Source organism: Acinonyx jubatus, chromosome A3 (assembly GCF_027475565.1).
Source record: "Acinonyx jubatus isolate Ajub_Pintada_27869175 chromosome A3, VMU_Ajub_asm_v1.0, whole genome shotgun sequence".
NCBI classification, from domain to species: domain Eukaryota; kingdom Metazoa; phylum Chordata; class Mammalia; order Carnivora; family Felidae; genus Acinonyx; species Acinonyx jubatus.
Genome location: NC_069388.1, coordinates 358,896 through 629,995, shown reverse-complemented (window position 1 = coordinate 629,995; position 271,100 = coordinate 358,896). Strand labels below are relative to the sequence as shown.

General features: G+C 57.1%; 15 protein-coding genes and 2 long non-coding RNA genes across 64 annotated transcripts; 9 read left to right on the top strand and 8 right to left on the bottom strand.

The window, feature by feature from the left end:
• The first annotated feature begins 23,216 nt into the window (after positions 1–23,216).
• On the top strand, positions 23,217–26,367 carry ABHD16B (abhydrolase domain containing 16B). Its single transcript, XM_015070824.3, has one exon. It carries the CDS (start codon positions 24,739–24,741, stop codon positions 26,152–26,154), a length of 1,416 nt encoding a protein of 471 aa, XP_014926310.2. The 5' UTR covers positions 23,217–24,738; the 3' UTR covers positions 26,155–26,367.
• A 1,760-nt stretch (positions 26,368–28,127) lies between these two features.
• TPD52L2 (TPD52 like 2) lies at positions 28,128–47,432 on the top strand. 18 transcript variants are annotated; one of them, XR_008288992.1, is made up of 11 exons: positions 28,130–28,300; positions 32,061–32,206; positions 34,195–34,343; positions 35,321–35,380; positions 36,128–36,233; positions 40,097–40,198; positions 41,671–41,731; positions 43,235–43,261; positions 44,151–44,195; positions 45,276–45,324; positions 45,823–45,912. XR_008288992.1 is itself a non-coding variant. In XM_053199672.1 (10 exons), the coding sequence occupies exons 1-9, from the start codon at positions 28,282–28,284 to the stop codon at positions 45,320–45,322; spliced, it is 717 nt and encodes a 238-aa protein (XP_053055647.1). In that variant the 5' UTR covers positions 28,131–28,281; the 3' UTR covers positions 45,323–45,324; positions 45,823–45,961. The 18 variants fall into 18 exon arrangements, 14 of the variants coding, with proteins under 14 accessions (XP_053055646.1, XP_053055647.1, XP_053055648.1 ...); XR_008288993.1 differs by having other exon boundaries at positions 28,131–28,300; positions 44,154–44,195; XM_053199672.1 differs by lacking the exon at positions 44,151–44,195 and having other exon boundaries at positions 28,131–28,300; positions 45,823–45,961.
• Positions 47,433–50,500: 3,068 nt separating this feature from the next.
• On the top strand, positions 50,501–84,963 carry DNAJC5 (DnaJ heat shock protein family (Hsp40) member C5). Of its 2 annotated transcripts, XR_008288995.1 has the most exons (6): positions 50,501–50,747; positions 82,239–82,356; positions 83,114–83,327; positions 83,968–84,139; positions 84,223–84,296; positions 84,594–84,963. XR_008288995.1 is itself a non-coding variant. In XM_027046819.2 (5 exons), the coding sequence occupies exons 2-5, from the start codon at positions 82,250–82,252 to the stop codon at positions 84,695–84,697; spliced, it is 597 nt and encodes a 198-aa protein (XP_026902620.1). In that variant the 5' UTR covers positions 50,508–50,747; positions 82,239–82,249; the 3' UTR covers positions 84,698–84,963. The 2 variants fall into 2 exon arrangements, 1 of the variants encoding a protein (XP_026902620.1); XM_027046819.2 differs by lacking the exon at positions 84,223–84,296 and having other exon boundaries at positions 50,508–50,747.
• Positions 84,964–91,282: 6,319 nt separating this feature from the next.
• On the top strand, positions 91,283–93,925 carry LOC113595789 (uncharacterized). The gene is made up of 2 exons (XM_027046810.2): positions 91,283–91,482; positions 91,964–93,925. The coding sequence occupies exon 2, from the start codon at positions 92,730–92,732 to the stop codon at positions 93,687–93,689; it is 960 nt and encodes a 319-aa protein (XP_026902611.1). The 5' UTR covers positions 91,283–91,482; positions 91,964–92,729; the 3' UTR covers positions 93,690–93,925.
• On the bottom strand, positions 93,881–107,075 carry UCKL1 (uridine-cytidine kinase 1 like 1). Of its 8 annotated transcripts, none has more exons than XM_053199650.1 (16): positions 106,855–107,075; positions 105,805–105,906; positions 100,448–100,635; positions 100,170–100,276; positions 99,884–100,054; positions 99,727–99,798; positions 98,405–98,594; positions 98,251–98,312; positions 96,251–96,270; positions 95,288–95,386; positions 95,123–95,216; positions 94,969–95,031; positions 94,740–94,862; positions 94,447–94,554; positions 94,222–94,378; positions 93,881–94,131 (listed from the first exon to the last, which is right to left on the bottom strand). In XM_053199650.1, exons 1-16 carry the CDS (start codon positions 106,965–106,967, stop codon positions 94,028–94,030), a joined length of 1,773 nt encoding a protein of 590 aa, XP_053055625.1. In that variant the 5' UTR covers positions 106,968–107,075; the 3' UTR covers positions 93,881–94,027. The 8 variants fall into 8 exon arrangements, with proteins under 8 accessions (XP_053055625.1, XP_053055626.1, XP_053055632.1 ...); XM_053199651.1 differs by lacking the exon at positions 96,251–96,270 and adding an exon at positions 97,497–97,513 and having other exon boundaries at positions 106,855–107,073; XM_053199657.1 differs by lacking the exon at positions 106,855–107,075 and adding an exon at positions 106,014–106,408.
• On the bottom strand, positions 96,906–97,269 carry LOC128311070 (uncharacterized). The gene is made up of 2 exons (XR_008288996.1): positions 97,131–97,269; positions 96,906–97,034 (listed from the first exon to the last, which is right to left on the bottom strand). It is a non-coding gene; the product is annotated as an uncharacterized LOC128311070 (long non-coding RNA).
• Positions 100,615–107,245, top strand: LOC113595790 (uncharacterized). The gene is made up of 2 exons (XR_003416393.2): positions 100,615–103,697; positions 104,516–107,245. It is a non-coding gene; the product is annotated as an uncharacterized LOC113595790 (long non-coding RNA).
• On the bottom strand, positions 107,211–118,576 carry ZNF512B (zinc finger protein 512B). The gene is made up of 17 exons (XM_027046809.2): positions 118,437–118,576; positions 116,417–116,542; positions 115,985–116,127; positions 115,489–115,617; positions 114,675–115,369; positions 114,366–114,592; positions 114,178–114,249; positions 113,934–114,080; positions 113,646–113,770; positions 113,482–113,574; positions 113,177–113,275; positions 112,907–113,077; positions 112,483–112,677; positions 112,155–112,256; positions 111,790–111,852; positions 111,131–111,229; positions 107,211–110,786 (listed from the first exon to the last, which is right to left on the bottom strand). Exons 2-17 carry the CDS (start codon positions 116,538–116,540, stop codon positions 110,535–110,537), a joined length of 2,736 nt encoding a protein of 911 aa, XP_026902610.1. The 5' UTR covers positions 116,541–116,542; positions 118,437–118,576; the 3' UTR covers positions 107,211–110,534.
• Positions 118,577–120,777: 2,201 nt separating this feature from the next.
• SAMD10 (sterile alpha motif domain containing 10) lies at positions 120,778–125,550 on the bottom strand. Of its 3 annotated transcripts, none has more exons than XM_027046750.2 (5): positions 125,314–125,550; positions 123,149–123,330; positions 122,900–123,071; positions 122,378–122,518; positions 120,778–122,180 (listed from the first exon to the last, which is right to left on the bottom strand). In XM_027046750.2, the coding sequence occupies exons 1-5, from the start codon at positions 125,402–125,404 to the stop codon at positions 122,158–122,160; spliced, it is 609 nt and encodes a 202-aa protein (XP_026902551.1). In that variant the 5' UTR covers positions 125,405–125,550; the 3' UTR covers positions 120,778–122,157. The 3 variants fall into 3 exon arrangements, with proteins under 3 accessions (XP_026902551.1, XP_026902554.1, XP_026902552.1); XM_027046753.2 differs by lacking the exon at positions 125,314–125,550 and adding an exon at positions 123,842–125,279; XM_027046751.2 differs by lacking the exon at positions 125,314–125,550 and having other exon boundaries at positions 123,149–125,284.
• Positions 125,551–127,147: 1,597 nt separating this feature from the next.
• Positions 127,148–174,138, top strand: PRPF6 (pre-mRNA processing factor 6). Its single transcript, XM_027046748.2, has 21 exons — positions 127,148–127,341; positions 129,505–129,673; positions 130,758–130,876; positions 134,856–134,934; positions 135,621–135,797; positions 136,029–136,184; positions 144,730–144,824; positions 145,282–145,438; positions 146,280–146,442; positions 150,958–151,076; positions 152,031–152,249; positions 158,881–159,003; positions 163,747–163,868; positions 165,536–165,674; positions 167,441–167,560; positions 168,118–168,294; positions 168,767–168,900; positions 169,630–169,721; positions 170,970–171,084; positions 173,111–173,237; positions 173,860–174,138. The coding sequence occupies exons 1-21, from the start codon at positions 127,271–127,273 to the stop codon at positions 174,010–174,012; spliced, it is 2,826 nt and encodes a 941-aa protein (XP_026902549.1). The 5' UTR covers positions 127,148–127,270; the 3' UTR covers positions 174,013–174,138.
• A 1,526-nt stretch (positions 174,139–175,664) lies between these two features.
• On the top strand, positions 175,665–178,801 carry CA3H20orf204 (chromosome A3 C20orf204 homolog). Of its 2 annotated transcripts, XM_053199679.1 has the most exons (5): positions 175,665–176,077; positions 176,213–176,363; positions 177,807–178,067; positions 178,157–178,312; positions 178,451–178,801. In XM_053199679.1, the coding sequence occupies exons 2-5, from the start codon at positions 176,361–176,363 to the stop codon at positions 178,616–178,618; spliced, it is 588 nt and encodes a 195-aa protein (XP_053055654.1). In that variant the 5' UTR covers positions 175,665–176,077; positions 176,213–176,360; the 3' UTR covers positions 178,619–178,801. The 2 variants fall into 2 exon arrangements, with proteins under 2 accessions (XP_053055654.1, XP_014926278.2); XM_015070792.3 differs by having other exon boundaries at positions 175,665–176,363.
• An 8,180-nt stretch (positions 178,802–186,981) lies between these two features.
• SOX18 (SRY-box transcription factor 18) lies at positions 186,982–188,892 on the bottom strand. The gene is made up of 2 exons (XM_027046749.2): positions 188,230–188,892; positions 186,982–188,100 (listed from the first exon to the last, which is right to left on the bottom strand). The coding sequence occupies exons 1-2, from the start codon at positions 188,585–188,587 to the stop codon at positions 187,277–187,279; spliced, it is 1,182 nt and encodes a 393-aa protein (XP_026902550.1). The 5' UTR covers positions 188,588–188,892; the 3' UTR covers positions 186,982–187,276.
• A 10,103-nt stretch (positions 188,893–198,995) lies between these two features.
• TCEA2 (transcription elongation factor A2) lies at positions 198,996–207,494 on the top strand. Of its 2 annotated transcripts, none has more exons than XM_027046849.2 (10): positions 198,996–199,244; positions 202,285–202,347; positions 202,671–202,776; positions 203,855–203,945; positions 205,143–205,273; positions 205,557–205,613; positions 206,073–206,227; positions 206,301–206,444; positions 207,014–207,085; positions 207,279–207,494. In XM_027046849.2, exons 1-10 carry the CDS (start codon positions 199,173–199,175, stop codon positions 207,285–207,287), a joined length of 900 nt encoding a protein of 299 aa, XP_026902650.1. In that variant the 5' UTR covers positions 198,996–199,172; the 3' UTR covers positions 207,288–207,494. The 2 variants fall into 2 exon arrangements, with proteins under 2 accessions (XP_026902650.1, XP_026902649.1); XM_027046848.2 differs by having other exon boundaries at positions 206,298–206,444.
• Positions 207,495–208,246: 752 nt separating this feature from the next.
• RGS19 (regulator of G protein signaling 19) lies at positions 208,247–214,380 on the bottom strand. Of its 5 annotated transcripts, XM_027046853.2 has the most exons (7): positions 214,232–214,368; positions 213,643–213,772; positions 211,111–211,210; positions 210,821–210,942; positions 209,405–209,479; positions 209,087–209,321; positions 208,247–208,996 (listed from the first exon to the last, which is right to left on the bottom strand). In XM_027046853.2, exons 3-7 carry the CDS (start codon positions 211,138–211,140, stop codon positions 208,805–208,807), a joined length of 654 nt encoding a protein of 217 aa, XP_026902654.1. In that variant the 5' UTR covers positions 211,141–211,210; positions 213,643–213,772; positions 214,232–214,368; the 3' UTR covers positions 208,247–208,804. The 5 variants fall into 5 exon arrangements, with proteins under 5 accessions (XP_026902654.1, XP_026902656.1, XP_026902657.1 ...); XM_027046855.2 differs by lacking the exon at positions 213,643–213,772 and having other exon boundaries at positions 214,232–214,380; XM_027046856.2 differs by lacking the exons at positions 209,405–209,479; positions 214,232–214,368.
• On the top strand, positions 213,725–232,512 carry OPRL1 (opioid related nociceptin receptor 1). Of its 14 annotated transcripts, none has more exons than XM_053199661.1 (7): positions 213,732–213,847; positions 215,196–215,383; positions 224,535–224,601; positions 225,110–225,371; positions 225,877–226,141; positions 230,883–231,238; positions 231,335–232,512. In XM_053199661.1, exons 5-7 carry the CDS (start codon positions 225,909–225,911, stop codon positions 231,856–231,858), a joined length of 1,113 nt encoding a protein of 370 aa, XP_053055636.1. In that variant the 5' UTR covers positions 213,732–213,847; positions 215,196–215,383; positions 224,535–224,601; positions 225,110–225,371; positions 225,877–225,908; the 3' UTR covers positions 231,859–232,512. The 14 variants fall into 14 exon arrangements, with proteins under 14 accessions (XP_053055637.1, XP_053055644.1, XP_053055636.1 ...); XM_053199659.1 differs by lacking the exons at positions 213,732–213,847; positions 215,196–215,383 and adding exons at positions 222,421–223,152; positions 224,185–224,268; XM_053199662.1 differs by lacking the exon at positions 215,196–215,383 and having other exon boundaries at positions 213,725–213,847.
• Positions 216,559–219,887, bottom strand: LKAAEAR1 (LKAAEAR motif containing 1). 2 transcript variants are annotated; one of them, XM_053199680.1, is made up of 5 exons: positions 219,833–219,887; positions 219,084–219,188; positions 218,531–218,932; positions 218,221–218,343; positions 216,559–218,101 (listed from the first exon to the last, which is right to left on the bottom strand). In XM_053199680.1, the coding sequence occupies exons 3-5, from the start codon at positions 218,918–218,920 to the stop codon at positions 218,042–218,044; spliced, it is 573 nt and encodes a 190-aa protein (XP_053055655.1). In that variant the 5' UTR covers positions 218,921–218,932; positions 219,084–219,188; positions 219,833–219,887; the 3' UTR covers positions 216,559–218,041. The 2 variants fall into 2 exon arrangements, with proteins under 2 accessions (XP_053055655.1, XP_053055656.1); XM_053199681.1 differs by having other exon boundaries at positions 219,824–219,865.
• Positions 232,513–237,400: 4,888 nt separating the features above from the next.
• Positions 237,401–238,438, bottom strand: NPBWR2 (neuropeptides B and W receptor 2). The gene has a single exon (XM_015070790.2). The coding sequence runs from the start codon at positions 238,436–238,438 to the stop codon at positions 237,401–237,403; it is 1,038 nt and encodes a 345-aa protein (XP_014926276.2).
• Between the last annotated feature and the right edge of the window lie 32,662 nt (positions 238,439–271,100).

Sequence of the window (271,100 nt, the reverse complement as noted above, 5' to 3'; positions counted from 1 at the left end):
GGAGGCGGCGGGCCATTATGGATGCTTTCTCAGGATGTGTAAGGAGGCATTCACTGGGCTGCAGCGGGAGGGCAGGCGGCGGGGGAAATTCTCCTTGAGTGCACAAGGGCGAGCCGCGGTCTGGCAGCCAGCGATGAAAGGCCCGGACACTCCCTCACTTCTAGCCGGCGCCTGGAAATGGCTGTGCAGACACCCTCACCGCACTCCCTTCCCGCTGCCTGGTCTGGCGCTGCCGGCCCGCGAGCCCCCTCCCAAGCCTTTCTGTGGAGGACCCTCGCAGTCACATCCTCCTGGTCTGGAACAGCAGGCCCCAGTTTCCTCAGCCAGGAAGTGAAGGTTGGACACAGTGGCCCTGAGAAGAAGCGGGTGCCTCTAGGCCTCCGGGAGAGTCCAGCGGGTCACCTGCCTCCTCCCTTCGAGAGGACAGGGGGCGCTCTCGGCAGGAGTCTCCCCACCTGCCCGCCTAGAGCACCCGTGCAGCCCACGGTGGAAAGGGGGCCAAACGGATTAGGACCAGACCCCTGGTGCCTGCCCTCCTCTCCGAGAGCCCAGTCTCTCCCGAGATGTCTCAGTCCCCTAAGACGCTCCGCAAAGAGAACAGCCTTGCGGAGTTGTCACATCCGCTGTGGGTGCGGGAATGAGAGCTGCAAAGCCTACCTCAGTCAGAGCACACAGTGGTGCTCAGTCATTGCTCAGCAGGCCTGCCCCCAAGAACTGAGCCCTTGTCTCACCAGGACCAGAGCCCATCACAGCCCAGGGCTTCTGCTCCCGACAGAAAGGCTTGCTGAGTTCTGGAATAAGCCCCTCTCTCTCCACCACTCCCCTACCCTGCCTGTCTCCTGCATTCCAGCGATGGGACTGAAAGTCCCATCTTTTCTGCTCCAAGAACTAACAGAAGGGCAAGCAGCCTGAAGAGGAAGCCGATAACACCAAAAAGGCAGAAGTGAGAACAGTCCCAGCGATGCTTGATCAAGCCATACCTGAAGCCTACCTCCAGATGGTTATTGTTCTGTGAACTAATAACCCCTTTATATTTACACACACACACAAAGAAACAAACGGCCAACAGCAACAGCCGTGGCCTCTCAGCAGAGCCAGGAGAAAAAGGGGATCATGTAGCTGGACTCCTTGGAGCCACATCGGTGCATCTGCTTCGATGGGGAGATACTAGCTGCATGGCCCCAGGAACCCCACATTCATCGGTGCCCAGTGTTGGCGAAGCTGCTGCCAGGATTGGATTCACAGTGGGCAGATGCCAGGCTGGGTTGCAAAGCCTCCTCTCTTCCTCGGATCCCCCGGACATCCGTGCAGAGGACGTGCCCTGCCCCTCACTGCTGAGGCGTGGCACTGACTCTAGGCAGTTCCTGCTACCTGACAATCAACTGGCCTCTCACCGTCTGCGAATAGATGGCCTTTCTGAGGGCAGCTTCACCGTGGAAGCAGCTCTGAGAACAGGTGAGGACCGAGGGTATGGCCTCAGCAGCACTTCGGGGTCAGTGTCTCGCAGACGGGTGTCTGAGAGGGTGCAGGGGATACAGTGCCTGAGACCACTGGTGAGCTGAATGTGGTCCCTGCCCTGGCTAAGCTGGTAGACGAGACAGGTTAAGAAATGGCCGGTCGAGGGGCACCTGGGTGGCTCAGTCAGTTAATCATCCAACTCAGTTTCTGCTCAGATCACGATCTCACGGTTTGTGGGTTCCAGCCCCGCATCGGGCTCTGTGGTGACAGCTCAGAGCCTGCTTGGGATTCTGTCTCCCTCTCTCTCTCTGCCCCCACCTTCAATAAACAAACAAACAAACAAACTTGAAAGAAAGAAAGAAAGAAAGAAAGAAAGAAAGAAAGAAAGAAAGAAAGAAAGAAAGAAAGAAAGCGGATGGTTGAGGCTCTGCACTCCCTGGTCATTGCAAGCTGGTCATTCTGGAAATTCACCCCTAGCCACATGTGTGAGCTTGTCAGCAGCCTGCCCAAGAGACGTGTCAAGGCTTGTGACGGTCTGGGGTCCTGGAAAGAATGAGCAGCGGCAGGCCAGGGTAGGGGGCTTGAGGGCCAAAGCGCTAGAAGGCAGTCGGGCCCACAGATGTGCTTGCTGACGGCAGTCCCCCCAAAACATGCTGCCCCCGCCCTCGCACCTTTGAAGGACAGACTCGGCTCGGCGGGGTCCCCATGAGGTCCTGGCGCTGCCCCCTGCACCAGGTGTTCGGCCAGCCCCCGCCCTGTCCTCCACCCCCACGGTGAGGCTTCAGGAGGGCAGAGCAGCTGGCAGGGGTGCAGCCTCATGCCAGGTGCTCTGATGCCACCACGGGAGCAGGGCCCTGCCGCCCACGGGCTTGCTCCCGTGCGGCACAGCCCAGGGGGAACCGTGGGGAAGACAGGAGGAGCAGCAGACATCCCCCGCACCTTCCTTCCGGAGCCCCCGTGTTCCCCCCCTTGCCAGGCCCTCACCGCCACACCGCCTTCCCCCAGGCAGCGTCCCCACCCCCGTGCTCCCCCAGCTGGGTTTTCTGAGCTGACTTCAGTCGGAGAACTTGTCTGTTTATTCTCCGACCGGTGGTGTTGCTCTGCCATCCCCATGGCAACAGCCCTGGGAGTCCTGCCCCCTCCCGGGGAGCTGCCCGGAACCTGCCCCTGCCCTCTCCCAGCCCCTGCTGGAAGCAGGACCCGACCGGGAGGCAGAGGGGCCGAGGGCAGGGCGGGCCCGAGGATGCTGGGGCTGCCCCGCGGGACCCGCCCCTGCACGTCACCCCGGGTGGACCGGCCGAGGCGAGGCGGCTCCAGGCTGCAGCACGGCACCGCCCCGCCCACGTCTGTGGCCAGCTGGCCCTGCTCTCCTGCTGGGCCTCCCCGAGACCACCCTCCGGAGTCGCTCGGGGCCAGGGGCTACCTGCCAACCCCACGGCTGCCCCACCCCAGCTGTCCTCCGGGCCGGCGCCCCTGCCAAGCCCCAACCGCCCGTCCAGCTGCCACCGCCAACTGCCGCCCCGTCTCCGTTCCAAGCGCTCACCCCCCGGCCGTCCCTCCGAAGTGTCGCTGACAACCGCCAGCACCCTTCCTTCCTGAGCCGCTGCTCCCACCAGCACAGGGGCTGTGCCCCCAGACCTGCCCTCCGGGACCGAGGTTGGGCCACACCTGCTGTGTTCCCCGGAAGGAGCTGGTGTCAGAGAACAGAGGCAGAAAGCTGGAGACGCGTCTGGGGGCCAAGGGCCTGGCAGGCAGAGGGGAAAGGGCGTGAAGAGAATGGAACAGAAGTGGGGGGGGGGGGGGAGACAGAGCACAGCTACCATCTAGTGCCAGCTGCACGGCCGGGCCGGCACAGGGGTGGGATGGCAGCTGGGGCGTGGCCTGGTCAGCCCCAGGGGACTGTGGGGAGTGCTGGGGCCTGTCCTCAGGGGGTCGGGGACCGCTCAGCCTGACCACCGACTTTGCCCTGGCCTGGCAACGGTCAGAGGGCATTTTGCCTCCCTCTCCCCCCAGGTCTGTCTCTGGGGGCCACCAGCCTTCCACAGACCCAGGTGGGCCCAGTTCTGGGGTCTCAGCTGTCCAAAGCCCGCCTGAGCTCAGAGGGGTAGCACTGGGCTCCCTCCCGTGTTACCACCCCAGCGCCCTCCACCAGCCCAGGTCCCTTTATCATCTGACCCCCGGCCACCTCTGCGGGTCCAGTCCTTCGTCTTTCTGTCCGTCCTCTTCCTTTTACCTCCTGTCCCCTATTCATCCTGGGGTCCCCGTGGTGGCATCCTGTCCTCCGGGGATGCTTCCCTGATCCCCACCCCACATGGGGTTTCCACAGCCCTTGCTCCCCGGGGGCCACGGCAAGCTGCGTCCGTGAACTGGTCCCTGCCCGGCGGAGCCAGGAGGCAGCGCTCCCCGCTGCGGGTGCGGGCTTGGGGCTGAAATTCCATCTCAGGCGGGCTCTGGAAACCCAGCCTCGGGGAACCAGCCAGTCAGCTCTGGAGCAGGGCAAGGGGGCCAGGCGCCTCAGTCTCCATCGGAGGAACGCAGCTGCTCCCTAGGGCCACAGCCACCGAGGCTCACGTTGCAAAGGCTGGCGATGGCTGCAGATAGTCACGGCAGGTGAAAGGGACACCTGGCCCTCCCCAGTGTCCCATCCAGGAGCGGCGAGGCCAGGACACGGTGGGGGGAGGCACTGGGGAGCCATGTCAGCCGCAGCCTGGCCGGTTCTGTCCTGGCCGGAAAGGAGGAGACGAGGGCCCCCTTCCCGAGCGCCTACTCTGTGCCCCGTGGCGGCGACGAGGGAGTCTTCGCCCAGGGTCACCTGGCCCTCCTGGGCTAGCAGCCGGGAGGAGGAGGAAACAGAGGCGGCCGAGGGTCCCCCCCCGCCTCGCCGAGGCCTGCCGGACGAAGGGCTCTACCCTCTGGGGCCAAGTACGTGCCTCTCCACTCCCGCTGGAGGAGTGTGTTCTGGAGTGTGCGTGCTGGCCGTGGAGAGGCCCCAACCCTGAGCAGTGGCAGCCCCCGGCCTCAACGCCCCCCTCCCTCATTCACTTGTCGGGCAACGTTCGTGGAGCGCACGGAGCCTCCCGCACGCCAGCGGTGTTCTGTCTGGAGAGCGAGACAGAACTCCTTGGTTGTGGGAGGAAGCCAGGTGATAACGCTCAGTCAAGAGGTCGGCAAGAGCGGGGCGCCTGGGCGGCTCGGTTGGTTAACGCTTGACCTCGGTGCAGGTCGCCACCTCGTCGTTGGTGAGTTTGAGCCCCACGTCGGGCTCGGTGCCGACAGCGTGCAGCCTGCTTCGGATTCTCTCTCTCCACCCCCCCCCCCCAAACAAATAAAAGAAAACTTCTGAGAGAGAGAGAGAGAGAGATCAGTGAGAGCGTGTCTGGTGACAGTGGAGACCTGGGAGAAATGGCTGATGCCCGGGCTGGGGTGGGAACGGCAGGCTGAGCGTGCGTGGAGCAGGTCTTGCCAGACACAAGTGCTCAGGAACCAACAGAGGGACGTGGGGGTGGCAAGGAAGACAGCCAGAGCCAGGTCCGGCCAAGCGGCAAGTCAGCCCAGTGCGGGGCTAGCACACGAAGCGAGAAGCCGGGACCCTGGCGCGCAAACACCCGGCGATGAAGAGCTACGTGCGGGAGACGGATCTTCCTGGACCCCGAGTGGTCGCGTGGGTTTCCCCTCCGGGAGGTGGGCGAGCCCGTACACACAGGCCGTGAGTGTAGACTGGGCCCGGAGAACCCCTTCTGAACGAGAGGATGCAGGAAGGGACGCTTTACTGTGGAGAGCCCTGGCAGGCGACGGGCGAACACCGTCAGGGGTGTCGTGGGACGTCGGGCGCCCCGGGCACGGCGTGACGAGAAGGGCGCTCGCCTCTGTCGTTTTCCTCCCCAGAACTCATAACGTGGTGTAATCATGAGGAAATGCCTCGGGCGAGCCCAGATTCAGGGGCGTTCCACAAAACACCCGGCCGGTGCTCCTCAGGCCTGGCCGGGCCACGCAGGCCAGGGGCGGCGTGAGGCAGCGTCACCGCCCAGAGTGGGGAGACGTGACAACTCTTCGTGTGCGGTATCCTGGGTGGGGTCTTGGGACAGAGGACACACACGGGGAAAACGGTAAACCCTGGGGAGAGTTTGGACTGCAGTTGAGAGAAAGGCACCAATGTGGCTCCTGGTGTTGACCAGCATGCCACGAGGTGTGGGGGCGGGAGGTTGAGGCGCCGCGACGTGTGAGGGGCGGGAGATGTGAGGTGCCACGAGGTGTGAGTCGCCACGAGGTGTGAGGGGTGGGAGGTGTGAAGCACCACGAGGTGTGAGGGGCGGGAGGTTGAGACGCCGTGAGGTGTGAGGGGCGGGAGGTTGAGGCGCCGCGACGTGTGAGGGGCGGGAGGTTGAGGCGCCGCGACGTGTGAGGGGCGGGAGGTTGAGGCGCCGCGACGCGTGAGGGGCGGGAGGTTGAGGCGCCCGCGACGCGTGAGGGGTGGGAGGTTGAGGCGCCGCGAGGTGTGAGGGGCGGGAGGTTGAGGCGCCGCGACGTGTGAGGGGCGGGAGGTGTGAGGGGCGGGAGGTTGAGGCGCCGCGACGTGTGAGGGGTGGGAGGTTGAGGCGCCGCGAGGTGTGAGGGGCGGGAGGTTGAGGCGCCGCGACGTGTGAGGGGCACGAGGTGTGAGGGGCGGGAGGTTGAGGCGCCGCGACGCCTGAGGGGCGGGAGGTTGAGGCGCCCGCGACGCGTGAGGGGTGGGAGGTTGAGGCGCCGCGAGGTGTGAGGGGCGGGAGGTTGAGGCGCCGCGACGTGTGAGGGGCGGGAGGTGTGAGGGGCGGGAGGTTGAGGCGCCGCGACGTGTGAGGGGTGGGAGGTTGAGGCGCCGCGAGGTGTGAGGGGCGGGAGGTTGAGGCGCCGCGACGTGTGAGGGGCACGAGGTGTGAGGGGCGGGAGGTTGAGGCGCCGCGACGTGTGAGGGGTGGGAGGTTGAGGCGCCGCGAGGTGTGAGGGGCGGGAGGTTGAGGCGCCGCGACGTGTGAGGGGCGGGAGGTGTGAGGGGCGGGAGGTTGAGGCCCACGAGGTGTGGGGGGCGGGAGGTGTGAGGCGCCACGAGGTGTGAGGGGCGGGAGGTGTGAGGGGCGGGAGGTGTGAGGGGCGGGAGGTTAAGGCCCACGAGGTGTGGGGGCGGGAGGTTGAGGCGCCGCGAGGTGTGGGGGCGGGAGGTTGAGGCGCCGCGAGGTGTGGGGGCGGGAGGTTGAGGCGCCGCGACGCGTGAGGGGCGGGAGGTTGAGGCGCCGCGACGCGTGAGGGGCGGGAGGTTGAGGAGCCGCGACGTGTGAGGGGCACGAGGTGTGAGGGGCGGGAGGTTGAGGCGCCGCGACGTGTGAGGGGCGGGAGGTTGAGGCGCCGCGACGCGTGAGGGGCGGGAGGTTGAGGCGCCGCGACGCGTGAGGGGCGGGAGGTTGAGGCGCCGCGACGTGTGAGGGGCACGAGGTGTGAGGGGCGGGAGGTTGAGGCGCCGCGACGTGTGAGGGGCGGGAGGTTGAGGCGCCGCGAGGTGTGAGGGGCGGGAGGTTGAGGCGCCGCGAGGTGTGAGGGGCGGGAGGTTGAGGCGCCGCGACGTGTGAGGGGCGGGAGGTTGAGGCGCCCCGAGGTGTGAGGGGCGGGAGGTGTGAGGGGCGGGAGGTTGAGGCCCACGAGGTGTGGGGGGCGGGAGGTGTGAGGCGCCACGAGGTGTGAGGGGCGGGAGGTGTGAGGGGCGGGAGGTGTGAGGGGCGGGAGGTTAAGGCCCACGAGGTGTGGGGGCGGGAGGTTGAGGCGCCGCGAGGTGTGGGGGCGGGAGGTTGAGGCGCCGCGAGGTGTGGGGGCGGGAGGTTGAGGCGCCGCGACGCGTGAGGGGCGGGAGGTTGAGGCGCCACGAAGCGTGAGGGGCGGGAGGTTGAGGCGCCGCGAGGTGTGAGGGGTGGGAGGTTGAGGCGCCGCGACGTGTGAGGGGCACGAGGTGTGAGGGGCGGGAGGTTGAGGCGCCGCGACGTGTGAGGGGCGGGAGGTTGAGGCGCCGCGACGTGTGAGGGGCGGGAGGTTGAGGCGCCGCGAGGTGTGAGGGGCGGGAGGTTGAGGCGCCGCGAGGTGTGAGGGGCGGGAGGTTGAGGCGCCGCGACGTGTGAGGGGCGGGAGGTTGAGGCGCCCCGAGGTGTGAGGGGCGGGAGGTGTGAGGGGCGGGAGGTTGAGGCCCACGAGGTGTGGGGGGCGGGAGGTGTGAGGGGCGGGAGGTTAAGGCCCACGAGGTGTGGGGGCGGGAGGTGTGAGGGGCGGGAGGTTAAGGCCCACGAGGTGTGGGGGCGGGAGGTTGAGGCGCCGCGAGGTGTGGGGGCGGGAGGTTGAGGCGCCGCGAGGTGTGGGGGCGGGAGGTTAAGGCCCACGAGGTGTGAGGGGCGGGAGGTTGAGGCGCCGCGAGGTGTGAGGGGCGGGAGGTTGAGGCGCCACGAAGCGTGAGGCACCCTGAGGTGTGAGGGGTCGGAGGTGTGAGGCGCCACGAGGTGTGAGGTGCCGCGAGGTGTGAGGGGCGGGAGGTGTGAGGCGCCGCGAGGTGTGAGGGGCGGGAGGTGTGAGGCGCCGCGAGGTGTGAGGGGCGGGAGGTGTGAAGCACCACGAAGTGTGAGGGGCGGGAGGTTGAGACGCCGTGAGGTGTGAGGGGCAGGAGGTGTGAGGCGCCGCGAGGTGTGAGGTGTCGCGAGTTGCGAGGGGTGGGAGGTGTGAGGCGCCATTAAGTGTGAGGCACCCTGAGGTGTGAGGGGCGGGAGGTGTGAGGCACCGTGAGGTATGAGGCACACAAGGTGTGAGGGGGGGGGGGGGAGGCTGCCCAGGAGCTCTCTGCCCTTCACTATTTTGCAAGTTTTCTGTACACGTAAAACTATTCCAAAATAAAAAAGTTGTTTTTATTTTTCAAAATGTTTGTTTTTGAGAGAGAGAGAGAGCGCGCGCGCATGAGCGGGGGAGGGGCAGAGAGAGAGGAAGACACAGAATCCGAGGCAGGCTCCAGGCTCCAAGCCGTCAGCACAGAGCCAGACACGGGGCTCAAACCCACGAACCGTGAGATCACGACCTACGAGAAAGTGGGACGGTCAACCCACTGAGCCCCCGAGGCGCCCCTAGAAAGCTTGTTTTTAAAAAGCAAAACCTTCAAAAGCCGCCAATCAATCAAACAAAATCTCCTCCTTCAGGCCCCGGGACCAGACGCCGCACAGTGGGTCCGGGGCTGTCGCGGCCCAGACGCTCGGCCTCAGCGCGGGGACTCGGGGACACTCCTGGCTCTGCTCTCCCTCCCCCACAGACCGAGAAGCGTGCGCCTGCGCCTCGGAAACCGCGGACTCTCACAAAGCACTTGCCCCGACACTGTGCCGAGGACCTTGACTCGCCAGGCCGCGTCCCTGCGGTGCCCCCCGCCCCGGTGCTGAGTCTTTGCTCAAGAGAACGCAACGCAGCATACGCCGCGTGCAACCCGACGCTTGGGTCACCTCCATCACCCCCTTCGGTTCTTGTCCACACCATGGCCCTCTTCTCCGCTGTCCTGCCTGTAAAAGTCTTGGCCGTCTTGGTGCCACGGGCGCCAAGCCAGTCTGTACGTGTGTCGCCCCCAGGTGCGGTGGTCCCAGCGACATTGGCTGGGTCACCCCTGGCCATCCAGTGCTATTTCTTGTGGACAATTGCCAGAGCCTTCGTCTTTGCACACGTGTGTGTCTTCCCGCGTGTGTCCACGTGCGTCTAGGCGCGCGTCCGTGAACAGTGCCTGTGTGTGCCGGTGGTGGGGGGATCTGTGTGTGCTCGTTCAGAAGCAGCCATTTGTGTGGAGAGTGTGCGAGAGAGTGAGTGTGGGCTCTGTGTGCTTTTGCGCTTTCCTCTCTCCCAGCGGAACAAACCCACGCGTGTGCGCCGGGCCCAGTTCTGGACACGGAGCAGGAGATGGTCCCGCCCAAGCCTCAGGAATGAGGGCAAGACGTGTCTGTGGGTGCGGGGTGGGCGGACACGGCTGTGGGGGTGGACAGAGGCGGGCAGCAGGGGAGCTTCAGTGAGCCGAGTCCAGAGGGTGCCCCTGAGGGGGAGAAGCCATCAAAGGCCTGCCTGGGGCCGGGCAGGACGAGCTGGGCTCCAACAACCCCAGGCTGGGGCTTCTAGGTTTTTCCACAAGCTACAGGGTGCCATTGGAGACTTTTGAACAGGAGACAGACTTGATCTAATAATGACTCAGAGAGATTTTTAGGATGTAGAGCTGACGTCGCCTGGATGGAGCAGGTGTAGAAGATCCCCCTCCACTTGGCAGCAAGCGGGGGGGGGGGGGGGGCAGGAAGCCAGAGGGGGCATGGATGTGGGAGCCACCCAGTTGCCGCTGGCCCAGGGGCTGCAGGTTCCACGTGGGGGAGGGGAGCCCTCGAAGGGAGCGGAGCTGGCTTGGTTCCTGTGATAAAGGGGAAGTCCCTTCCTGGCCGCCACCGGGGCACACAGCCCCCACCCCTGCACGGCTGGGGTCAGGAGAGGTCATGTGGCGGTGGGGTGACCTCAGCACACTCCTCCCTCTTGCTCGCGGGGGGTCTCGGGGGTCACCCGGGCAGGCACCAGGGCAGAGCCCCTTCCTCAGGATGCCCGGGCCCTGGGTGACTCCCGCGAGCCTTGCCCGGAGGACAGAGAGCCGAGGGGGAGCGTGGGGACACCGGGATCTGTTCCCTGGGCCCCAGGGTTCCCACTGAGATGTGGCAGGGTGACCTCCAGTCCTGCTCGGGTGGGACCAGCCCCCAGCGGACACTCCAGGATGACGCCAACCCCCACTGGTGAGGCCCCCTCCCGCAGAAGCGCCACACGGGTCAGCCTCCCGTGTCCCCTCCAGGTCAGCCCGGCCTGAAGGGAGAAGGGAACACCTGAAACGGAATACTCCCTCCTCACCCCATCTCTGTGGCTCTGGCATCCTTCACCCCTGCCGGCCGGCCTGCTCGCACAGACTAGGCCCCCCTCCCTTGCCACTTGCCATCCAGCTGTACCTGCTGCTGGTCTCACGACCCCGGGGGTCCCGTGCCCACACGCCCTGCTTTGGACGAGAGGTTGCTGCTTGAGCTGCCCCCCACCGGCTCCACAGGCCAACTGCCCAGCCTGCACTGCACCAACCACTTACTTGTGGCCTGTCCCGGGGCTACTGCACCCACTCTGCCCCCAACCGGACCTGCTCCTTCCCACCTCGAGGTTCCCAGCCATCCCTGAGGACCCGCTCCCCACTCTGCTCAGGTCAGACAGCCCTTCCCTCTCCCTCAGGCGGAAGACCCCACCCACACGAGGCCCTGCCTCTGGCCTACTGGCTGCACTTTCTGTCTGTGCTCCACGAGCTCAGGGCCGTGTGGGTTTCCCTTTGTGTCCTAGAGCCTGAGGGCTCTGGGGCCAGCCGGGCCAGGTTTGGGGTCACCACAGCTGTGCGATTTGGGGTAAGTGACTTACTCCTCTGAGCATCAGTCTACACCTCAAGAACCGACCGGGTAGGGCTGAGTGGGCTGAGCAAGACAGGACAGGGGCCCCAGGAGATGCTGTCTTGCTTGACAGCTCGTTACACAGGAGCTTAGCAAACACCAGAGCCAGGTGGGTGCAAGGAAGGGCACAGGTAGGGGCAGCTGAGCCTGGGCTCTGAGGCCGACTGCCGCGGTTGTGAGCCTAGGATGCTGTGTGGGCACCCCTTTCCCGCTGGGGTTTGGCCTGGAGTGGTCCTGCGATGCCAGCGGAAGCCCCGGGGCTCACAGACCCTGGGAAGAGGCCACGTTGGAGGAAAGGGGGTTGCTTGGGCCATTGCCGGGCAGTGAGGGAGAACTGGGTGCAAGCATTCCTTCTCTGGGCCCCCTGCCCACCCTCGGGTAGGGTCGGGTAGGGTGGGAGGAAAAGCCCAGGCTGAGGGGCTGCAGTGGGGGGTGAGAGCTTGGCCAAAGCCTTGAATGAAGGACCACCCTGCCCCGGGAGGGGGGGGGGGCAGGGCTGCTGAGAGGAGCTGCCCTGCCCTACCTGGCCAGCCACCTCTGCCACACAGCCCGCCGACCTGGCCGCCGCGAGGGGAGGACCTGTCGTGCAGGAGTGGTTGTGGAGTGCCCAGAACCAGGTCCCCACCCCAGCTGCCACAGGTTGCCTGGGGCTCTGGTCCCTCCTCCCCTGGGGGGTCCGAGTGCCGGGGTGGTTTTGAGAACCAGAGCCTGGAGGCCTTATCAGACCACAGGTTTTCCTGAGGAAGGAAGGGTGGGCCTCCAGGATGGAGCGCCTCCTCTGGGCGTGCCTGGCTGCTGGAGGGCGCACGGGGGCTGCCCATCCCTCCTGGGGGGCCCTAGCCCAAGACCTAGGCTGGCTAAGGACAAACTGACGCTGAGGCTGGAGAAGCCGGGGTTCGAGTTTCCGGAACCCAGGGGTGGGGCGGGGAACAGGACTCCCGGAAATCCTAAGCAAACGCTAGCGTTTCTGGGAGAGTGTCCATAGCACACCCATCAGATCCTCAGAGGGATTTGTGCCGGGTTTAAACTACAATCCCACTCCTGGGGGGTCCGGTGGGACCTGTTCATCAGGTTCACCAAAAACCACGTACCAGAATGTTCAAAGCCACCCTATTTGTAATACCCCCAAGTGGAAAAACCCAGATGTCCCTCAGCAGTAGAGGAGGCAAATAAAATAGGGCCCGTCTCACAGTGGAGCCACCGTCGACTCCAGGCCCCTCTGCGGACACCACACCAGTGTCATCGAGAGTGGAGCGGAGGGGTTCCCGTGACACTGGTGGGGACCAGTGCTGCCAACAGGGTCATGTAGGATGACCTTTGGGGTGTGGGCCCAGGAGGCCCCCCTGGGGCTGCAATGTCCTGTTTTCTTGACTTGGGTGCTGGCAACAAGATGCATTCCGTTTATGAAAATTTATTCAGCCACACACTTAAAGTATGTGCACTTTTCTGTATGCATGTGGTATTTCAATAAAAAGTTATACAAAACAACCCCCAAATCTCTCCACTGACCCCTCCCTGAGAAAGAAGCGTTCCCTGGGACCCTCCGCCCTGTCCCGCATCCCACCAGGGCCTGGAAGGCTCCAGGGACCCTCCAAGGAGGGAGCTGAGAAGGCAGGTGAGGGCGGCCCCTGGGGCATCACTGGGGGGGGGGGGCGCTTCCTCCCCCCTGGGGACTGAGGCTCAGAGCTGGGCTCAGGCCAGGCTCTTTCACAAGAACAGGGCCCAGAGTAACCACACAGGGTGGGGGTCCTGCAGCCTTACAGGTGGGGGCCAGGCGGATGTGGGGCCCACCCTGCTGGAGCCTGACCAGCTGGCCTTGGAATGCTGGTACGGCCTCCACCCGCCCGCGGCCTGCTGGGCCAGGGGTGCCTCCAGGCCTCCTCCCTCCTGCTGCCGCGGGTGCCTCTACCCCTTCCGCTTCCAGAGGCCCTGGGGCTATTTTTAACTCAGCTGAGCTGCTTGTGCTGAAGGTGGACGGAGCCCCCGGTCAGGGCAGTGGCGGGGCGGGGGGGGGGGGGGGGGGGCAGCAGAGAGAGCCTAACAGCTGCCTTCCTGCCCCCCGCTCCTCCCCGGGGCCAGGCTTTCTGCGGAGGACGGGTCCTTCTCAACCTTAGAGGGAAACAGCATTCCACCCCACAAACAAGATGTCCACGGAGGCCACACAGACACGCATACAGTCGGACACATGCCCAGGATGCAGACTCAAACACATGAGTGCATACGTGTGCACACATGCAAGGCCCGGGGACCTGCTCGGAAACATATCAGATGCACAGAGATTCAGGGCACACACGCAGATCCACGTAGACATACATCCACTCGACTCCACACGAACCTAACCAACCTGGAAACACAGGCACGTACGTGTACGCCCTCGAACACCCACCACCAGCACGTGCGCGCGCACCCACCCACGAGTGCACGCACATGCACACGCAGACGTATGCACATGCGCATTCACGTACAGGCGCATGCGCGCGCACGTGAGCACACGCACCCACGCACCAGCGCACGCACCGACGCGCGCATACACGCACCTATAGATGTACGCACGCGCGTATTCGCACCCGCGCACTAGGTTGGACACACGTGAGTGGGTAGAAGCGCAGGTGGCCAGAGGCCACCAGCTGGGGTTGCAGGGAGGACCCTGGGGTCACATCCGTAAGATCCAGGCCCAGGACGTGCCTGCAGGTGGGGGTGCTCAGCCTGCTCTTTCCCCTGCTCCCCAAGTACCGGCCCCCATCGTCCTGCAGCCCACTGGGGCTGAGCTCCCGGAGCCTCTTACACCTTTCCACCCGAGACTCCCCACTCAAAGCCTCACTCTCCCTCATGGTGAGGCAGGCTGTGGCGGTGGTTGGAACTGAGCTGGTTCGTGCCCTTCTTCCCTCACTTCCTCCCCAGCGCAAGCACAGGCTCAGGGCAGGAAACCGGAGCGAGGGATGGGGGAGGCAGCGCCTGGAGAGGTGGCCTCGAGTGTGCTCAGCCCCTTCCCCTTCCTTTTCCCTGTTCTCTACTTCCTCTCTCCTCTCCCAGCCTTTGTTTCGTAGAGCAGCTACCCCCACCCCTGTCCTGCTGGGGGAACCGGAGTCAGGTCCTGGGAAAACCCCAGGTGCCGGGCTGAGGGCCTCTGTCCCTGTGACCCAGTCCAGGGGGAGGAGGGAGCTGGGAGAGACGGGGCTCAGGACCCCAGGGCGGGGGCGGCCGGCTGACTTCCAACTCCCTTCCACCCACACCCCCACCTCCACCGATATAGGCCCCAGAGGGATGGGGGAGGGCGGGGAGTTGGCCTGAGGACAGGACATCCTCTTGGCAGGACACAGGACGCCAGGCCGGAGGTTCCCAGCCCCAGTCAAGGCCACAGGGGGAAAAGGTCACTGGGTCCCGGGGCTCACCAGTTCTAAGATTGGCCAGTGTCCTGATAGCCAGTCCAAGTTACTTCAAACAGCGACGCCAAGACCAGCGGGGCCTGTACCGATGAAACCCCCCCGGCCCCCTGCCCAGGCCCCACCATGGCCAGCCACGAGGCAGAACGGCCCACATGCCCACCCAGGGTGGCATCGGCCCTCGGGGCCATCCTCAGGGAGCTGCGGGGAGCATGCAAGAGACCAGCAGAGCTAGGTGGTTCCTGTCCCCTGCAATGTGGGGACCTCCACGTTTATAGGTTTGCCTCCATTTCCTACTCAGGAGCCGGCTCCTCCAGGTGAACCCTGGGGCCCACGGCCCTAGAGCAGAGGCCTCAGCCTGGCCCTGACCCTTCCTTGCCGGGACGGGAACCCCAGGGACAGTCTAGCCAGGGTGAAGGCTGGGGAGACCCCTTGCTCTCGCACACCCCGTCCCCTGGGGGCAGCAGCAGAGCCTGGTCTTTGAGTGGACACCCTGGGCTGAGATTGGCTGACGGTTTGCTCGCCGGTCTGGGAGATCTGGGAGATGAGCGTCCCTGGAGGGGCTTGAGGGCAGTAGATCAGAGGACTTCCTGCCATTACCACACCCAGGCTGCCAGGACCATGAGGCAGGCCATTCTCCTGGGAGACGCCCTGGGCTTTGCCTATGGTCCAGTGGTGAACCCAGACCAGAACACCCCCACCTGTTGGGGGAGGCCTGGCGAGTCTCACCACCCCCCCTCCCCGCCCCCCACACACATACCAGCCTCCTGCTTCAGCCTAACCCCCAATACAAGTGCCTGCTGGCCATTCCACACAGCTTCGGCCAGGCTATTCTAGTTACCTGAGCAGGAAGTGATGTCTCATCTAAAAACAGCCTATAAAAGTGAATTATCTCAACACACAGCTTGCATCTAGATTTGCCTCTGTTTACCTAAGAGTTAAAATTATCCAGTGGGATGTTAAGCATAGAGATACCACATGACCCACCTCTTCCACTCCCAAGTGCCCCGCCCAGAGAAATGACACCTCCAAAACCAGTCCCCACCACCTCCCAGCCTCAGCTCCTCTGTCACCGCCTTCCTTGACACTCACAGTCTTCACGTCTTTTCAAAAATTAAGCTTTATTAGGGCGCCTGGGTGGCTCAGCTGGTTGGGCGACTGACTTCAGCTCAGGTCATGATCTCTCGGTTTGTGAGTTCAAGCCCCGCGTTGGGCTCTGTGCTGACAGCTCAGAACCTGAAGCCTGCTTCGGATTCTGTGTCTCCCCCTCTCTCTACTCCTCCTCTGCTCATGCTCTGTGTCTCTCTGTCTCTCAATAATGAATAAACGTTAAAAAAATTTTTTAATTAAGCTTTATTAAAGTATAATTTACATACACTGATATTCACTAAGTTCAAGAGTGCAATTTGACGAGCTTTGACAAATGAATAGTCATGTACCCACCCCCACTGTCATGATGTAGAACATTCCCATCACCCGAAAAAGTCCCCTCTACCTCCCAGCATCCATTCTCAACCCTCTGGCCCAGCCGGCCAGCGATCTGCTTCCTGTCACTATAGTTCTGTCTTTTCTAGGATTTCACGTAAAGCCAAATCATACAGTACATGGGCCTCTGCGTATGGCTTCTTTCACTCAAAAAGCATGTTGCTTTTGAGATTCATTCTGTGTGAATCAGCAGTTCACTCCGGTTCCTTCCATTGTAGAGACAGAGCATAGTTTGCTTACCCACTCTCCAGCTGACGGACATTTGAGTTGTTCTGGTTTGGGGACATCATGAACAGTGCCTCTAGGAACACGTGAGCACAACCCTTTGTGTGAGCACGTTTCATTTCTTTCGGGTAAATACCGAAGAGTGGGGTTGCTGGGTCATTCCACTTCTCGTTTCCTAAATCTGTTCATGTGTTTGTTTTCAGGGTGCCCCACAGACTGTGAGCTCCCCAAGGGATGGAGACCTCACCTGCGTTGGTCGTTGACACGGCCAGGGCCCAGCACAACTCCTTGCGAAGAACACATTCTTAACAGATGTCTGTGTGCTGGTGAGTGAGTGATGGTGGCACCTACCATGGGGGTTTTGGTGACCGTGTCAAGGAAGCAATGATGGAGCCAAAGGCAACAGAGGGGATGATGGGAGGAGTGGCCCCTGTGCCAGCGACGACTAGAAACACCTCCTTTGTCCCTCTTCAGAGATGTCAGGGACCAACATGCTAAACTCACCTGGGGAGATGTCGTGGGGGTCTCTCTTCAAATGCCTCCTCTGCCTCCTCACCTCCAAAGATCTCGAGTCAGCCACTCCCAGAGTCACACCTTGGAGCAAGGGGTCAAAGAAGCCCACACCCACTCTGAAACGACTGGTTCTAGCCTCCTCCCTCTGCGGCCACATCCCCAGCTTGCCACACAGCTGTGACATCTCACAAAGCCCCCTCACTCCAAGAACAGCCCTCCTTTCTCCTGAGGACTCAGGCTTCCCTCCCTCTGGCTTCCTTCTTATCAAGTTTGGATTTTGTATTTTCTCTTGAAAACACCAGAAGTGTTAGCATTTTCTATACTCTTCTGGCATCATCTGGAAGAACCCCACCCACCCACTTTTTCTCCTCGTCAACACCTCAGGTGATGCTCACTGCTGGGACAATCCCTATTCCCCCCACCCCCGCCCCGGGAGACAGGTGCCACCGGAAAGCCGGACCTGGGTGGACACTCGACACTTCTGGTCCCACTGTGTCCCTCCAGGGGCCATTCGATACTGCCTGGTCCCACTCCTCAGAAACTACAGACACCTGCACTGGCCCTCATAGCCCCTCTGCCTTCCCTCCAACGTTGTCACCACCCCTTCCCCAGCTCTTCCTCCGCAAAGCAGTGACCTCTCTGAAATGCAAAGTGAGGTCATTTCTGGAGATTTCTTGCTGAGAATCCTTCGGTGGCTTCTGAGAAGTGGCTTCCTTTCAAAACCCTTGCCCTATACCTACGTGCTCCCATCCCTAGCCTCATTCCTATTCCACCCTCACCACCGTGGGCCAGGTCCCAGCCAGAGTGGTCTTGTCTTACTCCTCCAAGATGCCAAATTCCCTCAGCCCCGGGGTCTCTCCCAGGGTCAGGCCCTTACGGAACACTCTATTTCAAGAGCTAATGCCTACCCATCTTCCTGGTCTCACCTCCTGGCCTGTCCTGCTCTCCCCCTTCTGGGTTGACAGCCACTGGATGTTTGCTCCTTGAGAAGCCCTCCTTTCAGTTAAACCTTTATCTGTGTCCAGCAAGCACCCTGGGGGCAGGGATGCACCGTGCGTAGCTCTGTTCGGCAGGACCAGCACAGCACGTCCTCAGGGAATATCTACGGAATGAGTGGTCCTTGTGGGGAGTGGTGACAGGGAGGGATTAGAAGGTGGGGTGGTTCGGGTCATCACCAGGTATGGAGACTGACCCAGAGAAAGAACAGCCTTCATCCGGCCCCCTGGTGCCCATGGCAGGAGGTCAGCCCAGGCCCCAAGGGGACATCTCAGCCACGTAAGGGGAGCCCACCCTAGCATGTGAGGCCTCGCTTGAGGGACCCAGAAGATTCCTGCCCCACGTAGGTGTGAAAGCACCACTTGGGACTTTCCAGGGGTCTGTGCCTGCTGACAGGAGCCTTTGCGTGGGGGTGAGGGGTAGTGCACCAGGGCATTTCCTGCCTAGCCTGGCTCCCCAGGGCCCAGCCCAGCAGCCCTGCTCCTTCCTCCCCCGCCCCAGGGGCTTTCCACAAAGCCTGAGGCCCGCTATTTTTAGCTGAGGGAGAGGGACCAATTCCTGGCCCCACTGGCTCCCCACCCCCCCATGGGAGCCTGGGTGAAACTGGGCCTGGGGTTGGGCCCCAGAGGCCAGGAAGGCAGCCTCTTCCTTCCTTGCCCCCCAGTAAGTCCCTGAGGCGGGCTTGCACCTGGGCAAGCAAGGTGCCTAGCTCCTGGAGACGGCTGGGGCCCGAGTTCCCAGCCTGGGCTCCCGGCCAGGGCTCTCAGCCCAGTGGGCAGGGGCTCGAGCCCTCGGGCGGGGTTGGCCCAGGGCCTGGGTGGGCTACTGCCCACTTCCTGGGGCCGGGCCTCATCACTTCAAAGGCCACTGGCGGCCCTGTGGTCACTCCCTGGCTCCCACGCAGCCGGAGGGGCGGGCCGGCACACGAACCCTGGCGGCTGGGTCCTGCCCTCGGCAGCTTCAAAGCAGCTGGGGTGGGCAGCCCTGTGGTTAGGGCTGCTCCCCAGGGGAGGGTGGGGGACAGGAAAGGGGGATAACGGGGCTTTCTCTGCTTCTTCATCCTTCCCACCCGCTGCCTTCCTGGGTGGGCCCTGTCCTGGGACCGGGGCCGCCTGGGGCAGTGATGCCTTCAAGTCTGTATAGAGTGTGAGGGTCCAGGTGGGGTCACTCGAGTGCAGACCCCATCAGAGAAACCAAGGTGGGGGCACCTGGCTGGGTGAGGCAGGGGCCAGCAGGCTTCCCTGTCTCCCCTTCATGTGGTCCCTTCTCTCCCCACTTTTCTGCCTGAAGCAGGGACAGCCTGGAGGGGAGGGGACAGAGGCAAAACAGGACTGCCTGTCTGGGCCGGCCCACCACAGAGGTGGGCTTGACTTCATGCCAGCTCCCCAGGGAACAGCGGGGTAAGAGGGGTGGGCGAGTGACAGCCTCAGAGCAACCGCCCAGAGTTCAGCAGACGCTGAGAACAGAGAGTGCCTTGAGCAAGGGGGGTGGGAGGGGAGAGGAAACTTTCAGGGTCCCCTGGGGTCAGCTCCGGGACAGTTGCCGTTTTTAATCTGCGCAAGAGACTTAGAAGGAGCCGAGAGGGCTGTAACCTAGATCCGCTCAGGCAAGCTCCGGGGGTGCTGGCGGTGTGGCCCAAGAACAGCCCCTCCCCCAGCCGTGCACCACAAGGCAGAGGGGGACTCGTGGTGGTCTTGCGGGGTCCTGCACCCCTCTGGGCCGGCCTCCCCTCACACACCCCTCCTCCAGACAGCTCCACTCCTCTTCCACTGGGGTGCCAAGGTCTCCGGGGACCAGAGCGTGGCCGCAGGGTGGGGGAGGGGAGTCGGGAGAGGGGGAGGGGGTGCGGGAAGGGGGGATGGTAGGGGCGTGGCGGGGGGCGGGAACGGTGACTTCTCTGATCTAGGGTCATGAAAATGTCCCACTCGTGGCCTGGGGCCTCAGCAGAAGCTCGCTTTCAGCCCGCCCACGGGGGCAAATGGGAGAGCTGTGCCCCTGGAAAGCAGCCCACCGGGCCTCCCGGCAGTGCCCTCCGGCTCCCCGGGCTTCTCACCCAGAACCATGACTCTCGGCTGCCAGTGGCCTCGCGGACCCTTTCTGCTTGTGTCTCACCCAGGGCGCGAGGAAGCCCCAGCCTCCAGCCCCCCCGCGCCCACTTTTCCCTGCGTGGGGGTGACCGCCGGCGACCCGGGACGGGACTCGGGGAACAGCTGTGCGTTGACGCAAGGACGCACCGCGGCCCCTCGGAGGGGAGCCTCGGGCGCCGCGGGAGGAGGGTAACAGAGCGCTGGGCCAGGACTCCTCCGCTCTCCAAGGGCCGCTGTGCGCACTGCGCCTTCAGAGACACCTTCCACCTTACGCCGCCGCCTCGCTGCCTTGGGAGAAACGTCACGCTGCCACGACCTGGAGGAGACAGGAAGGGCAACCTCGGTGCCCTCGAGGGACCTGGGTCCCCGGTGGAGTCACAGTCGCCACAGAGGCTGGTGCCAGGAGACGCCGATTCGGCAGCCTTTCGGACCCTCTGGGCTCTGCCCTTTCCCTGACCCGTTGCGGGTTTTCGGGGCCCCACACTGGCGAGGCAAAAGGCGCCCAAAAGCCTGAGACTCAACTCTCAGGTGGAGGGTCCCCCGTCTTTTCCATTCACCCCCATCCCGCTTAATCTCCAGGGTTGGCTGTGTGAGATCCAGGCTGTAGTTTCTATCGGGCCACTTTGGGAGCTGTGGGCACCTGGGTCCCACAGGTGAGGGGTCCCCAAAGGGCGAGAAGCAAACCAAACCGCCGGACTGGAACCCCAGAGGTACAGACTGGCTTCTGGCGCCGGCCTGGTCAGCAGGTCCCGATCGGCCAACATTCATTAAGTTTACACACGCGGGCCGAGAAACACGGAGAGCACAGAGCTGACCCGAATTGCTGTGGAGACAAGCTCCCTCACAAGACTCACAGGCTAGCACAAGCTTTCAGAAGAGCAGCCTGACCACCTGTCCCTTCCATTCAGGCGGGTGCCTCAGGAATCACGGTGTAGGGAAAGCGCCTGGAAGCAAGGATCCTTTGACAAAGGTGCTATGGCGGCCACGGCTGCAGCACCAAAAGGCCTGGAAACCCACATATCCGCCAGCAGAGGGGACGTCCACTGGGGCGTCGGCGCCTGCCCGCCCGGAGGAGCGCACCTCTGACCAGCTACTGGCGCGTGGTGATGCTGGTGGCAGAGGCAAGCTGCTGGGTAACGCGTGCATCACATCCATTTCTGTAAAAGCTAACGACACGCTTACCACCCTAGTCCTGACCGTACGTTGTGCGTGTTTGTGCGCAAATGGAGAAAGGGGTACAAGACACACCAGGGCCAGGATCTCTGGGCAGCAGGGAGGTGCAGGGAAAGGACAGTTAACTCTCTTCCATCCTGTCTTACAGGTTGCAGTGAGCCTGTTTTACATTTTGGACGTACATAACGGCTGGTGCCATCAACCCCAGGCCGGCTGTCACACTGGTGGAAAGGATGAGGCCCTGCTCTGAGGGACTCCCAGCCACAAGTGACACTAGGCCCCAAGCATACGGTGACCCCTTCAAGTTCAGGTATGGGGCCCCAGGGACCATCCCAGGAGCGGGGCCATGGCCTGCACGATGCCAGGAGGCACTGTCCACACGCCGGAACCTGCAGGAAGGGTACAGGCTGTGCAACACCCAGGGGGGCTGAGCTCCAGGGAACTTGGCCCCATCAGAACAGCCTGCTGGGCTCTTGACCCCAACCCAGACTTTACCCTGATGGTGGGGGGTACAGTGGGGGAGGGGGGAGACTGAGAGACTGGCCCTGCAGGGAGGCAGGAAGGGGAGGGCGTGGGCGTGCACTGCTCCCCATCAACCCCACCATCCTTGAGGGCTCTGGGCAAGTCTCTGTGATTCCAGATGTTCAGCAGCTGTCTTGGCCATTTCCGCCCCTTCTTTGACCCCGCATCCGCCAGGAAGCGTCCCCTCCTGTCCTCAGGCTCTGAGCCCCCCCCACCTTCCCTGCACCCCATTTCCTGAGCAGAGGCCTTTGTGCAGACTCAGCTCCCTATCCTGCCAGGGTGGCTTCAGTTTTCCCAAGGCCCGGGCTCTGCTCCCGGAGCCCTGGGCTGCTGTGGTCAGCTCACAACTGGCTGGACACCCTCTGCCAGGGTGTCCCAGCCCCCACCCCGGCAGCCTCTGGGACTGGTTTTTTCTCTCTTCCTCCATTCTTTCTCCAAGGTTGGCTCTGTCTGCTCCCGCGGCATAAATCAGGGCCTCCAGGGAGGCAGAGCAGAACTGTCCGGGAGGGAGCACTGCCTCGGTGGGGGAGGGTGGAAAGCTCTGTAGGGTGAAGGCCAGAGGTCATAGAGCCCAGCAGGCTCCGTGGGGGTGGGGTGTGTGCTCAGATGTCTGCCTGGAAGACCCTGGGGGTGAGGAGGGGGGTGCCTCCTAGAACTGAGAACTGATCCTTAGGGGTCACAGTCCCACCTTCCCTGAGCAGATGGGAGGGGAGGGGGAGGTTCTTCTGGAGAGGGGACAGCAGGAGGAGGTCTCCCTTCCTGTCACATGCTTTCCTGTCTCAACAGAGCTGGTGGTTCTGGGGCACTTGGGCTCCCAGGGGCTGGGGGGCAGGGCTGGTGGGGTCAGGGGCCAGGCCAGGCACAGTGTAAGAGCCCTAAGGGGCCAAGAGCTCCAGCCTACTGACCTTTGCCCCTCAGAGGCCAGCCTCTGCTCCCCTCCACCACAGCCACCTCCCCCTCCGGCCTTCCTGCTCTTCTGGAGTCGCGGGGGGGGGGGGGGGGGGGGGGGGGAGCCAAGGGCAGGTGGGGCCTGGCTGAGGCAAAGTCTGTGCTTCCAAGTACAAGTCTCAGAGCTCACCAAGCTGAGACACTGTCCCCAGGACAACAGGCTCCTTCCCGCAAGCCCGATTTTTCCCTGGGCAATCAAATCAAATGTGGGTATATCTCACATACTCTGAGGACAGTCCTCCAGGACACTCTCGATGCACCCCTGTGTTTGCCTGGATTCAGGCTGAGGACACAATGAGGCCATCTACTCTGCTGTTGAGGGTCACTCCTGCGGTCTCACAAAATGAGCCTGGAGCCTCTGGGTCTGCGCGCCCCCCACCCCCAGGATAAACAGCATCTGAGGTTACAAATGAGGTTCCTGGAAAAGTAAATGCCCCCACTCTCCCCCAAAATTTCCACCACCACTTCTAACCAAAGGGCCAGGGTGGACATTTCAGGACCAGGCCCACCAACCCCCATGGGCAACAGCTATGCCCATTCCTTGACCCCAGGTGCGGTACCCTGTGGGCTCCTTCCTGGGGCAGTCTCCCAGCTGCCCCTGCGGCTGCCACCCGGGACCGAAGGAAGAGGTGGGGTTGCAGAGTAGAGAGAGCAAGAGGGGCCCCTTGTCCAGGCGCACCAGGGGGCCCTGAGACACCCTCTTGGTCCTCAGGACCTGATCAATGAGCAGAGCAGCCCAACCTGGGATATGAGCTGGATAGTCAGGAAACTCTGGATCTCACCGGGTTGGGGGGAGGGGCACCAGGGGTAGAATAGCCAGGTTTAACAAAAAATAACAAACAAACCTAAAAGCAGGATATCCAATTAGAGCTGAATTTCTGCGAAACAATTTTTTAATAGAAATAAGCCACATGCAGTATCAGCATGCACTTATACTCAAAAAGTATTTATCGTTTACCTGAAATTCAAATTTAACTAGATGTTTTGTATTTTACCCGGAAACCCCCAATTCAGCCCTCCCAATTCCCTCACTCAGTTTTCTTCCCAACCCTAAGGACCCCAACAGTCTTTATCGCTGCTTCCCTAACCTGGTGGGAGCTGACTGGGCTAGCAGTGGGCCCAGATACACAGGGCAGGAGAGCAGAGAAGGCTTGTCAGAGCCTGGAACCCCCTTCCCAGAATGCTGGGATCCCTGAGGCAGGTCTGGCTCCCGGGCTCCAAGTGTCTGCCTGGGTTTGCCAGATTCCCTGTTGAGTGGGCCCTCAGAGCCTGGTTTTAATCCTGCCCCCTCTGCGCTTAGGTGGGCTGGCCCTCTCCCGCGCAGGAGGAAAAGGGGAACCCGCCAGAGCCCTCCCGAAAAGAGGAAGGTACAGCTTGCGGGGTGGTTTGAGTGGGGAGTGGGGAGGTGGCTTGGCCAGGGGCTGAAAATGAGGAACGCTGGCCAGGGAGGACCTACCTGGAGGTCACTGCCTCTGCTGGCACCAGTGGAAACAGGATCCAGAACAGGTGGGGGGTTTCCAGCCTGGGCTCACCCCGTTTCCTGAGAAGGAAGGTGTGAAGGGGAGGACAGGGCCCGGGCTGCTCCAGAAGCCCCACGGGGCAGACTCTGCGCTCCCCTAGGGTGACAACCCAAGCTGGATTTCCCGGGCTGCCCCGCCTCGCACAGGGAGGTCTGGGGGCGCGGTTACCTGGCACAAGCCTGGGCAGGGAACTGCCACCCCCAGACTTCTTCAGGAGGCTCTCTTGTCTTTGCAAACTGTCACACAGCCTGGTCACCAGAGCTGCTTCTTCGGGTTGCTGCCCCCCCTCCCCACCAATGTGGGTACCTCACGACGTGGGAAAGGGAGCCACAGCCACCTTAGTTCAGGGCCACGGGAAGCCCCGCGTCATTTGTCTCACTGAGACCCCTCTACCCGCCCCCCCCCCCCCCCCCCCCCCGGTCCTCCGCTCCTGACTAGGACGAGGTTAAGGCTGTCCATCTCCAGTCTGTCTGTCCGCTTTCGGTTAAGGAGGGCGGTGGATGCTGCTCCAGGTGTGAGGGAAGGCCCGTGAACTCGGCCTGGAGAGGGTGCAGGCCGAGGAAGGTCTGGGGAGGATGTGGTCGCTGCAGGGTTGCAGGGTCCGAAGCCTGAGGTCCTGGGGGCGGGGCAGAACTCGAGACCCACCCCTCACCCCCTGCGCGCCCCTGCCCTGGAACCCTTTGTGCACCCATCACAGGGTGTCGCCTCTTTCCCCAGCGACAATGACTCATAAAGCTGGTCCGCGCCGCCGCCTCCTCTCTCCCTGAAAGGCCCAGGTCATAAAGGCCATTGGGGCCAAGCCCTGAGGAGGCACGTCCCAACACAGCCCCGCGCTGCGCTGGCCCCTGCAGCTGCCCGCCGGGCCGGGCCTGGGCCTCCCGCCGCGACCCGGACCTGGCGACCGGGCGTTACGGCTCACGCCGAGCGCCCGGTAGCCTCGACGCCCATGTGTGTCGTCTGCTTCGTGAAGGCCCTGGTGCACGTGTTCAAGATCTACCTGACCGCCAACTACACCTACAACTTCCGCAGCTGGCCGGTGGACTTCCGCTGGGATGACGTGCGCGCCGCCGGCGGGGGTGGCGGCGGTCCCCGCGCGCTGACGTGCGCCGCGGCCGTGGCGGGCGTGTGGCTGCTGCGGGGCGCGGCGCTGGGCGGGGACGCGCCCGGCCGGCCGCCGCGCGGGGCGCGCAGTCAGGCGCAGTGCCTCCTGCGGCAGATCCGCGAGCTGCCGGGCCAGCTGGCCAGCTACACGCTGGCCCACTCGCTGGGCCGCTGGCTCGTGTACCCCGGCTCCATGTTCCTGATGACTCGCGCGCTCCTGCCGCTGCTGCAACAGGGCCAAGAGCGCCTCGTGGAGCGCTACCGCGGTCGGCGCGCCAAGCTGGTGGCCCGCGACGGCAACGAGATCGACACCATGTTCATGGATCGCCGCCAGCACCCGGGCAGCCACGGCCGCGGCCTGCGCCTCGTCATCTGCTGCGAAGGCAACGCCGGCTTCTATGAGATGGGCTGCCTGTCGGCGCCACTGGAGGCCGGCTACTCGGTGCTGGGCTGGAACCACCCGGGCTTCGGGGGCAGCACCGGCGCGCCGTTCCCTCAGCATGACGCCAACGCCGTGGACGTGGTGGTGAAGTACGCGCTGCACCGCCTGCACTTCCCGCCCGCGCACGTGGTGGTCTACGGCTGGTCCATTGGTGGCTTCACGGCCACCTGGGCCACCATGGCCTACCCGGAGCTGGGCGCGCTGGTGCTCGACGCCACCTTCGACGACCTCGTGCCGCTGGCCCTGAAGGTCATGCCCCGCAGCTGGAAGGGGCTGGTGGTGCGCACCGTGCGCGAGCACTTCAACCTCAACGTGGCGGAGCAGCTGTGCTGCTACCCCGGTCCGGTCCTGCTGCTGCGGCGCACGCTGGACGACGTGGTGAGCACCTCGGGCCACGTGCGCCCCCTGCCGTCCGGCGACGTGGAGGGCAACCGCGGCAACGAGTTGCTGCTGCGTCTTCTGCAGCACCGCTACCCAGTCGTGATGGCGCGCGAAGGCCTCGCGGTCGTGACGCGCTGGCTGCGCGCCGGCAGCCTGGCACAGGAGGCCACCTTCTACGCGCGCTACCGCGTGGATGATGAGTGGTGCCGAGCACTGCTGCGCTCCTACCGCGCGCGCCGTGAGGACGAGCCGGAGGACGAGCAGAAGGACTGGGGGCCTCACGGGCTCGCCTTCCCCTGGCTCGTGGGCCAGGACCTGAGCCCGCGGCGGCGCCGGCAGCTCGCGCTGTTCCTGGCACGTAGACACCTCAAGAACGTGGAGGCCACTCACTTCAGTCCGCTGGAACCGGAGGACTTCCAGTTGCCCTGGAGGCTGTAGTCTTCACCCCTCCCACACGGGAAACCAGTAAAGCTGGCCCTGCCTTGGGGATCCCGACCTGGTGTCTGGGGGAGGGTGAGATGGAACACAGGGAACTGGTGCTCTCCTTCACCGGGGTGATTCCCCCCTTCCCTCCTTTAGCTTCTCCCTCAAACACTTGTGGACGTCCCATTCTGCTCCCAGCTTCTAAAGGGAATGTAGAGATTAACCTGACCCAGTTTATGGCAACACTGTGTGATGGGTGCCTTGATCACCTCAAAAGGATGATGGGAGCATAGGCTGTGGGACCCCGGGAGGTACCCTTATCCTGGATCAGGATACACAATGGCTCTGGGAAATTTGAGTGAGGAAGGGTTTGTACAAGTCACCCCCAGCTGTGAGAGGACATTGGCATTGGAAGACTATAAAGCAGGTCTTAGCCGCCAGACCTCACCAGGAGTTAGTAATGTTGGGCCTCTAGGGTCCCCTCCCCACCTCCACACTCCTGGCTTCGACAGGAAAGGACAACAGACTCAGAGTAACAGGTACTCACAGTGGCATGTCCATGTGGGCTATAGACGCACCTGCACTGACCATTCATTTGCTAGGCAAGGCAAATTTGAGCCAGGCCTGGGCTGGGCATCGTTCCTGGGTTCAAGGATGTAACACAGAATGAGAGACAAGCCTTTTGCTCGCCACCATCTGCAATGCAGTTGCTTCCTTACCATCTGCCATGAACTGCATGAAGGGGGCGGGGGGGGGGGGGGGGGGGGGGGGCGGGGACTACTGGCCTTCCCCGGCACCTGGGGACTGGGCAGAGCGGGCAGTGCAGGAGACTCTGGAAAAACCGAAAGAAAGCAAGTGGGGCAGACCTATAATTGACAGCACCAGAGCAGGACATGGCCATGAAGCACCTAGGCCAGTGCAAGCCAGAGGTGACCTTAGGTACCAGGAAGACACCTGTGGTGAGGTGTGCTTTGAGCTGACACAGGAAGAGGAGTTAGCCAGATTGAGGAAGGGGCTTCCACAGAGGGATCCGTACATGCAGAGTGGGTTGGCTGGAAAGGGAGAGTGCAGTCCGGAAGTCAGATCCTGAAGGGTTTCACTACCATTTAAGAATTCGCTTCCAGTGGCTATTTAGGTGCCAACGAAGGGAAATTTCGGGACTTGTTTTAGCGAACCCGCTAGTGGTTTCACACCTCTCCTTTGAGAAAGTCCGGCAAACTCTTGTTCCAGCATTTGCTGGAAGCTTTACAACTAGCTGAGCGATCTTGAACAAATTACTTTAACCTCAGTTTCCACACCTGTGAAGTGGGGAAGGCTCCACCTGGCTCATCAGGTTGCTGTGAAAATGAAGTGAAAGAACACCGGAGGGGAAGGGAGCACCCAGCACAGAAGCGCGAAGGCTTCCCCGCAGGTCAGTTCACGCCTTTCAGCTGTGCGTGCACGGGACCCGGGGCAGGTGCGTGCGGAGCGAGATGCCTCCAGCCAAGTGAGGGCAGCGGCGCCTGCAGGGCTAGAGGACGAATCGCAGACACGCCTTTTTCTGCGTAACTCCCATACAATTAAAAAAAAAAAAAATCCCCATAAAGAGGAAGGACTTAAAAACTGGAGGGAGAAGCTAACTCCAAAATTAGGAAGTCAGGCCTCAAACGGTCTGTGCGGTGCGTGAGCCATGGCACTCCTGAGCAGCGGTAAACACTCTCGAGACCTCCAAAAATGCCAAACCCCACTTTTTCATAACGCCATGTTGGACGGTCCTCCCACTTCCCACCTTCCCCGAGTTCCTTCGGACCGTTCTACCTGTGTGTCTCGCTGGTGGAGCCGACGCGGGAGGCAGTCCCTAAGAACCCGCCCTCCCTTTCCGGCTTCGTCCTCAGCTTCCGCCAATCAGGTTGGAGCAGGTAATAGGGACGGGGCCGAACAAAGTCCTCATTGGACACCGTTAGTGGGGGTGGGATGAAGGCGGAGCACGCGTCAAAACGGAAGTGGGTTGTCGCGCCGCTGATTACGTAATGCCGCGGTGGCTGAGGCGGTTCCGCTGGCTGCTGTGTGCGCGGCGGGCGAGTCCTGGTGCGGCCGGCTCGGCTCCTACAGCGCCCGAGACCCCGGTCCCGACCCCAGCCGCGGCCCGGCCGCCGCCTGAACATGGACTCCGCAGGCCAAGGTACCCGCGGGCCCGGCGCCTTCGCTCCTCGGGCCCAGCCCGCGCTCCTCCCCTCTCTGGCGGCGCTTCTCAGACTCTCAATCCCCTCCGCCTCTATCCGCCCCGTGGCTCCTTTTCAGCTCCCATGCGCCGGGCCTCGAAGCTCCCGATGGCCGGGGCGTGCGTCTGCCGCCCCCGGCTTGGACCACTCACCAACTTACCCTGCGGCCGCTCCGAGGACCGGTTCCCCGGCACCCCTCCCCTCGTCCCCAGAGTTTTGGGTTTTCTCTCTCCGGGCAGCTGTCGTCATGCCCCCTCCCGGCGCTTGCCTAGTCGATCGCCCTCCTTCCCTACGCAGGGCCCTCGAGGACACTCCATCCGGCCCTGCACCAGGGCCGATGTGTTGTGCGCTTCTCCCGGGGAGGGGAGGGGAGATGGAACCACCTTCGAGCTCAGTGCAGCGCCCCTTGGGTGGCAACGCTGCTCGGAGCCCAGGCTTCTTAGGGGTTGTCTCAAGGGGGAAGGGTGCAGTGAGTCAGGGCACACCGAGACTGGGCCAGTTTCCAGAACAGACACCCCTGACCGGTTTGAGATGGCCGCTGGGGGTGTGGAGTGGGCCCAGATTAAAATCTTGAGAAGGTGATTGGAGTCCATCTTTCATTCTGGTACAGAAGAGATGCTAACTTCCTGTGTTGACATGACTACCCTGGGTGATTTAAGGATTTTTTTTTTCCTGTCATTTGACCTGTATCAGCGTATTAATTAAACAGAACTCCTAGATTCTGATACACTGTGTAGATTTTTCTATCTCTGCAGTCTACTTACGAAATAGTTGAACATCAAAAGCCGCCAGTTTTAAATTCAGGTTTTTCGCTGTTTGACGTGTATGTCTAATATAGGTAAGCATCACAAGCATTGGATTCTGACCATAGAGTGACAGAAAACACTGAGCACTGACTGTATGCCGAATACCATACCAAACCTGTTTCTCAAACGTCCTTTTTCCATTTTCAGAATAACCCCTTGAGATTATTCCTTGTATTATCACCATGCAGTTTATACAGTTCTAGAGATCTGGGACTCACCCAGGAGGGACTCTAGCCCCCTAGTTTCTCCTACAGCACCAGCCCCACACTCTGTAGGTCTTTTGGTGACACTTTCTTGCCTCGGTCTTCTCTGAACCAGAGTGTGAATGGCATCTACCTACAGGGCTATGGTGAGGTTGGTATCACACAATGATTGTGCGGCTCTTTGGCATGTTTGGTGAATGCCCAGTTTCTATCTGGGAGTGATTGCAGGATCCACCTTTAGCTTTATAGGCAGAAACAGTCCAAAGACCTACCTACCTTCCTTTATTATAAAACGTTTATTTTTGAGAGAGAGAGAGAGAGAGCAGGGGAGGGGCAGAGAGAGAGGGACAGAGGATTGGAACAGGCTCAGTGCTGACAGAGAGCCCGATGTGGGGCTTGAACTGACAAACTGTGAGATCATGACCTGAGCTGAAGTCAGTCGGTTGAGCGTCCCAACTCTTGTTTTCAGCTCTGGTCATGATCCCAAGGGTCGTGGGACTGAGCCCTGCACTGTGTGGAGCCTGCTCAAGATTTTCTCCCTCTCTTTCTCTCCCTCCCTCCCTCTTTCTGCTCCTCTCCCTTACTTACACTCGCCCTCTTTCTAAAATAAAAATTAAAAAAATAGAAGAGCAAGGTTGTGGAAATTTTAAGGCATTTAGCGAATTTGAGTAGATTCAACACAGCACATGAAGTAAAGTTATGTGGGTTGATTTCAGTTAAAAATCAGAATTAGTTGATGGGGCACCTGGGTGACTCGGTTAAGCCTCCGGCTCTTGATTTCAGTTTAGGTCATGATCTCACGGTTTGTGGGATTGAGCCCTGGGTCGGGCTCTATGCAGATATCTCAGAGCCTGCTTGGGATTCTCTCTCCCTCTCTGTGCCTCCCGCCCCGATCACAATTAGATAAATAAACATTTTAAAAAACCCAAATCAGTTGATGAAAACAATGGTTGTGCTTCATCTGGTAAACGTGTATCAAGTGCCAAGGAAGTGCTAACCTCCAGCTGTGTGGGACATGTGAAGGGAATGAGCTGAATAGAGCATCTTTGTAGGGGTTTTTTGTTATTTTAGAGAGAAGGGGTCGAGGGGCAGAGGGAGAGAGAGAATCCTAAGTAGGCTTCACCCTTAGCACAGTGTGGAGCCTGACACGGGGCTCGATTCCACAACCCTTGGATCATGACCTGAGCGGAAATCAAGAGTAGGACACTTAACCAACTGAGCCACCCAGGTGCCCCTAGAGCACCTTTAGTTTTAAGCACAGTCTGTTTTTAGCAGATTGTAGGATTTCAACAGTAGAGAAACATATCTGTAACTACAGGCAGTTTTTTTCCCAACCTTTGTGCATTTGCTTTTATTTATTTTTTTAATTTATTATTTTTTATTAATTTTCTAGAATGTTTTCTTTATTTTTGAGAGATCTTGAGCAGGGGAGGGGCAGAGAGAGGGACACGCAGAATCTGAAGCGGGTTCCAGGCTCTGAGCTGTCAGCACAGAGCCCAATGCAGGGCTCGAACTCACAAACTGTGAGATCATGACCCTAGATGAAGTCGGATGCTTAACTGACTAAGCCACCCAGGTGCCCCTTAAACATTTTTTTTAATGTTTTTATTTATTTTTGAGAGAGAGAGAGAGAGAGTGTGAGCAGAGGAGGAGCAGAGAGAAACACACACACAGAATCTGAAGCAGGCTCCAGGCTCCGAGCTGTCAGCACAGAGCCCGACACAGGGCTCGAACCCATGAACCGTGAGATCCTGACCTGGGCCAAAGTCAGACGCTTCACCAACTGAGCCACCCAGGTGCCCCTCTTTTTTTTTTTTTTTTTTTTTTTTTTTTAACGTTTACTTCAGTAATCTCTACATCCAACATGGAGCTTGACCTCACGACCTGGAGCTCAAGACTCACATGCTGCTCCGGCTGAGCCAGTGAGGTGTCCCTATGCCTTTACTTCTAAAGTGCTGGACACCACACAAAGCCTGTTTTCATGGCGTGTGCGGATTGTATGCTACTGAAGGGCGGTCGTGTGTTCGGAGTTGGAAGGAACTAAAGCAGACCCATGTTTCTTTATTTGTGTGGGATCTTGCCCGCTGTTAGTGCAGGCAAGAAGATGCATTTAACTCGAAGAGGAAATAGTGCCTGCAGGAATTGGAACCTGATCTGGGTATAGCGGAGGTGTGGAAGCAGTGTCTCTGCGCCTCCCTGCATGTTGTTGTGGGACGAGGGTCGAGAACAGACTCCAGGGGAATTGTGTTTTGCCGACTCCCTGCTGGGGCTGTGTGACCAGCCCGTGCATCTTGTGTGTGTGATGGGAGCACGTGCTCTGCAGATCGGTTGATTGAAAGTGGTGCTTGTGCTTACAGCCGTATCGTTTCTTTGCCTTACAAATTAGAAGATCTGTTAGGTTCAGCTGCTTTGTTTGTAGCAAAGGTTTCCTGTCTCCGCAGAGTGTATTATCCTGAGGGAAGCAGAGTTCAGGTCTGGCTGCCTTGTGCCAGCCTTTCCAGTGCCCTGAAGCAGCACCTTGGGTGGCTTGAGATGTCCTTGGCCTAATGGCCCAAACCATCCCGACAACCTGTCAGAGTACTCTCCACGGCCCCCTCGACTCCCCTGTAACCTGGCCTCACCCTTAGTTTCTCCCTTGGTGGAGACCTCTACCCTATTTACTTCCCTGTAACTTCTTATTGACAATTTCTGACTTTGTTTGTCTCTGGCAGATATCAACCTGAATTCTCCTAACAAAGGTCTGCTGTCCGACTCCATGACAGATGTCCCTGTCGACACCGCGGTGGCCGCCCAGACTCCTGCTGTTGAGGGTCTGACGGAGGCTGAGGAGGAGGAGCTTAGGGCTGAGCTCGCAAAGGTGCTAAGTCTCCGCCATCTGTCCGGGGGTGACTGTGAGTTCAGGCTGATGAGGGGCCATAACGCTGTCTGTGCTCTGCAGAAATTGCCCTGGGAGGTCATTCCCAGAGTCCCACAGAAATTGCTCTTTGCGGCCACTTTTTGTGTGCCTGGTGCTTTGTGTACCGTGAGGAGGGTGTCCACACGGGAACAGCTGCTCTGAGCACACCATCTACTGGGGATTCTTTGTTGGGATTAACATTTGACAATTTCCAGACCCCACAAACTATCTGCCCCTGGATCTTCATTTTTCCTTTAAAGATTCTTCTTTTTGTAAAAAAGCGCTTCATGTGATCTTTAAAGTGAGAGTCCTTTAAGAGGAAATGGTAATTAACCCAAACCTGCAGGTATAATTTTTATTCAGACTGACTGCTGGGAGTGTTTCTTTTTTCTGTGTGATACAGAGTCTAACAGCAACTCACTTAGATTCAAAATCTGGGGAATGAGCTTGCTGATATCTGAGCATAGCATCCGATCAGGCAGAGGCTGGCATCCTGTGTTGATGCATCCTGAGTCTAAAAAGAGCTAGTTGTGTAGATGATCCTCAGCCCCACAGCCAGGCCTCAGACCCTGGGGGAAAGCATGTAGCAGTGTCTGAGTTGAGTGAAGGTTACAGCAGCAGCGGGCAGTGCGGTGAAGCTTCTGGGCTACACTCAGTCATTTCAGAGTTGAGCGGCAGAAGCTCATGTCACTTAAAGTTTTCAACGTGCGTATCCCCAAGACAGCTGGACTGCACAGCCTCAAGCCATGTTGATTATCACACCATGGGTGGAATGTTCTAGTCATTGGTCCTTATTGCTGGAGTAACTAGTAACAATTTGATTGGGTGATCCTATGTTTCTAAGTTATTTCTTTTTCAACTATTTTGTGCTGGAAAAACTAGTGATGTAAGGGCTCTGAGCTACTTTTTATTCAAATAATCACTTATTTAAAAGAAAGTAAAATTTTTTTCATTTGTTTTTTTGTTTAAAGTTTATTTTGAGAGAGAGAGAGAGAGAGACAGCATGAGTGGAGGAGGGGCAGAGAGAGAGGGAGAGAGAATCTCAAGCAGGCTCCACACTCAGTGCAGAGCCCCACATGGGGCTCAAACTCCCAAAACTGGGAGATCATGACCTGAGTCGAAACCAAGAGTCAGACGCTTAACCGACTAAGCCACCAGGTGCCCCAAGGGAAAGGCTTTTTTTTAGAGTAGCTATTGACGCAGGAGCTAAAAACCAAAACCTTTAGGGTAGTCAGGCTCCAGAGGATGCTTCCTTCTCAAGTTGCATCTTTTTTTTTTTTTAAATTTTAGGGCTTGAGCAGTTTCAGGTGTTTATTTTCAGGATTCTTTCTAACTTAAATTGAATTCAAACTTAAGTTGAATTCAAACTTAATTCAAACTTAAATTCAACTTAAATTCAAACTTAAATTGAATTCAAATTCAGATTTACTTTTGGCTTGAGTAACTGCCTTTGCCGAGGCCTAGAGCTAACCTTGGAAACGTACTTGTTGTCATAAAGGCCGTTGCTCTGTCACTTGAGTCTTGGCCATCCATCTGTCTGTCAGCTCTGCTTCCTTCCCAGTGCATGTGGAATTGCTCCGTGCAGAGAGGGCCTGGCTGCCAGCAATTCCAGCTTCTGAGCCCAGACTCAGAGCCTGGAGGGAGAGGGGATCATCTCTTCTGACACCTGTGCCCCGTCCCAGAGCAGAGCTCCGACAGGCCTTGCTTGGTCATCCATGGGGGGGCACAGTGATTGGTAGCCCCGCCAGAACCACTTGGCTTGAGGGAAAGAGACAGTTCTCAAGAAGCCGGGTGCTGGTTCCAGATAAAAAGAGATATTTGTTGTTGACTCTGTTCCTAAGACAAGTTATGTGCTGTAAGCGGAAAGTCCTTACGTAATTCCGAGAAACCTCTTGTGTGTGTAAGGATGTTAGTCACTTCCTGCAATCAAGTCAACTGTGCTTTTGCAGGTGGAAGAGGAAATTGTCACTCTGCGCCAGGTCCTGGCAGCCAAGGAGAGGCACTGTGGAGAGCTGAAAAGGAAGCTGGGCCTCTCCGCCTTGGAGGGCCTGAAACAGAACCTGTCCAGGAGCTGGCGTGATGTGCAGGTCTCTACCGCGTAGGTACCTGCCCGCGGCAGAGGTGCCCTGGAGGCTGGAGGGCGTTCGCCAGGCTGGTGCCCCCGGCTCGCCAGTAGGATGTTATGTGCTTGGGGACAAGGTGCCTCACAGAACGGGGGGGATCAAGTTTCCCTGTCTGCAGGCAGCCAGCCAGAGGCCCTGAGTCCTTGGCCTAGCCCCTGGCATGTCTTCCAAGAGCTTAGAGTCTACACATACTTTTAAAAGGTGGATGGATGCACTAGCTAGTTGTCCAAGCAGAAATTGATGAGAGTGTATCTCAGGGTACAAATCTGAGAGAACGCTAATTAGGTCCTTAATGAGACTGATTTTCCTGTGGTCCTCCGAGCTCAGTGTCTGCTGAGGTGGATGTGAGTCCTTCTCATGAGCGTGATGTGGTCACAGCCCTAGGACTTCTGACTCACGTGTGACTTTGCCCTCTGAATTTGGGGAGTACAGCTACATGGCTCCTCTGAAATGTATCCTCCAGGGCTGGGGGCGGGGGGGGAGGGGGTAAATGTCTCCCACTGAGAAGCCACATCCCTGCAGACAGATCGATCGCATTTTATAAAAAAAAAAAAAAAAAAATCACCTACGAAAGCCCATTTCTCTGTCCTAGGGAATCGCGGGGTTTGAATCCCAAAGGGTGACTGCCAGAGAAGTATCCTGGGGATGCGGCTGTGCCTTCCTCATTCCTCACAGCAGTACTGTTCCCGAAGGGCTGTCTCACATGGGATGACCAGGCGCTCCCTGGGCGTGACAGGGAAAGGACTGGTTGGTTCTGTCAGCGCCCGGGCCCCCCTGGGCCTCCCTGGGCCTGCACAGCAGGTGCTGAGCACCAGTAGACCTGGTCTCAGGCAGGCTGGAGAGTCATATTCCCGCTCTCCAGTCCTTGTCTTCCCTGGAATTTCAGCTGTGCTTTGAAACCTGAGTTGAAATAATTGTTCTAAATAATTCACCGCAGACTTTCTGTTTTTAGCTATATGAAAACCTCTGAGAAACTTGGCGAGTGGAATGAGAAAGTGACCCAGTCAGACCTGTGAGTGCCTTTGCCATCAGCACCTCCCTCCTCCTCCTCCTCCTCCTCCTCCTCCTCCTGCTCTTGACACTCTCTTAGGGACCGGGAGGCTGCGTGCACCTGGCACAAACCTAGTTTGGGTGTGTTTTGCTTATTTTGCCGTTACGTGATTTTTCTTAAACGCAAATGACACTCTGCTTTCCGTGAAACGAGTAGTCACTGAAGGAGATTCACTTGGCCACCAGGCCACGCCGAAACCCTCCCTCTGGCTGACGCGGATGCGTCCCTTAGGTGAGAGGCCTGGCTGGCCTTGGGCAGCACGTCTGTCTGGTAGGCGCCCCTCAGCCTTCTGAGCGGGCAAAGTGGCCAAGCACCGACCGCTGCGGACGGTGATTTGGGGCCTTTGTTTCGGTCTTCCTTCCCTGCAGACGTGGCTGCAGCCGAGGGGCTCACAGAGCTTCCCTCGTCCTTGGGGTGGTTCTTGGGCTGTGGGGGCCGCCTGGACCCTGCTGGTGGGGTCTCGACGGAGTCTCTTTGGTCTGAGGGGCATCGAGCTGTCAGCCATGTGGAACATGAGCACAGTAGGAAACATGCATGGATAGTTTTCTGTGTCTGTCAAAGCCACGGTTCAGAAAGACTCTTGACGTTTGATCTGAGGTCATAGCACTTCTTTTATCTGCGCTCTAATCCAATTAGAATTCCTTTGAACAGGGTGGGGTAATGTTTTAAAATAGTCACTTTCTGGGATTTTTTCCATTTCTTACTTAGGAGGAAGTGCTGTCATGGATACCAGAGAACTTGGGTAGTCCTTCTGTGTCTGCCTGAAAGGAACTGGTTGTTACTGAGCTTGTCTTCAAGGTCCCCGGGACCCCAGGTCTGCTGGCTCCACGTGTGGTCTCTGCAGCCTGACATCACAAGGGGCGGCGGGCTGTGGCGGTTCACGCTGTCTGTGTCGTTGCCGCACGTGCTCTGGGAGTCCCGGTGTGTTGTGTCCCCGGGGCCGCATCGGACGGTCCGTCACCAAGTTGCAGATGTTGTGTGGTTCGGGACACCTGGCAGGCTCACAGTGTGGACTTACCTGAAAAGAGCTTTAGGAGACCTGAGTGCCGTCTCAAATAATTGCAATTCTGATCCCTCTGGAAGAGACGTGTGGCTCTGGGCGTGGAAGTGGCCGGGGGGATGCCCTTTCAAGCGCTTTGCCAGGCGGTGGCCACTCCTGGGCATCACTTGCAGCCAGCAGCGCGCCGGAGGATGACAGAGACCTCGGGACGGCTGGGAAGCGCCCACGTCTGTGCCCGTCGTGCTGCTGCTCGTGGGCTGTGCTGGGCGCGTGCAGCTTTGACGCCACTCATCCTTTCTTGTCTCAGCCGCTGCTTCTGATTCAGACGGCTGGCCGTGGCGGCAGCTGTGTTCTGCGTCATGGAACGACCGCCTGGTTGGGCTCTTCCCCTTGGTAGAGCGTAGCTGCAGGCGTGCCGAGGTGGCACCGGGCATAGTTGCCAGTTGGTATACGGAGTCCTTTCCTTGTACGGGACAGAAAGCACGGCAGAGTGAGTGTGAGCCTGAAAGGAGGGGAGGCCTGCTCCGGGCTCACCTGACCAGGGCTCTCCTTACGCTGGCTGTGTCGCCAGGCTGGCTTCTCCTGGACGGTGCAGAGGGTGCCCAGTGGGGCAGGTTTGAATCTTTGTGGCATTGCAGCCCAACGGCAGGACGGCCCGCCGCGGGTCTCCCCGGGCTCCCCCCGTGGTCAGGGAGCTGTAAACGCACCTGGCTGGCCGGACTGGGATCACGTGCCCACCCAGGGTTGGGGTGGGAGCAGCCACCGAGGGAGGGTGCGGGAGAAAGCCCCACGCTGACTGCAGAGTTTGCTGATGGCGGGGGAGGCTGGCATTGGCGGCTGGCATTGGCGACGTTCCTGCACCTTTGTCTTCCCAAGAGCTGGGGGTGATTCCCGAAGGGGTGCTAGGCAGGGTGGCACAGCCTAGCACCCTTCCTCACGTCTGGGCCTGAGGTTACCTGCGTGCAGACTCTGGCTCGGCCCCCAGTCCCCTCACGGCCTGAGCGTGGCCTCTCCACTGGGGCTGATGACAGCCCTCGGCCCCTGCACTGCATGTGCCCTGGTTTGGAGGCTCCCGTTTCAGAAGGGGTCCCTGTGGCACCTCACTTCCACACACTTGAAGTGCTGAGGGTGGTGGAGTGGGGGAGATTGCGTCCGGTGCTCCCCTTCGGAATGGCCCACGAGCCAGTGTCTCTCCTGCCAGTCATTCAGCGGCCAGCTCCGTACTAAGTGACCCCAAGGGCACTCCTCCTCATCACCAAGGATCCCCGGCACAGGCTTGTGGTCTCTCCAAGTGCAGTTCCCCACACCTGGCCCTGTGGGTGCAGGCAGAAATTCTGTAAGGACTTTGCCTTAAATCCTCTGCTTCAGACCGTTTCACTTCAGCAAACAGAACATTAACATGACCTTAAACGTTTGCTATTTCGTGAGCAGCAGCTTGAAGACATTTTCTACCCTGTGTCTGAAACCAAATATCCTGCATGTTCCCAGTTAACCTTGTAGTTAGTGTTTTGTAAATAACATGCACACTCCAAGTCTGTTGCTCGCCGGTAATCTGTTTTAACTCCCTTTGAAATGAAAGCAGTTCACCAGGTGGGGGTGAGGGTGGGGTCCCTAACAGGTACTGCAAGTTAGGGGCCCCAGAGAAGGTCCCAGAGCCTTTCCTTCAGCAGGCCGCGCAGTGGGGGACACGCAGCAGGTTTCTCTGTCCCTTTCCTGCCGGCTTTGCCGACCCCGAGGCGACTGTGTGTATGTGCCAGGTCCTGGCAAAGGCTCTGTCGGGATGGAAGGTCCCTCAGAGGATGACAGCTGAGTCTGTGGAAACCCTCCCAAAAGGAGCATGTGGACTTTGGTTTTTAGTGAGACCCAGCTGTGGTCTGCCCCTCTAGAGCCGGCCTTGCCCCTGTGCCAGGGGGTCCCGTCTAGATCCCAGACACGCAGCTCTCTGGGCTGCAGCTGCACAGGCGGTTGGGTTTCATTTCCATTCCTGTTCCATTCTGTGACAGTTTCTGGCTATCACAGGGGAAGGGGTTTCTGGTGGTCGGGTTTGTCTAAAGGTTGGATTTAGAATTAGAGTTTTTTCGTTATGGACCTGAGGAAATCCCGAGGCAAGTCTTACAGTAAAGATTTTAGATTATTTTCTCTCTGTTAACATGTTCCAGGATTTACTGACCTTCCCAGCAGCTAAGATAAACTCACTGTCCTAGTGACTACGATGTGTTTTGTTTTTTTTGTTTTTTTTTTCAACGTTCATTTATTTTTGGGACAGAGAGAGACAGAGCATGAACGGGGGAGGGGCAGGGAGAGAGAGGGAGACACAGAATCGGAAACAGGCTCCAGGCTCTGAGCCATCAGCCCAGAGCCTGACGCGGGGCTCGAACTCACGGACCGCGAGATCGTGACCTGGCTGAAGTCGGACGCTTAACCGACTGCGCCACCCAGGCGCCCCTACGATGTGTTTTTAAACTCACTTTCTGGAAAGCACGTATTTTAAGTTCTGGACCCTGCCGGGCACCAAAGAAGCCTGAGGCCCCGCGGCACTATGGGAACGGCTGGGCCTCCCTGCTGATGGAGTGGCACAGGGACTTGATGGGGTGGCACAGGGACTCACGGGCAGCCTGGAGTGCTCAGGAGGGAAGGTGAGGGAGGGCAGCACGTGATCACAGTGGAGCCTCCGGATGGCACTGGGAGAGTGGACGGGAGGGAAGGACTCCGAAGACCCAATGCTGGTGCTGTCTGTGACCTGGTGACACGAACAAGGCGTCAGAAAGTAATTTCAGAGAGAAGGCTGGCATCTCGAGAGCCTTGCCGTCTCAAGCTGTTTCCTTAGGACAACATGTCAGCTTGGCCAGAAATGAGCCCTTGGGTTCAGGCTGCGGTATCTTTTGTTTATGGTGGCATCTGGACAAGGTCTGGCAGCTCCAAGTATTAACTCTCAAGGCGAGCCCAAGGATGTCCTCGCTGTCCCTGTAGCCAAGGCATCCTGCCTGTGCCCATCTCACAGATGTTGAGGTCATGGACCCATGTCTTGTGTGATGCACCCCCCTTTGTGGATGGTTGGGGCAGGAAGGCCTAGAAAGGGTGGTCTTTGCTGTGATCCAGGGCCACCCCTCGCACTAGGGACGATGGCATTGATGGCATGAGATGAAGGTTCCTCAGTTCTGAAAGGATTGGTGAGACCGCACCGGGGGGTTGAGGGCCGGAGGGCTCCCGAGAGTCTGAGCGGCCAGCCCGCCACAGGCCACACATCCACACTGTCCAGGCCCCCCAATGGGCGTGGTGGAGCTCTCACATGAGAAGCTCCCTGAATACAGTAACAGAACAAGGGGACCTTTCTGGCTTCTGTCTCAGACCCAGGGCCTCTGTGGGTCTGTCTGCTTTGCAGCAGGCGGACGCCCCACTTGCCGGGCAGTTAGCGCTGTGGCAAGAAGTCAGGGGAGGTGGGTTACCTGAGCGTTAGACGAGATGGAATAAGGTCAGAAAACAGTTACTGCAGAGCTCAGAGGTTGCGATCTGGCCGTGCTGCTTTTGTCCCTGCTGTCAGTCCCCTTCCTGGCGGCCAGACATGTGCTCACTAACCCTCTGTCCCCTGGGGTTCTCTCTGGGCACGTGGTGTCCTTGACTCATGGGTGGTGGCTGCTTCTCCTATTGCGCTGGTTCAGCTGGTGTTTTCTTTACAGCTACAAGAAGACTCAGGAAACTTTCTCTCAGGCGGGACAGAAGACGTCCGCTGCCCTGTCCACTGTGGGCTCTGCCATCAGCAGAAAGCTCGGAGATATGAGGTGAGACACCCTAGTTGGGTAGGCCAGTCGGGTGAGGGTTTGGGGATTTTAGATCCACTAGAGGCTCTGAGGGGGCCTGGGGCTCAGGTACGTGACCCTCCGGGGCCCTGTGGCAGCTGTAGGTGTGGGCACACCAGCCCTGGGGCAGTCGATTCATGGTCCCTTGTTTGTGGACTGCCTCTTCGCCACTGCTGTGCTTCTTCGGCAGGGATTGTTGTTTTTTGGGTAACTTAGCGCTTGGGATCTGTAAAGGTGGGTGCTTGCCGTTGAAGTTCCACGGATGAAAGATGACTCTGCCTGCAGGTCGGTGTCAGGGTGGGGTGTCGCTCTGGGCAAGCCAGCCGGGACAAGGGTGTTGTTTCTTGCAGTGTTTGCCCAGCCCAGATCTCAGAGTGTGTGTGGCTGCACGCCAGGGGCCCCAACTGAATGTTCTCCCAGAGTTGATGAGACCTTCATGGCCATCAGAAGTGCTTCAAGCAGGGCCTGGGGCCAGGGAGTGTGGGGGCAGCTTGGACATCTGGTAGAGCACACGTGGCTGCATCCGCCGGGCCCCCTCTGCTACACGGCACTGAGCCAAGGAGACTGGTCCTTGGAGCCAGAGGCTGTGGTGTGAATCCTGGCTTGGCTACCTCCTAGCCCTGCCCTTGGCGAGGCGTCCCTCTCAGGGCTGCTAAGATCAAGCGTGCGCCTTTGAGCGGCAGTGTGGTGTCCTTCCTGGACGCCCCTCCTCCCCAGGTGTTACTGCCCAGCCCTGCCCTGGCCCCTGACCTACGCTCAGGACCGGTCCCTTCACTTGGCGATTTCAGGGAATGCCTCCCTGTAGCCCCCACCCCATGCTGAGGCTCCTCTCTTCTCAGACTTGAGAATCACGCGGTGGTAGTGCCCGTGGGCTTGGCGTTTGGAGTACAGCATTGGGAGCCCATCCCGCTCTGGCCCCTTTCCTCTTATCCTCAGGTGGCCTCCCTCCCTGCCTGCGTAGGTGAGGCATTTCCTTGCCTCACAGACCTGCCTGGCAGTTGCCTTGTGCCCACCTCAAGGTGGGGGCTCTGGCCTGACCATGTGAAACCAGAGGTGAAAACACAGACACTCATACCGCGTGGCTCGTGCCCAGGGCCGTGCTCACCTTTTGTTTGCTGGATGTAGTTAGTCCCCTCCGCTTTTTATTTAGAAAAATTGCAAATTTTCAGAGAGGCTGAACAATCAGTACACAGTCTGTGTATTTCCTCTGTCCTAAGGAGTGCACGGCCTCACAACTGGAGATCTGGTCATGCTCCTGAGCAGCTATGGCTGGGGGTTCCTTTTGGGTCACCCTGTAAACGTAGGCCTTGTCCACAGTGGCTGTGATTGGAGCCTGCAGATGTGGCTCTGAGCGACAAAAGGGGGGTCTGCAGCAGTCCCTCCCGGCCACACAGTCATCTGCTAATGCTTGACTTTGTGGGTGTGTTCCTGTAACGAATCTCATTTGAAATGAGATGGGACGCCATCGCCGCTGCACTGTGGGACACCTGCTTTGGCCACCTGAGCCGTGCTGTGGTAAGCCTGGTGACAGACTGATCACACGCCACTGGTGGCCTGGCCTTGCTCCCAGGGGTTGCCATGGAGGGCGTGGGGGGGTTCATCCCAGCGCTGCTGGGGTGAGCTGTGTGTGGGGTTGTGGTCCTTTCCTCGAAAGGCTGGTCTGATAACAGAGCATTTGAAGGAAGCAATAAATGTGTGCTGTGCCTAAATGACATTCTCACTAGGAACGTCCCTTCACTTCTGGCATGATTCACTCACATCAAGCCTTCTCCCTCCCTCTTGGGCGTGTGCAGGGCGTTGGCACTGTCCGGAGCTCCCGCGGGCCCTTTGGACGGTGCACCTCGCTTCTCCGTCTCTGCTTCACTCCCGCTCTCTGCTCCGGGAACTGGGGTGTGCTGCTGACCGTGGCGAGGAGCCTCAGGTCACGTGCCCGGCCTCACTGCCGTGTGTCACGTTTGCACCCATGCTTCCAGGGACAAGAACCAGGTCCCACATAGTCAAGGTGCTCAGACAGACTGGCCTATTTGCTGGTGCGCCTCACCATGGGGCTCTTCAGTTTTGCTCTGCTGTGTTTCCAGGGGTGTGGGGAACTCTGACGTCTTGGGGTCAGTGATGTGTCCACCGTTGCCTCACCCCGTAGTCTCAGGTTGAGCTGAAGTTGAGAATTCACCACTTCTTGAGAATGCAGATGAGGTCCAGGGAGGTTTCTGTGTGCTGAGATGTTTGCCCTACATCACGGTGCTGCAGAGGCCTATCCGAGAGCAACCCGGCCTGGGAGGCTGTTTGCATGCCCTGGGGTAGGAGATGGCAGACTGGGAGAGGAAATCGGATTTGGGTCAAAGCCTGGGTTAAAGCAGGGGTCTCTGTCCAGCTTGGTGAGCCTTGATGAGGCACCTGCCTTCTCCCACCAAGAGATGGCAGGGCCTGCTGCCCACCCAAGAGACCACATAATCGAGCCTCATATGATCTTCTGAATGCTTCTAAAATGACTTACTTTCATGTTGGGGGTCGCCTCCAGAGCGTGAGCAGGCCTGGCTGGGTAGTGGAGGACATGGCCGTATTGCCCCCAGACACGCGTGTTTCTAGGTTGGAATCTGCCAGCTGGAGTGTGGAGCTGGAGTGCAGGGCGCTCAGCCCCGTGGGTGTCCCGGCCAGTCCTGTCGTAGCATGCGTGTGCGCACCCTCATTCGGCTGAAGCCCTGAAGGTCGTACAGCCCGCCTCCGCACACCCCACCCCTTTGCGCTGCTCCTGTCCTTGGGGCTTCATCCCTCTAATTCCAGACAGGGTCGTGGACACGCAGGTGCCTCGTATGTGACCCAGGTGGGATCGCAGAGGGGCCAGTCGCGTGCGTGAGGGAGCGGCGGCCTCTCACGGAATTGGGGCTTGAGGAGAACAGGGACCGGGGTGGCCACGGGGCTCGCTGTGTGGCCTTCTGGAGCTTGAGTGAGGGGCTGGGGTGGGCACTAGCCTCCCTTTCCTAACACTGCGTTTCTTCTCCTGCTGCTGCTGCCTTTCAGGGCCCGTCCGTTCTCCCACTCGTTTAGGTAAGGCCGATGCGGGGCGTGCCTGTGGAAGGCTCTTCCCTTGATTCCGGGCAGGGTGGTCTCTGGCTGGCCCGTGGGAGGCTGTGCACCTCGGCCCCAGCTGGCACAGCCAGGCCTGCCAGGCATTGCAGCCTGCTGGGGAGCTCACGGCTCCTGGGGCTGTGACCGCGTGGCTTATCGCCAGCCCCCAGCCCAGCCCGACAGCGTCCTTCCTGAGAAGAGACGTGTTCACGTTGGGGGGGGTGGGGGGGGCGGGGAGGGGGGCGTGCTGACTCTCCGTTCTCGGGTTCTGTGCCTCTTCATCCTCGACACCGGCTCCTGTTCTCTCCTGCCCTGCAAGTGGATTCGTTTACCACTCGAGGGCCGGGAACGGCAGGGCACCTGTGGGGCATCCTCCTGGGTGGTCCTCACCCCACGCTGACCCAGGCACATATGTCCGGCCCGATACTAGTGCTGCCCCATCACACACGCTTCCAGCTCGGAGGCCTGGAACCAAATCTAGAACAACGTGTGACTTTAAATATTTCTACTTACTTGACCTGGTTGTTTCTCTTTTGCCGAAAAGTCATTTGCTGTGAAGTCGAGTAAGGACATCTGACAGCTATTTGTACCAAAGGTATTTTAAAGCCCCAGGCCGAGGTCTTCTTAGTTTCCTATTTTAAAGCTCTCTCTCAGCACTGTCCCATTTCTGGGGCGACTTTGGAGGCCAGCGAGAGGAGCCCGGGGTCCTTTCCTCCCGGGGCCAGGGGCCCTTCTGTGTGTGGTGACCGGAGCTCACGCACCCTGCCAAGCCGGGTCTCTGTGTGGGTGAGCTGATGGGTGTGCTGAATGCCAGGCTCATCCCCTTGGTAACTCCTGCTTCCTTCTCTGCTTCTAACACGCTCCCAAGCAGCAACTCTTCAATCCGCCACTCGATAAGTATGCCAGCCATGAGGTAATGTGCACTCGTGCTCCCAAGCTCCGGGGGGGGGGGGGGTGGGGGGAGGTTGGAGGATGGGGGAGCCGGGGGGAGGGGGTGGCTCCAGCCAGTCGGCTTCACATTCCCCATATCCCTGAGCCAAGGGCCATCTTCTCCCTGGCAGGCTCCTGTTGGCCAGGGGTTGGAAAGATCCCTTCTAGGCTGAAGAGCTAGTGGGGGGGAGGCTAAGAGGAGACCAGTGTATCAAATAGGGCTCCATCTGGAACCTTCCAGGGCTGCCCAGGGTATTGGGCCAGGGAGGGGCAGAGAGGTTCATACACATACCTGGCACCCACAAGACTTCAGGCGCCTCCAAGCCTGTTATGGGAAACTTTTATCTGCACCTGGAGGGGAGTCCTGGTCTCCTTAGAACACCCAGAGCTGTGGCCTGTTCCTGGAAGCCTCCCACTCATGTTTCCTGCCCTGTGGTGCTGCAGCAGAGGCCCTGTCCCTGTTCTGTGGCTGCCACACCCCATCGCACGTCTGGGGGTCCTTGATGGGCTGCTTCTAGAAGCCTGAGGGTAGGGAGGGAACTGGTTGTATAAGAGGGTGCTGGGTGGGGCTGGGGCTGGCCTGCTCTCTCCTCCTCTGCCTCCTCCTCACTCACTTGTTCCGAATTGTCCTTCGTTTCCCTTTACTTCCGTGAGAGATTGGTGTCAGGAGTACCTGGGACCTTCCATAACTTCAGCATGTGTGGATGTAGGGTGCAGCAGAAATGTGCTCCACATCTCGTCCACTGCTCAGTCGAGAGGTCTGCACTTCACCCGGGGTTGCACCTGCTGGCGGCATGCAGGTCTAATGTTCTTGGAGTTGGCAGGTGTGGCTGACCTGTTCTGACCTGGAAGCCTCCAGAATGACCTTGCCTGGACTGTCTTCTGGGCACGCCCCCTCTCCTTTTCAGCTTGTCACATGTTTACAGTGAGGTCTCAGGGTGCCGGCAGGGATCTTTTCTGCAGGTTGATCCTAACCCTGAGGCCCTTCAGATTTAGGAAGGCAGCGCAATTGTTTGCTCCCTCCACCGACATCTCCTCTCTCTCTCTCTCTCTTTCTTTAAAGGAATTCTGCGACCTTTAAGTCCTTTGAAGACCGAGTTGGGACCATAAAGGTAACTGTATTCAGACTGTTCGTTTGATTCTCTTGCTGGGGTGGTGGATTCACGTGCAGTTACGAGAGCTAATGCAGAGGGCCATTGTACCTTTTACATGGTTTCCCCCAGTGATCACATCTTGAAGTGACATAACCAGGATATGACACTGATAACAGCTAAGGCGGAGAACAGTTTGATCCCCACGGTAATCCTTCCCCGTGTTCTCCTTCCTCCTGCCCTACCCCCAGAACTAGTGATCTCTCCATTTCCATGATTGGAACCATACAGCATGGAGCCTTTGAAGATTGGCTCTTTTTACGCTGCATAAATCCCTGGAGGTACCTCTGGCCTGTTGGCTTGTGTCAGCGATTTGTTCCTTTTTATTGCTAATCAGGATTCATGCTAATCAGAATTCAAGTTCTGTAGACTCCGTAGAGACCTGAGCTGGCCTGGGATCTGCCCGGCTCTGCGTGCTCGTTCTCAGGTCTTTCTCTCTTGGTCTTTTCCCACCCGTAGTCTAAGGTTGTAGGTGGCAGAGAGAATGGCAGTGACCACCTTCCCTCCCCGACGGGGAGTGATGACAAGCCCCTGCCCGACCACACGCCCTTCTAAGCCCGTCGCAGCTTTGCCCAGCCTCGGAGCACGTGCAGGCCCACCCGTCATCACCACAACCGCACCTCTGCAGCGGGACAGCCGGCCAGGCCGTGGGCGAGCGTGCAGAGCTGGTTTTGAGGACAGTCGTGCCGTTCACACGTGGACCTGGCTGCTGCGCTCGCATGAGTTAGAGAACACAGTTTTGTACGCAGATGCTTTACACTGAAGTTGGTAGACGCAGGACCACTGTGCTGTCCGTCCTGGGCTGCAGGGGTGGACAGGGCAGTGGGCCCTTTGGGAATCTGGTGGGTTCATGAGAACGTGGAAGGGATGGGAGAGTGATATGCGTAAAATAAGTGGTATTTCCTAAAACCTCTCCTTCCCTAAGTTCTAGAAGGAATGTACAGAAGGAAGATTCATCCAGAGAGTCCTACCTGATCCTCAGTTTTTATTTCAAACGCTAAACGAGAAAACTGTGCATTTTCTGAAACCCTCCAGAAAAGAAACTGGTTATCAGCAACTGCCTAATTGTTACACTAATGATCTAGCTTTAACGAAAGCAAATTCTTTATTTTTTAAATGCAGCGAATTTTTCAAAAATTAAAGCTAAGCGAAGCTTTAGTCTCATAGTTAGGAAACATTATTTCTTTGGACTCAAGCTGAAATACAAGCCTTACATCGCCTTATGCTTTGTTTGTTTATAATGTTTTTATATATAAAAATAAGGGTTCTTTAGTGGGTTTTGACACTGTGTAGACTTTGGCATCTAGCTTGAGGGTGGCCTGGACCATTGGTGTGTTTTATTTCACTGATGGGCTTCATCCAGCGTAGGAAGCTTGCTTCTCTCTCCTCTCAAGGACTGGGACAGCTGCTGGCCAGAGGGCTCCTGGGCCTCCCTGGGGCAGGATGCGGGGCAGGAGAAAGAAAAGCAAGCCCGCCCGCCCCCTCCCCTCCCCCACCCCCAATGGCTGATGCATTCATTACTGGCCATCTGTATGCATTGGAATGCGTTACTGCATTCATCGGCTCCAACTCGCCCGTCTGCCCCACACGGGGGGCTGCACAGAGGTCACCTGGAGCTCTGCTGTTGCCTTTTCTCAGGAGCTACACAGATCTCATTCCTGTTTTGAAGCTGCCACACCCCAGCAGTCTCTCGGGGCCCCACTTGGGGGTTGTGTCTGCAGGGGCAGCTCCGTGCCTTACTGGCTGGCTCTCAGCAGGCAGAGACGTCCCCTGTGCGTGCATCTGTGTGCTCGCTGCAGGGAGCAGCCGTGCCCTCGGGCTCTGTGCTGGCAGACCGTGCTGTGCTCCCTGGTACCCTGAGTGCTGCTCACTTCAGACACCCTGGGGCTGGGGGGCTGTCATCCGTGCCTGTGCCATGGGAAGAACACCGTTGGGGTTTTTTTCTCCAGGGTTAGAATCTCAGATGGGGTGTGGTGAGAAGGCAGGATTCAAGCGTAGGAACGTTTATCTTTTCCTCGAGGAAATAATGGGTAATTTGTCAATAAAGCATTCCTTTGGGGAAGAACCTATGCCAACTTGTGTGGTTGTCTTTCTTCCTCCGTGAAGGTGAGGAAAGAGTGGCAGATAAACCCACGGAGGAGGTCCCTGTTGTCCTGGGCCCACACCCTGGGGAGGGGCAGCAGGAAGCAGGTTCAGCTCAAACGCAGACCCCCAAATCCTCAGTCCTGTGAATTAAAACAGGACGCACTGTGAGAGGGTGCTGTGGTGACAAGCCTGTGGGGCGTCTGAGGAGGGACGTGTGGAGGGTGAGGAGGACCCAGCCAGGTTACAGGTTGGGTCAGGCTGAGCAAGCAAGAGTCCTGCAAACCAGGCACTGAAGACAGTTTGCTCCACCGAAGGGCCTGGGTCTGGTGTGCGAGCCGCCCGAGTCCTGCGCGCATCTACTTGTAGTGACCCCTGAGCTGTTGGGGCGCAGGGAAGCCACGTGTGTCCTTTGCTCAGGTGCAGGGCTCTTTCTGAGTCTCCTCAGGTGGAGGAAGTTCACTGAGGTGGCTGTGGCTGCTGTAAGAGAACCCGTGGCATCCTTCCAACCCCCTCTATGCGTGGGACCATGTGGACAGACAGAGGTAAACGATGGCCTGGAGCAAATCAACTGCGAAGGGAGCTCCCGTGAACTGTGAACTGAGACGGTGGCACGGGGGAGGCGGGGCCGGAGGTCTCCGGGTGTGTGCAGGGACACTGGTGAGGCGACCCAGGACAGTTTGAGGGCTCCTTTGTTGCGAGTTCATCGTTTTAAGGCAAGCTGCAAGATTCCGAAGTCCAAACAGGCTCCGGTTCCCCACCCGTGCCCTCCCCACCACTTTCCTCCTGCATTTCTTCACAAAAAGGCAAGCAGATATGAAAGTGTGCTCTCAGACGGTACCCGATGTCCTGTGCCCTGACTTTTCCTTCCTTGTGCTCTGCCCTGGTGCATCAGATGTGTCGACCCCGCTGCCCTGGGCGCTCCCAGTGGCAAGTGCCTTTACTGGGAGTATCGGACTTTCCTTTGGGATCAGGGAGCAGGCTTGCTCCAGATGTAGCAGTGGGGAAAGCGAGTTACTCCAAGTTGTAGGAAGTCTACGCTCCACGTGGGACCTCAATACAACAGTGGGCCGGGAGAATGGTGGAAAAGCACCGCCGCTGCCTGAAGTCAACATTTACCTTAATTTACTTTGGAAAGGGGTTCCATGTAGTCTTCACGGATTAAATATTTAAATGTTTTGTGGGGAAGTCTGTCAGGCTTTGTGGGATAGAGTGAATCTGTTGTGGACCCAGCTCTCAAGGGCTTTGCGATCCCATCTGTTGGGGAAGACAAGGTATTCCTCTAACAGATTTGTGTGAGATGAGCTTTGAGAGCTTGGAGGACCAGAGCACATGGTGGGGCAGGTAGAGACACGGACATGCCTGGGAGGGGCTGGGGAGCAGCAGAGCACCTGCTTCCCTGAAGCCTCAGTTCCCTGTCTCAGGGTAAGGATAACGCGGCTCGCCTCCCGTGATTCAAGGGCATGGAAAGCACAGGGCCTGACCACAGCCACTGTCGGCATTTGACCGGCATCTTCTCTTCCTCTGAACAGGTTGGGTTGCTTATTTGTAGACATACTCATAATGTTGTACTTTTTATATCATGCATCTTGCTCGTTTACTTTCAGGAACTATCGCAAGAATTTTCTACGCTGTTTCGTAGCCGTTGTGTACATTTTTAATAGCTATTTTGTTCCACTGAGTGTGCTTGCTTGTACAGTTGGGCAGGTTTCCATTTTCACTATTTTACAACAACAGTATACACCTTTTTCTATATCTGGGAACATTCTTTTTTAGGAGGAATGACCCTAAAGTGGAACTGTTGTATCAAAGATAGACTCACTAAGGCCTGGTTCATTCGTTCGTGCAGCTTCCGGCACAGGCTGAACACAGCTTGTCCATCTTACTGCCTCCTTCCTCCTATGATTCTGTCCGGGAATCTTTCACCCTCTTGAATCAATAGACGGTATTAATCTGGCCTTTCTGCTTCTTGGTTTTCATAAGCCTTTTCTTACTGCCTCCTCGTGTTGCACAATTGAACGACTACCAGGAGGCTTCCTGAGCTCTCTGCCACAGCCAGCATGATGGCAGAGAGGTGTAAGAAGAGGGCAGAGGCAGACAGGGGTCAGAGCTTGTTGGCAAAGCCTGGATTTTACTCAGTGTTCTAGGGAGCCTTAGATGTCATCAGGTTTCTCTTTTACAAAAGACAACTCCGCTGAATGGAAAATGGCCAATGCGCAAGAGTGGCAGTGAGGCGGACACACGCCAGAAAAGGTCTGCGTGGCTTCTAGAATGAAAACTGCCACATGTCAGTGTACCAGACACAGAGCAAGCACTGAAAAAGCGGTAGGACTGCTTACGGTTCCGGGGAGTGACAGGGAAAGGTGACAGGCAGGCCTCCCCTCCCAGGTGGCCAATAGGATGAGCAGGAGTCCTACCTGTATGGGGAGGGAAGCGTGTGGACGCTGGTTCTCCTGCTTTTCCACGCCACTGTCTGAAGGCGATTCTGGGGGCGTGGCTGGACGGTGGTGGTGGCACTTCATTGGTTGGGCGGGAAGAAAGGAAGTCCCATCTCTGCGCTCCAGGGGTGAACAAATGTCAGTCCCTCACCAGTGCCCGGAGGAAGGGGGGCGTCGGCCTCTGGGTCATCTCCTAGCAGCTCCCTCTCCCGTTCTTGGACGAGCAAAGTCAGCGGCGAGACAAGTCCGCACACCTCCCCTTTCGCAGGTTTCACCGCCTCACCTACCCGCGGACCTGAGCACCACGGGCACTGGCGGGAGGCTCGGCCCGCGCGCCTAGGTCCCGCCCCTGCCGGGTTGTAGGCGCTTCCGGCTCTGCAGTGCGGGCTCCGCCCACAGCTCCCGGGGCTTCCGTTCCCGGGCTGTCACTTGGGGCCCCGCCCCTGGGCTGTCGCTCGAGGCGCGGCCCGCACCCGGCGTTTCGGAGCAGCCGCTGTCACCTTGCGGCTCCGCCCCGCATGGGCGGAGCCTCCGCCTAGAGCTCTGGGCGCGTGCGCGGCCTGCCCCGCCCGCCTCTCCGACCCGCGGAGCCCACGTTCTTCCGGGGGCGCGCGCGCCGGTGCGGGTGCGTGCGTGAGCGTGCGTGGACGTGCGCGCCCCCGCCGCCTGTGCCGGTGCTGCTCCCGCGCCCTCTGCCGCCGCTGCCCCTGCCGCCGCCGCCGCCGCCTCCTCCCCCACCCTCGACCCCCGGGGTTCCCGAGACGCAGCCCCGGCTGAGGAGGAGCGCGTCGGCCGGCTGCCCAGCAGCGCCGCGGAGCTGAGGAGCGGAGCCGCGGAACGGCGGGCGGGCGGGCGGGCGGACAGGTGAGCTCGCGGCGGGCCCCACGGGCCTCCCGTCAGGCCGGGGCAGGCGGCGCGGGGCGCGGGGGTCTGCAGGGGGCGAGGGGCGGCGCGCCCGCAGCGGGAAGCGGCGGCGACCCTCCCTCCGGGCCGAGGACGCGGGGCGGGGGCCGGCGGGGGAGGGAGCTTCCCGGGAGTGCTGCTCGCCGTAGCGGCGGGGCGGGTGGGCGCTGCGGCCTGCGAAGAGGAGCCGGCGGAAAGATGCGCCCACCGCGCGGCCCCGGGCCCGCGCGTGCCCTGGTCGGGGGCCACGCGAGGGGTCTGTGCGCGCCGAGCGGTGCCCGGGTGCCGCCGCAGGGCCGCGGTGGCGTCGGGGACGACCACATCTGGGCGCAGCGTCTCTCGGGGCAGCCCGCACTCAGATGGGGGTGGGTAGGTGGGGCCGCAGTCCCGTGGGGGCTCTCGGGTGTGTGCGACGCTTCAGCAGCCGGTTCCCCTCCTGCCCGATGGCGGGCAGCGCGCGGCCTTCCTCCGCCCCCACTGTCCCCGTGACTGACCTGAGGGTCTTTTCCTTCCCGGAGGAGGGGGGGCGGTGGCTAAGATGGTTGAGAACCGCTGGTCTAAGGGAGCCACACGTAATCTGGTCCCTGGGGCATTATGTCTATGGCTGGGGGAATTGAAATGTGTTCCTGAGCGAGCTCTCAGTTAATCTCTTAGGTTGAAATCGTTTGGTTTGTAAAAGTAATAATAATAAAACGTTTTTATCAGTTTTATAAAGACGTTATTTTGCGAAGTGCTTTGTATTGTACTCTGAAGGAGACAGTATTCGGAACTCATCCGGTCAGGGTCTGACTTGTTTGTGTCGAGTGCTGGACTGCGAGCTCTCTTTCGTGCGCCTAGGAGATGGTTTCTCAAAATTCATTCAGTTGTGTCATACAGGAAAAGGAAGCAAAAGTTTCAATTTTATTTTGTTGTTTTTTTTTTTTTTTTTCCAGGTTAGATCTGATAGGGGACATTTTAACTTGCTGGTCTTGGCCTAATAGTGCTACGTTTGAATGTCCTTACTTAGTTGTCTAAAAAAACAACCTTAATGACAGAAACAGCTACATTGCTCCAGCTATTGACATGGTTGCCTAAAGGCAGTGCCCTGGCTGGCGCTTCCAAGACTTTATGTTCATTTATTTGCTTCTTTCTTGTTAGATGTCAAGCGAAGTTTCGGGTTGGAGTAATCCGTTAAACGGGAGATGAAATCAGAAGCCAGGATTCGAGGGTTTGGGGGAACCTTATAATCGAGTGTTCACAACTCTCCTTTCCCCTGTGTCAGTGTTCTCGGACTCAGGGCAGCTCCGGGTGGCACATGGCCAAACCGAGAGCTACAGGAGCTGCTTCTGGCTGGCCGACTGTGTGGCCAACCTGTGTGTTTGATACAGATGGCCTTGTGCCCCCACTGGTCATCGTGGTTCCTCTTTGTCCACCCGCGCAGGACGCTAAGGGAGATGTGTGTTCAGGACCCCCACGGCCTGGCCCCTTGGCCCGGTCTAAGCCCAGCACCCAGGGGTTGTGTGATGAGCAGACACTCGGGCTCGCCGAGGCACCGGCTTCTCAGCTGGAAGGCGACCCTTATTGGGGAGCATGCCTGTCGGGCCTCTCCCGCGCCTCTGTGACCAGTCTCCTACCTCTGGCCTTCAGACTCACTCTTCCCCTGCCACAGCGGCCTTCTTGCTAGTCTCTTAGGAAAGTCATCTGCTGTGTCCTCCGGTCTGCCCAGAACACTCGCTTCCTCCCCCTCGTGCTCCGAGAGGCTCGGCCCTCCCTGACTGCCCTGCCTAGAATTTCAACTCGCCACCTCCTGTTTCCTGTCTCCCTTCTTTCCTCAATTTTTCTTCAGCGCTTAGGTATTTTAATGTCCCGTGTAACGGATTTATTGTGTCGGTGTTTTAGTGCAAGAGAAGGTCCACAGGGAGGCTGTCCCGTGCAAAGAACTGTTGCTGGCACACAGTGTGTGCCCAGGAGATACTTGCTGAATGAATGATAGTGACGAGCTTAGCAGTTCTGTGCAGCACACCGTCTATTGCTTGGAAGTCATTGTGGGTTAGCACTGAGCACATAGAGGTTCTGGGTTCTGAGGGAATGCTGGCGAGCCACCTGCCCTTTGGGACAGGACAGCCAGTACTGGAGAACCTTTTCTGCAACTTCTAGCTTAAGTTATTTCAAAATGGGAAGTATTTAAAGTCAGAAGTTCTGTAACTGATAATAATGCTTCCAGAAATTCTGTCTTTGGTTACTCCCCCTCCCCACCCCCCCAAGCCCCACACATGCTGGTCTTAATACTTGGTGACATCTGTTGGTTAATTGGGCTGAGAGGTAGTAATTGTTCCGAGAGCTACTTGAAGTGAGCTGTTCCTGAAGGCCTAAGCCCGGGTCTCGTTGTGTGACTGTGACAGGAGCAGGTGGAGTCCTGCTTTGTGCTTAAATGGCTCTGGAGCCCTTCACCTCAGGCCCCTATTAACTCAGAGTAAGTGCATTTTTGTGTGTTTCTGAGGATGGTACTCTTAATTAAGGTGGTCGTGTCTTGGCCACTTTGTCCTCGAGTCCTCCTGCAGAGGTGGCCCTGTGCTCAGTTGTGAGCTACCCTGCAGTCCTTACTTGTTCCCAGAACTCGATTTAGGCCCTTTGTCCCAGTTGCTGCAGCGACCACCTACCTGACGCCACCACGCAGAATCCCCTAATAGGCTACTGGACGGTGCCTGTTTAGAGCCTGAGTATGAGGTGCACACGCTGGTCCTGGGGGGTAGTGGGTGCTCACTAGGTGTTGAGTAAATGACTGAATTGCAGGGGAGCTAGGCAGTTGTGATAAGGTGGAGTATTATCTAAGATGGGAGTTTGCTTCCAACATCAGAGAACAAAATGAGTGTGGGACACCCAGCAGAATCACCCTTGAACATTCCTTCGCTCTCCTATGAAGTACTCTGGGCGGGGTTTGGAGTATACAGTGCTGTCAGCAAACAGCGTCCCGTTTTCCAGTAAAGAGACAGATGCCTGTGTCTTCTGGGGACTGGTATCCAGCTTGGTGACCAGTCCTTTGCACAAGTGGAGAGGAGGCTCTTAGCTCTAGTGGTGCCCTCGTGAGGGTCTAGATGCTCTGAATAGCGGTTGAAACTACGGTACTCCTAAAACGAAGCTTACTCTTACGCTCTGATTGGTTGGTTAGATCTGAGCATTCTTGGGCTGCAGACACCCCGCCTGCGGGTCAGCAGAACCCGTGCTAGACTTTTCCTTCCTGAAAAGGACAAGACCGGGCTGGAGTGATTAGGGGCCTCCCTAAAATGGGGGTAATGGTACCTGCCCTGCCTGCCTGTTTGGGGAGTATGCGGGATAAGTGAAAGGTGTCTCATCAACTGCTTCCTAAATAGAAGTGACCAAGGTGCTGAAAGATGGTCACAGTCCTGTTTTATGAAAACGCTAACCCTAATTTCAGAGAGGGCAGTGCTGTGCTTTTACCATCCTGACACCAGGGCCAGCCCTCAAATAATGACATCCCCTGAAGAAGATTAGCAGCTAGTCCGTCATCGGTGGCTTGGGAAGATTTAAGGATTAGATCAGCAAACGGCCCGTAGTTTGCATTCTGTCGTTCCTTGGTGTTTGCGCTAGTTTTGTTGAATGCCTTGTATGCTCGCCAGCGGGCGTCCTTAGAGCTGAGACTGCAGAGATGGGGTCCAGCACCTCTCTAAAGAGAGAAGTGTCTGATGGCACCTGGGGTGGGATGTCCCTGAAAATGCCATCTTAATCAGTGTTCTTTTTAAGGACTGATCCGTATATACTAAAAGTTCACTTCATTCGAAAACTATTCTGCGTTGTTCATGTATCTTACATAAATGGTTTTATTATTTTTTATTTCAAACGTTTATTTATTTTTGAGAGAGTGAGAGTGTGCTCGAGCACGGGGGTGCAGAGAGAGAGGGAGACACAGTCCCAAGCAGGCTCCGTGAGGCGGGGCTGAAACTCTTGAAGCGGGGCTCGAACCCATGAGCTGTGAGACCGTGACCTGAGCCAAAACCGAGAGTCAGAAGCTCAACGGACTGAGCCATCCAGGTGAAATAAAAATTGTTTCTTTCTTTATTTTGAGAGAGAGGAAGCATGCATAAGCAGGGGAGGGGTGGAGAGGAGAGACAGAATCCCAAGCAGGCTCAGCACCATCTGCACAGAGCCTGATTGCAGGGCTTGAACTCACAAACTGCAAGACCTGAGCTGAGATCAAGGGTTGGTCACTTAACCCGTTGTGCCACCCAGACGCCCCTAAAAATGGTTTTTAAAGCTTAGTTCTGGGGGCACCTAGATGGCTCAGTTGGTTAAATGTCCAACTCTTGAGCTCAGCTCAGGTAGTGATCTCATGGTTCGTGGGCTCGAGCCCCACTTCAGGTTCTGTGCTGACAGTGCAGAGCCTGCTTGAGATTGTGTCTCTCCCTCATTCTCTGCCCCTCCCCCACACTCTTGTTCTCAAAATAAACAAATAACTTCAAAAAAAACCAAACTTAGTCCTGTGGCAGAAACCCAACTAATGTTTTTAAATTGTGTGATATATTGTGAGTGATCAGTGAATGTCCCTTGAATGTGTAAGTGTGAATGAACCTTATTTGTCATCCTTGGCTGTGTGTAATTTTATTAGCCTTTTAACTTTTCTGCATTGAACTTGTATCAGCAGCAAATACGGTGGTTGACGAGATGGAGTGTGCAGTCCTTTGGAGTCTCCACTGCTGCGTCCTGAGGAATTCTGTGCCAGTTGGTTACAAAACTGCAGCCCTAGGAGTCAGACGATTGGAACGCTGACCGGCCGCCCTGTCAGCTGTGCCCCACCCTGGCTATCTCTGGGGTGGCCGTCCCCTTTCTTAGAGAGCACTGTCAGTCCTGTCCTCGCTGGCTGGAGTAGACATGTGGTGCAGTGAAACCAACAGCACCTGAATCTCTGGCGTCTTGTAACCTTGCATTGGTTCGGGGGTTGGGGGCCCAAGATCATGGGTCCTGCCTCAGACAGTCCCAGTAGAATGTAGAGGAAGGTGCTGGGCAGGAGTGTCTGGGCTCTGCAGAACAAGCATGTATCACTGTCTCACTGTTTTCCCCCCCATCTATTATGGGAAGGGATTAGCAGCATAGCAAATGTTTGATTCTTACCTAGGCAGTCCCATTGAATTTTTCTTATTAAATAGGAGAGTCTTTTGTGAGAGGGTTTCTCTAGATAAATAATGAAAATTTTCTAGGTCAAACAGTACAGACTCTGTAATTTTTGCCACAGATTATGAAGTTTATATTCTCTGTGGCAATGTGTGTCTTTCCCTCTTCACTCACATGGGATTTTAACATTTTATATTTTGGTGCTCATTTAGCTACTGCTGTAGGGTTTGATAATAACAATCAGTGTTTTGGTGTTTTTGTTATTGTTTTTTGGCCAGTTGCAATAAATTTTGGTGTGATAAGAATTTAGTTATAGGGGTTTCAGGGTGATTCTGTCAGTTAAGCACCCAACTCTTGATTTCGGCTCAGGTCGTGATCATGGTTTGTGAGATCAAGCCCCCCGTTGGGCTCTGTGCTGACAGCGCAGGGCCTGCTTGGGTTTCTCTCTCTCCCTCTCTCTGCCCCTCCTCTACTCATGTTCTCTCTCTCTCAAAATAAATAATATATTTTTAAAAAAGAATTTAGTTATAAATAAAATGACTTCAGTTATGAAAGAATTTTTAGGGGCACCTGGGTGGCTCAGTCGGTCAAGCGTCTGACTTGGGCTCAGGTCATGATGTCAAGGTTTGTGGGTTCGAGCCCCATGTCAGGCTTTGTGCTGACAGCTCAGAGCCTGGAGCCTGCTTCGGATTCTGTGTCTGTCTGTCTCTGTCTCTGCCCCTCCACTGCTCACATTCTCTCTCTCTCTTAAAGTTTAATAAAACATTAAAAGAAAAAACTTTTAAAAGTACATGAAACCAACCAACATCTGTTTTTTAACTTAAAAAGAAGTTGTGTTGTGGGTAGAGATTTTTGCTGGATGAATTTATTTTATACTTTGAATGATGAGACTCCTCACATCTAAATCTAAAGTTCAGAATTTTTTTTTTTAAAGTTCAGAATTTGTAAATGTGATCTCATGGTCCAGTTTTGTTTTGAGACGAAACCACAAGGTCTACAGTTTAAAAATGACAGTTGTCTAGGAAGTATTTCTTAACTTGTCCGAGCAGTCACCCACTGTTTGAAACAGTATGGTTTCTCATGGGATGCACTTAGAGGACCCCCTCCCCCTGCCCCCCAGTAGCAAACCCTCTGAAACGGTCCTAACCGCAGTTGGGAACAGGCCAGTTTACATAATGTGCATCAGCTTGATTCCCAGGACGGCTTTGCATCGTAGCTGTTACCCAGTTTTACAGATGAGGAAATTGACAGTTACATACTTTCTCTAGTGTAAAGGTGTGGTATTGAAAAGAATAAGCACCAGTAATGCCACCAGGTGTTAGAATGACAGCAGACAGAATTTACCCCTCTTAAAGTGCTGTTCCCTGTTGCGTCATCGTGCCCGTTGGGGTGACCCTGAGTGCTGCCAGCAGCACCCTTCTTCCTGGTGTGTGTGCCCCACCCTGGAGTCCTCTGCCTCCCAGCTTCTTTCATAAAAATGTATCCGTGGAAAGGGTAACTGTAACATCCTCTGAGCGCCCTGTCTTGACAGCCAGCTAGGTCAGTCTGTCCAGCTAGCTACTAACATCATCTCGTCCTCACCAAGGCCAGCAGATTGCAGTGCAAACAAGTATGGGTGGCGTGGGCGTGCTCTTGACTGTGCTGTAGCGTCTGATTCACACCGTTTACTTGTGGCACATTTTAGGTGTTTATTATTTTTTAAAGGGAATTTTGTCTTATTTTTAAATTTCATTCATTTGTTTATTTTAATGTTTATTTTTGAGAGAGAGAGAGAGACTGAGCATGAGCGGGGGAGGGGCAGAGAGAGAGGGAGACAGAATCGGAAGCAGGCTCCAGGCTCCGAGCTGTCAGCACAGAGCTCTGTGTAAGGCTCGAACCCACGAACCATGAGATCACGACCTGAGCCAGAATGGGACACTCAACCGACTGAGCCACCGAGGTGCCCCTCTCTTCTTTGTAAGTTTATTTATCTATTTTTGAGAGAGAGGGAGCGCATGTGTGCATGGGGGAGGGGCAGAGAGGGAGGGAGAGAAAGAATCACAAGCAGGCTCTGTGGTCCCAGGGTAGGGGCTCAGTCTCACGAACTGTGACATCATGACCTGAGCCTAAATCAAGAGTCGGACGCCCAACAGACTGAGCCACCCAGGAGCCCCTGTGGCGTGTCTTAACCGGTCACAGAGTCACAGCATGTTGTGAGGCAGATATGGGTAAGCCTGTCCATTCATCAGACCTACATGCTGCACCCTGGAATGGGCCTGTGGTCTTTGTCCTGGCCTCTCGTAGAGTGACCATCCAGCTGAGGGACAGCTCACCCCGTCGACGGTGGTCGGGTGCAGAATTTGTTTCTGTGAACAGCAAATAGCTGTGTACAGCCTTACCTAATTAGATGCTATGTTTTTAAAAGACAAATGACAAGGCAAATTAATAACGTGTGAATTTTTTTTTAAGTTTAAGATGGAAAAAGAAACCCCTCTTACCTCTCAAATGCATGTAACAATAGTTCGTGTTAGTGTGCAAGCTGTGAGTCTGGAACGCTGTGAGCAGCGTGGCTCTCATCCCGCGTTGTGAACTTCGTCTGTGTGTGTTTGGGTTTATTTTTAACTACTGTAAAGGGTTTTAATGTAGTATCTTATTCAGATGAGGCTTAATGTATAAGAAAACAAGCTACTTGTGCTTAGGGTAGGAACAGATTGCTCCTGTTTGTGAAACAGTTACTGAGAGTTGGAAGCCTGGGGCTCAGTCAGTTAAGCATCTGCCTTCCGTTCAGGTCAGGATCTTGCGATTTGTGGGTTCCAGCCCCACATCAGGCTCTGTGCTGACAGCGCAGAGCCTGCTTGGGATTCTCTTCTCTCTCTCTCTCTCTCTCTCTGCTCCTGCCCTGCTTGTGCTCACTCTCTGAAAATAAATAAATATGCTTTTTAAAAAATTAAAAACAGGGGCGCCTGGGTGGCTCAGTCAGTTGAGCGTCCGACTTCGGCTCAGGTCACGATTTCGCGGTCTGTGAGTTCGAGCTCCGCGTCGGGCTCTGTGCTGACAGCTCAGAGCCTGGAGCCTGTTTCAGATTCTGTGTCTCCCTCTCTCTGACCCTCCCCCGTTCATGCTTTGTCTCTCTCTGTCTCAAAAATAAATAAATGTTAAAAAAAAACTAAAAAAAAAAAATTAAAAACAGAAAACAGTTACTGAGACTTGGGAGTCAGACTTGCATTTGGATGACAACCCCACTGGCCCCTGCCAGAGTGACTGAGTGGATGATGCGGTACTTCTGAGCCTCGGTCTCCTCATCTGTAGATTGGAGATCGTAATAGTGATAACTGATATTTATTGATATTTATTGTGTACCAGGCACTGCTGTAAGCACGTGAGCTGGCTCACAGACATACGATGCTAGGCTGTTTCCATTCCCGTTGGACAGAGGGGACGTGGGGATTTTAGGAAGTTGCCTGGGTTACTGAGCTCATGAGTAGCTGAGCCAGGTTCCAGCCCAGGCAGGTGACTTCACAGCTGCCCTCACGCCACCCAGTGGCCCTGGTGCCCGTCCAGCAGACTTCTTAGGAGCATCTGGTGGGGTCCAGGCACGTGTGCCCCTCGATGCCTGCACGTGGTAGACTGGAGCTGGCTACTGGCACGTTGGTCAGGCTACAGCCGTGACCGCGAGTTCTCCCCCGCTGTACCCAGCTTCTGTTTGGAGGTGACACTGCCTCTGACATCAGGCATCTCTTACCGTTGGCTTGGCAGCAGTGTGTGCTTGTTTTCATTCTAGAGTCAGTGGGATCGTTTCTTCTGGTTGTCGCTGCAGGAAGGGGTCGCTGTGAAGCCACGTCCATCTGACTTCATCAGAGGCTGGCCATATCCACAGGGGACTTTCACGTTGGGCAGTAGGAATCCGTGCAGGGAAGTCTTGCCGTTTCCAGCAGGTGCATTTGGGGATGTGTTCCTCGTGGAGACACAGAAGATACTGGGCCTTGTCTGTCGCGTTTTATGAACTCTCACCCACTGGGCTTCAGAAAACTCTTCCTGGTAGGCGTTCATGAGAGTCCCTCTCTGCCGTGGTACAGAGTAGCTCCGGGTTCTCCTGCTCTGCCTGTGGACCCTTAGGCCTGGTCTGCAGAGAGCCTGGTGCCTGCGTAGGTTGACTGTGACGTCAGTACCCTGAGATTTTAGGTGTTGTGAGGCTAAAACACCTACTGCCAAAATCCCTGATGCTCATTACTTCATGAGGAATACTTTATCTTCCAGTGTCTAGTTTTATGCTCAGATTTGGGGATATATTAAGGTTTTCTGGAAATTTTTGGTCATAGTAATGGTTCTGGCCTAGAACCTTCTCTGGCATGGTGCACAGAGGAGCGCTTATCAGCTCCAGTGCTGAGAATGGAAATGTCACTTGTACTTGCCGGTCACGTCCTGGGGGCAGGGGCTCTAGCTTGTTTTAAGCTCCCTGTGCACAGAGGGGTTAGAAGCTGTTGGTGCCGCACTGGTGTCCTATTCCAGGGCCTCATTTTGCGTTGCCCAGATCCATTTCCCTGTGCTGTTTGCACATCAGAGGATGAGCGGGCAGGAGGGAGGGCGAGGTCAGAAGTGGCAGGCGCCTGCAGGATGTGGTAGGCATTTGTTAGAGGACAGGTTCTCTCCAGGTTGGTTCACAGGGAACCTCCTTCTCATGAGTAAAGTTTTGAGAACGTTCAGTTCCTATTCATTCTTTCATATTTTAGTCTCCTCACAGTTGAACATATTTATTGTGATTCTGCTCAACTTCTGATCTGCTTTCCCTTTTAACTTCTGTTCTAAGCATCACCTAACTAAGAAAATCCTTATTTGGTTTCTGGACATAGTTACTACTGATAAAATTAATTCAGCATTTATTGAATGTTGTGCCAGAACCCGGGGCAGCTGCTCAGTTCGTAACTCAGAAGGGCTTCAGCACTAGGCTTGCTCTCGGCCACCACACCCTCTTCTTGCAGGAATAGTTGCCCAGTTTGGGAAACCCAGCATTCTGCTCAAGGGTGTGGCCCTGGGGCCAGTCGTCTCTGCTCTCCCTCAGGTGTCTGTCTGTTGCAACCTGCTGCCATCAGTCTTGTTTCCCGTGTTGGAGCTCAGGAGAGCAGAATGCCCGCTCTGTGGTGCAGGAGGACGCGGACACTCTCTCTGTGACCGAGGGCAGTGCTTGCTGTATGGAAAACAGTGCTCTTTCCGTGCCTCGGATTGGGCTTGGCCCCTCCCTTCTCTTACGCTCTGAGGCTTGGTGGGGAAGTTGGCTTTAAAGAAGGGACTCATTTTGCTTTTTATTTTCTTTGTTTTAAGGCTTGGCATCATTGTTGGTTTTTATTCTTCACATCTTTTGTGGCGTTCCTATATTTCCAGTGACTTCAAGAATTCTTTACATTTGAAAATTATTTTATTTTGGGGACACCTGGGTGGCTCAGTTGGTTAAGCGTCCAACTTCGGCTCAGGTCATGATCTCATGGTTTGTGGGTTCGAGCCCCACGCCGGATTCTGTGCTGATATCTTGCTCAGAGCCTGGAGCCTGCTTCGGATTCTGTGTCTCCTTCGCTCTCTGCCCCTTCCCTGCTCGTGCTCCGTCTCTCAAAAACGAATAAATGTTAAATTAAAAAAAAAAAAAAAGGAAAGGAAAAAAATTATTTTATTTTTTTAGTAGGCTCTATGCCTAACATGGGGCTCAAACTCACGACCCTGAGTTCAAGAGTGGCTCGCCCTACCTTGAAATTCATTTTAAGTTAGGAATAAATATAACAGAAGACTGTAACATTTGGCATCATTTCTTTTGTGTTTTCCACATTTGTTGACTCTTGCTTAGAATTTCTTCCAGTATATAAGTGGAGTTAATTGGTGCTAATTTCTTTTGTAGTGTACGGATTTTTTTCTTTCAGAATAGATAACAGATTCAGAGTTAAACCTTCAGATCAGTTTTCTGAGCCTCTCCCTGTGTTCTGAGTCTGTCCCAGCGCTGGGAGTACTGGCCCTCCCTGGCTCGAGGCTGGAGCTTTAGATCCACCTGCTTCTTGAATGTTCTTTGGTACTAGATTATTACCAGGTTCACCGCAGACCATAGATGAAAATTCCTGGTCTTTGGAACACCAGTTGTATCTCATGTTTTAGTATTTTTTTAAAAATTTTTTTTCAACGTTTTTTATTTATTTTTGGGACAGAGAGAGACAGAGCATGAACGGGGGAGGGGCAGAGAGAGAGGGAAACACAGAATCGGAAACAGGCTCCAGGCTCCGAGCCATCAGCCCAGAGCCTGACGCGGGGCTCGAACTCACGGACCGCGAGATCGTGACCTGGCTGAAGTCGGACGCTTAACTGACTGCGCCACCCAGGCGCCCCTAGTATTTTTGTTTTTAGCAGGGTCTCTTGCGTGGGATTGGGTGCAGAGTGCCTGAGGCAGAACAGCAGAACCTCTGTCCGCCTGTCCCAGTGGAACCGCCATTCTCCGTAGCCCTTGTGCACTTACTCCTGTGTCTTTGTCCTGCTCCTTCAGCGACCTCTCTTTCACTTGAGGCTGTGGCGTCTGTTCCTTCCCTTCTCCTTTTCCTCCAACTTCTGTCTTCAGTTTACCTTCACTGCTAGCAAGGCAGAGAAATTTACATTGTGTCTTGTAACCAAAGTTGCTGTGGGTAAGTTTATTGTTGAAATCCATGGAATGGTTACATTGTATCCGCCTGTGAAAACCCTGTTTATTGTAGAGCCAGGGTCCTGTTCTCTGATTACATTTTCTTTCTAGAGTAGGGCCCCTCTCCCCTCAAGGTTGCAAACAGGCTCCCCCACCCCCAACTTTTTCTTGGATTCTAAATTTTCAGTTCCCATCATTTGGTGTATTATCTTTGTGGCCTGGAACTTTCCTTTGGGTACTTTGTCCTCCTACCCCTGGCCAGACAGTGGCTCTTGAGACTGCCTGTCCAGCCACATTCCTTATTTGACCCACAGTGTGTAGGAAGGCTGGACAGTGAGATGCATGGCAGCCATAGAGGCCTCTGTATCTTGGAGCAGTGTCCCCAGAGACAGTGAGAACAGAGCCCTTGGTTGGCCTTCATGCTGCTTCATGTCTGTGCTGAGTGACACTGCTGAGACAGGCTGTAGAGCCTGGGCTTGGTGGGTGCAGGAAACAAACTGAGGAGGTGTGGCTGGGGGGGGGGGCGGGGTGCTCCTGGGACTTGGGACTCTGGGTGTGACTGAGACCTTTGAAGTTGGCCTTTGTCTCATGCCCATGTTAACTCCAGATGAAGCAGATCACCTGTGGGTAAAGTCTTTAGAAGAAAATACAGGAGACTTTACTTTTGGCCTTGGGGTTGAGATGGACTTTGAACAGAAGCAAAAAAGAAAAGGGAAACAAAGAGATCATCATTTTGCAAAGATTTGATACATTCAGTTTCATAATTAAGAAGTTGTGAGATCGGTTGCACAACAGTGTGCATAGCGTTGGGTAAGTTGGTAAATAAATTTCATGGTTTTTAGCACAGTAGAAAAATGTAAGAGGGGCTCCTGGGGGCTCAGTTGGTTAAGTGGCCGACTCTTGGTGTCAGCTCAGGTCATGATCTCTCGGTTCTTGAGTTCGAGCCCCACATCAGGCTCTGGGCCAGGAGCGTGGAGCCTGCTTGGGAGTCTCTGTTTGCCTCTCTCTCTGCTCCTCCCCTGCTTGTTCTCTCTCTCCCTCGCTGTCTCTTTCCCCCAAAAGAAATAAGTAAACTTAAAAATTTTTTTTTAAAAATGTAAGCACTAGTGTTCATCAATAGACATGGTAATAAATGAAAAGGAACTAGGAACTAGGAACCTTTGTAGCATTTACAACCAGTAGAGGGTTGGTGTGCTGGAGGCCACAACTGGTGCAGCCCCTGGGGCACTGTGCAGCCAGCCACCCTGCCAGGGGGCAGACCCCGAACCCCACACACTGCCCTGTGAGCGGTCCACACCGAGAAAGGTGCCCTTCTGCCCCCTGGTGCAAACTGGGAAGCCTGGCAGTGCCCATGACTGTGCCGGGGGCAGGGGGCGGTGCTGATTGCTGCTGACCCCTGGTCGCAGGTAGCGCCCCCACAAAGACGCTGCCAGTTCTCCGGAGCCAGAAGCTCCCCTTCCAGGCGTCTGCCCAGGCTCTTCCTAAACGGTTTGTGGTGAAGGACCAGATTTTCTTTAATTGCCAGTCTGTCAAAGACTGATGATACTTTTGTAAACTGCAATGAAAATGACTAAGTGGAAACGTAAATTACAAACAAAACGTAAAATACAAACCCAGATTTTTTTCTTCTCTTTTATTTTTTAAATGAGCATAGTAAAACTGACCTTTTTTTAATGTTCTCTGAGGTTTTTTTTAATTTTTTTTGTTTTTATTTTTGTTACAGAGAGCATGAGCAGGGGAGGGGCAGAGAGAGAGGGAGACAGAATCCGAAGCAGACTCCACACTGTCAGGGTAGAGCCCAGCTTGATCTCAGGGACCATGAGATCATGAGCTGAAACCAAGAGAATGTTCGACTATTTTTTTAGGTTCAAAAAACTAAAACTAAATAATGTTTAGGGAGAAATGCAAGGTAATATTTTAAAGCAAGGGAATAATAAACACTAATTCAGGGTAATGTATATGGGGAGAGCACAAGGTTATTGACAATCTTCACATTCTTATTTATTTTTCATATTTATTTATTTTTGAGAGAGAGAGAGAGAGAGGCAGAGCATGAATGGGGGAGGGGCAGAGAGGGAGACATGGAATCTGAAGCAGGCTCCAGGCTCCAAGCTGTCAGCACAGAGCCCAACGCAGGGCTCGAACCCACGAACCGTGAGATCATGACCTGAGCTAGTCAGACACTCAACTGACTGAGCCCGCAGGCGCCCTTGAAATCTTCAGATTTTTAATTTGAAGGATGGGATCGTGGTGTTTATCACAATGCATTATAACACACACACACACACACAAACACACACACACCCCATTCTGTTTGTCAAATGTTACATAAAAATAATTAGAACAGAAATAGCTTTCCTTTTAAGATGTTTTCACATCTGTTCTTTCACATCCAGAGCCGGCCTGTGCTGAGTTTCCCCCCAGCAGTAGGTTGGACTCAGCAGTGGCTCTTTACAAACCATGTGCTCTGTGCTGCAACTGTGTCCGGAAATGCAGGGGTCCCAATCCTCAGCTCTTTTCCCTGAAGGCCGCTGAGTCTTCTGAGAAGCAGAGACATGGCCCACGAGGACAGGGATTTTTGTCTGTCTCATTTATTTTGTTCACTGATAAATCCCCAGCTTTGAGAGCAGAGCACGGCGTGTCACTCGTGCTCCGTCAGCCTTAGCTGAACGAGTGAACACAGACACGTGCCCACGGCTCAGGACGGCTCTGCTGTGTGTGTGTGGAGCAGTGGCCAGGAAGAGGTGTGTCCACAGGGCTCAGGGGTCCCAGCAGGATCTCTCCACAGAGAAGGGGGCAGGGTGGTTAGAGAGCCCTGGTGGTCAGTGGGTCTGCCTTGGAGCAGGTAGGTCTGCCGGTCAGGCCCTGAGGCCCAGTGGACGCGGTGGTGGGAAGATGCTGGTGGTGGGTGGGGCTGTGGCCAAAAGGGCCTTGAAAGGCAGGCCAGGGGGCTGGGATTTGATGTTGCCGCTCTTGGGGAGTCGGGGAACAGAGCTGTGCATCGCAGACACCCTTGCAGCAGTGGGGGAGGGCAGAGCACGTGGTGTCTTCCAGCAAAGCCTCCCTCTTTACCGGATTTCTGCCTCTGTGCCTGGTGATCTCTGACCATCTTAGAGCTCGTCGTTCCTGCTCACAGGAGTGTGCCTTCTTGTCTGCCCGGTCCTTGTGTCCCATCTAGCAGCACAAACCGGGGTGTGCCACAGATTTGCAAAACACGTCCCTTTGTTTTCAGAGGCATGATGTTACCGAAAAAGATCCAGCCTGAAGACGGTAGTTTAACCCTCCTGGAGTGAAGACGGGGAGCAGGCCTCTGGTGGCAGCTAACGAATCACAGCGGTGTAGTTGCAGTAGGCGGGGCTGCTCTCCCGCCCTTGAGGGTGGGTCTCAGGAATGCCTTGACATTACTTAGAACCGAGGGTTAGGGGAAACCAGCCGGGGCGCAGCTGCTCCAGACGGCAGGCGGTGAATTCCCACGTCGTCGCCTGCAGGAAGTAGAAAGACATCTGAAAGGCTTGGACACGGTTGAAGACTGTTCGCCCAGTCAACAGGGCTGCGCCGTCCCTGGATCTCAAGGTTGGGTCCCCATGGCTCTTCCATGGGGTCTGCTCGTGGTCTTGAGCGGAGGGCTGCCTGCCTGCGCCAGGCGCTTGTTTCTTCTAATCGTTGAAGTATACCTTCTCTTTATAAAAAATAAGGAAAGTGAAGTATTAAGATAATACCTTTTTTCAAAAGTTGAATTTAATTTAAAAAACCACAAGGGGCTCCTGGGTGGTTAAGTGTCCGACTCTTGGTTTTGGCTCAGGTCGTGATCTCATGACTTGTGGCTTGTGGGATCGAAACCCAAGTCAGGCTCTGGGCTGACAGTGTGGAACCTGCTTGGAACGCTCTCTCCCTCCCTCTCCCTGCCCCTCCTCCCCACAGGTTCTCTCTCTCAGAATAAATAAATACACTTTTAAAAAAGGAAACCACTGGGGCACCTGGGTAGCTCAGTCAGTTAAGCGTCCGACTTTGGCTCAGGTCATGATCCCACGCTTCGTGAGTTTGAGCCCCACGTCGGGCTCTGTGCTGACAGCTCAGAGCCTGGAGCCTGCTTCAGATTCTGTCTCCCTCTCCCTCTGCCCCTCCCCTGCTTGCACTCTGTCTCTCTCTCTGTCTCTGAAAAATAAATAAATATTTAAAAACAAAAAAAAAGGAACCCACAAAACTTCATTATTTCCTTCTCCCCTTAACTGTTCTCTCGTATTTGGCCTTCCACAACTTTTCTGTTTGCCAATACCTTCCTGATGCATTTCCCAGTATCATGGACACTAAGTGAAATAAGGTCCTTTCATTTACAGTTTGTGTTTTAGTTATAAGACTGTTCCGGTTGAACATGGAACTTTCAAGAGTGTGCGTTGCCTGGGAGTGCCAGGGTGGCTCAGTCAGTAAGCATCCGACTTCGGCTCAGGTCACGATCTCGCGGTTTGTGAGTTTGAGCCCCTGTGTCGGGCTCTGTGCTGACAGCTCAGGGCCTGGAGCCTGCTTCGGATTCTGTGTCTCTCTCTCTGCCCCTCCCCTGCTCGTGTTCGTTCTCTCTCTCTCTCTCTCTCTCTCTCTCAAAAAAAATAAACATTAAAAAAAAAAGTGTCTGTTGCCTGGCAATGTTTACTTTCTAACCAGAACATGAACTTTTGAAATGTGTGTGAAGTGGTGTACAAATTTAAATTTAATCGTTTTTATGCTTGGAAAGCATCTATTTCATCTTCTGACTCAAAATATATACCAATTTGAGTAATATTCGTGGCAGCTCCTTTTTTTTCTTAAAGGGACAGAGTATTTTTAGGGTTTGTGGTTACAATCTGTGTTAAGAGTAGCCAATAGACATGGTGGAAAGGGTGGGGGTGTGATGGTGCCCAAATGAGAGTCTGTAAGATAGGCAGCCTGTTCTAGATGATTGGAGAGTTTTATGTTCCGTTTTGATTTTCTTATGTAATTTGCTTTGGGAACAAATAGCCTTAATTGCAACAGCCGCTTTTCTAAACACAGGTGAAATTGACATACAGCGAAATGCATAGATGTTAGTAAATTTCAGGGAGTTTTGGTGTATATATACAATTGTGAAATCACTACCCCAATTAAGTTATAGAGTATCTCTGTCATCCTAGAAGGTTCCTTTTACTGTCGATAATCACTTTCCTGGTTTATATCACAACAGATTGTTTTTCATATTCTTAATCTTTTTGTAAATGGAATCATTTTGTATCTAGCTCGTCTTACATAATATGTGTGAATTATTGTTTGTTTTTTTTTTAATGTTTATTTTTGAGAGAGTGCGTGAGCTGGGGAGGGGCAGAGAGAGAGGGAGACAGGGTCTGAGGTGGGCCCTGTGCTGACAGCAGAGGGCCGACAGGGGGCTCGAACTCACCAACTGTGAGATCGTGACCTGCACCGGTTGGATGCTTAACCAACTGAGCCACCCAAGCGCCCTGAGGTTTATCTATTTTATTGCTTGTGTCAGTATATTACCCTTTTTTATTGATGAGTCACGTCCCTATAGAATAGTCCTTTGTTGCTGGCCGTTTGTGTTCACTCTTCTTAAAGCTAACGTAACAGTTCACGTGCGTTGGAGGAACTCGGACGTCAGGCAGGTGCAACCCTCTGTCCTCCTCCTTTCCCAGATGGACCCTTTGTGTGAGGATGTCACAGACTTTATAAACTGTGAAAGTCAGGAGTGATGTTTTTTAGCTTTCACCTTTCATATAGATATACTTTTTAATTTTTTTTTATTCTTTATTTATTTTTGAGAGACAGCGAGACAGAGTGCGAGCGGGGGAGGGGCAGAGAGAGAGAGGGAGACACAGAATCCGAAGCAGGCTCCAGGCTCCGAGCCGACAGCACAGAGCCCGATGCGGGGCCCGAACCCATGAACCTCAAGATCCCAACCTGAGGCCGAAGTCGGACGCTTAACCGACACAGCCACCCAGGCGCCCCTCATATATATTTGTAAAAAACAGAAAGGAGGGGTGCCTGGGTGACTCAGTCGGTTAAGCGTCGGACTTCGGCTCCGGTCATGATAGCCCCACATTCAGCTGTGCACTAACAGCACACAGCCTGCTTGGGATTCTCACTCTCCCTCTCTGCCCCTCCTCCACTTGCTGTGCACACTTTCACTCTCTGTCTCAAAGTAAATAATCTTTTACCTAGATACTTACCAAAGGCTCCATTCCTTCCTGAAAGTGCTAGTTTCTGATACCATTTCCCTTTGGCCTAAGTAACTCTTTGGCATTTATTGTAAGTTAAGTCTTTCTCTTGGTTTCTTTCCTTCTTTGTGTTTCTGAAAATGTCTTTATTTCACCTTTGTTTTGGAGGGATGTTTTTTGCTGCAGATGGAATTCTGGTTGGATGGGTTTTCTATTTTAGCCCTTTAAAGGTGTGCTCACTGCCTTCTGGTTCCCATTACTTCTGATGAGAAGCACGTAATTCAGATGACTGTTCCTCCTATGTAATATGTCCATTTTCTCAGTTTACGAGATTTTCTCCCGATCCTTTAGCTTGCAGCACTGTGAGTATAATGTGCCTCGGCAGGATCTTCTTCATGTTAATTTTATACCCTGCAGCCAGAATAATCTTAAAACATAAGCTCTTTTGTTGCCTGTTCCCATGAACTGTATTACCGGGGACCTGTGTTCACTGATTTCGAGTGTCCTGCTTCACTGAACTCACTCCCCACTCTCAGATTGTATTTCCTGTTTATCATAGTATTCCCAGTGCCTGGCATGTGGAAGGACTCAGTAAATATTTTTCAGATAAGTGATCATGGAGAATGATGAAAGCTGTGTTTTGTGAGTGAAGTTACAGGCATTGGAGCCCAGCGGGGCTCGTGGCAGGGTCTTTATCCATCTGGTCTGGTGCTGCCCTGCCCTCATGCCGCCACACCTTACCATCGTAGTCAGAGAGAGGCTGGTGGGGCGCCTTGTTCAAGAACACTTGTGTGTCTGATGCACTCAGCAGACCTTCCTCTTAGCGTTGGAGAAACATGTGCAAAGTGGGGGATCTTGTTTCTGTGTTCTTTGGTATGAAGTATTGTAAGGGTAGTTGTTCCATGTTATTACATGATAACTTAAATTTAATTAAAATTCCAGTTGGAAAAAACCCATAAAATATGTTGCGGATACACGGTTGGAGGGTCATGCATGGGCTGCCGAGGTCTCCAGTCGAAGGTTGTTTGAAGAACCTCTGGCCACCCACGTGTCGAGTGCCCTGGATGTGCCAGGTGGTGTTAGGGAGCCTGGGAGACCCGACTGCGAAGTGTCAGGGCACAGCCCTCCCACAGGTCCTCCTCAGATACAGGAGCCGCTGCATTTCTTTGCAGTAAGTGGCATTTGTTTTCTGATTTTTGGATTTGTCTTCTGGTTTAAGTTTTCCCATTTGTTGTGTAGTACCTTTACAGTTTCATTGCCAGAGAAAAACCGTAAATAAATCATTAATGAAGTAAGAAGAATGAACGGACAAGGGACAGCTTTGATCTTTCTTGGATGGTTTCTGTTAAAAATGCCTTCGCCTCTCACATGGCTTTTCCAGCCATTTTTACGTGGACAGCAGGGTGCCCTTGCTGCTGTCTGGCCCTCCAGTTGCTTTATGTTGCAGCCAACTTCTTTGAATTCTTCCATATTGATTGAAAATGCATATTCGAAACATATCTTCTTTTTTTTTTAATGTTTATTTATTTCTGAGACAGAGACAGAGCATGAGCGGAGGAGGGGCAGAGAGAGAGGGAGACACAGGCTCCAAAGCAGGCTCCAGGCTGAGCTGTCAGCACAGAGCCCGACGTGGGGCTCAAACTCACAGACCGTGAGATCATGACCTGAGCCAAAGTCGGACGCTCAACCAACTGAGCCACCCAGGTGGCCGTCACCTTCTTTTAAAAATTTTTTTTAAATATTTATTTTTGGGAGAGACAGAGAAAGACAGAGCACGAGCAGTGGAGGGGCACAGAGAGAGGAAGACAGAATCTGAAGCAAGCTCCAGGCTCTGAGCTGTCAGCACAGAGCCTGATGTGGGGCTTGAACTCACAGACCGTGAGATCATGACCTGAGCCGAAGTCGGGCACTCAACTGACTGAGCCACCCAGGCGCCCCTCAAAACATTTCTTCTTTAAATCACCTAAGTTTGTACCTCTATCTTTGTTTTGTATTTGTGCACGGTTACTCTTGAGGACTGGAAAAAGTGTGACAGTAACTAAACCTACACTTGTCCACAGTATATAAACATAAGGGGCCATCTGCAGGACCTAATTTCCCTTAAATAAGTCACAAGAGACCCATTATGTGACTTCGAAGGCAGGGCTTGCACCTGCTTCTGTAATTAAATCAGGTTTTATTGGAGCACCCCTGTGCCCATTCTTTCACACAGTGTGCTTTCCGGCTTCAAAGGCAGAGCTAAAAACTGGGGACCCAGTGATGGAGACTGGCCCACAAGACCGAAATGTTTACTATCTTGCCTTAAAAAAAGCTGGCCGATGCCTGCTCCAAGGCGAGTAACCCTTGGAAGACCAACACCAAAGTAAAGCTAGGGTAGGGTCTGTGCGGACTGTCCCGCAGCCAGCCCACCCCTTGCCGATGCGGGCACTTGGCTTCGACACAGTTACGTTAGGTCAGAGCTGCTGGCCATACCATTATGACATAAAGGAGTTTAGTTTCCAACTCTCGTTTGTGATGCCAGAAAACTGCCAGGGGCTTGAAATTGGATCGGGAGGGGGTCCACGTGAGGATGTTTGCTGGTTCCTGGGGTCAGCTAGACCCTGGGTGACTGGACCCCTTGTCTGGGTGCCTTCCATCAGCTGTGGCCAAAACAGACAGACTTGCCCACAAAAGAACAGCTTTGTCTTTCTGCAGTACTGCTTGTTGGAGACTTCCTGGTTGCAAGAGGGAAGTTTAGCCCATGGGGATGAGCTCCAGATCCCTGGTTACAGGGGCATCACTGGCCGGGTAGACTGGGCTTCTCAGTACCCCTGACAGCCCAGCACACCGAGCATGCTAAGTAAAGCTGTCCTGGAGGCGACTCACTAAAAAAGCACCTTCTGGGAAGGGCAGTCATGTATCCGGAAGCACTTTAAAAAAAATTTTGTAATGTGTGTTTATTTGTGTGAGAGAGAGAGACAGAATGTGAGCAGGGAAGGGGCAGAGAGAGAGGCAGACACAGAATCTGAAGCAGGCTCCAGACCCTGAACTGTCAACACAGAGCCCAACACGGGACTCGAACTCATGAGCTGTGAGATCATGACCTGAGCCGAAGTCGGATGCTCAACCGACTGAGCCACCCAGGCACCCCATGTTTATTCATTTTGAAAGACAGAGAGAGACAGAGCACAAGCAGGGGTGGGGCAGAGAGAGAGGGGGACACAGAATCCGAAGCAGGCTCCAGGCCCTGAGCTGTCAGCACAGAGCCCGACACGGGGCTTGAACTCACAAGCTATGAGATCGTGACCTGAGCCGAAGTCAGACGCTCAACCGATTGAGCCCCCAGGTGCCCCCGGATGCACTTTTAGAAGAGGTCTTGCGGCAGCTGATGTTCTGAGAAGGACAACGTAGTAGATTTTATAAAAGTGATAACTTTATAACGGTATTAAAAGTTCAAACAATACAGAAGAGCATAATGATTTAAAAAAATCAAGCCATGGTATAGAAGTGGATGAATGTTGGGCACCTGGGCAGCTCAGTTGGTTGAGTGTCCACCCAACTCGATTTTGGCTCAGGTCATGATCCCACAGTTTGTGGGATTGAGCCCCGCATTGGGCTCTGCGTTGACAGTGTGGAGCCTGCTTGGGATTCTCTCTCTGCCCCTCCCCTACTTGTGCTTGCTCTCCTAAAACACGTAAAGAAGGGGCGCCTGGGTAGCTCAGTTGGTTGAGCATCTGACTTCGGCTCAGGTCATGATCTCACAGTTTGTGAGTTCGGGCCCCGCGTCAGGCTCTGTGCTGACAGCTCAGAGCCTGGAGCCTGCTTCGGATTCTGTGTCTCCTTTTCTCTCTGCCCGTCCCCCGCTTGTGCTCTCTCTCTCTCTCTATCAAAAATAAATAAAGTAAAAATGTAAAAAAAAAAAAAATACATAAATAAATGTTAAAAAAAAAAAAGATACGGGTGAATGTTACACATTCAAGAAAATGTCCGTTAACCTCTGGTTCCTAGTTTTCCCCAAAACAATCAGATACTTAACCTTCTAAAGATGTTTGCATGTCTTTTACATAAAAGCATTGTTGCACTTTTCCTTGAATTTGACATAGAAAAATCAAGGTGGTGCTGATGAAATTAGCATCCCTCGGTGCAGGCAAACCCCACCCTTGTCTGCACGCCCCTCCCCCCACGTGTCGCCTGTGTCCTTGTAGGTTTGCGATGTTTGCATCCATCAGATTTGTTCGCACAGCTCCCAGTGCTCTTTAGTCTTGTTCTAGGATTTCCGTGGGTTCAACACCTGCCCACAGACCCGTTACCCCTGGTTTCCATTTTTGACTGCTGCCTTTTGGTTTGTGTTTTCACTGGCTGGGTTTTCAACAGATCATTTTTTCTAGAAGCTTCTTGTTCCAGAAGTTCTCATGTCCATGTGAACATTAGTCTGTGCCTCTGTCTGTGGAGAGCTTGCCTGATCATAACATTATCGGGTCAGGAGTGTTCAGATAGTTGTCCCGCTAACATTCTGATGCCGTATATTACAGATTTGTGCTACTCCAATTATGAGGGAGAAAGCTGCCAGTCACAAATGACTCAGGATGCTTAATAACTTAGTTTTTAGGGGCACGTGGGTGGCTCAGTCAGTTGAGTGTCTGACTCTTGATTTCAGCTCAGGTCGTGATGTCACAAGCGGTGGGATTGAGTCCAGTGTTGACAGAGCAGAGCCTGCTTGGGATTCTCTCTGCCCTTCCCCCGCTTGCTCATGTATGCACGTGCCTTCATGGGGGGGGGGGAGTTTGGATGTAGTTACTGGCAACCCACTGAAATTAGGAAAATTAACTTTAGATTATTTTATTGATCTTTCTTAAGACGGTTCTGTCTGAGACTAGGAAATTTTGACATTCAGTGCAGTAATATTAGTGATATCTGGCATACATACTGAGTTTTAAATAATACTGAGTTTTAAATCATAATTTAAAATGTGAAAGTTTCACAGGGTACTCTCTTCCATCAGATTAAGTAGCTGACTGCTTCTAGATGTTGTAGGTATACGAGCCTATCTCCTGTGGAGGGCTTGGTTCCAGATAAACCGCAGTAAAGCAAGTATCACAATAGAGCCCGGTCAAATGAATGTTTTGGTTTCCCAGTGCGTATAAACGTTCCATTTACGTTAAACCATCGGCTGGGGAGTGTGCAGTAGCGTTATGTGTAAAAAAAAAAAAAAAAAAAATTACAAGCCTCAATTTTAAAATACCTTATTGCTAAAAAATGCTAACCATCATCTGAGCATTTGAGTCAGAATCACTGATCAGAGGTCACTGCAACAAATACAGTAACAATAAAAGGTTTGAAATATTGCATGAGTTATCAAAATGTGACACAGAAACAAAATGAGCTAATGCTGTTGGAAAGGAGACTTGCTTGATACAAGGTTGCCAAAAACCTTCAATGTGTTTAAAAGAAAAGTACAGTGTGAAAGAGGTATGCCCAGAGCTATTTTTAGAGAGTAGACCGAAACTGTTACTTAATGGGGTTTAGAGGCCAACTACTTAATAGGCGTTGGGTACCTGAGAATAAAAACCAAAGAAGTTACTTACGGGGCAGTAGTTGGATTTGACAGTGCTGTGGTACTTCTGCCGTGGCCTAACGAGGCAAGACAGTACTGGCTTGGACTTGGATGCTGAGAGTATGCTGCTGCATCAGCATCAATAAAGACCCCTGCTCCTGGCGGATCTCTCGGCTCCTTGCTAGCCTAGTCTGGTGAGGTCCACAGGTGACAGAACTGCAGTGATTTGCCTGAGGTCACACAGCTAGAAACCTTCAGAGCTGGGCTTAGAACCCTCACATCCTGATTCCAGAACCCATGATCTCTCTCTTGGCAGTGAGACTTGTTTTATTTTCCGCCCTTAGCAGCACACATCATCCCTTGGGCCTAGGGGCGAGGTGGTTTAACTGGTGTCCATAGGCCAGGGCGTGGTGCCCTTGGTTTGGGTTCAGATCCTGACTTCACCTGTCTGTACTTCTGTCTCCACATCTGTGATACCACTGCCACAGAGCCTGCCTGGGGAGGGGAGGGGAAGCCTGACCCCTGGGGGCTGCCACGCTCCAGGAACCCAGCCCCGTGGGTGCTCAAGGCGGCCACTGGAGGGAGTCGAGGAACCTGGCACATTGGGGCCGTCCACCCCTGCACCCCTCTCCTGTCTGTTGTGAGCGTTACCCTTTGCATCAGGTGTGGTAATTCGGTGCCCACAGGAGGGTGGGGGTGTGGGAGCTGCTCTTGTGTCTCCTGCTGTCACTTCTCCTGCCACAGGCCCAGATGACACCACTCTCCTGTCCCAGGTTCCTCATTCTGTTCAAGTGTGTCCTCCCCAGACAGTTCCATGTAGAAGGCAGGAGCAGTACTTTTCCCAGACTCTTACATTGATGTACTCTTTATTATTTTTTTAAATGTGTGTTTATTTTTGAGAGAGAACATTTATTTATTTATTTTAAGTTTACTTATTTTTAGAGACATCACAAGTGGGGAGGGGCAGAGAGAGGGAGAGAGAGAATCCCAAGCAGGCTCCACACTGTCAGTGCAGAGCCCGATGTGGGGCTCGAACTCACGAAACCATGAGATCGTGACCTGAGCTGAAACCAAGAGTCGGAGTTTTGACTGAGCCACCCAGGTGCCCCACACATACAGATTATTAAATCAGTATTGAGTTTAAAAATTATGTCCATCCTTTATTTTTCAGATGGTTGATCTCAGGCCAGGGTTGCAGGTGTTTAATGGCACTGGGAGCTGCCTAGACCTGTCTTACTCCTATCACGGAGGCAGAGTAGGGAGATTGGAAAGCTCCCCCCCTTTTTTTTTTAAATGTTAGATATTTTCTTTAATTTTTTTAAACGTTTATTTTTGAGAGACAGAGACAGAGGGCAAGTGGGGGAGGGGCAGAGAGAGAGGAAGACACAGAACCCGAAGCAGCCTCCAGGCTCTGAGCTGTCAGCACACAGCCCGACTCAGGACTCGAACCCACGAACCGCGAGATCATGACCTGAGCCGGTCGGACACTTGACCGACGGAGCCGCTCAGGCGCCCCAACACTTTGCCTGGTGTTTACCAGTGGTGATACTTTGCCAAAATATGAGTGTTTTGTTTTGTTTTAATTTTTAAATGTTTTATTTGCTTTTGTGAGAGAAAGTGGGGGAGGGACAGAGAGAGGAGGAGACACAGAATCCGAAACAGGCTCCAGGCTCTGAGTTGTCAGCACAGATTCCGACATGGGGCTCAGACCCACAGACTGTAAGATCATGACCCGAGTCGAAGGACACTCAACCAACTGAGCCACCCAGGTGCCCCTCCAAGCTGTAGGATACTGATGTTGATACGATCTACCGACCCTACTCAGATTTCCCCATCTTTACTTTTACTCATTTGTGTGCATGGTGACCTCTGTTCAGTGGTTTCACCTGCATAGGTTTGTGTTTGCGCCACTAGACTCAAAATACGGGAGGTCTCAGTGCCACTGGCCATCCCCGCGTTGGCCTTCGTACTCACACTCACCTCCCATCCTTGACCCCTTGGCACCCACCCATCTGCCTTCCATTTCTGACGTCGTATCATTTCAAAAATGTTCTGTAAGTACAGTCATACACTGTGTAGCCTTTTGGGATCGGCAACCTCGCGTACTTTGCATTTACCAGGGTTTCATATGAGGGACTCCTACGTCGTCTGTTAGGTCTCACCCCTTTCACTCAGCAACATGCTTTAAGGGTGGTTGTGGCTCATTCCCTTCGTGCTGAGCAGTAGTCCACTCTACGGACAGACCCCTTTCTGTTGATCCATTCACCTGTCGATGGACATTGGGTTGTTTCCAAATGTTGGCTGTCAGGAATAAAGCTGCTGTGACCATTGGTGTGTAAGTCTTTGTGTAGACCTGCGTTTTCATTTTGCATGTGTAAGACCGTACCCAGCAGTGGAGTGGCTGGGTCGTATGATAAGTGTGTGTTTGGCTTCTTAAGGCACTACCAAGCTGTTTTCTGAGGGGGTTGTGGCGTTTTATGTCTTCAGCAGAGTTCATGTTACTTCACACCCTTGCCAACTTACTTGATACGGCTCATCTTTTTTTTTTTTTTTAATGCTTATTTATTTATTTAAAAAATTTGTTTTTATTTTTGAAGGAGAGAGAGAGACAGAGCATGAGTGGGGGAGGAGCAGAAAGAGAGGGAGACACAGAATCCGAAGCAGGCTCCAGGCTCTGAGCTGTCAGCACAGAGCCTGACCCGGGGTTCAAACTCACGAACCATGAAATCATGACCTGAGCCGAAGTCAGACGCTTAACTGACTGAGCCACCCAGGAGCCCCTTAAATGTTTGTTTATTTTTGAGAGAGAGAGAGAGAGAGAGAGAGAGAGAGAGAGAGTACAGGTGGAGGAGAGGCAGAGAGGGGGTGGGGACAGAAGATCCCAAGCGGGGTCTGCACTGACAGCAGAGGGACTGGGGCTCGAACTCACGAACTAACTGTAAGATCATGGACCTGAGATGAAGTAAGACGCTAACCGACTGAGCCACCCAGGTGCCCCGATACGGCTCATCTTTTTAATACAAGCTGTTCTAGTAGAAATGTAGTAGTATCCCATTTTATTGTGCATTTCTGAATGACAGCGACGAACATCTTTTCATGTGCTGTTGACCATCTGTATGTCAGTGTTATGCCCTTTGCTTTTCCATACAAATTTTTAAATAGGTTTCTCAATTTCTATCAAATGAGCCTGCTAGGATTAGAGTTAAGATTGTATTGTATCTGTAGATCAATTTGGAGAGGATTGGCATCTTAACAGTATTGACTCTTCTGATGCATGAACATTATAAATCTGTATTTTTTAAAATCTTTGGTTTCTCTAGGCAATGTGTGATTTTCAACATAAGGGTCCTGTATATCTTCTGTTAAATCTGACTCCTAAAAAAATTTAGCCTTTTGGATGCTGTTGTAAATGAAACTTGAACGTAATAATATTTTCCAGTTGCTTACTGCTCTCAAAAGTATGGTTGTTTTATTTAAAAAAAATTTTTTTTAACGTTTTATTTATTTTTGAGACAGAGACAGAGCATGAACGGGGGAGGGGCAGAGAGAGAGGGAGATACAGAATCGGAAGCAGGCTCCAGGCTCTGAGCCATCAGCCCAGAGCCGGACGCAGGGCTCGAACTCACGGACCACGAGATCGTGACCTGAGCTGAAGTCGGCCGCTTAACCGACTGAGCCACCCAGGCGCCCCAAAAGTATGGTTGTTTTAAATATCATATTAGTATCCTGTGATCTTGCTAACTTCACTTTTCAGTTGTTGGTTGGTTGGTTGGTTTTCTGTTTGTTTTTGTTTGTTTTTTGTGGATTCCTTAGGATTTTCTATATAAACAACCAAGTCATCTGTGAATAGGGACAGTTTTAGGTCTTTTTCTTTTTTCTTTTTTTCCTGTTGCAGTGTTCAGGGTCCTATGACAGTGTTGAATAGAATTGGTGAGAGCAGGCGTCCTTGTCACATTCTGGTCTTAAGGGGAAACCATTCAGTATTTCACTCCTAAGCATATCAGCTGTAGGCTTTTGGTCAGATGTCCTTTATCAGACTGAAGAAGTTTCCTTCTATTCCCAATATCTCCTGAGAATTTTTAAAATCATAGATTGGTATTGAACTTTGCCATATGCTTTGATTGAATCTCTTGAGATGATCATGTGGTTTGTCTCATTTATTCTATAATGTAGTGGATTATATTGGTTTCTTTGGAAAGTTAAATCAGGCTTGCATTCTTGGGATAATTTCTACTTGATTAGATTTTATTTGCTAATACTCTGTTAAGGATTTTTGCATCTGTGTTTATGAGGGATTTTTTGGTAATGTCTTTGTGAGGTCATGCTGGTTAAGACACGTAAAGAGCAGATCCTTCTTCCTCTGTTTTTGAAAAAGTTTATCTAAGATTAATGTCATTTCTTCCTTGAATATTTGTTAGAAAACTCATCAGGGCCTGGAATTTTGTTTGTGGGAAGGTTTTCTATTACCGATTCAATTTTGTTAATGTTTTTAGGACTACTCAGATTTTTCTGTTTCATCCTGTGTTAATTTTAGTAAATTGTATTTTTCAAGGTACTTGTCCATTTCATCTAATTATTGGCATAAAGTTGTCTATAATCTTATCATCTTTTTTGTGCCTGTAGGGTCCGTAGTGATGACCCCTCTTTTTTTCCTTCCTCATGTTACTGATTTCTGTTCTTTTTTTTGTCTGGCCAGTTGTTTATTAATTTTATTGCTTTCAAAGAGCCAACTTTCGTCTTTGCTAAATTTTTCTATCACTTATCTGTTTTTTATTTTGTTGGTTTCTGCTCTTTAATATTTCCTTCCTTCCATTTCCCTTGGGTCTGCTCTGCTTGCTTCCAGCGTTATAAGCCTGAATCTTAGGTTTTGGCTCACATGTTACATTTTATTATTTAGTTCAAAATACGTTCTATTATTATGATTTCTTTGAGCTGCATGTTAGTTTAGAAGTGTGTTGGGTGATGTTAAATACTTGAGGTTTTCTCAGAGGTCTTAGTGTTGAGTTTCTAACTTAATTCTGCTAAGCTCGGGGAGCACACTTTGCATGATTTAAATTTATTGAAATTTGTTTTAGAGCCCAGCATGTGGTATATTGGTGATTTTTTTTTCTTTTCTGTGTGTTTATAGATGTTGAGGGTCACATAAGTGTCATTTAGGTGATGGGGGTCGGTAGTGTTCTTCAGGTCATCTATTTATACTTTGTTGTTGTTGTTTGTTCTGTCTGTGTCTGAGAGAGGGGTGCTAAGAGTTTTATATGGGTTATCTCTTTCTCCTTTTAATTCTGTCAGTACTTGTTTGATGTATTTTTGACACTCTGTTGTTTTTAACATTTATTTATTTTGAGAGAGAAGACGTGTGCATGCAAGCTGGGGAGAGGGAGAGAGAATCCCAAGCAGACTCCACACTGTTAGCACAGAGCCTGACATGGGGCTCAGTCTCATGAACTATGAGATCATGACCTGAGCTGAAGTCAGATGCTTAACTGACTGAGCCACCCAAGAGTCCCATTGTGTTTTATCCATTCTGACAATCTCTCCCTTTTTTTTTTTTTTTTTTTTTTTTAATTTTTAAATTTACTTCCAAGTTAGTAGCATATGGTGTAATAATGATTTCAGGAGTAGAATTTAGTGATTCATCACTTACATATAACACCCAGTGCTCATCCCAGCAAGTGTCCTCCCTAATGCCCCTTGCCCATTTAGCCCATCCCCCCCCCCCACAACCCCCTCCAGCAACCCTCAGTTTATTCTCCATAGTTAAGAGTCTCTTACGGTTTTTCTCCCTCCCTGTTTTTATATTATTTTTCCTTCCCTTGTGTTCATCTGTTGTGTTTCTTAAATTCGAAATTCTACTTGAGTGAAGTCATATGATATTTGTCTTCTCTAATTTTGCTTATTAGCATAATATACTCTAGTTCCATCCACGTTGTTGCAAACGGCAAGATTTCATTCTTTTTGATCTCTGAGTAATATCCCACTGTATGTATATACCACATTTTCTTTATCCATTCATCAGTCAATGGACATTTAGGCTATTTCCATACTTTGGCTATTGTCGATAGTGCTGCTATAAACATTGGGGTGCTTGTGCCCCTTCAAAACAGCATAGCTGTATCCCTTAGATAAATATCTAGTAGTGCAGTTGCTGGGTCGTAGGGTAGTTCTGTTTTTAATTTTTTGAGGAACCTACACACTGTTTTCCAGAATGGCTGCATCAGTTTGCATTCCCACCAGCAGTGCAAGAGGGTTCCTCTTTATCTACATCCTCACCAACATCTGTTGTTGTCTGAGTTGTTAATGTTAACCATTCTGACCAGTGTGAGGGGGTATCTCAGTGTGGTTTTGATTTGTATTTCCTGGATGATGAGTGATGTTGAGCATTTTTTCATGTGTCGGCCATCTGGATGTCTTCTTTGGAGAAGTGTCTATTCATGTCTTTTGCCCATTTCTTCACTGGATTATTTGTGTTTTGGGTGTTGAGTTTGATACATTCTTTATAGACTTTGGATACTAACCCTTTATCTGATATGTCGTTTGCAAAAATCTTCTCCCATTCTGTCGGTTGCCATTTAGTTTTGCTGATTGTTTCCTTTGCTGTGCAGAAGCTTTTTATCTTGATGAGGTCCCAGTAGTTCATTTTTGCTTTTGTTTCCCTTGCCTCCGGAGACGTGTTGAGTAAGAAGTTGCTGCGGCCAAGGTCAAAGAGGTTTTTGCCTCTTTTCTCCTCTAGGGTTTTGATGGCTTCCTGTCTTACATTTAGGTCCTTCATCCACTTTGAGTTTATTTTTGTGTCTCGTGTAAGAAAGTGGTCCAAGTTCATTCTTCTGCTGCGTGTCGCTGTCCAGTTTTCCCAGCACCAGTTGCTGAAGAGACTGTCTTTATTCCATGGGATATTCTTTCCTGCTTTGTCAAAGATCAGTTGACCATACGTTTGTGGGTCCATTTCTGGGTTCTCTATTCTGTTCCATTGATCTGAATGTCTGTTTTTATGCCACTACCGTACCGTGTTGTTGATTACAGCTTTGTAACACATCTTCAAGTCGGGGATTGTGATGCCTCCAGCTTTGGTTTTCTTTTCCAGGATTGCTTTGGCTGTTCGGAGACTTTTCTGGTTCCATACAAATTTTAGGATTGTTTGTTCTAGGTTTGTGAAGAATGCTGGTGTTGTTTTGATAGGGATTGAGACAATCTTTTTTTTTTTTTTTAATTTTTTTAAATGTGTATTCATTTCTGAGAGAGACAGACAGAGTGTGAGTAGGGGAGGGGCAGAAAGGGAGACAGAATCCGAAGCAGACTCCAGGCTCTGTGGGGACAGCTCATGGGGCTTGAACCCGTGAACCATGAGATCATGACCTGAGCCAAAGTTGGACATTTAAGCGACTGAGCCATCCAGGCGCCTCGAGACAGTCTCTTCTTTTTATTGGAGTTCTTAGTCTAAAGAGTTCATTTCCCTTTTTTTTTTTTTTCATGTTTATTTATTATTGAGAGAGAGAGAGACCGAGCATGAGCAGGGGAGGGGCAGAGAGAGGAGGAGACACAGAATCCGCAGCAGGCTCCAGAGCGGCTCCGAGCTGTCAGCACAGAGCCCATCGCAGGGCTCGAACCACAAAATGCGAGATCATGACCTGAGCCGAAGTCGGACGCTTAACTGAGCCACCCAGCTGCCCCATTTCCCTTCTTCTTTTAGCCTTTATACCTATACTTTGCATTTCTTTATTTAGAGGTTGCTCTGGAGATTACAATAAACACATGTAATTCTGCACAGTCTCTGTGGTGTGGCCGTGTTCTCGCCTTCACAGGCACAATCACCAACTTGAACTTTGCCTCTGGCCCCACTCCCCACACCCCTTTATGTCATAGTTGGATGTGTTGTGTCTGTGGACCTCCTGGCCCCCATTAGCAGTGTTATGATGTTTTGCTTAGAACAGTCATCTGGAATAAAGTGTGTCAGCGCTGTGCTTGGAATCTCTATACTTCTTGATGTTTTCTTCGCATTTTTCTTATAGATTAGCCTACCATGGCAGACCAGAGACAGCGCTCACTCTCTACCTCTGGGGAATCACTCTACCATGTTCTGGGGCTGGACAAGAATGCAACCTCAGATGACATTAAAAAGTCCTATCGGTGAGAGGCCACACGCGGGGAGGACCTCGTACCTCGTGGGGTTTGACTTGCATTTACCGAAACCAGTGTTTGTCCCTGGCTGAGCTGACCCCGTTTCAAGCTGGCGATGGTTCCACCACACCTTGTAGCCTACAGCTCTCAACTGATATTTTCTCGGCAACGACAAAATAACACTTTGTGGGTGATACGGACGGTCTGAGCCTGCTCCGTAGCCGGGGCTTTAGAATGCTCAATGATTTGCTCTTCTCCACGCAGTGACAGTAGTCCCCTCCCAGTGGAACTTACGCACAGCTGCACGGAGTAGGCCATAGGAGGCAAACCCCCCACGAGTCCGCACCCTCAGCTAGTTGTCTCTTGTGTTCCTCACGTGTGTGATTCGTGAGCACGGAAAGCAGGCCCATGTTGTGCTCGCCTCGCTTGCAGTCACTGCGTGGGGCAGCTGAGCAGCTAGCCTGCTGGGACACTAGAGGTCGGCAGTGGGTTTGCCTTGGAGCTGTTGGAAGAGCCCTCCCTCCCCCACCCCCCTCGCAGGCTGTGCCTGCGGCCACTCCCCCAGGGTTAGCCTCACCCCAGGACCCTCTTCTCTGGGGCCGGGTCAAGGTCAGGGCCGGGCAGTTTGCAGAGATTTCTCTGGATCTGACAGTCTGGAACTCTGGAGAGGTGGAAAGTGCCGCGGTGATGCATGAGTGTGTCCTCCACGGGGCCCTGTGATGGGTGTGTGTGAAATGAGGGACAAAGAAATGGTTTTGATTTGCAGAAAACTTGCCTTGAAATACCACCCTGACAAGAACCCCGATAACCCGGAGGCAGCAGACAAGTTCAAGGAGATCAACAACGCCCACGCCATCCTGACGGACGCCACAAAAAGAAACATCTACGACAAGTACGGGTCGCTGGGGCTCTACGTGGCCGAGCAGTTTGGAGAGGAGAACGTGAACACCTACTTTGTGCTCTCCAGCTGGTGGGCCAAGGTGAGCGGAATGGGCGGGGGGCGGGGGGTCCGGGCGCACACAGTCAGGCCGTTTGGTCCAGGGGCTCTGCTCAGGGGCCCTGGTTCCCGGGTATGGGGCAGCCTTTCTCCCCGTCCTGTGCGGATGCGGCCGGCTCGCTTGCCTGTGTGCAACGGGCCGAGAGCGCACAGAGCGAGCCCGACACCGAGCGGACGTCCTCTGACGAGTAAGTTCCTACAGAGACAGGCCTCGCAAGGGAGCTTTTCCAGCGCGTTTTGGATGGATGTTTTTGTCGTCGTGGGGGAGGACGTGTTTGAAATCTGACTTGAGAAACTTTTGACATTTTGTCCGGTGGTTCTGTTTTGAACACTTGTCCTTTTCCTCACTTGACTCACAAGCCGTGTCCCGTGAAGGCCCGAGGGTGTGACGGCCCCGGCCACCAGGCGCCGTGGCGCTGGCCAGTCAGCCCCGGAGCCCCTCCCTGTAGGCTCCCTTTCCAGAAGCTTACAGAGCTCCGTCTCTCGGTGTCCCTGCTCCTCGGGCCGCGAAGGGCCGCGAAGGGCGTCTGGGCCCGACACGCCCCCGGAGCGGCCTCGGGCTGGCCGCGGGGCGGGGGTCCCGGAGGCCGCGTGGCCAGCGCCCCTGTCGTCCACCCGCGCAGGCGCTGTTTGTCGTGTGCGGCCTCCTCACCTGCTGCTACTGCTGCTGCTGCCTCTGCTGCTGCTTCAACTGCTGCTGCGGGAGGTGCAAGCCCAGGGCGCCCGCGGGCGAGGACGCCGGCTTCTACGTGTCCCCCGAGGACCTGGAGGCACAGCTGCAGTCGGACGAGCGGGGTGAGTGCCCGCCGAGGGCCGCTGAGCGGGGCGGGCCGGGCCGGGCCGGGCCCTGAGCCGTGTCGACCTGTCTTGTCAAACAGGAGGGCACTGACACGGTGCCGCAGTGTTTGTGGTGGTCGCTGGGACTGTTGAGGTGTGAACGTGGACACTTGAGGTAAAAGCAGACGCAGAGGGCTGTCCCCACCCGCGATCTGAAGCGGCCGAAGTTCCACGGGACCCAGCAGGTGGGGAGGGACCGAGGGCTGGCGGTGACCTGAGGCGACGGAGGAAGTTTGCGCTGGGTGGAGGTGCGCAGGTAGCCTCTCCCCTCCGACCTGTGACCCTGGTGGAGCGGCCAGGCGACGGAGCTTTGTCACGAGGACGGTGTCGTTGGGGGTCACACGTGCGCTTGGGAGGCCCGGTGGCGAGGCTCCGCCCTCACACGATGAACACGCACGTGCTTGCTTTTCAGAGGCCGCAGACACGCCGATTGTCATACAGCCAGCGTCCGCCACAGAGACCACCCAGCTCACGGCTGACTCCCACCCCAGCTACCACACCGACGGGTTCAACTAAGTTCCGGAGCCGCTGTGATAGAGGATAGCCCAGCACCCGGCCACTTCACCCTTAGAATCATGAACTGTAGCCGCAGAGATGGGGAGGGGGCTGCCCTGGCCACGGAGGAGGAGCAGCCGCCAGCCCGCCGGGGCCCTTCCCACCTCTGTGCCCGCCCACCCGCCCGTCACCCCCCAACACGTGAAGTGCGTCGCATGCAGTATTTAAAGCAGTGTAGCTACGGTCCTCTTCTGTTCTCTCCTTTTTTAATAGCATGTCTGGGGCCACGTTCCGTGTGTGTCTGTGTTGTGGGCGTGCCGCGGTGTGGCCGCGTGAACCAGACGCCGAAGCAGTCTCGGGGCTCACGAGTGGCCGCACCGGCCGTGGCTGCTGCGTAGGGTCTCCCAGCCGGGCAGGCTGGGGCCAGAAGGGTGGCTCCTTCCCCTGTGTTGGTGGCGGCCAGAGGCGGGTTCTGGCCGGCGGCAGCTGTGAGGTCCAGTCCCTGTCCTGTGCTCGCCAGCCGTGTGGTCACAGCCAGAGCCTCTGGACGCGTTCGTTGCCTGGGAGGAGCTGGGCACGTCCTCCCTCCGCCCGGCGCTGGTGGCCTTTTCGTGCTGTGGGTTTGTGCGGGGCCGTTTGCCTTGGTGGCTTGGCCTCGTGGCTGGGTTTTCCTTTGGGTGAGTTTGTCATGGAACGTGTCGCAGGCTCTGCCGACCCCAAGATCGCGTTTTCTGCCCGGATGCGGCCCGGGTCTCCGTGGCACGCGGTCCCTGGCCGGGCTGCGGGACGTGGTTCTTCCGCACTCCCACTCTTGTGCCCCGGCCACATTCCAGCCACCTGCCCTCCCCTCGGGTCACCCTCCACATTCCTTCAGGCCCGCCCGGGCCTCCTGGTGGGCCTTCCTGGACCTGGAAGAACCACAAGTGGTGGTGGCGAGCCAGTTTGTTGTCAGAGGGGCTGACCGTCCAGGCCCAGGTTGCTGGCGGAGCAGGGCCGAGCGGCTCTGGGAAGCACAGTGGCGAGCACAGCCCTCTTCTCTGCGCTTCCCAGAGCTCCTACCCTCCTTCCTTCGCCCGTTCCCTTCGGCCGCCGTTGATGGTTCAGGCGGCGCTAGAGACATCAGGTTCCCAGAGGAGGCAGCACCTGGACCGAAGGTGCACCTGGTGCCCTTGGCTGGTGAGCCAGCAGCCGGACTGTGGGATCCTCCTCTCACCGCTGTGTTGAGCAGCACCTTTCGTGGAGCTGGAAGTCAGTCTTGTCTGTGCCCCAGAACTCGTGGGTGACGCCCCTGCCGCGGGGACTGAGGAGACGTGGGTTATGATGTGCCCGTGCCGGCCCAGAGTTGAGAGTTGCCCCACACCCCCAGCGGCACCAGATGTGCTGTGGCTCCCTGCTGGGCCTGCACTGGCCGGTGGAGACCCACGGGGCCACGTGGGCTTGGCTGCTGCAGAATGCGTCCTGGATTGCAGATGAAGGACGAGGACGACGCCGGCTCAGACGTACCAGGTCGTGCTCCTGACGCCTGCGGCCTCCACCCCCTCCCGCCCGCCCGCGGAGCCCTCGCTTGTCTGCCACCCAGGGCCTCGAGGGGAGCAGGTTCTTGTTGTTGGCCAGGAAGTGGCTGGAGGGATAGCCGTGTGAGGACAGAATGCGGACGCGCTCGGAGAGCAGCCATGTGAGGGCGGAGCCAGTACCAGGCCCCTGGGCAGGTGTTTGATCCCATGTTGTTGTTTTTTGTCCATTAAAATGATTGTGAAGACGTCCAACGAGAGAGAAAGTATGCACTGTGATTTTAAATTAGAAATAATTCACTAAAATCTGACCTCGTGAAAGGCTAAGAAATTCATTGCCGGCTCTGGGACCAGGGAGGAGGTAAGACCACAGAGCTGTTCTCTGCCAGTCCCAACACGGCAGCAAGATGGAGCCCGAGAGGCAGGCTGTGGTCAGCCTTTGTGACGTTCTGGAAATACCTTTGGGAGCTGTTTTTCCCCCAGAATGGCCAAGAACTAACTTCAAATCCTGGACTTAAGGTAGAAAGCCTCCCCCTCTGCTGCTGGGACCTGCAGGGGACCATGCACCTCTGTGCTCAAAAAACCCCGGGGCCACTGCATGCGTCTGGGGAGCCCCTCGCCAAGTGTCCTCCAGCCACAGGACGGGACACTGTCCTGGGGGCCGGGGTGGGCGGGTGTTGCAAGAGGGGCCGGGCAGGAAGTTTGTCCGACCAGTCCTTTGAAGAATGTGTGTAGTCGAAGTGAATCGTGGCAGTGAGGACGGTGACGATTGCCCAGGGGCCTCGGGTTCTCCCCGCCTGGCCCTGACTTGGCGATTCTGAATGAGAGCCCCCCCCCCGGCTGTGCTCACTGTCAGCCCTGGGCGTGTTCCCTTTTTCTGGAGTGTTCTGTGTGTTTCCCTGCTGTGCACTTGCTGAGTCTGGAGGGGCACCCTGTTCACTGGCCACATGGGGGCGACTGTCTGCCTGCTGCGCAGCTGTGAGAGCTCCTGGCTCTAGGACACCCCCACCCCACCCCCGCTTCCTTTCCCGTGGCCCCCCCCCGCCCCCCTCTCCCCTCCCCCTCCCTCTCTTCCCTCCCTACAACCCCGTGCCTTCCCACCCACCGCCTGCTTCCCTCCCCCACACACCCACCCCCCTCGAGCCAAGGCCATGTGTGGCCAGAGAGCGCCGGGCCAGTGTGGGCTGGAGCCCGTCCTGTTCCGCAAAGCACAGGGCTTGCCCAGATGCCCTCAGGGGCCTGGCAGCAGCGACCGCTTCAGGATGGCAGGAAACACGCAGGAGACTCGCAGGGCGTCTGATGGTGGTTGCTGGTGTTTGCGTTCTGTTCCTGCCCCGTGATGTGGTCTTCTTTCCTTTCTCTTGTCTTCCTTTGGCTTTGTTCTGTTTTCAAACTGCTTTAGATATGACCGCTCGGCGTGTGAGCTTTCCTAGTTCCCTGGTCAGTCAGCGCGGTTTGGCACCCATGGGGACCCACTGGAGAAGAAGCCAGAGTGTGCTGAGGTTAGAGCAGGTGGCGTTTCCACACCCTTGACCACCAGGTGTGGCCACGAGGCTCCTGCTCCAGGAAAGGCCTGTTCCCACGAGTTCTGACGGCAGGGGGGCCGTCGGGTGAGCTCCTGCTGGAGGAGTGCCCGCTGGCCGTCTGGGAGACGCTGGGGTGACACCACCAGCAGGTGGGGTGGGCGCCTGCCCACGGGCTCCCACCGGGGGGGGGGGGGCCTGCTCGGCCTCCCCCGGCTCTCAGCAGATCCCACCAGAGGGACGGACGTGAGGGTGTGGGAGGAGCGACCTCATTCCTTTCTCAACACGCTGATCTGTGAGCCCGTGTGACACAGGACCGCCCTGTTTGTTTTTGTTACTTTGGTTGTGAACCCTCCTGTGGAATTGGCGAAAGCTACGTTTTTACTGTCCTTACAAGCACGGTTGGCGTTGTCTGTGCTGTAGGTGTGGGCAGTGGGTGTGCGTGTGTGTGTGTGTGTGTGTGTACATATGTGAATATGTATATATCCCACGGCAGGCGTGACTGCTGCTGTCCAGCGGCAACAAGTACAATAAAAGCTGGCCCCAAAACGGCCTTGGGTTTCCTGGTGAGTTGGGTCAAGAGCAGGGTCTTGGAGGCAGGTAGGCTCCTTCGCCGGGTGCGCAGAAGTGAACACCGACCCACTTGTGTCCCTAGGGTTTGTGTGAACGGCCAGGTAGGGTGCCAGGGCTACCGTGGTGGATCGTCCCCCAGTGCCACCCCCATCTCTGGGGGCCCACCCTTCGTGCTCACCTGACGCTCCAGTGAGTGACCCTTTGGGACCTCCAGGTGGCTGGAAATCTTCCCTCCCTCGAAACATTAAAACCAGTTTTCTAAGCATAGGATACAGCCCCTGACAAATGCATTCTAGAGGGGATGCTGTCTCCTGCCCACAGGTCTGCTTTGGGAGGGGTCCACTGGGAAGGAGCAGGGGCCACACGGGGGGCCACCCTCCAGGAAGGGGCTGGGCTCAGGGTCCACAGGCAGTACCTTTTGCAGATTTTGTTTCCCTAGGAAATGGGACAATGTTTCAAGCTAAGAGAGGGAAGGCAGTTCACTCTGGAATAGACACGTGTATATATACATTGTTTTTAAATACTAAATACAAATGCATGGAAAGAGCCGTCCATGCGCCGGTTTTGTCCTGTTGCTGGAACCCACAGAGGTGGGCAGGTGCCCCTGACCCCGGCTCCCACGTGCACCCTTGAGGGCCAGGCTGGAGGGTTAGGATGGGTCCCGTGATGATCTCCATTTCGTATGTCTGAATGTTGACCTTAAAATAAAGATAACTGTTGTAAAATAAATGTTTTCACCGCAAACCAGGCGTGTGTTTTATTTAAGGATTCCTGCGGCATCCTCTTTTGGGGGTGTCTTGCACCGGGGGGGGGGGGGGCCAGGGACCTCACTCCCACCTGCCTGGCCCACGTGTGGACAGAAGCCCCTCCTTGGTTCTGTTTTTCACCTCCATTTTCTAAATACCACAAATAGGGTGAAGAGAGGGTCCTGTAAGCCCAGGGCGGCTTGGACTGTGGCTTCTGCGGCCCTCCTGGGACATGTCCCAGCAAGCCGCTGGCTGAGAGCCCGTGCTTCCTCTGTCCCCTCATTCCCACCTGGCTGACTTGGTAACTCCTACCGCCTCAGCCTGGAACCGCCCCTGTCCCCCACGCAGACGGCAGATCACAGAACTGCCTGGCAGGACGGGGCGGGCTGCAGGAGTCCGGAACAGCACGCCGGGCCTGGGCCCGAACCCTCAGCGGGTAGCACAAGGTAGGCAAAGGGTGACTGTGGGGGCACCTGGGGCAGGCTGGCCACCCCCCGCTGTCCCCTGGGCCTGTGCTGTGTCCCCCCGTCCCCCGGTTCCGACCAGGTCACCCCAGTGCCCGCCCACCCAGGGCATCAACGTGGAGTGCACTCGGGTCCTCGTGCCTGGACGCTGCTGTGCCTCCCTCCTGGGTCATGTCTGAGCCAGTGGTGACCTGGCACTGCATCCTGGTGTCTCCTCAGCAAGGCCACCCTCCACCCCAGCCCCCATCTGGTCCTCCAGCCGTCATGGCTCCACGGGGTTCAGCGTTTCACCCCCACACACACCACACCGCCTTGGTGGCAGACAGACAAGAACAGCGCGTGGCCTGGGCCCCGTCAGGCACCCCTGGACTGTGTGCAGGTCACAGCATGGGGTTTCCGGCCCCACTCCAACTACTGCTGTGCCTCTCTTTCCTCATCTCGGAGATTGAGGTCTCTGCCTCAGGGCACGTGTGTCCCTGGGGGGTTCGTGTCTGGCCCACACAGTGGGGCAGGTGGCCCAGGGGCCTTGGCTTTAGGTGGGAGAGGCCACCCTGAGCCAGGAGGCCCGTGGGTGTGACCAGCCGGTCCCGGCCACAAGTGTCACCTTCCACACCCTTGCAGTGACTGTCCTTCACACCTGGAACACCCCCCCCCCCCCACCACCTTGGGTCAGGGTACTGGGTCGTCTGTTCCCTTGGTCTTAGAGCAAGGCAGAAATACTTGGAAAAAAATTAAGCAGCATAGAAATGCTAAAAGTAATTTAACAAACACCTTGAAACAGACCCTCCTTCTGGACATAAATATGAAGCCGTTTGATTTAGATTTTCCATAAAAGGAAAGCGGACGGTGAAGCCCTGTACCTCCCTCCCCAGCCCCGCATCCCCCTTCCAGCCGTGGCCACCAGAATTTCAGTCTCTTTCTGCCTGTGGTTCTAACCCTGCCCACCGGTGTCAGCAGCCATAAAGCCCATTTCATTCATGATTTTATCGACCTCTAAAATTTTGCCTCAACTGTAGCATGCTGTACTCAGCATGCACTTTCCTTCGGTGTAGGTTTTTTGAGAACTCCATCGTGGCTCCACATAGGTTTGGTTTGTTTGCTTCAGCTGCTGCATGGCATGCAACCGAAAACCGACCACAAGTGGTCGACGGCCTTGCTAGCTGAGGACGTGGCTTTTCGGTTTTTCGCTGTTGACCAAAGCCGGGCTGCCGGGAGCAGGTGCACGCACGGCCAGCGGGCCATGGCTGGGCACCCATCCGGAAGCCCGTGGACTGCGCCGGTCACCGTCACCACTGGAAGCGAGGAGGAAGCGGGAGGGGGCGACCGGGAAGTGGCGGGACGTGCCCCCCCCCCCCCGCGGCGGGGGCAGGGGTCTGGGGACCCGGGGCGCCGAGGGCCAGGCGGGGGGACTCCCTCCCGCTCAGGAAGACCGCGGCAGCGACTCCGCGAGAGCAGCTCGAGCGGCCACGGGCCGCGGGCAGGACACGGGGGAACCGGGGCGTCCGGGTCTGGAGGGGTCCCCGGCGCGGCCCCACCCGGCGAGCGCACGGCCGCTCGCAGCCCCGGACGCCGGGCTCTCTCCTGCCGCAGAGGGACCCGCGCTCCTACCGTTTCTCCGCGGACTCCGCTCACCGGCCCCCCACCCCAGCCCCTCTCCGTCCGGGTGCGCGGTGCCGCGCGGGCCGGCTCCCCACGCTCGCTCGGCGGCTCCGCTGGCGCTGGGGCCCGGGGGCGCAGCGGGGGGCGCAGCGGGGGGCGCGGGAGGCTCGGAGGGGGCGGGGCCAGCGCTAGCCCCACCCCCGCCACGTGACGGCGGGCCAATCCTCGGCCCCCTGGAGGCCGGTCGGTGACCGGAGAGACGAGCCTGAGGACCCGCGCCGGGAGCCAGGCCCACCCACCGGCGCGCCGGCCCCGGGCGTGTCGCTGCTGAGGCCGATACCGCTCCCAGCTCAGCCCCTCCTCCGGCCCCGTCCTGTGGCGGTCAAAGAGGTGTGTCCTCGTGAACCCCATGTGCGAATTACCCCCTTCTTGCCCTTCTACCCGAGGCCAGCTAAAAACCCACCCGCTAACCCCCGCCGGGCCCCTTCGCGCCTCTGAATCTGCCGCTCCCTCCCGTCCTGCTCAGAGCAAACCCACGGCTCCAGGCTGCTGAGCCCGAGCGAGCCCGGCCAGGAATCCGGGCACCTTGCGGTTCGGTGGGGGGCGGGGCGCAGCTGAGGCCCCGTGAGGGGTGGAGTCTTGCCCCAGGCCCGTAGCAGCCCCCAGAGTCCACTGCTGACAACCTGGCTGACTTGCCCGACTGAGCGTGACCACCAGATGTGCCTAATGCCAGTCTGGGGCTCCCCAAGCTTCCCTTCCGGCCAGGCCCCGGGGGGCATCGCTCCTCGCCTTGTGGCAGCCGCTGCTGGCAAAGGGGTGGCACCTCACGGGCTGACGAACCTGAGACTGACCCCGGAGACACCATTCTCAGGTTGGACAGTCCTGGAGGCACCGCCCGGGGGCAGCTGGTGAAGGACACCCACCATGTCACCGGAGCTTCTGGACCAGCGTGGGATGGGCTCCCGGCTGTAGTCCCGTCTTCCCAGCTCTCAACTTCTCCCCCGGGCACCTGCCCCCCCACCCCCACCCCTCAGCTTCTGCTGGGCCCGGAGGAGTCCAGATGCCTGGAAAGGCAGCATGAGGGCCACCGGAGAGTGTCCTGGGGACGGGCTCATCCATCCCTGGAGGGCCTCACCCACGCCTTCTGCCCCAACTGGAACCCCCCGATGTGCCCAGAAGCTGTGTTGATTGTGGTTCCCAGGAAAGTCTTGGACCTTGGATTCTGGTCCTATCTCTGGGACTAAGAGGCCCCAAGGCCCAGAGGAACTGTCCCCTCCTTTCTCTGGCAGCCTGAAGACCCTCCCCCAGCGCCTTTTGCAAGGTGACCTACTTCTACTCCCTGCCCCCAACAGGACCCAGCAGGAGATGGGCTCAAGAACCCCCACCCACCCTCCCCCAAGCCCATGGCCTAGCTTCCCCAAGTTGCCTTGGACGAAGGGACCACAGCCTGAGGGGGCAGGTCCTCTGGTTCAGGCCTCCCGTCTCCCGATTCTGCCCTAGGCCCCCACTGACCCTCAAGAAACGGGAGGAACTCGTCCTCCCCCAGAGGCTGGCTGAGTTGGGCAGGGGCAACTGGGCCCTTTCCTTCCAGCTGTGTTGTGCACACGCACACGTGCCTGTGGATTTGCTGTGTGCTGATGTGTGTGCGTGGTGTTGATACGTGGGTGTACTTGTGTGGGTTTGAGTTATTCTCTGGGAGCTGGTCAGCCCCTAGCTGGGCTCTGGGGGGCCCTCCGAGGAATAACCTAGCCTCTGCCTGGACCCTCATTAATGGTTTGCCCTATTTCTGTTCTGGAAAGACCCAGTGTGACCAAATGGCACGTTCCCAGCCTCACTGCCCCAGGTTATCTCCTAAGCAGGGCCAGGCCAGGTTCCCAGCACACAGCACAAGGATGTTAGAATGGGTGAGCGGGGGCCCCAGAACATGGGGAGGGGGGTCTACTCACCAGCTTGGGCAGAAGCCCCTCCTGCTGACCTCTGGGGCCCATGTCCGTGCTCTGTCCCTGGTGCCTGGCCACCCCTCGGACAGCCTCCTGCCTTTATCTGCCTGCCCTTGGCCTGGCCCCCACCCAGTGACTTCCTGTCCACACCCCCGCAAGCTTTTCCATGACATGGTCTTTTGGGGGGGGAGTGGGACACCAAGGAGATCAGGAAGGCAGGAAAGCAGCAAGAGCCAGCCCTGGAAGAAAGAGGGGGAGGAAGGCTGGGGGTGCCCGGCAGCCCACCCCCAGCAGCCCAAGCATCTGCGTCCCACACACCCACACCCAGGCCGGCCTGCCACAGACCCACCGTCTGGAGGGGAGCGAGAGAAGCCCACACACCCTCGAGCCCGGTGGCAACGAAGGCAGGGCCGGAGGTGGGTTTCTGGTTCCACACAGCACGGCCGGCCGCTGAGGCCCCGCCATCTCTGCTGCAACTTGGGGCTCTTGTCAGTGGCTGGGATCCACTCGTCACTCCCTCCTACCGCCGCCCACACGCTGATTTCCGCCCCGCTCCCCGATACTACAAACACATGGTGGGGGTGGGAGGCGGCTGCGGAGGCTGTCTCTGGAGACCCAGAGCCCCAAGTCCCCGTGGCCACCCAGGGCCCCGTCTAGCAGAGCCAGGAGCTGTGCCCTCCTAAATCCGGCACTGAGCCCGGATCGCTGGGAAAGCCCAGCGCGAGACCGGGGGTGCCTGTTGTGCTGTGGAGAAGGCCAGGCCCCTGGACTCTTCCTCTCCGTGGTGGCTCCGCACCTCGGTCCCAGGCAGGGCAGCACTCAGGTGCCCCTCACCCATCAGTCACGGCTTCATTTCCCTGAACTTTATTTTATAAAACGTACACAGTGAGTTACAGCTGTAACGTCTTTTTTTAAACTGAAATAAGTTACGACATCTCTGTAAGCAAGGCCACGCGAGGCGGGAAGAGGCTGGGTGGGGGCGAGGGCAGGAGGGCTCAGGCTCGCTCAGGCTCGCTCAAGGTCGCTCGTGGAGGCCACTCTTCCTCATCACTGCCGTCAGGAACAGCGTCGGTCCCGAAGTAGCGGTCACCGAAGTTCCCTGGGGAAGGAAGCAGGCCTTCGTGGCGGTGATTCGGGCCGCCAGACCCACCCCCCCCCAGCACCGCTGACCGGCCCTGCGCGGCCTCACCGATGCCAGGGATGATGCGAAAGAGGTCATTGACGCGCTTGTCCACAGCTGTGGTGAGGATCCTCACTTGCGGGAAAGCATACGCCACCGAGTGAACACCCATCTCCGCCATGAGCAGTGACAGCAAGAAGATCTTGTCCTCCGGCACGTCGTGGTCCTGCACGGTAAGGGGCCAGTGAATTCCAAGCCAGCCCTGCGGCCGGCGGCCCCCTCCAACCCACTCACCAAGAGCACCCGCACGGCCATCATGGCTGCAGCGCCCGTGGACACGGTGCAGTCCATCAGGATGACATGGTCGTCACTGATGTCCTTGGGCAGCCGCAGGTAGTGGAGCTGCGAGGAGCCGGAGTCGGAGCCGGAGTCAGAGCCGTCACAAAGCCAGGGCTGCCCTCCGGGCCCTCCGGACTCTCCCCGCCCCGGATTACCACCGCCTCCCCCCCCCCCCCCCCCCCCCCCGTGCCCTCCAGGCTCCCTGCGCCCCTTGGCCCCTGCCCTCCAGGCTCCTTCCGGCCCCGCACCTCGGGCTCCCCAGTGAGCTGGTTGGTCTGGATGAGGATAGTGCCTATGCGCACGTCTTTGCACACGGCCCGCAGCGCGGGCTCCATCGTCTCACCGGCCCGCAGGATGGACACGCCAGTGATCTGGGGGCCCGGGGGTGGGGGGCGTTGAGCTGGCCGGACCTACTGCCTCGCCTCCCCAGCTGCCCCAGTCTCGCCCCCCCCCGGCTGCGGCCGGCCCCGCCGGTACCTGCTTCCCGGCATAGCACTTGCCCGCGTAGTCCTGCCCCTGCGGGGTCTGCACGACGCAGTCCTGCGCACAGAGCGGGTGGGGGCGCTCGTGAGCACGAGGGGCCGCCCACATCCCGCTCCCCCGCCGCGCCCCCCCCCCCCCCGCCCCGCACCTGGAAGGGCAGGAAGGAGAGCGCATGCTCAATGAGCAGCCGCATCAACCGCTTGGAGTAGAAGATGAATTCGTCACGGCTGGTCTCCTTGTCCCTGTGGGCCGGTGGCGTTAAGCAAAGGGGTGGGCCGCCAGGGGCCACCTCGTCCTACAGAAGGGCTCTCACCTGATGATGGTGTGCATGCCTCGCACCTGCGGCGTGCTCTCGAGGACACTCAGCGTCTGAGGCAGGGGGTGGCACTGGTGCGCCGAGGCCAGTGCGGCCCTGGAAACACAAGCCAATTAATTGGGGGACTCAAGAAGGGGTGTCTCCTCCTGGCGCCCCATCCTCCCGCTCCGACACTGTGTGTGGGGCAGATGTGAGGGGGACGGTGGGGCGTGCAGAGTGGGGGCCGCCGCCTCCCTGTGGCCGACCTGGAGGGAGGGCCCCACCCCCGAGATACGCCCGCCAGGCGAAGGCAGAGCAGCTGACCTTCAGGTGGGAAAGCGAGGGGCTACGGTGTCAGCCTCCCCTCCCAGCCCCAATCCCCTCCGGGCCTTGCTCGGGAGAAAGCGAAAGGGGACCAGGCAGTGGGAGGGAGAAGGAGTCTCAGCCCCCAGGAAGGGCGACTGGTCCCCAACCCCAGAACATGTCTCTCTGGGCAACTGAGCTTCAGGGCCAAACTTCACCCTGACCCTTCCCTCCAGGTGATGCACCACCCTCTCAGAAGACAGGAGCAAATCTAGCTCAGGTCCACCCCTGCTGCACCAGGCCTGGAGTGGGGAGGGGGGGGGGGAAGTGGGGAACTGAGGGGGCGGGGCAGGACGGAGCAGAGGGGGCGGGGCAGAGGGCAGAGCTGGGGGAGGGCGGAGCAGAGCAGAGGGCAGGGGGCGGGGCAGAGCTGGGGGGGCGGAGCAGAGGGCAGGGGGCAGGGCAGAGCTGGGGGAAGGCGGAGCAGAGCAGAGGGGGCGGGGCAGAGGGCAGAGCTCGGGGAGAGCGGAGCAGAGAGCAGAGCTGGGGGAGGGCGGAGCAGAGCACGGGGGCGGGGCAGAACTGGGGGAGGGCGGAGCAGGGGCGGGGACAGCAGCCCCCCTCCCCCAGCAGCGCACAGCACAGCAGCAGCACAACCAGAGCGCACTCTGTCCTCACATATCCCAGCGCAGCTTCCTCTGCTCGCCAGGTGAAGAGTACGTTCGGGGAGGGAACAGGGCAGGAAACCCAAGGGTTTACAAAGAGGAAAAGAACAAAGAGAAAAAGAGCATTTAGCAAGGGAGCGCGGGCAGCCCCTGCAGCCTCCGGCTAGCTGGCCTGAGAGAGAGAGGCAGGTGGCGGGCGACTGGGGGACCCCTGGAGGCTTTGCTCTCCGAGGCACGGCCCCCCGCCCCGAGGCCTGCCTGCCTGCCTGCCTGTCCCCGCCGCCGACCGCCCACCAGCAACACTTCCTGGGGCTGACAGAGGCGAGCGGCCACCAGCCACCACTTCCGTGGCTGGCCAGAGAAGGGGAACTAGCCGGCAGCAGCATTTGGGTGTTTTCTCAAGTCTGAAACCCCAGGAACTGTATTCTCACAACAGAGGCTTCCAGAGGGCCTGACAGGACAATCCCTGCAGGTGCCCTGGTCTGGAGGAGAGCCAAGCAGTGATTCAAGCGAGGGCAGGACGCTGGAGGGGCCAGTGACTGGCCCTGGAGGCATTCCCAACGCAGCAGCTGGGGCTCCCAGTTGTGAACCGGGGGCTCTCCTGGTGCTTTTCAGATCCCACAGAAAGCCTGGGCTAAAGGCAGGTCATTCATTCATTCATTCATTCATGCTGAGCACTGTGTGGGGTAGGTGCTTCCTCTGCTCCCTTGGGGCCCTGGTGCATTCAGAGCTCCTGGCTCTCGCTCTCTCCAGGGCCAGATGGGCAGGGGGCCAGGGGGCTGAGGCCTCACCACCATCTGTGGGAATCCAGACCGGACCCTCAGATCAGGCAAAGGAGGTATAAACCCAGGCCCTCCCTCTAGCTTCTGAGGGGCAGGCCTGTAGCCACTGACCTGGGGGGCACCCAACAGGGCTGGCTCAGCACAGCTGTGCCCTCTGGCGTCAGACCCCATGCAACCAGCCCCATGCTAGGGAGAGGCCTCCAGAGAGGTCTGACCAGGGCAGAGTCAGGGCTCTGTGTGACCTTGGGCAAGTTCCTTAACATCTCTGTGCCTTAGTTTCCTCACCTGCCAACAAGGACAGGCAAAAGCAGTGTGGGGGCCACCACACTGTCCCTTCCGTGCCTGGGGCAGGGCTGCCCAAGGGTGGGTATGACAGGAGAGGACCCTCCCGCCTGCCCAGGTGACAACCCAAATTCTGAGCTGCCTGTGGATGTTGGAAATGCCTCCGTCTGTGCAGACAGGTGTAGGAAGTCTTACCTGACACTGAGCTCACGCTGCGGCAGCAACACAGGGAGACACAAGGGAATGGGGTGGCACGTCAGTGATGGTAGCGCTGCTCACCTCGCAGTCACCGGACAGCACAGCCCCTCGCCACCGTGCACCCTGGCCAGCTGGGCCACCCCCACCCAGGAACGGACCTGCCACAGCCCCACCAAGGGATCGTCCGAGGCAGCTGCCAACCATGGGAGGGAACCAGCTGTTACAGCCTGTGACCTGGGCACCCTCTGGACTGGGCAGTAAGAGCCAGGACTCCTGGGGCTCTGTTCCTCATTCCTCAGGCTTCCAGCACCCCATTACGGAGCCTGCCCAGAGCGGTGGGCAGTGCCCTTAGCCAGCCCAGCGCATGTAACTTCAGGTTGGGGCACCCCTCCTGGAGTGTTCGGGACACAGCACCCAGCACTGACACCCAACGGTCCCTGGAAGCTTTGGGAAGAACAGGAGTGCACCCTTCCACTCAAGGCCCAGCTCAGGCCGGAAACACCAGAAGGCACCTGTACACTCCACGCTTCCTCAGGGAACCCAGCTGCCTCCGGCCAGCACAAAGAGCCGGGGGCTGGTGGGCAGCAAGGCTGACCGAGCAGGCCTGGGACACTGGAAGGCCAGAACGTGGCAGGGGACAGTAAATACACGGGGGCTGCAGAGCAGGTGGCTGTGGATGGTGGCTGCAGGGAGGCAGGGAGTGGGGCTGGGCGGGCTGCAGGTAGCTGGGAACCTGGCCCAGCTGACTCACCTCCTCCAGCTGGCTGTGCATGTGCTGCACGATCAAGTCGATGGCCACTGTGTTCCCGCTCCCTGGGACGGGACAGGACAGGTCAGGAGGGTGACACGGGCAACCAAGGCCTCCTCTGCCCACATCCCCAGGGCAGGTGGGTCTGCAGGCTCACCCCAGGGCACCACGATGTCTGCCACACGCATGGTGGGCTGAATGTACTGGTCGAAGGCAGGTTTGACGAACTTGTTGTACTGCTTGATGACGCCCTCGATGTCTCGGCCTCGCTCGCTGATGTCCCGACGCAGCCGTCGCACGAGGCGGATGTCAGAGTCTGTGTCTACAAAGATCTTCATGTCCAGGAGCTGGATGGGGAGAGCCGGCTGCTGAGCGGGGCGTGCCACCGGCAGGGCCGGTGTGGGCGACATCGGGACCAGTTCCTGCAAAGATCTCTGGGCTGTGTGCCGACCTTGGGGCACCTTGAGGGTCTGGCTGGTACCTCTGGCTGGCAGTGTGCGTGGCTGTGGGGGCATGTACACGTTGCGTGGGGGCGCTGTCCACCAAGGGCTTCAGCCAAAGGCCACCGGATGGGTACTGGTTCCCGAGGCAGGTGGACCCGGCACCACTACCGTGGGTCGTCCGCTATCTACGTGCCCTCACACACACCAGGGGACTGGGGACTTGTTCCCTCCCCACCACATCCCCCGTCATGGTTCTTGGGCTTGGTGAGTTCAGGTCTGGCCTAGAACGGGCGGATGTGGGGCTGGGCACTGCTGTACGGTGGGCAGCGGAGTTCCCTGAGCCTCAGCCCAAACTCGCTGGCCTCAGAACTACAAGGAACCAGGAGCGGATCTGGCACAGCTGGCTGTGAGCACAGGCCTCCCCCGATGGGCCTCAGCAGGGGCAGGAGAGGGAGCCCCGCACAGCATGGCCTGGCGGGATGGATGTGGCTGTGCATGCCTCCCAGGGGTCAGGGGTGCACCACGCAGACGGCACAGACACAAGGGCCCGCCTCCATCCCAGGCAAGAGCACGCACGTGCACACACGCAAACCCACACCCACCACCCCAAGGTCACTCTGACCTCAGTGCCTGCATGAGCCCCAAAGAACAGCAAAGGAAACACAGACACGAAGAGGGTGAGTAAGAGTCAGAAGAGAAAGAAAACACAGTAGAGGCCCTGGCCCAGGGCTTGCACCCCCACCTGGAAGGGAGCCCCTCCTCAGGCTGCCTCCCCCACCAAGGGCATTTCCAGTCTCTCTGGGGGAGTGGCGGGTCTGCTTGACCCAACGCCCTGACTGGCTCCCCGCAGAGTAGCCATTCCTCACCCAACACCCAGTGACTGCACCACAGGGATGGGACAGGTGGCCATGCACCTGTCAGAGCCAGTGGCTTGGCCTGCTTGGAGGAGGCAGGTTTGAGGTCAGAACCACAGCGGGGGCAGGGAGCTGCGCCGGGGTGGGCGTCCCCGGCCGTCAGCCTCGAGCCCTGCTCTCACCTCCAGCAGTGTCTTGTCAGCAAAGGCCATGATGCCCTCGAAGATGATGACGTTTGCACCATAGAGCGTTTTCTGCAAAGGAATCGTGCAGTGGTTCACCCTCTGTGCCCACCGTGCTCCCAGGAGGATAGGCACAGGCCGAGCCCAGCGGGCCTACCCAGTCTTTCTTCCGGCTGTGGGTGGTGAAGTCGTACACGGGAACCTTGACACTCTTGCCCTGCTTCAGCTTCTTGAGGGTGGACACGATGAGGTCAAAGTCAAAGGCGTCTGGATGGTCAAAGTTGAAGTTGTTGCGGGCAGCCTGCTCCTGCTGCTGCGTGGTGAGCACCTGTAGGGGGAGGAGGCAGGGGCTCTGTGTACCCCTCCCCGCCATGCCCGGGGCTGGGGCGGGGGCTCCAGGCCCCTCTGAGGACATGGCCTGCATGTGCGGGAGTGCTCCTCACCTTGTAGAAGGAGTCCATGGACAGCAAGACCACCCAGGGCACGTCCAGGGCCTCGATGATCATCCTGGCCACAGTTGTCTTCCCGGAGGCGCTGCCACCTCCCAGGCCTGCGGGAAGGGGCAGAGTGACCCTGAGCAAGGGCCGCCCAGCCATCCTCCCAGATGGGTTCCCTGACACAACTGAGGGCCACGAGGCTGCTGACATCAGTGGAGCTGCTGCTCAGGTGCTCGATGACAGGTCCTGCCTGACCTCCCCCTCCCGCCGCGGGCCTTGCTCACCGATGGCGAAGGCCTCCTTGGACTGCGTGCCATGCTCGTTGTACCAGGGCGGCCGCCCGGCTGTGTAGATGGTGCGCTTGCTGGTGCGCAGCAGGGGCGGCTCAGACTTGCACTGGCTGGTGGTGCGCTTCCGGGGCGAGCGCCTGGTGCCCACAGCTGGGAGGAGCCTGTCCAAGGACTCCGCATTGCTGCTGCAGAGAAGGAGTACACGCTCGCCTCTGCCGTCCTGTGTCGGGCCTGGTGTGGCCACCGTGGGGCGCAGCCCCCGTGCAGGCACACGGGCACGGCGCGGGGGGGCAGACTCAATTGGGGCATACACAAAAAACCACCCGCAGCCCACCCACAGGGCTCCGGGCCTCGGACCACCACTGCCCACACAAGTTCAGAGGGACAGCAAACACAGGGCAACGAGGACTGCCATCTTGGGCCTGGCTCCTCTTTCCTCGTAGGCTGGGCTCCAGCGGGCTCCATAGGGCCCCTGTCCTTTCAGGAGATGAGAGGGGCACACCAATGGCAGTCAAGACCCCGTGAAGGACTATGTTTCCTCCCAGGACACTCTCTGGGCAGTCCTCTTGTTTTATATGATCTGATCCCTGCCACCCCGTCGGGTACACAGGGAGAGGGGCTCCGGAGACAGAAGCTGCTGACGGGAAAGCTGGGCAGGGCGGCAGAGTGGATGGGTGCAGGAGGAAGGCCCTGCACTGGGAGGCCTACAGGGAGGCCCTTGCTTCTTGCCCTCCAGCACGCTGCAAACTCCGGGCAGAAGGCAGCGGCCCCCAGGGGCTACGAGCTGGAAAACTCAATCCAGGGAAGGCACGGACGGCATCTGTGTTCTGTCCTGCCCATGCTGTCCCCCTAGTGCCGAAGGGACATGCTGATGTCTCTGTCATTTCAGAAGGGCACGGTGTGGCTGCTGGCCCCAGGCCTCAAATCCCAAGAGCGGCAGCTCCGGGGACATTCAATTTGGCTGAGTGGCCCAGCTGGGAGGCAGTGTCTGCCTGATGCCTGCTCAGAGTCTGTGCTGAGAGGCTTGGACACAAAAGCCTGGTGTAAAGATGGCTGCAAGGCCAGGACAAGCCCAGGGAGAAGGCGTTTCTGGCCACCGCATGAGAGAGAGACTGGGCTGGCCAAAGCATCACCTTGCTGACCTGCTCCCGAGGCTTCAAGGCAGGCTTCAAGGCAGGCCCAGCACAACTACTGACTATCCGGGCAGAGCCCCCGGCGGGTGGGAAGACAGGGCAAGGAACCATGTGGACGCGCTGGGCAAGTCAGTCCCTGCGGAACGCTTTCTGCAGCACTGCTGTCCACCCCTGGTCCAGGACCCTGGTGATGAGTGCTGCTCACAGTACTAGCAGGAGAGCCGGGGATGAACAGAGACAGGGAAGGCGTCCTGGAAGTATGGCTGGGTGAGAAAGTCCAGTGCCATGAGACACGAACTCATTTATATATTTACATAAAACCGCCCGCCTGCACACACCTTCATTTGAGGGTGCATGAACAAAACGGGGCGCACAGAGAGGACTACAGTCTGTGAAGTCTGCAGCCACCCCTACAACCAGCAGTGCCGGGCTGCGGGGTGCCTGGAACCGGGCCACAGACCCATGCCCCGGCAAGGGTGCTGCCAGCTCACCCAGGCCCGTGACAGTGCCTTCCTGCCTCTGGAACAGCCTGCAAGAGCCGGGAAGGTGGGGTGCACATGTGTTGGGCGTGGGAGGAATTAGCTGAAGCCAAAGGCGTGACAGGTAGCGCTCGGGAGCCTACTGGTGTGTTGAGAGGACAACTTCAGCAGCAAGAAACCACCCACCACATGACAGGAAACACGTGGCCGCATCCTGGGGGACAGACAGCACAGGACTGCCGCTGCTCCTTGCCAGGACAGCACAAGGAGCCAGCACTGGAGGTGATTAGCCTGTGTGCTCAGTGTCACCTCTGTGGCTCTGGAGACAGCAATCTGGAGCGAGGACAGCCCTAGGCACTGTCACCCGACAGCAAGCATGTGGGGGCTTCTGCCCAGCATGGAGCCACCCCAGCAGTGCCGCCCACACGCCCATTCAGTCAAACCAGAGAGGGACACGGTGCGGGGGTGGGGAAAGCATGCACCAAGCAGCAGTATCTCCAGGACCTGGGCAGAGGGCAGTGCTGTGTGATCTAACACCGGACGTATTCGTCTAACCACACTGAGCACACAGCCCCCACGGCTCACCAATGTGTTGCCCTCCCAAGCAGGCGGCCCGCCGCTCGCTCTGGAGATGACAGATGGCCCATTCGGGAGAGTGGAGCCAGCCCTGCGGTGGCCCTGGGGGTGACGGTGGGCAGAGAACAAAGTCCAGCCCCGTGCCTTCTGCGAGCACACTCCAATGTGGAAAACCTGACTTGCAATGGAGGAAGTCCTCCCCATCTCAAAGAACGCGCTCTTGTGCGCTCGTGCTGAGCATGCCCACGCAGGACCGCCTCGGGGCAGCGTCGGCCTGGGGCTGGCATCGCTCCCGTCCCCTGCTTCTCACCCCGGCGCAGTGGCCTGGCCTCTCCAGCAGGAAACTCAGAGTCCCTATTTGTGAGTGTTCATTGTACTACTGAGGTAATGACGGCCACCACCACTGACAACTTCTGAGGCTCATGCTGCCAACAGTCTGGGACCATTCCAGGGAAGAGTACCCGTGCGCCAGGAAGAGCTGAAAGTAGGGCAGAGAGAGCTTTGCCAGAAACCCGCCCCGTCTAGGGCGCCGCCCCATCTAGGGCGTGTGATGGGCCGGAAAGGCATCAGGCTGGGTCTGCAGCCAACTCCAGCTGCACTGCCTTCTCCAAAGCCCCGTCTCTCTCTGGGAATCAGGGACAAAGCCGCGCTGTGACCTCAGAGCAAGCCGCACCCCATTTTCTCGGCGACACGACCTTGGAAATGGGAACATCGCACAAAAGATCTCATTTCTCAGTCAACAGATGGTCGGGGTGCTTCTGGCTACAGTGACAAAAGCTAATCCAAACCAAAGGATTATGAGCCACAACAGAGACTCACCTGTAACAGACAGCCCCAAGCAAAACCAGACCCTGCTGGCGGCCAGCCCTGCCTGGCCCCTCACGAGCACCTACCCGGCCTGTTTCCCTACGTCGATCGGACACACGCTACATGGGGCTGCCAGCGGCCAAGACACTGCAAAGGCAGTTGCCTCACTATAGCCGCGGGGGACAACAGGCCTGCCACTCACCTGCCTTCCGCTCCGAGGGCCCAGCATCCCGAGATCCTGATGCCAGGGTAAGCTGGGGGGCTGCTCATGGCTGGGACACAGGGGACAGTGGACAGCAGGGTGATCCCAGGTGTGTGCAGGAGCATCTCCACAGGGCCACTTAGACCCACAGTGGCCCCCTTGGACAGCTCAGGAGACACCTGAACTGTCCCTCCATGTGTGGGCAGGAAGTGCTGCAGGTGAGGAGCTGGGGTTGGGTCCGAAGAGCCTCCCGTGTGGAAGGAACAGCACTCACTGCCGGCCTCAGAGGCTGAGGCCACGGGCATTAAGAGGATCACCCGGCTGGGGCTGTGCACTTTCCTGATATTAATAGCACTGACCCTGCTGAAAAGAACAGTGTCCTGTGGCCCTGGCAGACCTCAGGCCTGCCCTGGCCTGTGCACCGGCTGGTGCACTGCTGGCCCAGTGCTTGCCGAGGACCACAGTGCACCCCTCCTAGAACACCATGGAAAAAACTCCAGACCCCAGGCCTGCTTGGGACTGTAAAACCAATCCTCTCCTACACCCCTACAGAACAGGGAAATCTGAGGTCTCTCCTGGCCAAGTCTTGCTGAATGTCAATGCTGCGCTGAGCGTCACACTCTTGGCCCCAAGGTGCCTTCTAGAGGCATAAACAAACCTGAAACTCTATCCACCTGCCCCACCCCCTCCAGGGGTAGGCTCCAGTTCATCCCCCAAGGCCACCCAGTGCTGCGTGTTCAGCCAGGGGAAACAGTCATTTTCTAGCCTGGCAGCAGCAGAAAGAATGGGTTCAGCCCCAGCCTCAGCAAGGGTGGATCAGCCAAAAGATCTTTACTGCAGTGTGTGAAGCGGTCTGCATCCCTAGGTCCTCAGCCTCCTTTCCAGCTTTTCTCCTGGCTTCTAACAACACGGAGGCTCAGGGAAGAGAAGATTCCAGATGGGGCTCACACACCTGAAGAGGGGCCGCTCCTGGCCGCCCAGGTAACAAGGGTGTGTCTGCCTCCCTGTCCAGAGGCACTTGGAGGCAGAACTGAACTGTCCAACTTTGCCCACAAGCGCTTCCCCCTCCTGCTCCCTGGCCTGGACAAGCGGGCAGGGGCTGGCCCACACTTGGGAGGCTGGAGCTGTCCTGGACAGGGCTGCAGAGTTGGGGCATGCAGCATCAGGGCCTTCACTGGTGCCTGACACTCTGTCCAGGTTTAGGAAGCTTGCTGGATGAGTCAAATGAGGCTGGATGGAGGAGGGAGGAGCCAGGCCCCGTGGACCCCAGACTGCTCAGAGACAGAGGTGTCGGGAGTATTCTCAGGGCAGGTGGAACACTGGGGGGCTGCAGCCTTAAAGGAGCCAAAAACAGGCTCCAGAGACTTGCACAGCCCCTACCCCATTACCCTGGAAACCTCCCTGCAGAAGTCCCTTGTTCCTGCTGCTCTGGGCGGGTCCAGCCAGCCTCCCTCCATTCCCATAGCTGCAAACCCACCTCCACCAGGACCGCACCAGGAGACAGCCCCAGGGGTTCACTGTTATCACCACCATTCTCATTTACCCATCAGCATGTCCAGTGCTAAGGGAGTTGGAGTCTCTGTCCTCACGGAGCTAACCCTCTAGAGGGGCAAGCAGACAAAACACAAGGGCAAAGTGGACAAACCATACCAATGCGTCCGCAATGATGTGGAAGAAGCTGGAAGGGTGGTCAGGGAGAGCCTTAGCTCAGGGGCACTGGCACATACACCTAAAATGCCAACCAGACCCAGCTCCGGGGCCCTTGGGGGGTGTGCAGGGACTGTGGGGGCAGCACAGAGGAACAGCCCTCAGGACACCAGCCAGCATCAAGGGACAACCGTGAAGTCCAGAGGCAGTTCCAGGGTAGACCCCATGGGCCTCTGGAGAAAGCGTGCTGGAGTCTCCACTTACGGCTCCCAGGTCCTGGCTCTCTTCCGACGACCTATGCTTCCCTGGACATCATGGGAGGGCACCCAAGCCCACTACATGATTCTGCATGCAGGATGGGGCCCTGACTGCAGCTGCCACCTATCTGTGTCCTCAGGGAGTGCTTTTCTCAAGGGCCTACCTAGCTTTATCCTCTCTGATCTTGGGCTACCTCAAAGATTCTTTGGAACAAGCAGGTGTCACAGACTCAAGTCCTACAAGACTCACCCTGTGCCAGGCATATAGTCACTTTTTGCTGGGAAGGTGTGAGATGGGAAGGACACACAATGCTCCTCAGGGCCTGGACAGCCTCCTGCGATCTGGCGGCTCCTGAAGGAGAGCTGTCATCGCAGGGCAGCCTTGCCTCATCCCTTACCCCTCCCCCCCCTCCCGCCCCTCTCCTCCCTCCAAGAAAGAGGTTGCCCTGGCACCCAGACCATTCTGGAGGAATCCAGGCACACAGCATTTCTGCCTTGGAGAGATCACCCAAGTCCCGAGATGAGATGCCCGGGCTGGAACCGTGGTTTCCTTGGACCCCCACAACCTGCGGCCCTCGCAGAGCCTTCCTGAAGCGACAGTTTAGACCCGGAAATGCAGGGGGCCGCTCCGGATCGCGGCTCAGCCACCGCCCCCTGGTGGGCCTGGCCCCAGGAGCTCAGTAGGAGCCCATTTCCTCTTGGCCTCTTCCATCTCTCCAGTCAGGGTGACAAAATGGCCCTGCCCCCGCTCTACCCTTCCAACTTCAACTCTTGCAAAGCCTCCCCAGAGCCTGGTGGCACGGCACAACAGGTGGGGCAGGCGGAAGGCAGCAGGCACGATCTACCCCAGACTCACGAACCCTGGCCTCTTAGGTGGAGCAGAGCCTGAGTCCCGGCGGATTCCAGAACACACTGACCACCTCAGATGCTCCAGCCCAGGGGCCCTCCCCGTCCCCTCGGGACAGACAACAAAGTCCACGCCAGCTACGTGCAGAATCCGCTTTATCCGCAGAACCTCGGACTGGGCGCCCGGCAGGCCCTGCCCATGAACCCGATGCCGCCGGCCATCGAGGAGCGGCGGGGCGGACACGGTCTCACCTCCGGGCTCAGCGCCGCCGGCCCCGCCAGGCCCGGAGGAACCTCCCACCGCAGCCGGGGCCCCCCCGCGTGTCCAGACCCAGCCCGTCGAGGTCGCCCTGCCCGCAAGCGGACGCCCCACCGCACCGCGGACTCCGGCTCACACGGCGGACGCGAGAGGGCGTGCGCGGCCCCCAGCCCGTGCTCGGCGGGGCGCGCCTACCGGTCCTCGCACGAGGCCTCGCTCCTCTCCGCCGGCCGGTCGGGCCCGTCTCCCGCCGCAGCGGGCGGCGGAGGCAAGCGGGGCGCGTCAACAGAGGCTGGGGGCGCCGCCATGGAACTCTGAGGCCTCTCCGCGGGCCGCGTCTCCGGGGCTGGCCGCCGGGAGTCGTAGTTCGGGGCTTTGCGCCGCACACTCGCTGGCGCGCCGTGCGGACTACAAGTCCCACAAGGCCGTGCGGCTGTGCGTGCCGGGACTCGTAGTCCGGCCTCACCCGCTGCGAGCGGGCGGACGGGCGTCGTCTGCAGGGAAAGATTCCCACCCCGAGCTTTACCACAAACTCTGAAGCACAAAGCCCCTGGAAAAAAATCAATAAACATTTATTTGATACAGTCATATTTAATACATACAGTTGATGGCCCACCCCCACGCCACATGGGGCCGGGAGGCGGGGACGAGGACCGGGGACAGATGGTCACAAGGCGGGCAGGGCCCGAGCTCACCGTCAAAACATCTTGCAAATAAACACTTTGTAGATAGAATATATATGTATATATACGGTTACAAGTGATAGCTGGAACCTCTCTTCCGAAATGCACTTATGTACGGAGAACCGGCATTAAAAAACCCAAACCAAGAAACCCAAAGCACAGGATGTGTGGCTGCCAGGCCAGAGGTACTGGCCGGCGCCGCCCCCCCCCCCCCCCGCCCCCGCCCGCGACCCCCAGGCCTCCAGGGTAAGCCACCTGGGGCCCATCGAACTGGACACACCGGGACAGCCCTGCCCCCCGTGGGTCAGGGTGCACCCATTCTCTCCCTTCTGAACCAGAGGGACAGGAGGGGGCTACCGCTGGGAGGGCCACTGATCACCTCACACCAGGATACACCCTCAACTGCCTTTGCACAAGCAAATAAAGTGCATCCTATTTTTGTGTGAAGTGTCAGCCCCTTCAGTCGGGCCGTTCCTGTTCTCACGGCAAGGGTGGATGGGCTGGGCCAGAGGTAGATCTTCAGAAAGGGACCTGACATTGTGCCCTGGGCTTGGGTCTTGGGCAGGGTTCACGCCCACCATGCCCTGGGGGTCTGCCACTCCAGTCCCTCTCACTGAAGGTGTCAATCAAGGCCAGGCGGTTACCTGGCTGGATTCCCACCAGAGTGGGAGGTGGGCAGATCCCGCTGAGCCGCCCAGGGCTCTGCCCACTTTGGAGGAGGGCTCTGCCCACCAGCTCGCCACTGCCACTCACCAGAACATGGGAAACAGGAAGGGAAGAAGGGAGAGAGGGGTCCGACCCAATAGTCACTTTTGGTAGCAGCCCCCCACACCCACTTTAAAGACAAAGAAGGGGGTTAAAGTGCTAAACATCAAGTTATCCAGGACCCCACCTCTTCCCACACATCTAGGCAGGGTTCCCAAACCAGGGACCAACTGTGGACTTCAGGGGGTGACCTGGAAACTCACCCCCCAGCAAAAAACCAGCCCCCCGTTCCCCAAGGGCCAAGTACCTGAGAGGCTGGGGCGGGCGGCCGTCCCCAGCAGAGGTGTTGAGGTCCAACCTCCTCCAGCCATTGGTGACAAAGACAAATGCACCTGGGGCTCCTGCCAGCACCTGCATCCCCTCCCTGCCCAAGGCTGCCCCCCTCCCCCCCGTGGCTGCCTGATCCCACCTCTGCCTCCACCAGCTGTATTACCATAGTGACACCCAGGAACACAGAAAAGTCTTTCTGCCCACGCTGCCCTCCCTTCGTGTTTGACACTGGATCACATCCATCCGTCCATGCCTCCAGTCTTCGATCAAATCAAGGTGTGTGTGAGTGGGGGTAGTCCAGGTCTCCACACCCCCTCCCTAGCACACAGGCCGGGGTTGCCCAAGAGCCTTTTGGCCAAAGGAAGGAAACTGGAGACGGGCAGCATGACCAGCCCCCAAACCCCCCTGGAATCTGTCTCCCTACTGCAGGGCCAGGAGAGCCAAGCCTGGCTTAGGGCCCCTCCTCTCCTGTGACTAGATGAGGACGGGAGCTGAGGGGCAGAGAGGTGCCCGGTCAGCACCGCCTCCCTGAGCAGGGGAGAGACACCCCCTCAGCCCCTAGATCCACCGTCGGCACCAGGAAACCCTTAGCACCAAAATGTCGGATTGTTGTTTTTGTATAAAAAACAGAATAAAAAAAAGGTTGTTACTTGTCACAGCAACAAGACTGGCATCCACTACACCCAGGAGATACACGCACACGGGCAAATATCAAAATTCACATCGTCCAGGATCGGCAAGGCCGAGCCCTCAGCCCACCCTCTACCCCCCAGTGGGAAATAACCTCTGTCCAAACCCAGTGGCTCTGAGTACCTTCCTCCTCCCTACACTGCCGAAGCTGGAAAGTGGGGCCCAGGGAGGAGGCCAGAGGCGGTTTGGCCACCTCCTGTGGGTGCCCTGGACTCCAGCCTGAACCCTGGTCAACCTGCAGACCTAGCCACGCTCTGAGCCCCAAAAGGGCCAGCACAGAGCTGCCACCAACACGTGACCTTGGCCAAGCCCCCTCCTGGCCTTCAGCTCTCATATCGAAAGACCACACAACCAGAAACAAAAGGGCAGGTAAAAAAAAAAGGGGGGGGGGGGGGGAAGGAGACTCCCATGGGAGCTTAGCCACAGGCCAACCCAGACCAGCAGACAGAAGGCTGATTCCCACAGGGATTACTCCTCAGAGCTGGGCCCCAGTTCCATGCCCCACATGCCTGTGGGCCCCAGACCAGACTGGCCCATCCCTGACCCACTGGGCTGCCCCAACCTAGAGCAGTGGTCTTAGCAAAGCTGGAGATTGGAGGCAAAGCTATGCTCCATGTGACCCCTTCACCGCCCCCACCGCCCACCCCCCCCCCCCCCCAGCTCCGGCAGCCCTGCAGGTGAGAGCAGAACCCTCCCCCTGCCCCAGGCAGGGAGCACCCATGAAGACAGGATGGCAGGAGAGCCCATGAACAGGGCCACCTCCACCCACTGTGACGGACAGGGGCCAGTGGGGCAGGGGCCCGAGCACAGCAGGGGTCACACAGGCAGGGGAGGGTGGGCCTGGAGAGGTAGAGAACAGAAGCAGAGGAGCCAAATGTGGAAAGACGAGGGAGGCCACGGTAGGGCGGCTGTCTGGTCAGCATGGTAGCAGTCAGACTCAGGGTCTGTCCTGGGAGGTAGCTGGGGGTGCTGGGGTCCAGTGTTGGGTAGAAAGGTGAGGCTGCTCAGTTGCCCTCATCAGCCCAGAACCATGGGTCACCGAGGACCCCCAAGCCTTGGGCCTGAGAAAGCAGACGGGGCCGGGAGCTTGCATGGTGAAGGCCATCTGCCTGCCTTGCTCTACCCCGTGGCGCTGAGGCCTAAGCCACAGACCCTCTTCCTGCCCATCCAGGGCCCCAGACTCCACCAGGCCCATAAATGTCCCTCCAAGCTATTGCACTTCCGTTGCTGCCACGGGCCTCCCCCCAGAGAACCAGCCCAGGTGTGCCCTGTGCAGCCTGCACACGGGAAGGGCCGTCAGGAAGGAGAGAGGGACTGGCTGCCTCCGCTGGACAGATGAATAGGCAGGGGTGGGGGGTGGAGAACTGGAGGGCAGGAGGTCCTGGAGCTAGCTACCCCCACCCTGAACAGAGTGGGCTTGGTGTCCAGTGTGGGGACGAGGCCCCACCCACCTGCCAGCCACTCTGCTCACTTCTCAGGAGCTTTGCTGGCTCCCACCTTCCGGCCAGTGGAGCCCCGGGCCCCTTTGTCTCTGCCTCCTGGGGGCCAGTCGTCTCGACGTGGGGGCATCTTGGGTGCGGGCTCCTCAGGGGTCCGCTCCTTGGGCTTTCGGCCTCGCTTCTTCCCACCTGCCAGACTCTTCTTCTCTTCCTTCTTGGGTGCCAGTGAGTCCTGGCTCCTGTGTTTGGGAAGTGGGTCAGCCGAAGTACGGAACCAGTTCTGGAAAGAAAAACACCGCAATGTAGACCCCGAGGCAGGAGGATGCTAGGCACTGGGGCCAGGCAGGCCGCTGCACTACGGTGCCTCCTGCTTGGGGTGTGGGGGAGTGGTGCCCAAGCTCCTCCCGTCCTCCAGGGAAGCCAGAAGCCACTTTGAAACAACCCCACCAGATTTCTTCTTTCCTTTTCTTGTTTTTTTTTTTTGAAACCACCAGATTTCTCAACCTTGGCTGCTTGCTCAAAGGCCACACAAGCTATTACCCTACCATTCCCGCCCTGGCCCAATCCCCTGCCTGGGGCCAGCCCATCTGCTGCAGGCTCAGCAGGTGTCTCAGCCCATCCCACCTCTGCATGGGTCTTGAGGATGTGATACTTGACGCCACTCTCAGAGCTGAACTCCTTTGGACACAGCAGACAGCAGTACTTTCCCACCAGGTGGTCTCCCTGCAAGGCAACAGGCAGGCCAGCCCCCAGATATTGACCCCACCCCACCCCTCGGAATACCAGAAGCACCAGATCTAAGCAGGGAACCCCGGCCCTCTTCCCGCACCTGTGTGGCTATAGGGTCGGGGCAGCAACTACAGCTCATCTTGTTGGGTGCTCAATGGGTGAGCTTAGGGACCCATCAGGGCTTCTGTGTGGCAGGACCTCTGAGCTGCCCCCGCTGCAGGGGAGGTAAGGGATAAGGAGAGGATGGGAAGAGGAACGTGCCTTGGGGAAGGGCTGCAGCCTTGGCCTAAGGCCCCTCACCCCAAGCCCAGGTCCACTGTGCCCGCTTACACCCACACAGACAAGAAGCCCCTGTGGGCAGAACAACTTGGGCCAATGGACTCATGGATAGGGTCGGAGAATGCTGAAGTGTCCTGGGCTGGGCTGGCCATCGGGCACTGGCTGGTCCCTGCCCCACCGGGGTGGGGTCACACACCCAACATGCCGGAGCCCCTAAGGGTTGGCTGGGAGTGCAGAGCACCTACCCCACCACGGGAAAGGGCCAGGGGACTGACCTTGCTGCAGCTGGCGAGATGGGCCTTAAGGCCGGACACACTGGAGTAGATGGCTTCACAGCACTGGGGACAGGAGACAACGGTGGGGGAGGGCCTCCCAGCAGATGTCCCCACACAGACACACGCGTACCCCTGGCTGAGGGATTATGGGGCCTCTGGGGTAAGTGGGGGGCTTGACCCCAGGAGTCCTGGGATATGGGCAGGCTAGACCTCTAAAGCTGAGATTATGGGGCTCCATCTAAGGACCCTGCAGGGATCACAGGTTGGCTGATCACTTGGAGACCTCCTACCCAGGGCCACACCTGGGCTCTTTACTCCTCAGCCCCAGGGTCCCCACACCCACCCACCAGCCTGCCTCAACTCACGTCATTGGGGCAGTTGACGTGGCCTTTCTCCTTGACTTCATTCTTCCACGCCTCCAACAACTGGGGGTTAAGTGTGGGGAGGCCTGGCCGAGTATAGTTGAGCTGTAAAAGCAGGTGAGCACCAGGGTGAGCCCAGGGGGCCTGTGTTAATGGGAGGCTACTGAATGCCAGGCCAGAGCCGACCCCACCTGCTCCAAGGACCTGACTGTGCCCCACACAAATGGCAGATGTGAACCTGGAAGGCCAGCAAACGGGCCAAGTCGCAGGGGCGGGGCCGCTGCAGGGGACCCCAAGCTAGGTCACACCCTGTTCGGGGACGGGAGCTCACCCGGGCAGTCTCAGGTACTAAGTCATCCTTCACCCGCCGCTTGGTCCAGTCTCGAGCCAGTTCGTCCTCTGCAATCTCTTGCAGGTGGAACACGGCAACCTGGGCTGACGTGCGGCGGATGCGGCCGCTGGGGGTCCGCTCCACACCCAAGAGGTCCTCAGTTTCGGGGGGCTTGTCCTCAGGCTCCTCAGGCGGCTGCAGAGCAGGAAGACAGGGTGAGCAACAGGGACCAAGTGGCACGGGGTGCAGAGAGACAGAGGTACGTGCCCCAGGCAGCGAACACGGGCACTCGGGGGTCCCAGGCTCGCTAGGCCCCATGCACGTAGCCCCCAGAAAGGGAAGGGGGAGCACACACAGCAGATGGCACGCGACACACATGCTTGGTACCCCAGGGGCAAGAGGACCCAGGCCACAGGCTGCTCACTGGGGCTGTGTGCTCCGAGCGCATGTGGTAATCGTGTCCGGCCTTGGAGCGGTAGGTCTTTCCACAGTGGGTGCAGGGAAAGGAGGGGCTGTCCACTTCACAGGGAGGCTTTCCGCAGCGTCGCTGGTGGTACTGGTAGCCCATGAGGCTGGAGAAGGCGGCCCCGCAGCCCTGGGGTCAGAGTCGGGTAAGTGGCCAGCAAGGGGCTGTGTCCCATCCCACGCCCAGCGCCCCGCGCAGTGTGCCCCGCCACCCCCCCATCCCACTGACCTCCTGGGGACAGCGCAGCCTCCCCATCTGCTTCAGCACCTTGCGCAGCCGCTCCCGCTCCTCCTGCTCACTCCCCTCCGAGGCCTCGGCGTCAGAGGGCTGGGGGGCAGGCCCAGCCTTAATATCCCCACCACCACAAGGCCCCTGCCCCAGCCCAGGGGTCAGGGCCACAGGTGTCCAAGATCAGGCATGGGAACCACTAAGTTCTGCTGCCACGTGGGGACGAGAGCTCAGTGGGCAGATCAGGCAGGGTGGGGTGGGGTGAGATGGACTAGGAGGCTAGCGGCTGGTGGGTCAGGGCATACCTTGGCGCTGTGCTCCGCCATGGTGTGGTAGTTGAGGCCGGCCTTGGACTTGAACTGTTTCCGGCAGTGCTGGCACTTGAGAGCATCCTGCAGCTGCAGACATGCCCCTGTCGTGAGAAGCTGAGTCTGGGCACTTCCCCGCCTGGGACCCCGGGCAGCCTTACCTTCTGACACACCTCCATGTGCTTCTTAAGCCCCACGAGGGTCTTTCGGGTGACCACGTTGCAGGTGGGGCAGACAGCCTCCCCCCGTTCATGGATGGCCCGCTGCCACTGCTCCTCAGGGCCACCTGTAGGGCAGGGCCAGGGCCTCAGGGGCTGGTGGGGGCTCCCGGACACCCTGGATGCCAAGCACAGGACCCACGGTCCACACTCAGCCCCCAGTCCCTGTGGTCCAGGATCTGCCCCAGAGTTGAGATCTGTCCTGGGCCCTGCACATGGCAGCCCCCCCACCTGGAGCTGGGTGGGCCGTGGGGGCCGGCACGTCCTTGCTGACCGTGCTAGCAGGAGCCAGCACCTTCTTGCGCACATCCTCGGGGCCCGGCCCCTCCTGCTTCTTGGCACGGTGCAGGCGGGATTTGTCCTCTGCCTTGGCCAGGCCTGTGTGCACATACAGGATGGGGCAGGTGTGAGCCAAGGGTGCAGGCATACTTGTGCATGTGTCGAGCCCCAGATGCTGTACTGGCTAGGGCCTCACCTTTGAGTCCGAAGGTCCCTGAGATGGACGGCTGCTCCCCTGTAAACTTCTTGGGTGTCTTCTGTTTCCTTCCTGACTCGGGGGAGAGAAAACAGGGCCCAAGGTTTCTGGTCAAATAACCGTCGGGAGGCCTGGGCCAACAGACCGCTACCCCCACCCCAGCCACTGCCTCCCCCCTCTCGTCTTACTGTGCTTTGTGCGCTCCGCTCCCTCCTCAGGTGGGGACACAGGGCCTGTGGCCCTCGGTGCCTCCTTGCTCCCCAAGGGCCTGCTGCCCAGAGAAAGGGGGCTGCTGCCGGGGTCTGTGCTCAGCTGGAAGGCCGAGGTGTGGCCCGTGGTGGATGGGCCATACTCCCCATTCTCCGGCCTCGCCTGCTTTGGCAGGATGGGGCATGCATCCAGGCTGTCCGCAGCCCTGCAGGGAGCAGGCAGGTGAGGGGCAGGAGGGCCCACTTCTGACCCTGTTACCACCTCCAACCTGGAAGGAGCCCCCGTACCTTTTCTTACCACTGCTCCTCCCTGTGGCTCGAGGAGTTTTGTTCTCGGACTTGGTCAGCAGCACCATTTTGCAAGGTGGTGTGTGTCTACTGATGGCAATGGGCCTGCTGACCGTCACTGGCTTACTGACCACAATGGGCCTGCTGACCGTCACCGGCTTTGTGACTGGCATGGGTTTCGTAACTGTCACAAGTTTTGTCATCGGCACCGGTTTGTTGATGGTCACTGGTTTGGTCACCGGCACGGACTTGGTGACTGGCACTGGCTTGTTGAGACTCACTGCCTTGGTGACCGGCACGGGTTTGGTGACCGGCACGGACTTGGTGACCGGTATGGGTTTGGTGACCGGCACAGGCCTGCTGACCGTGATAGCCTTGGTGACCGGCACAGGTCTGCTGACTGTCACTGGCTTGGTGACTGGCACAGGCCTGCTGACCGTCACTGGCTTGCTGATGCCGATGGGTTTGCTGACACCCACGGGTTTGCCAACAGTGACAGGTTTGCTCACTCCAATGGGCTTGCTGACCCCAACAGGCCGGCTGATAGTGACCGGCCGGCTGACCGGCCCAGGCTTAGGGGCAGGCAGGGGTCGGTCCATGTGGTTCCAAATCCGGTGCTTCTCCAGCTGGGTCTTGGAAGTGAACGCAGCCTCACAGAAGGGGCAGGGAAAGGTCAGCCTTTCTGAGATGGCACCCTGGGTGGAGAGGGCAGGCATGGGATGGCAGCCCAGGCCTCTGCCCAGACACGCCCTGAGCAGACAGGTGGGGCAGGGCGGGCCCCAGGCCTCTATTTCCCTGCCCCACAGCCCCTTACCCCTTGGCACCGCTGGTAATGGTACTTGAGCCCGTAGATGCTGGGGAACTCCAGCCAGCACCCTGAGTTTGGACACTTCACCCTTGAGTGCGTCTTGAATTCATCTTTCCACTGGTTCATCAGGGAGAGCTGGACATGGAAAAGGTGAGGCTGCTGACCCCTCAGCCAGCCAAGTCTCTGCCAACACAAGCCATGCCCAGCCTCCGTCTCCTCCCCAGGCCTGCAGGGCAGACAGGCTCCAGGAGCCCTTCAACCTCAGAAGTGCAGCAAGATTCAGGCCACCCCAAGCAGCGATGGTGTACTTGACCTGTCCTAGGAACCCCACAAATGTGACCCACTGGGTCCCAGGCCGCACCATGAAGCCAGAAAGCACAGAGCGACCTCTGGCGCAAGCTGAGGGCTTGGGGCTGGTGTGTGAAAAGCAAGCAAAGGCAGGGTGGTGGCCTTGACAAGCAGACCCCAGCATGAGTCCCACCCCCGCCTTCAGGGAGCTCACAGGAATGTCTCGGAGGGCCTGGTTCTCAGCTTTTGGACGCCCCTTTTTCTTCCCTTCCGTCCTGTCACTGGCTGGACTCCCCGGGTCAAAGCAGAGTGGGCCCTGGCTGGGCACCGTCTGCCCGCCCCGGACCACCGGCATCCCTGCAACACATGATATGCCAAGGCTTGGAAGCTGCATTCCCCACAGCCTCACCTGCCACCCAGAGGGCTGCTCAGGCCTGGAGGAAGCCCCACTCCCCCCACAGCGAAGCATGGGGAGTGGGAGACTGTGACTGTAGTCAGCCCAGGACAAGAATCCAGGGGCCCAGGCGGCCCAGCTGAGCACCCAGGAACTAGACTACTGGGGGAGCTGGGAGCTGAAAAGGAGTCCCACAACCAGTAGCAGCTGCCTGTGGTCACCTGGAGTTGACCTTGGCCTGATCCCTCTTACCCAGTTTTGGAGGGTCATGCAGCACAGGAAGTCGGACTTCGTTCCGGCCTCCATCCTTCCCAGGTCCACTCTTGGTGGATCCTGGGAGCCGGCGGCCTCCTCCAACACAGAAGGGATCGGTCATTTCTGCAGAGCAAGTAGACAAACCTGTGAGGCTCACCAGGCCCGACTCAGGACTTGAATGGACTACTCTTAAACCCTGCCCCCAGATAGGCCCCTCTCCGGCTCAGGGGAGGAGAGCCTGCCCACCTGTGTATGTATGGTAGGTGATGGGGCTTCTGGTTTAGGGGAGGGGCTGCCCAGCTGAGGTCTCCCCAGATTATCCAGGAGACACAATCATCTTGGAAGCACCTAACTGTCCTGAAACCCTCATCGGCTCTCATAGACTTCCTTTGTCCCCAGACACACAGTCCTAAAACGTGCCATGAATCACACCTGGTACTGAGCTGCGGGCAGCCCCTGAAGAGGTGGAGCGTTCAGGAAGAAAGAGACCGACAGCATCCCTCCCAGGGGCCAATTATGACACTAATATGGCTGCTAGCTCACAAGCCGCTCTGGCCCAGCACCTTGGGACACCTTACTCCACGGCCCCACTCAGACCGAAGGCAATGCCACCCTACCTGGACATGCACCCCTGGACCCTTCTCTCCAGGACACAGATGGAAGATGGCCAAGATGAGCACTGCAGGCCCCTAGCCTACTCAACTGAATAAATTCCCCTGGGGGGGGGGGGCAGATCAAGGACTGAGGATCCCAGGAGCACCTGTTTCTAGTCCCCATGCCAGCTGAACCATTCTACCTGACTTTCTTCTCAGCCTTGTCTCCAGCAGGAATCCCTCAGCCACCCTCTACCTGGCTGACCTCCTCTCCACCTCCACCCTCAAAAGCCTATCTGTCCCCCACCTACAGGTCCACCAGTGCCACTCCAGAAACTGCCAGGCCATCGGCCACAGGGATTACCCCGCTGCCTGAGGCTGGACATCCTGGGCCTGTTCTGCTGGGGGACTCCAGACCCTGAGAGCTCTGGGGAGGGACTCTTGAGCTCAGCCCTACAGGATCCTCCTACAGGGACACCTAAGGCCACAGGAAGGGGGGGGGGGGTGTCATGTGGGCAGGCAGCCCCTCCTCTGGCAGTTCCTAACAAACTTACATCAGAGGAAGCGGGGAGGGACTGCAGGGCCTAGAGGGGATCCAGAGACTGAGGTCTCTGGTAAGGACAATCACTGCTCATTACCAAGGGGGTGCCCATATCCTGGGCCCAGGGGGAGGTTCGGGTCTACACGGGCCTAAACAAACTTCTCTGAAGTCTTCACACCAAAACTTCCAAAGGAGACATGCCAGCATCAGTCATCCCAACGCCATGATGATTCCACCAGCCTGGGATGTTGGTGCCTACCAAGAACCCACTTTGCAATCTCTCCGGCTTGGGCGGAGAACTCAGAGTTGGGGGGCCTGGGGCCAGGGCTGGCCTAGGGGGCAGACACCCTCCTTCCATCCACGACCTGTGACTAGAACAACAGGAGGAAAAGAGATTCCACCCTGTCAGAGGACCCAGCAGGGTGGCAAAGGTGGGACCCTCGCAGGGGGGAGGGGGCGCCACAAGCCACAACGCTGGCGGGGGGACCTCGGCACAGGCCGGGCGCGCGGATGAACCCGGCCAGGAAACGTACACCTGGCGACTGGCCTCGCCACACACCTGTCACCTGCAGCCGGGGTGCGGGGCCCCGGCCTGGCCCCGAAAGGGCCGATCGCGGGTGCATGGGGGGAGGGGGGGCGAAGGCAGTGAACCAAAATGGCGACTTTTTCTGGAGAAGGAGGAGACAGGAGCGCGGCGCCGGCGCGGGGCGCGGGGCGCGGCGCGGGGCGGGGTGGGGGGGGGGTCGGGGCGCGGCGGGGGGCGGCGGGCGGGGGCTCCGGGCCCGGTTCCCCCCCCGACGACCTGCGTGCGGGGTCAGGGTCGGGGACGCGGCCGAGCGAGGGCTGCCCCGGGGTCCGGCCCAGGGCGCGGCCGGGTGCTTACCTGCGGCGCCCTGCGGGACGGCGGCCGAGGCGGGGGGCCGGGGCCGGGGCGCGGGGCGCGGGGCGCGGGGTCCGGGCGGCGCAGGCTGCGCGCCGCGCTGCGCACATGCGCGCTCCCGCCCCTCCCACCTTTGACAGTTTTACTGTAGGGGGGGAGGGGGCGAACTCTCGCGGTATTCCTGCAGCCGCGCCGCGACGGGGAGGAACGGGTTGGGGGGGAGGGGGCCCATCGGCCCGGCCCCCTCTCCCGGCTCCTGGGTCCGTCGCCTCCATCCGCTGGGGCTCCGGTGCAAAGTGGCCCGTTATGCCGCCCGTAGGGCAAGAGGCGTTTTTTCAGGCAGTGGGGTAAACTGAGGCACTATCGGGACGCTGGGAACTGCCCCGATCCCAATGTACGCGGATCGAAGCGACCAGATGCCTCTAGGTGTTGGCCCCAGGAAGGTGCAGCAATGGAGACCACCGTCCTCTGGTAGCCTGAACTCCTGGCCCCTGGGAGATTGGGGCCTGCAAAGCAGGATCTGGATCTCTTCCAACCGGCCCTGTGACCACCTCTGCCTGTGGCCACAGTCAGGGGACCGCCTGGCTACTAACAGTGCTGGGGGAGCAGTTTGAGGCCATGGGCTCTATGGGGTTACTGACCACTGGACCAGCCTCTGTCTGCTTCGGGTGGGGGTGGCCAGGGCCAGTGCCTTGCTCTGCCGTGCCCCAGAACCCAGGGGACACTGGTATCAGGGCTGAGGGTAATGGGGTACCATTGCTACCAGGATTTGGGAGTGAATGAAGCAGAGGAAGAGGTGCTAGTTGGGAAACAGAGTTACAAGACACACCTCCTTCCCTGAAGCCTTTCCCACCCCCGGCACCTACCCCCACTCCACCCTTCTGTCTACCCTGCAATAGATTCAGGGCAGAGCACAAGAGACATGGTCAGATTAGGGTCTGCCTCTCCTCATGGGGACTCTTGAGACCTGCTTCTCTAATGGCTGGCACAAAGTGCTGCCAGAGAGAGGGGGTAGGGGCCCTCTTTGGAGCGTTCATTGGGTTAGAACTTCCCTTGGAAATCAGAGCCAGAGAAAGGTCCATGTGGCCCCAGGAGGAAGAGGAAATGTCCTTCCCTCATTGACCGTGTCCACCCTGGGGACAGGACATCCAGGGTTGGGGGAGGGGTCAGTGCGTGAGACCCAGCCAGGTTTGTCATCTTTCCCCGTGTAAGTCTGCATGTCCACGCATGGAGCACGTCCACGTCTGTTGATAGGTGTGTGCCTTAGTGACCACGTGTGCCGGGCAGTCTCCTGTGTAGACGTCTGATGTCAGGGTTATGTCTATGTGTCCCATACTAGGGGAAAACATGCCTATCTGTATGTTAGTATCCAGGTGACTAGTTGGAAGGTGTGTGTGTGTGTGTGTGTGTGTGTGTAGGGAAATCTGTACCTTAGCAGATGTGTCTCCAGGCTATAGAATGTCTGGATGTCGGGACATTGTGTGTCCTGTGCCCCCTGTGTTTATGTTAGCGGGTCACTGGGTATCATGGTGTATTGTGGATCTGGAAACCAGCATCATTGTGTCTCTGTGTCTCCAGACTCCCGTGGTCAGTTTCTGCCTCTGCATTACCATGTGTCTGGTTGCTGTGTGGGCACATGTGTCAGGGTGTTGTTGTGACCCATGTGTTTCCTATGTTAGGGCATTACCCTGTGTCAGGGGCTTAATGGGGGCCCTCCAAAGATTGCCATGTCAAATCCCTGGAACCCACGAATGGGGCCTTATTTGGAGAAAAGGTCTTTGCAGATCTTAAGGGTCTTGAGGTGAGAAGATCATCTGGGATTATCCAGGTGGCCCTTAAATCCAGCGACAAGTTTCCTTGTAAGAGGAAGATATGACACAGAAGGTGATTTGACCACGATGGGCTGAGATGGGAGTGATGTGCCCAGGGATCCCCGCAGCAGCCGCGAGAAGCTGGGAGAGGTGAGGAAGGGTTCTATCCTGTGCTCCGGGAGGGACTGTGGTCCTGCTGGTTTTCAGACTGGTAGCCTGCATTACTGTGATGAAATCAGTTTCTGTTGTGTTAAGCTTCCCAGGTGTCATTCGTTGTGGAGGCCCCAGGAAAGTAACTCACCTGTGTCCGTGCATCTGGCTGCAGTCCACAGGGCTGAGCCCAGGATTCCCCACCAGGCCCTGGGGTAAACAGGTGTGCTGTCAAGATGCGACACCACTGCCCCCTAGTGGCCCTGTGGAGGCACCTGAACTGGGCACCGGGCACCGCCTCCTCCCACAGCCAGGGGCCCTTCATCCAGGACTCTTCCCACTCTCAAACACCCAGTTGGCCTGAGCCAAACACCACACTGGGGCAGTTGAGAACCAGGTTTATTTCTGGTCTTTGTCAGAATATAAAAAAGCGCAAAACAAAGAAGACAAGACAAGCATGGCAGGGTGGGGGGCAAGACAAAGGAGGGAGAAGACTGCGGCAGTGATAGGAAGGGCCCCCTGGAGAAGACAACGTTGTGATGGCACAAGGCAGGCTGTGGCAATCAGGGTGGCCAGAAAGGACGAGGGGGCTTCCTACTGGGGCCCGCGGGATAGGGGGCACCAGGCCAGTTATCCAAATCCCACTCGGGACCTGCAACAAGCCACTTCCCATCTGGAGGCCGGCTTGGGGCACAGAGAGGAGGCTGGAGGCTCAGCCTCAATCCCTGAGATTTTCAGGGCTCCCTAGGGGAGTGGGCAGGCAGAGGAACAAGAAGGTGGGGGCTACCAGGACTGCCCTCACTGTCCCTCTGCTGGGCAGCACCAGTCCCAAACCTTGGGCCCTCTGGCTCACAGAGTGGTTGCTCAGGTGCTGGCTGGGTCTCTGGTGGGCAGGGGTCGGGGGCACAGCCCTCAGGACAGTCTCTTGTGTGAATTCAGATTTTCTTGGGAGAGGAGCAGTGAGAATACATGCCCACAACTGTCCCTCAGAGGCAGCCTCCGCAACCGTGGGAGGAGGGGGGACACCCAAACCCAAGGCCAGGAGACAGCTAGGTCTGATCCCCGTCATAGGGTGCTCATAGTGCTGGGTTAGGTCTTGGGTGCCTGAGCAACCCCCAGACCTCTCTTGCCACAGTTCCCGGGAACAGATGGGGGCGTGGCGAGGGTTTCAGAAATCACGAGGGCACGCACTTGGCATGGTGTGCCTGGGGATGCGGCTGCTGCTGATTATCTGGGTGGGGCAGGGGAGGGCACTCGCCAGAGGGAGCTTCCACAGCTTATTCCGCCTGTCCTCTAGATGCTGGGTGAGGGTGCAGAACTGGACAAATGGGCAGACAGACAGACCTCTTGCCCTGGGGGAGGGCAGGATGCCCAAAGGAAGCGTGATTCAGCAGGCAACAGGGGCACAGACATCAGTGCGGGTGAAGGGAATATAAATAAATGGACTCCCCGGGAGTCTAGGGGGATAACCAGACCCTGCTCTGGCTCCAAGTAGCTGCCCCACACGCTGCCAGCAGCACCAGAGGGTGCATTTGGGCTCAGGTCCTGCAAGGAAGGGCCACACCCAAGCAGCCCGCACCTGCTCAACGGCCCAGAATGCACAGCCAGAGGTGGCAATCCTGGTCCCACCTGTCCATCGGGCTGGGCTCAGCCCCTGGGGCCTCCTGCAGGGTCCGAGAGGGGCTGTGTGCCAGCTATGCATCATCCTTGCCACAGGCTCCGGTCACAGTGCTGGGGTCTGGGGTTCAAGCCTCAGGCAGCAGCTAGGACATGTTTCCAAAGGAGGCTACGGGGTGGGTAGGGGTGAGGAGGGGTGGAGATCTCTGGCATCTTCCACTCTGCCAGGCACAGGATGGCCCTTACCAGCGTCCTACAGCCGCCCCCCTGAGGTCAACTCACCCACCCTCCTCTTGGCCCCATGGCCCAGCCTCTCCCCCTGCCCCCCCCCAAGACTCTCAGGCCCCCCTGGCTCCTCCCACTGACCTTGGCTCAGCAGCTGCAGGCTCCGCCCCTCCTCGCGCACCTGCAGGCGCAGCACCTGCTGCAGCACCTCCTGCCGCTGCGCCTCCTGTGCCAGCCCCATCCGCTGCAGTTTCTCCCCGTTCAGCCTCAGCAGCGCCCGGCCTGGGAGAGAGGGGAGGAGGGGTCAAGCCAAGGTCAACACGCAAGGAGCATTAAGAGCCAAGGCAGAAGTGGGGGGGAGAAGAGGGGGACATAGACTTAAAGAGAAAGAGAGGCAGAGACAGAGAAATAAGGAGAGGAAAGAGGGGGATAGGCAGAGGAAAGGCAAGGACGGACAGAGCTGGGGCAGAGAAAAGCCAGAAAAAGATAGAAATGCACTGGGAAGGCAATGGCAGATTCTGTAAAGAGACAAACCTAGAAGGAGAGGTTGACTAGAAGGAAACAGAAGACAGGAAGAAATGATAGCAAAAGAAACTGAGGCAGGCTGAGGGGGGCTCTCCAGGGGATCCTTACGCCCTTCACACCCCCAGCAACCGAGGGTACCTGTGATGGCGTGCTGGGAGAAGGCCTCCACGTAGACGAGGTAGTTGTGGGGACAGTGCTTCTTGAGCCACTTGCAGACGTCCTGCTGACTCCACAGAACCACAGGCCTCGTCAGGCCACCCAGTGAGGGACTTGTGTGGTACAGACCATAGTGGTCGGAGTATAGCCGGCCCTGCAGGGGAGATGGGTGGCAGGTGGAGTGAGGTGATGGGGAGGGCAGGGGCTGAGGTGGGTATGCTGGGTGGGTACCTGGGGGGCCTCTGTGCCAGGCTGCTGCAGGAGCTTGACTGGCCGGCCGCCAGCGGCCCTCTGGCTACGGGAGTCGTGCCACGTGAGGCTGGTGCCTGGCGTCCGAGGCAGGTGACAAGGGATGCTCTCAGTGGACACTGTGTGATCCAGGAGGGTTCGGCAGAAGCTGAAGTGTGCCGTGGCTGTAGAGCACGGGTGCCTGGTCAGAGTGGTCAGGGACAGGGCCAGAGGACCCTCTCTCTGCAAACCAGCTCCCTGCCCAACCCATCTTCCCTCCCAACACAGAGAGCCACCTTCCCAGTTAGAGGTTCCCAACCCCCCAAAGGCAGAAAGGAAGTACACAAGAGCTGTCTTGAGCACCCACCCAGCCCAAGGATGACGACCTAGAAACACCTTTCCTTTTCTGAGTACACAGTTCATACTCTGGGGAACAGGACTGTGCTTAGATTAGAGAGGAAATGTGCCCACCAGGGAGCCTCAGACTTATAGCCTGGCGAGGGGCTATCCTGAGTCAGGCCTGATCTTGCCCTTGCCTTGGGCTGACACGTGCTGAGCCAGAGTGGGGCACAAAGACAGGACCTGCTTGTGAGGGAGCACTGGCCCCTACGTCCTGGGAGAGCCTGCATGGTGGGAACCCCCTGAGTATGCTGCCTGCCCCTCACCAGTGAGGGCACCCCGTCTCTGCAGCCATACCTAGCATCTGAGACTTGGCTCCTGCCCTGTCGTGCTCTGCTCATCTGCTGACCCCCACCAACAAGAGGCCTGAATGAACTCCGGGTCAGCCAACAACCAGGACGGCTCTCCTCCACCTGCTGCAGAGCCCTTGGCCCAGGACAGCTCCTGAGGGTAGTGGGCTTCCAGAGGGCATGGGCTGCTCAGCACAGTTGTGCAGGGGCCAGCCGTATGCTCAGAGGGCCCAGTGACACCTTGCGCCCTCTATTCCCCACACAGACTTCATTTTACTCTTGAAGTTTCAGTTTCTCTCTCATTTCTGGGCTTGTTGCTGACATAGGTCATGGGAGGGCAGACACCCCGATGAGCTCCTCCCAACACCTTGCACAGGTCTGGGCACAAAGGGGGTGCCCAGAAATACTGTGGATTAATGGATGGATGGATGGATGGATGGGTGGGTGGGTGGACAAAGGCTCTGTGTGGTATCCACAAGTCAACAGAACCCTAGGGAGAGATAGGGCCCAGGTGTGCCCTTATCTTTACAGCATCCAGGCCCCAACTCAGCAGGCAGAATCAGGTTCTTGGCCAGGGGGCCTGCCCCACTGGCTCTCAGCAGTAGAATGAGACCCTGCCTCCCATGGACACCACCTCGCAGCCACAACTGAGGGCAGGGTTTGGCGATGTGCCCAAGAGGTCTCGGTATCGGGGAAAACCCATTACTTCCCCTCCTTCTACCCCTTAAGATTCCTCCGACTTAACATCCCCCCTTCATTCTTACAACGTTCTGGAATCGGATGACACCAGGTGACTCTAAAATTGAGGTCTAGGTGTGGTGTGGCTGCCCCGTTGTGGCTTCTAGTATCGTGGAAAAAGATTAATAAATCTTTCAGGACACAGGTGCCTGTGCCGCTCGGCCTCGCGTCTCAGGGCCTCGCGAGCGGAGCCGTGCAGGGCCGGGGCCCCAGAGCTAAGCTCTGGGCGAACCAGTCGGACGCCACCGAGCGCGCTGCACCTGTCAGGGTACAGCCGGGCCCCGCCCATTTCCTGCCCAGCACCAGGAGGGATCTCCATCTTTCCGTCCGTCTGCCCGTCGTTCCGTCCCTCCCTCTTAACCCCAACGTCAGAATTCCAGCATAAAATGGGGCGGGGGCGCCCAAGCCCGACTGTGGCCTCGGCTCCCTCTCGGCCCCACTGCAAGAGCTGGGGAAGGAAGGGGAGCTCGCGCGAGGGAAAAGGTGACCGCAGGATGGTGCGAGCCTGAGGACAGGAGCCCCAGCCTATAACCTCCTTCCAGCCAAGGGTGCGCCGATCCCCGAGGCCCGAGGCTACCCGCCCCGCCGCCCCAGCTCAGGACAAAGACACCGGAGACCCCGTTCGGCCAGGACGCGCCCCCCAGTCCGCGCCAAGCCGCCACTTGGAGTCCGCCAGTTCCCGCCCCCGTTCCTCTCGGTCCTCGAGCCCCCAACCTGCGATATCCCCGAAGCCCTGCTCACCGTCCACATCCCGGCGCTCCCCGAAGCCGGCGCGCACAGCCCCGGCGCGGCCTCGCGGGGGGCTCAGCTTGGTCCTTAGCTCCGTGAACATGGGGCCCAAGGATCCCGGGCCCGTGCACACGCCCCTCGCCGGGCGCAAGGCGGCCCGTGTGGCCGGCGGGGAACGCGCGCCGCTGCCCCGCCCCAGCCGGCCCCGCGCCCGAGCCGGTCCCCGCGCCCGGCGAGTCTGCGCGGCGAGGCACCTGCCTCTGAGCCCTGAGTGCTGGGCGCGCTCCGGGAGCTCCGAGGTGTGTCGGCGGCGCGCAGGTCTGCGTATGCAAAGGGTGTCTGCCAGGGTAAGGGACGACCTTACGCACCTGGGCATGGCTTCAAGGAACAGTGATTCTGTGCACCTATACGGGATCCAGACGTCTGAAGGGGCTTCTGAGGCAGGAAAATAAAGATGCGATCTTTCGCGCGGGGAAGGAAGGGGTAGGAGGGGAGTATCCTACCTGCTCCTGGGATCTTCTGTCCACCGGAGCCCAGGTCAAAGGCCAGACCGATGCCTTGCAACCACTTCCCTTCATCTCCTACCTCAGATTACCGACTCACTCCTTTATTTACGCATTCTTCACACCTATCCAGAGATCTCTCCTCAAATGGGCACTTGCTTCCCTAGACCCTCTCTTAACCCCCACCACAATGTGAACTCCAGGAAGACAGCCAGGGTCTCTCCCCTTCCCTCTGTAGCCCCAGAATCTGACTCAGTGCTCAGGATGTGGCACCAAAAGGGGGTTGGCTGGGAATGGGGAGGAGAGAGAAGCTCCAAGGAGGCTGCAGCAGGCAGGAGGGATGTGTTTGTTCCAGGACCCCGCTGAGAAGTGCTAGGGTGGGCCGGGGGCTGCCCTGCCCAGAGGCTACCCACTGAGTTTTGCTTGCTCTGCCAAGTCTGAGCACTCTCCCCAGGTGTATGTGGGCTGCTGGAGGATGTCCCACAGAATGAGCAAAGGTACACGCGGAGATACAGAAACGTATGCAGAGTCGTCATGTATGTCCACCTGAAACACGAGCACAGGTGATCTGACTGGTACCCATGTCCACCAACACACGCAAGTAGAGATCTGCACCGAATTCACCCACATGCTGTGGCCACGCATGCCCACATACCGAATTGTTCCCAACATATCTACTGCCTTTACTTATTTTCGCCAATTGGCCCTGTAGGGGCTGCGCTTCTGCCCTCACTGCCATGTTCAAGGTGTGGTGGGGGTGGGAGTGGAACCTGTACAGGGACTGGTGCCTGAACTGGAGCCCGGGGAACCTGAGCGCTGAGAGCTAGAACAGCAGCCTGCACCCTGGGGCACCCTGGGGCACGAGCAGACAGGTGTGCCCACGATCAGGACACATACACCGCACACAAGCTGTCCACAACTAGTCAGGTGCAGCCCCGCTCAGATGTGTTAAGGCCTGCCCCAGGGCCAGGACGATTCTGAAGGGAAAGGTGAATGGCTAGGCCTGGTTATGAGCGGTCCCCGGCGGTCAGGCGGACTCGGGAAGGGGACCCATGGGTCCCGCTCATGCAGGCAGGTCTCCTCGGAAATGCGTCGAAAGCACGCAGTAAGTAAAGATGCCCCAGGCTGAGTTTTGAGGTCCTGCAGGTTTTTTTCCAGGATGATGTCGCTCCAGGAGGTCTCCAGCTGGGCGGTTCGCACGCCTCCCCACTATCAGGCGCCCCGCGCGTGCGCCTGCCACGTCCCCGCCCCGTCGCCGGTGCCGGAAGTCGGTTTTCAGGAACTTCCGCCCGAGGAATGCGGAGTGGGCGGGGCTTCGTGCGGCCGGCGACCTTTGCTTCCGGGGCGCGGGTGACGCAGGGCCCGGGAGCTCTTCCTGCTGAGGAGCCTGGGACGTCTGTGGTCTTTTGCCTGCGGTCGCGGCCTCCGTCCCCCCTTCCTCTCCGGCGGTGGTCGTCACCGGCGCCATGAACAAGAAGAAGAAGCCGTTCTTGGGCATGCCCGCTCCTCTCGGCTACGTGCCGGGGCTGGGCCGGGGGTAAGGCTGGGGGCGAGCCGCGGCGCTTGAGGGGAGGGAGCCGGCGGCGCGGGCCCCGGGGCCCGGCGAGCAGAGCGGGCCGCGCGCGCTTGGGGAAGAGGGGCTGGGGGCCGGCCCGGGCCCGGACAAGACCGTCCTCACTACCCGACGCTTCTCCTCGGGAATCAGTCGGATTTGGGGAGCTTGGCGACGGGGAAGATTTCTCGAGAGGGATGACAGATTAGGATCTGTGGCCACACTGTTTGCAAGACGTCCCTGGGCTTGGTTTAATCCATGTAGAAGAATGATGCTTTGGGGTGGACCAGAGCTGAGTACCACTTCTGCTTGCTCCCTAGACGACGCGAGGCTTGGGCTTTGACCATGCGTTGGTGGTGAGCCCGTGTTTGGATCTGTAAGATGATCTGTGAGCAGGTCTGCAGTGAGGACTACGGGAATCTTTGACGGGTGGTAGGAACACCGCGGCTACTCTCCCCAGGCCAGGCAGACCCCACACCCTTGTCGAAAGCATAAGTGATCCTTTCCCGGCCAGATTCCTCTGTGTGGCGGCTCCCAGTGCCCCCTTCTTTCCCCGTGGTGTTGGTCATCATACACTGGGTGTTGGAACTCTCAGCTCAGGCACGCAGGGTATCTGTGAGGCTTGTGACTGGGTCTCCCGTGCCTGTCACACGGATTACTGTCACAAGAGGTTGAATAAATGAGCAGTCATCATCATTCTGTTTGTTTGGTTATTCATTTGTTTAGGGAAGCTATCAGGTTGCCCTGTGGGGGGTTAAGGTTGGAGTGGGGAACACACAAGTCTCACTGGCATCATCTTCAGAAGACCTCCTACCAGGAGGGGTGAGGTCTTTGCATTACTAAATATACAAAGAGGAACAGATTCGTTTTTTAAGCCTTTTTTTCCCTAAAGTTTATTTGTTTTGAGAGAGACAGAGAGAGAGCGCATGTGTACATGAGGGGAAGGGCAGAAGGAGAGGGAGGGAGAGAGTCCCAAGCAGTCTCCACGCTGTCAGTGAGGCATTGGATGTGGGGCTTGATTGAACTCACAGACTGTGATCAGCAGTCAACGCAGGGATGCCTGGGGGGCTCAGTCAGTTGAGTGTCCGACTTTGGCTCAGGTCATGATCTCACGGTTCGTGGGTTTGAGCCCCATGTTGGGTTCTGTGCTGACAGCCCAGAGCCTGGAGCCTGCTTCGGATTCTGTGTCTCCCTCTCTCTCTGCCCCTTCCCTGCTCACACTCTGTCTCTCTCTCAAATATAAATAAACATTAAAAAAAAAGAGTCGATGCTTAACCCACTGAGCCATGCAGGTGCCCCTAAAAAAGGAACAGATTTGGAACTCTTGGGTCCCAGCGGTCAGGGAATGCTCTATCGAGTGGTAGCATTTGAGCCTTATTTGGTAGAAGATTGGGATTTAGGGATGTAGAAATGTGTGTGACTGACACTGTGTGTTGGGTGGTGAAGAAAAAAGGCCTGGTGTGGAGGAAACTGAGGGACTCTCAAGGGGTCTGTTGGGTGGAAGGTGCAGAGGTGGAGGGACCAGAGTTCCTGTAGGAGAGACAGAGCCATCGGAGCGCCATGGTCAGACTGCGCTGAAAGAGAAGAAGGCTAGAGGCAGGGGTAGCGAAGTTGGTTCCCGGCTGTGATGGGAGTCAGGGTTTGGGGAGGAGGGGTTTCAGAGGTAGACTCAGTAGAACTTGGTACCGATGGGATGGAGAAGAAGGCACGGAGGTGAGGCCGGTGGTCTGGTGCCCGCCTGGTACTTGGAAACACCCCAGGGCGGCTGCAGGATAAGCACAGAAAAGGAATTCTGGTTGGGTCACATTGGGGTTGAGGGCCTCCTTTGGATGTGTAGGGGACGCGATCAGCAGGTTATTGGAAGTGGGAGGCGGGAACCTGGGCAGAGGGAGGTCTGATGCTCTGGTGAGTCTCTCAAGGAGAATGTGGGGCCTTGGTAACCTCCTCAGGGTAGGTCGGAAGCTTTCTGTCCTGAAGAGAACAGACTAGTAACGTTGGCGAGCACAGCGTGCTTGGTTCCTTACTGCTTGGCGCTTTGGTGCCTTCCCAGAGATGCAAGAAAAAGAGGGGTTATTAAGCGGGGACTGTGGAGGGAGAACAAAGGAACAAGTTCGCCTGGATAAATGGGTGTCTTGGGGTCTCCTGCAGTGCCACTGGCTTCACCACCCGGTCAGACATTGGGCCCGCCCGGGACGCAAATGACCCTGTGGATGACCGCCACGCGCCCCCGGGCAAGAGGACTGTCGGGGACCAGATGAAGAAAAGCCAAGCTGCGGATGATGACGATGAGGATCTGAATGACACCAACTACGATGAGGTGACTTGTGGCGCGCTCCCAGCCAGTCCCCAGAAGGGCCGACCAGCTTCTTGACCCCGTGTGCTCTTGGCATCTCTGGCGATGGGCTCAGAGAGGCCAGTACAGCTAGCGCCTCTGCTGTGCCCAGGGTACCTTCAGCAGAGGGCAGGAAGGGAGCAGGACAGACAAAGATACGTGCACTGTTGTCTCTTCAGAAGAGATGTACTAGCCCTGGGGTTTTGTCTTGGCTTGTTGTTAATAATGAAAATTCCAGGTGGAATTGGCGATGATTCTCTATTTTGTTTCAGTGCATACTCTCTTAGTTAGTTAGTATTTGGCCAGTTGAGGTTTTCTTCATGTGTGTTCTAACAGGTGGCATTTTTACTCAGGAAAAGATTTTAAAAATTTCAATTCTGAAATGATTTAAAAAAAAATTTTTTTTAACGTTTATTCATTTTTGAGAGAGAGAGAGAGAGAGTGTGAGCAGGGGAGGGGCAGAGAGAGAGGGAGACACAGAATCTGAAGCAGGCTCCAGCCTCTGAGCTGTCAGCACAGAGCCCGACGTGGGGCTCGAACCCACAGACCGCGAGATCATGACCTGAGCTGAAGTCGGATGCTCAACCGACTGAGCCACCCAGGCGCCCCAATTCTGAAATGATTTTAAACTTCCAGGGAACTTGCAAAAATCGCGTGGAAAATGCCTTCACTAGCTTCTCCTCATCTCACGTGACCTTAGTACAGTTATTGAAACCAGGAAACTAACATTGACACAACACTGTTGGCTGTGTACCTAACCCGTGGGCCTCATTTGCGTTCCATCCGTTTTCCCCTGGTGTCTTGTTTCTGGTGCACCCAGTCCAGGACCCTGCACTGCACTGGCTGTGTCTCTTGGTCCCTTCCCCTCTGGGTAGCTCCTTTATCTTTCATGCCCATGATACTTGTGAGCAGTACAGATGACTGACTTTATTTTCCCTCAGTTTGGGATTGTCGGATTGAGAAAAATTGTTTCACAAACGTTTTACAGCTAGAGGTGTTCTCTGTTTCTGCTTGTGGGGATTGTGTTGGGGGTAAAGCTGACCCTCTAAGTATGTTGTTGTGTCCTCAGTTTAATGGTTATGCTGGGAGCCTCTTCTCCAGTGGGCCCTACGAAAAAGATGACGAGGAAGCGGATGCTATTTATGCCGCTCTGGATAAAAGGATGGATGAGAGAAGAAAAGAAAGGAGGTAATGTAAATTTCTGCCCTTTACACTGTATTTATGCAACTCTCTTTCTCCTTCCTTTTTTCTTTCTCTTGCTTTTAATTCTATTTATTTATTTTAATAGTTTATTTATTTTGAGAGATAGAGAGAATGTGCATGCGTGAATTGGGAGAATGACAGAGAGAGGGGGGAGAGAGAATCCCTGGCAGGCTCTGAACTGTCAAGAGCAGAGCCCAATGCAGGGCTCGGACCCATGAACCGTGAGATTATGACCTGAGCCAAAGTTGGACGCTCCACCAACTGAGCCTCCCAGGTGCTGCATTAAGATTGTATTGTATTTATTTTTTGACGTTTGTTTATTTTTGAGAGAGAGAGTGCAAGTTGAGGAAGGGCAGAGAGGAGACACAGAATCCAAAGCAGGCTCCAGGCTCCCTGCTGTCAGCACAGCTGGAGCCCACAAACTGTGAGATCATGACCTGAGCTGAAGTTGGATGCTTAACTGACTGAGCCACCCAGGCACTAATCTCTGTACCCGTGGGGTTTGAACTCACACCCAAAATCAGGAGTCATATGCTCACTGATTGAGCCAGTCAGGTGCCCCTGTATTTACCTAACTTTAAAAGAGATACTTGCTTTGACTTACTTCAGATGTGGAGAAAAGTTGCAAGAGCAATGCACGTGTCTGCTCAGCTCTGAGGCCACCTGGATCTTAATTTATGGCAGCCACACTTGGACAAGTGCCAGGCTGTTGGAGAGTAGTCTTAGGGCTGGGGACTGGAGTGGAGAGCTTAAGAACTCTATTGTTTTCCAGAAATCTACAGAATTTGAGGGATTGTTTTGATCACACGTCAGGATTACTGTCTTTGAGAGGGGTGTAGTGATGTTAGTTGATGTTTATTAAGTAATTTGGAAGTTAGCTGAAGATGACAGATGAATATGTAAGTCCTTGTAGGCAGGGGCTGTGGCTTGAGAATCTTGGTCCACACGACAGCGCTGGGACTGCGTTGGGACTGTGGGGAGTCAGGCTGGGCTGGTGGGGATGGGTGACGGTGAGCCTGGAGGGAGGAGGTGCACTCTGTCCTTGGGGGCCTGTTCAAGAGAAGATGTGGTTTCTCTGTGGGTTCTCAGGTGGGTGTCTCGCCCTGAACTTTGGTTTAGCAAATCTGTTCGTTAATGTTACTTCAGTCTCCATTTGATATGACAGCTTTCTGAATTCCCCGACCTTGTTTCTGGGGAAATTAAAACAAAGTGAACACATAATCTTTTAAACCATAATAAGTTACATTGTTTTGTAAGTTTTTTATGATTTGTAAAACAAATTTTAAAAATGAAACAAGTTACAAATAAGAAAGCTGTAATTTTTTTTTACTACTGAAAGAATGTGTTTTCGTTATAGAATATTGGGACAGTGAGACCAAGTATAGATAAAAGGGTTATATTTGGTCATAAGTCCAGAAAGTGATAGTTAACATTGCTTCTTACACATGCAATTTAGTAACTTCCCATAATGTGTGTAGAGTTTTTATTTTGGAAGGGCGAAATACAGTTGTTCAGGGCTTTTTGTAACGCTTGTTATTTGTTATTACGTAGACGTGCGTTATTTTATATACATCTAGTAATTAAGTATATGTGGTTTTGCATATTAAAGAAGGTTGAATTTCAGTCTTCTAGAATTCACTTTAAAAACTGGGGGACATGGATACGTGTAGAAAGTCATCTCATTAAGTGGTTTTGGAAAAATGCTTGACTTTTAAAACTTCTGTTAGGAGTACTTTTTATGATACAAACCAGTGGGACAGTGCAGCCGACCATGCCCTCATGTAGTCTCAGCCCTGGCTACACAGCTTGTACATTTGCTTCTCCCACATCCACTGGTGGTCTTTACGGGGTTGTGTCAGGGTCAGTTTATCCTCTGCACTGGTGCAGCACCTTTATTGCCCCCAGCAGCATGAACCCCAAAGCTTTATTCCAATGACTACCTGACAGCCAGTCCATATCCGTATTTTCTTAAGAAAAAAGTTTTTTAATGTTTATTCATTTACTTATTTTTAACATTTATTCATTTTTGAGAGTCAGAGGGAGAGCATGAGCAGGGGAGGGGGGGAGAGAGGGAGAGAGAGAGAGAGAGAGAGACAGAATCTGAAGCAGGCTGCAGGCTCTGAGCTGTTTGTTAGCACAGAGCCCGATGCAGGGCTCAAACCCACAAATTGCGAGACCATTACCTGAGCTAAAGTCAGATGCTCAACCGACTGAGCCACCCAGGCGCCCCAATGTTTATTTATTTTTGATAGAGACAGAGTGTGAGCAGGGGAGGGGCAGAGAGAGGGAGAGACACAGAATCCGAAGCAGGCTCCAGGCTCCAAGCTGTCGGCAAGCACAGAGCCTGACACGGGGCTCAAACTCAACAACCGTGAGATCTTGAGCTGAGCTGAAGTCAGACGCTTAACTAACTGAGCCACCCGGGCACCCGCATATTTTTCTGCTGGTCTCCAGAACATAGTAGAACTGCTCTTTTCCAAACCAAGATACAATCAAAACCACTCCTCATTTCCTGTCTCTGAAGTCTGTCCCCTTACCCTGCCTTTTTAAAGTTTTTGTGCCATTGGCTTTTTGAAGAGATCAGTTGTTTGGTGGCAGGGCGTGAGTTATGGAGTGGCTGCCCATCTCCTCGGGTGTCCTTAACCTGCTCACAGTATTCCCTGTGGAGTGGGAATTGGATCCTGAGGCTGCATTAAAATCAGGTAAAACGAGTTTGACCAGAAAAGCTGATAGGGGCAGCTTCTCCCCTATGTGTGTTGCTTTTCTTTAGGAGCCATGAGGACTAACTGTCTCCAGCTTATGGGGAGGTGCTGGTCTTTTCCAAGCGCGTCATTTGTCATAACACATTCCCGTGCCTGGTGTTTTCCTCTTTACCTTATGAAGAAAACGTAAATCTCAATGTTAGGAAGTATTAGTTACGTGGGTCACATTAACTCTTGTTTAACTTGGTTGATGCTTTGTTACAGTAACCCATAAATTTCTTCTCAGTGCCTAGACCTGGTCCTAAACCACCAGAACCCGGTAGCTCTCTGTCCCTGAAGGCCAGTTGCATGGATTGATGAGACAGCCCATTAGTTCTGGCACATGGAGCAGAAAGCTGTCTTTAGAGGTGCACTGACTGCTTGGAAGGGAGGGAAGCAGTGACAGGCTGAGAGTCAGGTGAGCAACTAGGACAGTGGTTCAGTTTTCACAGGATGGATCTACCTTTGGGATTTTGTAGAATTTTAAAGGTGTAAATGCACTCATATTCAAATGCAAGTATTTTTATCAGGGTAAGATAACCTGCGCCCTGCCCCCTTTTTTTTAAGTTTATTTATTTTGAGAGAGAGAGTGGGGAGAGAGCATGTGCACTTGAGCTCATGGGGGAGGGACAGTGAGAGAGAGAGAGAGAGAGAGAGAGAGAGAGAATCCTAAGCAGGCTTTGTGCTGTCAATGCAAAACATGATGTGGGGTTGGATCTCATGAACCACGCATGGGATCATGACCTGAGCTGAAATCAAGAGTTGGATGCTTAACCGAATCATCCAGGCACCCCCAGCTTACTTTTATTTTAGTGAATTTCTGCCTGTTTTCATTTGGTAAATAATTGGGTCAATATAATTATGGATGTATCCGTTGATACTTTAAAGTATATTTGATTTAGCTGCTGAGTGTGTGGAATTATTCTTTTGGTGACTTAATGAAGAATAATAAAATGATTTCGTTTCAGAATTGACGTCCAGTATTTCTCTTTTTTTGAGAGAGAGTGTGCATGTGCGAACGTGGGGGAAGGGGCAGAGGGAGAGGGAGAGAGAGAATCTTAATCAGACTCCATACCCAGCACAGAGCCTTATGCAGGCCTCAATCTCATGATCCTGGGATCATGACCTGAGCTGAAGGCAAGAGTAGGATGCTTAACCAACTGAGCCACCCAGGTGCCCTGACGTCGAGTATTTCTAATGGATGCACACATTTTACTTCCTAGGGAGCAAAGAGAGAAAGAAGAAATCGAGAAGTACCGAATGGAACGGCCCAAAATCCAACAACAATTCTCAGATCTGAAAGTAAGTGGATGGGTGACACGCACTTTCTCATGCATCTAAGTTACCCAGCAGAGAATGGGGTAGGATTGATGAGACTTTACTAACTTTGCTCTTTTTTAATTTTGTATCTTTTGAAATATTTACTTATTTATTTTGAAAGAGTGCGAGTGAGCATGAGCAGGCGAGGGGGAGAGAAAATCCTAAGCAGGCTCTGTGCTCAGTGAGGAGTCCGACATGGGGCTCCATCCCACAACCATGGGATCGTGACCTGAGCCAAAATCGAGAGTTGAATGCTCAACTGACTGAGCCACCCAGGTGCCCCAGCTTGCTTTTATTAAATTCATGTGATAGCAGAAGGTCCCTGCTTTCGTGTTTAATTTTATGTATATGTGTGCAAAGAAAAAGTTCTTTCTCTCTCTGCTGAAAAAAATGGGGCTTGTGAGCTTGTTTTCTTAGTAACTTTAATTCTGTTTGTGCATGAGGTTCTCCACACAGTCCTCTGGGCTTTGACAGAACAACTTACATTTGGGTGAAATAGAGTAGATCCAAGACATTGAATTTTTTGAGTGAAGTAGATAATTTCTGCATCAAAATTCTTTCTAAACCATGATGATTTGGGGACCAGGGGTCAGGGAGAACATGGTTTTTCATGTGCACATGAAAGTCTACCAGAGAATTCATGTTTTTCGGGGCTCGAATGTTTCCAGAGGAAGTTGGCAGAAGTCACAGAAGAAGAGTGGCTGAGCATTCCCGAGGTTGGTGATGCCAGAAACAAACGCCAGCGGAACCCGCGCTATGAGAAGCTGACTCCCGTTCCCGACAGTTTCTTCGCCAAACATTTACAGACTGGAGAGAACCATACTTCAGTGGATCCTCGACAAACTGTGAGCATCTGAAAAGAAGGCGACTAGGTCTTTAGCCTCATGAGAGAGATCAGTAGTGGGAGCCATGGGTGGTGTTAGAGTAAGAGCTTCTGTGGTTCAGAAGCTGAACTGTGGCTGAGTCTGTATAGCTGCATGTATATCAGGCTACCCTGGAAAGATTTCAGAGTGATGGGATTCTTGTGCATGAAAATGCAACCCCGTGTTTTTTCTCCTCTCCCCCTCCTCCCCCAGCAATTTGGAGGTCTTAACACACCCTATCCAGGCGGACTGAACACCCCATACCCAGGTGGAATGACACCTGGATTGATGACACCTGGCACAGGTGAGCTGGACATGAGGAAGATCGGCCAAGCGAGGAATACTTTGATGGACATGAGGCTGAGCCAGGTGAGTCTGTGTTGCGTGGTGTCTTCCTACGATGTAGAAATTGCTTTCTGATGATCAAACTAACATATGTTAGTGAAAAGTGCATATTTTGAAGTGCTTTGTCACAGGATACGCAGACCTGTGACGAAGTAGTGTCCTGGCAGGACCCTGCGTCCAGGCGGCCTGTGCATCTGCCTACAGGGCATGCACAGGTGTGGTGCAGTCAGCGCCAGCGGCAGAGGCCGGGCCGCGCGGCGCTCCTGTTCCCTCTCAGGGAGCTGAGGGTGGTCGCAGGTGACAGAGGGCTGCCTGACAGACCGAATGAAGGCACTCATGTCAAGCTGCGCGCTCTCTGTCAGTGCGGCTCGGTCCTTCCACCTTTATGCAGAAATTAAGTGCGGGTGTATATCCGCGGTGGAATATCACTCAGCCATACTAAAGAGGGAGAGCTGGTCATTTACAGCAACGTGGGTAGGCTCAGAAGATACTATGCTAAAAGAAGTAAGTCAGACAGAAAAAGACAAATACCAGATGATCTCATTTATATGTGGAATTGAAAAAACAACCAACCAAAAAATAGACTCTTCAATACAGAGAACAAACTGGTGGTTGCCAGAGGGAGGAGGGAGGGTAGGTGAAATAGATAAATGGGGCTTGAGAGGTACAAACCTCCTATTGTAAAACAAGTCACCATGATGAAAAGTACAGCGTAGGGAATCGTCAGTAAAGTCGAGGTAGCGTTGTACGGTGGGTGACTGCATCGTGGTGAGCCCCGGGTGACGTGTGGAGTTGTCGAATCAGCATTATACACCTGTTATACTTCGTATGGTAATTCTACTTCAATAAAAAAAAGTTAAATGTGCATATTTTCTGCCTGCACTTGAGTAAATTTGTCAGTGCTCTAGAAAACCCAGGTGAGGTGCAAAAACCTTTCTAATTATGACATGCACATCGGAAACCATGAAGGGAAATATTTCCAATTTGATTACGTACCAACGATAAACTTTTGCGTGATAGGAAGCACTGTAAATTCACGAGAATGCACAATGTGGGAAGAAGAATCCTCACGTGCTCGACTGCCTGTGTTGCATGTATGACCTTCCACGGTGTAGCCTCACACGGATGCACCTGCACATTCTTAGCAGGCGTCCGGGCCTACACCCTCGCACCACCAGTGGATGACGTGGGCTGTGCAGCGGGAGCTACTTGTGACGAGAAGTGGCAAAACAGTGTAGTGAACGTCTCAACCGTGACTGTTTGATGCAGCGAGAAACTTTCAGGTTTTCAGGGAACTTTTACTGTACTTGAGCTTTTTCTGCTGAGCAAGTATTTTATAACACACATCAGCTTACAAATCTAAAAAATTACACGTTTTTATGTTCCTGGATGTGTTCCTACTCTATACTTCATAAATTGGGAAGTAGTTCACTGTTTATGGGTATCGTGATGGAATCTTTGAGGGACTTTGTGGGGTTTCATTATTATTATTTTTTTGCTGTTACAAACCACGCTTTGGTGAGCTTGTTTGTGTATCTTTAAAATGGACTTGCGGGTTTTTCTCACCTAAGTGCTAAGCCGTCTCTCCAGCACACGGCATTTGAGAGCCCACGGCAGAGGCAGAGCTTTTGCGACCAGAGGCTTGCTGCGCTGGCTGAGGGCGGGGCACGCATCGCCTCTGTGGTCACTGTCACCGACCGGAGAGGCAAGCCCCCTGTGGCCAGCCAGCCCCCGTCTCGCTTCCGTTCTTGCCGGTGGCGTGGCTGCATCTTCTCCTGCGCGTCTCCTGTCCCAGCAGTGCCGTCAGTGCTGCTTCTGGCGCCTGCTTTGTCCGTTTCCCTCTTGTCTCGACCCTGCTCTGACGTAAATCATCATTCCTGTTGTGCGCGTCTTCAGGAGTTGTTTCTCTTCTAGGGTTTTTTATGGAATACAGAATAATTTCTTAAAAATCCTTTATGGTAACTTTTTTGTGGTAAAATACATGTGATAAAATTTACCATTTTAATGATTTTTCTTAATGTTTATTTTTGAAGGAGAGAGAGACAGAGTGAGCAGGGTAGGGGCAGAGAGAGAGGGAGGCACAGAATCCGAAGCAGGCTCCAGGCTCTGAGCCATCAGCACAGAGCCCGAGGTGGGACTCGAACCCACAAACTGTGAGATCATGACCTGAGCCAAAGTCGGACGCTTCACCGACTGAGCCCCCCAGGCGCCCCCGTACTTAAGTGTACAGACAGTGGTGTTGAGTGCGTTCGTGTTGTTACGTGACTGTCACTGCCGCCCGACTCCAGAACTTCTTCATCTTCCCAAACTGAAGCTCTGTCCGCATCGATGCTGATTTCCCAGTTTCCACCTCCAGCCCCTCTTAACTTCTTTTCTTTCTGTCTCTACGAATTTGACTTGACTCTTGCACGTACCCTCACGTGAGTGGATTCGCACAGCATCTGTCCTCTTGTGACTGGCTTCATTTCCATTAGAGTGATGTTCTCAAGGCTCATCCCGACTGTGGCGTGTGTCGGTACCTCTTTTCTTTTTCAAGCTGAAAAACACTCCATCGTGTGTATGTATAGATCCCATTTTGTCTGTTCTTTCGACAGACGCTTGGGTTGCTTCCACCTTTCGGCCATTGTGACTCGTGCTGCTGCGGACACGGGTGTGCGGGTAGCCGTTTGAGTCCCTGCTTCCGAGTTCCTTTGGCTGTAAACCCAGCAGTGGGTTGGTGGATCATGTGGTGACTCTCTGTTTACTTCTTTGAGCAGCTCTGCCTAAGGGTTGCAGTTTCTCCCTATCCTGGACATTTGTTATTTTTGGATATCCTGGTAACAGCCGTCGTAACAGGTGTGAAGTACTGTCTCGTCGCTGTGGTTTTCATTTGTGTTTCCCTGATGAATGTTGAGTGTCTTTCCATGTGGAGAAAGGTCTTTTCATGTCTTTTCCTTGGAGCAAAGTCTACTCAAGTCCTTTACCCATTTTTTTGGTGTTATGGTTTTATTGACACAAATACAGCATGCACATAAGCTGTCTGTTCATTTTGTTTGCTGCACAGCCTGGCTTGAGATTGGTGAGTCTCATGGCCGGCGGGGCTGCGCTTTCCACAGCGGTTTTGTGGTTCCTGGAGGGACCCCGTGAGTGGTCTCTGCATAGTAAGATCTGTTGCACGTCAGCAACGCTTCAAGCTCCTTGACATCGTGGACGAGGAACTTCCGGAAGCCACTGGGGAGCGTGTGCTTTGTTTTCTTGTTGCTCCCGTAACCGGTGCTGGCCATCAGGATCTGGCCCTTGAACCTTCTGTGCACTCTATTTTCCGTGCCTCTGGGTTTCTGCCAGTTGAGTTTAATTTGACACATGGGTCTGACTGGTGCTGGAGGAACTTGGTTCCCTTTCTGACGGTGCTGTGCTTCACCTGAAGTCTGAAGGCGGCCACGATGCCAGGGAGTGACAGCACCGAGGACGAGCTGCCTGTTTTTTTTCAAGAGCAGTTTTAGAGTCACACCAGAGTTGCGAGAAAAAGACAGATTTCCCATATGCCCTCTGCCCCCACACGTGCGTAGCCTCTTCTATTGCCAGCATTCCCATCTGAGTGGGCCAGTCTTTAAAATTAATGAACCTACATTTACAAATCATCATCCAAACCTGTAGTTGGTATTAGGGTTCACTCTTGGTGTTGTGCATTTTATGGATTCGGACAAACGTATAATAACGTGTATCCACCATTGCATAGTTGACTCTTGAACAACGCAGGGGTTAGAGGCAGTGACTCCCTGCTCAATTGGAAATCCATGTGTAACTTTTTACTCCCCAGAAACTTAACTGCTAAAGCCTATTGTTGACTGGAAGCCTTACTGATCACTAACTGTTGATTAACGCCTATTTTCTACATTGTATGTATCATGAACTGTATCCTCGCAATAAAGGGAGCTCAAGAAAAAACATTATTTAGAAAGTCGTAAGAGAAAATACATTTACAGTATTATCCTGTATTGAAGAAAATCCATGTAGACCCATGTAATTCAGCCATGTTGTTCAAGGGTCAGTTATTACGTCACTAAAAAGAGGTTCACTGCCTTTTAAGAGATATAAAAATTCCCCTGATAAGCTCTGCCAGCTCGTCCCTCCCTGCCTCTCCACCTCTAGCAATCACTGAACTTTTTACTGTCTTCATAGTTCTGCCTTTTCCAGAATGCCATATGATTGGAACCATTCAGTGCGTAGCTTTCTCAGATTGGCTTCTTTCAGTTAGTAACATGCATTTAAATTTCTTCCATGTCCTTTCTGTTGTTTTTTTTTAATTCACATTAGCTTAAAAACATTTTTTTGATGTTTTGTTTATTTTTGGGAGTGAGAGTACAAGCGGGGGAGGGGCAGAGGGAGGGGGACAGAAGATCTGAAGCGGACTCTACGCTGACAGCAGCAAGCTTGATGTGGGGCTTGACTCATGTGAGGTCATGACCTGAGCCAGTGTCGGGCATCGCACCAACTGAGCCACCAAGCCACCCAGGCACCCCTCACGTTAGCTTTAATTGTAATAAGATTTGGCATCTTTTTGCATGCTTAGTGGCTATTTCTTTTTAAAAAATGCTTTTAATTGCAGTGTAGCTGACACACAATGTTACATTAATTTCAAGTGTGCTTCTTTATGCCCTTTCATGGCTTCACAGCTCATTTCTTTCTGTCACTGAGCACTGCTCGTTTTTTGGATCTATTTTATCCATCATTTACTGAAGGACATCTTGGTTGCGTCTAAGTTTTGGGAGTTTTTTTTGTTTTGTTTTGTTTTAATTTTTTTTTTTAACGTTTATTTTTGAGACAGGGAGAGACACAGCATGAACAGGGGAGGGTCAGAGAGAGGGAGACACAGAATCTGAAGCAGGCTCCAGGCTCTGAGCTGTCAGCACAGAGCCCGACGCGGGGCTCGAACTCACGGACTGCGAGATCATGACCTGAGCCGAAGTCGGCCGCTTAACCGACTGAGCCACCCAGGCGCCCCAGTTTTGACAGTTTTGAATAAAGCTGCTGTAAACGTTCGTGTGCAGTTTTGTGTGTGTGTACGTGTAATTTTTTAACTCTGGGTAAATACCAAAAAGTGTGACTGTTGGATTATATGGTAAGAATATGTTTAGTTTTGTAAGAGACCAACGAACTGTCTCCCAAAGTGGCTGCACCGTTTGGCATGCCCGCCGGCAACGAATGAGAGCTCCCGCCGCCCCACACCCTCACCGGCGTGTGGTGTCAGTGTTCTGGAAATTGCTCGTTCTAAGAGGTGTGTAGCAGTATCTTGTTTTCATTTGCATTTTTCTCTGGTGACATATGATGTGGAGCATCTTTTCATATTTATATTTGTCATCTGTATATCTTTGGTGAAGGGTCTGTTAGGGTCTTTGGCCCAGTTTTTAATTGGATTTTTTTCAGATTATTGAGTTTCAATTGTTCTTTCTATGTTTTGGATACACATCCTTTATCAGATTTGTCTTTTTGAGTATTTGTTCCCAGTCTGCGGCTTGTTTTTTTATTCCCTTGACAATGCCTTTTTATTAAATTTATTTTTAAAATTTACATCCAAGTTAGCATCTAGTGCAACAATGATTTCAGGAGTAGATTCCTTAGTGCCCCTGACCCATTTAGCCCATCCCCCCTCCCACACCCCCCCCCCCCAGTAACCCTCAGTTTGTTCTCCATATTTGTGAGTCTCTTCTGTTTTGTCCCCCTCCCTGTTTCTATATTATTTTTGTTTCCCTCCCTTATGTTCATCTGTTTTTTCTCTTAAAGTCCTCATGTGAGTGAAGTCATATGATTTTTGTCTTTCTCTGACTGATTTCGCTTAGCATAATACCCTCCAGTTCCATCCACGTAGTTGCGAATGGCAAGATTTCATTCTTTTTGATTGCCGAGTAATACTCCATTGCATATATACACCATGTCTTTATCCATTCATCCATTGATGGACATTTGGGCTCTTTCCATACTTGGGCTGTTGTCGATAGTGCTGCTATAAACATTAGGGTGCATTGTCCCTTCAAAATAGCACAGCTGTATCCCTTGGATAAATACCTAGTAGTGCAATTGCTGGGTCGTAGGGTAGTTCTGTTTTTTATTTGAGGAACCGCCACACTGTTTTCCAGAGTGGCTGCACCAGCTTGCATTCCCACCAGCAGTGCAAGAGAGATCCCCTTTCTCCGCATCCTCGCCAACATCTGTTGTTACCTGAGTTGTTAACGTTAGTCGTTCTGACAGGGGTGAGGTGGTATCTCATTGTGGTTTTGATTTGTATTTCCCTGATGATAAATGACGTTGAGCATCTTCTCATGTGTCTGTTGGCCATCTGGATGTCTTCTTTGGAGAAGTGTCTGTTCATGTCTTTTGCCCATTTCTCCACTGGATTATTTGTGTTTTGGGTGTTGAGTTTGATAAGTTCTTTATAGACTTTGGATACTAACTCTTTATCTGATATGTCATTTGCAAATATCTTCTCCCATTCCTTCGGTTGCCGTTTAGTTTTGCTGATTGTTTCCTTCGCTGTGCAGAAGCTTTTCATTTTGATGAGGTCCCAGTAGTTCATTTTTGCTTTTGTTTCCCTTGCCTCCGGAGACGTGTTGAGTAAGAAGTTGCTGCGGCCAAGATCAAAGAGGTTTTTGCCTGCTTTCTCCTCGAGGATTCTGATGGCTTCATTTAGGTCTTTCATCCATTTAGAGTTTAGTTTTGTGTCTGGTGTAAGAAAGCGGTCCAGGTTCATTCTTCTGCATGTCGCTGTCCAGTTTTCCCAGCACCACTTGCTGAAGAGACTGTCTTTATTCCATGGGATAGTCTTTCCTGCTTTGTCAAAGACCAGTTGGCCATACGTTTGTGGGTCCATTTCTGGGTTCTTTATTCTGTTCCATTGATCTGAGTGTCTGTTTTTGTGCCAGACAATGCCTTTCACAGACAGAAATTTTTTAATATAAGGAAGTCTAATTTATCAGTTCTTTCATGGATGGTGCCTTTGGTGTTGTGTCTAAAAAGTCCTCACCAAGCCCCAGATCATCTACATTTTCTCCTATGCTACCATGTAAGAGTTTTATAGTTTCGTGTCTTATGTTTAGGTTTGTATTCCATTTTGAATTAATTTTTGTGAGGGGTATAGAGTCTGTGTCTAGATTCATTTCTTTGCATGTGGATGTCCAGTGGGTTTAGTGCCATTTGTTGAGGAGACTGTTCTTGCTCCGTTATGTTGCCTTTGCTCCTCTGTCAAAGATCAGTTGACTGTATTTCTGGGCTCTGTGCTCGCCCCCCACCCCCGCCCCAAAGTAAGCTCCACACCCGACATGTGGCTTGAACTCAACAGCCCTGAGATCAAGAGTCCCATGCTCTACGGACTGAACTAGCCCCCTGGGCCCTGTTCTCTACCACTGATCCATTAGTCCATGTTTTCGACAGTACACACTTTCTTGGTTACTGTGGCTTTGCAGTGAGTCTGAAAGTTGGGTAGTATCAGCCCTCTGACCTCTTTCTTCTGCTTCAACATTGTGTCGGCCACTGCAGGCCTTTGTCTTTCTACATAAGCATTAGAATCAATGTGTTGATACCCATGGAATAACTGGTTGGGATTTTGATTGGGATTGCATTGAATCTATAGATCAAGGTGGGAAGAACTGATATCTTAATGATATTAAGTCTTTTTTTCAGGAACATGGAGAGTAGATGATACTTTTTTGTTTTGTTTTTTTAGAATTAAAAAAAAATTATTTTTAGCATTTTTTTTTTTTTTTTTGAGAGAGAGAGAGGGCACAAGTGAGTGAGGGGCAGAGAGAAAGAGAAAGAGAGAGAAGTGGGGCTCACCTGAAGCGAGGCTCGTGCTCACCCCAAGCAGGGCTCGAGCTCAGGAACCATGAGAGCCAAAGTCAGAAGCTTAATAGACTGAGCCACCCAGGCACCCGATACTTTGTTTTTAATTTCAGATTCCTTTTGTTCACTGCTGATATATGGGAAAGTGATTGACTTTTGTATGCAACCTTGTATCCTACACCCTTGCTATAATTGCTTATTAGGTCTGGGAATTTTTATGTTGATTCTTTGGATTTTCTACATACACAGTCATCTGCAAACAGAGCCTTATCTTTTCCATTCCAGTCTAGACCACTTTCCTCTTTCTCTTGTCTTGCTGAATTCACTTAGGACCCTCTGTCCACATTTCTTTTTTGTTGTTGTTGTTGTTACTGTTTATCATGGTAATTTTAAGGTTCACAGAGAGAATTGTATAATGAACTGCTATTTGCTAATTTAAAGAAAGTTATTGAAATAATCTTTCTCCTTTATAATTTCTAGGTTTTACTCATTCATAGGTAGACCTTATGTTTAGCTACGTTTTTCCCCCTGGGGCTTTTATGATTTTTTTTTTTTTTTTTATAACTCTGTTTTATATATATATGTGTGTGATCATCACAAACTGTTGTTTTGAGTTAGTGTTGTTTTTCTACCTTTATAGTGTCCGTATCCACTGGTGGTCAGGATTGTGGGAGGGGTCCTGGGGCTTCTGGGTACTTTGTTTTGGCGTCTTTGATTCCCCTCCAGTTCCTGTTTGACTTGTCCTGCCTTGCAGGTGTCTGACTCAGTGAGTGGGCAGACTGTGGTTGACCCCAAAGGCTATCTGACGGATTTAAACTCCATGATTCCGACCCACGGAGGGGACATCAAGTGAGTGCTCTGTGGAACTGGTGGGAAGGAGTGGGACTCAGGTTGCCTAGAGTGTTTTAGATTTTATTTGAAAAGTATGCAGCCAAAATAGGACGTGGACGTTCTAAAAAACATGTGGTGAAATAGGTTGATTTTTATCTGTACGGTTAAGTATGTTGTGGATATGAGATATGTTACAAATAATATTCAAAATTGGTGGGCATGCTGAACTAGAAGGCACCTTGCTAACTGTGTCCCACACGAGGACCCTCAAGCTCAGCGCCTGCCCGGCGCCTGGAGAGGTCTTAACAGCCTGTTTGCACGGGTGCTCCGCAGCCGTCTCAGAAGGGTGCTGGTCAGAGCTTTGAGCGGGTTTTGCCCCTTGGGACATCAGATTTGACAGTTCCTGCACTGGCATCTTCGTTCTGGGCCTGGGCATCCCCTCGGCCTGACCCTGTGTGCCTTCTGACCCTTGCAGTGACATCAAGAAGGCACGGCTGCTCCTCAAGTCTGTGCGGGAGACAAACCCTCACCACCCACCAGCCTGGATTGCATCCGCCCGCCTGGAAGAAGTCACCGGGAAGCTGCAAGTAGCACGAAACCTCATCATGAAGGGGACGGAGATGTGCCCCAAGGTAAGGCTCGGGTTAGGGTTTTCCTGGAAGGCTGCACGATGCCAGCCGCGGAGGGACCCTCAGTGTCTGTAGCACGCGGGGCGTCTGTGAGAGGTAGACTTGAGGTAGAATGAACCTGCCTGCCTCTTGGTGTCGAGACTCCACACAGCTGGACAGGCCAGGGGGAGGAGGCAAAAAGTGTGAAAGGGCTTTTTCCTGCTTATTTTCACTTAGAGTTTAAGGCTCATCTACGGTTAGTTTAATGGCAGGATAACCTTAACCAGACAGCTAAATTGGTGAGCTTTTCCACCCCACCTAATATAAGAGGCATAAAGATTAATTCTCACTCTTAGGAGACTATTCCAGTACTTTTTTGAGAGGTGGGGAGACTAGACAAGCTTTAAAAAGTCCTTTGAGACCCTCTAACGCACCATACATTTATTGTGCGGATGGGGTGCCCTTGGCAGTGAAAGATACCCTCTCTGAACCCTTAACACAGGACATCAGGCATAAATTAGAACTTCCCAGGCAATCCCACAGCCACATGCTGATACGTCTCCATTTCGTCTGTCGATTGACTCATCATCCCAAAGGGCAGACTGTTCGTCTCTCGTAGTATTGTGTGTTTCCCCGACTTGGACACAGAGGTGCTGTAGCGACATTCCCAAGCGTTGGCATTACAGGGCCCCCGGTGCAGGCGTGTTTGAGACCAAGCTCACGGACTTAGGTTTGATTGTAAAACCTGGGGCCATGGGTCTGATGAGCCAGCCCCTCCTGTTCCTGAGGCTTTCGGGGTCGCCTGCTGCTCTGCCTCAGCTTACTGCCTGCACGGACACTTCTGTTGTTTTGTTTTGCCTCACAGAGTGAAGATGTCTGGCTAGAAGCAGCCAGGCTGCAGCCTGGGGACACAGCCAAAGCTGTGGTGGCCCAAGCTGTCCGTCACCTCCCTCAGTCTGTCAGGATTTACATCAGAGCAGCGGAGCTGGAAACAGACATTCGCGCCAAGAAGCGGGTTCTTCGCAAAGGTGAGCCTCCCTGGGGCTGCCGTCACCAGCGGATGCATCTGGGGCTGTGACCCACGTGAGGCAGGCGCCACCTTCTCCACTCCTGGTGCCCGTGTTCTCACTCGGAGAGCAGACTCTTCACTGCTTTGCTCAGGCTTTTGGTGGAAACGGTTAGGGAATGGGTGATGTTTTCAGGCCTTTTTCTGGGCTGGGTTGCCTCTGCTCTTGGACCCTCTTGGATCGGGGGGTAGTTTCCACTCTGGATGAGGCACTCGGGTTTATATCCCACACCTGCCTTTTCCCGTTGTGTGACCTCAAGCACGGTAAGCAGTCACGCTGTGGCCCAGGTTTTCCCATCTGTAAGAACAGTGCTCATTCGGAACCTGCTTCTTGGGGCTTGATGTGGTGGTGTCTGTGGGGGGCAAGCCGGGCCAGCCCAGGGCAGGCTTTGGGGTGCCCATCTTCTCCACTGTCAGGAACCTGACGCTGTGGCAGGTAGCGTGTCATGGTTTTAAGGCTGGACCAACTGGGTGGTCACAGCAGAGCTGTGTGTTAATGGGGTCCTTCCCGTCTCCTGAAACCCTTGCTGGGTCACGGGATAGCACCTGTCTTCTCGCCTGGTGCTTCAAGCAGGGTGGCATGTGCCATCGGCTCCTGTCACAGTGAATGGTTTGTATGGCGAGGAGGCTGTCCCCACCCAGGAGTCACTGCCCAGATGGAGCCTGTGTGGTGAACTATCGTTGTTGCAGAGCTCGCGTTAAGAGCCACGTTTCTCCCTGCACAGCTTGTGAAGTGGATGCTGCTTCTGGTCTCTGTTCCAGAGCACATGCGCATGAGAGGGCTGGTCCGGAGTAAACCTGTGTCAGTGGCATAACTCTACTTGAATTGGTGGTGTGGGGAAAACGAGGTATGTTTTGTAGAATTGAGGGCAGTGTTTGGTGAGAGGTTCCCAGCTCTTGTTTTTAAGGTGGGTGTTTGAACGAGATGTTAAGAGGCGTGTGACCTCAGGCCATGCGAGTGTTCTCACACAGTTTCTGACTGTTTGTTCTCTGTGTTTGATTGAGGCCGGGCAGAGTCCCCCTTGTGCCTGTGTGTGTTCATGCGTGTTTTCCTCTCTTGGGTCTGGTTCTTGATTGCAGCCCTACGACCCGTTAAGTGCTCAGCCAGTCTTTTAAAATGAGGCCAGGAGCAGAAAGTTAGCACCTGTCTTGGTTTATAGAAATCAGCTTGTCTTTTTTTAGCCAGGAAATTAGTTCTTTAATGACAAACATATTAAACTGTGGGTAATTAGCATTATTTATTTAGGAAAGCTCTACTGAATCTCGCCTGCCACAACTCATGATGAATGTTCAAAATGTCTTTGTGGCCACTCCTTTTTCACCACCACATTACCTGGATTCATTTCCATCTGGCTTCCGATTTGGAGAGGGGAGCGGGCATGGAGGTGGGGCCCGCAGAGCAGTGTCGACTGGTGGCTTTTCCAAGCTGTGCTGGAGCTCTAGAGCAATGGCTCTCCTGCCTCTGCTTCTCTCAGAGAGCTGTGCTAAGGCAGAAAGAACACGAGTCCCCAAGCTGGCCTCTGCCCCTAATCCCTGCTCTTGGTCCTGGCCTGCCCCTGGCCTCAGAGTATTTCCAAGAACAGCATTCTTTTTTCAGATGCCTGGGGCAGAGCTGGGTGCTGCTTCAGTTAGCTCTTGGTGAGAATCAAGGTGACAGCTACTTCCATCAGTGACTTAGGACACCTCTCCAGCCCTTAGTTGCTGGCGTGGGAGCTCTGGGTCTCAGTTGAATGCAGCTGACCTCTTAGTCCGTTGTTGGGAGGATTTGAACTTGGAACGCTAGTCTGACACCTGAGTGACCTTAAGCGTGGTATTAGACCTTTGAGCTGGTGTCCTTGTCTGTATAAGGGCAACATGTGGGCCTGAGGCTAGGCTATTGGCTGCCTCCTGTCAACTCGGCTCACTATGATAGACGTGAAGGTCTATGTTACTCTGCGATTAATACAGTCATAGAAGTGGAGTTATTTTACCCTGAAACCGTATATTTTGGTGCATAAATCATGGCAGCCTCCAGTGGCCGTCACTGTCGGGTCACTGTGAGCAGAGGGGTAGCACCTGAGTGTCCTCCCTGCAGGGCCATGGCTGGAGATCATGTTGGCCTCTGTGTGATCCCGTCTTCTGCTTGCGGGCATGTCTATTCCAGACTGCTCTTTTCCTACCTAGGCTGCCCCTTGTATGCCGGCTGGCGGCAGCCTCTCAACATGGTAGCTGGCCTCTGGGAAGAGCTCTGGCAAGAGCCGAACCGGCCAGCAACAGCTGGCTTTAGCTTTAGTCCTCCGGGCTGCTGACGAGACAGCGGTGGAGGAGTTCCCACTGTCTTCCCAAAAAGTGGACACACACCAGCCCTGGGCGTCGTACCCATCTCTTGGTGAAGGTAACGACCCTGTGAGTTCAGTCCCACTGGAAAGTTCCAGATGCTAGAGACTGAATGATGAAGTTTGCTTCCACTGATCTGCAGTATAATGCAGAGAAGGGAAGCAGGGGCAAAGTAGCTAACGTGTCCCTGCAGGGGTGTACTTGTGTGTCCTTGTGTTTCTGGCTGGTCACTTGGCTGGAGGATAGGACTTTCTTCCTCCACTGCTTGTGCCCTCTGCTAGCACCTTACCTGGTCAGGGTCCTTTCCTGGACCGGGGACTCAAACTGTGAACTCCTGAAGTGGCTAGGTCCTCAGCGGTCTTGCTTTCTTGGGCTGCCACGCTTCCATTAACTAACTTTGGAAGTGGAAATCCTAAGCCAGGCCTTAGCACTCTCTGGGGCTCCGGTCATGGGTTGTCCTTCCGCAGTACACAGTGCCACTCAGTCTCCCCTTGGGGGTGAGAGTTCCCCTCTCCAGCCAGGGCTGGTGCACTGGCCTCAGAGGGCTCATCTTTCAGTGTGGTAGAGCTGTGGCTCTGAGGCCTCCTGCAGAGTTCACAGGTGGGAACCAAGCTTTCCCAGTGGGTTGTGACCTGTAGTCTGGGCAGCTGCTTGGATGTCACTGCTTCTTCCTGGACCTGTGCGTTTTGGCTGCGTGAGAAGCACCCGTGTAGGCGGTTGCATCCCATGATATTGAAGCCTGTTGCTTCGGGGTGTTTCTCCCAGCCACGTTCGAAATGCTCACTAGTGTCCCATTGTTCTGCTAGGCCTTTGCTGCAAATGATGGGGATGTGGTAAGGCCAAGGGATCCCACAGTCTGAGCCCTTTGCTGCACGTTTTTCTCTGTGAAATCGGTTTCTTGAGTACGCGGTGGATGTGTGGTGCTGGAAGGGCTCTGTAGTCAGGGAAGGCACTTCCAACCCAGAGAGAACCAGTCCCTGCCACTCCCAATGGAATGGGTCCAGGGTGTTGGCCCAATCCAGGGGCTGGCTAGGGAATGGTTCCGGGTGAGGGGACTCAGCTCAGCAGTGGGCATCGTCAAGCCACCCTTGGGAGGGATTCCGTGAACTCCGAATGGCCCTCTGTGGTCCTGCTCCGTGGCGCTGGTACACAGCCCCATGGATTGGGTGGGGGCGGCACATCCCCTGAAGAGGAGGCCTGCCAATTGCTTCTGCTGGTGAGGGAGGCTCAGCTCCATTGGGCAGGGAGGCCTGCCAGTTCATCTGCTGGTGATGAAACCTGGCTTCATCCGGGTGCCCCCAGAAGGCCCCAGTCTGTGTCCTGATTTCAGATGAAATCAGAGAGCTGCCTCAGAAGTGCTGTGCTTTCCTGGCTAGTGACCTGAGCTGTGCTGTTCTCCGTCAGCCCATCCCTGCCAGGGGCCTCCTGGAGGGCCTGGCCTCACCCTCCCCTAGTGCTCACGCTGCAGGGCTCTGTGTTGGTCTGCTTTCTGATTTGGACTTTTTGGTAAATTGTGTATGAAGAAAGGGTTCTGTTGCTTAAACAGAGGTTTGAAAGTTTCTGGACTGCACAAAGTTGTAGCCTCTTCTGGGAGTCCGTCCCCCTTCTCTGATGTCACTCCATATGCTGGCTGCCGTGGGCCACCAAAGGAGCCCACCTGCTGCAGAACCAGTCTGTCTGCGTCAGCGCACAGCGCTCCTCAGGGGCCAAGAAGGAGCCCACACCCAGCTGGCCCTCAGATGCACACCAGCCTGGGGAGATGTGTATCCCAGGGCCACTTCTCTTTTCTTTCCCCCGATTTCTGCACACTCACTCACGTGCAACCCGCCCGGCCAGCCCTTCACACGTGGGTGATTGCCTTCTTGTGGTTCTTAACATTGGTTTTCAGGCCTGAGTGGGAGCAGAGATGGCACACAGCTCCCTGTGCCTCCCTCAGTTGTCTGCTGTGTCCTGGCCTTGCTTGTGATTGAAGATGTTCTGCCCTGGGCTTGGCTGTATCTGCCCCAGACTCGAGAGGACCCACATAAAGGGCTGCTCCTCGATCCTGGCCACCAAGGGAGGGATCTTTTGGCCCTGCTGGTGGCAGCGCTCTTTGTGACACAAGCATCCTGCTTCTGCTTCTGCTTTTCCGTGACCTGATTTCTTGTCTGACCTTTCTCAGCCCTTGAACATGTTCCAAACTCGGTTCGCTTGTGGAAGGCGGCCGTTGAACTGGAAGAGCCTGAAGATGCTAGAATCATGCTCAGCCGAGCTGTGGAGTGCTGCCCCACCAGCGTGGAGGTGAGTCTGGCAGGCTCTGCCTGAGTCCAAGTGCAGCGTCTGGAAGTGGCATCGGCTGAGCATTGAGCTGTGATTTCTGGGGCCGTAAGGCAGGGTGAAATCATACGAGGCCACCTCGTAACATGGCTGCTGGGCAGAATGGCCAGCCTGGCCGTGGTCACTCGTGCTCCTAATGGAAGTGCAGAATGGAATCTTAGCTCGCCTCTGGCCCCTACAGAGAATTCTGTTTTGAGCACTCTTTTGCAAGGGCCTGTCCTTCTCATTCAGCTCAGAGTTTGTAAGTGGGACCTGCACAGTGGAGGGTGGTAGAAAATACTAATGGCGTCTTTCTCTCAGCCCAGCATGAGAGGTTCGTTGCCTCAAACTAGTTGGGTTTCTTTAGTTTCAAACATTCTGGTTCACAGCATTCTGTGCAATGATTTTTAGTGTTGGTTTTATGATATCCAACATGTCCTTAATTATCCTAAGGGGTATTGTGAAATTCTCCAAGCAAAATTAATCTTCATTTATGTAAAAGTAAATAGAGCCCTACACATCGTTGGTGATGAAATGCTGCAGAATGAACAGCCAGGACGTGAGAACCCCAGAAGGCTGAACAGCCGGGTGTCCTTTGTGAAGTCCGCAGTCGCGTCCTGCTCATCTTCTGTGCCACACCTGGAATGAGTCGGGCACAGTGTGTACATTTAACTGGTGTTTGAAATGTTTGACTGAGACTCTGTCGACTTCTCGTGTTCACCAGAGTCACTAAATAAGTCAGAAGCAGAACTGCGCGGTTAATCAGATCAGGTGAAAAATGTTGCTGTATACGTTCATGGGCCCTGTTTAAAGGATCCTTGAGAGCTGTTAGAAAGAAGTTTGTGCAAGTGCTGCGGCCTGTTAAGGTTGGCTCAACATTTGACCTGGCGGGTTGCGCTGAATGCTGTCCTCTTGTTTGCTGGTGTTGTCTCCCCACAGCTCTGGCTTGCTCTGGCAAGGCTAGAGACCTATGAAAATGCCCGCAAGGTCTTAAATAAGGCCCGGGAGAACATCCCTACAGACCGGCACATCTGGATCACGGCTGCCAAGCTGGAGGAAGCCAATGGCAACACGCAGATGGTGGAGAAGATCATTGACCGAGCCATCACCTCGCTGCGGGCTAACGGTGTGGAGATCAACCGCGAACAATGGATCCAGGTGAGGTCAGCAGGTAGGACTCTCCTCGTAAGCAGCTGTGTCTCGGTGTCTGCTTTAAACATGTACGTTGGGGGGCGTCTAGGTGGCTCAGGTCATGATCTCATGGTTCGTGAGTTCGAGCCCCGCGTCGGGCTCTGTGCTGACAGCTTAGAACCTGTATCGGATCCTCTGAACCCCTCTCTCTCTGCCCCTCCCCTGCTCTCTCTCTCTTTCAAAAATAAATAAACATTAAAAAAATAAATACAAATAAAAATGCATGCTGGGGGGTGCCTGGGTGGCTTAGTCAGTCAAACCAAGGTCTGACTCTTGGTTTCTGCTCAGGTCATGATCTCATGGTTTGTGAGTTCAAGCCCTGCCTCGGGCTCTGTGGTGAAAGTGTGGAGCCTGTTTGGGATTTTCTTTCTCTCTCTCTCTCTCTCTCTCTCTCTCTCTCTCTCTCTCTCCGCCCCCCCCCCCACCTTGCCCCTCTCCCGCTTGCATGTGCTTTTTCTCTCTCTCAAAATAAATAAATAAACTTTAAAAAAAACCACTTTGGAGTCTCTCATAGGGTAGGGGCTGGTGGATGCTAACTGAGGGTCGTCACGCTGGCAGGAAAGCAGGCATGTGTGGCTTTTCCTTAGTTTTTATAGAGTTGACACCCTGAGGACACCTGTGGGTTGGATACTCTGAAGAACTTTCTGCACACGGACACTAGTGAATAGTACCATTTTTCGAGGAGAAATAATACGATCTAAAGAGAACGGTAAGCCTGGGGCTGGTGAAGTCTCTGAAGACCTTCCGACCCGGCTTCCAGGATGGGCGACCTCTCCTGCCTTCCACTTGCGCCACGTGAGCTCTGTGGGCAAGGACTCCCCGTCTCCGGGGGGCCCGGCCTGTAGTGGAGTCAACCTGGGGCGGGGAGTGCTTCTTGACCACCATCTGCTCCCCACCAAGGGCCCTTATGCAGGCGGCCCTCTTGTTTCGCCTACTGCCCTTGGCATTAGGAGGTGGGAAGGTGGCCTCAGGCCTCCCGCCTCTTCCTTCTTGTGTTCCTGCTGCCACAGGTCTGCTTATAGCTCCAGTTGTCCGCCCGGGGGCCTCTCCCCTCCTGAGGAGGTGGCCTCGAGGGGTGCCGCCCTGTTCCCAGGGATCCCCTCTTGATCAGTACCTCTGCCCTGTGTGGGTGTCATGCCATGTGGCCTCTCTGTGTTTGGGCATTTTTCTTTTTTTCTTTTTTTTTTTTAAATCCTGGCTGCAAGGTCTCACATGTCCCTCTAAAATTCAACCGTTGAGATTCAGCCCCTTTATTTCCTTGGTGTTTTTAGCCACGTTGTTACTTTCGATGCCTCCTTCCTTTGTGGAGACCCATGGAGACCCACGTTTCCAACTTGTGTCTTCTTCCTTCTGCCTGAAGGGCTGTAGCAGTTTCTTATGTAAATTCTTCCAGTTTTTACGTGTCTGGAAACTGTATTTGATCTGTTTTTGAAAGCTGTTTTCCCTTGGTATAGAATTTAGGTTGACAATCTTGTTCCGCAGTACTTTCAAGATACAACTTTTCTGTCTTCTCTTGTGTGTTATTTCCCATAAGGAATTTGTCATCTTTAGGTTTGTTTCTTCATACATATTATCTTCTCTTTCTTTTTAAAACAATTAATGACTTAAGTTTTTTTTAACGTTTGTTTATTTTTGAGAGAGCGTGCGCGCGCACGTGAGTGGGGGAGGGGGGGGACAGAGAGAGAGGGAGACCCAGAATCTGAAGCAGACTCCAGGCTCTGAACTCTCCTCACAGAGCCTGATGTGGGGCTCAAACTTAGCAGCTGTGACCTAAGCTGAAGTCGGATGCTTAACCGACTGAGCCATCCAGGTGCCCCTGTTGTAGCGCTTACCTTTAGATTTATGATCCATTTGAGTTCGTTTTTGGGTGTGGTGTGAGGGAAGGCTTTAACTTCGTTCTCCACGTGCATGGCCAGTGGTCATGGGTGTAAGAGTTTATTTCTGAACTCAGTCCTAGTCCTTGGACTGTATGTCTTTATGCTCGCCCTGTGGTATTCGGATGGCTGTAGCTTTGTAGAAAGCTTTGAAACCAGGAAGTGACAAAGTGTCCTTTGTCGTCTACAAGATTATTTTAGATGTGCTTGATTCTTTGTGTTTCCATATGAATTTTAGGATCAGCTTGTCAGTTCCTGCAAAAGAGAAACTTGGGGGGCGCCTGGGTGGCTCAGTCGGTTAAGCGTCTGACTTCAGCTCAGATCATGATCTCGCAGTCCGTGAGTTCGAGCCCCGTGTCGGGCTCTGTGCTGACAGCTTGGAGCCTGGAGCCCGCTTCGGATTCTGTGTCTCCCTCTCTCTCTGCCCCTCCCCTGCTCATGCTCTGTCTCTCTCTCTCTCAAAAATAAATAAAAACATTCAAAAAAATTTAAAAAAAAATAAAAGAAACTTGGACCAGCTGGGATTTTGATAGGGATGTCATGGGACCTGCAGATTGCCTTGGGGACTGTTGGCATCCTGACAGTATTAAGTCTTCTGATCCATGAACATGGGGTGTCTTTCCATTGATTTAGGTCTTCAGCTTTTTCAGCAATGTCAGTGTACTAGTATTGCACTTTGTTTTATTCCAAATATGTTGTTATTTTCGATGCTATTGTAAGTGGAATTTTCGTGTCATTTTCAGGTGGTTCATTATTTGTGTATAGAAATACAGTAGACTTCTGAATATTGAGCTTGTGTGACCTTGCTGAAATCATTTATTAAATTGTAATAGATTTAATGGGTTCTGTAGGGTTTTCGGTATGCTAGATCATGCTATCTGCTTATACAATTTTACTTCTTTTTTTTTCCCCCTTCTGGATACCTTTTATTTCTTGTCTAATTGCCCTGATTAGAACCTCTAGTGAAATGTTGACTAGAAGTGGGGAGAACCAACATCTTTGTCTTCCTCCTGATCTTAGGGGGAAGTATCTAGGTTTTCCTGTTGAGTGTGGTGTTAGCTCTGTAGCTCATTGGTGCCTTAGTTATATTTTAAAGAACTTTTCTTCTTTTCTTTCCATTTCGTTTTGGATAACTTGTATGGCTTTGTCCTCAAAGTTTGTTCTTCTGTAACATCTGATCTGCTGTTTATCTCATCTAGGGGATTTTCCACTTCAGATCTTGTAGTTTTCATTTCTGTGAATTTAATTTTGGTCTTTTAAAAATGTCTTTCACATGTGTACAACCTTTTTTTTTTTTTAAGAGAGAGTGTATATACGAGTGGAGGAGGGGCAGAGAGGGAGAGAGAGAATCCCAAGCAGGCTCCACATTCAGTGCAGAGCCCAGTGCAGGGCTTGATCATGATCTGAGCTGAAAGCAAGAGTTGGACGCTCAACCAACAGAGCCACCCAGACACCCTTGTGCTGGCGTTTTGGACACACAGACTCAATATAACGACTGTTTTAGTGCCCTTGTCTCCTAACTCTGATGTCTTTGTGCATTTGGGATTAATTTTGATAGATTTGTTAATCCTCTCGTTACAAGTTGCATATTCTTATTTCTTTGCATGGCTGGTAATGTTCAACTTGTTGCCAGATACCGTGAATTTCCCCTTGCTGGGTGCTGGGCAGTTTTGCATTCCTGTACGTCCTCGAGGCTTTCCTACTGGACCAGCTGCTGCTTTGGTCCTTTGGACCTTGCTTTAATGCTTTGCTAGGTTGGACCCCCGCAGTAGTGGGTTTGGGACAGTTCAGGGCTAATCCCCCTGTGGAGGTGAGACCTCTCTGTGCACTGTGCCCAGTGACCTGTGTCTCTCGGGGGTTTCCGGTCTGGCCCTGGAAAGAGGCACTGTTCCTGGCCCCATGTGAGCTCTGAGGAGTGCTCTAACCATTGTGGGTGGTTCTTTTCAAACACTCATGCTTTGTTTGGTGCTCAGAGAAGACCCCCAGGTGGCTCTCTGCAGAGCACATCGCCAGGGTTGTCTCTCCACTGCACCTTTCTTCTCTTGTGCTTGATCCTGTGTACTGTATGCCTCTTCATCTTCTAGGGCTCAGCACCGCCTCCTCCAGCGTTCCCACCTGGGTCCCCCTCCCTGTTCTGCGGCCTGGAAACTCTCCAGGCGGTGAGCTGGGCTAACATGGGGCTCCCCTTGACTGCTTCTGCGTCTCAGTCCTCACAGCCCTTTGTTACCCGTGTCCAGTGTCTTGACAACAGCTGCTTCACAGGTGGTGTCGTTGTCTGGATTTCTCGTTGTCTCAGGAGCGGGGGCAGGGGGGTTCCGGCTCAGTCAGCAGCTTCTCTGGTTCTCTGAGGGCTTTTTGGAGGCTGACTGTGCACCTGGCAGGCCTTACCTGCTCCAGCTCTCTGCCTTCTAGGTCTCCCTGGAGCCCCGTTTTGCACAGAGTGGAGGTGAGCGCCCTGTGCCCCCGGAAATGCCCACGCACGTCAATTACCATTCCTAACCCCCCTTTTGGGGCACACTGGCTGGGCCACAGTGAGTCCCGTTTCTTCTGCCAGCCTGTGTTTCCCTCTTGTCAGGAAGGATTACTGCAGGAGGGGATGGTAGGTGTCCTGTCTCCTTGCTGGTTCTCAGACCAGCTTCCTGTAAACCCTCCATTAAGACACTGGCTTTGTGCAGAAAAACACACAGCATGAGCTAGAAGTTTTTAAAATTTTCCTCAAAATTTGGGGCACCTGGGTGGCTCAGTCAGTTAAGCATCAGACTCTTGATTTCAGCTCAGGTCATGATCTCACGGTTTGTGTGTTCGAGCCCCGTGTTGGGCTCTGTGCTGGCAGCTTGGAGCCTGCTTGGGGTCCTCTCTCTCCCGTCTGCCCCTCTGCCCCTCCCCTGCTCATGCTCTTTCTCTCTTTCTCTCTCAAAAATAAGTAAACATTTAAAATTAAATAAGAAATAAGCTTTCCTCAAACTTTGTGTTTTGCTGCTATTTGCTTCTATTTGAATGTGATGAAGGGATCTGAAAGCACACGAGTCTTGCCTGGTCTTCTTAAGGCTAGCACATAAAACGTGTCTTTGTGGTGTCCTGCAAAGAGTGTTACGGCTGAGGGGTTTTGCCCTCTGAGCAAAGTCACCATTTACTGAGCACCAGACTCTGCCGAACGGGTTTTCTCCTTGCCTTCTTACTTCCTACTTCCCATTCTTTGTGGAACCCAGTCCTGGCCCTGACCCCGGGCCCCGCTGGACACCTCAGGAGCCTCTGCGACAGGCCTGGCTCCACCAGCCATGCCCTCGAACAGTGTCTGCATGTACTCACATGCTTTTCCTTTCGTCCTGCTGGCGCCACTTCCCCTCCTTTGCTGGTTCTCCTTCTCTCCTCTATTTTATTTTTTATTTTTATTTTTTTATTATTTTTTTTAACGTTTTATTTATTTTTGAGACAGAGAGAGACAGAGCATGAACAGGGGAGGGTCAGCGAGAGGGAGACACAGAATCTGAAACAGGCTCCAGGCTCTGAGCTGTCAGTACAGAGCCCGACTTGGGGCCCGAACTCACGGACCCCGAGATCATGACCTGAGCCGAAGTCGGCCGCTTAACCGACTGAGCCACCCAGGCGCCCCTCTCCTTCTCTCCTCTAAATCGCTTGGTGGTTTGGCCCTCAGCCCCTTTCTGAGACTTGTCTGTGCTTCTGTGAGGGTCTCGTCTCACCACATTGCCAAGCAAGAATGGCACTTACAGGACAGGAACCCCCAAATGTGGACTCTGCTCTGGGTGCTCCCCACATCCTGGATTGCACCCCTGCTGCCCTGCGTCCCCCAGCGACATGGGACAGTACCAGGGCCTGATGTGTCCAGGGTGCATCTCCTGGTTTGCCCACAAAACATGCTAGTCCTCAGCCTTGCTCACCTCAGTATGAAGCACCAGCATTTATGCCTCGTGAGTCACTGCTGACTCCTTTTTCTCATACCCCTTGTCCGGCAGGCAGTTTGAGCCTACCTTCCCATCTCTCCCTGGTCCGGGTGGCCTGCCTTGCCGTCTGTCCCTGGTCCGGGTGGCCTGTCTTGCTGTCTGTCCCTGGTCCGGGTGCACCTTGTCACCCATTTGTGGCAGTCCTTGGCCAGACCACAGCTTCCCCCAGACATGGCAGTGTGTCCTGTTGTGTTTCCCTGCTAATGCTCCACACAGCGGTTAGGGCTGTCCTTTTAAAATGAGACTGATTATGTGACTCCTCCTCTAGTTTAAAAACCTCTGGTGCCTGCCTGCCCCACAGCAGTAAAACCCAGAGCTCTTGCTGTGGCCTGCAAGGCCCTGGGATCCAGTTAGAGTATTTCCTCCTTTTGTCCATTTTGAATCCTGAGTTCTAGACCAACAGGTGCAAATGTTTGTGAGCTTGTCTTGGTTCTTACTACTTTGGAAGTGTGTTCCATGCAGAGCCTCGTGTGGCCACTGAGCTGTCTCCCACAGTGCTGTGCACACAGAGCTGCTTGTGCAGTGCTTGGGAGTGCATAGGTGCAGCCTTGTTAAGTCCTTAGGTATTTGTCAAGCATTCATCTGCTGGGTGGAAAGGAGGGTTACCTTGCCGGGTGGGCTGCAGGAGGGCTCGATGGGCATCAGCGCCTTGGGTGCGCACCGACCTGCAATGCAGGGGCTGTCCGTCCTCTTCATGTGGGCGTAGCGTGCCCCTGTCAGGCACCTGCAGCTCTGGACTATAGTTTTGTGTCCCTCTTGTAGGATGCTGAGGAGTGTGACAAGGCTGGGAGTGTGGCCACCTGCCAGGCCGTCATGCGTGCTGTGATTGGCATTGGGATCGAGGAGGAAGATCGGAAGCACACCTGGATGGAAGATGCTGACAGTGTAAGTCCGGCTACGTGGGCCTGAAGCACCTGGGGGGAACTAGCTGCAGATGTGAAAGTCTTCTTGATCTGCTGATTTTTTAAAATGTATTTATTTTGAGAGAGAGCATGCGTGAGCTGGAGGGTCGGAGAGAGAGGAGAGAGAATCCCAGGCAGGCTCCATGCTGTCGTCACAGAGCCCGACGTGGGGCTCGAACCCACAACTTGCAAGATCATGACCTGAGCCAAGATCAAGATTTTCAAGAGTCAGAGCCACCCAGGGGCCCCTGATCTGCTGACTTTCTTAAACATAGTTGTAGCTGTAAGGAGTACAGATTTCTCCTAACCCAGGTTTACCTGGAGAGCCACTCCTTGCAGACCTCCTGATCTGCAGTGTTCTGTGCTCTGTGTGGGCTGACTATGTGCTGTGGACCAGGAGCCAGCAGAGTGGGAGCCCACAGAGCTCTCTCAGCTGTTTTTTACCTCCCCACATCTACCCCCTGGGTTCTTTGATAAGTTGCACTTCAGAAGGCATTTTGTATACGAAGCTTTTGCCTACTTTGAAATTATTTCCTTGGAATAGGCTTCCAGAGAAGAGAGCATGGGGGTCAAAATCAGTATGTATTTTAGGTATTCAGTGCCTTAAAGGTGGCTCTCTTTTTTTTTTTTTTTTTAGCTTATTTTGAAATAATTTTAGATTTACAGATGTTGCAAACTGTATGAAGGCTTCTTATATGCCCTTCACCCAGATTCCTCCGAATTTGACCGTTTCACCACATTTGCCTTTCCCATTCCACTCACACGTGCACACACATGCACACACACCCCTTACTGTTTCTTCTGAATAGTTGTGAGTAAATTGCAGAGGTCACGGCCCCTTTCCTCCAAGTACTGCAGCGTTTCTTTAAAAGACGATGTTTTCTTACACAGTCACAACATAGCTATCAAAATGAGGAAATAATGTTGACACAGTGCCATTATGTAATTTGCAGGCCAAATTCCACCAGTTGCCTCCCTAAGTGTCCCTTTCACAGGAAGGAAAAACACAGCTGGTTCTGGTGCAGCAGCCGCCCCCGGTCACAGCCTCAGGTTTCCGTGGCCCTGATAGTCTAGAGAGGGCTTTGGTCTGTCGTCGTTTTTCAGGAGTCTGACTTCTGGCCCCCTGATTGACTTTGTGACTTTGTGGCCCCCTGATTTGGGTCTCCATGATGTGTCCCCACATTGGGGTTGGGGTTCTGCATCTTTGTGGGGTGTTGTGTCCTGGCAGGTTGTGTTGGTAGGTGCCTGTGCCCGTTCAGCTCTGAGCAGCTCAAGTGGCATCCATCAGGTTTCTCCACTGGAAGGTTACTCTTTTTCTCCTTTCTAATTAATAAGTGCCTTGTGGGGAGGCACTCTGAGATTAAACATCCTGTTTCTTGCCAAACTTTGACCTACTAGTTTGCAGGCCCATTAATGATGTTTTTGTCCTGTATCAGTTACTATGGTATTTGCCAAATAGTGCTCCTTCCTTCCTTCCTTCCTTCTTTCTTTTCTTTTCTCTTTTCTTTTCTTTTCTTTTCTTTTCTTTTCTTTTCTTTTCTTTTCTTTTCTTTTCTTTCTTAATGTTTATTTTTGAGAGAGAGAGTCAGAGCATGAACGGGAGAGTGGCAGAGAGACCAGGAGACAGAATTCAAAGCAGGCTCCAGGCTCTGAGGTGTTCTCACAGAGCCCAACGTGGGGCTCGAACTCACAAACTGTGAGATCATGACCTGAGCCGAAGTCGGACACTTAACTGACTGAGCCCCCCAGGTGCCAAATAGTGCTTTTCTCAACACCATTTCTTCTGTATTTTATTAGAGTTTATTAGTTGGAATTCTACAGTAGTGACCTTTCCCTTATTCACGTGGCTATTTGTTTCTTTCTGTTAGGAGAGGCTAAGGATCCCTACTCCATTCTGGGAGATTATAGCCCCTGATGGCATCACCGGTGTGGAGCTCACATAACCTCTTGAGCGCCACATGTGCTATGACCCAGGGCACAGGTGCTGGCCATGCCATGCACTTCCAGGGGCCTGTGGCCTGCCGATGGTCTAGTGCACACCAAATATACCTTGGTTCTTTAGGCAAGTTGAGACACAGGCCAACCATCATGGGTGTTAAAAGCTTTTCATTATGTAACATTTAAGACGCAAAGAAGTATAAAGAGTAACAAATATGCTCAGTGTCTGTATCGAAAGGAAATTCCCAAATATGCCAAAGAATCCTAGTTTCTTGTTGTCGAGCCCCTTTTTATTCTGCATATGGAGTTAAAGACTTCACTTCATTTTATTTTCCTTATTGCTTTGACAACATACGAGGCCTGGCGAGGGGAGGAGCGGAGGGGGGATAGACCTTGCCCTATGGATGACAGATTGTGGGAGCAGAAGCCCACGAACCATTTCGGATTTTCTTTTTCTTTTTTATTGTCTCTTGCACGTGTCGTAGAACAACACGGCTGTCTTTCACAAAGCTGTGCAATTCTGGAGTAAGAGCTCAAGTCTCTGTGCTCAGAAGAGCGAGTGTTTTCCTAATACTCCCACCCCACGGGGCCCTGCCTGGCTCACCCACACCTGAGACCCCTGGTGGGCTGTCATTTGATCCAGTGGGGCCACGGATGCCCGAAAGTCTTTGTAACCGGCCTCCAGGACCTTGGTCAAAAGTCACAAAGAGTACAGACCAGTTTGTATGGGGTCTAATCCTCATTTGGCATCTTCTGTCACTTTTTCAGTCACTACTGGTCAGGACACGCCCGAGGCGGGGCCCTTCTTGGTTTCTGTGGTGCTTGAGTCAGATTGAGGCCACGTGACCAAGAAGGAACCCAGTCTGAACAAGGAGGTCGAAGCTGCATCCCTGTTTTCTAACTCCACACCCATTTCCACATGGTGGTCTTTGTGCAACAGGAGGCTTATAGCCGTTCTCTTGGAGAATGCAGCCGTCAGTCTGGGAAGTGGCCTTGGCTGGCTCTGTGAGGTGCCTGTCTGGTTCCATCCGTGACATTTTGATGATCGTTGCTGCAAAACTTTGTTTCCGACACAGTTCCTAGTGGCTTTTCACTTACCTCAGAATACAAAACCCTTTCTTGGTATGAGAACGCTTCCTGCGTGTGCAGAGTGTTTAGGGCGGCACGTTTCTCAGGTGGTCCGCGAGCATCTGGTGTTGAGTATGGGGGGCACTGGCCTTTCCCCTGGGTCAGCCCGTTCCAGTGAGCGTCCCTGGCTCATGACCTTCTCAAGAGATGGCTTTCACAGAGTGACTGGCTTTCTTGTGTTGCTTGATTCCAACCAGGGAATAAAGTCATTCTTTCTGTCTTTTTCTTTTTTTTTTTCAATGCTTATTTATGTTTGAGAGCGAGAGAGAGAGAGACAGAGCATGAGTGGGGAAGGGGCAGAGAGAGAGGGAGACACAGATTGCAAAGCAGGCTCCAGGCTCCAAGCTGTCAGCACAGAGCCTGACGTGGGGCTCAAACCCACGAACCATGAGATCATGACCTGAGCCGAAGTCAGATGCCTAACCGACTGAGCCACCCAGGCCCCCCTAAAGTCATTCTTCAATAAGGAAAAAAAACATCCAGAGAAAGTAGCAGCAAGTGTTTATGGAAGTGCTGTTTGAGTGGATGGGTTCTTTCTTTCTTTTTTAAGCTGCATTTTTTTTTTTTTTTTTAAGAAGGAAAGCTAGGGCACCTGGGTGGCTCAGTCAGTTCAGCGTCTGACTTTGGCTCAGGTCATGATCTCACGATTCGTGAGTTCAAGTCCCGCGTCAGGCTCTGTGCTGACAGCTCAGAGCCTGGAGCCTGCTTCAGATTCTGTGTCTCCCTCTCTCTGTGCCCCTCCCTAGCTTTCTCTCTCCCTCTCTCCCTCTCTCTCTTTCTCTCTCTCAAAAATAAATAAAACATTAAAAAAAAAACTGTTTTCCTTCCTTCCTTCCTTCCTCTTTTTTCTTTTCTTTTCTTTTCTTTTCTTTTCTTTTCTTTTCTTTTCTTTTCTTTTCTTTCTTTTCTTTTCTTTTCTTTCAAGTTCATTTATCTTTGAGAGACAGTGCTCTCTGTCTGTGAGGGAGGGGTGGAGAGAGAGAACCCCAAGTGGGCTTCACACTGTGAGTGCGGAGCCTGAACATGGGACTCGATCTCACGAACTCGTGAGATCATGATCTGAGCCAAACTCAAGAGTCGGATGCTTAACCAACTGAGCCACCCAGGTGCCCCGTAAGCTACATTTTTTATTGTGGTAAAATACACATATAAAGTTTGCCATTCTTGCCACTTGGAAGCATGTGATTCCATGGCGTCTAGCACACTCACGGTGTTGTGCGGCCATCGCCACGGTCTCAGACTCCAGAGTTTTTCTGTTCCCCGCATCAGAGCCCACACCCGTTCACAGCCATTCAGGTGGATAGATGCTTTCTTTCTCTTTGTGCTCATCTGTGTTTTACAGGTTTCTAACGAGCATGGCTTTTATAAGGGAGAACATACACTTAACCCTGAGTTCAGAGAGGAACCAACGTGTGTGGTGTGTGGTCAGCTCTCCCCTGCGGCTGGCGGCTGCTGTTCCCCTGCACCAGCTCCTGCTGTGTATGAGGGCTGGCAGACAGCCCCAGGCCAGGCCCCGTGTGTTGCACTCCCCATCCTCCTGGGGTTTCGCTCTCCCGGGTCGTGTTTCCCACGGTGTGGTTCTGAGCAGACGGGCCATCGTGCCTCCTGCTCTGAGGCCAGGGCTGGGCTGCCCACTCTCACCCTTATCTTTCTGCTCTAGTGTGTGGCCCACAATGCCCTGGAGTGTGCGCGAGCTATCTATGCCTACGCCCTGCAAGTGTTCCCCAGCAAGAAGAGTGTGTGGCTGAGAGCCGCGTACTTCGAGAAGAACCACGGCACCAGGTATGTGCTTGGGCCCCAGGTGCCTGGTGGCGCGCTCCACTCCGTGTGCCCATTGGCCTTCTGACTCCAGGTCGGGCAGAGCTGAGTTGAAACCTCCCCTCCGCATAGGTGGGCAAGGACCTAAATTTGAGATCCAGTCCTCTGCAATGAGGGACAGAATCTTCTACTGCACTTGAGACTTTGAGATCTGTCTTTATGGCTCCTTCTGTACCAGATAGGATTATCACTCTTTTATAGTTGAGAAACGGAGACGCTGAGGGCATTTCTGCAGAAGTGCCTACAGCTGCGTTGGCAGACGCCTGGTGGCCCAAGGGTGCCTGGGGCGAGGCAGGGTTCTAAAGCTCCACGTCTGTGCCAGCACTGGATTTAGCAGTGTGGGCGGTGCGGCATCTGGGCCCAGGCAGGCATGGTTTTCATTTAAGCTCTGCTGACTTTGGGTTTAGGCTAGTTTTTGTGCTCTGAGGAGGTCCTTGACAATTTTCTCTAATTGTATTCTTTAATTGAAAAAACCTTTTGGGTCTGCCTTATTGGCTGTAACTGCTGATTGAATTAGGTGTTGCAATTTCTGGTGTTCAAGGGGTGCCTCTCCAGGGTATCAGCCTCATGTCGTGCACTCTGCATCCAGGCCCTCCGCTGCTCTTTCCTGTGCTGGGGCGGGGGGACAGGCCTTGCTCATTCCAGCAGGGCTTTTGCTGGGAGCATCCAGCCCCTTTCTCTTTCCTTTCCCGGCATTGTTGAATCTCAGTCTGGTCAGGGTGTTTTCCCATGTGTGTTGCTGAGGCTTTTGTCTCCTCCCCACTCTCACCATCTGGTTTAGTGTTTTGGAGTGGACTCATCTGAGGCTGCTTTGAGATGACCGTGCTGGCTCACTCTGTACAAGTTCACCTGTGACAGTCCCAAGTCCAGAGCAGGGCCTCTCCTGCTGGGTGTGGTCTGTGGACGTGCCTCACTGGCACTGCTCCTCTTGGGCCCTGGGCGTGGGGCAGCCCCCTCCCCGGCTCTGGCACCCTTCCTGTCCGGCTGACTCGTGGCATGGAATGGCACGAGGGGCTCAGGGTCTGGGGTCCTGGCTCTGGTGTCATCTGGGAAGCATGCTGCAGACTTTCTTGGGCTTCTCTCCACACAGAGTGAGTCCTTCGTCTTGCTGCCGAGGCCCAGAGAGCTTGTGTGCCAGGCGGTGCAACAGGGGTGGTGGCCACCTGAGGGTTGGGGGCTTCCCACTTGATACCCAGGCTGGCGGTATTGTTGCTCGGTAGTGACCAAAAGAAGTTTCTTCCAATAAGACCATTTCTTTGGATGCCAGAGAACAGATTCTGGGTCATAATCTTTATCAGCAGATCTGTGGTTAAAGATGAAAAGAGCTCTCCTGTCACCCAGACTGTGAAGTTGTCACTCCCCTCAGGACCCATGGCTATGAAAGGGTCCCTTGAGAAGTTCCTCCATCAGGCTTAGCTATTTAACAATGCATGCTTTGTAGCACCCTCCTCGGTAGTTGATTTTAGAACCTTTATGAAGAGAAAAGATTTCCCCACACTCTCCCCATTGTAAAATTTGGTAAATCATTTATAGCACCGAACTTTGGAGCAGTAACTGTCTTTTCAGCACCCAGGCTGACGCTGTGAGCACCCTGCATGCTCTGGTGGTGACTGTGGCCCTCTGTCTTTCAGGGAGTCCTTGGAGGCACTCCTGCAGAGGGCTGTGGCCCATTGCCCCAAAGCGGAGGTGCTGTGGCTTATGGGCGCCAAGTCCAAGTGGCTAGCAGGGGATGTGCCTGCGGCAAGGAGCATCCTGGCTCTGGCCTTCCAGGTGGGTTGAGGGGTCCGCTGGGCTGCCAGGGGGCGTGTGCTCTTGAACCCCCACCTCAGTGCCTGTCGAGGCCCGAGGGCTGCAGCGTGCATGTGCCCTTGAGCCCTCCCCCTGCTCATTGACGGGAGCTGACCTGAGAGAGGAGAAGTGAGTTGGTCCTGATGCACCAGACTCGGCTGCTCTATGGGCAGCTGGGGTCCTGAGGGGGCCCAAGAGTAGGAGGATGGCCAGCTGGCAGACCTACCTCTTGGTCATGGCCATTCAGTGTAACCATGGGCCAAATATTCCAGAACACAGAGCACGGGGCAAGCAGGCGACATTCCCCAGGTGAGTGGAGCAGTAGCCAGATACAGCCATTTCTCACAGGAGAGCACATGTGAGAATTGGATTGTTCCGTCCCTGTACTCTGAACACAGGATGCGCACAGAGGCCACTCGTGGGCCTCCTGGTGCTGCTGGGCCCTTAGGTGGTTGGGATTACATTCAGACGGCTACACCTAGCCAAGCTTCTCTTTGGGCTGGTGTCATGACCCGGGCAGCGTGCGGTTAGCAGTTAGCATGCTTAATGTGTTTTAACTTTCATTCCAGCAGAGCTAACCCACGGTGTTTTTGGTTTTTGGGTTTTTTTAAATGTTTATTTATTATTGAGAGACAGAGAGAGACAGAACATTAGCGTAGGAGGGGCAGAGAGAGGGGGAGACACAGGATCCAAAGCAGGCTCCAGGCTCCGAGCTGTCAGCACAGAGCCCAACGTGGGGCTCAAACTCACAAACCGCGAGACCATGACCTGAACCAAAGTCGGACACGTAACCAACTGAGCCCCCCAGGTGCCCCCCCATGGTGTTATGTTAGTTTTGGGAAGTGTGCAGTACAGCGATTCAACACTTCTCATGTTATTCAGTGCTCGTAGCAGCCATGTTTATAAACTGTTGAGTGCTGTGTAAACATCAGTGTGTTGTTGTAACCCTGACTAGCGTAATTAAGTTTGTCCTTCCCTGAGTAAATGCCACGAGAGGAGCCTGGCTGGTATCTGGCCTTTTGCTTTTTCCTGTCCGTTGGAGGACAGTCACATGTTCAGGACGCTCCTTCTGTCTGAGCCATCACCGCATTCTCCCGCCATCTGCCTGGGCACCGCTGCCAGTCCCCAGCACCACCCTCCAGGTGCCCTCTCCTTTCCCTGCTGGTCACTCTGGGGCTGTTGATGAGGTCTGTGATGCAGCCAGGCGAGTGTGCTTTCAGAAGGCCGCGAGTGTAGCACCCGTGTGTCTGCTGGATTCTCGTTGGTACGTGACCCAGTCCTAGCCCTTGGGAGCCTTCCACGCCATCAGTGATGCCCTGGGCATCATTCTTTCCTGCTCACACAGACACACCGAGATGGCCAGTCCCTTGTCACCAGGCTTGGGAACAGGGTTGGGTATGGCAGATCCACATGGGTAGAACGTGAGCGAGCCATTCCAGCTTTGAGAGGCCACTCAGGGAAGCCTGCAACCAGGGGGTGAGCCGGTGCCCCTGGCTGCAGCTCAGGGTGGGTCCTGGAGAAGACGGCTCTCCAGCTGCTGGTGGTGTTGCCTGAGTGCCTAGAAAATGGGCTGGCTTGTTTTCAGGTGGGTCAGCACTCTTGGGCCGGACCCTGCTCTGTCATCTGTTAGTCCTGGAATCAGACTGCCCTGCAGCAGAGTGAGGCCCGGCCTGGTGCCCAGGCTAGCTGCTCTTGATTAAGTTAATCTAGCCCTGGCCACTTTGTTCTGATCCCATCTCTCCCTCCAGGCCAACCCCAACAGCGAGGAGATCTGGCTGGCCGCTGTGAAGCTGGAATCCGAGAACAATGAGTATGAGCGTGCCCGGCGGCTACTGGCCAAGGCACGGAGCAGCGCACCCACTGCCCGGGTGAGCGGGGCGTTGGGGCCATACTGGGTCCCTGGGGCCTGTGGTGTCCGGAAGGTGCGAGGTGCCACCTAAAGCTGTGGTACTCTTGGCTTATTGGTTCATACTTGACTGCGGGGTGTATTTGTGTTTTTGATGTTTATTTATTTTTGAGAGAGACAGAGACAGAACGTGAGTGGGTTGGGACAGAGAGGGAGGCACAGAATCGGAAGCAGGCTCCTGGCTCCGAGCTGTCAGCACAGAGCCCAACACGGGGCTCGAACCCACGAGCTGTGAGATCATGACCTGAGTCAAAGTCGGATGCTCAACCAACTGAGCCACCTAGGCGCCCCGTATTTGTGGTTTTCGACGCCCACCTTGTTCCAAAGGATGTGAAACAGCTTACAGAGGTCCATAAAACACAGCAGGATGAGTGGCATTTAAGGGGAGCTGTAGTGTAAAGCGTGTATTGTGAAGGTGCCGTCCTTCCAGGGCACAGCGCTAGACGTCGCCGTGCCGTCCAGACAGGTGGTCAGGGCGGGAGCAGGGGCTGCTTAACAGCGTGTCTGGTTGTCTTGCAGGTGTTCATGAAGTCTGTGAAGCTGGAGTGGGTGCTGGGGAACATTGCGGCTGCCCAGGAGCTGTGTGAGGAGGCCCTGAAGCACTATGAGGACTTCCCTAAGCTGTGGATGATGAAGGGGCAGATCGAGGAGCAGGAGGAGTTGGTGGAGAAGGCTCGGGAAGCCTACAGCCAGGGGGTGAGCTGGTGCCCCTGGCTGCAGCTACGAGCTGACTCTTGGAGACTGGACGCCTGGCCTCAGGGTGTCATTACGCCTCGCCTTGCTCAGGAATTGGAGGCCCAGCGGGCAGTGATTCACTTGGGCCCCAGCTGGTAGCGTGGTAGCAGGGCCAGACCCTGGTCCCCTCACTCAGACCCGTGTTTTTCCTTCCACAGAGCTGTGTGCCCCACATTCAGTCAAGTGCAGGTTATAGCACAGTTAACGTACAGGCGGCCATGTGTGCGCCCCACACGCATGCATGTGTGCACAGCCACGTAGTAAACATACGCTTGTACACAGCACTGCCGTGCACGTGAAACCCCACACCCAGACCTGAAATGGGCAGGTGGCTGTGGACATAGGCATCCCTGACTCCCGGCCCAGGAGCCTGCCACAGCTGTCACAGCGCCTCCCTGACACCAGCCAATCCCTCTCTTCTTTGTTGCTGCAGTTGAAAAAATGTCCCCACTCCACCCCTCTATGGCTGTTGCTTTCTCGGCTGGAGGAGAAGGTTGGGCAGCTGACCCGCGCTCGGGCCATTTTGGAGAAGTCTCGCCTGAAGAACCCAAAGAACCCCGGCCTGTGGTGAGTCCCGGCGAGCCGGGCGCGCCCCTCAGAGGGGCTGTGCTCCCTCAGTCGCTCGTGCAGACTCATTTGTGCAGTGTTTCCAGCTCAGGCTCCGTGAGAAGGGTGGCAGGTGCTGGCTGGGAGGAAGCACAGTCCCTGTCTTGGGAGGGTCCAGCTCGGATGGGCTCCATTTACAAACAGGCCTGCACATAGTGGGGTGCAGTTTCATTCGTGCTCTAGTAGAAGGCGCCCAGGGGAGCCAGGAGCTAACGATGGGGGATCAGGGGTGGATGAGGCCGAGGAAGTGCATCCCACAGCGGAGGTGGCATCTGGACAGGGCTTTAAGGGTGAACAGGAAGTTGTCAGGCAAGGATGGCATTCTGTCTGTAGGAAACAGCGTCGCAGGGCTGCAGTGTAGCTGTTGCCAAAGGAGACCCCAGAGAGTTGGGCAGGTCCTGGATGCCGCCGCTGTGGTGCCCAGCCATCCTGGGAGCACCAGCATGCCCTTGCCCTCCATGTCTGCTTGTGCCTACATGATGTCAGGGTCCAGGCCTCGGCTAGGGTGGCTGCTGGCAGGCCTGATGGCGGGGTGGGCACGAGTGCCTTGCGTCTCTGGTGGACGAGCTGTGCTTGGCAGGGCAGGTGGCTCTGGCCACGGTGGCTTCCCAGGAGCTTCGAGAACTGTTAGGCTTGCCATTGGGCTTCAGTGGATGGGGTCTGACTTGTCCTTTGGGCCTCTCTCCTCAGGTTGGAGTCTGTCAGGCTGGAGTACCGCGCAGGGCTGAAGAACATCGCCAACACGCTCATGGCCAAGGCGCTCCAGGAGTGCCCCAACTCCGGTAAGGGACTTCCCGGCTTCCCAGACTTGCCAGGCAGCAGCAGTTCCTGGGGGAGTGGGTCTCGGGGTTCAGACACCCTATTAAAGTGTTTTGTTTGTCGGAGTTTCAGCTGCACCTGATCTTTCAGACATTTGAACTAAATCCCCAGTCCCAGTTGTTGTGGGTTTGACTTCGTGTTCTGGTTCACTACCATTACTTTTTCTTCTGAAACTTAACTTCTGTTATCTTACTTTGCATTTATTTTTTTTTTTATTTTTATTTTTTTCCAACGTTTATTTATTTTTGGGACAGAGAGAGACAGAACATGAACGGGGGAGGGGCAGAGAGAGAGGGAGACACAGAATCGGAAACAGGCTCCAGGCTCTGAGCCATCAGCCCAGAGCCTGACGCGGGGCTCGAACTCACGGACCGCGAGATCGTGACCTGGCTGAAGTCGGACGCTTAACCGACGGCGCCACCCAGGCGCCCCACTTTGCATTTAAACATACGTGCACTGTGAACAGATTTGGGGTAAAAAAAAATATATATATATATATTAAAACTCACCTTTAAGTCACTTTTGACTTATTTGTATTGTCATAACTTGTGTTCTTGCACAAAACCCAAGTCCTGTGTGTTTAGTGTTGTCCCTTGTTTTATTTTGAGAGACAGAGAGAGAGAGAGAGAGAGAGCAAGTGGGGGAGAGGCAGAGAGCAAGAGGGAGAGAGAGAGAATCTCAGGCAGGCTCCACACTGTCATTGCAGAGCCCGACGTAGGGCTCGAACCCACAAACCGTGAGATCACGACCTGAGCTGAAATCAAGAGTCGGACGCTTAACCGACTGAGCTGCCCGGGTGCCCCGGGACTTGTTTTAAAGTTGAAAGTGCCTGTGTAGATATATGCCAGAAATCTACGATGCACCTATTGGTCAATTTGAATCTTTGTTAGTATTTCTGATTTTTTTGTTGTAATCCTTAGATAGGAAATTATGGAGTCAGTGGGAGTGAACCTTGAAGGTTTTGGGTACTGCCTACCTAGTCATTGCCAGAACTTTGTCTGGCCTGTGCCATCAGAGCTGCTGTGGGGCAGGTGGTCAGTGCAGCCTTTGCGGCTCTCCCCCAGACATGTGGGAGGCCGTAGCCATGGTCTGAGGACACCCCGGGTTAGAATGTTGGCAGGCCCATCTCGGGGCAGCCTATGCACGGATGGGCCGTGTCTGAAAGCAGAGGTGGGGGTCTGAGGTGTGGCATCCTTGTGTCTGAATTTTAGGTGTCCTGTGGTCTGAAGCCATTTTTCTTGAGGCAAGGCCCCAGAGGAAGACCAAGAGTGTCGACGCCCTGAAGAAGTGTGAGCACGACCCCCACGTGCTCCTGGCTGTGGCCAAGTGAGTGAGGGGCCCTTGTGGGGTTGCTGACCCTTCGGGACCTGATGGGATCTCTTAGGGTCCTTGGCCACCAGCATTCCACAATGAAGCACTTCTGCTTTGACCCAAGGCAGGCACATCTCCAGGGAGAGGCCATGCGGATAGGTGCTGTCCCAATGGTCTGCGCTGCCCCTGCCCCTGCCCCACAGATAGGCTGCTTCCTCTGAGCCCCGCCCTCCTTCCCTCTGTCCTGGGATCCTTCTGACGGGACTGCTCTCAGTCTGGGCACTTTTTGGTTTACACATACACGTGTCCTACGTCGAAAGACAGAGACAAACTTGCTGACATTGGTCCACATGGAATTTAGTAAGCAAGACTCCTTTGGCTCAAAGGGCTATAAGCAAGGAAATTATCTTTCTCGCGTTATCGTGAGAAAGCAGACACTTTCACCTTGGTGACCTTGGGGACAATCCAGGGTCCATCAGTCAGGCCCAATCAGTGTGCCTGCAGGTGTGGAGGTGGCCATGCCAGAGACCATCTTTCCTTTGGGTTGCATGGTCTCAAGGGCAACAGGAGGTCAGCGAGTGACCTCACACCATCAGCTCATATGTTGGGTGCTGGGTCAGAGGCTCCCTGGGGTGGCCTGCGGTGTGGGAGGTGTGGGAGGGAGTTCGGGGCCTCGGCAAGATTAAGTGAGGTTACGGCCGACGCGTGGGGGGCCTGCGAGCAGGGTAGGGGCTGCGTATGCTCAGAGGAGGCCGGGAGGTGACCGTGTTTGCGGTGGGGGGCATCAGAAGGAGCCTTGGCTGGGCTCCCGGGACTGCTGCTCAGGCCTCCCCTTGCGGAGGTGGCATATGTGCCCAGGAGCCCCTGCGTGCTGTTGCTGCCCAAGCGGGAGTCTGGCCCATCCCGAGGCATGCGCAGGTGGTGTCGGCCCCACTTCCTCAGGTCCTCCCGGGCACCTCCCCTCCAGCGGCTTTGAGGCTGAGGACGCTGCACGTGGAGGCTTCCCTCCGGCTCCTGAGGCCCGGCTTGGGCCCGCCCGGGGCCCCCTTCTGCCCTGGGCTTCCGCCTCCCAGAAGGGCTGCTCTGTTTGATGCTCTGATAGGGCAGCCGTAAAACCTCATAAAAGGCTTTGCTAAAGCAAATAAGTCACTCCTTGCTGTTCCCAGGTTCGTGTCCTGTGAACCTCCTATCTGAGTTTGTGCTCTTTAAGTCATAGTTTATCTAACACCCAGCAATTAAGAATACCACAGGGCTTAAAAAACAATCAAGCTATCAGAGCATGAAATTACTCCGTTTTGTAACTGAGACCAGCCCACACAGCCGCCCTGAATGGCGTGTCAGTGGTGTGGCGGTCTGCTTTTATGCCTGTGGCCACAGAGGACACTGGGACTGGGCGGATGGTGGAAGCCACTCAGGGTCTCAGCTGTCAAAGAGTGCTGCCCCAGTGTCCTTCCCCCCTCTTGCCTTCCACCTTCCCTGACGTGTAGGGGAAGGTGCTCACAGGTCCTTCAGTGGGTTTCTGGTGTCCTCGCTTGAAGCTTCCAGCGTGGGCCTGGTTTGCAGGTGTCTGCGTCTGCTGTGGGCCCGAGTTCTGGTGCTGAGCCTAGGCCCAGCTTGTCCGTGCTGGCTGGGTCCCTGCCAGGGACTGCATCGTGGGGCAGATGCTCCAGAAGGAATCTATTGAGGAGCTGACTTCACTGAACTTTCCCTAATTAAAGTCTTAACTTTTTGTAAGGTTTCCTTTCATCTTCTTGTATCTTACCCAGAGGAAACTAATAACTTAAAGGAGTTTGGAATTCTTGCTCTGTGTGGACTTTTTCAAGAAACAATCTGATTAGACCCTTGAAGGACAGTTGCAGGTTAGTGGTGGGAGCGATACCCAGGTAGCCGGGCCCCATTCCTCAGCTCTCCTGTTGGGAGCTCAGGGGCTCGCCAGGGAGAGGATCGACCTGATGTTGCCAGAGCTGGCTCCCCACCACCCCTCAGGCACCATCAGACGTGGCCACTTACGCTGGGTCCCTGAACTTATGCTTGCGGACAGGCTGTTCTGGAGTGAGCGGAAGATCACCAAAGCCAGGGAGTGGTTCCACCGCACGGTGAAGATCGACTCGGACCTGGGGGACGCCTGGGCGTTCTTCTACAAGTTTGAGCTGCAGCATGGCACAGAGGTGAGGTGTGGCTGCCTGCTGCTCTCCACCCCCACCTCTGGGCAATGGGTGGGTGGAGGGGAGAGGCACAGGGGTCCCTCCTGACGGTATTTGCTTCTGCGTCTGCTTTCTCGTTACAGCCTTTAGCCTCTTAACCTGAAATGTAGATGTTGGGGTGATTTTAAGTGGTCTGTTAGCATCTCTGATGAGTTGGTTGGTGACTGGGGCGTGGGGTCACAGTAGAAATGGGGATGGGATTCAAGCCCTGATGATTGTCCTGCCTGGGCGAGTTCTGTCCTACTGGACATGAGCCTGGGGGGGCCTGGGCAGCAGCATCCCCCCCCCCCCCCCCACACACAATGCTTAGTGTTGTCACAGCTGTCCTGGAGTCCCCATGGGAAGTGGAAGCCGTGCCCCATGGGGTCTGGGAAGCTGCTCGGGGTACTTGTGTGAGGCACACACTTGGTCTCGACTGGGCTCAGCACCTGCGTGCCATCAGTGCTGCAGCGGGGCACCTCAGACACCACTTGTGCCCCCCTGCCCTCCAGCTCCAGGGCCGTGGGGCCGGGCAAGCGTGGTGGGGCGCGTGTGAGGGGCAGCCTGGGAGGAGCCCCGTCTCAAGTGCCCTGTGGTCCTTGCCCAGGAGCAGCGGGAGGAGGTGAGGAGGCGCTGTGAGAACGCGGAGCCACGGCACGGGGAGCTGTGGTGTGCTGTGTCCAAGGACATCGCCAACTGGCAGAGGAAGATTGGGGAGATCCTAGTGCTGGTGGCAGCCCACATCAAGAACACCTTCTGACCCTCCGGTGCCTGTAGGGGGCGGCCCTCAGGACAGCGCGTAGAGGAGCGTGTGGTAGTGACAAGGGGGTGGAAGGGGCCCTGAGCCACCCATCCTGCTCTTTAATTAAAGGTTTTCCAGATAGCCTGTCGGGGTTGGTGACCTGCTGGTTTTGTCTGCGCCATTCTCCCCTGCCTTCCCGTAGGTGCTTTGGCTGCCCCCGTGTGCTCTCAGGCCGCGTCCTGGGCTCACTAGGGCTCTTGGAGACAGCCTGAACCCTGCAGGGGAAGCCGTGGGACCCCCTGAGATTCTGTGGGAAGGGAGGGGCGGTGCACGTTCTGGGAACAGCTGGGGCTCCCCCGGGCATCTCCCAGGTCTGCCTGCCAGGGTAAGTGACCGTCCTGCGTGAGTGCAGACAGCGGGCCCAACTTCCTAAAGTGGCTCCCAAGTGTGTTGCTAGGGGCTCATGGGGAGGCCCCTCGGGTGTGTGTCGGAAAGAAATGTTACCGGTAAGAGCTTTTCTCATATTTGCTCATGGCATTATTTTTATAATCAATAATGTATAATCAATTTTGTTCTAAAACACCTGTAAGTCCTCATCTCTGGATTGAAAAATGCATAACCTGGGAGACTTAGCATATTTGCACTGTTTATGCTGTGTGAGGATAAAGGACTTCCTCATACTTTGGACCCCTGTGTGTGTGTTCAACTGGAAACCAGCAGATTCTCTTCGAAGGGGTGTGTCAGCCATGGCTGCAGACATCTGGCCAGAGGTCGTGGGTTGTCCAGAGGCTGTGGGCCAAGGAGAGGAGATGCTACTTGTTACGTATGGTGACGAGGGGAGTAGCTGGCAGCCGTTCCCACACGCTCATGTTAGAGAAGATTCCAGACAGGCTGCTTGGTGCCTCTTGGTTCCTGGTGACACCAATGAGGAGACTGTTGTGGGGACCAGTCGCTGACCCACGGCTCAGCCCCCTCAAGGCAGCCAAGGTTGGGGAACACATGCCTCGATGTCAGCACCTGAGGCACGGGCAGCTGTGCCTAGAGAGTCAGGCCCTGCTGGGTCCGCCTCTGGTGTTCTGGGAGCCACAAGGACACTGCCATCCCAGAGTAGGGGAGGGACCACCCCCGTGGCCTGGATCCTACTCCCAGACTGTGAATCTGGAAATGCTGCTTCTGCTTCTCACTTGAGGTGGGCCAGGCCTGAGGAGCAGAGCAGGGAGGTTCACAGGGTCTTTGGGGTTTCCTTCTGTCTCATGGAGGAGGCGGGAGGGATCCGGCCCGGTACATTTATCACATCGAAGAGATACTCGTGGAGTTTTAGGAGGTTGAAAGCCAGCCTATTCCTGTACAGACCTAGAAACCGAGGCCCAGGGAGGAACGGTGACTTGGCTGTAGTCACAGGGGCTGCTGGCAGCTTCTGTGCTCTGAGTTGGATGTGGCTTCTCCTGGACACATTTCTGAACTCAGTGTCGGGTGCGGCCTTCTGCAGAGCCCTTGGAATGTTCCAGAGCACCTGGATCATCCAGTGTGGATATCTCCTCCTTTGCGTGGGGGTTGTTTGCTTTGAGGTGGTTAAACGACTTTTCTCCCTGGGACAGATGTACCTCAGCTTGTCTCCAGCTGGGATTTCTTGAGCTCCAGCTCAAGGCAAGTCGGGTTCTGCCTTGGGCGAGTGGCCGTGACCTCCCCCAGCGAAAGACCCCCTCGGCCCAGGAGGGATGAGCAGTAGGAGAAGCCTGGGAAGCCCCTCACCAGGACCAGCTGGGGCAGGACCCCCCCCCCCCAGGACATCAGGGTGTGGGGGCTGGTGGCTGTGGCGAGTTAGGTCCAGCCCACCTGGTTCTGCTGGCAGCCGGGTTCCTGGGAGAGGCAGCACCTGCTGACCTCTGAGGAAGGCCCCAGTGGAGGGTGCAGACAGGCCCCTGGCCTCTTCTGGCTCCCCTACCCCAGCGGGCCCAGCATTGCTCGCTGGACACCCCCCCCAGCCCCCCCCCTCGACAGTACAGACCTTCTTGGGCCAATGGCTCAATCCAAGACCCGCTGGATGGGAAGAGAGCCCGCAGCTGCCGGGCTCCAGGGTCAGGTTAATTGAAGAAGCAATTGGATAGGAGGTGGGGAGAGGGAGGGGGTAGGGCTGGGGTTGTGGGGCCTCCCTCCCGCTCCCTCCCTCCTCTGCTCAGAGGAGCCAACTTCAAAAGCCTTGTCTGCCTGCCGCCAGCCTTCCCTGCTGTGTCCTGTCCTGGGAAGCCTGTTGGCCAGGCTTGGAGCAGGACTTGGAGTGGCAGCCACACTCCCTACCTGAGGACCCAGGATCATGTGCAAGGCCCACTGGCAGGAGTGAGGGAGGGCCTCACCCTCAGAGGCCCATGGTGAGCAGTGTGGGGCCAGTGGGGAGGGGGCTCACTCTGGTCGAGGGTTTGGGACCGAGCATAGTCCAGGGGAGGCTGCTTGAGCATCTGTCCCCTACTGGGAAACCTCCCTTGGTTCCCGTCACCTTGGCCTAGAGGGCCTGGCAGGCCTGGCCCTGGGTGCTCTTGCCTGTCCTTCCGGCAGTGGGGGGGGGGGGGGGGGGGGGGGAAGGGAGGGGGTCTGCCCGGCGGTGCCAGGGCTGCTCAGTTCTCACTGGCTGGGGTGGGGGACAGGCAGGCCTTCCTAGAGCTGGGCAGCCAATCTCCCCCATGTGGACAGCTCTCCACACCCACAGCTCTTGTTCTTGCTGTGACCTCTGACCCCACCCCCAGCATGCCTGGGGGCAGATTTGAGGAGGGGCCACAGCTAAAGGCACCCACTCCTCCTGCCAGTGCTGCACCCCAGGTCTCCAGCTCGGTCAGGCTCCCCTCCCAGGGCTGGGAAGCCGAGTCGAGTCCTGCGTCTCGCTGGGTTCACATGATTAATTTTCCAGTCGCTGTTTGGGAACTAGCCGGTCTTTCTCTTTGATGTTTGGGCTTCTAGGGGGAGGGTGGTGGTGGGTTTCTCCCCAAGCCAGCCCCTTCTGGAGGGGGAGGCTCGTGAAAGGGATGCCTGGTGGGGCACAATGTGGCCCCTTTCTCCCTTGCCTCTGGGGGATTCCCCAAGACTTCCCCCCCTCCTCAGAGGGGTGTGGCCTTGAGCTCTGAGCCCTCACCCCTGTCCTGGTTGGGCTGGAGGTGCAAGGGCACCCCATTTCCCATGGCTCTGGGGGTGGGTTAGTTCTGCCCCTGCTCTGGGGACCCAGAGGTGAGCAACGTTCTGGGGATCAGGGGGTGCTCATCAGGAGGAGAGAGCCTGGCTGTCTGGTGGGGACTGATGTCTGGGAGGTGTGGGGTTGAGTTAGGGGATAGTCAGGGGTGTAGCCATCCCGGCAGGTAGTGTTTCCCGCTGGACCCCTAGACCTAGGGGTCAGCCCTGCCCTCCAGTCTTGTGAGCCCCTAGTTCCCATGCACACAGAGCACAGAGTTCCTGCTCTGGAGCCCTCTGTCTCCTTCTTGGCCCCTCAGGGCTCAGTGGGCCTGCCTTCCCAGCCCGCCTCCCCCCACCCTCACCCTCACCCCTGGCCATCCTCCAGCCCGCCAATCTATGCATCAAGCATTGAGCTGTCTGGTTCGCAGGCCTACTATCCTTCCCTCAGACTTGAAACAGGAAGGGATTTGTCCTGCTAGACCCATGCTTGGGTGATGAATGGCACAGTGACCTTTCATTTTCTACTGTAGTTCAGAGAGTCCCTGGTGGCTGTGGTAGGGGGCCCGTCCAGAGCAAATTGCCTGAGGGGTTGCTGTAGGGCAGGTCTCCTCTGCCCGCCTGGGCACCCCACCCTGACCCCGTGTCCCTTCCAGGTGCCTCCCAAGCCTGCACTCTGGGCGCTCCTGCTGGCTCTGCTGGGGCTCGCACCGAGTCAGGCAGGGCTCCGCACCTGCAGCATCCCTGACGTGCTCCGCCACTACCGTGTGGTCATCTTTGAGGACCTGCAGGCTGCTGTGAGGCAGGTCGGGCCAGGCTCCCGACACCTCCATTTCATCCAGAAAAACCTGACTGGAGCTGCAGTCCTCGGATGGCGGGATCGGGATCGGGTGGGAGCTTCCTGCGGTGCCCAGAAGGTATGGGGGGAGACTCGCGCTGTTCCCCTCCGGGGCCTCCCCGTTGAGCTCCTCTCCTCAGCCCCCAATTTCCTCCCTTCCTTTCCCAGGAGCACGATATCCTGCTGTCCATTGCGTCCCTGGGTCGGACCCTGCGCAGGGTAGTGGCCCGGGGCCACCGCCGCGGGGCACTGGAGAAAGCCGCGTGGACTGTAGCCCTGCGCACCGAAGCAGTGATGCGGCGCCACTGCTGGATGATGCGCCAGGTGTGTGGGGCCAGACCCGGGTCCCTCCCCTTCCACAGGTCCCCTGAGCCTCCCACCGTCCCGATCTGTCCCCATCTGGGAGGGGGAGGGGAGGGCGCAGAGACCGTGGTCACTCGCTGACCTTTCTGCCCCTGACAGCGGAGGAGGAGCCGGTGGCCCAAGAGGCACCCTCCTCGGAGTCGCCGCAGCCGCAGCCGCAGCCGCAGCCGCAGCCGGAGGCGGCTCCTCCTGCGTGTCCTGGACACCGTCGCCACCTGCTGGGAGAAGCTCTTCGCGCTGCGTGCAGCAGCCTCCGAGGACTCGTAGCGCGTCCTGCGCAGGCCAGAGAAGAGCCATCGGGGCCGCGGGGCCTGGGAACGAGCTTCATTTGGTGACGACTGCCTCCTCTCCCTCTTGTTGGCTTACTCCTGGGCCCAGGCTCCTCCTTGTCATGGCCCTGGACATGCTCCAGGCACCTGGCCAGGACTCAATAAACTGCTGGTGCTGCGGTCTGGTCTTCTCTTCGCCTGCTGGGGTGGGGCCCACCACCCCTGGATCTGGGCCAGGAGCGGGCGCTGGGGGCAACAGGCCGCTTGGTAGGGGAACCAGGACTACCCGCCACACCTGGACGAGGCCGGCCCCCACCCCACCCCCCACCTTCCAGCTGCGCTCCCAGTCTCAGGCAGCAGGGGGCGAGTGGGGACGCTGGATGGGACTCCCCTAGGCTTGGGGGGGTGGATGGGGAGGGGCTCTATCGGGCCCTGAAATGTCCGGTTTCCGTCCTGCTCCTCTCTGGAATGGGGGAAGGGGTGGAAATGGAGGGGAAGGGAAGGCTGAGCTTTGTGAACTCAGAGCAAAACAACCGGATAAAGGAAACGGGCCTGAAGGGAAGCCAGAGTCGCTGGCCCTGGCTGCAAGTGGGGCCAGGCCATTTCCTGCGGCCCTGGGAGGGGTGGCCACGGCCCCCTCTGTGGGCCTGGACAGGCTGGTCAGGGATCCGCCGTCTTGTGCTCTGGGACCGTATGTTTGCTTGGCAGGGAGAGGGTCCTGATCCTGAACTCCCCTGCCCACAGCTGCATAGGTAGCCAGGTGTCTGTGACCCCCTTCCCAATCGTAGTCTGTGGAGGAGTGGAAAAGCCCGCAGAGCACCTGGCCAACAAGGGTGCCTGTTGGGCTCCACCTCACATACTCCTTTCTGACAGGTGGATGGACCAAGGAGACCCCAGAGCAGGCCTTGCCTCTGGGGTACCCTGGCAGAACAGACAGGGAGGGGATACAGAAAGGCCTTCATGGTGGGGCAGTCAGCATTAGCACAGAATGAGAACCAGCCCCTGGCCCAGCACCCCGCTGTACGTGTGCAGCAGGGCCTGTTGTCCCTGTTTGGTAGATGAGACTGAGGCACAGCCAGGAAGCGTGAGGGCTGGGGTGAGACCCAGGCCTTGAGCGTGGCTACACCCCGTGTGTGCCCTGTGCGCGGGCCACAGCGTGCAGCTGCCCTGGGGGCCCTGTTGTGGCGATGCGGGGACCGCCTGCAGTGTGGTGGGCCATTCCACCCATCTGTCAGCACCCCCTTCCTGCAGTGGAGAGCAGTCAGGCTGTCCTGGGTGGAGGGGGCAGGTAGGAGGGGGAGCACAGGCCTCAGAGTCCTAGGGACACGATCCCTGAGTCCTGGACCATGACCACGCGAAGGGGCAAGGTGCTCTTGTACTCTGACCCCATTCTTCCTCCCTGGACGCTCCTGTCAGAGCCCATCTGGTAGTGTGTATGTGTGGTGAGCACGCGCACAGGTGTGCTGAGGGGTTGCCCGTGAGAATGTGCACACAGCTACGCGTGCACTCTCCTGTGTGTGCGGGGGCGTGTGTCTGTGCATGGGGTCCCTTGGGGTCTGTGCATGTGTGTCTTGCCCTCCCCCTGCCCGGAAGAGCTCCCCACTTGCGGGTGGCCCTCCTGGAGTCTAACTCTGGTCCTTCCTGGCAAATTCAGCACGTTGAGTCAGGGACTGGAGGCGGCCTGTGGCCTGAGCCAGCAGAACCGAGGTTGCTCTTGGTATGAGACCCCACTGCACCCTGTCTGCCCGCTGCCCCTTCTCTTCAGACCTCAGACAGAATGAGTGGCCTCCACACTGGGCGGAGGCCCTGCACATCTTTCCGGGTCCTGCCTCTGCCAACACGCTGATGGCAGGCCAGCATTCTGGGCACAGGGACCTGGGCCCTTGTCCCCATATCTCAGACACCATCTGTATGGGTTTCCTACGACTGCTGTAACAAATGATCACAAGCCATGCAGCTTAACACAAGAGAAGTTTCTTTCCCCACAGTTCTGGAGATCAGAAGTCTAAGATCATTGTCACGGGCTTGAAATCAAGGTGTTGTAGGGCTGACCTCCCTCCAGGACAAACCCATCCTGGCTTCTTGCAGCGTCTGGAGGCTCCAGGTGCTCTGGGGCCACATTGCTCCAGCCTGCTGCTGCTTCACCTGGCTTTCTCTTTCTTACAAGGATCTTTGCCCTGGGCTTAGGGCCCCTGGATAACCCAGGCTGATCTCATCTCAAGATCCTTAGTCCTATCTGCCAAGACCCTCTTCCTAAATAAGAATCCCACTCCCAGGTTCTGGGAGGTGGGCATCTCGTTCTCGGGGCCACCATTCAACACACCTGTCGAGTCTTTCCTCACATAGGATGGCAGCAAGTGGGGCTTCTGGCTTCTGGGACGAAGTTCACTTGTCCAGCATGGGGATAGCCCAACCAGACCTGGTCTGGGGACAGGTGTACAGCCACAGTGACCAGCCAAGACAGACCAGAGGGAGAGCCAGGGATGCCCTGCGCAGAACCCAAGATGTTCGCTTTTGTGTTCAGCACCAGGACCCCTTCTGTGGCTTGCGCAGGAACTGCTGGCTGGAACAGACTGGAACCAGTGACGATGGGGTGCTCAACCAGGCACAGAGCCTTTGGCCTGTCCTGCCTGAGGCACTGCCCTCCTTGCCGAGGTCCGGGGCGTGTGGCCTGAGCCTGGTTCTTCCCCTGCAAAAAACGTTGTTTCTGGGGCACATGCATGGTCGGGTTGGGTCCTGCACCCAGTGGTGTCCTGTCCCATACACGAGCCTTCTCAACTGCTTCCAGGGAGGTGGGGGCTGGGTCCCAGAAGGAGGGGCTGTGCCAGGGTGGTAGATGGGGCCGCAGGGCACTGGCCAGGGTTGTGTAACTTCCTGAAACCAGGGAGCCAGACCCCCCATGTGCAGCACCAGAAGAAGGGGGGGCAGGCTGACTTTGAAGGGTAGCCTGTGTCCCACGGCCTTCCCAGACTGGGAGCCTTTGAAAGAACATCTGGAACATGGGCGACTGGCAAACTGGTCTCTGGATTTGAAAACCAAAAAGTTAATCCCGACTTTGCCACTAGTGTGTTTCCCACCCCCGCCCACACGCTCCTCTCTCCCCACCCCCTCTTCCCACCTCTGCTGCTTTGCAGGCGGGGGCGGGGCCATACCAGCCCAGTGTGCTGATCCTTCCGAGGGCTACTACCGATCGCCTGTGCCCTGCCCAGCACCGCCCTCCATGACCCCTCCCTTACCGGTGCGGCCTGATTGAGCAAAGGGAGGTAGTGGGAAAGACGAGTGGCTGCCATGCCCGGACCCTGGACAGATGCAGCTCCGGTGTTCATGGAGCCACGGCTGTGGGACAGGATGTGAGTTAGCCAGCCCCTGCATCTGGCGCTGGGTGCTGAGAAGGCATGGGGCCACACTCAGCCTGGGAGGAAACACCTGCACCCAGACCTGAAGGGTGCGCTGGCCCCGCCTGGCACTTGGCCTTTGCATGTGAGCCTGAGTGTGGGGTCCCCCAGCCTGCAGGTGTGCAAGGAGGCTGCCTGATCCATCTGTGGCTGGTGTGGAAACAAACAAGGGCCCCCACTCCAGGAAGCAAAGCACATACTCCGGGGGGTGGGGGGGCGGTGCCAGGTGCTGCAGCCCATTGTCCCTGCCAGTGGCCTGCAGGACCCTGGGGGGCTCTCAGGGACAGTCCCCATCCTGTCTCCTCCCTAGGAAAAGACCCAGCTTCGTAAACACAGGAGCAAACAACAACCACCATCCCCCCAACCCCAACTAACCCCCACCTCCACAGCCTCCCTCCTGAAGAACCGGCAGGGATCCCACACTTGCTAGGGGAAGTGAGCCCTTTTTTTGGGGGGGGGGGGAAGGTCAGGACCTTGAGGGGCATGTATTGTGGGGGAGGGCCATTCTGGGGTTGGATACTGGCCCCTGGGTCACCTCTGTGCGGTGTGTGTGTTTACATTTATTTTTTTAGTAATCTCTCCACCCAAACATGGGGCTCAAACTCACAGCCTTGGGATTAAGAGACGCATGCTCTTGCCACTGAGCCACGCAGGTGCCCGTGGGCTGTGTCTTAACGGGACTTCTGCTCACATCTGTGGATGGCCACAGCCTGGCTCAGTCAAATCCTGTTACTGGCCTCGTTGCCTCCCTCCACAACCCAGTTGTGACCTTCGTATCTTGGGGGTGAGGTGGCCGGGGCTCCCCGCCAGGTGAGCGGGCCCTGTCCTCCGGTCGCGCCCTGCGTCCCCTGCCGGGCCTGTGCCGGGGCGTGAGGCCAGGGGTCCCGGCTGTGGCCCAAGATAAGCGCCGCACCCGGCGGCCGCTTCCTGCATTTCCTCCCTGCGCCGCCGCTGTGCGCCCCTTCCTGTTTTCTCGGGTGCGCAGGCTGGCAAGAGCGTGGGATACGGGGCGGGGTCATGGAGTATGGGGCGGGGCCATGGCGCACAGGGTTGGGTCTTGGGGCACAGGTTGGGTAATGAGGGTCGGGGACAGGGTCGCTGGGCACGAGGCAGGATCGCGGAGACAGGACTGGGTCGTGGGGGCCAAGTTGGGTCGTGGGGTCGTAGGAAACATGGTGGTGGACGGGGAGCCCCTACGATGCTGAGCCCTCCCCATTGCACCCTGTCTGGCTTCCGTGCGAGGCTGGAGGTGAGGAGGGAGCCCGAGAGGAGGAGGAGCCTCGGCCTTCACCACCCCCCCCACCCCCCCCACCCCCCCCCCCCCACCCGTCTCTCCCTCCGTCTCTCCAGGTCCGGGGCCAGGAGTTCCCACACACCCGGTCCCTGGGGCCCCTCCGCAGCCTGGGGCAGGAGTGGGGGTGGCTGGGTGGAGGGCTGAGCCTTGGGATACGTGGCTCTAACATGCTGAACCTACTTGCTCGGATGGTCATTAGAGATACAAATCTGTGTAATTTTAATGAAAATGCACGCCACGCAAAACCTTGGTACACCAACGTTCACTGCGCATTATTCGCAATCGCAGCGGGTGGAAACAATCTAAGCGTCCACCGTGGGGGTGAACAGATAAAACGTGGTCTGGTCAGACGGTGGAATAGTACTCCGCCCTACAAAGGAATGAAGTTCACACGCTACAACACGGAAGAACCCAGGAAAGCTGATGCTCAGTGAACAAAGCCAGCCTCAAACCCACTTCTTGTGCGATCCCATTTATGTGAAATGTCCAGAACAGGCAGACCCACAGATACGGAAAGTAGGTGATGTTTCCCTGGGGGCTGGGGAGTCACTGCTAACGAGTGAGGGTTTCTTTTTGAAGAGGTGGGAAAACACTGAAATGAGAGGCGTGGTGGACGCCCGGTCCTGGGAATGTGCTAAAACCACGGACTTAGCTGCCAGAAAACCTATGCAGGTTTGGTAGAATGTGGGCTGACACCCTTGGGTCGTTGAGAGCGTTTGTCCGACTGAGTGGAGGGTGACTTAGGTCCATCCTTGCCTGCCCAGCGTGGCCTCGTTGGGATCGGGCATATGAGTGAGCAGAGCCTTGGCCCCGATGTGTCTCTTGGTAGGCATGTGACTAGCTGTCTAGTTGTGTGTGTGTGTGTGTGTGTGTGTGTGTGTGTGTGTGGTGTTCCCAAAGGTGTCCAGGGGATGACCTGAGAGGGAGAGGGTGCCCCTACCCTAACCTGCCCCCAGCCCCGCCCTCCCTGACCCTCCTCCCCTGGGCTGCTTGCTGGGGAAGGTTCAACACCCTGGCCCACGTCCCTCCAGGGCCCAGCTGAGTCCTGGGCGTGGCAGCTGTGGCTTGTGCCAGGCAGGGCTGCTAGAACTTCCCGCCAGGAGCTAGGCCACCAGGGTCTGTTCCTGGCCAGCCTGACTCAGCGGGAGCTGGGGGCGGGGACTTCCCTTTTCCGACCCCCGGGAAGCAGGTAGGTGGAGCCGGGAGGGGGAACGGTGGGAAACCTGACCCAGGGCTGGAGCCGCCCAGGCCAGGGAAGGGGGGACAGGCTGTGGTTCTGTCCGGGCAGGGCAGAGCCAGTCCCCTTGGATAGCCCCCCAGGCAGGGCCCTGGGCAGAGGGTCCTCTGAAGAGACCCCTCCCCACCCTCCTGCGCTGGCCCACCACTGAGGGCAAGGGCTGAGGAGCTGCTATTGGAAACAGCTGCTCTCTGTGGGAGGCCCTCTCATGTCCTTGTTCAGATCCTGCTCCTGGAGTCCCCCAGCCCCTGGCAATGGGGACTGGCTCCAAATTGGGGCCCCCCCACTGGCCTCCTGCCTTGCCACCGTGGGAGGGGCTTCTAGGGGTCCAGCTGCTCTGCCTTCTCCCTACCGGGGCAATGGTGTGTGCTGCCCCCCGGAAGCAGCCTTGTGGCTCCCCCTCCCACTGACCTCAAGGGGCCCTCGGGGTGGCATGGGGGTGGGGTGAGGAACCCAGAACGGAGAGTGGGAGAATATCGCCCCGGCCTGTGCCAGAAAACAGGAAGGAAAGACACAACGGGCTGTGTTCGCTTGTCTGGCATCTTCTTCTGTGTGTCCACGGGTGTCTCTGGGGCGGGGGCCCAGGTGGGACGACGGACAGTGCCTCAGCCCAGGCAGGGAGGCCCTTAGTGGGGCTGTTCACGGTGGCCAGTGGGTGGAGTGAGGAGACAGGAGGGTCCGCACCCGGGGTAGAGACTCCTGGACTCTGGCTGCTCTGGGTCCCCGCAGCGGGGCACACTTTGGTCCAGCTGACCCAGGGCTCGAGGGGGTGGGCAACCTGACCCCCCACCAGGGGGCAGGCCCAGAGCAGATCAGGAGCTGGAGGACCGTGACAGCTGATGAGGTACACTCTTGGGTCATGTGCCCCTCTCCAGGCATGAGTCTGGGACTCAGCACTGGGGCCTCTGAGCACTCCCACTCCAAAGCCGTAACAAACGTGGCTGAACCGGACCACCCTTTTCCCTTTGGGCCTCGGCATCCCTGCCATGCACCGTGCTTGTGTCCACTTGGAGGGGGCAGATGGTGTCCTTGTTGTCCTGTGGGCTATTTCTGCCCCTCTACCCACCCAGTGTGTGTCTCTCTCCACCTCTGGGTCCAAATCCTGTCCTTTTCAGCTTGTCTGTCTCTGTTCCTTTCTATCTCTGTCTCTGTCTCAGTTTTTTTGAGCCTTGTTGCTGACGAGGCAGGGATAGGGGACCCGGGTGAAGTGTGTAGCCCACGCCACTTAATATAGAGGTGATGTCAGTCTGCCTCTGAGAAGCAGGATACCTACAGAAACAGCCCCACCGCCTGTTTGCCTCCCCACACACACTCAGGCAGCAGACCCGTGTGTGTGGACACCTAGGTTTACACACTGACACATGCACATCCAGCCCCGGGGTTATTGCACCATGTGCACACAGACACAGTGAGCATGGATGGTCACAGTGTCACAGCACCACACCCATGCTCAGAGCCTCACGTACACACACATGCTTGCACACACTGGCTCACACGTGTGTGGTGAGAATCGGGCTCAGCTGCACTCAGCATCGTACAGAACCCACTTGACTCACAGACGCCCGTGCTCCCAGATGCATGGGAGACTGAGCTAGGACTGACTTTTGCATGTCAGCTCACCAGGAAGGGGGGCAGAGAAAGGGGCTAGGAGACCAGGAAGTGTGGAAAGAGGAGGCCCAGTTCTGTTGGGAGGGGAGAAGGGCTGGCTGAGAGCTCCAGAATCGGGGCCTGAGCCTCCCTGCTCGGGTCGTTGACCTGTCACCGGGAAGCAGCATGGGTGTGACGTGGGACTGCCCACTCCAGGGACACTGGTTTAAGAATGACAGGGCCCAGCGGTGGGGGTGGGGGGTGGGCATATAGGTGTCCACCCTGCCAGCCTCCTTTGGAGAGGAGCACAGTCCTGAGAAGTAGTCCCCAGGTGTGAAGGAAGTTGTATTTATGTATTTATTTTTAATTTAACTTATTTATTTTGAAGAAAGTTTTAAAAGAGCTGAGGATAATGAAACATGGGTGGAGGTGTGGGGGCATCGCCAACACCTATTACGCTCGAATTAAAAAGGGGGGTTGGGAGAGGAGGGGAATGGAAGGGGGGGTGGGGAGTGCCTGCACCTCATGCCTCCCACCAACTCTGTCGCGGGGGGCGGGGGGGGGGGGGAGCATCCTGGAAGGATGGAGAGGTGGGTGTTTTGGGGGCCAAGCTGGGTGGCAGTCTCCCAGGAGGCTCTGGGGAACGGCACGGCCAGGGTCCATTCCCCCTTCCCCCAACAACCACAGACTCCGGTGTGCAGAGGAAAGAGCGAGTCACTTTATTGTGGCCTCGCCTGGCCCGGGGTGGGGGGTGGGTGCAGATCCTGCTCCTCCTTTAAAGCAAACAAATACTGGTATTCCTCATATTGCTACATTGGTGCTTTTGGTCAGTGAAACCCGTTGGAAGAAAAAGTTTAAAAGTTTAATTAAAAATTAAATATGTTGTATTACGTGTATAAAAAAGGCAAAGCGAAAAATACAGCCTGATTCTAGAAAATACACTGCAAGGAAAGCATTAGACGCTTCAAAGAGTTAACCCTAGCAGGGCCAGCCAACAGGTCCCAGGCCTGGGATTCCGGGAAAGGCCCCAGGGCACGTGGGAGGCACCCTCGCAGGGCGCCCGGGAGTAGCCGAAACGCGCGCGCCCTGGAGAGATGCCGGGCGGACACGCGCGGCGGCGGCGGCGGCGGCGGCGGCGGCCGCTCAACCCGAGATGCAGGCGCTGTAGTAGACGGCGCTGCTGGCGTCGGACAGCGCGGCGATCAGGCTGCTCTCCTCGGGGCAGGACATGGCGCGCGGGCCCAGCTTGGCCAGCGCCACGTGGTACGGGAGCCCGGCGGCGTCGGGCCGAGTCCGGCCGCAGTTGAGGTACTGGTCGAACTCGGTGAGGTCCACGTCGGCCCACAGGTCGGCGCTGGGCCCCAGCGTCTCGGCGCCCTCGGGCGGGGGGGCCTCGGGGGGCGGCGACAGCGGGCCGGGGAACGGGCCGGCTGCGGGCGCGGCCAGGGCGCCGTAGTAGAGGCCGGCGAGCGGCGCGGCGGGAGCGGGCGCGGTCCTGAGCGCCTCGGCCGCGGGCGCCCCGTAGCCGCCGCCGGGGTCCCGGGGCAGCTCGGCGGGCGCGTAGGGCGCGCGGAAGGCTCGGAGCGCGCAGTCCTCGGGCGCCGCGGGCGGCGGGAAGAAGGCGGCCTCGCCGGGCTCCAGGCCGTCCAGCGGCGAGCGCTCGGGCGTGGGCAGCCCCAGGCCGTCGAACTCGGCGCCCAGCGGGGGCAGCTCGCGGAAGGCACGGGCCGCGCCGGGCGCCGCGGAGAAGGGCTCGGGGGGCGGCGGCGGCGGCGGCGGCTGCGGGGGGGGCGCCAGGCCCGGGAGCAGGAGGCCGGGCTCCAGCCGCCGGGCCTTGCGCGCCTGCTTCTTGCGGCGCGGCCGATACTTGTAGTTGGGGTGGTCCCGCAGGTGCTGCACGCGCAGCCGCTCCGCCTCCTCCACGAAGGGCCGCTTCTCCGCCGCGCTCAGCTCCTTCCACGCCTTGCCTGCGGACCGTGGGTGCGGGTCAGCGGGCCCCGCCCGGCCCCCGCCCGGCCCGGCCCCAGGTCCCTCCCCCCACCCCCCACCCCCGCCCCGCGCCCTTCCCCGCCCGCCCGCCCGCCCGCGCCCCTCACCCAGCATCTTGCTGAGCACCGCGTTGTGGAGGTCCGGGTTCTGCTGCGCCAGCCGCTTGCGCTCGTCCTTCGCCCACACCATGAAGGCGTTCATGGGCCGCCGGATGCGCGACTCGTCGGCAGCCTGGCGCTCCCCGCGGCCGGCCGGGCTGAGGCCATAGCGCCCCGGCTCGGGGCTTCGCGTCGGGCTGCGCTGCGGGCTGGGCGGCGAGGCGGGGGCGGCGGGCGCGGCGAGGGCGGCGGGGGCGGCGGGGAGGCCGCGCGGCTCAGCGGCGGCCCCGGGTCCCGGGGCCCATGCACAGTCGCGGCGGGCTGGCGGGTCGTCCTGTGCGCCGTAGCCGGGCGGCGATCTCTGCATTCCAGCTGGGCGCGGCCTGGGCGGAACGGAGCGCGGGAGCGCGGAGGGTGGGAGAGCGGGCACTTCGGGAGCCGGGCGCGGAGGGCAGGGCGGTCGGCGGTGGAGACGGCGGTGGCCTCGGGCCGGGTGGGCGCCCAGATATAGCGGCGCGGGGCCAATAGGCGGCGGGGCGGGGCGGGGCGGGCTGGGGCCGCCCCCTCCCCGGGGGCTCCCTTTCTTCTCCGGCCCTCCGGATTCCACCGCAGCCTCCTTCGCGCGGCTGCCCCCGCACCCTCTCTGAAGGAGGGACCGCCACCCGCCCCCCTCCCAACACACACACACAGTGGGAACGGGCCCCCGATGTGGGCTGGAGCTTGGAAGGGGGCGTCCTCGCGGGGACTGTCAGACTTTCAGAGACGAGGTGCCGTCCCCACCCACGGAGTCAGACCCCCGGACGGCAACGGGGGGAAGCTGGCTGCCCACCCCCACTCCCCCCCGTGAGTGGGTCATATTTTAACCCCATGTTCCTGGGAAGCTTCCCAAGAACGCTTCCTGGGGTCTAGCTCAAAAGTACCGGGCACTTTGGGAAAAGCGCCCTGTGTCTTGGGAGAGCGTGTTCTGGATAACCCCAGGGTATGGTGGCCCCCACCCCTCCCGTACATGTGGAGTCTTCACGACTGGGGGCTTCGAGCTCCTCCTGCCTGTCCATGGAGTTAAAAGAGTTGGTCTTCGTGCCCCCTCCATCACTCCCAAACCCACTGCAAACAGGTCAAACCTCAGCAGTAGGTGCCCCGGACGTTTCCCACAGTGGGAAGGAGCCCAGAGGGCAGAGGAGCCTCCAGGGAAGGCGCTGAGCCCGCGGCCTTGTTCCTTGTTCCTCCTCCCCTCCGGACCCGTTGGGGTCAGGGGGTGGGACCAGTGGTAACTGGTTGCCCTGCCCCGCTGGGGCCACCTCTGCCACATTAGAGTGAAGCTGGATCCAGGGCTGGGGCAGGTGGACGGGAGCGGGGGAGCCCCTCCCCTGGGCCGCCAGGCCTGCCAGCGTTTCCAGAGGAGCTTCCTGGCAGTCCAGGAGGGGCTTGGGCTCCAGAAGCTGAGGAGTCTGAGGGGTCTCCCTGAGGGCTGTTTCCCTACCCTCCTGCTGAGGGGTGTTCTCTTGGGGGTGGGAGGAGTGTGCTTTCCAGCTCTGGGGTGGGATCTGAGTTTTCGCTCCTGCACAACTGTTTGCAGCCTGGGAGCTCGGCAGCCCTCCTTCCCATGTCGCGGAGCCTCTGCCCCAGGTGCTGGCAGCTCTGTGGCTCAGGGCCATGGGTGTCAGCGACCCTGGGCTAGGGCACGTAGGCAGTGCTTGTGAGTGGGATGGCTCCCCCCATTGCCTGCTCCTGAGCTTTCCCCCTGTGGGAAAGGCCCACAGCCCGACAGGCTCAGCCCTCAACCCGAGGGCTGTCGGATGTCCGTCCTGTCCCCTCATCGGGTTCTGTCGTGTAGGGTCTTGTCCGTTGGCCGGAGGACTAGAGCGTCGTGTGTCCCAGACTGTTTTCCGGATGCCCCGGGCCCCAGAGCTTAATCAACGTGGAGCCTGTGCTGGTGTGTACTGGGAGCAGTCAAGGCGCCAGAAGTGGGTTCTCTGGGTCGAGGGGGAAGGTTAGCAGGAAAGAACATGGGGCCCTGGGGTGGCCCCACAGGCCTCCCCAGCCTGGGAGCCCTCAGGCCCACAGGCCTCTCCTGGCAGGGCCAGCTCCCGTCCGGCCAGTGTAAGAGGGTGGACTGGGCATCCTGACGGGAGGGGCAATGCGCGAGGAAGACTGTGGGTCGAAGGATGGGTCCCGGGAGCCGGCACCCGGCAGAGGCTACCTTTGCCCTGCTGGGTGTGGTCTGGGCTTCCCAGGGCCTGGCTTGGCACGGGCAGCAGCTCTCTGGGATGACGGTCACTGGGGCTCGGGGAGGAGGCCCACTGGGTCCTCCACTGCGGCCTCCCCCCACATCGGGATGGATTTTCAGTTCCCCCCCGGGCCCTGCCTGGCCCTCTGCAGCTCCCGAAAGCCCAGGTTTGACCGAGCTGCTCCAGAAGCGGTTACCCACCGGCGGTTGCAGCACCCAGCGAGCACTACCTCGCCAAGGCAGTGCCCCGCATCCCCCAGGGCTGCCGCCTCATCTGGCGCCAGCCGAGGACCCTCCCTCTTGGCAGAGTAGCACCTTGTGCTGCTCAGGGGGGGCCAGCTGTCGTGTCCTGTGGGCCGGGGCTGGGTGGGGCAAGAGGAGAGCCTCTTGGGGTGCCCCCTACCTCTTTGGGGTCAGGCTGCCCTCCTGTGTGTGCTGCCTGGCAGGGGTGAGGACCGTGGCTCTGGCCCACGGTCCGGACGAAGACAGTGGCGGAGGTGGGGGTGGGGACCGCAGTCGGGGTGGCCCTGACCTCGGAGGAACAGGGCTGGGGGACTCCCCCAGCGCTATACAAGGGCTGGTGTGGGTGTGGTCAGCTGTTCTGGGGGGAGGGGCATCAGCTGTGCGTGTTTGTGTGTTTGTGTGTGGTCTCTGTGTCTGCGTGGTGGTGAAGGTCTGTGTGTCTGTCTGCCTGAGTGTGGAGTGAGGTTGGCTCTAGTGTTGGAGTCTGCCCAAGGCCTTAGGAGCCAGACAGAGGCTGGACCCTGCCGTGAGGTGGGGTCCCACAGGGTGTGGAATAGGGGTCCTGCTCAGTGGAGGCCTCACCCTCAACACCTACCAAGGGAGGGGTCCCCAAGACTTCTCCGGAGTGGCCCCAGCTCTGTCCGAAGTGGGGTGAGTTGTGAGTCCGGGGCATTCCTCTGCCTCCAGAACCCATCTCTGTCTGACCTGGCCCAGCTTGGCTACTGCTCACCCTTGTGGGGGCCTTGTCTGCAGCCCCCAGCTCCCCAGACAGAAAGGGGGAGTAGAGGGGCGAGCTTTCCCTGAAAGCGTGGGGCTGGCCCGAGGGCCGAGTGGACACTGCCCTCCCCGCCCTCCACCCACTTCCTCTCTCAGCCAGGACCAGAGAATGCTGGGCAGTCCCCCTCCGTGCTGGGTGGGGGGTTGGCTGGGCTCTGGGAGTGGCAGACCTCCCAGGCGCTGCCCGGGGCACAGACCTCACAGGCTCCCACCCACCCAGCCCTGGCTGCTGCAGGAGCAGGGAGGCTGGGACCAATTACCCAGTCCCTTGGGGCCGGACCCTCCTTCTCCTGGAGGGTGGGGGTGGGGGTCCCTGTTAGACACAGGTCCAGGTGGAAGGGACTCTCTTGTCTTCTGAGACCTTGGCTTTACAGCCAGGCTGCTCGCTTCAGATCCCACCCTGTGGTCGTTGAGACCAGGGCTCTGGGCCCGGCCCTCGTCCCCGTCCTCCTTGAGGCCGCTCCAGGGGCTGGGACGGGGGGTGGGGGGTGGGGGAGGCAAGGCGCAGGATCAGCCTCAACCTTTGTGCAGGGCTCAGGGCTTCTGAGGAGGCTGCCCAATGGCCTAGTACCAAGTGGGCACATGCATGTGCATGGGGGTCCCTCGCCCAGCGACAGGCCTGGTTCAGGTGGACATCGGAGCTCATGCCTGAGGACAGCTGGCTTGCCCCGCCCCGTGCCTTCTTGCTCTCAGCCCTAGGATGCTGGGCCTGCTGTGCACAGAACCACGGGGGTTCTGAACTTTGGGCCTTGCCCCTGGGAGAAGGTGGGGGTGGGGGTGGGGGTGGGGGTGGGGGTGAGGAAGCAGGTCTGGGTGCTCAGGCTCATAGGCAGCAGCTCTCGAGAGTGTCAGCTTTGGCGTCACAGTTGGCCGCAGTCGTGTGGACCTGAGTCCACAGGCTGGGCTGGGTGTTGTGGGAACGAGGGTGTCAGCGTGCTCTGGGGGGTGTCGGACTGGCTGAGGGTCTCGAGCCTTTTGGATGAGCAGAGGGGGTGGACGTGATGGTGTCGCTGTGGGGCCCTTCAGGTGCTTGGGGAGGGTCTGCCCCTGAGTGCTGGGGGGTGGGGGGGCTGGCAGGGCTGAGCAGGTGGGGGGGGTGCTTCTCTGGGTTGAGAGGCACAGGGCCTTGTGGGTGTCTGGAGGGCGACAGGTGAGCCTTGGGTCCCACGTGGGAGGAGTGACTTCCGTAGACGGTCAAGGTGCCCAGGCTGGGGTGTTGCACTGAGTTGGGGTGTTGGGCTGTGTGAGCCCTGGGGGGGGGCGTTGTGTGGCCATGTGTGTCCCGGGGGTTTCTGCGAGCTGTGTGGGCCCCACTCAGGCTCAGCAGGGGCTCCATGGGAACCGGGCTCCAGGTTTCCGTGGCAACAGCAGGGCGGAGCCAGGAAACGCCAGCTCAGGAAGGAAGGCCACAGCTGCGAGGAGGGAGCTGAGGGCCAGGCTGCCCGAGCAGGCGCCAGACACTCTGTCTGTCCGGTCGTCCGGCGGGCCAGGCCTGGAGCTTCTGTCCCACTGGGCCAGTGCCCCCCAGTGAGGGCACAGGGCAGCTGCTGGCATGGCTGTCTTTATTCACATCAGCGTGGCCTGGGCCCGGGTCTGCCGGTGTCCTGGCCCTATAGGACTTGTGCCTTGCACCCCCCTCGGCCCCCCAGGGGCTCTTGGAGAAGCAGAGGGGGGGCTGTCTGTGTGTCCCGCGTGGGGAGGGGGGCTGCGGGTATCCTGGGCAGTGCCCACCCTGACCGCTCTGCCCTTGGATGGCTGGGCCTCTCTCCTGCCAGGGTCTGGTGACAGTCCTCAGCTGACCTGGGAATGGTGGAGAGAAGGTGCAGAGCCCCCCGAGGGCCCTGCAGCTATACTTCTTTGCTGCTGCCGCCCTAGCTTTGCTGACAAGTGGCTTTGACAAGTGGCCCTCACTCAAGGGCAAGAATCATTCATTCATGCATTCATTCGCTTGTTTCTATGTGCCTGCTACGAACCCAGCTCTGTTCTATGAGATGGGGGTCTGGCAGCGAACAAAACAGACCCAGGTCCTTGCCCAGGGTTGGGGGTGCGGTTTCCTGTTCCGATAGAGAGGGACAGACAATCAACAAATCCACAAGCAGGTTAGAATATGGGGTGCCGGGCTGTGATGCGCGAGAAGGGTGCTGGCAGATGTGGAAGAGGAAGGAGGGGCTGTGTCAGGGGGGCTTGCGACCTGTTGTTCCATGAGGTCACTTTTGAGCCAACCCCAGAAGGAAACATGTGAAAGAGATGAGGGGATGCACAGAGAAGAGTGTTTTACACAGCATGAGCGGCACGTGCAAAGGCCCTGGGTCACAGAGGTGTGCTGGTATGTAGGATAAGTGGGGAGTGCAGAAGGGAGGGGACAGGTTGCTGTGTGGGGCCTGGGAGGGTCTCTCTCTTTTTTTTTTTTTTCCTCTGAAGGAGAGTTGGTCACTTTAGGAGGGTTTTGAGCAGAGGAGGGGTGTGATGTGACTTAGTTTTCACAGCCTCAGCTCAGCTGCTGTGTGGAGATGTCAGCTCAGGAAGGATGGACTTAGCATCAGGAGAGAAGGGGAGGAGGGCGGCTCCCGGAGCAGGCCTTGCTCCTCAGCCGAACTGCCTCCCTGAGGAGTTTCCTTGGCCCCCTCCAGGAGGGCAGGATTGGTGTGCCTGGACCCCGGGGAGAAGCTACCTTGGGGATCCCCGGGTTTGGTGCCCTGGGAGTGAGACTGCCTCCTTTCGCCCGTGGCCCGTGACCACCCCCGACACCCCCACCCCCACCCCCCGCCTGGGGCCCCTGGGGATGGGGAGGGTGGAGTGGCCGCCAGGCTGGCTGGCAGGGCAGGGAGGCTGCGTTTCTGGGAATTGTGTGGGGGGGAAGCACATTGTTAGAGCCTGGAGCAGGCCGCCAGGACTGCATGTGGCCTCTGGGGGATGCCTTCTGCCTCCCCCAAGTGCTGCCTCTGGGGGAGGGAGCTGGGCCTGGGCCAAGGTTATGGGCTGGACTGGGGACTTTCCTATAGATGCTACCCTGGGTGGGCAGCTCTTCCCATTCTGCAGACTGGGAGACTGAGGTCCAGAGAGAGGGCTGCTGCAGCGGCAGAGCCGAGATATCTGCTGGTGCACGGGATGAGGCCTCTTGCTGGGCATGAGTCTCTGGTCACTGCCCTGCCCGACTTCAGAGGCCAGGATCTGAGGGAAGCCCTGATGGGGTTGGCTGGGGTCACGGCCCCGCAGTGACACCGTGGTGGCCGCCCTGGCGGCCTGGGGGGTCTGGTGGATGTAGAAACAGCTGGTCACCTAGGCCCGGGGAGAGCTGCCTAAGGGTAGTGGACCACGTGTGGGGGCTTCTGGGGCTGCAAGATGCCCCCACACCCTGTGGCCATGGGAAGCAAGAGGTGGGGCTCGATGTGAGTTCAGTTGGTTGGGCCTTCCCACCGAGGCCCCTGCCTCAGCCAGAAAGGAAGCACGGATGCGACCTGCTTGGGTCATGGCCGGCTTTGGGCGAGCAGGGGGCGGGGGACACAAATAGAAAAATAAATGGCCTGAGCTTCCGATGTTTCCGGACTGAGGATGGGGGAGGGGCAGGCCTCTGGGCCAAAGGTGTGGTCCAGCCTATGTGTGGTGGACCCTGGGGGTGTCGCTGGGGTGTCCTCAGGTCCCTGTCGGGGCTGTGCCTCCCCCTGAGCCCCCAGGGTAGGGCCGGGCTCCACACAGAGGAGGGCTCCTGAGGGCCGGCCCGTGCATCTCTCTTCTCTGGGGGCTGCCCCACGGCGCCGTCTTGGGTACCGTCACTTCCAGGCGGCCTGCGGAGGGTCCGGGAGGGCCTTCTGGAGTAAGACAGGCAGGGTGGGTCTGGGAAGGAGTGCACGCTGCCTTCCATCCCTTGGGGGTTCCTCTCTGCTTCTTGCTGGTTCCCCTTCACGTCTGACCTCCGATCGGGAGCTGCTGGACCTCCACCCACACGTCTACATTTTCACGGCTCATGGTCTCCTAACCCAGCCCAGCCCGGACCTGCCTTGACTCAGCTCTCAACTCTCTGCCCCCACGCCCCCTCCCCTGCTTCAGCCCATCTTAGCAGGAGATGCTGGGAGTCCTGGAGGGAGGGCCCCATCTGGTTCTAGATCTGTGGGTCAGACCTTCAGCCTAAAGCAGCAGGAGACATCAGCCCTGAGCTGGCCCACCAGGCCTGAGCTGGTGGGGGTGGGGCCTGCCTTTAGGGCTCCCTTGCTGGGTGGTGGCTGGTAAGTGTGGGTCTCTTACTGCCCACCCACTGCGGGTTATTGTTTTTTCCTTCCTTCATGAAACACATATTTACTGAGCAGCTATTAGGTGTCTTGGGCTGAAGATGCGGGTGGAATGAAGGCCTGGTTTTCCCAGCTGACAGTCCTTGGGAGCCAGCTCGTGGACAGTCCCAGGGGGTTTTGAGTGTGTGTGCACGTGCACCCTCAGGTATGGCCAGCGTGTGCACACGTGAGCAACTGTCTCCCCTGTTGCGTGTGGCTATACGGGGGAAATGAAGTTCTTCGTTTGCAGAGGGGTCAGGGTAGGAGGCCTGGACCAGGAAGGGGACCAGGAGGGCCCCCGCCCTGGAGCCCCCTAGGAGGGGTACCCCCCTAGTAGGGATACAGCGAGGTTTACATACCACTCCCCCCGGGAGAATCCCGTGGTTGTGACGCTACCCTCTTTGACCAGTTTTCTGAGGGTGCTGGATGGCCCCAGGGGCTCAGGCGACTTGTTGGGGAGTAAGTTCCCAAGGTTGAAGAGGGTCCACGAGGGGTCTGCGGTGGGCTGTGATCATCCTAAGCAAGGTTCCAAAGGTCGTGAACTCATGAGGGGCCCCGTGACCAGGAACTTCTGAAGTGGAATACTGAGAATTTTGGGGTTGGTGGGTGCTGCCCTAGCGAGGGTGGGATCCACCTACAGGCCCCACAGGTGAGGGTCTCTCTCCATGACTAAGCACAGCCCCACTCTGGCCACTTCTCAGTTATGGCCAGAATTGGCCTCCGAAGGGGTAGGGTGGTGGGTAGCTGGCTGGCCTGCTGGTCTGTGGCTCCCTCCCGCCACCTAGAGGCCGCTGCTCGTTCATCAAGGGCCACAGAGGCCTCTGGGCAGGATCATCCTACTTGGTCCCTGGGCACTCATGCATGCAGCATGGGGCCATACCCTGGACTGCACCATGGCTCAGGGCTCCTGTCACAGGGCAAGGGCTGTGGCCTCCAGGTCTCCAGCTTGGAAGCACCCTGCCTCCTCTGCCACCCAGCCCCACCTATTCTGTCCTCCTCCCCAACACCTGCCCCACCCTGGGCCACCCCACTGCAGCCTTGCAGCCCAGTCTTTTGCTGGAGACCACCTGGTTTCTCGTGGGGGAGAAAGGGTCCAAGGCAGGAGGTCCAGGATTCCCACTGTGGCTGCGTAGCGGAAGGGCCCTAGTTCTCAGCTGACAGCCTCTTCTTTGGTCCATGACCTTACTCTGGTGCCATGTAATGGGGCCCGAGCAGAAAGTAAAATTCATAGGGTTACAAAGGAAACCAGTTACAGTGCAACACAGCTACCAAAAGATTTCCTAAAACGTGTGATACAGAAAAACAAAAAATGTGTGACACAGAAACCTAAGCGCTTCTTTACTGCTGCAGATTCCGGCAGCGGCGACCACCTGGGGCATCAGCAGGATGGCCGTGGAGGGAAGTGGCTCCCGTCTGTGCTGTGGCCAGTCCTGGCACTGCTGTGAGATGTGGGCCATTGCTTCATTCAAAACCAAAGGGACAATACGCTTCCACTAGAGGTCAACGGGAAGGGCGTGAAGATTCCTTCCCACCTGGTTTCTTCCTGACAGGGTGTTGGTCCCTGAGCCCCAGGCTGAGACTGCGTCCTGCTCTCCCTGCCACCCCACCAAGTCCGCCTCTTCAGCTCCCAGACCTGCCCCGTCTCCCCCTAACCCCCCACAGTCCCTGTCCTGTGACTGCCTCTGTTCTTCTCAGCAGCGTGGACAAGGCCATGGAGCTGGGCACAAACTCCAGACCACCAGCCACCTCCCAGTCACGGCTCCATCGGCACCATCTGCACACTTGGAACACAGCCCCCTGGCCTCCTGAGCCCCTGCCCGCCTCTGGGTGCCCACTGTTCAGAGCCCACCCTGGTTGGCCACAGTTCTGTGCTTCTGCCCCTGTGGACAGAGGGCAAAGACCTCAGGGCCCCACCCTTGGGTTACAAGAAGCAAAGGTCTTCATTCTTCACCAGCTCCCTAGGTCACGCGTTAGAGTCACATTTTTTTTAAGGTTTATTTAGTTTTTGAGAGAGAGACAGAGCACGTGCAAACGAGCAGGGGAGAGGCAGAGAGAGAGAGAGAGAGAGGGAGAGACAGAATCCCAAGCAGGCTCCACACTCACCATGGAGCCGGACGCAGGGCTTGATCTGACAGCAGAGGGACACCATGACCTGAGCTGAAATCAAGAGTCAGAAGGTTAACCGACTGAGTCACCCAGGCACCTGGTCTCACAATTACTTGGCCTGAAATTTAGCGAATGTGGGGCCCACAACGCTATAGACGTCAGTTCTCTGGCTTCTACCCTCTCCCTAGAACTGTGCCCTGTCCAGCAAACCACTCAGCATCTGCATCACTGAGGAAGGGGCAGACATCTGGAGGGGATGCGAGCTCTGCCCCTCCCCAGCCCTCTCACGGCCAGCGCCATCCCTCCGACTTGAGTACCGTGTGGCCACTCCCAGGGACTTCCAGCAGCAAAGGTGACCACTGAACTGCTCACGCTGTGTCCCCTGATCTGTTGTTCTCAACGCATGATTTGTATCAACTCACATCGTCCTGAGAGCAGCCCTCTGAGGCAGACAATGTTACCATCTTCGTTTCACAGATGGGAAGACCGAGGCGCACAGCGGTTAACGACTGGTCTCAAGGGCAGAGCCCGGGATTCACAAGCCGGTAGCTGACTCCTGAGGCAGGAGCCTTGCCCAAAGCGGCCTCTCCAAGTCCCCCGGCACCTTCTGAACCGCAGCCCCGGCTTCTTCCAAATCCTGCATCCGGCTACTGCTCCCTCCCACCTCCGGGCGCCCCGCACCAGGGCTCTGGGGCCAGAATCCAGGCCAGAGAGCGCAGGGGGTCCGCGCAGGCTTGGGGGTGGGGTGGGGTCGGGGGGTCTCCCGCCGGGTCCGGCTGTCCCCGGACGGCCGAAGGTGGAAGAGGAGCGTTCGAAGCGGATGGAGATAGGGGACGGACCCCAAGGTGCCTTTGTGGGTCCCACGTATCTGGACCCCGGGCAGGTCCCGGGCGGAGGGCCGGGGTGGGACCTCCTCGGAGTCGCGCAGGGGCCGGGACTCACGTTCTGGCCTCGCGCTACCGCAGCGCCCTCCGCCGGCTAACCGCCTCGCGCGGGGGCTCGTGGGATTGCGAGTCCTCCGGACCCGTCGTCCTTCGGCGACGGCCCGCGTCAGGACTACACTCCCCAGGAAGCCATGCAGAGCCGCATGGTTTCTGGGAGTTGTGGTTCAGCGCGTGGCGAGCGCGCGCGAGGCGGGCGGCCGCGAGAACTACATGTCCCAGGACGCAGCGCGGCGGCCGCGGGGGCCGGGGGTTTGAACGGAGGGTCTCCCGCCCGCGGCTGGGCTGCGTCGGCTGCGACGGGTGCGGGAGGCGGCGACGGCCGGGGTAGGGGGTCTAGGCCCGGAGGCTGAGGCTGGCGCGGCGGGCGCTGGGGGCCCTGCCCCCGTGTCGATGATGGGCAAAGAAGAGGAGATTGCGCGGATCGCCCGGAGGCTGGACAAGATGGTGACCAAGAAGAGTGCGGTGAGGGGCGCGGGCCGCCAGGACCCCGGGACCCCCGCCCCGCCGACCCCTGCCGAGCCTGCCGAGCCCCCTTCAGGGTCGGGGAGACCACCCGAGGGGCAGGACGAGACCCCGCCCCAGCAGAGACTCCCGGGACGCGGGGAGAGACCCCCGTCGGTGGCCGAGACCCCTGCCCTGGGCCAGCCCTGCCCTTCACTCCCGCACCCACGGCAGAGGCCGCAGTCGGGCCTGGACCTTGTCCCTGGAGCCGCCCTCTCTGGACTCAGACCCCAGCTACCAGGCTGAGATCCCGCAGACCTGAGACCCGTCTCCTTACTTGCCCCCTAACTCCGGACTCCCCCACCCCACCCCTACCAGGGCCGGCCAGCGGAAGCATTCCTCGGTCCCGCCCCTCAGGCCTTGCGGAGTCCCCAGCCCGTTCAGACCTTTCTTATTGGCTGCCCCGCCCCCCCCCCCCCCCCCCCCCTTGCCTTCCTCCTTCTCAGCCTGGGCATCCTCACAGTTTCCCTCTCGCTCTCAGGACTCTCCGCAGACAGCTACCCCCCTCCCCCCCATCCCGACTCAGAGCCCTCTGCCCCACCCTAGGTCTCCCACATCCTTTCTCAGTGTGCAAGAGTTTGGAGTGTGAGATTGGACCCCCTTTTCTCCTGGAGCTACAGCGCTTAACTCTGTTGGGCCTGGGGTTGTGGCCCTCATACCCCTTCACAAGCGGGCCAGAGGCCTTTCCTGGTGGAGAGGCCCCCCTTTTCCTCTGTATCTGTCCCTGCCCTACAAGAACCAGATTTCCCTAATAAATTCTTTCCCTTCCTTAGCCAGGACTCAGCCAGCAGCCACTGGGGAGTGGGTAGATATGTAGAGACCCCTGCTTAAGACCCTTGGGAGGTCTGGTGAGCCTGGCCTGGGAGTGCTTTGGTGCTAGAGCCCCCCGCCCCCGCCAGCTGTGCTCACTATGCCGCCTGGCCTCTGTTGTCCTGTGGTCAGTGAGCCTTTGTAGGAGGCTGTGTCATGATCCCTAAGAGGAAACAGGTAGATGGGGTTCCAACTGCAGCCCCTCTTCAGCTTTGAGATTTTGACAACCTGTGTACCCTCACATGGAAGCATTCTTAGTGGGTGGCACCTGCCTTTAGGATGTTGGGAGGGGTCCTGGCTGGCTTCCCGAGAGGCTGAATAAACACAACCTGCCCTCCCCTGCAGACTAAGAATAGGGAGGTGGTGGAGGAGGCTCAGTCACGGGCCTGAGATGCCTGCACAGCCGCCCCAGGGCTGTCCGCCTGCACTGGTGCTTCGGGTGGTTTTTGGGATTAAGCAGGCTCGTCCTGGGTCCCCGGTGACCAGGTTCTGGACAGGGGTCTACACTGGGGCCAGAGGGGTGGCTGGCTCCCACTCATTCAGTCATCCAGCAAGCAGCACCCCCTCCACACACATTGTTTTCATACCCCTGGGAGGCCGTGGGCAGCACAGAGCAAGGGTGTGGGAACAATCTTTAGCTGTTTCCAGAGATGACCAGAGAAAGAAGCTGCTTCCTCTCTTGAAGGAGACAGCACCCCCCAGGTGGGGACAGAGATGGGTTATGGAACCCATGGAGGGCTGGTTGGGGCCAGGTAGAGCTGGGAGGAGGGTGTATCCAGGTCGGAAGCACAGCCACAGCTTGAATAGAAGCTCCAGGGGAGATTGAGGAGGGGGCGTCGACCACCCTCTAGACTGGGAAGGCAGTCTAAGGGGTTTGGGGGTGCTGTGGCATGGGCAGGGAGAGCCAGCGGCGGTTCTAGTCCCTGTGAGGCTTCTTGGGGATTTGGGAGCCATGATGGGAATTGTGTTTATGCCTCTGGTCTGGAGCCCACGAGAAACTGACCTTACAGAGCCCAAGGCTCTGTCTCAGGGAAAATGATCAGTGAGCAGCACTGTGTCCTTGGCTCTGACAACCATCTTCCTTCCCTGAGGAGATCACCTCAGGGCTGGACTCTGCACAGGCTGAGGGGCAGAGCCTGCTGGGGGTGACAGGGAGGGGGCTGCAGAACAGAGGTGCCACCCAGATTGTGGGCGGGTGGGGGGGCCGGGGGCAGCTGGGAGTGGGGCCAGCCCTTCCCACGGCCTGTGCTGCAGGACATGGGGCTCTCACAGTCTTGGGTGGCTGGTCAGGTTACTTCTGTCCCCTTCATGTCAAGGGAGAGACCCATACATTAAAACACACCGGTGTGTTAAAAAGTGAAGCATCTGTGGAAGAGAGCAAAGCAGGGGAGGAGGATGGGGGTGTTGCATGGGTTGTGATTTCAATTTTAAGTAGAAGAGGTCTTGCCAAGAAGGTGTATCTGAACAAACTTTTGAAGGTGGGAGAGTACAAACCTGTAGATATTTGGGAGGTATTTCTATGGCAATGGGGGCAGCAGGTGCAAAGGTCCTGGGGCAAGCAACTTGGCACACTTGAACATTAAGCTGAGCCTCGAGTGGAGAGAATGGCCCATTTGGGCATGGCATTGGCATGGGAGAGAGCTTTGAAGAAACAAAGCTGTGGGGTGGGAGGGGGCAAGGTGGGAAAGGTGGCTGGCCTGAGGGTTCAGGCAAGGCCTGGAGGGATTGATGAAGGGCGAGGCCACAGGACTTGAACCTGGACATGGTGTAGGTGTGGGAGTAGAGCGTGTGGCCTCAGCAGGGGACACTGACCTTGCTTGGGTCGCCCCCTCTGAGCAGGTAGGGGGGCCACCTCAGGGTATGCTGCCAATCCACCTGTCCTGAGACCGGACAGGACAGTGAGTACCCCTGGGGCCCCACACCTGCAGCTAGGTGTGGCACTGCTGCCGGAGAGGGGCTAAGGTCCTTGACGGTGTTTCCCATAGCCATGGTTTGGTCAGTGACCCAAAACGCTGGGATTGAGTGTACAAAGACGCTTTCCTTCTCGTCCTGACCCTCCCTGGGCACCTGACCACAGGTGGATCTCCAGTTGTCACTGTTTGTGCCCCCCCTACCCTTGTGTGTAGGAGGAGGTGGGATCATCCCACCAAGACCTTGAAGTCATTTATGAAGGTCCCCCTTCTCCTTCCAGGAGGGAGCCATGGACCTGCTGCGGGAGCTGAAGGCCATGCCCGTCACGCTGCACCTGCTGCAGGTAGGGCCCTGCGTGCCTCCTGCCCGGGACAGCTCCTGGGCACCTGGCAGGGCTTCCTGGCCCATGCCCTGGGCCTTGGTTGGCACAGGTGTCTGTCCCAGAAGAGACCGTCCCTGCCTTTGTTGCTGAGGAAGACAAAGGGGAATCCAAAGATAACCCACCCTGTTCCTTGCCGAGGTTCCTGGGTTCCACAGGGGACAGTAACCCTCGGAAAGGCCGTCCACCTCACAAGCTGGTCCCCACCCTCTGCCCTGTGGGAGCCTAGGAGGGTCTGCGAGAAGGGTCTGACTGCTGCCCCTCAGCCCAGGCTGCTTGCCTTGCAGTCTACGCGCGTCGGCATGTCCGTCAACGCCCTGCGGAAGCAGAGTTCTGATGAGGGGGTCATCGCGCTGGCCAAGTCGCTCATCAAGTCCTGGAAGAAGCTCCTGGGTGCGGGTCCAGCAGCAGGCTGAGAGCTGGGGCAAGGGGAACCCTGAGAAGTGCTGGTCAGCACTGTGTAGGGTGCTGGCAGTGCTGTCCCTGAGCCAGGGCCACCTGGGAGCGGGGGTGTGACAGAACAGGTCCAGGAAGGCTTGGGGCTTGGGGGGAGAGGTGTTCCATGTAGAGCAAGGAGAAAAGAAAGTTCGAGATAGGAGCAGGACTGCATTGAGGGTGGCTGGGGGGCCCTGCAGGGACCTGGCACAGGCAGGTGGTCACACTGAGAGGTGTCAGGGCAGCTAGAGGGCAGGGAGCTGGAGGAGATGTGGGGGGAGAGGAAGAGGGGAGAAGGTTTAGGGGGTAAGGGAGAGAGGAGAGGGCACAGCCACTCAGCACAGGGTGACTGGGGGTTGCAGAGATGCCGACTTTGGGACCCTGAGGCCCCCCCTCCACCCCCCACCTTCCCAGCCTCTCCTGGGCTCTATCCAAACCCTTGTGAAATAGAGCTTTGTGTCCTGGGTCTCTTCTACTCCCGCGTGGCCATTAGCCCACGTGTTGGACAAGTGTGTTTCTCCTGGTGGTGTGGGGGCTGCTCCTTATCCCGTGGGCCGGTCCCCAGCACAGGCTAGGGTTTCAGGAACCTTGTGGGGGCGTGCTCAGTGGATGGCAGTTCTCTGTGACCCCCAAGGCCCAGTTGAGGAATGACCATGCCTCCTCATGCTTCATCTGTGGGGGCTGTCACTTGGGGGGCTCCATACTCAAGGGTCACTTTGGGCAGATGGCAGTCCTCCCTGCCTGGATGGGCAGTGGGGTAGACCCCAGAGAAACCTTACAGGTGGCCTGTTTGAGGAGGGGGGTAGGAAAGAGGGGGTGGGGGCTGTCTTGGGACCTTCTGAGCGGGGAGAACAGAGGGCCCCAGTTGTGGAAGGCTCAGCAGCTAGGGGCCCCGGTGGGGTTCGGGTTGGTGGCCTAGGGCTGGTGGTCTGGCTAAGGCTATGTCTTCGTGGTGATCCGCTCCCTTCCCTGGTCTGGGACTCCCCTCTGGCTCTGCCTCTCCCTAGCCAGCCTCCCCCTTTCCTGGCACCTGCAGATGCTTCAGACGCCAAAGCCAGGGAGCAGAGGAGGGGCGGACCTCTGCCCGCATCGTCCTCGAAGGAGTCCCCTGAGGCCCAGGATCCCAGGTAGTGTGCATCTGGAAGGCAGGTGCACACCCTCCTGCCCCCGGGTGCCCCGTGCTCGGCAGATGAAGGTGCTGGTTTCCCTGTGCCCTGGGTCTACTGAGGCCATACGAAGGCATCAGCCCTTTCGGTTCCTTGGAAGGGAAGGGACTTTCCCCAGGGAGCCTGGCCTGGTCGGCCTCTTGCTGCATACTTCTCTTCCAAAGCTCCTCTGGAACTTTCTAGCCCCAAGCGTCTGAGAGGTGAGGCTGTGTCCACCTGGCTGCATGGAGCTCCTACGTGTCCTGAACAGGCCTGTGGCGGGGGGGGGGGGGGGGGGGGCAGCTGTGCCACCCCTCCGCCCCAGCTGCACATCCACGTCCTGGGTCTGGTTCTCACTGGCCCGCTCTGGCCAATCCCCCTCAGCCTGGTGTCACTTTGCTTCTGGACTCTTTTTCCCTTGGGTGCCCCAGCCTGCAGCATGATGCGAGTTCTGGGGGCACTGAGGTCTCGCTGCTGCCACCCCAGAGAGGGCAGTCATGGAGACTGGGGGTCCTCTGGGGGTGGGCTGTGGCCAATAGGCTGCTTTGCGTTTGACCCCACTGGGCAGAAGGGGCCGGGGGCCAGGAAGGGCTGAGCTCTGGATTTATAGCGTGGTTGCAGGACCGTGGGTTTGTCTGCTCTCCCTGCACGTGTTGTTATTCCTCCAGGAGGCCCCTGCTCCCACTGACTTAACCTGGGGGCCACAGGGCCACAAGATGCAGGGCTGTGAGGAGAGAGGGCTTGGTGGATGCAACCTGGTCGTCAGGTAGCTTGTAGGGAGTGCCCAGCGCCTCGAGGGGCATCTGCGCTGGGCACGGCCATCCGTGGTCTCGGGCAGCCACCAACACCATCTGCCTCTCCCTGAAGTGGCAGCTGGTCTTGAGCAGCGTGGCCCTGCGTCCGGCCTCCTGGAGGGTGGAGGCCGTTACAGGTGATGCGGCCCCAATCGTGCCCTCGTCGGGAGAGTACACCCCACCCGGTTGGCTTTACCGCCTCTGACCAACTAGGCAGAGGGCATGGGGGCATGGGGGGCTGGACTGCAGGCGGGCAGGACCGTGGGCTGCTGTCAAAGTAGAGTGACCAGGATGGGGGGGATTGTGGCCGTATTGCTGGCTTTCCTGGTGGGGACCGGTGTGTCATGGGGGTATACGTGGCCCGAGCGGGCCTGTCTTTCTCCAGCCGCAAGAGGCCAGAACTGCCCAGGATGCCATCGGCCCCGAGGATCACCACATTTCCCCCGGTGCCGGTCACCTGTGATGCCGTGCGCAACAAGTGCCGTGAGCTGTTGACCGCCGCCCTGCAGACAGACCGTGAGTGCCCTGGCGGGCGCTGCACAGCCTGCCTGGGGGTCCTGACTCCTAATACGCACCCAGACTTCCGGGGTGGCCCGGACTCTGCCTGCCCACAGCGGCCTGAGTTTAGAGGGTCCTGGGGGACAGCCCTCTCCCCTAGCCGTTGAAGCTGACCCCGGGTGGGGGGGGCGGGCAGGTGGTCTCTGGGGTCAGCAGAGCACCCGGATCCTGGGCGTCAGGTGCGGGGCAGGCTGGAGGTGGTGGAGCCAGAGGGGCGGCTAGTCGGGGCTGCTTCTTGCAGATGATCATATGGCCGTCGGTGCAGACTGCGAGGGCCTGTCGGCCCAGATTGAGGAATATATCCTTTGCGCAGGGGTTTGGGATCTGGGGCTTTCTGGTCGAGCTGTGAGGCCAGCCAGGCCCTGCTTCCCCTGGGGGCCACCACCCCAGTGCCCTCACCGGGTGGTCGGTCAGTTGGGTGGGCTCACCCCTCTTGACCAGGAGGGCCCTCCCCAGACCTGCTGAGGGATGGATTCTGCCTGCTGGTGGGGCGGGGGTCACTGGGGCTTTGAACCTGCAGCTGGGCCTTAGCCACGGGGTTGGGGGGGGGGGGTCTGGTGGCGGCCCCGCCCGGCAGCCCTTCCCCTCACTGCCGGGTGTGGGTGGGTACTGAGTTGCTGGGCTCCCCTTCCCCTCCCAGCCCCTACCCCGACAGGGCTCCCACGAGGAGGCCCTCACTGGCCTCCTTCGGCTGGCCCAAGGGGGTGGGTGGAAGGCAGAAGCACTGGCCTCTGGATAGGTCCTTAAACACCTGCACGTATCTTCCGGGACGTGGGGAACACGGACATGAAGTATAAAAACCGTGTGCGGAGCCGCATCTCCAACCTCAAGGACGCTAAGAACCCCGACCTGCGGCGGAACGTGTTGTGTGGTGCCATAACACCCCAGCAGATCGCTGTGATGACGTCAGAGGTGAGTCCTGCGCGAGGGATGCGGGGGCCACCCCTGTGAGCAGCGGGTAAGTACACGGCTTCTGGCCCAGGAGATGGCCAGCGACGAGCTGAAGGAGATTCGGAAGGCGATGACCAGGGAGGCCATCCGAGAGCACCAGATGGCCCGCACGGGGGGCACGCAGACAGACCTGTTCACCTGTGGGAAGTGCAAGAGGAAGAACTGTACTTACACGCAGGTGAGCTGCCGCTGGCCGTCCTCCCGGGTCCCAGGGACCTGAGGGCAGCAAGAGGGGTGCCCGCACCTGCCCCCAGTTCTGTGGGGCGGGACGGCACTTGGGTCCGGACACGTGCACTGTCAATGTGTACTGACTGGGCCGGGGAGAGGGATAGCCACCTTCGGGACCTCCTCCTTGCCAGCACCCCTGGTCCCCAGTAAGCAGTGGCTGGCCTCATCCAGCACGGAGGGGCCGCGAGGAACGTTGCACTGGCAAGGGAGTGGGTGTGGTAGGCTGCCTGGCGGTGGCCACAGGACTGTGCTCAGGCCCGTGGAGGTGGGCACTGATGTGGACCTCGGGACATGTCAGGGGTCCCTGGTAAGAGGAGAAGGGTTGGGGTGGCTGGAGGGTTGGAGTTACTGGCGCAGCCTCAGCACAGGTCACCCACGGGGGCCCGGGGGCTGCGACACCGCCCCTACCCGAGGGCATGGGTAGCCTCCCCAAGTTGTCACTTGATGGAAGACTTGCTTCTTGGGGCCTCTTGCTATGAGTGACTGATCCCTGGGCCTGGGGTGGGGGGGCTCTCACAGGTGCAGACCCGCAGCTCTGATGAGCCCATGACCACCTTTGTCGTCTGTAATGAGTGTGGAAACCGCTGGAAGGTAGGTGGGTGAGCCTTCTCTGGACGTGGGTGTCTCCAGCCTGTGTGGGATCTGTGTGATGTGAAATGGGGGACAGCTATGCCCAGCCAGCCTCCCGGGACTTGAGAGAAGGTGGGTGGAGACCCCAGCCCTGACTCTCGCCCTGCGGGGGTCACGGGGGCTGCGTGGTTGATGCCTCTCCCGTCTGCTGCAGTTCTGCTGAGCCCTCGTTGACATGTCTGAAGCCTTGGGCCGTGCCCAGTGTTGGCCATGGCCTTCCCTGCGTCCTCTGTCGACAGACATAGCTTCTGGAGACCTGCCCTGTGCCTACCTGAACTTCCTCAGAGGGCTGTGCACCCTGCCCCCCACCCTGCCTGCAGTACATCTTTCTTCCTCTTTCCCCCAAATTATTAAATGTTTCTTTTTGCCATGGTGTTGTTCCTGGCCCTTGGTTCTGGTGGGCCATGCACGGTCTTGGGCTGTGACCTGGGCCGCCCTTGCCCCCCAACCACTGGGGACAGCCCTCCTCCCTGGGATCAGGTGACACTTAGGTTTGGCCCTAGTGGAACAGAGGTGGAGGGAAGAGCCCGCTGGCCTTCGGAGGGGCCTGGTGATCCCAGGAGGGACCCAGATTCCTGCCTGTGTGTGCCCATGGAGGAGGGACAGGTGCAGGGGCGCACAGCATAAGCATGTGCAGGTGGGAGGGGGCCTTAGGACACAGAGGATCCAGGGTCTCATGAGCCTCCCCAGCCACTGTAGCTCAGGGCCCAGGGCTCGTGGGCAGGAGGCTACGTCTGGGTCTCCAAGCCATCCATGATCGTCTGCTCCAATCCGATGGAGAGGATTGGGCCAGAGTCTCAGTTTCCTGGATCTGCTGCAGGTTTGAAATGTTCTGCCTCCCAGAAATGTAGGGAACAGGTTGGCAAGCACATGCCTTGCCCAACCCTAGCTTTGGTGAGACACTGTGGGGGTCGCCCTTGCCAGGGGGCATGGCACCCTCCCAAGGGCAAGGCTGAGCACAGCTGCCCACCGGGGCCAGGTGTCCTTGGAGCCCGCTGCTCCCTGCTCTAGGTTTGGGACAATTCATTCTCTAATCTCCCACCCCCAAATGTGGAAAGAAAGGAGAGACTTTTGCTTTAAAAATATCTTCAATAAAAGATCCTATTTTGGATGGAGAAAGAATGGAGATAAATATGAAAACATCTTTTTCATTTTTTTGATAAAATACAGTAAGGACATGTTTCCAGGTTTAAAATTAATGAAAATATAAAAAAGAAACTGGCTCCTGTTGCCTTGAGCCTAGTTCTGAGGTTCTGGGTCTGATCCGGGCGCAGACAGCTTGCATTAGAGGGTCTGTCTCCTCCTGTCACAACTAGACACACAGAGGCTCTACTGCCCACCAAAGGCATTTCTCAAGGTCCCTGGCTGCTTGGGGAGGAGGCCTAAGTGAGGCCGGAGGGTCCACCAGACCCCGTGGGAGGTCTCCCTCTCCCCACGCAGGGGCCCAGTGGGGAGCTTTTTGGGGAGAGACTGCCTGGTGTCAAGAGGCCCTCACGCCGCCCCTCAGCAGGACCTCCGGGTCCCAGGTTCCCCGGGTAGAGAGGGGCTCCTGTCTGGGACTGCCCTCAGGGGTGCTGGGCCCCGCTGGTGTGCGGGACATCCGCGGACGCACACTGGTGCCGGTAACCGAGTCTGTGCCCGCCAGAGGGGTCCCACGTCCGTGCCGCTGTGGTGGGCAGCCTAGGCCTCGTTGGAGGACTGGGAGCTTCCCTGGAACAGCAGGGCACGGTAGGTGGGGGAGCTGAGGAAGCGCGGGTAGGAGTCCCGGTGCATGAGGGTGTAGATCTGCAGCTGCGCATCGTCGAATGTGTGCGCCGAAGGCTCCTGCATCTTCTTGTTAATGCCTTCCCGCACTCGGGAGTCCAGGCTCACCTGTGGGACAGGATGCCACCGTCAGGGGGCTCAGGAGGCGCCCCCCCACCCCCACCCCCGCCCCCAGCCCTGGTCCACAAGGCGGTGCACCTCCTTGGGGGACAGGATGGACACGTAGTCCTCATAGATGAGCCTGGCTTTCTCATCCACCACGTGCTGGTTGGCCTCGGCCTTGAGCTCCTCGCAGGCCAGCCAGAAGAGCATGTTCTCCTCGCTGTACTCGGTGCGCAGGAACTCCCGGAACACGCTTCGGCCCGCCGGGCTGTGCATCAGCTTGTCGAACGACTGCGCCCAACTCCGCACCTCCTCCGGGCTTGGCGTGGCGCTGTGGGCATTCCCCGCCAGGCCAGGTCAGGCGCGCGCCCCCGCCCCCCGGACACGCGCGCGCGCACGGCTGGCCACACCTACCACGCCTCGCAGCTGGGGAGGGGCTGCAGCTTGTTCTCCCGGGAGGCCCGCCACGCTCGCCGCCGCTCTTCGTTCCTAACCGCAGAGGGAAAGGTGGCGCTGGCCTCCTTGGCACACGTGGTCTTGGCGCGCGCGCGCGCTCGCGCGCGCACACACACACACACACACACACACACAGATGTGTTCCACATGAACGTGTGGCCTGGGGGCTCTCGGCCCGGGTGTAAACCCCCTGCAGGTAGGCAGCCCTGGAGTCTGCTCCCTTCACACCCTCCAGGGAAGGAGTGTCTGCACGGGCTGCCCTTCGCCCCTCCCTCCGGTCTCTCCCCTGGGGCCAAGGTAGTTTCACCGGTGCTGGGGAGACCTTTACAGTCTTGTAGCCTTTGGGACTTCACAGATTCCTGGTGTGCCCCTCCCTTCCTGGCCCGACCTCAGCCCCGACTCCTTTCTCTCAGAGGCCCCGGCTGATGCAGTAGGAAAGCCCCAGCCTGCGAGTGTGACTGCAGATTCTCCCCAGGGAGCCTTCTTCCCTCCCTTGGCTCCTCACTGCGTCAGTGCTGGCTCCCCTATCCATGCCTCCAGCCAGATCTCTGTAGGGCCAGTGAAATGTCTAACGGACATCTCAAACCCAAACATCCAGACAGACCTGCCCTCTTCCCTTCCCCTGCCTGCTAGACCCCAAACTCTCCCTTGACCCCCGAAGCCCAATTCTCAGTGCGCCCTAATTCTTCATGGCCTCCCACCTCTGCCCTCAGGCCGCCCTTCTCCCGCCTCGGGCTGGAATTGCTCACTGGTCAGCAGATCCCCCTTTGGGTCCACGGCGCTGGCCACTCAACATCCACGAGCTGGAAGCCTGAATAGGACCAGGCCTCTGCAAGGTGTGAAAACTCCCAAGAGCTTCTCCACACTAGAGAAGCCCGTTAGCACGGGGAGGCCCCACAGCTGCCCTCTGGCATGGCCGCTCTGGAAGCCTGTCCCTGTCATCCCTGGGCCGGGTCTCTGACCAGTGTCCCCCCGCCTGTCTGTAGGACCTGCTTCTGTCTTGTCCTTCTGTAAGTGCCCAGGGCCAGCTTAGGCTGGATCACAGCGGCCTCAATAAGCATGTGCCGAGTAAGCGGACAAATGAGTGCACACACATGTGGGTCGGCCAGGTGCTTGCACATGGACACACCCTCAGGCACACACCAGGCACGAAAGTCACACGTACAGAGGGGTCGGGGCATCGGCGACGGGTCACCAGGGCCCAACAACCCCTGTAGAGAGCTGTGGGCAGCAGAGGCATCCTGCCTTCAGGTGACCCCTCAGAACCCATCCGAGGGTCCAGCGGCAGGACCCCGGGCCTTATGTCTGCTCAGCCCACCTTCCTTGCTCAGTCGCCTCCTGTATTACCCCCCCCCCGCCCCCATCCCCACGTACCAGGAACAGCCGCAACAGCAACACCAGCACAAGCAGCAGGGGTTGCGGCTGGGGGCAGCCGGGGGGGCCGCGTCATGACTGGACATCGAGGGGGGCTGGTCTGCCTCCTCTGGCCCTATGTGCTGGTGAGATGGGGGCTTCCTCAGCTCCAGGCCAGAACCCAGGGCCCCGCACACACCTCTTCCCTGACTCCCCTCGGTGGTCGCCCTCCCGGCCTCCCAGGTGTTCAAGGGTCTCCCCCGCCCCCGATCCCACAAAGGGGGGCAGAGACAGGGGTGTAGGTGGTGCACCTGCTTCTCAGTCTCATGCGGGGTGGGCATGGGTGGGTGGTGGAGGCCGCCCCGGCTCCGTGGTGCTGGCTCCGGGACCCTCTCACCACAGCCTGAGAGTCTGAGAAGAGAGGTGGAGGTTCTCCCTGAGAACCTGAGACCACAGTCTCCACTGTCCCCTAGAAGGGGTCCTGAGAGTCTCTCCCTCCTTCCAGGAGCCCTGGGGGGAGCAGCCGCCCGCTTTAGACCACTCTGTTCAGGCTCCTACCTCTGCCCCCAGCCTCCACCAGGGCTGTGAGCAGGGGCAGGGGCAGTGAGGGGGGGCCCCAGACGAGATCTCCACAGAAGGTTCCGGGACACCCCCATTTGCTCTGTCCCTGGGAAGCCGGAAGTCTGGGTTCCTCTTTCTTGGTTTCCGGCTCCTGGCCCCTCCCAAGGGGCTGGGGGCCCCCAGGAGTCTGGGGCCGTCAGGTTAATGCATAAGGGTAGCGGTCAGACATTCAGACCCCCTTCCTCAGCTCCCTCTGTTCTGGGTTTTCTGCAGGAGGATTGCTCCCCACTAGGAGTCCAGATTTGCCAGGTGGCCCCGGGGGGGTTCCAACATGTCTGCAGCTGACTAGGCCTCCAGCGTGAAGGATCTGACTGGGGCAGGATTTTCTGAGGGTGTGGGAATGCAGCGGGGCATGGGTGAGGAGGGCCTGGGGGCCTGTGGCTCCTTGGTCCTGGGCACTGCCCCTGGCACCCCAACCCTAGCTGGCACCTTACCACACCCAGGGTCTCCCGGCCTCCCTTCCCCCTCCCCTGCCAGGCTGCCGAGGCCAACCGGGCCTGGTGTGCCGGTGGGGGAGGGGAGCGGGGGGGGGGGGACAGCAATGGGCTGGGCTGTCAGAGATGCGGGGTCCCTGGAGGGGGTGAGGGCCAGCCTCCATCTCAGCGTCCACACCCGTGTTTCATGGGGGAGGCGCGCAGGGGGCGCTGGGCACCAAAGCCTCAAGTCAGGGTTAGGAGTCTGATCCCCCCACCCCCACCCCAGGGGAGGCCAACCATAGATCCCAGCATCCATGCCAGGGTGGCCCATCAGTGCCCTTGGGGAGCAGTCTTAAATGCCTTTGCACCACTGCATTTGCCTGTGTCCTTCTTGGCCTAGGTGAGGACCCCCAGGGCCTGGGGTGCTCCCCTGCACAGCTGACAAGGGCCCTCCTGAGCCGTCCAGTCCCACCCCCACACCCCCATCTTGGTGGCCAGGAGCCTCGTGACTTGCTTTCACTTTATTTTCTCATTTAACTACCATCCTCCCTGCTGCCCCCCTCCCTCAGCTTGTGGTCTTTTTATCCTTGTTTGGCCCATCTCGGGGTCTCCCAGGGTAGGGGGAGGCGGACGCTCTAGGGTAGGCATCACAGCAGAATCAGGTGAGGCAGCTCTGGGAGCGGAGATGCCAGGACTGCATCTGAGGCGGCAGTGCCCGAGGCAGGCACTACTTAGGGCCCCCTTTCCCCCCGGGTGCGGGATGGCGAGGCCCTGCCCTGACCCAGAACTAGGGTAAAGTCTAGGGTCCCACAGACTCCCAGCCAGCAGATGGGGAAGCAGCAGCCCCACAGCGTGCCTTTCCCTCAGGGGTCAAGCTTCTAGGGAAGGGAAGGGAAGAAGGGAAGGGAAGGGAAGGGAAGGGGTGTGGCAACTTCTGAGGTCTGGTAGCCAGGCAGAAAACTGCTCTTCCTCCTCTGCGCCCCCACCCACCGTGAGTGGGGGCAGGGCTCTGTCCCCACTCCACTCCCTAGCACCCGAAGGCTTGGCTCTGAATTGGAGGAGGGGCCCTGTCCGAGGGTGCAGGCCCACGTGCCAGGGGCTCGGAGGCTGGAGGCTGACTTTGGGGTCAATGTCTTCTCTCCTAGCTGCAGGCCTGGGCCTGGCTCCCCGCACCTTCCTGAGGCTGACTGGGGCCACCTGTTTCCGTCCCCCCCCCCCCACTCTGCTCCCCCCAGAGGTCACATAAGGCCTGAACTAGGGTCCCTGCCCCTCCCTCATCCTGGCATTTTGCTGGCATTTCCCAGCCCCTTAGGCTCTGGCCCCCAAGTCTGGGATGGGAGGGGCTGGACAGGCAGCAAGCCTGGCCTCTGGGGACAGAGAGGCTCCCTTGGGAGCGGCTGCTACTCTGCTCCACAGAAGGAAAAAGAACGTCCCCGAGCCCGCCCAGTCCAAAAAAAGAATAAGAAAATGTGACAATCCCAGAAAAAAATGCCATAACCTTTGGGAGGAGGGTGGACAAAGGGGCTCCATTCCCTGCTTCTGATGGTACTCAGTACCTTTCCTAGGCTACCCACGTTCAGCTGGTGGGGGAGCCCCTGCCTGGCTCCTCCAAGGCTGGCCAGGTCTTCCTAAGCCTGATGACCCTTGCCCCCACTGCAGAGGTGGGGGCGACCCATTTCTCTCTCTCTTCCTCTCTCTGCTGGCAAGGTCTGGCCTGGTAGAGCTTGTCTCCTTCAGGGGCCCCTTCCTCCAGCCTCTGACGCCCCCACCCCTACCTCAAGGAACTCGCCATGGCGCCCCACTCACCATCGACCCAAAGGCGAGGTGGGGGCGGGAGAGGCCAGGTTCCCTCTGGGCCCCACCCTGGCTGCCGAAGGGGCGTGCACTGCAGCAGCCGGGACTCAAGTCAGACGGCAGGAGGTACTCCTGCGGCGTTCTGGAGGGAGGCCGGCGCCGGGAGCCCCAGATCAGCTGGGGCCGGGGGCGCAGTGCCTCCCCTGCGCCTCGCAGGGTGAGTGGCTGCCAGATCCAAGGGGGCAGGGGTGGGGACGGGCAGGGTGTCCCGCCTCGGCCCCTCCCCAACAGGCTGGGCGGGGGGCGGGAGACGCGGAAACCTGGGTTCTTCCGGCCACCCCCCCCCCCCCCTTTGAGCAATCACTTCCCCAGGCTTTGAGCTGCAGAAAAAGGGGAACCGGTTTGCAGCGCCCCCTCCCCCACGCGCGGGGAACCGGCTCCCGTCCCGCCGCGGCCCAGGGTCCACGTGGACCCCGCGGCTGGAGTCCGTGGGGGTGCGGATCGGGGTGCCGGGTCCTGAGGCTCCCGCCCGGGACGGCCCCCGGGCCCCAGGTCGGGAGGGGCAGGGCCGCCGTCCTCGGCGCCGCGCGCGCGCACTCACCGGCCGCGCTCCCGAGCCGCTCGCGCCGCCGCCGCCGGCCCGCGCGCCCCGAGGTCCGGCCCGATAGTCGGGGAGGGGGCGCAGGGTGCAGTGCGCAGGCGCCTCGGCTGCACTTCCCCAAAGCGCGGGGCCGGGACTTCCTCGCGCGGGGAGGCGCCCGGCCCGCCCTGCCAGGCGCGCCCCGCCCCGCGCTCGGCTGGCCTTGCTCCCCACCCGCCCCCTCCCCACGTCCCGTTAGATTCGGCGGGGCACCCAGGTGCCCACCGTCGCTTAGGGTGGCCCGTGGAGACGAGGTGCTAATGATGGGGCCTCTGGACGCAGGGCGGCCTGAAATGGCACTGCAGTAGGTGGGGGTGTGGTCGTGTCCTCCACTCTGTTCAGGGGGGCCGGTCCAGCTTTGCCATTCTTGTGGGTGCCCCTGAGACTCTGGTCCAGTGCCTGGGCACAAGAGCCCTTAAGACCCTGCGGTCCTATATGCTCCTTGCCAGGCTGGAAAGGACTGTATAGTGGTTCCTCCAGGCCCAGGCCTAGCCTCCCTGCGACTATGTGCTGTCGCCTGTAAAGTGGGGTTAAGAGCTCACTGGCACAGGGTTCTAGGGGGCTTCCCAAGAAAGGGGGCGTCCTGTGCCCGGGTGCTGGTGGATACAGGCGGTATGGGTTCCTACATCTGGAGTCACCAAATGTTCCTGTCTGTGGGGCCTGAGTCTTTTCCAACCCCTCCAGTTGCCCTGAGATGTCCTCAAGCTTAAAGCCACACCCTCCCTTTTGCAACGAATGCCCTGTCCCTCCTCTTTGGCTGACTCTCCTGATATTTTTTGCTCTGTTACAGCTGTCAGTTAAATTTCTTATCCTGGCATGCTTTGGGCCAGTGCCAGAGCAGCCCTGACGCTGCTCTGGAAATGGGCTGCAGAGTGTCTGCGTCCCCCTGGCCTTGGACCATGTGCGTCTCCTGTCCCCAGTGCAGGGACTCGGCTTGGTCAGTTCCTGATGCCCGGGTCCCGCTCACAAAATGCCTTCCAACTGCACAAGCCGATATGCACACGCTTTTCAGAATTCTTCTTCAAGATGTAAAGGGAAGTGGAGATTTTGTATGTGCTCTTCATTCGGCGATCATCTGGGTGCCTCCTGTGCGCCAGGCGGTGGCACCTAACAGTACGTCAGAGAGGCCAGCCCTGGAGCAGACAAGAAACAGACTGGCAGACTGGGTGAGAGGTGAGGAGGGCTAAGGAGAGCCATACAGCCAAGGAGGGGGGTGTCCTTCAGCAAAGGACGGTGTTGGCGGGACAGCAGTGCGGGGGCCTGGGAGAGTGGGGGCCGCGCTGGAGGAGAGGGTGGCACAAGGTCAGGGAGGCCAGAGGGGCCCGGGGGCTGGGGTGCCTCTTGACGCTGTGTGCCCAGAGGCCTCGGCTGGCATGGCCACAGAGCTATCTGGAGGACGGGCTGGCCAGGGGAGGCCAGAGGCCAGAAGCTTCTTGTTTAACCTAGCTAACAGTCCTGAGAGGTAGGTCCTGCAAGGACAGGTCAGCACCTGGTCAGTGTCGCACAGCCACACGGATCCCACTGTGCTTGGTGTGCAGTCTCCACCCACCTCCTGAGAGATGTGTGGGGCAGCTGACCAAGTGTGGGGGCCACACGCTCCTGCCTGCACTCGTGCCACTCTACACCGTCTCTGCCCTCCCAGCCCTCCGTGCGCTGTACCTCCTCTGGCCACTTGGCTGTGCGCTCTGTTCCCCTTGCCCTGGCCTTTCTGGGTCTCCTGCACCTCCTCCTCCGGTGAGCCCGCCTCACCAGAGAGTGCCCCGTATTCCGTGGGAGGGCTCCAGACGGGCTGGGAAGGAACTGGTTCAAAGCCATGCAGCAGATAATGGTGGACATGGGGCTTGAACCCAGCACTCGCTGTCCAGAGCATGAGCAGGATCCCAGCTCCAGGACCAACCTGATCCCTTACAGTCCCCAGGACATTGAGTCCTGGCCCACATGCTGCACTCTCCCATAGCAGAAGCCTCTTCTGGGCCCGGCAGAAATGTCCTCAGCCACTTTCCCTGGATTCCTCTGCAGAGCTAGGGCCCCTTCCCTGGTGCAGCGATCCACCGCCCCCCCCCCCCCCCGGCCCCGTGCCAGCTCGATGCAGAGCTACCTGTGAGGCCACCCTCTTGCTGGTCTTCTCAGGGCTTTGTGTGTCTGTCTTGTGCCTCTGTCCTCTTGTGTTTGCCTGATGCAGAGTGACCATACCCTTATGGGACACTCACTGTGTTCACTCACAGCCCGGGTGAGACCCTCCAGATGTCTATTTTAAAGATAAAGAAATGGAGACTCAGACAAGTGACGAAATGAAATACGTGTTTACCAAGCAGAGGAAATCATCCTAGGTGATCAGCACATCCCCAAGGGACAGGATGCTTGGGTCCATATCACAAGGGGGCTTGGCCAGGGGAGTCAGGGCTGGCTATCAGCCTCCTCGTTCGTGTCCGGGTGAAGTGGCCACCACTCCTGGACAGAGATCTCTGTCCTCAGCCCAAGCCACCTTCTCTTCCCCTGTTTCTCCTTCCCTCTCTCTGCCTAAAAGATCAGCCCCCACCCACAGCTGCCACACACAGCCCTCCCCTCCCTCCCAGAGCTGCCACAGAAGCCAGCTTCCACACACAGTTCTGGGCTTGGATCAAGGCCAGGGCAGCAACAGCCCAGAATGGGTGAAGGGTCAGGTGCAGGGGGAGAAGGGCTTGCTGAGGGCTCAGAGGGCCCACATCCCCATGAGGCTAGGTCCCCGTCCTGAGCCGGGTCAGGGAGAGGCACTCACCACCACTGAGCAGGAGTCTTTGCTGGACCCTGCTCTGACCTCTGTGGGTAAAGCATGACACCCCCCCCCCCCCCGGATCAGTTCTTTGCTGTGGGCCCACTCAACGGGAGGCCCACTCAGACATGACCTGTCTGAGTTCTTTCAGCCCCCACCTCTGGAGCCGGCTAGGGACCAGGAGGGAAGAAAAGGGAAAGGTGGCCAAGTTCCAGGCTCTACAAAGAGCTTGTGTCTGGGAGAAGAGTAAGCTCTCTAAGGGGAGACATATCCAGAAACTTGGGAGACTCTTCAGAGTCCAGAGGGTTTGCAGGAAGTGGGTTTGTCAGAATGGGACACGGGGGTGGGGGGGAGGTTCCTTCCCGTATGCCCGCGCGCGCGTGTGTGTGTGCGCGCGTGTGTGTGCGCGCGGCGTAAGGGGGATCGAACAGAACTGAAGAGGTCATTCAGGATGGTAAGGTGGTTTTCTGTGGGGTAGTGCAGGCCTCCCTGAGGGGGTCTCCCCTTCCCCAGTCTCCGTCCTCTGGAGGACCTCCTGGACACAGCTGGTTCCAAAGACCACCTTTGGCTTGTGCAGTCACTCTCCCTGCCCAGAAGGCCACCCTCCTCTCTGATCCCTGATGGAATGACCCCCAACCCTGGGTCCCACTTGGGCCCCACTTTCTCCCTGAGGTTGCTCTTCTTCTGGAGGTGTGACCGTTGCCCATCAGATTCTTACTCCTGTCCCCTCAGACTGGGGGCTCTCACAGACTTGCAGAGCACCAGGTTGCCGGATGGGGACAGCCCCAGGGCTTGAGGGATCATCAGCGTCCTCTGCTGATCTGACGCCTGCCCACTTGCACACTTCTACTTTGTTGGAGGGGCCCCACTCTGTGTCTCCCGATGTCTGTGACATCGGACGCAGAGAAGGCGGCATCCATACCCGCCCCCCCCCCTCCCCGGGGAACCTGGAGAGAGGGGTCTTAATGACCAGGCGGCGCTAGAACCGTGAGAACTTTATGTGGAAGGGTGGGGCCGCGTCAACGTGGGAAGACGCTGCCGTCAACTTTCTCCTCCAGGATGGTCTCCACGCGCCTCCTCTGTGGGCGAGAGCGGCTGGGGCCAGGTGTGCGGGGACGCGGGCCGGGACGCACCCCCCCCCCCCCCCGCGCTCCACCCCCTCCCCCCGCGCTCCACCCCCTCCCGGGCTTGTGGGCACCTCTTGACGATCCAGGGGGTCCGGGATCCGCGTGGGCTTCAGCTGCGGCGGTAGGAACAGCTCCAGCCGGATGGCGGCGCGCGCGGACTTCTGCTGCCAGGTGAGGAGCGAGATCTCCTCCGCCTGCGGGTCGTGGGGCGGGGGTTCGGGTCTCCAAGCCTCTGCGATGTTTTGCCCTAGCTCCGCCCGCCGCCTCCTGCAGGGCGCCCCCCACCCCCACCCCTTTCCTCGGGGCACCCGGGCTGGTGTCCCCTCCCCGCCCCGCAACCCTCTCGCCTGCGCGCCCCTGCCTTCCGGCCCCGAGCCTCACCCGCATGCGGATGTAGCGCAGCCGCAAGGCGCGGATTCGCCCCCGGGCCTCGGCTGCCTTGAGGACGCCGAGGAGCCGGTCCTGGCGCACGCCGGGCGGCTCCGGTGACTGCGTCCACGCACGCGGGTCGGGCATACGGCTCCCCAGCTCCACTGACTCGCGCGGGAAGATAGAGGCGGCCGCGCCCACGTCCTCAAGCTGGTCACCGAAGAGCAGGTGGCGGTGACGCTGCGCGGGGCTCATGGCCGCCAGCCCCTCCAGCGTCAGGGCCCACCCTGGCTTGGGGGGTTGCGCCGCGGGCGCCCCCCGGGCGCGTTCCTCAAGGGACCCCTTTCCGGTTCGCTCCCGCGGGCCCCGGAGCCCGGCCTCCTTCTCTGCTGGCGACTGCATGCTCGGCCCGCTCTGCCGAGGGAAGAGTGAGTCCCACTGGCACCGGCCCGGCCCCCCCCGTGCGCTCCCAGCTCTGGCCCTTCTAGATTCCCCGCAGCTGGCCTTAGGTCCTGCATCTGCAGACTCAGCACCTTTGCGCGGGCCTAGCACCCGTCCTCCTTACCCCTGCTGTCAACCAGACATTTCTGATCCGCCGAGTTTCAGGAAATTCCCTTCCTGCCCACCGGCTGGTTCTCTGTCCACTGAGAAAATGCGGAGACCTGGGGCCCTACCCAGGGTAGAGAACATGTTAAGCTTGGCAGGCCCTTCCCCACAATTCTGGGACCCTCAGTGTGCCCCAGTCCCCCATGTCTGTGGTTGACGGTCAGTCAGCAAACCCCCAGTCTCCCCCCGCCCCCGCACTGCAACCCCGGGAGCGGGGGGGGGGGGGGGGGGGGCGGGGCGGGTTGCTCTACTCGGCCTTAGTGTTAGGGGCTGGAGATGAGAGTAGGTGGGCTTCCGTTTTGCCCTGGGCAGAGGACTCATGTCCTTCTGGGAGGTGTGTGTCTGTGGGAGGCCGAAAGCAACTTGGACAGTTGCTGCCCTGGACGTGTTTGGGGGGAACCCTGTCTTCCTAGCCTGTCCCCTGCTGGGTCTAGATGACAGCAGAGCCCACGGAGGTGATAGGGCGGGGAGGGCCCACGAGAGAGGAGACGGGAACGCCCAGGGCGCCTGGTTCAGCCCTGCAGGACTCCTTCCTTCCGAGCCCACAGCACCTCAGGCCCCGGACCCTGGGCCAGGTTCTGGCCCACTGTGGGCCGCAGGCAGAGCCACACAACGTGGCATTTGCCGGAGGCCATCACCCTCCCCCAACTCATTCTTGCTACATTGGTCGAGGGGCCGGCTCTTGTCCCCCATCCGTACACCCCATACTTTCTGCCTTCCGGGGTCTGAGCCTCCAACTGAGCCCTGACTCTCCTGGACTTGTTGACGCGGTTGCCTGGCAACCGGGAGTCCCGCCCTCCCCCTGCACGGCGGGGGCGGGCCTGCCCCTGGGGAGGGAGGGGCACCGGCAGAGTCAGGATCCAGGTTTTTGGAGGGCGCCCGCATCCGACGGGCGAAATCCCTGCAGCAGACCCGAGGAGGTGACCGCCAGTTTTTCCAGCCCGGGTGCCCTTTCTTTCCTTTCTGGGAGCCCCAAACGTACTCTTCTGGGAGCTGTGGTCCCAGCTTCCAGGCTGGAGAAGTCTTTGGGGACTGGCTTTGGGGGCAGAGGGCGTAGCAATGAGACCTTCCTGTCTGATACGCGTTCTCCGCTGCTGGACCCAAAAGGGCTCTCACCGCCACTGTCGTTCACAGGGAAGGGAAACTGGGGCAGAGCTCAGGAGGACACCTACCCTCTTCCAGGGCAAGTTTGGAGTCTCAGGGGTCCCGCAAGACCGGAGCCAGGTTTTCCCGAACTCTAAATTTCTGGGTCCTGGGTCCTATATTTCTGTAATGTATTTGTTAGTGTCATCATATTTCATAACTAACTCACTTCTCAGTTTATTAATTCTATAACTCATGCATGCACTCATCAGTTTATTCTAGAATTCATTAATTCAGGGGCCCCTGGGTGGCTCAGTGGGTTAAGCATCTGACTTCACTCACAGTTGTTGAGTTTGAGCCCTGCATGGGGCTCTCTGCTGTCAGCACAGAGCCCACTTCGGATCCTCAGTCCCTGCTCGCTCTCTCTCTCAAAAAATAAATAAAGACATTAAAAAAAAAAACAACAACCCTTTAGAACTCATTAATTCATGTGCTGGTGCTACATTAGGCCAAAATTGTTGCATTAAGTCCACAATTCGTTATGGTGCATGCACAACTCTCCCCTTCATTCACGGTCGTGTGCCAAGGATGATGATGCCTTTTGGGGGGTTCAGGACCTGCAGCCCTGAGGTGGGAACTGTCCTGGGGATGGGGTCTCAGCTGAGACCTGGCCTTTGTGCAGGAGGGTGTTGACGGTTCCCCTTGTTTTTGGGAGCTTCCTCTGGCTTCCTGGTGAAAGGGTAGGTAAACTATGACTTTGTGCCCCTGTACATCAGAGCCTGCACCAGCCCCAAGCTCCATGGAATGACTGTCCATCCTTCTGGCCCCCAAGGCTTTGCACAAGCTGTTCCTGGGGTGCTGCCCCTTCCCGCCCAGCACGTGCCTTTGGGGTGTGGTCTGGGCCTTGAGATTCGGCACCAGCCTTGGGGCTTGTTGAAGACACAGGCCTCTGGGATCCAGAAGCAGCAACGGCTTAGGGAGTCTGACGTAGCAGGCCACTTCCTCCAGGCAGTCCTCCCGGATATCCACAGCCAGGCAGGGGCTGCCTCAGGTTCAACTCTGTGCTCCCACCCTGGTGAGTGCTGTGGGACGGGGATCTTGGCCCTCCTCTCAGCTTCCCAGGTCTGGGCCAGGAGCATTCGCAGAAGGGGAGTTACTTGCTGGCTTCTGGCAGTGGAGAGGGGTTTATAGGGCCAGTGGGAGCTGCTCTCCTGCAAGAAGGGACTTGTAACTTTCCCTCTGTTTTTGTAGGACTGAAAACCCTTGATACCCCTCCTCCCTAATCCTTGGAGGGCTTGGTGCCTGCACAGCTCATATTCCTGAAAGCAGCTTCTTGGGGCTCCTCCTCTGCACGCCCTGCAGTTTCCTGGGGAGGGGGGTGGGGCGGGGATCCCCAAATGTCTAGGGCCCAGTAGCTGTGCGAGGCCACCAGGTAGGTGTCTCCCACCTATTTCTGTGCCCAGGACTCGTCTGTTTTTCAAGGGCTGATGGGAATGCTGGGATCTAAAAGCATTTTGACTGCTGCCAAAGCCTGAGAATAAAACTCCAAAAAAAATTAAGACGCTTGTGAAGTGACTACAAAATTTAACATTATATTGAAAATGTACAGGTCAATTCTTTTGTTGCCATATATAAATATTATAAAGTCAAAATCACACAAAGTAATTTATTATGATGAAACTCACAACCGAGAAAATCCTTCCATTTTGGTTTTTTCTTAGGGGCACCTGGGTGGCTCAGTAGGTTAAGCATCTGACTCTTGATCTTGGCTCAGGTCATGATCTCACAGTTTGAGGGTTCGAGTCCCGCACTATCAGCGTGGAGCCTGCTTGGGATCCTCTCTCTCTCTCTCTCTCTGTCCCTCCCCTGCTTGTGCTCATGTGCACATGCACGTTCTTTCTCTTTTAAAAAAATGGATGAATAAACTAAAAAAAAAATATCCTTGGAGGCGTCTGGGTGGCTCACTGGGTGGCTCAGTCTAAGCATCAGACTCTTGATTTCGGGTCAGGTCATGATCTCTGGGTTTGTGGGATTGAGCCCCGCGACGGGCTCCCCACTGAGCGTGGAACCTGTTTGAGATTCTCCTTCTCTCTCTGCTCCTTCCCTGCTTGGGTGTGCACTTTCTCAAAATAAATAGATAAATAAACTTGAAAGAAAGAGTCCTTTCACTTTTAATTTAACTTTTTTTAGGATTTATTTATTTTTGAGAGAGTATAAATGGGGAAGGGGCAGAAGATCTGAGGCAGGCTCTGTGCTGACAGCAGCGAGCCCTGCATGGGGCCTGAACTCACAAACCTTGAGACCTGATCTGAGCCAAAGTCTGATGCTCAACCAACTGAGCCATCCAGGAACCTGGGTCTTTAACTTAAAAAAAAAATTTTTTTTTTAACGTTTGTTCAGTTTTGAGAACAGACAGAGACAGTGCATGAGCAGGGAAGGGGCAGAGAGAGAGACACAGAATCCGAAGCAGGCTCCAGGCTCTGAGCTGTCAGCACAGAGCTCGACGCGGGGCTCGAACTCACCAACCGTGAGATTGTGACCTGAGCCAAAGTCGGACGCTCAACTGCTCCACGGACTGAGCCCCCCAGGTGCCCCGAGGGTCTTTCACTTTTTAACAGCACAAATGACCTGGGGACTGAATTCCCTGAGGGGAGGGCAGCTGTTCCCTGTTAGGCTCTGGTGACTTTGCTTGGATTCCTGTGCCGCGCCCAGGGGTAGCAAAGCACCCAGAGATGGACGGAAGCAGACGGCGAGCCTGCCCGAGGCCACGAGTAGCGGCGTTTCCGGGCTGTGACTCACTGGGCAAGAGTGAGGTGCATTCGCCCCACTTTGTGGGTGGAAATCTCTCTGGGACCAAGTCCTGCCACAAATTCCCATGACTCCTGAGTGCAGCCCAGGCAGCTACAACCATAATTTGTGGACATGCGTTCTGTGCCGTCATTCACGTAAGCCGCATGCCTTGGGCTGTCCCTGGTGCCCCTGTGTGTTTCGTTTTGCCTGCATATGACGTGAGTTTGAGTTGTCCTGCTTTGATACCAATGCTGTCTCACATAACGTGTCCCCTGCTGTCCCATGTGTGACACATGTGTTCTGTGTCTTACCCTGGCTGTGCAGGGGCTATTTCCTCGGTGCTGCCAGCTCCCTTTGTGGGAGCCCTTTAGGGTCCAAGGCTGGGCCGCTGTCACACCCAGGGAGTACAGTCAGCATTCCAGCCTGACCCCCCACGGGCCAGGTGACCAAGCCTGACCTTCGGCTGAGACTATCCGTGTGAAGGGCCAGGTATCTGCTTCCAGCCGTCCTTAGCACTGGGTGCATTGGGTGCACTCTCACGGGATACCTTTCCAGACCAGCCTCATGGCCCTTCCTTCCCCTAGTCTGTGCTGGAGCTGGGAGGCAGCTGGAGGCCATTATGAAACGAGCTCTGTGGGCCGGTGAGCAGGCAGCGGGGGCAGGAGGGGCTGGGATTGGCTGCTCAGACCTCAGTCAGCCCGGCTGGGGGAGGCTGCAGGAGGCCAAGCCTGGCCTCCTTGGGTTCCTGCCCCTGCTGGGCTCCCGAGGTCAGCAGGATCATACTTCAAGCTTCACCTGGAGAGTGTGGTGCTCGTGTGTGGCCCCTGGGTGTCTGAAGGCCTTGATCTGTGTGTCCGCCTGTTCTGTCCCGTCTACTCATGTGCCTTGAGTGCACGTTGGCGTGGGTTCACGTGTGTGTGGTCCGTGTGTTTGTGCCTGCGGGTGTCTGTGCATTTCTGAGCATGAGCTTGTGTTTGTGTGTTCACTCGTGTGCCTGTTTGGGCATCTTTGTGTGTGTGCGTGCAGGCACGTGAGCCTGTGTCCTGAGTGTCCCTGTGGGTGTGCCCCATGTCTCCACACGTGTCCCTGAGTCAGCCGCAGTGAAGATGCAGAGATAAGCCCTGGGGGACAGCTTAGGATGCTGAGTCCTGGGGCATCTGCCTGCCCTGTCCTCTCTGATTTGCCAGGTATCCTAGCGACGCTGCTGCCAGTCGCCTAGCAACCAGGTCCCCATCCTTGGAGACGGATGCTCCAAGCAGGGTCTGGGCTATGTGAGTAGAGCCTGTGCAGGAAGAATGACCCCATGATTGCAAGGCTGGTAGCTGATCTGAGAGATCTCCCACACGGCATGTGACCCCAGGGCTGGGAAGGAGGCAGCCCCACCGGAGCCCTTTGGCTGCGTCCGTGTGGGGGCCCAGGCTGTGATGGAATGACGCTCAGATGTTGCCCTGGGACCCTGCTATGGCGAGACGCCCTTGGGGTGTCTCAAAGCTGCGGGTGGATGTGGGTTTGAACCCTGTCTCTGCTACTTTGACAGGTGACTTCACACCTCTGAGGCTTAATGCTCCTGTCTGCACGAAGGTGATGCTGATGACAATGAGCCGGTATGATGGGGACGGATGAGCTCATGTTCATGATGGACGTGCGGGGCACACAGCAGGGACACAGGGTGCACAGTAGAGTCTAGGCGTCTTGTCTACAAGGCTCTGATCCGCTTGGGGCTGGCTGGGCGGGGGCACTGTGTATCCACCTACCTACCTATTGGCCTGCTGTGCCTCAGTTCCCCTGGAGCCCAGCTGAGGGTGCTGTTCTGGGCACAGAGTGCAGACGGAGGCTGGTCTGAGCCTGTCCAAGGCAGTGTCTCTGTGTGTGAGACAAGCCCCCATGTCTGTGTCCCAGTCTGTGTGTGCACCTACCTGTGTCTCCATCCCGTGTGTCCACTCTGTCTCTGTCCCGTGTCTCTGTGTCTGTCCCCCGTGCCCGTCCCCGAGTCCCCGTGCGTCCTTGTGTGTATGTCTGTGCCCCGGCTCAGTTCCTGTGTCCGTGTGTCGGAGCCCGTCTGTCATTCATCTCTAAGTGTGTGCCCTGGTCCTTTGGTCTCTCCCCATCCAGTGTGGGGCCTGGTGACCCCGCCTTCCCTGCGGCCCCCTCCTCCACCCCGTGTGGCCCCTCCCCCTCAGGAGCAGCAGTCTCCTCCCCATCCCCCAGCTCCGCGCTAGGCTGCTGCGTCTGGTCTGGCAGCTACAGGGAAGGAGCAGCCGCCTGCCGCAGCCCTGTCCAGATCCGGCGCTGAGGGCCGTGGGATCCCAGCCCTGCTCTGCCAGCGCTGACGGTTAGCATCCCCACAGTCTTGGCTCCCACGGAGGTTGCTAAGGTAAGGCCTAAGCTGCTGGGGGCCGGGTGTGGACAGACTGCAGCTCTCAGGCAGGACTGGGGAGGGGTGGGAGGGAGCTGAGTGCTCGATCAGCCTCGGTCCTGTGCTGCAGGTGTTTCTGGGTATGTCTCTGACCCTCTTGTGCCTGTGCGTGCACGAGGTCAGCTTTGGACACCTCTGTGTGTGGTGTGTGCACACGGGTGGCCGTGTGTCCATGAGTCCCTGTGGGTGGACACACGTCCCGGAGTGTAACTACATCCACACGCCCCATGTGGGAGTCTACAAGTCTGACGAGACTTACATGCCTCTCTGCGTGTTCCCATCTGTGCATACGTGTCTGCTTGTCTCCATTGTTTCTGTGTGTGGATGTATGCCTCTGCGTCTGTGGCTGCCTGTGTGTATGTGTGGGGGGTCCACGTGCCTGCTGGGCCACACGCACTGTGCTCAGAGGCCTCAGCTGGGTGGGTGTTGGGTGCTGTGGTCATGTGTCCCTGTCCTCTCCTAGGTACCAGGTGGCTTTGCACGCAGGGAGGTGGCATGGAGTCCCTCTTCCCTGCCCCATTTTGGGAGGTCCTCTACGGCAGCCACCTGCAGGGCAACCTGTCCCTCCTGAGCCCCAACCACAGCCTGCTGCCCCCCAACCTGCTGCTCAATGCCAGCCACGGCGCCTTCCTGCCCCTTGGGCTCAAGGTCACCATCGTAGGGCTTTACCTGGCCGTCTGCATTGGGGGACTGCTGGGAAATTGCCTCGTCATGTATGTCATCCTAAGGTAGGCTGGGGACCTGCCAAGGTTCCCTACTGGTGAGTCCCACATTGCTGCAGAGGGGAAACTGAGGCAGGGGGCTGTTTTGGGTGGGCCTGGCAGGTGGGGGGTTCCCACTTTTCCCATTCCATTTCTGGTCATCCTGTCAGGCAGCGTCAGGGTCAGGGTCAGTCCCAAGGTCCTGGATGCTCCGAGTCCTCAGGGTTGGGGCACCTGACTAGGGGGAGAGGGAGAGGAAAGGATCAGCCCTGCTCACCCCCGTCCTGATGGGGGCAGAGGGTGCATCCGTGCCCCAGACGGACTGTCACTCTGACTCCTGGCAGATAACACTCCCTGACCTGAGCCGCAGGCCAGCTTCCTGGCTGAGCCGCGGCGTGAGGCTCTCTGGGACCTCACCGTGCCCCTAAGAGGCAGCTCTCGCCAGCCGGTTCCGGGGCCCGTGCCGAAGCCCTTGCCTTCAGCTCCAGCATCGTGTTTGCTGCTGCCGTCTGGGCTGACTCCGGCATGTTTGTGCTCAGAATGGGAAAGCCCCTGTGGCCAAGAGGGGTGGCCGGGAGTGGGGTCGGGGTCCATCGTAGGGGAACAGTGTGGGGATGGTGTGGGGGGACAGCGTGAGGACGTGCGCATGTGTGTGTGTTCATGTGTGTTCACATGCCCAAGCGTGTACAGGCATGCGCGCACACAAAAGGTGAATGTGCACGTGCAGGAGTGCACACAAGTGTGAGCCACACACATACACGTGTGCCTGTGTACACGTATGTGTGGGAGTGGGTGCACACGAGGCAGTGTGCTATATGTGTGCGTGCACGCGTGTGTGGTTTAAAGCGGGGTAGGCATGCACAGCATATACACACGAGTGTGTGTGTGCACATACGAAAGCATGAGTGTGTGTACATGCACGGTTAGGGTTGTCCGTGCATGTGAACAGGTCCATGTATGTGAGCGTGTGCACGTGTCAACACGGGCGTGTGCACGTATGCGAGTGTGCGCACGTATGTGTGCGAGATGCATGGTGCACGTGCTCACACAGGGGCCAGGAGGAGCAGCTGGCTGTGCCCAGTGCTGGACCCCACGCACTGGACTCACACACGTGCCCCTCTGTGGCTGGAGGGTGGGTTGTGGGTGACAAGTGCAGCAACCTGGGGTGGTCTTTTTTTTCTTAAGTCTTATTTACTTTGAGAGAGAGAGAGAGAGAGAGAGACAGACAGAGAGGAAGAGAGAATCCCAAGCAGGCCCTGGGCTATCAGCGCAGAGCCCAACCCAGGGCTCGAACTCATGAACTGTGAGATCACGACCTGAGCCGAAGTTGGAGGCTTAACCGACTGGGCCACCCGGGCGCCCCGGGGTGGTCTTATTCACTCTTGCTGTCGTCACTTCTCTGTGTGTCTCCTCTGCACTGTGGCATCAAGACCCTCAGAGCCACATCCTGATTAGAGCAGGCAGGGAAGGTTGTCTTGCCCACAGCAGTCCCCAGAGACACTGGTGTGTGGGGCCTGGTCCGAGTATTAGCACAGTGTATTCTGAGCCTGTGGACTGGGGTGGACTGCCTCTGGAGTCCCGGACCCCAGCTCCAAGTCCTGCTCTTTAAAAAAAATTTTTTTTTAACGTGTATTCATCTTTGAGACACAGAGAGAGACAGAGCGTGAGGGGGGGAGAGGCAGAGACAGAGGGAGACACAGAATCGGAAGCAGGCTCCGGGCTGTCGGCACAGAGCCCGATGCGGGGCTCGAACTCACGAACCTCGAGATTATGACCTGAGCCGAAATCCGACACTCAACCAGCTGAGCCACCCAGGCGCCCCAAATCCTGCTTTTTTTAAAGATACTTTATTTTTAGAGCAGTTTTAGATTCACAGCAAGATTGAGAGGAAGGTACAGTGATTGCCCATATGCCTCTGCCCCCCAACATGCATGGTCTCCCCTGTTACCAACATCTCCACCAGAATAGTACATTTTATAACGAGTTACAACTCAGTTTTACAATTGAACCTACGTTAACACATCATAATCATCCAAAGCCCATAGTTTACATTATGGTTCACTCTTAGTGTTGTACATCCTGTGGGTTTTGACATGTATCTACCATCATAATATTACACAGAACAGTTTCACTGCCCTAAAAATCTTCTGTGCTCTGCCTGTTCATCCCTCCACACCCCACAACCCCTGGAAACCACTGATATTTTTATTGTCTCCATAGTTTTGCCTTTTCTAGAGTGTTATGTAGTTGGGGTCATACAGCGTGTAGCCTTCTCATGCTGGCTTCTTTCACTGAGGAATATGCACTTAAGTTCTTCCAGATCTTTCCATGTCTTTTTATCACTGAACCATATTCCATTTTCTGGATGGACCACAGTTTACGAATCCATCACCTGCTGAAGGGCATCTTGGTCACTTCCAAGTTTTGGCAATTGTGAATAAAACTGCTATAAACATCTGTGCGCAGGTTTTCATGCAGATACAAGTTTTCAACAACTTTGGGTAAATATCAAGGCGTGTGATTGTTGGATCGTATGGTAAGAGTATGTTTAGTTTTGTAAGAGACCAACGAACTGTCTCCCAAAGTGGCCGCACCGTTTGGCGTGCCCGCCGGCAACGCATGAGAGCTCCCGCCGCCCCACACCCTCACCGGCATGTGGTGTCAGTGTTCTGGAAATTGCTCGTTCGAAGAGGTGTGTAGCAGAATCTCGTTGCTGTTTTCACTGGTGACGTGTCTGGTAAAGTCTTTGTTTTCTTATTGTCGAGTTTTAAGCCTTCTCGTGTATTCTGGACAGCAGCCTGCATCAAATGCATCTCTGGCAAGTCTTTCCTCCTGTCTGTGGCTCGTCTTCTAGTTCTCTTGATCCTCTCTGCTTTTTTGCCAGCTCTTTTCAAGGCCACTTAGATCCTCTGAGCCTAAGGGTCCTCTTGCATGGAGTGGGGATCAAAATAGCATTTTTGAAATTAAAAAATATTTTAATGTTTATTTATTTTTGAGGGAGAGAGAATGTCAGATCATGAGCAGGGGAGGGGCAGAGAGAGAGGGAGACACAGAATCCGAAACAGGCTCCAGGCTCTGGGCTGTCAGCACAGAGCCCGACGCGGGGCTCAAACCCACACACCGCGAGTTCATGACCTGAGCCGAAGTCGGACGCTCAACCGACTGAGCCACCCAGGCGCCCTAGTCATTTTTTTTTTTTTTTGAGAGACAGAGACAGAGCGTGAGTGAGAGAAGGGCAGAGAGAGAGGGAGACACAGAATCCGAAGCGGGCTCCAGGCTCTGAGCTGTCAGCACAGAGCCTGACGCGGGGCTCGAACTCACGGACCGTGAGATCACAACCTGAGCCGAAGTCGGACGCTTAACCGACTGAGTCACCCAGGCGCCCCGCATCTTTGAAACTTAAATGAGATAAAATCCATGTGAGAGCTTGGCTCAGGTGTCTGCCACTGTGGTCATTGTTGCTGTTATTTGGTCATAATTAAGGTCTGTTTGTGCTTCTTTCTAATCCTTCTCTGAGAGGCAGCACTGACCCCCAGATTCCCTTATGGCAGCTTAGTTTACAGGGAACATTGGTGTTCCTGGTGACGGCAACATCTTTGGCGTTGTGCGACCACCACCACCGCAATCACCACCACCTTAATTACCACCACTGCCACAACAATCACCATCATCACCACCGTCACCAGCATTCTCTCCACCACCATCCCCACCACAATCACCACCTCCATTGCCTCCATCATAACTATTGATTCATTCAACAAGCATTTATTTGCTATTTATTATTTTTTGATAGTTTTTAAAGTTGATTGATCTATTCTGAAAGAGACACAGACAGTGCAAGTAGGGGAGGGGCAGAGAGAGAGGAGAGAGTCTCAAGCAGTCTCTGCACGGCCAGCACAGGCTTGATGCGGGGCTTGAACCCACGAAGCCATGAGATCGTGACCTGAGCCCAAACCATGAGTTGGATGCTTAACCAACTGAGCCACCCAGGCGCCCCTATTTATTATTTTTTAAAATATATATTTACTTTTGAGGGACAGAGAGAGAGAGAGAGGAAGGGAGAGAGAATGAGTGGAGGAGGGGCAGAGAGAGGGGGACAGAGGGTCCCAAACAGGCTCTGTGCTGACAGCCTGATGTGGGGTTCAGACTCATGAACCACGAGATCATGACCTGAGCCAGTCGGGCACTTAAGTGACTGAGCCACCTAGGTGCCCCACTCGACAGGTGTTTATTCCATAACTATAAGGTCCCCGGACCTGTCCCTTGGATACAGCCAGGTCTTGTTAGCACACCTCCCATTTCTGGTGCCGTTTCCTGTCTCTGTGGCCGGACCACAACATGGACCAGAAGGCCTCTGATGTGCTTTTACAGACTCTGGAGCCCTCAGGAACCTCTGGTGTGTCTAGGGCCAACATCGTAGTCCGTGGACTGTCTTCAGGAAGACTTGGAAGGCAGGGAGGGGGACTGGTCCTTTTTCTGAAGATTCCTGTCCCCTTGCTCCCACGTGGAGTCACAGGGGTGCTCTGCTGCCTGACATCCCAGCCTTCCCAAAGCGGACCGGTTTGGGGGTTCGGAAGCCTTCTGTGTGTGCCAGAAGCACAGTTTTGTGCCCCAAGTTCCTCGTGCCGGGCCCGGGGGCCCGCCTTCCCACACGGGTCTCGGGGCAGGTGCTCCTGGTGGTGGCAACAAGAAAGGCCCCCGGGCCTCCGCCGCCGGGTCCAGACAGAGGGACTGGGCCAGGTCTTCCTTCCCCCTGTGCTCTCCGCAGGCACACCAAGATGAAGACAGCCACCAACATTTACATCTTTAACCTGGCTCTGGCGGACACTTTGGTGCTGCTGACTCTGCCCTTCCAGGGCACAGATGTCCTCCTGGGCTTCTGGCCATTTGGAAATGCCCTGTGCAAGACAGTCATTGCCATCGACTATTACAACATGTTTACCAGCACCTTCACGCTGACCGCCATGAGCGTGGACCGCTATGTAGCCATCTGCCACCCCATCCGCGCTCTCGATGTCCGGACGTCCAGCAAGGCCCAGGCCGTCAACGTGGCCATCTGGGCTCTGGCGTCTGTCGTGGGTGTTCCTGTCGCCATCATGGGCTCAGCGCAGGTCGAGGACGAAGGTCGGTGGGTGGTCCCCCTCCCCTGTGCTGTCGTCCTCTGGCCCCAGAGGGCCCCTTGCCGGCTCGCTCACCCTGACCCTGTGTTTCTCCCTGCAGAGATTGAGTGTCTTGTGGAGATCCCTGCCCCACAGGACTACTGGGGCCCCGTGTTTGCCATCGGCATCTTCCTCTTCTCCTTCATCATCCCCGTGCTCATCATCTCCATCTGCTACAGCCTCATGATCCGGCGGCTGCGTGGCGTCCGCCTGCTGTCCGGCTCCCGGGAGAAGGACCGGAACTTGAGGCGCATCACGCGGCTGGTGCTGGTGGTGGTGGCGGTGTTCGTGGGCTGCTGGACGCCCGTCCAGGTCTTCGTGCTGGTCCAAGGGCTGGGCGTTCAGCCGGGCAGTGAGACCACAGTGGCCATTCTGCGTTTCTGCACGGCCCTTGGCTACGTCAACAGCTGCCTCAACCCCATCCTCTACGCTTTCTTGGACGAGAATTTCAAGGCCTGCTTCCGAAAGTTCTGCTGTGCTCCTGCCCTGCGCCGGGAGATGCAGGTGTCTGACCGTGTGCGCAGCATTGCCAAGGATGTGGCCCTCGCCTGCAAGACCTCCGAGACAGTACCACGGCCCGCATGACTAGGCGTGGACCTGCCCATGGTGCCTGTCAGCCCACAGAGCCCATCCACACCCAACACGGAGCTCACCCAGGTCACTGCTCTCTAGGCTGACAGCAATCTGAGCCCTGAGCATCGCCGGACTCACAGACTTCACCGTGGCTTCAGAGGGCCCGGTGACATCATGGGACAGGTCAGACTACAGCTGCCCTCCGGGTTCAGGGTGGAGAGGGGACGTGAGGACCCACCGGTGAGCGTGCGTGACCAGAGCGCACGCCAACTCTCCTATGCGCCTCGGGACCCTTCTGGCCTCTGCCCCGCCGCACCCTGTGCGCTCTTGGCGTGCACACACCTGGAGGCGTAACAGCAGCGTGCCCACCCCGTGCACCTGTGCGGCGTGCCGTCTGCGTGGAGCCCTGCCGCGTCTCCTTGGGTTTGGAGCTGACTGGAGGGCTGGCAAGGCGTCCGTGGGCAGCGGGGCTTGGAGCCGCTGGCACGGACTTGCCTGAGCCTCAGCTGCTCCCCTTCTCGTCCCCCACCTGCCTCTCAGAGGCTTTTCCCTCCAGAAGCGCCAAGAACTGTCAGCCTCAGCGCGTGCGGAGGCGGCTCAGAAGGCCTGTGGGCTGCTTGATCACCTCAGGCCGCTGTTTCTTTTTTAAAATGTCTTCTTTAAAAATTGTGTTTCTCTTTTTAGAGAGAGAGAGAGGACGCAAGGGGGGGAGAGGGGCAGAGGGGGAGAAAGAGAATCCCAAGCAGGCTCAGTGCAGAGCCCGACGTGGGGCTCAATCCCACGACCCCCGGACCATGACCCGAGCTGAAATCAAGAGTCGGAAGCTCAACTAACTGAACCACCCAGGTGCCCCCACTCTGTCATTACTGAAACAGCCCTGTGTTCCTGGTCTTGGCTGCTTGGTGCTGGGGAGGGCTCTGCCATGCTCCGTCTGGGGGTCCCTGTGTCCTCCCCGGCTCTCTTGAAATCAGAGGTCAGCAGCCATGCAGCTGGCAGGACCCTGCACCGTGTTTGGATCCTGGTGGCCTTGGAAGAGGAGTGGCAGTGGGGATGGGGTCTTTTTTTCCTCCCCACCCCGCCAAATGACTGATTCCTGCTTCATTTACAAGCCTCCCAGTGTCTGTTGGGCAGGTCTGAGCTTCCTGCTGCTGGGACTTACCCTACCTGGGGCCACATCGGGATGGCTTCGCATGCAGAGCTGGTGTAAGGGGTGGGGCTCGACAGGGCCTGCTTGAGCCAAGTGTGAGGACTGTCCAGCTGTGGAAACACTGGAGGGGAGGGTGTCTCCCTGCTGTTGTCACCAGAGAAGCACCCTCCCTGGTCTGCAGATGTAACTGTGGTTTGGTGACTTTGCAAACACTCTCCCTGCAGAGAAACTGTTGAATACTCCCAGCGCTGGACAGACTATTCTGCCTCCACCTGTGAGCTGAGCTGCAGACCTCAGCCAGGTGACCTTAAGCACCTGCAAAGAACACGAAGCACTGACTTTGGGCCGACTCCTCCTGCTTCAGGGAGCCCTGGCCCTGTGGGGTTGCTCCTGGAGAGGATGGGGCTGTGCTGGCTGCAGTTGGGGGGGGGGGGGCTCTGGAGACTGGGGCTGCCTCAGCTGGGGCACTGTCCTGCCAAGGCTGCAGGAGTTGTGAATTTGTGCTGGTGTAACATGTATCTCCATGTATTTATGCATGCGACAAGCATGATTTCCCCTACATGTAACCAACCTTGATCATGCCTCTAGGCCCATGGAGGGCCATAATAAACTCTTGCCTCCTGAGCAGGTGTTTTGGGCCCCTGTGGGGTGGGGCTGTTGGGGCCGTGAGTCCTTCTACTCCCTCTGTGCTCCTCACCTGGCCAGGCTCTGGCTTTGAGAAGGGATGTGACCAGTTAGTTCACGATGCCCTGGAGGTCTGTTGCCTTTCCCCCAGCACAAACCGTTTCTCCCTGAACGACTACTGTGCGTCCATCCTGCCCCGGCTGCTAGAGGTTCCCTGTGGGTCCAGTGTGGGGGGGTGCTCTTCCCACCTGGGTCACAGGTTCAGCAGACCCCCTGCCTGCCCCAGCCCTTCCCCCTCCCTTGAGCAGGTCTAAGGGGGGTCTTGATGGAAGATGAAAAGAACAGCCTCCCCTGGTGGCCCTGAGATGTGGATTCGCCCCCCTGGCCACTGTGGGGACCCTGTTCTGCCCAGGTTGACTCTACTGGCCGAGGACCCTCTCAGAAAGAGGCCCTCAGAGGGGGTAGCGAGGGCGAGCTCAGGCCGAGGTGTTTGGGCACAGGCAGATGCGCCAATGTGTGGTTTGGCACAAGTTTTAATGACGGGCACTTTGCTGTTAAAATCAAAAGTAAGCGTCAAGGAAAAGTTTGGGAGTGACCGGCCATAGGGCGGAGGTGCGTGAAGAATGCTCAGGACAGTTGTGGTTCTGCTGATGGAGGAGCTCAAGGTGGGTCCGTGCAGGGCCGACCCCGCAGTGAGCACCCGCGCAGAGATGGGCCGTGAGGGGTCACACGAACCGCGCCGCGCAGGCGTGAGGGGCCTGTGAGGTGGCCCACAGGACCGTGGGCGTAGGGTCCCAACCCAAGCTCTCCAGGACTGTGTCCGCCCCTGCCCAACGGCGTCCGCTGCCCACCTCCACCCGCACCACGTCCCCACCTCCGTCCCCTCCCGTGTCGGCCGCGGCCCTGCCCCCCTCCCCCACGTGCCCCCCTCGCCTCCGCCCCTACCAGCCCCCGGGTTGGTTAAGTCTCCTGGTTCCTCCGAGCCTCAGTTTCCTCACCTCTGCAAAAGGGACGGCTGAACCTTCCTTGCGGGTTCGTGGGGGAAGGCCCAGGTTGTGGACCAGGACGGGGCTGCGGGCAGGGGTCAGCGGCCGGGTTGCACCTGCTAGGGAGGCGGAGGGCCCGCCTGCCCGCTGGACTTTGCGCTGCGGAGCCGGCCCGCCCTAGCTGGGAGATTTGGAGAGCCGAGGGGAGCCCCGGGTCCTCCCCTGGACGACAAGCTCAGAGGTTGGGGACACTCCTTTCTCTCCCCCCACTCCACCTCAGGAAGTCACAGTGGAGGGTGTGGAGACGACCAGCGCCAGCGGGGGAGGTGGGCGGTTGGCATTTTCCTGGGGACCCAGCAACTCGCTTGGGTGGAACCTTGGTGAGGATTCACCTGTCCCCTCATCTGGCTGGCCCATGGCCACCCCCTCCTCCGCCCCCGTCCTTGGGGTCTCCGGGGTCCTGGCGTGAGGACCCTCCCTCCCATCGGACATGGGGATGGGGCGGGGAACTGCGGGCTGCCTGACTGATTCTGATTGGCCTTGGTCCCTGCCACGCTGCCGCCCATCCTCCCAGTGTTGCTGGGGCCCGGGGGCGAAGGGGGCAGGGTCAAGTGTTGAGGAGTCTCTGAGCAGCGCCACGCCCCTCCCCGCCCCTCTGTTCCCACCGCTTGTCAGGAACGCACCCTCCAGCCTTTGTGACTGCTGTGCCCTGTTCACTCACTCATTTGCACCTCACACCCGCTCTCACCTCCACGGTTTTAGAAGACGTGTCAAGAGCCTCAGCTCCTCTCCTCAAGAAGCTTGCACGCAGGGCCAGTGCAGAGGCACTAATTGGGGCTGCTGCTGGCGGAGGTGTCCGCCCTGCAGTGACCAAACAGGTCCCAGAATCTTCCAGTGAGAGATGTGGGTGTTAGTGGTGGCTTAAAAAATGTCCACAGCCCCCGAGTGTGGGCTGGGCTTAGTGGCTGACTTCTAATGATTAGAATGTGGCAAATGGCTTCCAAGATAGTCTTTTAAAATTTATTTTTATTTATTTATTTTTTTAATTTTAAAAATGTTTTTTATTTATTTTTGAGAGAGTGAGCGAGCGAGTGAGCAAGAGAGTAGGGGAAAGGGGCAGAGGGAGAGAGAATCTTAGCCAGGCTCTGCGCTCAGCAGGGAGCCTAATGTGGGGCTCGGTCCCATGATTCTGGGATCATGACCGGAGCCGAAACCAAGAATCAGACACTCAACCGACTGAGCCACCCAGGTGCCCCCCAAGACAGTCTTAGATGGTGTTGAGGCCTCTTCCTGGCTCCCACTCTCCACTGGTTCACCCTGGGGGACCAGCAGCCACACGGGGGCAATGTCCAAGCAGCCCTGGGGAGAGTCCATGTGGGGAGGACCTGAGGCCTCGCGCGCCGGGCCATGTGAGGGGCTCCTTGGAAGCAGTGTCCCCAGTGTGAGTCCAGACTTCAGGTGACCAGAGCCTCACCCAACAGCCTGACTACAACCTCATGAGAGACTCTGAGCCAGAACTACTCCAAAACGTCTCTCAAATTCTTGAGCGACAGGAGCTATGAAATAATAAAATGTTGTCTTAAGCTGTTAGGATCAGGGGAAATTCATCATACGGCAGTAGATTCTGGTGTCGTCAGGGACGAGGCAGCACAGAGGTGGCTGTAAGTTGTTTCAGGCTGACAGGAGGGGAAAAGGATGTGGGTCTGAGCTTTAAGGACCACGTGACTGGAGAAGCTGGAGTATGTGAAGGGCGGCAGTCACGCCCCCTGGGGGGCACCTCATGGATGGTGAATGGTGGGTGTTGCATGCCAGCTGGACAGACAGCTCAGAGCTCTGTGCCATGAGGACTGAAGCCGGCCTAGGGCACCATGAGCTGAGGAGGGTCCTGGGAGATGCCAGACGATGCACAGAATGGCACAGCTAGAGTGCCAAGCATGGAACCAGCTGGGAGCCGCGGGGCTAAGGGCGGGGGAGCCTGGCTGAGGCTTCAGGTCTCTGAATAGCCAGCAGCTAAGTGTCCCCACCCTGACCCCAGAGGTTCAGCACAGGGCTCCTGCTGGCTGAATCTAGGCCCCAGGCCACAACCCAGGGAGGAGGGGTCCGGATGTCAGCCCATCCAAGTACCAGATGCCCCTCTAGACCGTGGGGGTCCAAAGGTCCTGGAAGAAGGGTCCTGCTGGCCACAGACTATGACACGGAGGGCACGAAAGGGGCATGGGCCACACAGCATGCAGGGTCAAGAGAGGACACCAAGTGGGCATAGGCCTCCTGGTGAAATGCCGCCCAAGTTTCAAGCTATGAGAATGCATTCCGTGGCCTTATTTGATAATTGAGTCTGTGGCCTTTGCAGTAACACCTGGCTTTCCTGCCCCAGGTGCTTGCACTTTTGCCATCTCAGCACTGTCTTGGGAGGGACCAGCCCAAGGGTGCCGAGTGTGGAGTGCAGTGGTGGCCCCGGGATGCAATCACAGTGTGGGTTTCTTTCCCTCCAGATTATGATTGTCAGGGAAGATGGGGAAGGAGCCTCCGGGGACGTCTTCTGTCTGCCTCTCTGCAGGTGAGTAGAGTCAGGATGCCTGTTGCGCCCGGGGTCAGACAGGCAGGGTGGGGCCAGAACCTGACTCCCTGCAGCTGCCTGCCCAGGGGCTGTCCAGGTGGCAGAGACCTGGGAAAGATGTCGCGGTCGTCTCTGCAGGTCCGGTGGGCGGCCTTCACGGGTCTTCCTCTCTCTGTGCGGAGAAGGTGGCGATGGGACGTGAGCAGGTGAGCCTTTCCTCCAAAGGGAACAGCACTTTTCCTAGCAGACACACGGGGGCTCTGCGGAGGGCGCTGAGGCCCCTGAGCACCGGAACGTGCTGCGGAAGCTGTTTTGGAAGTTCTCATCCAGGAAGGCGTAGAGGAAAGGGTTGAGACAGGAGCTGGCATAGCTGAGGCTGGTGACGACGTAGGACATGCCGCTGACCAATGACGTCTGGGGCACGTCTGTGGTCAGGGCCACGACGGAGGCCAGGTGGAAGGGCGTCCGGCAGAGCAGGCCCACGGCCAGCACAGCCAGGACCAGGGTGGTCACCTTTCGCTTGGCTTTGCCCAGAGCTTTGGTTCTGGAGTGGAGCCGCAGGGCCCGCAGCTGACGCAACAGGTCCACGTAGAGCACGCAGAGGGTACACATGGGCACCACAAAGCCCAGGACTAGCATGTAGATGCGGCTGGCCTTGAAGCAGGCCCTCTCAGGCCACGGGAAAATCAGCGCGCAACTCGTGACCTGCAGCTGATTGCTGTAGACGCCAGCAAAGGGGAAGGGCAGGACCATGATGGTGCCACCGATCCAGACACAGAGGCTGGTGATCTTCGCTCCGCGGAGGGTGCGCTGGGGCACCCGGCGGCACTGTGTGGTGGCCAGCACCACCAGGTAGCGATCCACACTCATGGTGGCCGGGAAGTAGATGCTGGAGAAGATGTTGTAGTGGTCGATGGCCAGCACCAGTTTGCAGAGCGGCTCCCCGAAGGGCCAGCGCTGCAGGAGGTGCTCCGTGATGCTGACAGGCAGCACCAGTGCGAAGAGGCCATCGGTGATGGCCAGGTTCAAGGTGAACACGTTGCTCACCGTTTTCATCTTGGGCACCCTCCGAATCACGTAGATGATAGCTGTGTTACCTGCCAGCCCCATGGCACAGATCACAGAGTACACCGTTGGCAGGAGCACGTAGAAGGGTGGCAGCGGCTCGGGGAGGGTGACATTGTGCCCGGTGCCGTTGTCCCAGGAGAAGTTGGCGCCCACCGCAGCCTGGAAGGGGAAGCCTCTGCTTTCAAGGGGATCCAGCTCAGCAGCCTGCATCCTGAGGTGGGACTGATAAGGATTCGCTCCCAGGGGCGGTGGGAGGTGCTGTGGAGTTGGGAGTCTGGGCGGGGGCCTCCTGGGGCTGGGTTCTGAGAAAGAGAAGAGAAACTCTGGGATCTGGCTGTTCGCTTGGAACAGCAGCTGCCTCAAGTTCTCTGGCAGAGGCTGTGGCCACTTTGCCAGGGTTAAGGACCTCCCTCCATCCTCCTCTGTCCTGTCTGCCCCCCATGCACACTCTACATGGGATCAAGGCAGTGCCTTTGCAAACACACCTCCCAGACTCACCCCTGCCCCCTTCAAATCCCAGGGTCCTGAAGCCAGAGCCCTCCCAGTCACAGCGCACACCCTTTCTGCCTGGCTACCTGCTCTTTTCCCCGCTGACCTGTCCAATGACATGGGGCCGGAGGTTGGTGGCCTCTGTGGGCATGCGGAGGAGGCCAGTTCAGGCTGTGGCAAGGGTGGAGGAGGGAGGTGTGGCCCCCATGGACGGGTGCTCATCAGGGTCCCAGTCAGCTCTTGATCTCCTGGGGGGCTTTCGGGACCTGCCTGGCCAACAGCCTCAGCGGGAGCTGGCTTCCCGGCAAGGTCTCCAGCCTGGTGGCAGCGCCAATGAGCTGTGAAGGAGGGAGGCGGATCCTGCTGGTTGACGTGGAGCTCTGGCGGGGGAAGTGGGGGCAGGAACCGAGGTAGCACTTACAGTCGTCCCCGGGGTTGCTGCCATGCTCACTCGCCTGGTTGGAGTCTCCAGTGGGCGGCCCTGGTGCGCGTGTATGCGTGCGTGCGTGTGCATCTGTGCACATGTGTGCCTGTGCGTGGGGGCCTCGGGCAGGCCCAGGTTTGTTGGCAGTGGGAGGGGGCCATGTCTGTGCGCTCCACTGAGCTCGTCCGTGCCTTTGTCTGTGGGTCCCTGTAGACCTGGGCACCCTTATCTGCATATGTGGGTGCCTTGGCAGGTCTTGTGCCTGACCCTGTGTGTGTGCCCGTGTGTATTGTGTATCTGTGTCTGTCCGTGTGCGGTTTCTGTAGTAAAGCTCTGTACTTGGGTCTGCGGGGCGGTCTACATAGGCTCCAGCCAGATTTAGGAATCTGGGGGGGTCTGTATGTCTTTGTATGGAAGCAGGATCTGTTGCCTGCAGACAACCCAATTCTCTCTCTCTCTCTCTCTTTTGCCAAAAGAAGGACATGTACGTGTGCCAAAACCACACACACGGTGGAAGTGTGCGGAGAGATTTGTTCTTGTCTAGCTCCTGGTCCCTCCCTGAGTGCCCACTGTCACTAGCCACTCTCTAAGACTTGCTCAGTCCTGATACCTTACAGCTGGGCTGTTTCAGCAATGCTGCAGCTACTGACGGTCCCCGGCACCGTCTCTGGGCAGGTCCTCAGCAGGGACTTCTGCGTCAAGGGCCCGTGTGTTTCCAGTCTAGGGGGACAAGGCTACCTACCTCCTGCTGGGTGTCTCCCCACCTTCCTCGCTGTGCTTCCTTCACCAGAGCCGCAGTTCCTGTGTCCCTGTGTCCTGGGTCAGGACAGGAGCCGGGGCAGTTGCCCAAGTGCCCTGAAGTCACCCGGCCCGAGGCCGGGGGCTGGGTGCACCAGCCTCTCCTCCCACGGGCCCAGAGGTGGGCATAGGCGGGTGGGGGTGCTGGGAGCCTCAGCCGGGGGCTCCGGCCATCCCTCTAGGGCTGAGCCTCCACCCCACGGGGCCCCCAGCAGGGTCTGCTCCATACCCTGGCAGCCCCAAGGACCCTCACCTCCATGCAGGAGCACGCAGGCATTTGTTTCTGGTGTGTGTAGGGCACTGTCGCTAGAACTTGCTTTGGAACAATTCACTGTCCCGTGTGAATACCCTCAGACTTCGTCGATTTGAACGAGGACATTCTCTCTGAGAAGCAGAGTGAAAGAGGCCGGAGAGAATGCTGTCCGCCTTGCTTCTGTGAACCAGGCTGGGCCTGGGCACCCTGGGAGGGAGGGAGTGGCTCTCTGTGCGGGCTGTGCTGAGTGGCTGGCCGCTCTGGGCCTGGCTGTGGGCCTTCCCTGGGAGGGACGCCGGGGTCCCCGTCCCTTGCTCATCTTAGGAGGGGTCCGTGGCTCTGTCTGCCCTCTGGCCAGCGCATAGCAGACTGGTGTCCTGTCTTGCCCTGAGCGCGGGCCCTGGAGTGGGCTTCTTCACGGCAAGCCCTGCCCAGGTGGGACCCTTGTATCCCTCCTGCTTTGTCCCAGCTCAGCAAAGGACAAGTGCCATCCCAAACTTTCTCCGGAGCTGGTGATTCCAGGCAGGCCTTTTCCTAAGTGCTCAGGAGGGGCCACAGCCCAGTATCAGAAATACAAGAACCCTCTCGTGGGCTTTCCCACGTGCCTTTGGCTTCCTCTGAGGCTCTTCCTCTGAGATAAACCGGACTCTGGGTGTCACCCCACCGGTGTCTGGCTGGGTCTGGGACTCTGAGCCCCTCTGAGACCTGGTCTCTGCCCTCCTAAGTCTGTCCTGGGTGCTGGCCTGGCTCCCCGCTGTCACCTCTGAAGTGGGATGGGGGGGGTAGAAGATGGGAGGGTGGGGGGCCCAGAGGCAGCAGGGGCTGGGGGAGAATGGAGATACCAGGTGCGGGTGCTTAGCTAGCCCCTGGCACATTCAGGTGGGGGTCTCGGGACCCCAGGGAGCCAATGCCAGGCCTGCAGTCGCAGTGACTCTCCTAGATGCCCCTTCCTCCCACAGAAGCACCTCAGCTGAGGCCCCTGGCAACACCGTGGCCCCAGCCTTGCCCCCTGGTCCTTTGTCCTGCCCTGTGGGTTGGGCACTGTGTGAACGTCACTCCGGGGAGATCGGTTCCATTTTCAGAAATGAGTGAGGTGAGATGCTGTCAGCCTGTGGAGAGATGCAGGCAGGGAGCCGTGGGGGAGGGAGCGTGATCTTGTGTGATGGTGAATTTGTGTTTGTGTGCTGCTGTATGCACCGGTCTGCACGCTTGGGGGGAAGCAGGTCCAGAGAGCCCAGTGGGCCCTTGTCCCCCTCAGAGCAGGGCGGCGGGGGAGCATGGCCAGTGTGGCTAGTGGGTAATGAGCGTTAGACCCTGAGACAATGTAGGCCACGAGCGAGCTTAGCCGTGCCAGCTTTACTCTTACTGTCATTATACGTGGGTGTGGCAGCCACCTTCCACCTGTCCCTGACTGAAACGGGTGACTTGGGTCTTTACACACACACACGCGCGCACACACACTTGTACAGGCATATGCAGACACGTACAGAGACATGTGGAGACATATAGACACACACTTATGCACACACACGCATGTGTGCATGTGTGCACCGAGCACCCGTGTGCTCGCCTGTGTTTCGACAATCTCAGCTCCACCCAGGCAGGCCTGGTGGGGACGACAGGCACTCTGCCCTGCAGGTTGGGGTCCAGGCCTGCCTGCTCTCCTGCTCTCTCCTTCACCGGCTCACCAGGTGAGGAGGTGCCTGGGCCCCAGCTGCCTCTAAGAAGGTAATTGAGAAGCTGAGTTCCTGGAAAAAGACACGGCCCGTCTTCCTAGGATGGGAGCCAGGTCCTCACACTTCTCCGGCAGGCAGAGAGAGCCTTCTACGTGTAACCCTGAGGGGACGGGACTCTCCCCTCCCTGCCACTGGGCGCCCAGCTGTCTCCCCGTTCTTTAACACCCAGTGAGCGCTGAGCTGTCCCCAGGGGGAGGTCATGGCCTGGGGGTTCTTGTGCCAGGTGCTGAGGGAGGCCTCTGGCTCAGGGCAGGTGGGAGAAACCCGGGGCAGCCAGACTGGGGTCCCACAGGGGTTCCGGCTTAGTCAACTTTCAAACACCCCAACTCTAGGCCCAGGGTCATTAGTTTGCTCCACGAGCATTTGACCAGGAATACAGCAGTGAGCAAAGAGGAAAGTCTTCCCGCTCTCACAGGGCTGATGCCGTAGCAGGGAAACATCGAGTGCGGCGTGAGGTGTGGTCCAAGACGAGGTGTGCTACGGGGGAGCAAAGCAGAGGGGCCTGCCGGCAATGCTGGCGCCCCGTCCATCTTTGAGAGGGTGGCCCTGCTGAGAAGGCTGGAGCCGCAAGAGTCCAAGGAGGTGGCAGAGCCTTGCAAGTGTGTGTGCCAAGGACAAAGGACAGGGGGAGGGAGGGGTCTCGGGGAGGGAGGGACCAGGGGCTTTGGCTGCCCAGACGGGGGTACTGGCTCTTGTCTCTGTGAAAACTTTGAGGAGGGGAGGATGGTCCTGCCAGGTCCTCAGGTGGAGAGGGTCTGTGGGGTGAAGGGGTGGAGGGGGCTGAGGGGGACGAGGGAGGGGTTGGTGCAGGAGCCCCGCCGGGGGTCTGTAGGGGCAGCCAGGTTGGAAGGGGGCGTATTGTCCAGAGTCCAGTCGGCTGTGGACGGCACCAGCCCCACCTGAGGTCTTTGGGAGGCAGGGTTTGGGGCAACCTGGGCCAGGGCCTGGGCTGCTTGCACAGCCTGCCTGTCCTGCATACGGCCCCTGCCCTGCCCACACGCACTCCCTCTTCCCTCTCCAGACACAAGCTGAGAAACTTCTAGGTGACTTAAACCCAGGCAGGAATGAGGCATGAGGGTTCCCCGAGGCAAGCCAGGCCCTTCTCAGCATGGGAGGGTCATTTGGCTGTATTACCAGACAGCTTACCCGTTCCTGTCCCCCAGAAACTCGGATGAGGAGGGCTTGGAGGCTGAAATGGAAATGGGGCGGCAGGTGTGGGCAACTTTGTAGTGGCGGCTCCCCTCCTTCCTGCTCAGGCTCCAACAACCAGAAGTGGGCCCTACTGGGTGGGAAGGGGGGCTTCACCAAGCACGTGTCCCTGTCCCGAGTTGGGGGGCATGTCTCCCCGGGTGGTCCTGGTGCACTTGGAGTGAGGGGGGTGGAGGGGGGGTCTCCTCTTGTCTCCAGCAGAGCTCTTGTGGTCACTCGGAAAGCGTGGGCAGGGCAGGGAGGGAGGGTGCAGGTGCCTATGTGTCTCAGGTGGGAGGGGTCACAGGCACATCTGTGTATGTAAAAACGCACGTGGCTGGTGGGAGATTGTGGATGTACCTGGACACCCTCCCCCTGTGCCTGGAGTGGCCCAGCACTCTGGGCCAGAGATGGACCCAGAAAGGAGCCATCCATGAGCGTGGCCTCCTTGTCAGTCCACGAATTCATGCCGAAGATCAGTAGACAGGCAAGGCTGATTCATTCTCGAATAAACTCCTGCAGAGCCATGACTCAGACCAGAAGGCCAGGCCAGGAGGTGGTTCTAGAGCTGGGCGGTGCTTGTCCTTCTGTGCAGGGCTCATGCCACACAGTTCAGCTTGTTTCTGGTCCCGGGGAATGTGGGCAGCCGGCCTTTTCCACAGGTGCAGCCGGGAATAGGATGCTCCAGAGGCCAGACCTGTTCACCTTGGACCCGGCTCTCAGACTGTGGGCAGATGAGGCCGGGGTGGGACAGTTGGTGGAGTAAGGCCAGGATGAGGTCGCCCTTGGGGCTCCTGGGCAGGGGAGGACAGGCTGAGCTGGGAGCAAGTAGGGCCAGAGTGACGGGTCCTGCCGGGCAAGGTTGCTTATTCCCTTCCCCACCTGCCTGGCACCGACCCCAAGGACAGAGGAGGGAGCCTGGCCTGCTGCACGAGCTTTGGCGACCCCAGGGCCCTGTACAAAGTATAGCATGCACACCTTCCTGCACTGCACACAGATCTCAGCACACACGTCCTCCTCCCCCACATTTGCAGAAACCCCTGCTCAATTCCAGACCCCTCCTGATGTCTTTAGATCCAGATGGTGGCGTGGGGCTGTCTGGGATGACCACTGAGACCGGGCACTGGTGAGGGGCCCTCTCTTGGCTGCAGGGGTATCGGTGATGGGGGAAGGGCAGCCAGGGCAGGCGTCGGGCCCCCAGGTCAGGTGCTCGCTGCTCCATATACAGGTGCTGGTGAGCACACGTGTTTTCATGCCCCGTGTGTGCAGCATCTTGCTCGCACGTGTCATGCTGACACGCCCCGTAGTACTCGCTCACCCTTGGGTGACACGTGCGTGCACATGACTGGCTCTGCCTCAGGGCTGCACGTGGCACCAGCGCCCGTTCCTGCTTTTGAGTCTCGTCTACGCATCCCGGACACCTTCACCTGGAGCACCTTCTCTTTGGCCTCTGTGGCCGGTGACCAGGGTCCTGCCGTGGTGGGGACCGGCAGGCCCGGTGTCTGCACGGCTCTGACGCAGGGAGGGATTTTGGGTGCTCTGTGGGGGTTGGGGAGGGTCCGTGCCTGGGGCCGGGGGAGTGTGGGGAAGGAAGCAGGGCTTAGCTGGGGGGCATCGGGGCTGGCTCTGGCCTCTCCCTCCAGGTCCCCGTCCTCTGTGCAGGGCCTGGCCTTTTGCTCCACAAGCCAATGATGGCTGCTGAACAAACGGTGCCTCCAGGAGTAGAGGGAGGCAGCCCAGCCCAGGACCCACAGGCATGCCCCACACTGGGCTTCCTGCCGATGGGGCTGCCCTGGACTCCGCTCACCCTTTGGCTCACTTGAACCTCTGCTGGTCCCTGCAGCAGACGCTGATGTTGGCCTACTGTGTGTGCACCAGGCCCTAGAAATAGTGCTAGGGACGGGGCTGGGCTGGGACCTGGCAGGATTGTGGTAGCACCTCTGTCCAGCGATTATAGGAGGGGCCCCTTGCTGCCACTCTGGCAGTGGTCAGGATGAGGGGCTGAGGCTGGGACCAACCCAGCTCAGAATGGCTGCTCTACCCAGCCTGGAGCCTTGGGGTAGGGCAGGGGTGGCCTCTGCTCCCAGAGTCTGGGGTGAGGGCTTCTGTCTGAGAGACTGAACTAGACAGACCTGCGAGCGATGCTTCATGTCTAAGGAGCCACTTGTCCTGGCTCTTCTGGTCCCGTGTCCTGCAGGATACACGTCTCTCCTCCCTGCCTGACTCCTCGTGGAGCCCTGGGCTGGGTCTGCGACCATTCTGTCCCCACCAGAGTGCACTCAGCCCAGGGTTCCAGGGAGGGAGAGAGACAACAGGTGGAGGGAGTTTTCCGCTGCGAGCCAGACCTGGTGGGAGTGTGTCACGGCAGAGCAGGCTGTCCGTGCAGGTGTGGCCGTAGTGTCCACATACGTGAGCTGGGTGTGTGTGCAAGGGCATGCGGACAACTCTGGGCTGGTGCTGTGGCACAGGCGGGCTTGCTACGGGTCAGGCATGTGGCTTGGTCAGGGCTCAGAGTTCCTTGCCTGGAACCTCTGCCCCCGTCCAGCACCGAAACACAGACCTGCAAGTGGGTGGGTCGGAGAGCCCTGCGCTGACCTGCTTGGTCTGGCCTGCTGGGTCCTGCAACAATCCGTGGGGAGAGTCTAGTTTCACGGGGCCCGTGGCCACCGTGGTTGTGGTTTCCCAGGGGAGGACAGAGGTTTGAATCCAGACTGGAAGTCCCCCCACCCCTTGCCCACCGTGATTTCTGTCTCAGGTGATCAGCAAGCTGTGCCATCAGCTGGGGACGGAGAAGGCGAGGAGGCCGTGTGTGCGCACAGTACGTTGCCTGTGCCGGAGTTCCTCCATGCTGCAGTGGTGGTGTTGGCAAGGGTGACACCGTGTTCGTGGAGGAGGTCAGGTGCCAGGCTCGGCGAGGGCACCTTGGGAAGGGCTGACGTGGTTTGGCGGTCTGAGCGGTCTGGGAGGAAGATCAGAGTCAACGGGGTGTGTGGGCACAGAGTTCGCGGCTTCCATCTTGGAATGGAAGAGGCAGGCCAGCCTGGGGATGGGGGTTGGAGGAGGTGAGGGGCAGGGGGGCCCAGTTTCGTAGCAAAGGCTCCAGGTCTCGGCTTAATGGTGGCCTCCTGCCCTGATCAGCATTGCCTTCTCGTACCCAGAGCCCCACCAAGTGCTTCACAGGGGTTCCTTCTCGGTCTTCTCACTGGACTTGAGGACTGTGGTGTGGTCCGTGTGTCCTCAAGGCTGTGTCTAGAGCCCAGGACCTGAATGTCCTTCCTCCCCAGGCCTCTTCTTGAAGCTCCAGGTCTTGAAGGAGATTCTGGGCCCCACACCCGCCCTGGGTGAGTCAGCAAGGGCTCAGCTCCCACTCACGTGTAGACTCTCTAGTCTCCATGACAATCCTGTCCAAACAGGTCATACCTGGGTGTCCACCTTGACTGTACCCTCGCAAGAGCCCCCCACCTCCCCATCTGTGACCCTGCAGCCTCTGACATCCCCTTTGTGGGAAGGACCATCCCGGTGCACCTGGGGCTCTCTGGGTTTTAGTACCGAACATCTGAACGCCAGGAAACGCCTTGGCTCTGGGCAAACCATTTATCCATGGGGCCTGCCGGGTGCATGTGGGAGGGCACTTCCCCCAGAGGGAAGGCTGCCTGCTGTAGCCCATAAGGCCTGGACTCTGCCTGAAGACGACGTCTTGTCCCCTTTCCCAATTCTCTTGACCTGTCTCCTTCTGCTTTATCCGAGTGGCCACTATGGGCCGGGCGCTGCCAGACCTATCAGCACTCGTGTTTTTTCTGCCCGTAAGGACCCAGGAGGCAGTACCACTCTTGCCTTACTTTGTAGGTGAAAACAGCAGGCTCCGACGGGGCTTCTCTGGCATGAGCTTGTGATGCTAGAGCAACCGGACACACTAGGCTTCCGATGGAGCTGCTGCTGTCAGCGTCATCCACGGGGGGACACTCAGGGGCGGGCCCTGGTATCAGCGACCTGCTGCTCCCTCAAGAACCTGGCCCTCTGCAGGCAGCTTCCAGAGCAGCTGGAAACCCGGAGCCCCTGCGTCCTTCCCGGGGATCAAGGAGCGTGGCCGTGAGCAGAGTTCACGCTCTCACTGAGAGACCCTCAGAGCTGGTGGCTCTTGCCGCGGAGGTGGGTCCTGCCTGAGGTCTCCGTCCATATCCCCACAGGATGGTCTGGAGTGCTGGTCTAGAGCCGGCTCCGTCCTTGCTGTGTGAGCCTTGCTCTGCGCATCGCCTGCACGAGCTGGGCCCGCTGCCTGTGGACGCTGGAGTGAATCTGCCGTCCTACCTGCCCACGCTGCTCTGGGCCTGGTCTGGGGTCTCAGCCTGGGGCTTGGGCGGCTCAGATGGACACTTGGAGTCAATACTGGCCTCACATCAGCTGTAAGTGGGGCAGGAGGCTATAAGGGGCTGTGAACTGCAGGGTGCAGGGGGCACAGGGGTTCCTGGAGGTGGTGTGTGGTGGGGATCATCAGGTTGTGCGGGGAACTGAGAAACCAGGTTAGCCACTGGCCCAAAGCACCTCGAATCCCCCGTCTTCCAAGAGGCTCTCCCAGACTAGTTTTGTCCAACCAAGGCGGTCATTTTCCTTAGGGTTGGGGTGTGTGAGCAGGATCCCCTCTGTCTCCCAGGCCCGGTGAGTTCTGCTCAATGCAGCCCAACCCTGACACCTAGTGGCCAGTTATGAGCACTGCTGCAGAGAGGACAGGACTGCTGGGCGGGGGGGGGGGGGGGGGGGGGGGGGGCGGGGGGAGGTGGCCCTCCAGCCCAGGTCCCTTGGAAATTTCCTAAAGAATAACCTGGACACGCCGAAAGGAGGCCCCAGTGGTGGGACCCCAGGCTTTGTGACAGAACTGCACGTGGCTCATTCAACACATTTGTGAACTTCTGTGGCAGTTGCGGGATGGGGGGGGGGGGGGCGTGTTCCTGAGGATTCAGGGACACGTGTGGCTGACCTTCAAGTAGTTCCATTGTGGGGTTGATGTTCATCATGCTAGAGGCTTGTCTTTCTTTGATGGGCCAACACTGATCGAGTCATGGCAGGCTTCCTAGAGAGGTGGCCTCTTAGCTTCCAGGGGTGAGTAGGGTTACGTGGGGAGGGTGTAGGAGCATGAGAGGGAGCGAGCAAGGACAGAGGTGGGAAGGGGTGAGGCTGGAGGGCGGGCAGGGCCACAATGAGAAGAGACCTTAATGGCTTTCTATCTGGGGGCAGTGCGGACTGCAGTTTTAGGCAGAGGGGTGATGTGGCCGCGTTTGTGTTTCAAAACAATCATTCTGGCTGCTGGATGGAAGGTGGACGGGAGGGTTGGAGCTGGCAAAAGGTGGCCAGTGGGAACTGGAGCCACTGAGATCCCGGTCTGGTGGGGGAGGGGGACACTGGCAGGTGGGTCCTGGGGACAGGCTGATTTGGAGGGGAGTTATGGGTACCAGCACCCTTGAAGACAGAGAGGTGGGGACACCTGATGTTGGGAGACCGGGGGCTGGAGTCTCAGTTGCTAGCTGCCCAATGATAGAACAGGTGCAGAGGGATCCATGGGGAGGGGCTTAACAGGTCTCAAGTGCCTGGAGAGGCCTTAGCTAAGTCCCTGCCTGATGCTTCAGCCTGCTTTCTTCCCAGCGGGGCAGGGGCAGTGCAGATCTCCCAGGGCAACACTGGTGGCCAAATCTTACATCCCAAGATAGCAGAGAAGAGGGTCCAGGGGTCTTCTGAGGGTGGGAAGGTGTCTGGGCAGCGGGAGGCTCCCTGGAGCCCAGGGGGACGATAGATGAGGCAGGCGCCGGGGGGCCTGAGCGGGGGCCTAGCAGCTTGAAAGGCTCCAGAGGTGTCCAGTGGGGCTTTGGGGACTTGACGTTTCCGCGTGATCTGTGTGAAAGCGTCGTCCCTGCGTTGGTGAGGAGCTCGTGTGATGGGCAAGAGATGTGCACGTGCACACACTGTGTGTTGCGTGTCCATGCGTGCGGCGTATACGCTGCGTGTTGAGTGTGCGGACCGTGTGTTGTGTGCTCACACGTGCCGGGTGTCTGGGAGTTCTCCTTTCTGCCTCTGCTATTTTCTTCAGTCTTTCTCTACTTGGCAAGCAGAGTGCTTTTTCTAAAATCCAGTAGGATCATGTCATTTTTGTCTCTAAAATCCTTTGAAAACTACTCATTAAGTATTTATGAACGAAAGATGAGATCGTGTTTGGGATTTGCCTGAGGATAGTCCTGGGAATGTGGACAGAGCGGATCTCTGACAGAGTGTGGTGGGAGGCACGGTAGTCCTGTGTTCTCTCCACTTCCGTGTGCACGTGCGGTGTCGTGGGATGATTTGTAAGCCAAAAGACTTTGAAATGTCATCAAAAGTTCTTGGGTGTCCTGTTGGCTCTACCTTACAGATTTTCTGTCTTTCATGATCTTTGAGCTATTTCATAGCCCTATAATCCCAGGAAATTGATAGTAGGGCAGATGGTTCTTTCTCGCCGAAGTGCAAATTAGTTCCGTCGGTGGAAAGCACCTGAGGGTTGCTCTCTGAGTGGTGACCAGTCGTCACGTACTTACAGATTCATTTCAGGGTTCTTGATCGCCTGTGTTTATGTTTGTGGTTTGGATTTTACTTTGAACTGGGTCGTAACGTTTTACTGGTGTCTTCCTCAATGAGCGTTGTGGGTTGAGTCAGGTCCTTGAAAAGACATGTTGAAGTCCTAACCCCAGCACCTGTGAATGTGACCTTATTTGGAAGTAGGTATTTGCAGAGTGAAATCCTTATCAGAAGAGGAAAATTTGCATACAGACGCAGAGGATACAGGCAGAGCGCTGGGTGGTGTGCGATGGAGGTGGAGACTGGGACACTGGAGACCAGCAGGATCTGGAAGGGGTGAGAGAGGAAGCCCAGCTAGACATTGGGAGAGAGCGTGGCTCTGCCGACACCTTGGCTTTGGAGTTCTGCCTTCCAGAACTGTGAGAGAGTGAAGTTGTGCTGTTTTAAGTCACCCCATCTGTGGCAGGAAACGCATTCAGTGCTTTTATGCTCGCGGGGAGCCCCAAATAGAGGGGTCAGGCCTAAGGGAAACGAGAGAGCCGGAGGAGGGGTGGGTCATGGAGACTTTTGTACCTTTTCCTAAAGGCAGTGGGAAGCTTTTGAGAAAAAAAATGCAAAAGACAGAAAACAAATCATTCCCGGAATGTTAAAGAATAAACTTTCAAAGGTAAAATCATGATCCTCACGTCCAAGATTTTATTTTCCTTTCATTAGTTCTAACTCCTGGGACTGAGAACAGGGTTCGAGGCTCTGCAGCCATAGTCACTTCTGCAGATGGTCCTGGCGGAGGTCAGCCCAGGGGCAGGCAGGGGTCATGTGGGAAACTGTTGGGTATCGAAGGTGGAGCGTTAGCACGTTTGTCTTGGATTGTCGACGCTTCGTCATTCAGTCCACAAATGGCAGTAGAAGCGGCTCTGGCAGTCCTGGCTCCAGACATGTGCGTGTATGTGCGCACATGTGTTTGTAGACGCGTCACAACACGGACAGATCACAAGGCGGATACACCCTGGGACCCATGCCCTGGAGGGCGCAGTGCAGATTCTCTGCAGTGTAGACGCATCAGGGGTGGCTATGCTCCACTATGCATCCCGCAAGGTGGATGTACAGGGTGTAGTGCAGGGAGGACCCTCTGCAGTGTAGACGTGCTGGCTGCGGTATAGATGCCCTGCAGTGTAGATCCTGTGGTAGAGAGTGGACAGTGTGGGCCGTCTGTGCACGCCCCGTTCCAAGGCACCTGGCTGGGCCTGTCCCCTGGGCACACAGGAGGCAGGGTGAGGATCGCTGCTGGGGCTGTGGGCCGAGAGTGGCTGGGCAGCCCATCAGATGGGGGCTGAAACTCAGCCCTAAACCCAGGTGGGGGTGCCTAGGGGGGGTTGTGTCCTCTCTCACATCCTGTGGGGACCCCTGTCACTACCTGTCCTCATGGCCCCCCAGCCTGAGTTCTGTCTGCCCCAGTGGATTCCTGGGGGCTTCTGGGGGGGGGGCGTTGTCAGGCCACATTTCTCTCTGGGGTCATTGGTCTTGTCCACAGTCATGTTGGAAAGGGCCCCAACACTTGCTTCAGTAGCTTCTGGGGATTGTATTAACTTTAGGACCCCACCCCACTGCCAAGGCAGGTCAGAGTGAGCCGGGCACCTGGGTTTTATTTCTTTATTTGTAATTGAAGTATGACAAACACACTGATTGATTCAGATCCAGTGTGTGTCCCTGTGGACCCTCACAGAGAGCCCTGGATCACACAGAATGTGGCCCCAGAGCAACACCCTGGGGCTTAACAGGGTCCTGGGGACCCACCTGGGTCCCCAGACTGTGTCTCCTCTCTCATCTGCCAGATGGTGGCAGAGTTCCCTCATATGTGCCCGCAGGGACAGCTTCCAGGGGCTCCTGGGGGAGGGGCCCGTCTGTGGGGTGCTGGGAGTCAGCGGAAGCTCCCATTAGACTCTCAGAGGGGCCAGCATCCAAAAGGAAGCCTGCCAACACATAAAATCACATGGGGAGGCCCCCCATCCCGTCCCCAGGGTCAGAGCCTTTGGGGCTGGCTACAGGATTGGGAATTCAAAAATGTATATATAAATATTTTAATACATTTTATTTTTCCTTTTTGGAGGAGGGGGAATAGGTTATACATGCAGATGATTCAAAAAGAAAAAGGCACAAGAGAGGGTCACCCTAAGGAGGGAACCTCTCCTGCCTTCTCAGTCACAGAGAGGCATCTGTTCTGCCATCAGTCTCTCACGGGGCCTCCAGGGCAGCCCCGTCCACGTGGCTCTGTGTCTGTGAGAGTCCCCGTGTGGCCCACGGTGCTGACTAGCCATTGTTGATGGACATTCAGGCTGTTTTTCACTTTTCCGTCATGGGCAGTGATGCAGTGATGCCCCTGAACGTGTGCCTTTCCTGATAGTGAGCTTGTCTCAGGGTAGATCCCTAGGAATACGGGGCAGTTTTAACTTTGGAAGGTCTGTTGTCTCGTTGCCCCCCACAGAGCCTGCCCCCACCCCGCGGCAGTGGGTGAGGTGTCGTCCCCATTCTCCCAACACGTCTGTGCCAAGAAACCTTTGGATCTTTGCTAATCTAAGAGGGTCGACATGGTTTGAGATTGCATTTCTCCTACCGGGAGCTAAGTTGAACAGCTTTCTGTGTGTTTGAAAGTTTGTAACTTCTCCTTGTTCTATAAATTATTTATGTCCTTGACCCATTTTCTATTGGGTTGTTGGACTTTGTCTTACTGATTTGTACAGCCTTTTTATGTGGTAAGGCTTTATCGTTAAACACCTGCAAGTATTTTTCTTCATTTGTTATTTGACTTTTATCTTTGTTTAAAGTAGTTTTGCCTTGTAGAAACGTTTTTACTATGTGAGGTGAAATTCTTTTTATCGTTTGTGCTTTGTGAGCTCATAATATTGTCCCTATACTTTCTTCTAGTACTTCTATTGTTATATTTAAATGTTTGCCTCTTTGGTCCATTTCGAATTTATTTTGGTATACAATCCAAATTAGAGATCTGTGTCAGTTAGGGTCCAGCTAGGAGACCCACGCTCCAGTTGGGAAACTGAGGAGAGCTGAAAAAGGGGACCAAGGTGTAGGCAGGAGGATTGCCCTGGGTAAGGTGGAGCCCACCCCTAGACCTGAGAGCACCTAGAGAAGGCTGCCTTACAGGAGCTGAGCCCTGTGGGTGAGAATAAGTGCCTGAGCTCCAATCTCCTGCGAGGGTCCTCAGGCAGCAGCCAAGGGCAAGTGGCCAGCAGGTGCCCTGTGGCTCTGGGCAGGGGGACAGAGGAGGAGTGGGGGCTGGGCTGATGCCGGCACGTCCAGTACAAGGTGGTGAACCAGTTATAGAAGCCGTGCGGGACTTGGGAAGGGGCTCTTTGAGGAGCTCCCTGGGGGAGTTGGACAGAGCCCGTAGGCTGCGAGATGAGGTTGGGAGTTTGGAGGCTCTGGAGGCCAAGGAGAAAGACCTGTGTGGGGTGAGCTGACCATGAGCTGGTGGCCCTCCGGACAAAGCCACGATCTGCCTTTCCAGCCCTGGGCTGTCTCTGCTGAGCTCTTGGGACCTCTCTGGGGCAGTGGGGTGGGGGTGGGGGCGGGGGGATGATGCTGGGCCGTGCATGGAGCAGGGTCTGTGGGGGTGGGCAGTGTGAGGGAGGCCACTGGTGTGTGCAGGGTCCCCGGCCTCCTCTCAGAGGAGGACCCACAGGACGCCCTGCCCTGCAGGCTGCCAGCACTCTGGGAAGGGGGATCCAAGGTCTGATTGGCTCTGCTAATGGCAGTTGAATTTGGGGAATCCATAGGGGCCCAGGCAGGTGCAGTGTGGAATGGGCTGGCGGGGGCAGGGGGGCTGATCTGTTGCTCGTCTGACCCTGTAGCCCACCATCCTGGCTTGCTTGAATGGGGGGGGTTTCCAGGACTCTCCGTTTTAAAATCAGGATGGCCTGGGAAAACGCTGGTCAGTTGGCCACACTGCTTATATGCCACACCCACCAGTGCACAAATGAGGTGTCCAGCCTGGTCCTGCAGGGTGCTGCTGGGAATCGGGCCACCCGAGACCCCTGGTTCCCCTGTTCCTGGCAAAATCCTCGGTGTACCCCGAGTCTTGACCATCCTTTGATTTCCTTGGTGGCAGTGGCCCCATTGTGTGAGGGAAGAAAGCAAGGGTTGTCATGGCTCTGTTTACCTGGAGTGAGGTCGTTTCTCCTTGTCTGTGCAAGGCTGGACTGCTCTGCATTTTCATGGTAAATTTGTTTTCCAAGCCGTTGTTGAAATTCTGGGGGCAGAGAAAATGCATTTGCTCCATCACCTTTCCGGATGTGACAAGTCCTATAAAATCTATTAAAGCCTTTAATGAAATCCCTGCTCAGAGGTGCTCCGTGAATGAATGTGGAATCGGAATTTAAATTAAAATGTTGTTTTTGTAGTCTTCAAGGCTTTGCCTGGGAAGAAATTAAAGGGACAGTTCACCTTTTGGTGATCATTCCCAGGCTCAGTGGGTGATTTTGCTTGGTGGCCCTCTGACTGGGTGCTGGAGGCCTTCCTCTGACCCTTGGGCCGGGTGAGGCATGGGATGGCACGGAGGCAGCAGCTGTCCCTACACCCAAGACCGTCCCCACGCCAGGCCCCACAGAGGACGCCATGTGGAGGGAAGGCAGGTGCAACTGTGGGCTGGGTAGCCACTCGGGACTGGAGATAAATTTATTTACCTACAAGCAAATGTTTTCTTGTTTTAAATTTTTAAAAAAATGTTTATTTATATGAGACAGAGAGAAAGAGAGAGAGAGAAAGAGAGAGAGACAGAATGTGAGCAGGGGAGGGGCAGAGAGAGAGGGAGACACAGAGTCGGAAGCAGGCTCTAGGCTCCGAGCTGTCAGCACAGGGCCCGACGCGGGGCTCGAACACATGAGCCGTGAGATCATGACCTGAGCTAAAATCGGATACTCAACCCACTGAGCCACCCAGGTGGCCCAAGCAAGTGCAGTTTTTGTGTTCAGAGCCCACACTCTGGGCGGACAGACGTGCCTGGAAGAGGCGTTAGTGGCCTAGAAAGGAAAGGGAGAGCAGGTATGGGGATGTGTGGAAGGGCTGGGGCAGGGAATGGCACTTGGGAAGCCCTGGGAGGAGGTAGTAGGGGGTGTGGGGGTGTGTGGCTGGGCTGGGGAGGAGATGCCCTCCTGGCAGGATTCCTCCCTTCCTCTTTGGGCATCTGAGTCCTGCCCCGTGGACTTCAAACACGCTCAGCAGTCTGTCACTAAGAAGCAAACCCAAGGCCTCTCTCCACCTCCTTCTCTTCACCGCCCTGGAGAGGCTGCTGCTCTGAGTCTTTTTCTAGCTCCTCCTCGTCTCTCCACCCTCCATGAGGCACCACTGCCTTGCGGAAGAGACAGGTACAAACACAAAGAGCTTGCTCAGCTGCTTTATGTGGGGTGTGCATAGATACAGCCATGTGAAATCACACTTAGGATACCAAAAAGGTGCTTATCTTTCCTATTTTTCAGGTTGGTAACATCATCCCATTCCTTCTGTGATGAGAAGGGGTTCTAAAAAATGCACAACGTGGGGCGCCTGGGTGGCTCCGTCGGTTGAGCGACCGACTTCGGCTCAGGTCATGATCTCACGGTTTGTGGGTTTGTGAGTTCGAGCCCCACGTCGGGCTCTGTGCTGACAGCTCAGAGCCCGGAGCCTGCTTCAGATTCTGTGTCTCCCTCTCTCTCTGCCCCTCCCCCTCTCGTGCTCTGTCTCTCTCTGTCTCAGAAATAAACATTAAAAAAAATTAAAAAATACACAACTCATGTTTAAAGTATGTAGCAGCAAAGTACTGCGAAGCGACGCTGCTACATGAAGGGGTGCTGGCTCCTAGAGCGAGGCCCAGGATCCCCTGTCGTGGGCGAGGGAACCGTGGGAGCAGGTGAGGGCAGCAAGCTGTGCAGATACAGGGGTTCAGGTGACAAGGGTCATAACCGAAGGAAAGAGAGGAGCCCCAGCTGGATGTCGACATTTGTAACATACGCAATGAGCAAGGGTTACTCCCGGAAACATGGAAATGTTTACAAATCCGTAAGAAAATCACAACCAACAGAAACAAAGGGCAACAGGCGGTGTGCAGGAGTGGGGGTGGATAAATGGTTTTGAGGACTCTGAGTGCTGCCTCCCTCTCTCCCCAGACAAAGAAGTGGCCTTGTAGGTCCTGAGCTGCCTATGAGAAGCAGGACACCAGGATACTCACAACCCTGTCCTGGGGCAGGGGGCGGGGGCGGGGCAGCAGACAGCGAATTTCCTGAGGGTAAAGGGTGTGATGCATGGCTGTCTTGCATGGAGAATGTTCCAGGCCCAGAGGTTCTGCGGGAGCAAGACCCGGGAGAAGCCTCACCTGCCCTTGTGACAATCCTGAATTTCTGGGTCATTGGCTACCAAACTGGGAACCTGAGTGTGTGGTATGTCCTGCCTGTCCACGAGGCTGTCTCTACAGCCCCAAATTGTATGGAAGGACACCCAATCTCACTAGTCACCAAGAAAACGTAAGAGGTTAGCAATACCCAAAACTCAGGTACCGTAATGGCAGGCGAATAGATGCGAAGCGGTGAACATCGTGCTGTGGCAAGAGAGCGACCAGCACGAGCCCTGGAGAAACTTATCCGAGGCATCGGGTCACCCACAGCAACCTGTGGTCATCAAGGCACCCTGGGTCATCTGGGGCACCTGGCAGCAAGGAGACAGGGGCATTGAAAACGTGCTTCTCATGACAAAATAGCGGGCCTGCAGACCCCTCAGCAGGAAAATCCATAGGTGCTGTTTCTCTGCTCATCACGGTGTTGCCCAGGGGTTAGAATCAACAGGGCCAGCTCTGATACGCATCAGAAATAGCGCTGAGCCCTGAGAGGAAGCTGCAAAGGGTTTTGTTGTTTGCGATCACGTTGATGCAATCTGCACAGAATACAAGTGCGTTGCTCTTGGGTGTGTTTGCAAATGGTAAGACTCTGAAAATGTGCAGAGATGACACAAACCAATTTCAGAGATGCTCTCTAGGGAGGGTGGTGAAGGCCCGAGTATTTCTCATCGTCCCTGTTTTTGAACACTTTCATGCTTAAAAACCAAGCCAAACCAAACAGATTATGGGAAATGAGATGAAAAGACAGCACGCCGAAGGGAGTTTACCCCCAGGTGGTGGAGGAAGGAGCAGGCGGTGTTGGGTCTGGACAGAGGGAGGACTTTGAGGGCCCCGGGGCAGAATTTTGTAGCAGGAAGAGCTGAAGAGAAGAGGAAGAGTCCAGGGCAAAGGGGTCTGGGGAAGGTTGGGTGGGCCAAGGGTGAGGCAGGTGCTCAGTTTCTGGCCTCAAGGCAGGCTGATGCCAAGCAGGTCCCACAGAGTCAGAATGACACTTGTGGGGACCTGGGGAGCGGGTAGGGCTGTGCACCGGCATCACACCGCAGAATCTGGGCAGTAGAGGCAACGTGTGGCTCCGGGAGGGGCCAGTTTCTCTCCGTCCAGGCTTCAGGGGTCAGGTATGGGGTCAGGATAGAGCTGAGCTCGTGGGTATGGAAGAGAGAGGGCTGCAGGTTGAAAGAACAAGCCTCTTGCGCTGAGGCTAAGAGCGCACTTAATTACGCATCATACAGAGAACGTTTCATGCAGTAAACAGAGCATTAAAGGCTGGCTCAATCATGGAGCTGTTTCCTGTGGCTCAACAAGTTTATAATAAACACAGTTAAACTTTTATTTATGGCACAGCTGCTAATTGCATCGTAAACATTTTTCATCGAGCAATTGCTGTTTACTCATTTGCCAATCAGCTCATTATGCAGCCACCTTTCTCGTGCTCCTGATACTTCCCAAATCCTGCTGTTTGCCATGCCTGCCCCTGCAGCCGTCCTGCAGCACCCTCCCCTGCCCCCCGGGCTCCAAGTTGTGCCCACCCACTCCTGGCGGGGTCACCCCTCCTCTCCAGCCGGCCTCAGAGGGCCCTGCTCTGTCCTGCTCCCCTGTTCTAGAAGAGGCTGTGTGCCCCATGACCCGTCCTGCCTGCAGACGGCACTGCTGACCTGTCCTGCCTTCTCCTCCTTTCCTGGCTCCTGAACCTTGCAGCCCCCCAGGGCAGACCTCGCCTTGTCTCTCTCTCCTCACCTTTGTCACAGCCCCTCAGCTTGTTGGGACGTCTCTGGGCATCTCTCTACAAGACTGGGAGTTACATAAAACCGAAACTTGGGAGCCTGAGGTTCATTCCTGTCCTTAAGCAGGCCATGTCCCTAACACTCAGCTCCTGTCGGTGGTGTCGGTAACCCAGCATAGCTTCATCTCCCAGGAGGTGCCTCATAGAGTGCTGAGGTTCCTCTCACATGTGTTCATACCTTTGTGCATTCATTCACTGAACCTTGACTGCTTCTTGTGTATGGGTGGGTGACTCCCACGGAGTCTCAGAAGTCCTTATCCCCTCCTTCCCATGTCCCCTCTGCAGGCTGGCCCCAGAGTGAGCCCATATTGGGCTGAAGCAAAGTGGAGCCCGCGCTGGTGGATCCTTTGGGTGGAAGAGACCTCCTGCCCAGCACTTGGACCCCGTGACACCTGCCCCAGCAGGCAGCAGACCTGGAGCCTTGGTTTCTGACCTTTGTGAGAGTGACAGATTAATCTTCTGGGTGGCATTTGTGGAGTCCTCTCCAAGTGTCTCAGTACAGAGAAACTGGCTGAGCACTTCTTGTAGTCAGAGCCTCCCAAAATATTCTTCCGAGGGCTTCCCCTCCCTGCTGGCAGTCCAGCCACGTCACATGGCCCAGCTCGGAAGGAGGACATATTTGTACTGGAGCCTCTTGGGAGGAAAGGGAGAGAGACCACCCCATTCCACCAGCCCCTTCCTTTCTTAGATCAAACATTATTAGAACCCCTCTGATGGGTTTGAGTGTCCAGACGAAAGCCTGCTGGCAGAAAAGGATACCAGGGCCCCTCCCCCCAGGGGCTCACTCCAAGGGGGAGGGGAAAGTCCAGATTCCACACGAGAACCTGGACACCGTGGGCAGAGCATGTGGGATAATGCGGGGAGCCCCGGGCTCATCAGAGTCAGGCTCCCTTCCCTCCCCACCCCGGCAGCCTGCAGGGAGCTGCAGCAGAGGCCACAGTGTTACCCAACTAGGGTCCTGGACCCATCGACAGTAGAAACGAGTCTGGATCCCAAATTTAAAGGCACAGGCAAAGTTTTACTAGGGCAACAGCTGCAGCTGCAGGGAGATGAAGTTGACAGACTGGCTCCCCAAGCTAGCCAAGGTGGGAGGGCATGGGGGCGGGAGGCCTCAGGAAAGTGGGGTGCAGGCACAGTGGACAGAACACACTTCTTCATACATGGTGGGTTTCATTTGCGTGCTAAGTCTCTACCTCTGGGCAGGAGGGGAAAAGTCGGGGAAGATCAGATTTGGTGACCATCCTGTCTCAGATCATTTTGAACCAGTCAGGGCTTGCTCCTTGGTGCATGCTCTGCTCTGCAAGAAAAATGATGACAGCCAGCAGGCAGGGCCCGGGGTGCCCCGGGGCTCCTTCCCAAGCCACCCCCTCCTCCAGTGTGAGCCAGGCTGCAGGGGCTGTGCAGGACACCTGGTCCACAGCGACACCTTGTGGCCATGACTGGAGCAACACAGCCCGCTCAGTAGTAGGACTGAGTCTCTACCGGGGGCAGGGCGGGAACGGGTCCCTCTTTGGACTGGGTAAGTCCTCAGTGGTTTCAACTGAGTATACATGTTAGTGGGAGAGGCTTAAGAAGGAAATCACAGATTTTGTGCTTGGAGGGTCTGGATGCATTTAGCACACCAACCAGAGAAACAAAAACCTTGTATCTTGAGCCGGTAAAGGGCCATTTATACCCACTCACCTTCCCGAGTGTTTCACAGCCCCTTCTCTTGGGATCCAGGGGAGTATCCGGCCCAGGCCTGCTTTTCAGATCTGGTCAGGTGGGAGAACAGATCTATCACAGCCACGTCAATATGCGACAGGTGGGCCCCAGGACCCCTTGTGCTCAGGCCTGGGCCTGATATTGCAGGGACTGATATTTGTCAAGTATATCACCAGACCAGCAGGTTGGGCTATATGCAGCCCAGGGGCCTGGCAGGGAGCCTTGGACCCACTTGTGGGACCTGTGCGTGTCAGGGAGACTCTGGGCCCTGTCCTGTCTTGGGGTTGGACACTCCTTGGCTCTAAGTCTGGCCCCTCCTTCCTGTGCCCACCAGCCCAACTTCAAACCTGGCAGGGGACTCAGGCTAGGCCTGTGGTCAGGAGACAAAGAGCTGCCCTGGCTGAGGCCCTGGGCAGCTGAGGGGCTTCAGCACGGGCTGGGGGATGGGCTGGTGACTTCTTGAACAGCATCCTCTCCTTCCTTCATACCCCCCACCCCCAGACTCTGTTTTCAATCAGTTCAATTAGTACAACTTTAAAGCAATTAGAGAGAATTAACAGCCAGGCTGCTGTATGTACTCCTGGCCCCCACCTCCCGGGCTCTCCTAGAGAACCTGCACCAGCCTGACAGCGCCCCACCTTCTCTAGAAGGTCTGTGGTGGGGAGGGGGGGCAGCCCAGGGGAGACACCCAGAGACACAGGCTCTGAGACTAGAATGAAGCGGGGAAGTAGGGTGACAAGGAAGGGAAACCCGATGGGGTCGCTCTCAGAGAAGATAGAGAACGCTGGTTAGAAGCTCAACCCCTGAGCCAGGGTGCTGGGTGCAAATTCAAAGCCCTGACCAGAGCCAGCCCCTCCCCTCTGCACCTCCCTTCCCTCCCCCACCTCTCTCCACCTCTTCCTCCTCCCTCCTCCTTCCTCCCCTCCCTTCCTCCCCCTCACTGACCTCCTTGACCTCTCTTGTGGGGTGGTGGGGGTGGGGGAGGAGGACGAAATCCTTGCCCTCAGGGTGTTGAGGGCATTGGGTGTTTGTGGCTTTTCTGCTCACACAGCTGCTGCCACTTTTGTGGCCTCAGAGGAGGAAAGGAGTCTGCACCAGTTTTCTGGGGAGGAGGAACATGCCAGCTCTGCCTCTACTCTCTGTCTTCCAGGGGCCCCCAGCCCGGTACCCCTTGCACCCCTTGGCCAGGTAGGGAGTTATGTCTCAGAAGGAAGCCTCTGTCTGCGGCTCTGGCCTCTGCACTCCGAATACCAGGGTGAGCGAGTGCCCAGCCCTGTGCCCCTGCAGGTGGCAAGCGCATTCTGAGTTAGCTCCTGAGCTGCATGGAGGAGGTGGCTCTTCTGTGCTGCAGAACCCTGGTCGGAGGCCTGGGCCCCTCTTCCAGAAGGATGGATGGAGGGGGAGCGGGGCAGGTGCAGGCCTGACTTTGCAGACAGAACCCTTTGTATGGGGACCCACCTACCCCTCCCCAAGCCTTCCGGCCCTGCCCCTCCCCACTCCCCCAGCCTCTCAAAGAAGGCCTGTTCTCTGAGCCTCCTCTGGGAGACCCCTCCCACCAGCCCAGCCTCCCAGAGATGTGTGTGGGCCTCAGCAGTGCCCTTCCTTCCTTTACCCATCCACACTGATCTGAAACTCTGAGCAGGCCCTGAGCCGAGTGCTGGGTAAGGCAGACCTACGTCTCTCAGCCTCTCCCAGAGGAGTTGGGTGCTGGGCAGATGATGATACAATTACTGTGCAATTCCATCTGATAAGGCTGCTGGGAGGAGGGCCAGGGGCCAGGAGAGCTCCAAGGACACCCGGACCCAGACTGGAAGCTTCCCAGGGAGGGCTTAGCCTGAGGATCTGGGGAAGGAGGTGGGTGTGGTAAATCCTGGGAGGTGGGAGGGGGCAAACCCGAATGTGGCTGAGCTCAGGTGAGCGAGGCCTGAGGCCTGAAGGGGGTCTGGCTGGCAGGTGGAGGCCCAAAGGGGCGGGGCACAGGATTGGGCGGTGGGTCAGGTAGGTGCAGGGAGCTGCCAGGTGTGGTGGTGATGGCTGCACTCCAAATACCAGGGTGAGTGAGTGCAGGCCCCATCTGTTCTCCAGCCTGGGAAAGGGCGTGCCTGACTCGGGACTGTCGTACTCTCACGTGTCATAGGGCCAGACTAGGCAGGCCCACGCAGCTCCCTGCAGATAGCCGAACTGGTCTGGGGAGGGCTCTGGGGGGGTTTGCCCCTTGATGGGAGGAGATCCTTCCAGGAGGAAGGGATCCAGCCTGCCTCTGCTCGTTAGACCAACACCTGAGTCCAGTCACCGCTGTCTGGTTCTGGCTGCCCGAGGCCACACCTGCTGGTGGCCTTCAGTGGGCCTTGTCACCCTTGGCCCCAGCACATTCAGGTATCCATGCTCCCTGTCCCCACAGGTGCCACCGAACAGATGAGTATACGGGGGAAGACCCCCAAGGAAGGGATACTGAGGCATTCTAGGGGGTGGGCTCCATACTTGCAGATGTCCAGGAAAATTCCATTAGAAATGGTGGGACCACCCAGAGAGCTGCTGTGAACCATGAACTCGTGTCACCATCGGTTCAAAACAGGAAATGTTTTCGATGCCCCCTACCTGAAAGGGCATCATTTCAAATCCAGGGTGACTCTTTAAGTTAGAGACATTTTGCTTCATCGGAGTCTCCTTTCTGACCGTGTGTGCTCGTTCGTGGGGTTGCGGGCCTCCCAGCCCCCACTACACTGAGGGCTTCTGCACAGACACAGGATGAGACCAGAGGAAGGCGGAGGGGTCTCAAGTGATGCTTAATGGCCAGGACTGTCTCCCTGGTGCTCACTGTTCCCATTACAAGTTTTCACTTCCTGAAGCAATTTACAGCATAACGGCCCCACATTGCAGGATAAATGTGAAAAACGGCCTCAGGAGCAAGGAGATAAAGGCACTTTGGATGCTGCAGGCAGCTCGTGGTTGTGATCTGTGGACCCACCGCAGGCTCAGGCTTGAAGGAGGGTCCCAGGAGGCACTGACAGGTACTCTCTCCAGACCGGGTGCCTGGCTCACAAGGCCCCTTGCCCGATGGGAGCGCCCACAGATGGGGCACAGGGAGAGGGTGGGGTGGGGGGACCCCAAGGGGGTGTGGTACAGGGCAAGCCTCTGGAGGAAGGTTGCTTGAGTGGGTCCCTGAGATGTAGCCTCTTCCTTCGATGATGGGCAATTGGAGAATGTCCTTGCTGTGGCCAGCACATAGAAAGGCCTGTGGGAGTGGGAGACCCAAGGGGCCTCGATCGGCCTGATGCACACTGCCAACCTCAAGGAAGGCCTCCGAGTCTGAGGAGAGGGATGTAAGGCAACATGAGGGGCTCTGGGTTGGGAGGGAGGTAGACCACAGTGAGGATGGGTAGGGAGGGCTACACCCTGGCCATGTCTGGAGCACACCCAACTAGATGGCAGCTGCTGGAGGGGGGTTGGTCCCTGCGGGGTCCTCTGGCGGGTGAGGGGTTGGGCCTGTAGCTCTGATGCTTTCTCCAGCTCCCATCCCCTCTGTAGGGGCAGGAATGGTGTGTACACACAGATGGACTCATAGACATGCACGCGCACACACAGATGCACATATGTGCAAGCATGTAGGCATGCACATGCACACATGTACAGGTGTATGTACAGACACACACAAACATGGACACATAGACCCATGCAAAAGACAGGTGCGCACACAGGCACACATGCATGTGCATGTAAACTTCTCCAAGATGTGCACACACTGACTTGTAACCACAGATGTGCTCGTAGTACACACACGTACATGCACACGTACACAGAACACACACACGCAGCAGCCCCTCTGAGCAGCCCTGCTTCTGCTGCCAGCTGTCACTTCTCCCATCTGTGGGTTCTCACTTTGAGACAGCAGAGCTCATGGATGAGAATGTACTCTCCGGAGGCCTGGGTTTGAATTTTGACTCTCTTCTCTGAGCCTTAGTTTTCCTGTCTGTGGACTGGGGACACTGGCATCTCATGCACAGGTTGCTGGAGGGATTTGGTGTGCTAGCATGGCCCAGGGGCTGGTGGTGGGCCATCAGTGATGTTAAGTCCTCTTGTAAGACCAGTGCCACTCTGGTGTCTGTGCTCTGGGACCAGGAGTCGGGTGGGTAGGCTCCTAAAGAAGAGGAGGGGCTCTGTTTGTGGGAGTGGTTGGGGTTCATGGGATGCCAGGTGTCACTTCCCTGCAGTGGGTTGGTCGTACCGGGTTCATCCTCACCTGGAGCGTGACACCTATGGGCCCCTCCTATGCTGTCCTCTTTGAAGCCAGACCCCTGTTGGGCCAACCTGCTACAGACCCTACACATTCTGAGGGACTTTTGGAGAACTTCTGGTCAAAAGGCCAAGTGAACGGCAGAGTGGGATCAGGTGGTCCCAGTGAGCTGAAAACTTTTAGCTCTGAATCCTGGTTCAAGGACAAAATCTACCGACCCATGGAGATCTGACTGGGGTTGGGGGCTCCACCACTCTTAGGTGGGCTCTGGGAGCCTACCCATGAAGCCCCTGAGATGACTGATTCACTGCAGTTGATGGCCTGTCATCTTGCCCCTCCTACAGGGTGGCCTGCGTGATGCCACCATGGTGTCAGGGCAGCAATCAGTGCTGGAGGATCCTGCCTCCTCCCACGGCTGACCTGGCAGCTGGTGTTCCCACCCAGCCTGCTGGGTCCAGCAGCCCCATGCACAGCAGCAAGGCAGCTGTCCACACCCTGGCCTGGCTTGGCCTGACTACTCCGTGACCCAGGGGCTCACCGTGGGTGGGACTTACTGATGTGGGGTGCTTTGGGGGGGGGGTACCCAGAGCAGTGCTCCCATTTCCGACCACAGGAACATGGTTTCAGCTTTTCCTGCCACTCTGGGCATGAACTAGCCTGCTGAGATGTGGGTGACCCCGAGCGTTTGTCTGCAGACCTCCAGGGAAGTTGGGAACAGGTTGTGAAGGGGCCACTTGGTTTGGGGCTACAGAGCTTCTAGTTTTGTGTTATGGCTTCTTCATCCCTGTCCTCAGCTCCGCGAAGGGCATAGACCCGGGTGGCCCCCAGCGAGCTGGAAGCAGGTGAGCTTTGTACTGCTCTTATTCTTGCCCACGTGATTCATTCAGGAAACACAAAGTGCCCAAATGTGGAGGACGGCTGAGCACTGCTTTAAGTGTCAGGGTGCTGTGTGGGGAGTGGGCAGGCCCTTCCCTAGGGCGTTGGAGGAAGGGCGGGCCCCACTTTGTTGTGGGAGGAGGAAGTGCCATGGAGAATGGGTAGGCTGAGACACACATCCAAGGTCAGCGGAACCGGGGCAGGTGTGAAAAGCCCGGGATGGCTGGGCGGGTGTCAGGGAGGCCTCGGTGAGGAGTGGAGGAGAGGCCTAAGGAGCCGGCTGTGGAGGGGGAGAGGATCAGCACACAGAGGGAGAATCCCAGTGCCATGGCTGGAGTGAGGGGTGAGGGTCTCTGTGGGCAGCCACTGGAGGGCCTGAGCAGGACGTGATGTGCCCTGCCCTGGGAGGAGACCAGTTGGGCTGCTCAATGTTTGATCGAGAGCACTCTGAGGTTCCAGGAGCACTAAACGTGCTCTTGTGGAGCTCGAGTCTCAGTGGGTGAGACAGCCCTATACGTAAACCTCCCAGGTTTATTCCCTGGTCAGGGGTGGTACGTGTAGGAGCCGTAGGGTTGGGGCATCCGAGGCAACTTGGGTTGGCCAGAACCGGCCTTGCTGGATGGTTGGAGCACAGGAATGTGCAGGCAGGGGGCTGGTGTGGCTCCTGGGGTGGGCGAGCCCCACAGGTGACTGGGCCTGGGCTGAGGACAGTCCTGGAGCTGGCTTTGGCGCTGAGCTGAGAAGAGGACACGGCAGCCTCTGCCCCGGAGGAGGTGCAGCTCTGAGCTCGGCTGCTGTGCCATCCAGTCCTGGCCCCTCTGTCCACAGGATGCTGGAGGGCTGCCAGGGACTTCCAACCCATTGTCCCTCCAGGATGAAGTTGGAGATAGAGGCGGCAGTTATGACCCGAAAGCACCAGTCACACATAAGTCTCCTGCTGGTTTTCCATTTGCATTGGCTCCTGCCCCACACTGGAGAAGTCAGCTTTTTGCAAACGTCGATGATGAATGATCAGTCACACAAAGGGAAATGGCAGGAGTGGTAGGTGTTTTCAGGCTGCCTTGTCAATTTGGAGCCTGATGTGGTGTCCAGAGTCTTCTTTCTTGGATTGAGAAGCAAGTGTCAGGATATATGTGTCAGGGCCAGGTTGGTTGGGGAGAGCCCAGGACAAGCCAGCAGTGAAGGTGCTGGAGGGTCATGGCCCCAGCACCCAGACTGTGTGGGGGCAGGTAGGCGTCCAGCCGTCTCAGCTGCTTCAAATTGGGTCTGACCCCAGGGCTCTGCATGGTGGCAGGATTCTGTGTCTATCCGCCACCCCCAGCCCCCCCACCAATGCCCTGTGGGTACACAACATGCACACGAGGGTCTGTCCCCTGCTCTTGTGCTGTCTGCTTCATGTGACGTTTGTGGAACATCGGTGAGTTTCCCAGCTTCCAAGTCTATCCCGGCTCATGGAGGGTGGGGTGCCATCCCCAGGCCTCCCTTGTGGCCTGATTCTGCGGACCCCAGAGAAGCACTTTATTTAAACTTTCTGAGTCTATAAAACAGGTAGAATCCCTTACCTGAAACGCAGGGATGATTCACTACAATAACTGTGTAAGTGGTGCCTTCCAGGGGCTCACTGAATGGTCACTTCTCTTCCTCCTGCCACTGTCCTGATCTTCATTATTGTTCTATGCAAACTCAAGCCTGCAGTGTCTCCAAGGAGATTCCACAGCTGCCTGAATGGACAGGCCATAGCTTCAAGTTCACACAATGACTGACATGCAGGGTCGGCTGCAGGGCCATGCTCCGAGTGTCCTGTTCCTCAGGCACAGGGCTCCCAGGCTCAGGGTGGGGGCTTACAGCCCCTCCTCCCATGATCCTGCTTATCCCTTCCAGAGTGCGAGCCTACAGCCACCCCAAGCACATGGATGTCTCCACAAGGTCAGCGGGTTCCCTTGAGGCTGCCCTCCTCTCCAGCACCCTGCTTCTGTCTGGTCCTCTCAACCCTCCCTCCCCTTGTGCGCCCCCCCCACCGCGGGATTTGCATACAGGTGCGCCTGTCTGGTGCAGCTGAAGGGGTGGGGGCGGGGCTCAGTAGCCCACGCGGGGAGGGCCGCAGCAAGGGAGCACAGGTGGTGAGACAATGGCCACTAGCAAAGTGGGTTTATCCCCCTGCTGCCTCCTCAGAGCTGTGGCCTCACTCCCGGGCTGGTTGGGGAGGCAGGCTCTTGTGTCTGGAGCCTCTGGGGAGCCCTTGTTCTGCCATTAGCTCCCCCGGGAGCCTTGTCCTGCTTAGTGACTGTCTGAGCTCAGTTCCTTGTCTATAATTGGGTTGATGGGGGGCATGGGGAACGGCCTACAAAGGATGTGTGAGGAGTACCCTGTGGCCCAGATATGAGCTTTCACAAAGGACTCCCATGAAGACTTTCAGGGCTCCCTCCAAGTGGGGTGGTGCTCAGCCAGAATGGTGGGGCTTGGAAGGTCCATCAACAGACCTTGATGTCACTGTGTGTCTGAAGCATTGTTATTGTTTTTGTTTTTGTTTTGTTTTTTTTAAATTCGTCTAGCAATTATCTAGTGAGTAGTCCAAATGTAAAAAGGGTTGAATTTTAAAATGTAAATGTTGGACCCACATCCCAATTTTTGTGATACTGCTTTGGCATTCTTGGCCTTCTGCCACCCTGGGAGCCTCATCGATCAGAAATGTCTCACTCTCCTGGTCTCATCAGGAACTGGTTGCCACCTTGGTGAAGGTTGGGGAAGCTTCCAGTTTCACAGTACCCTCTTTTGGGCCAGCTCCGGGCCCCCTTCCAGCAGCCTCTTCCACATCTCCTTCCCCCAGGCCTATGCTCCTGGGGCTAGGGTGGCCATGTTCTGTAGGCCTGTCCCTCTTGCCTTCCAGACTCAGGGATTCTGACATTTGTGTTGGGGTCAATGTTGTTATTCAGGTCTCTGGTTGCACATGGGGTTGCCTTGCCTGGATGTATTCAGGTGTGTGTGCGTGTGTGTGTGCGTGTGTGTGTGTGCGTGTGCGTGTGGTAGGGTCAGGTAGGTAGGGGGACACAGGGTTCTGGGCTCCAGGAGCATTGTGGATTATTTTCCTCATGGCCTCAATGGGGCATGTTCCCTGTGTCCAAACCTGGTTGTAGCCCTTCCCACATGTACTGATCTTCACCAGCAAACCTGATGATGCACCAATCTTCTATCCTTTATTCACAAACCCATCCCCTCAGCCATCTATCCATCCAACCAGCCAGACATCCAACCAGACAGCCATCCATCCATCCATCCACCCACTGATCCCCTCCCCCTGACCTGTGCACTCACCCATCCATCCAACCAGCCACCCACCTATCCATTCATCTACCCACCCACCCATCTGTCTGCCCACCTAACCATCCCTCACCCACCCATCCATCCACCCATCCTCCACTCACCCATCCATCTATCCACCCAGCCTCCCATCCATCCAGGTACTCATGGATGGAAGAGCTGGGGTGCAGAGGAGTCAGGGCTATTGATGGGCTCATTGTAACCTTATTCAGGAGGCTCAGGGCTCTGGTATGTGTGGTTGGGTGGGAGGGCTGCACAGAGTTTGGAAGGTTCCAAGCTGCTCTTACCCATGAAGGCTAGAATATCTAGAGCTTGAATTGGGTTGGGGTCCAGGAAAAGGTGAAGCCTTGGGACCCTGAGCAGAGCTGCTAGGTCTGCTAGGTCACATGGGCAGTCCTGGGCTGACCAGGCACAAAGCCCTGAGGCCTCTGTTCTCTGTGGTTGTCCTTGTGGATGTATCCTTCAGGCATCTGCCCCTTCAGCCATCCTTCCTGCTCCCCCCTGCCCTTCTGGCTTTGTTCATGTTCTCATCAGATGCCTCCTGCTCACTCCAGGATGGGGACTAGCAGCTGAGTCTCATCATCCCTCCCACCCCCATTCTACCTTTCATCCTATGGTGGGGCCCTTCCTCACCCAGAGGCTTTCACTAAGAACCCTTTCTCAGCTCCCACTTGAGGAAGGCGCCACTGAAGCCTCTCTTCGTGGTACCGAAGCCCCAGCCCTTCGGGGCCACATCTACAAGTGAAGAACAACAATGTTGGCCTTGTAGGGGGTCCATGCACACAGCTGCGTGACACCTAGCATAGATAGGATGTCTCTTGTTCTTCCTCCTCAGGGGCTAGACCTGTGGATCAGGTAACCAGTAAGCACACCCTGCTTAGCTCCCTTGGTGGGGCTAGTGTGTTTGTTGGGATGACAAGACAGCGTGCACCAGGCTCTGTCTCCCACTACTAGCTCCACGGAGAGCCCCAGCTGCCCTTTCCCTCTCCTGGGATCTGGGGCCCCGGCTGGGATGGGGGGCCCTAGTCACCTCCGGCCCTCACCCCAGGGCACTGTATGTGTGGCTGGGGACTGACAATTCTGTCCCTTTACTCACCCAGGAATCTGTTCCTGTTATACCCAGAGTGTGGCATTGGCCCCAGGCTCTTGCTCTCCAATGCTGGGTGTGGCTGGAACCACCCCAGGGTCAGCACGTCCTGGGCTCCAGCTTGGGTTTCTCATGACTGAGTCTTGGGAGGGAGTACTTCTCCTGAGGTGACTAGGCTGTTGTTCTCAGACCTCAGCCTGTGGCCAACCAGTACCCACTGGCTCCAAAATCCGTTCCTGCTTCTGTGTGGGTTGGACATTCAGGCAAGGATGTTTCTCTCCCAGGGCTCTGCTGGGGAGCTCCCCTCCCCATGAACCCATCTTGACATTGTGGGCTGTGCTCTCGTGGCCGCTAATAGGCGGGCGCCACCAACCCAGCCTGCCATGGCAACCGCCCGCAGCCTCCCTCTCTGTCCAGGCTCTGGGCAGCTTTATCTCTGAGGCCATCTGTTCTGAGAGCAGAATTCCAGAGCCATTTAAACAGAGCCTGGATCAGGGCAAGGAGTGGAGCCCTCCACCCTCCCACGTGTGTGCACATGCGAGAAGACACACGCCTGCGCACACACTCAAGAACGCAACCACACACACTCACACCACACGCACACACGTGCACGCACGCGCAAATGAGGCACGAGTCTCGCAGAGAGGCAAAGGTAGAATCCAGGCAGGCTTCCACCCGGCCCTCACTTGCTCCTGGGCCCTGGTGGCCTGGCTCCTTTCCTCACCTCTCTCCTTTCTCTCCTTTCCTTACCTCTCTGTGTGTCTGTGCATCCGAGCCCATCCGACTTCTGCCTCGCCTCTCTGCCTGTCTCTCCTTCGTCCTCACAGCGGTCTCCAAGTTTGCTTGTCTATATCCATGTCTGTGTCCCATCTCCTTGACCTGGTCTCCAGCCCCTTGCCTCTGGGGCTCTTCTCTGTCTCTCTCCCACCAGTCCAGCTGATCTCTTCCTCTTGCCTTCTCTGTCCTCACGAGGCTTCTGGTCCTGTTCCTGGACCTGGGTGTGCCCAGAACAGTCAGGCAGAGCCAGCTGCTTGCGCATTCCCCAGGTCTGGACACCTCTGCTCTCCCTCCCCTGCTCTGCCCAGGATGGTCAGAGGTCGGGGGCTATCAGACACTGCTCTCAGCTTCCTGGGCTCCCCATGCCCTGGGGTAGTCTGCCCGTAGCTTCCTCTATGACCCTTCACTGTCTGGGCATGCGGTACTCAGCCTCTCTGGGACCACCCCAGTTCTTTCTGAGGTCTGACCTGAGTGCATGTGCTGTGGCAGTGCAGCGACCTTCCCTTCTGGGGCTGAGCACTTGGTAAATCTGCTGAGAGCTGCCCATAGACAAGCAGACAGGGGAACCAAAGGGGTAGACCCGGGGGGGCTTCTTGGGCACATGTATTGGGCGGGGCTCTGTTGGAGCCCCCTGGAAGCCTGAACTTCCAGGTGCAAGCCTGAACTTCCAATGGCCATGATCTGAAATGCCTTCCAGGGCACCTGGCTGGCTCAGTCGGTGGAGCATGTGACTCTTGATTCCAGGGTCATGAGTTCGAGCCCCATGCTGGGCGTGGGGCCTACTTAAAAACAAAAAAAAGAAGAAAAATGAAATGCTTTCCCAGCCTGGGCTTCTGTGGTCCTTGGAGACCATAACAGGCCCGACAGGGAAGGCCCTACTCTACCCATTCTTCAATCATGGAGTGCTGAACACTGGGACCTGTTTAAGTCTCAACTAGGAATATACCTGTGGCTGGGCCTTCTAGGGGTCAGGGTGATTGTGCCCAATGCTGTCCTGGCTTCTGCTCAAAGGAATGGAGGTACCACGACTGCACAAAGCCCCTGGGAGAGCCTGGGGTGGTGGCTGCATGCACAACTGGAGAAGTATCATACAGACAGAGCTCTCCCTGGGGGCCTGTAGGTCACACAGGCTCTTGTGCTGGTCCCTGAGCACACTTTAAGCAGGGGTAGGGTGGGGCAGGTGGTGGATGGTGCATGGGGGGTGGAGGAACCTTGAGGACCACTCCCTGCAGCCCCTCAGGCCTTCAGAGAATACATTCTTTGTCTCACCTGACTCTGAGCTTGTCCAAGTGGTT

Excerpts from the sequence above, each read along its gene's own strand:
- OPRL1 (XM_053199669.1), top strand. The coding sequence starts at position 225,909 with ATGGAGTCCCTCTTCCCTGCCCCATTTTGGGAGGTCCTCTACGGCAGC. Across the intron at positions 226,142-230,882 it reads GTCATGTATGTCATCCTAAG|GCACACCAAGATGAAGACAG; the intron begins GTAGGCTGGGGA and ends TGCTCTCCGCAG. Across the intron at positions 231,239-231,334 it reads AGCGCAGGTCGAGGACGAAG|AGATTGAGTGTCTTGTGGAG; the intron begins GTCGGTGGGTGG and ends TTCTCCCTGCAG.
- RGS19 (XM_027046855.2), bottom strand. The coding sequence starts at position 211,140 with ATGCCCACCCCGCATGAGACTGAGAAGCAG. Across the intron at positions 210,943-211,110 it reads CGCATGAGACTGAGAAGCAG|CACATAGGGCCAGAGGAGGC; the intron begins GTGCACCACCTA and ends CCATCTCACCAG. Across the intron at positions 209,322-209,404 it reads CTCCCCAGCTGCGAGGCGTG|CGCCACGCCAAGCCCGGAGG; the intron begins GTAGGTGTGGCC and ends GAATGCCCACAG.
- TCEA2 (XM_027046848.2), top strand. The coding sequence starts at position 199,173 with ATGATGGGCAAAGAAGAGGAGATTGCGCGGATCGCCCGGAGGCTGGAC. Across the intron at positions 202,348-202,670 it reads TCACGCTGCACCTGCTGCAG|TCTACGCGCGTCGGCATGTC; the intron begins GTAGGGCCCTGC and ends CTTGCCTTGCAG. Across the intron at positions 205,274-205,556 it reads CGCCGCCCTGCAGACAGACC|ATGATCATATGGCCGTCGGT; the intron begins GTGAGTGCCCTG and ends TGCTTCTTGCAG.
- PRPF6 (XM_027046748.2), top strand. The coding sequence starts at position 127,271 with ATGAACAAGAAGAAGAAGCCGTTCTTGGGCATGCCCGCTCCTCTCGGC. Across the intron at positions 129,674-130,757 it reads ATGACACCAACTACGATGAG|TTTAATGGTTATGCTGGGAG; the intron begins GTGACTTGTGGC and ends TTGTGTCCTCAG. Across the intron at positions 168,901-169,629 it reads CCAAAGAACCCCGGCCTGTG|GTTGGAGTCTGTCAGGCTGG; the intron begins GTGAGTCCCGGC and ends CTCTCTCCTCAG.
- DNAJC5 (XM_027046819.2), top strand. The coding sequence starts at position 82,250 with ATGGCAGACCAGAGACAGCGCTCACTCTCTACCTCTGGGGAATCACTC. Across the intron at positions 82,357-83,113 it reads GACATTAAAAAGTCCTATCG|AAAACTTGCCTTGAAATACC; the intron begins GTGAGAGGCCAC and ends TTTGATTTGCAG. Across the intron at positions 83,328-83,967 it reads TCTCCAGCTGGTGGGCCAAG|GCGCTGTTTGTCGTGTGCGG; the intron begins GTGAGCGGAATG and ends CCACCCGCGCAG.
- SAMD10 (XM_027046751.2), bottom strand. The coding sequence starts at position 123,568 with ATGAACTGTGTACTCAGAAAAGGAAAGGTGTTTCTAGGTCGTCATCCT. Across the intron at positions 123,072-123,148 it reads CTGGCACAGAGGCCCCCCAG|GGCCGGCTATACTCCGACCA; the intron begins GTACCCACCCAG and ends TCTCCCCTGCAG. Across the intron at positions 122,519-122,899 it reads CTCCCAGCACGCCATCACAG|GCCGGGCGCTGCTGAGGCTG; the intron begins GTACCCTCGGTT and ends CCTCTCTCCCAG.
- LKAAEAR1 (XM_053199680.1), bottom strand. The coding sequence starts at position 218,920 with ATGCAGTCGCCAGCAGAGAAGGAGGCCGGGCTCCGGGGCCCGCGGGAG. Across the intron at positions 218,344-218,530 it reads TGCGCTACATCCGCATGCGG|GCGGAGGAGATCTCGCTCCT; the intron begins GTGAGGCTCGGG and ends CACGACCCGCAG. Across the intron at positions 218,102-218,220 it reads ACCCCCTGGATCGTCAAGAG|AGGAGGCGCGTGGAGACCAT; the intron begins GTGCCCACAAGC and ends TCTCGCCCACAG.
- UCKL1 (XM_053199655.1), bottom strand. The coding sequence starts at position 103,955 with ATGCCCGTGGCCTCAGCCTCTGAGGCCGGCAGTGAGTGCTGTTCCTTC. Across the intron at positions 96,271-98,250 it reads TGCACAGCCAGCTGGAGGAG|AGGAAGCTGCGCTGGGATAT; the intron begins GTGAGTCAGCTG and ends CCTGGCGAGCAG. Across the intron at positions 94,555-94,739 it reads AGCTCACTGGGGAGCCCGAG|CTCCACTACCTGCGGCTGCC; the intron begins GTGCGGGGCCGG and ends GGCTCCTCGCAG.
- SOX18 (XM_027046749.2), bottom strand. The coding sequence starts at position 188,587 with ATGCAGAGATCGCCGCCCGGCTACGGCGCACAGGACGACCCGCCAGCC. Across the intron at positions 188,101-188,229 it reads GGTGCTCAGCAAGATGCTGG|GCAAGGCGTGGAAGGAGCTG; the intron begins GTGAGGGGCGCG and ends CACGGTCCGCAG.
- NPBWR2 (XM_015070790.2), bottom strand. The coding sequence starts at position 238,438 with ATGCAGGCTGCTGAGCTGGATCCCCTTGAAAGCAGAGGCTTCCCCTTC.
- LOC113595789 (XM_027046810.2), top strand. The coding sequence starts at position 92,730 with ATGTGTGTGCGTGGTGTTGATACGTGGGTGTACTTGTGTGGGTTTGAG.
- CA3H20orf204 (XM_053199679.1), top strand. Across the intron at positions 178,068-178,156 it reads CTTCCTGCGGTGCCCAGAAG|GAGCACGATATCCTGCTGTC; the intron begins GTATGGGGGGAG and ends TTCCTTTCCCAG. Across the intron at positions 178,313-178,450 it reads ACTGCTGGATGATGCGCCAG|CGGAGGAGGAGCCGGTGGCC; the intron begins GTGTGTGGGGCC and ends TGCCCCTGACAG.
- TPD52L2 (XM_053199671.1), top strand. Across the intron at positions 34,344-35,320 it reads GATGTGCAGGTCTCTACCGC|CTATATGAAAACCTCTGAGA; the intron begins GTAGGTACCTGC and ends TTCTGTTTTTAG. Across the intron at positions 40,199-41,670 it reads AGAAAGCTCGGAGATATGAG|ATGGGACGCCATCGCCGCTG; the intron begins GTGAGACACCCT and ends ATTTGAAATGAG.
- ZNF512B (XM_027046809.2), bottom strand. The coding sequence starts at position 116,540 with ATGACCGATCCCTTCTGTGTTGGAGGAGGCCGCCGGCTCCCAGGATCC. Across the intron at positions 114,593-114,674 it reads AGGAGCAGTGGTAAGAAAAG|GGCTGCGGACAGCCTGGATG; the intron begins GTACGGGGGCTC and ends TGCTCCCTGCAG. Across the intron at positions 114,250-114,365 it reads AGCGGAGCGCACAAAGCACA|GAAGGAAACAGAAGACACCC; the intron begins GTAAGACGAGAG and ends CCCCCGAGTCAG.
- ABHD16B (XM_015070824.3), top strand. The coding sequence starts at position 24,739 with ATGTGTGTCGTCTGCTTCGTGAAGGCCCTGGTGCACGTGTTCAAGATC.